At 45.7% G+C, this 288,358-nt stretch overlaps 2 protein-coding genes across 2 annotated transcripts; one reads left to right on the top strand and one right to left on the bottom strand.

The window, feature by feature from the left end:
- Positions 1-91,090: 91,090 nt before the first annotated feature.
- RALY (RALY heterogeneous nuclear ribonucleoprotein) lies at positions 91,091-230,365 on the top strand. Its single transcript, XM_049817597.1, has 10 exons — positions 91,091-91,144; positions 140,860-140,950; positions 209,092-209,356; positions 214,484-214,556; positions 221,870-221,917; positions 222,183-222,343; positions 223,022-223,135; positions 223,653-223,798; positions 228,246-228,294; positions 228,544-230,365. The coding sequence occupies exons 3-9, from the start codon at positions 209,101-209,103 to the stop codon at positions 228,288-228,290; spliced, it is 843 nt and encodes a 280-aa protein (XP_049673554.1). The 5' UTR covers positions 91,091-91,144; positions 140,860-140,950; positions 209,092-209,100; the 3' UTR covers positions 228,291-228,294; positions 228,544-230,365.
- A 12,130-nt stretch (positions 230,366-242,495) lies between these two features.
- Positions 242,496-255,382, bottom strand: EIF2S2 (eukaryotic translation initiation factor 2 subunit beta). The gene is made up of 9 exons (XM_049817590.1): positions 255,227-255,382; positions 250,289-250,469; positions 249,264-249,367; positions 247,987-248,122; positions 247,566-247,666; positions 246,982-247,130; positions 246,033-246,089; positions 244,886-244,971; positions 242,496-244,147 (listed from the first exon to the last, which is right to left on the bottom strand). Exons 1-9 carry the CDS (start codon positions 255,239-255,241, stop codon positions 243,972-243,974), a joined length of 1,005 nt encoding a protein of 334 aa, XP_049673547.1. The 5' UTR covers positions 255,242-255,382; the 3' UTR covers positions 242,496-243,971.
- Between the last annotated feature and the right edge of the window lie 32,976 nt (positions 255,383-288,358).

Below are 288,358 nucleotides of genomic sequence, written 5' to 3'. Positions count from 1 at the left end.
TCTTACCTTTTCCTCACATAAATTTACAACCCCAAGGACACCTGTTAGGACAAGTAGAGATAAGAAAGGACAGTCATATTTCCTTATCTGGAGCTCTCTGTTTTATAGCACTTCAGGTTTAGGCTACAGAAGTGGTTATATTCCCAGAGACAAAGTCCCCATGAACTTCACAAACAGCTTTCTAAACACTCAACAGCCTCCTGAGAAGATAGTAACTGTGATTCATACCTTTAAAAAAAGGACTCCTACCTGGCAGAAACACAGGCGTAGACAGAAAAGCCATGAGAGTTCATCCAGTCCAGCTCCCTCTCAAGACAGGGTTTTTTCCCATCAGGTATAAATACTCCAGGCTTGTTTTGATTTCAGATAGCATCAAAACCCAGATTGCCTGTCCAGGCTCTGGTGGAGGCCTCTGTGTGGGATACAAAGTATCAAGAGTTTGGCTGTGAGATTTAGCAAAGTGAGTACAACGGCAAGCCAAAAAGTCCTGCAGAGCTTGTCGCTGCCTAAAATTGTTAAGGTAATAGGAGCAACATCCGCGGAGCACATAAAGCCACCTGAATTTCAGCAGGGAGCTACATAAGCTGCCACCTCTTTGTCTGGATTTTGAAACAGTACCTATTTACATGACTGCTTGACACTGTGCTTAATATATTGTTAATATATTCTTTCATTATAAATGTACTTTATGTATAAATTCTTCTATAAAAACTTACAATGATTCAGTCTATCCCTAAGCTTCTCTGACTTTTGCTAAATTTGGGGTTGGGATGCAATCTAGAATTAGTACTTAAGCAAGGCTTGACAAAGGCTGGAACTTTAAAATTAGATGGCAGAAAAGCTGTGTTTGTGAAGACAATATAAGACTTAAAACATCAGAAAGACTGAGAGTGTATTCAAACCTTTTTAAAGATTATTATTCTATGCAAGTAATTTCTTTTTCCTTGCAACAATAGATACATAATTAGAATTGCCTCCTATGCTGAAAATCACAAGGTTCATTGCCCAGGCAGCATCTCCTGCTCTCACAGCAGGTATGTTAGATATATCAGGGATGGGTGTCAGGGATTTTTCTTGATCCATGAGGAAAAAGAATTGCCTTCAGGAGGCAGTGCAGATTTTGGGTGGACTCTCTGTGACCCACAGGAGAAGCTTTCCTGTCCAGGGACTATGGCAGATGCTGAAGATAGCTACACAGATGTCTCAGGTTAGATGAATTACTCACTAAAAGAAGCTGAGCAGTCTCATTTAGATGTGTAGATGATTAAAGCTTGATGAGACCAGTCCTGCTACTAAGATGACCGTGTGCACATCTCTTGGCCTCCTGATACTGTGTATGCTGTGACTCTGCAGCTCTTGGTCATGTTGGACAGGATTGCATCTTGTGTACCATTTCCTTGAACTCATCCAACAACTCTCCTGTGGGTCTTAAGCATCAAGAGATGTGGAAGAAAGACAGAGCCCAACATGGTCTGCACCTGGAGCAATTTTAATGGAAGAAGTTGTGGAATTCCCCAATAAAAGAATATTGTACTGACTCCATCAAATGACAACAGCAAAGACCTGCAAATAAAACCACTCTGCAGATGCCCAGCAAGGCTGAAAAGAGCCTTAAGCTTGTGGAAAACCTGCAGAAAGGCTTTCACTTGTCCGCACTGGACGGTATTGGAGAGATACTGTTTCTCCACCCAACACCCGCAGTATCTGGCGCTTTCTCCCACACCTGAGAGAGAAAAAGGGCTCTAACTTGGGAGTAAACTGCCCCTGGAGAGAAACTCTGAGCTGCTGTGAGCAACCAAATAACTCTATAAACACCAATCACATGCAAAGGTCATGGACAAGAACCCTTATTTGGCATTTCCCAAAACACAACGCTCTGTTGGCTGAAATCCCCTGGCAGATGCAAACTGGGACTCTTATATCCTCTGAGGACAGATCCATCAGAGAACATCACCTGATGTATTTGTGTTAAAACCCCCAGTACTTCATGTACATCTGACTGCTAATTCTACAGCAGACACTGTCTCATCAGCAGATCCTGAGCTGTTTAACCCCAAATGTTGCACAGAATAAGTCAGCTTCCACAGAATGCTGATGGTGAACAGCTTCTGAAATCCAGGATGAAATTTCATATCAAAACTAGAGCAAGACTGATACTAGCTAGACATATAAAACATAGATTCAATTCCCATTCTGCCCAAAATTATTCTTCCTTCATCCAGCTGAGGTTGCTTTATTTCTTCCAGTGCCACATGAGTTACTGCTACAAAACACTGGGTTAAGGCTGCCTGACATCTTTGGACATCCTACAAGTATATCTAAAGTATATGCTAGTTGTAAGAGAAAATGAAAGTACGTTTAGAAGAAAGGGGACTTACAGTAAAGGCAGTGACCTTAACCCAGGTTTCCCTGTGTTTTAGCCACTGGACTGATGACCATTGCAAAATTTCTCATTTCTGTAAGTCTCAATGATTGGAAAAAACATTTCCTATCTGTTCTGCTTCACATCACACCCTCAACTCACCAATTTACTCACGGATATTGCCAAGTCATCATAAGCCTGAAAATTAAGTTCTTTGTAAGGCATTGCATTGTCTTTACAGATCCTGAACAAATTCACTCTAAAACTCACCTACTTTACACTGTCCCTGGGAACCCTTCCCAGGACAAAGTTGTCTGAAAAGCAAGTAAAGGTGGATCCCAGATCTGCAAAGCTCTGCTTCCAGGACATCTAATTTTCATAATAGTGTTTGCAGGCACATATTTTTACAATATCTTGTACAATTGTTATAAAGACATTCAGACACGTGCTCTCCACATGCACAGCCTTTGCCATCCAGCTGTGCTGACTGATCCTCCATCACTGCAAAGGCTCTAAGGCAGCCTCAGTTCACGCAGCTAAACCACTTTCAACTCGCCTGTGTTTCAGGTGAAGAGGGTTGGATTGAGTTTGTAATATCGGAACAGGAGGAGGAAGAAGGAAGGCAAAAGATAAAGGGAAAATCTCTGCTATTTGATCTGCTGAAATGAAAATGTCTAAGAGCTCTTCCTTGAAGTGCACAAGGATGAAAGGAATAGGAGCACAATTTGGCGTGCTTGTTTGCTTCCATTTTAGAATAAAACTGCAAAGAATGGTGAAAAAAGAAAACTCCTTTTGCTTCATTTTATCTGAGGACAGAATGCAGACAGCAGGGTTCATATTTACTTCTCATTTAGATTCAATAAATGTGTCCTGTGAATACATTTTTAGAAACTATTTTTCTTAAGGTATACATTTTTTATTAGCTATTATTGCTCAATTTGTGCTGGTTTTTAAAGAACTCATGTGGCTTGTAGGGACAGATGAAGAGGAGTGATTCATGACTCACTGTGAAGATCTCAGTTTTTATAAAGACTCATCAGTCAATCATTTCACAGGTTTTTAAACCCAGGTGAACATGCTGGTGCAGCTGTGGTGTGTCTGGAAATGCACTGGGAGTAGACACTGGGATATACAAACAGGTTTTGCACAAGTGCAGGAGAGACAGGTTGGAGGCTGGCAGAGATGGTCACGCTGGCACAACACCACTGCAGACATCTACAGCTTGTGCAAATCCTTTAGTTGTCTTCAACACCAAAACCAATGGAGCTTTCCTTCGCCCCTGCTCCTCTATTCCCCCTCTTTTCATATCACTATAGCTTATCGGCTTACAGGACAAATTTATTCAGGTATTGGTATTTTACTAGCTCATTCACAGGGCCATTTGAAGGACAACACTATTTTTTCAACAGCAGAACATGTTTTACCATTAATATCTAAAAGGCAAAGCCAAGCTGGAAACACCAGAGAAAAAAAGCACAGAAAGTGTGTTCAGCTCCCTGGTGCACTCAGAGTCAGGACATTTCAGGCTGTACAGGATCCTTGAATTTCTCCTTCAGTGATAATAACACAGTCACACTGATGCATAAATAGATGCTCTGCAATGCATATTCTCCATACAAATACATTTTCTGTGTAGGGATATATGTGAAAAATATTCTTGAGGGAAATACATATCTCTCCATCTAAAGATAACATTCTGGATCACAGAGCCATTTTCTTGGTCATGCTAAATGACTTACAACTGAAATAAATCTTTAAATAAAAAAATTCCATTTTCTTTTCCCATTATCCACTGGAAGAAAAAAAAAAAAAAAAAGAAAAACAAGTGAATAGAACAACTAAAAGGAAACAGAAAAGAAAGCAGCTCCTGCTCTACCTAATCCTACCTAACCACCACCTGGAGGCTGGGCTTTTCTCTTCCAAGTATTTTTTGCAGACAGACTCCCAGTATACAGGGACGTCACAGAAATGGCTTTGGTGGAGCTCCCACGTGCTCCAGCAGCCCCAGGGAATCTGGGCCCCTGAGTTAAGTGTAAGGTTTCATCAAGGGGGAATGACAATCTGTGAAAGGAGTGAAGACATGCCACACATTGCAGCCATGCTCTCCTTCCCACACAGGGACGGGGCAGAGCACAGTGGGGATGCGGCAGCAGGGGAGATCCAGGCAGGAGAAAGCAGAGAATCACTGCTGTTTCTCCCAGCCTCTGAATTACAAGACTGAGAAACACAACTTTTCTTTCCATTTTTTTGTGGTTTTTTTTCTCTAAAATTATCACCTAGAGATACTTTAGCAATAACTCATGTATTAAATTGCTTCCCTTTCCTGTTCACATTACTTGTAAAGTGTTAAACAAAATGCATCCGAGGAATGTTCTTTTGTTATCCTTTAAATTGGTTTGTACAGGCGTGTAAATGTCCTCTAATCTCTTTCTGGAGGAAAGCATAAAAAAAAGGAGCATGTAATAAAATATACATTTGTAGAACACAAACTGCCCTACATGAGGAAAACTGCAAAATATTAATTAAAAAAGAAAAAGAAGTATACAGCGTGTTGCAGAATTCAGTTATCAAGAAGTGCATCTGATCAGTAGAAGACCAATTATTTTGTTTTTTTCTAAAGACTTTATGGTATTGTAATTAAGGAGCTTTTAGAGGTAGGTGCACATTTTAATTGTTAGATAAATAAATGAAAGGCAACCATACTGCACTGTGATGATTGAAAGGCTGATGAAATGGGGGAGGGGAGGTAATTATGTTATATTATTTCAGAGAAGGTGTAATATGAAAAACAAGAGCTGAATCTGACAATGTCTGATTTTTCTGTACAGCCACTGAGGCCTGTAAGGAATGAGGCTCAGCAGGAGCAGTGATGGGGAGGGGGGCAGAAGGATGGGCCAATATACAAAGTCCATTACACAGATAATACCACTGTAATTTAGCTTCCTATTTAGGGAAGCTGATGAGGCAGCTACACTCATCAGTTCTTTTCACAATCAACAAGCATAGAAGTTGTGGATGTCTGGCCAAGCAGGGGTTGTATTTTATCAGCTCAGTGGTACTTCAGTCAATTCTTGTGGGTATATGCGGAAGCTTATTCCTCTAGTCACTGCAAACACACTGAAAATTTCTCAAGAGTGACAAGAGCACTGTTCAGTAGCAATGTCATCAGCAAAACAACCTTAGTAACAGATAAATATTGTGACAATGTCACTTCATAAGACAGAAGGGGCCTAGATCTCACTCCTGCCTGGGTTCTCAGAATCCTGGAAGGGGACCGCAGACTTCTATAAATTATCATGGCTTCACTTAAGCCAAGGGAAGTAGGACACTCTCCAGCAGTTAAAGACCTGCCCTCCCATGTTTAGCACTTGGTAAGAGTAAGTAAAAACATTTCACTTATAGTTCAAGTTTGCTGCAGATCCATTTCCTGAAATACGTAGACAGCAACACAATAGAACTAGAGGGCATTTCACTCTAAACTCTGTGTCTGCGATTAGATGCATGAGCAAAGCTCCCAAAAGTGGGAATAAGAGCAGAAATCTTCTCAATTGCTCTACACCATCCAATGGCAGGAAATTGGCTGAGGGTGCTGTCACTTGGAAACAAAGAGTATTGACAGCTTCAAGCAAAACCTGCATTTCTTCTGTTTCTCTCAACTATGTTGGTTTTCATGCCAACCTTGGCAGTTCCACCTCATTATAGCTGTTGGCCAACAGCAACGAGAAAATTTGAAAATCAAATGCAGTGCATCCTAGTCCTATGGAAACAGCTTTTTCTTCACCTTGAGCTCCTTAAACAAAACTGACTGAAACAATAAACTGTGTTCTGTAAAGCAAGAAGAGGAATGATGGTCTCCTATACCCTGTCACTCACTTTTCTCCCAAAATATATGAAGAGTCAGTGGCAAGTCACAGCAAATCAAGATGATCAGCCCATCAAGGATGAGAATGGATGTAGAGCCATACCAGCTTTCCAAGTGTTACACTCCAGCTCTAGACCAAGCTACTGCTCATCTCAAGCCCAGAGAGGTAAGAGACTACAGTGTGGGCTAGAAAATGATCCTGCAAATGGCATGGCTGATTGTTCCTTTTACAGTTGAGTTCTTGTGATTAAAACAAAGCAGGAAGCTCACAAGATTTGCTCATTGCTGAGTGAAGATTGTGATTTTTATCCATGGATGCTGTCATGGTTTAACCCTAGCCAGCAACTAAGCACCACGCAGCCGCTCACTCACTCCCCCCCATCCAGTGGGATGGGGGAGAAAATCGGGGAAAAAAAGTAAAATTGCGGGTTAAGATAAGAATGGTTTAATAGAACAGAGAAGAAGAAACTAATAATGATAATGATAACACTAATAAAATGACAACAGTGATAATGAAAGGATGGGACTGTACAAATGATGCGCAGGGCAATAGCTCACCACCCGCCGACCGACACCCAGCTAGTCCCCGAGCGGCGAATCCCCGCCCCCACTCCCCCCAGTTCCTATACTGGATGTGACGTCCCATGGTATGGAATACACCGTTGGCCAGTTTGGGTCAGGTGCCCTGGCTGTGTCCTGTGCCAATTTCTTGTGCCCCTCCAGCTTTCTCGCTGGCTGGGCATGAGAAACTGAAAAATCCTTGACTTTAGTCTAAACGCTACTTAGCACCAACTGAAAACATCAGTGTTATCAAGGTTCTTCGCATACTGAACTCAAAACACAGCACTGTACCAGCTACTAGGAAGACAGTTAACTCTATCCCAGCTGAAACCAGGACAGATGCTTTTCTCCACAGATGCACAGTACAGCTCTGCTTATCCCCAGGCTCTGTCAAAGGCCAAGTCTGCCCACACCTTGCATTTGTGTTCTCTTTGTGTCTTATCCTCTAAGTATCTTCTTTTTGTGACTCTTTGTGTCCTAGCAGCCCTTTATTTGAGCTGGAGAGAGACCTGTTCAATGACATTCTCATGCAACTGCCCTGAACAAATGGTTCTCAGTTTGTTTTTCTTTATCCACCATTTTGTTTGCAGCGATGCTCATGTGCTTGAATTGCAGATGCTTTAATGAGTGCATGCCATCAGTGATGCTCTTGGGTAGCCATCCAGGACAAGGCTGCTACCTATATGGCCTCAAAGTGGCTTTCCAGAACCATTTACTCATTATGAGAGATTGTAACTCTGATGTCCACTGAACACGAAGTTTTAGACCACTGCACCAGTGACCCATGATCAAACCTTCCAGCCCAGGGTCCCTGCCCAGAGGACTTGATATACCTGGTAAATCCCATGAGAGCTTTTGATACAGGGTTATGAAATGCTTGTACCAGCTCTGGCCTTTTTACCTGAATGACTAATGCATCATTGATGCCAGATGGCTACAGCCCCAGCTACCTGGAGGGAAGGCAGAGGGAGCAAGGGCAGGATAGCTAGTGCTCTCAGACAGATAAACACACACTGTTGATGCTGGCAGAAACTCCAGAAGGGCTTCTGCTGGGTGAAATATGAGGACAACTCATCTCCAGCCTCCTCTGAGTATTTCAAACAGGGGGATGGTCAGCTCCTCACCGCGAATCACATGGACAGGGATGGTGGGTGCAGGGAACCTGACACAAACCCACATGACAGCCCATGAATGGTAATCTTAGCTAGCCTCACACAGCAAGATTAGCATGCAGCAGCATTCTTCCTAATGCGAGATGATGGTCCCAGAAGCTCCTAACTAATTTTCTAATGTTTCTCCACTCTTGTACCCTGCAGGCTACATCTTCAGATAGGATGAAAGATGCTTTACTTAGTTTAATTTTGCTCCAAGACAAGGCAAACCAAGAAAAGAAGCCATGGCAAGCTCTCCTGTTCCCAATAAATGACAAAGCTAGACTGTCTTGAAGCATGGAAGTTACATAAGCTTTTTTCTTGCCAGCGTAGAGTTTAATTTTCCATAAGGAAGTTGCTGAGAAATGTTTCTGGGAAGATGTAGGGGGTGAAGGATTTATAAAGTCATATTTTTTTCTCTTTCAGTTGCTGGATGCCTCCCCACCAACCTCTTCTTTGCTCTCCTTTGTGCCCACCTCTTCAGCTTTACTAGGAACTCCAGTGCTGAGTTAACATTTCCTGTATGCACCAGCAGAGATAAACATGAGTTTAACAAGATACAGTATGAAAACAGCTACATTTACTACTATTTACTCAGCAGTTGCTGGCCTGAAGAGGGATGGAGAGAAGTGCTGTGCATCACACTTTTTTTTTTTTTAATTGGTTAATTACTCCATTTTCATGCTAAGCATAAGGGGAAACCCCATTCATTTCATATACTAATTGTGTAATTAATCATATCACCATCACACACTAACTGTATCATTCCAAATACCATACTCAGACATTTCCTGGTCCATCTTCACCGTGCAATTGCCCCTACCTGATGCATCAGACCATAAACCTTCTCTTTCCAATACTTCACACTGCACGTGCCTTTCTCTGCATCCAGCACTCCTCAGTCTCCAGCAGTTATTTACACATCTCAGCTACTTTTACAGAGAACATATGCACCTCTCACCTCCTGAGGAGAGAGATCACCATCAGGTCAGGGAGAGCTAAATAGACATCATGACCTGCACAGCTGCACCACTTGATCATTTTAATAGGTCTCAGTCTTGCCTAAAAGCATTTCATGGCCTATATCTTGCATCCCCTGGGAAAGGGGAGCTGATGCCAAGACAGCCAGCCCCACATAACCAATGCAGGCAAGCCACTCCAGTTTTCCCTTTGCTATAGCCAGTGCAGATAAACCCCAGTGGTAGATACAATGCTGACAGAAATGAACCGTGCCCTAAACACAATTTGACTGGTGATTAAGTTTGCTCTTCCTTGACTCACTTTTCTTGTCCTTAAATGCCTTTCTCTTCTCCCACATGAAGAGCATTTCCAGGAGAACTGAGTTCCTGGGGCATCTCCTTCTAGTCAGCTTCCCAGGCAGCTTGAAATTTCAACACATACCTCTGAGGACCAAAAGGAAAGATCGCCAGGAGCGGATGTTCCTTGTTTTTTTTTTACAAATAATTTCTGGCTTTTTAGTTTGCAAAGCCCTTATCAGAGCATTTGGGGACTGAAAAAATGGAAGGCAGAGAAGACATCGAAGTCTTCATCAGATTAGTCCTGAAATCTCAGAATTGTATTATAAATAAAAAGGAATCATTTCTCCTTTCTTGAGCGTGCAGGTTTAAGAGACTGAATAAACATTTCAGCTTTTAATAAAACATCTCTTTTCTAGTCTTATGGTAGCATGTAGAATTTGGAATCATAAAAAAATTCAAAGCAGCCAACTTCAAGGTTAGATCAGGTCATTCAGTGCCTTGTCCAACTGTGTTTTGAAACCCTCCAAGAATGTATATCCCACAACCGCCATGGTCAACCTATTCTGGTGCTTCACAACTCCAGGGACTGAACAGCTTCACCCAAGACTATATAAAAGGTTCGGAAACCTGCATATAACTAAACAGAAATTGCAGAATAAATTGCTTTACAAAATCCTTATGATTAAGGGAGCTTTCATCAAAATACGGGAATAAAGAGAGATGGCAAACCGGTTCAAACTGGTTCAGTTTTCCTCTATTTATAGTCTGCCATGAATGGCTCCAAAAAGATAAATATCTGGTTACCTCACCAATTAATGTGCTTTAACAATTGGCTTTTCTACAGTGTTTCATTTTCTTTTCAGCCCACCTCATCATCACAGGTTTAAGTGGACACTTTGCCATGAATGCCTTTTGAATACTCTCAAATGTATCCTCATTTTTGAAGAAACACAGAGAATGTTATGAGGGTCCAACTTTATTCTGAGTGGTCCTCACCTGTCTACCCATCATTGCAGAGCTTCTGCAGAGGGTCCAATCCAAAGACCAAGGATATCTGCTGAAAGGCTCTACAGGACTGAAAGATCTCTGGAAAAGCTGCAGTAGATATTATTGTGCTGGCAGCCATTCCATGCTGCAGTGCCACACTCTACAGTCTTTTTTGATGCTCTTATTAATGGCTTTGTCTTTCACTTCTCAAGCTGACAGTTCATTTTCCCTCCTACAGGTTCCTGCCATTGCACACAAGAATATTTACACCCTGTGCCCATGCATTCTTCCAGACAACTGCTTCATGGGATATGTGCTCTCACTGAAAGGAGAGGTAGAGAAATGTGATTTGCATTGAGGATGAGGCTATCAGGGTGCACAGTCTCCCTGTGGTTCCCTTAATTTTCTCCCAACCTCTCTGTTGTATTGAAAATAGAGATCCCTCATTAGAAGAGTTCAAAAACCATATCTAAAAAAGCACCCCACGAGGTGCCTGGCTGCTTGTACTTAACAGACAGCTCTGATAGAGTGCAGCTGTAACCAGGTATCAGGCTGTTGGGAAAGGGCTGTGAGGGCCCTTGTTGGAGCCACCCACTTTGCTCAAGGCCTTGCCTTTGGTCCCTGCCTGGGCTAACTACAGATGCGCTTGGCCTTGTATCTTGCTGATCCTGACTTGGCTTCCCGGCTGCACCAAGGGTCTATAACTATGAACCTGTCTGGAAGTGACTGGCTGACCCTAGTGACTGCTACTGGACCTGCTCTTCTTTGTCATGTCCTGAGGGACTGCAGCAGGACGTTGTCCCTTGCCATGCTCCACTCCTGGCTTGTATTCCTCTGTGGAGAAGCCCACTCCTGCTGCTCCCTGACAATTTATAACTGACTGTATTTGTTGGAAAGCACAATGCAGAAAAGGGGGGAAACATGGGAGAGGATCTCCTTTCCTCTTGTTATAAAACAGAGGAGAGTTTCTGGTTTTGCAGAGCTTGTTGCTAACATTTTACTTCCTGTGCTTTTCCCTCAGGCTCCTCTATTCAAACCAAAAATTTCAACCATTTTATTGGAAAGGAGACAATTGCTGGGTGAATTGTGCCTGTGGATTCACACTTAAGTCTGTCTGTCACTCTGTTGTTGTCCTTCTAACTTGGAAATTGGGATGTGCTATTTCTAATGCAAGGCAATCTTGGAAAATGCCTGTTCTGCTTGCAGCAGCAACAGGTGCTGGTATACGACATACTTCTCAGTTGTCAAGACACCTCAGCCCGTATCCCAACCTCCCTGTTTCTGCAGATAGGAAGACTGAACTGATGCTTTGTGCAAATAGAACATTAATTTTGCTGACAAGGTAATAATAAGGCTACTAAATCAGTACTAGGATTTTTACGTTACATGCACTATTTAAATTAAATGTCGTCTTTACAAATTGTAAACTAGATAAATGACTAGTCAAATGTTTACACATATGACTTGCAATTGAGACTTTCTAGCCATGGAAGTGGCATTACTGAAGAAAAATGTGCTGGACAGTGATAGTCCTTAAAATACAACAGTGGGGCAATAGCATAATTCACTCTTGCTGAATAGGAACTGTCTCTTCTGAAGTGCATTAATGCTAAGATCAAAATATGATCTCCTGAGCCACAGTTTAACCTATACCAAAAGATGAAAATTAAGAAATATGCTTAGGGATCCTACTTTTTGCACCTGGAAGCAGGTGCTTACAAAGTTCAGAGCATCCAACCACAAGATGTCAGCTCCACCTCTTCTTACCACCAAGTATTTACAACAGCCAGTACCATTGGTCTAGGCAATATTCAGCCTCTGTTCACTTGCTTGAAAGTGAATGGCTTGGTCTGGCTTGCCAAAAACAGAAGGTGCACAGTATGTTCCAGAGAGAGGAGTTACGGTCGTAAGAGTTGCTCTCCAAGATCTTGAAACTGTTCTGACCTGTGGCTGGTTTCTGCTTTGCATCAGAGTGTGTCTTATGAGAAGACCCTACCCTGCAGAAGTTTCAGCAGGGAGAACAGACAGAGGCCCCGCTACACAGTGCTGAATTCTTTGGGCAGATGACATTTCAATATGCAAAGCAAGGATTCATGACTGTCAGAGGAACCATGGTGAAAACCACAGCATCCTGCAAGAAGAGCTCAGGGCAGACTAACAGAACACATACATAAGGATTTATCCCTTATCTTTTGGCAAGGTCAGACCTGATTCTTTCATTTTGTCTTTCTGTGGCCAAGTCTAAATCGTGAGCAGGGCTCCCTTCCACTGGGGGATGCCTATACATGGTTTGGAGACATCAAACCAGCTAGATTTTGGGGCTGTTCCTGCCCCATTCAAGAGAGCAGCAAGGTCACCTTGTTGCCCTCTCCATCTTGCCAGTTCTCCCATGACAGGAGCAGTTTGCTTTCCATTGGAACGGGTCCTTGTGGAGGACAGAAAAGAAAAATTTCCATTCTCCCTCACCTGCTGGACCAGCAGCTTGACTAAAAGATGGGGAGTTGTGGATGGGCTGACATTTACACCTCTTAATCTCTGTGAGGCTCTCATAAAAGATTTTGCCTTGATATTTCTTCTGGTGCACTTGGAGGGCATTAGATGAAAGCTTTACGGGGCCAACACAAAGTCCTTTTCAATAGAGTGAGTTTTCTGTCTATTTAGCAGCTAAGCCAAGTATTCCAGGAGGAGGCTCACTTGAAAGAAAGAGACATTTCTTTCAAGCCTCCCATCTTAAGCTGTACGAAAGCAGCAAATGTAGTGAGAAGAGTGACCTGCCCCAGCAAGCATGTTTGGTAACAAGGTCCTGAGTTCAAACAGTTTTGGCAGGGCACGACCGTGACTTGCAGCTGGCAGGTCCCTCTCACATCCGGCACAATAACTGTGATTTCAAGATTCTCAGGCGGATAACACCTATTCCTCAGTTTAAAACACTTAGAGCTGTCACAGAGGCTGGAGGGAATCACTGCTGGGACTAGAATTTACTTGCAAATGATTTCTTGGCTCTGCTGAAAGGAGAAAGATTTAGAGTGCATGGCTGGACATGTTCTGTGAAGCAGGTCTCCACTGGAAATGCCTAAGAGACTAGAAGACTTTGCTCCAAGTCCAGTGATGGGGTGTCAGGATTGGGACTAAGGTGGACAGAACTGTTCTCCCAAGTACTAGGAGGCAGGAGAGGGGGACCTCCCCTTTTTGCCCTTCCCCTCTCTATCCTTGCAATTGGAAGCAGCCTTGCTGGCTCATTGCTTTTGTGATAGATCCATGATGTGAATTCTCCTCTAGTTTTCTGCCTTGCTCTGCCACTTCTCTGTGTGTGACCATGCAAAAGTCATTATGCTTTCCTGTACCTTCAGGTCCCCTTTCCCATCATACACAGCATATAGACTCACTGGACAAGGACTGTCTCAAATATACAGCACCATGGGGACTTAGTCTTATGAGGTACAGCCCTTGGCTGCACACAGGCAAATCATTCCTATGGGAATCACTTGATGGCCCCTCACTTTGCCAGATTAAAAGATCCTTACAGAACTGCCTCTTTTGAGGGAGAGGAAGGTGTGAAAGTAAGTAATACTGTGAATTCATATGGATTCTGCATCTAAGACCTTGTAGTTTTGCTACCTGTTTAAACTTTGTCTCTATATTAAGCTGCACATCTTTGATTCACCAGCGTTCCTGGGAAAGTTCCAAGGCTTCTTGCTTCTAGGCTTGTGCTATGGCAGTGTTCCTGTTCCCAGCCAGAAAGATTTTGGAGTTTAGAACAAGGTGAAATTACACAACCTGTATTAAAATAACACCACAGCATCAAGCTCTATTTTTTTCAGTCTCAAAGACAACCAGTCTGTTCACTTCCAGGAGAAACTCTTGCTTAAGTTTTCTGGCTGCACAAGCCTGAGCCCCTGGTGTTAATCACCAGCCCTCTCCAGTCACAGATTTCAGCTCCTTGCTACATCTGACAGTTCATACAGTAAAACAGCACTGATTTTTCATGACCACTCAACTGCTGTGCTCAAGTTCCCTGAAAAAGTAGGTTGCACTGACTGGGACATGAGCCTACTTCTTTACATGAATGTGTTGCCTGCAGTGTCATGGCCATGAATGGCACGCAGAGCTGAGACGAGCATTGCACTGGCTTAGCCGTGGAGCACTTCAGTGACAGGCTCAGTCCAAGGGGAACATTTTCCTCCCAGTAAATCACAAGGAAGCTGAAACACTTCAGCAACAAAACAACACACTAAAAAAGAAACAAGATTTATCTTGCTGCTGTTCCACAAAAACAATGCAGCCTCTGCCCAAAACAGCCGTGAGTATCCACTGGGTTGGACAAAAGATCTCCTCACTGTTTTTTTCTTCTTTCTTCTTTTTTTTCTCTTGCATGCAGCTGTTTCACTTTAACAAAGTGCACAGCTTGTGCCTTTCAAAGCACCCAGCTCAGCCCAGCACGCTTGCTTGTGCGGCATTTCTCAGCCCTCCCTCCACTGCCAGCTGCTCCCTGTACACAGACTAACACATTCCCCAGAACTGCAGAATGAATCGGGCTGTTACTTACGTGAGCATCATGTTACAAGCATTTGCAATGGGACTACTGGCACCTCAGCTGTTGCTGGCTTAAAATAAGCAGAGTTGCTAGGTCTGATGGTTCTGCATCTTGCTGTGACAGTGGCGTATTAAAGGTCCCAACAAGGTTTTGATTCTGCTCTTAGCAAAAAGCTGCAGAAGAGCTAAACTTAGACATCATTTAATCACAGCTTTATACACCTCTTAAACCACTATGAAAGGAATACTTTCCATAGTCAACGTAGTGCATTTTATTATGCTCATCCACCAGCATAACCTTAGCTTAACTCTAGGTTAATGGAACGTATGGTATCACTGAAAGAATAAAAATTGCTGATGAGCAAAAAGAATTCTAAATCTTCATTTTTCAGAAGCCCGTGAAAGTTGTACAACCTTAGATTTGACCTCAGGAACAGAGTTGCAAGAGCAAAAGCCATCTGAACCATAAGCTTTTCTGGAGAGCCTAAAATTATGCTGAGTGCAGTGGGTGTTCTTGGGCATAGACTTGTCTTTCACCATGTAATAAAGAGTTCACAATGAAAAGTGCATTTCCTCTCTTCTACATCACAGTGGTGGGCAACAATTCCTCACCAAGCATGGAGCAGATTTCTGGTGCACAACTTAAAATAAATACATTCACTCCTTCTCCATTAAAATGTGCCAGAAAGACTTTTCTTGAGAAATGCTTTCATAGACACTTTTTAAATGAGCCATGTTCATGGGAGCCATAAGTTTCTGCAGCAGTACACTAGCAGTTTGGAGAAACCTGCTTGTTCTTGGCTAGGCCACATGGTGACCTGAAGACTTTTGTAGTTAAAGGCATGAAACTACATGGCTTCAGATCCTTTCTGTGTCTCTCTCACCACTGCAAAGCATGTACCTACTCAGGCACAACACCTGGAGTCCTGTGCCAGAATGCCCAGATCTACTGAATTTCCAGAAGGCAAATAGAGGCACACAGCACAGGAAAAGCAGTCCTTACCTTCATGCTGAGTCTTGTTTCAATACTGAGGCATAGAAATGTCCCCATGATGTCCTTTCTCACCATTCCTGTCCACAGCTTTTAACTCTCCATGCCTCTCCATACCAGTTCCTCCCTAATCCTCCACCTCAGAGATTCAAGACTCCAGAGCCCTCAGCTCCCCCCTCCTCCCCCTCCTCCAATCCCACATAATCCTCTCCTTGGTCACTAAAGAACCCAAAATCTGTCATCCAAACTACCTAAATCACCTCAGATCCATCCCAGAGCTACTCCTGTCCTCCCACTCTATCGCAGATAACACCATCATTTCCAGCATCTGGACCCAAATACATATGTGAGGAAACAAATGAAACGCCAGCCAGACAGGCTGAGACACTAGCATCAGCTCAGCTTCACAGTTGTATCCTCCTTCTAGGAGCAGAATGGTCATGGTCTCCTTTATGTTAGGCCATAAGGAGAGTTTGTATAAGGCGACTTGAATTCTAATATACTTGGCTTGCAACCAATGTCCCCAGACATGTGGCTTGCTGGGAATGAGTATCACTTGGCTCTCTCCTACTGTGACATTTACTGAGCACTGCAGGAATGCATGGCAGACCTCTGGGTTCAGCTACACTCATCAGGCTGTGCAGGAGGTGTGAGAAGACATTTTTGATAGTGGGTTCCTGCAGAAGGTGGAAAGGAAGGGAGGAAAGCAGGGAGAGACAAGAGTTTCTGCCCAGTTCCTAGGCAGTAGCACAAACACGGTCCCAGGTTTGTCTTTACCTGTTGGCAAGAACCATGGAGCAGAAAAGGAATCCAGCTCTGACATGAAGGATGCTGTGCTAAGCTCTGTTGTGCTGCCTGTGTAAGCAAAAGCCCTTTACAGACCAGGGGATGCCTGCAAGAACTCTTCTTTCTGTTTAAGTCATACTAATATATTTGTTCTTCCTGTACTAGTGCAACCCCCTACAACCAGACTAACTACGAGCCTCTTTGGGTGTTGGGGTTTTTTTGTAGTGGGTAAACATGAGCCATCCAGCCTTTCTATACAGGACACATGATCTGCTCAGTAATTAGTAAACACTGCTTGGCAAGGCAGAGGGTTGGGCTGTTGCAGCCACCTGGCCTCCTGGCAGGCAGCGATTTTACACCACCCGACTGCGCTCCCGGGGTCCCAATGAGAACACGGGACAGATACTGTACCACTGAAATCAATAGGAACCGAGCTCGCCCAACAAGTAGTTCAGATCAAGGCCTTGGGAACGTGAAGAAGGCCCTGGTAGCACTTCTATTTCCAGAAAATATACCTAGAACAGGTAAAGGGAAATGTTTGCATGAACATGACCATTCCTGTGGGTTGGTAGCATCTGTGAGCAGAAGCCAAACCGTAGCTATAAAGAACAGAAGTGCCTGACCCTTTTCTCCTGTTGTTTTTAATTTTGTCTGAATTGTTTTTCCAGACAGTGGGAATCAGCTTTACTTTTTCCCATACGTGAACAGCATAAAATTTGGAAGGATGATGCTTGCGACCCAGCTGAGTTCCTGTGTCTGTGGGGTGGTCATGTGTTATGTTCACCTTCAAATTACAGAATGCCAACCAAAATCAGGGCTCTGTCATGCTAACAGTAAGAAACAAACCCTGTCATGCAGAGTTTACAACCAGTATATGAGAGAGAGTGCATTTACCATTTTATAGACTAGAAACAGAGAAAAGAGCCTGTTTAAAGCCTATTTAAGCTCCAGGAAAGACTCTCCTTGACTTCCCCAGGTTTTGGATCATGCTTGGGGAAATTAAGCAAGTTGCCAAAATTCACACAGTGAGTTTGTAGAAAAGCCAGAAACCAAAAGCTAGATTTGCTGAGCTCCAGCATTTGTGCTCAAGCCAGCCCACTGCTGGAGGTGCTGGAATGGCAACAACAATCTGCTTGAGTGTGAAATTCTAGCTGCCAACCTGGCAATGCTTTTATTTCTCTGACCTATTCCATTGCTCAGATCCAGGATTTTCCTTGAGCAGAAAAGAATTGCAGACAACAGTCAGCATCATCACTGGACAGACACTAACATGTCCATGGTAATTCATTAGCCACAGAGAAGAAGGAAAGAAACTCATTTTCAGGAATCGAGACATACATTTGGGTCATCAGGGTGCTTAATGGTGAACCAAGGATGCAGCTTTATGCAGCTCAGGTACCCAGCTTTCTGGGCTGCGAACTCTATGATGGCTTTGCCTTCCTGAAGGCTGCATACCGAGGATGTTTGCTTTTCTGCTTGACAGCTGTGATGATACATAGTCTTAAGTGGTCAGCAGCCACTCTGCCTGCTCTGGTGACCCGCATCCTCACCCACAGAGTGAGAGAATAAGGTGATGGACATTGCCCAGAAAACATATTAATTTCATCACACCAATTAAGTCCTGAGATTTTCCTCCTCTTTCATCCACAAGTGAGTTTGGCACTGTTTTGTTTGTTAAGCTTCAAATTCTAGGTAAGGGGCTTTTCCTAAAGAAAAATAATTACTGCCATGGACAATGGATTATTTGGAATCACTTCATATATCAACAAAGTGCAGCCTTCTCTGCAGAGAAATGCAGCAACAATTTAACAGCAGTGGCCAGGAATGAAGACAACTGCACCCAGTGAAAACTGCAAAGAAAACTGTATATACATATGCACATACATACATTTGATTTTGGCTAAGGTATTACAGTCAGTTGTTAGAAAAGCATCACTAAAGGTTTTCTGATTAAATGTCCTTTAGTTTTGAATCTGATGAAAGCATCTTCTGGAGAGAAGGCGAGGTGGTGAATCTATTTGAAGCAGCAAATGTGAAAATAAAGTATTCTGAGGGGGTTTATTTAAAGATCTTCTTGCTACTGTTCTAGGCTCTAAAGATCTAATTTTATGCCTTTGTTTTCATTTGAAAGAGAACACATTATTCCAACTGCCCTATGACTAGCAAAGATGATTATGAAAAAGAAAAGAAACATGCATTTCCTTCTTCTCTTAGCCAAGGAATTTGCATGTTATAATAATGGGTGTAAATTTAACAGATATTAACAAAGCAGAAAGCCCAGACATCTGCTGAATGTGGTGGCATCTCGCCCCACACCACGTTGCCTTGTATGGAGGAGGCAAGAGATCGACAGGAGCACTTGAGAAAGGACACACAATTGTGGAGAGTATGTTGAGATATGAAACAAGCAAATGCTTCAGAATCCCAGCCCTGCTTCATCATGATGGGTCTCCTGATTTTATAAAGATCTGGGCCACATTGTAGATTTCAACCACTACTCAGAGCGCTGCCATGCCAAGCTCTAGGGATGTCAATGTTTTTTTAATTTGAATGTGGCTGCCCAGTGGAGAGTCATATTTAAGACACAGCTTTAAAATCAGTCATTTGTATGGTGTATACCATATATGTATGCTATATTACAAGTTTTACTTTAACATTTCATATTTTTGGCTCTGTGGCTAACAGGAATTTAGTGTATGTAATGAACGGCAAATATTACTAAACAGTACAATGCTTCCACACAAAACAGCATCTTAACCTCATCAGGACCTGCCTGCTGTCCACCAAGCCCCACAGAACAGCTAGCACAGGCTTGGCAGAGATTCATAGAGCAGTAATGGGAATGATTTTTTTTCTTCTCCTATAGAGAGAGAACAAAAACATGAATTTACCTTAAAAAAGAAATGAGCAGCAGGTTGAGCAGAGTCCTGAGAGAGATAGAAAATGGAGAGCAAATACTTGTCTTTTCTGTTTCCCAACACAGGAACAAGTTAAAAAAAAAACAAAACAGTGAAATGCTAAGTATCAAACTCAGGAGGAGATTGTCCTCTCCCAAATGATAGCAGCTCTGTGGGAGTCTCAAACTTAGGATGTCCAAGGCTTTGAACTTAGAAAACAAGAAGAAACTTGATATTTTAATGAAGTATGAATATTCAACACTGAGACTTTTTTTTTTAAATAATGTTAAATCTTGTTTACAACATGTAAACAGACCTCAGCTATTAAAATGGAGGGTTGAGGACTTCATGCAGTTGGTTTAGACGTTCACACATACAGGGAGGAAGCCTTAGACTTTCCTCTTTTGCATAACAAAAAGATGAAACTGAAGAAGCCTCAGGAGTTACCACAGTGGGCCAAACCCATTTCTGGCAAAACCAGGCAAGAGATAGATGAGGTGATAAGACATGAAACTGCTGAGCAGAATCAAGATTGAACCAGTGTGCAACACCACTGTTACATGGCTGTTTGGTGTCAGCACACAACCTCTTTAAAAGTTATTAGATTTCTTTCATGGGGAGTAAATCAGTCTAATAAAGTATCTCAATGAAGAAAATAGGATAGCCAGTAATGTATAAGTCAGTGTGAACTTGTCACCAATAGATGCAAGCAAAGGAAAAAAGGTTAATATTTGGAGAGAAATAATTTTCTCACCAAATATGCTGGTTTAGAATTATCAAACCTACATGGACTTCCACTGCATCAGCAGTTAGTCCTGTAAGAAAAAGAAAAGGGGGATGGATGGGTTGATATTACATTTCAAGTTTTTCTAGATTAAACATTTTGATTTTTCTAAAGTGGTTCAAAAAATGTTCTTACATTTGACAGACAGTGTCTGAAAAAAAAGTACTGCTTCTGCTCCATTTTGAAATGTATGCTGTCAGTAAGGCAAGTGAAGAATAGATCCTGTTTCTCTCCATCTGAAATACTCAGGATTTGGGCCACAGAATTAAAATGCCAGCATCTCCACAGAAATACAGTCAAAAGAGTGGTTAGGGAGGATTTTCAGAAGAGTTTAACACTTGCCTTACCCTTTCCCAATATTCCCTTGGAGAGTTGACCATCAGTATCACTGAGACCACAGCTGGACAAAGAAGTGTTCCTAGCCACCCAGACTATCTACAAAGTGATCTGTCAAAACCAGCCTACATGCACACACATTTTTATTCCATGATATTAATATGCCTCAATTGTCCTAGCACACTAAAGACCTTCAGAAATAGGTTGTTCCTGTCATATGGCTAGGTAGTTTTTATTCCAAAATTGAGCAACAGAAGCACTGTAAAAAAAAAGTGAAATTCCCAAGTCTACCTCACATTTCTCTACTGCCTTGCTTATGTCCCAAACAGGAACTCTGCAACTAGAGAATATCGTGTTCCTCTAAAAGCATCCCCAGCCAACTTTCCATACCAACTCACACTACTCAACATGACTGAGCATGGCAGAGTAACTGTGCTTAATCCTTCTGGCGCTCCCCTTTTCTCCTTGTACAACAGACAGAATTGCATGTGTTTTAATGGGGTAGAGGAAAGCCAAACCACTGTGAGTGCAGCTCTTGCTATAAGTCAGAGAAAGTACATTAGAAGGCACACACAAAAGTTGTTCTGCACGACCACTGTGTATGCACAGGTGTGAAAGCTTGTTCCTGAGGAGGGGATAACACAGATAATACATACCTTCCAAGCTCAGCCATCCTTGTGCCTTCTGAAACCCACCTTTCCAGCTAAGTCCTAATGCTTTCCACAGCACAGAGTTTGACAGGAAACATCATGACTCACTGACTCCTTCTGCAAAAGGCTGGAACTCTTTCTCTTGACTTTCAAATAGGCTACTTTCAAAGTACCAAACTTTCAAAAAGCTGATGAAGCACAACTTAAATTATTCGTATCTTCCAATTCTGCAGGTTGGATCAGGGCTTCAAAATGAACCTGCTGCTGGTCCTCTTCCATTCCTCTCCTGCCATTTTACAGCTGGATAATCAACGGAAACTAGAGCTCGATGCAGAAATGGGATTGTGATAGTGAAAGAAATCAATCTCCATGAAATCCAGGAAGGAAAGTGTATTCCCAGAGATGAGAAGAGCAAGGAGCCTTCCCAGGGAAAAGGGAAAACAGGGATCGATTTAATAAGGTGCATAAACCAGAGCACAGCAGTAAGGAGCCAGAGCAGAATCTCACAGCAAGAGGAGTAGCAGAGGTAGCTCTGGTGACTCAGAGACCACCTTCACACTTGGAGCAGGACAGCAGTATCAGACACTCTGAGGGTATGTACCTGTGAGCCCCACTACACTCTCACCATGCTCCTTCAGCAACCAGCTTTCATGCGCTGAGAACAGCCCAGGAGGGCAAGCTCTCCAGCATGACTACATGCTGAGAGGGGTTTGAGTGTGAAATACAGAATTAAATAAATGTTTCTCCCATTCACACAACACTGAACTCCAGCTTTTCTCCAGGCTTTGTCAGGAATCACTCTGTGCTCTTTCCCTTTGTTTCTCTCATCCTTTTTCTGAGATTGTTCCAGGCTGAGGACATGTGGTTTTTTCTTGCGCAGATACACCTGGCAGCTTCACATGGAGGTGTGGGGAGTTCTGCCATCCACAGTGCTTGTTTGCTTGTTCCCTCATTGAGTCCTCTCGTGTAGCTCAGCTTCACTGTGAGAGAACAGTATTGCAGACACTCTAATTCAGTTTCTGAAGTAGGGGAAACCAAAGACTTTTCAGTGTAGCATAAACACAGATTATGCAGGAGAAAATGAAATAACAATAAATGCCCCAGAGCAGACGAAGGAGGTTGAGATCTTCAGGAGTCAGAGAAGAATAGACAAATAGACTCTCAAGGAAGCTACCATGTCTTTGGACATACAGATGTCTAATTTAATACTACAACTGTAGTGGTCATCCTGGCTCAAAACAGAGACAACAGAGATGGCAAGAATTCAGAGAATAATAAAAGACCTAGAAAACGTTCATAAAGGTAAACTAAAAAGAACAGAATCATTGCTCAAAAAGAGACACAAATAATTTCACTGTAATTATTTTTATTTAAAGTAAGGAATGGGTGGATGCCAGTATATTAGGAAAATTAAGGAGTTCTGCTGATTAATATCCACAAAAGAAAGCAGTCCAGGAAGTCAAAGGATGCAAAAGGAACTCAGAGACTCTGCCTCCATATCTTGTCCCAAGTGAGTTTGAGCAAAATCAACACTCACCAAGACAGGAGAAACCTTAAGATTTGAAAGCAATCTTGACATTTACATTAATAGAGAATACTCAGGGGCATTAATTACAACAACAGTATTGTGGAAGGGATATTCAACTTTGTTCATCAGGCCTGAAACTAATTGTTAATCATTAAAGATAGGGAAGACAGAATGTGTGGGCGAGTTCTTCCATACCTGCTTCTATTAAGTTCTCATGCTTTGCTCTGAAGCAGCTACTTTTGGTTTTAAATCACAATATAAAACTAAGCAAGAAGGGTCTGATCCAGCCTGGCAATTCTTATGTTCCTTCATTGGTTATATTAATTTGTGAGTCACCTTTTAAAGTTGCGTCCTTGTCCCAGGACAGATCCTTTAGATACAACCATTAAGCAAATTATTCATGACCAGCACTCTGTGAGAAAGTCAGCCCTTCAGATTTGCTTAGCTACATTGTACTCTGTGCACTTCCATTAATAAACATTTGTTTTCAGTATTGCCACCTAGTTTGTTTGTAAGAAAAAGTAAGTCTAAAATGCAATGTGCAGATGGCTTTCTTCTCTGCTTGCTTTTTTTTTTTTTTAAAGCAGTTATCATTCTGTGGTGGCCTGCAAGTCATTTAGAAGAGGGCTGGCTTGAAAACCCAGGACAGATGTCAGGCATGGCAGAGGAGAGGGGTGACTGATCTGCTCTGCAGAGCCTCCATGAGCACTGTTTATTTGCTGCGCACACCCAAGCTAGTTCTGTACTCCATCACCATGGCAGCTTATTGACGTCCAGGCATCTTCACAGACAGCCTCATAGCATCTTCCCATGACTGCAAATGAGAGGAACAGAGATGCCAAAAGACATCCTGAGTAGGGGACAGTGCATACAGAAGTAAAGTGGGAATACATCCAAGGGTGTAGTCAGAATTATCTCAGCACCTACAGCAGACCTCAACAAACACAACTGCTGAAAGAAGACAAGTCCTGGACATGCTACGAGTTCCCTAAAATGCAAAGAAATCACAGTATTACTCTTCTATTGCATATATCACACTCAGATCAGGCATAACTTCTCCAGAGGAGATCAGTGCAAAGGCTAATCATGAACTGACACCTGTCCCGTCACATACATGAGCACATCACCCATGGAGAGCAAAAGAGGTAGAGAGCTGGTGGCGGGGGAAGGGTCCAAACACAGCATTTCCTGACCTTTCCTCTGCATATGTGCTATCAAGAGATGAAGGAGAAAGTGCTGAGCAGAGCCATGAAAAAAGAGTCAAGTAAGATCTGTCTGCAGGTCTGCTTCTTTTGAACAGAGACAGCCACAGAAGTTTGCATTCCTAAAAGCACAAGAACTATAGTCTAGAGAAACATTTTTTTCTGGTGACACAACAGAAGCTATTTTAGTTGCAGAACATGATAGGAAAAAGCCAAACAAATCCAGCTGCCCAAGTTTTCAAGTCAAGACTCCCAATTTTCTACCAGACCCCAGCTTTATCTTGTCAGTTGCCAGCAAAGCCCAGAATTATGAACACTAAAGCAACGGGAACACCTCAAAATGCTGCCCTCTTCCTCCCAGTCTGCCACATCTCTTGTGCTGCTGATACAGCATAGACAATTCAGAGCTCCCATCAGATCACTAAGACCCCTACCTAGCCTGCTGAGTTGTGAGAGAGGGTAGCACAGTTGCAAAGGTTAATGGTATATCCAAATAAAAGCTAAAGAGCAGCAGGCCCTAAGTTTGGAAGTCAACACCTGCCTCTCACTGCTCTCCAACAGAGGCAACATACCCAAATACTTTGGCCTCCAAGATCAGCAAGCTGCAGTTACTAAAACAGCTAGACAGGTTTTGCAACAGTATTATTTACCTGCTCTTAACCATAGCTATTTTTAGTAGGTCATTTATTTGAGAGCAGGCTCTGGGAACATCTGTTTCCTAGTCAACTGGGTAAATTGGGCTGTGTTTGCTGTTCACTGAATTTCTAAACAAAAAGCTTTTAGGTGAATGGAGAAACTTGAGTGAGGCAAACGGAATCATCTTTCCAGGTCTCACTGATATCACAGAGCTCTCTGTGGCCTTGCCATTTTGACCTACTACCCTCCAGCCACCTTCACATGAGTTTTGCATGGCCACTGACAACATGTTTCATCTAAAATGGTATTGCACCTATTGAGGAAAGATTAAGAAAGCAGTAGGGACTGTCTGCATGTAGCAGAAAGACAGTACATCAGTTACAGCGTCTGACCCAAAATCCGCTGCTGATTTAGCTCAGACTTGTTGTTTCCAACTACGACTCTTCAATTGGAGGAAAATGGCAGCCTTGTAAATATTCTGCACTGGATCCTGGAGGAGGATCCAACTTAGCTCTGTACATAAATCACTCCTGTTTTGACTGATTTTTGCACTGTGTAAAAAACAAAGGGCACGAAGGGCTGTGCCTGCTGTCTGGAGTCCTCCTAGCTCTGTTGCTGTTGCTAAGCTATGTACCACGTACACCATCTGCGGCTCTGCACACACTGCAAGTCACACCAGCTGGTCAGAACTGCATCTTGCTCAAGAAAGTCCAAACCTCAGCATCTGCTGTGCTGGTCCATGGAGGAGACCAACCACAGGACTCTTCGAATGCTTGCAGGGTATGGCACAGAGACAAATTCCCCATGCTGCAGCTGTACCACAGTCAGCTCTGAACAGAATCAAGCCGGGCACAGCTTGAGCACTACTATGGCCAGCACACACCTTGTCTGCTGTTCATAATATTTAAGCAACTGCAAAGTAGACCTCCACTGGTAGCACCCTTTGATGATGCACAACAGATTTGCCTCAGTTTCCCATTTGAATGCCACCAGTAATTATTCTGCCTGTTCTTTTATTTATACCTTAATGGCACTCCAGCAGTCTCTCCCCTTTGAGGATAGCACTGCGGCGGTGCCTTTTATCTCAATATCCCCATATACCACCCTGCACCATCTCTGTTAGTTCTAGTCCACAGAAAGACAATCTTCCCATGTGTCCCTTATTATGTCCTCCCTGAAACACGTCTTCTCTTCTTCTCCAAGTCCTTCCCATCCCCTCTGAAATTCTCATGAAGGACAGTCAAAGAGCTACCCCATCTCAGCAAGCCACCCCTGCATCCTGGGGCTCCTGCCTCCTTCTATGCAGCTGTACCATGACCAGAACTTGGGGGTTCCACCACTGTGCCCTGAGCAGCAGGAATCCCAGAGGGCATACACGGGCAGCCCCCTGTGTTTCAAGGGTGTTGTTTCTGCTGATCTTTCACTCCCCTAAATTCAGTTTTGCAGCTTATTAGTGTAGTTAATGAGGTACACTTGGTGCTGTTTTTCTGAATCTTTGTGGAGGAAAGAAAGAGGCAAGGAAAAGGCCCAAATCTCAACCATGGTTTTCTGATTCTGATTCAACACTGAAACCAGAGCAGTGGCATGGATGTAAAACTCAAGCCATACTGAGGATCAGCTCTGCAACTTAATCTGCTATTTCTTCCTCTCTAAAATGACTCCGCTCTAAAATTTGATACCCTGAGTTTCTTTTGGTTGGAAAACACCAGCATTGAATCCCACTGATGCCTCTTGTCTTACTATTATTTCTATATTAGTTGACATGATAATTAGGGGAGCACAAACATTTTCAGACTCAGCCGATGGCAGGACGTATGAAGGGAGAAAGCCTCCCTCAGCCTTTGCAAGACAGAGTCTGCTCTTTGGACACCGCAAGTCTTTACAAGATCCCTTGTCTTTCATGCTTAAAGTTCCAAGGTTAGTGACACATTGAAAATAAGGTCAGCTGCCATGTATGCCAAGTCCCTGCTACTCACCACCAGACATTTCCCACCCCTACCCCAACAGAAAATATTTAAGACAAGCTTTCAAATTGCCTCTTTGAATAAAACTCAGTGATCTTGCTTTCATCACTGCTTACTTTGTTTCTTGCTGCGTGGCATAGACAGCAGGCAGAAGGGTGAGCTGAGCACTCACAGACCAAGAAGCATCATCTGAACACAGCAGTCTATGTTGCCACATGGTCTAATTAAGGATATATAAAGTGCCCAGCCAAGGGAAAGGATCCCACATGGCATCTGCCTAACCTCCCAGAAATCATAAAAAAGTTAGGGGAAAAAAATGTAGAATTTGCAAGTTCAAATCTCAAACCAAAACACATTGAAGATGACTAGAAAGTCACTTGGAGGGAAGAGGAAATGAAGAGAAAAAGCTGGAATTCATACTTAATCACATTCCAAGGGATAGGACATTAAAAGAGAAGAACAAGTTCTGTAAAGAGATTAACAGAGACAATGACGCTCCTACAAAGGTTATGTTTCACATATAACCTTTGGAATATGTCATGTAGACCCAGGTATATTTTGGTCTCCAGTACTGCTGCAGTGTGGCTGCAGTAAACTGCACTGCTGGGCAACGTTTGCCAGCTGTAGTGTCAATCAACAGCTTTCCCTTTCACTGAAGTCACACCAGAAATGTAAGCCAACTATTCTTGTACCAGCACAGAAGGGAAGAAAGGATGCTAATCTGTTTGTTTCAGGAGCTGATAAAGCCACGGAGAGAGAGCATTGCTCAAGGCAAGTCCATAGGAGTCCCTGCACTGCCGAGTGGCTCAGCCCGGCAGTTTCCCACTCCTCTCCCGTGCGAGCATGTTACAGATAGTGCTAATGCAACAAACAGCATAACTCGCCCACTCAGCCAGTCAATGACAAAAATATACCAGGAACAGAAAGAACAGGATCAGCAAAAACAGGGCCCTGCAAGAGGAGCAGTGCTGGGAATAAGAGGCAGCCGCAGGGTAGCAAAGCTACTGAGATCCAAAGATAGCAGCTGCTGAACGATGAGTGCAGAGGGGCCACCTCAGTGGCTGTGCGTGGGCCGAGGAGTTTGCAGGCAATGTTTGCCTGCTTGCTACATCTCTAGCCGTAGCCAAGCAGCACTGTGCTCAGAAAATCCCTGGCTTCTCTGTCCCATCCATTCCCTTCCATGTATGGAGGGCAGTATAGAAACTTAAAAAACTCTCCTGGCTATATGGTTGTTGCTGTGGGCACTTGCACCATAGCAGCAGTGGAAGCAGAAGCAAACTACTCCAGGTTGGGAAGGGACCTCATGACCACTACACGAGCACAGTCTGATTATGACATGCAGGCACAAGCTTCTGAGCCCGCCCGTCAGGCAGCTTCTTAGACATAGACAGCCCTGAATCCACAATTGTTCCACAGCCCTTCCACAGTCTCACACAGACTGCTAATGTCTGGGAAAAATTAAACTGATGAAACTCCCAGGAGTGGAGATTAGGCAGCACAACATTTACAAATAGCCATGCTAATTACCAACTACTGGGACAGTAAATCAAGTTCACCATCTCCATATTTCAAAATTTGTACCAATCTAGGCTTGGCAGAAACCCCCTTTCTTTGCTTTTATTTCAGTTTAATGAGATGAAAGTCCAGCCAGAAGGCCTCAGGGCCTGATCCTGCAACGTTGCTCAAGAGGAGCATTAAGTGTTTTGGAGAGTTAGGGAACCAGTGTGTGGTTTGGACATTTATTTATTCAGACTGAAGCTGTCCTTGATTAGCCTTGAAAGAGGAATTAAGGTATTGGAGGTGCTGGGAGCAGATCTGAGATAACATGAGCACTTCAAGGGTTGCAAATTTAGCACATTAGTCTAGAATTCAAAGCTCTAAATATCCTCAAATCGTTCAAATTATCAGAATGTTTTGATCAAAAATCACAACAGACAGTGGAGAAAATTTGACTTCTTTTGCACTTCATTTCAAAGTGCAGGGTTTTTCAAACTGATAAAATTTGACCATTTGAAATTTTAGCTTTGTGCAGTACAGCAGAAAGCCATGCCAATTAAAAGATGAAAAAGGTATTTGTCATTTTTCTGAAGATATCAGAATGGTAGCTTTCTAAGGAGAAGATGATCTGAAACAAAAATATTATCAAAACAGTAATGTGGCAAAGCATTACAATTTCAGCAGAACTTCCTTTGGCTATAGAAAGCATCAGAGGTCCTCCTGACCAGCCCTGCTTTGGGGGGGTTTGTTCTTTTAGAGATGTTCACCTCCAGACCCAAGGTCTGCAAGGGCAAGGATCTGACCAACAGATCAACTTCCCTTTTGAACTGAATCAAATTTTTTTGACGCAAGGTAGACATTGACAAGCACAAACCTCAAATTCGCCATTCATCTGAAGAATAAAAGACTAAAAATAGGGCTTGGAGGCAAATGCTATTAATCAGTGTTTTGTGTAATTGGCAGCTTTCACAGGAATTCCCTGGGTCTTCTGCCTTCAGTGAGAAGACTCAGACTTGCTTTTGTTTAACTATTTTATCAAGAAGACAACCAAGAAAATCAGCAGAATAGGATAGCATTGTCCGCAGTGACAGATGCCTGCACAAAGCCAAGAGAAGCCTGACAACTGGTAAGATTTGGCCAGACATGATAATGGTGCAGGTACAAAGGAAAGCAATGGCTGAAAACAGAGGGGAAAATACTATCTTAAAAATTGCTAAGATTTGCAGAATCATGCAAGAAGCTGGGGGGGGGGGAAAACCCACAAAACCCTGCTTGCTCTACTAGAGTAATTTGAAAGTAGGAAAGCTGTCAGTGCAAGAAAACATCTCTTTCATTGGAGTTACCTAGCACTGGTTGAGCATTAGCAAAGGGGGAAACATTTTCTTCCCCAACTGTATACATGTCCAATGATTTATATTCTTTACAGCATTTTTATGAGCTTCTTTAGCACATCATCCAGTGTAATAACAGCATGGTAATTGTGTTGGCTGCATGTCCTGGCACTTAATTATAATCCTGTCATTGTCATTTCCCAGCTTGTCTAACAGAATAACCTTGCCATGTGGCTAACATCCAATTAAGAAAAAGAGGGGAGAAGGAAACAAAAAAAAAAATATAAAAATACGATATCAATATAAAAGACACTTGCTTGATGGCTTTGTGATAAAATCCCTAAGTTACAACTCTGCACAACAGTGTCCACGTTCATCTGGCTTCTCACACAGGTTTTGTGTATACAAGAAGGGCCTCCTGCAATTCAAAGACTCTAGTTTTCTTTAAGATGCCTCTTCTTCCTTTTCTTCTGGACCAGAACAAGTCAAGCTCCAACCTAGCAAACATTTGCTGTCCTCACATGAATGGAGATTTCCCCCTTCACTAAGTGTAGGTACATCCTGAGCCCCAACCTTAAAATAACTGTCTGAAAACAGCTGGCAGAAGATTCATAAGGGAAAGTATGGGTGGAGAATTAAGTGACATCTCAGAGAAGTTTAAAACTCAGAAGGCAGTAATAAATTAATCCTTAATCCTCTGCATTTTCTATCCAAGGTTTTTTTTGTATCTATCCACTCCTTCTCCTTGCTAACACAGCTGATGAGGCTGGCACCCTCCTCCAGTGCATCCTTACACACCAGCTCCCACCCAAAATCCAATTGAGAAAATCTGACAAATCCTGTAACATCTCATCTGCCACCTCCAGGATACTCGGTATGTTCCAAACTCCAAATCAGTTCTCAAGACAGCATCTCTGAATCAAAGCATCTGATGTGAAGAACTAAATTTACTTTGGTTATCCTGTCTGTCCTTTCTAGCATGGCTGTTTCAAGAAAGCTTGCTCAAGGATCACTCACACAAGCAAGTTATAATTAATGGTGCATAGACTGTGTACTACAACTATTCATGTGTACTCTTAGCTCACACTTGGACTCTTACAATGGCTCAGTTCATTGGTGGTAACTCATCTGTGCTTTGTATGTTAGCTACACAAACCCAGCATGTCCTTTCTAGCACAGATGGATACAATTTTTCATACAATCATAGCCAGGTATTAGAGGCTTATATGTATTCCTAAATGATCATTATCCAATCCCATAGCTGAGCATTAAAAAAACTAAGGAGACATTGCAGCTGCTTCACAGCTGTAGGAATTCTAGCCCTAGAGACCTCAATGAATGCAGGATTGCTGTGTACTCGATGTCCTGTTCCACAGTGATTATTTATGTAATTAGGACTAATAGAGAGACAGAAAAAATGCTTGACAAATAATATACCTGTAAAGTAATAAACTGCAGTGCTGTAAGACACTAGGATTCCTCACTGCTGAGCAGTTACTTACACAGAAGTTGCCCTAAGAAATTTCCGTAGCTTTTCAGAAGAAAATTACCTCTCCCCATATTTCTTTCCTATATGAGCAAGAGGGGAGCACAACGATGCTTTTCACGTGCTCCTCTTGCTCTTGTCTTCTCCCTGCACCTGCCAGCTTTCAGCAGTGCTGTACCCCAGGGTCTGTCAGGCTCTTGGACACAGGCAGAGGAGTAAGCAGCAAGATCAGTATGGCACTGCAAATCAACGTTGAAAGGTTTAATCATTTGTTGTGGCTGTGTTTATTCTTCCCAGACTGCTTTGGCTGATTAAGAACAAAATCCTGAAAAGCAAAGAAAAATAAAAACTGGAGTAAGAGTGAGAACCAAGGGATTTGGGGTAGGCTGTTTCACCCAGTGTGCCCATTGCATTGGTTGGCCATTGGAGTCTCTGCAGGTGGGAGCAGGAGCAAACAAGTGCCCTTTTTGGCTTCTTTCCAGGACTGATCACAGCTTTGTTCTGAATTTTAAAGCATTTGCTTCTCTCCCCAAGGAGCCATAAGAAGTCACGCAATCTGCAGATTAGATGGGCTGAGGGGACTGAGAGGGGAAACTCCATGCAGGGAGGTTTAAGTTAATGGAGCATGGCAGAGAGAAGAAAGGCTTGTTTTCCCCCTTTCCATCCAGAAAATCTCATGAGGATAAAATCACTGAATCAAAACTGGACTTAGAAGAGACTTGAGATGAAAGCACTAGGGTTTGAGGAAGAAAGGTAATCCGCAGCTGGCTCTGCCCAAGGCAAAGCTGACATGGTCACACCTGAGAAGAAGGGATTAACACTTTATTGTAGCTTGTGGTGTGTTAAAACAAGGTGGGGCATGGTGGGATGCTTTGGGGCACTGATCAACAGGAGACCTGCAGTAGCATCTCCTGTTTCTCTGCTGAGGAAGTTTGAGCTGGAAGCAGAGGGGCACAGGCAGGACCTCTCACCAACTGCTGCAAACAGCTCCTCTCCAAGAGGTTTCCCCAAGCACCCAGGGCTCATCTCTCTGTTCCTCTAGGGCTCAGCAGCAGCACTGCCCTTTGCATAGCCCAGTGCTTGGGCTTTCCCTTCCAGCTCCCACTGCCGCAGCTCCCCTGTCCTACAAGACACAACTGCTCGTGATTCCACATTCAGTAACTGCATCGGCAGCTACAGCACAAGCAAATGGGCAGTGCTAGAGCAATGTGTCATGTCCCAGGGAATCTGCAAAGGGTCACTGAGACTTGTTTCTTCTTGGTTCTTGTTTTTGTTTAAAAGGAAGTCTAGTGAAGTGTGCTCTTTTTTTTTTTTTGGGGGGGGGGGGCAGAATTGTGCTGCTTTAATGCAAATTTCACTAAGATGCTACAACTTGCATTTAAATTGATTTATGTGCATGCACACTGAGGTCTGCACCAGCTTAATCAAGGCAATTAAAAACCTGATGTTAGCTTAATTGGTTCTAGGTTTACTACAAGCAAAGCTTAAATGCTGAGATGCTTCTCCAGAAGGATGGCACGACAAGTTATTTGTCTGGTGTTTCAAAGGCACACGATCATGCTAATGTCCTTTGTCCTTGCTGAGCAGATCACTATAGCAATCAAGCTAGACAAGACACCTATGTGATTAACTGAGGACTCCTCCCAGGGTGATCAAGGTCTGTGACACTGAATTCAAGTTTTTCAAATAAGATCCATGTGCCCCAGTTAGAATCAGTTCACCTATAATGTAACCACAAGTGCCTATGCTTTCTAGCTGTCATATTAAAACCTCATTAGCTTCTGCAAATACAAAGCCAGGGGATGGTTAGGATCTGAGTTCATTAATATCCCCAATCCTAACGTACAGAGGCTTCAATAAAAGCTTTTGATTTAGCTCATCTTACTCGGTAACTTGATTTTCTTGTTCTTAATCAATTCTTTCTGTCCTGCAAACAACTTCCCTTTCCCCTAGTTTAACCTAAGTACCTTAATTAAATGAATGTGAACTGAACCACATACCTGCTGGCGGGTTGAGCACACCAAGCTGGGAGAAATAACATCTCTTGCTCCACTGATCTCATGCTCATTTGCAGTTCTGAATAGGAGCCAAGTCTTTCACAAACATGCCTTTACTGCTATTTCACAGAAATTGCTATATAGTAGTATACTAAGTGAAATCACTAAGCAGGCATTTCTCAACTACAACAACTTCTTAGACTTAATACATTTTTATCTGTGTAGCTAATATACAGTCTACACATGAGACCATGTCCCAGCAAGAAACACCCTTCTTTGCTAATTAGAAGCATTTTCCTGAAAAAATGATTATTTGATGCTAAGGTGGGTAGAAAGAAGCTCTTAGTCTTGGTCGGGTAAAACCAATTCTAAAGAAAACTGTTAAAGCAAATTTTCATCTGATCTCTTTAAAAATTCTTCCATGACCACTGTCTGATGACTATTTCCCTTGTATACATTTCCAATTCATATGAGAATCTTGTCTGATTTAATTCTGCTTGGAAAGACAATGGTAGCATGCTAGTGAGCACAGGGCTTTGCTTACATCCAGGCATGCTGAAAACTGAAATAGTTCTTAAGGGCCCACTTCTTGAAATACTTCCAAAAGTCCTTAAAAATCTTCAGCTCTTGCAAGATTGCCGATCCAAATAGTACAATCTCAAGTAGCTCAGAAAAAGAACTTGCTTTTTTCATATCCTATTTCATATCTTGAGCTATACCATCCACTTATTTAGAGATCTCATACACAAACACACACCCATCTTCAAAGTACTCTTTAAACCGAGCTCATTTGGCATGAGCCAACGCATTTGTTTCAGTTCCATATATCTTCTAGAAATCAGGAGCATTAATTAAAACACCAGTGACATCAACACACACACTTTGCTGGACCAATTTATGGGCACTGATACAAGAAAGAGCAAAAAGAACTAAAGCAACCAAGGAAGAGGAAGAGCTGATCACACAGGTAAACAAGCATCCCTTCTGTCCTCACATAGGTGAGGATACAACCACTAACCACCATACAGACAGTGCCAGGAAAGGACAATCTACCTGTCCATAATATAGAAGTTTTGCCATTACTTTGCATTGTCTCACAGTAAAAGCAGAAATACAGCTTATACTCAAACAATTATCAACAGTAATTATTTTTGCAATTACCATTTCAGCTCTTGCTCTCAGGTTTGTTCTCAGATGGTGAGCCAGTTCCCGCCACTTCAATATTTGGAAAGCTCTCCTTACCCTAAGCTTGTGTTGAGGTTTTATTGTGTTTCTACCCCTTTGATGTTGGCAGTATTACTAGCCCCTTCACCCTTGTGTTTTTCTTCATACTAGTTATTTAAGGGAACTTTTTCCACCTGATCCAGGCAAGTGCCTTTCATTTATCAGCTGGAGATCAAAGTTAAGTTGCTCATATCAAAGGGTTTCACAAAAACACAATTAAAAATATATCCTCCAATTACAGTTGCACACTCAGAACTGCAAACAGAGTGAGACAGAAACAGGGCAAGTATCTCCTACACCAGACTCCTGTTCGATGCCTATCCAAGGTTGGGATCCTACCCTCTGCCCAGGCTAGCACACAGAAAAAAGCAGAGGAGACTTCTGTGGAAAAAAAGTGATGGAGATCCCCTCTTCATAACATACTGCGCAAACCTTCAATCACCTTCTGTTGCCCCAGATTTGTATTCTCAGATGTGCTGTTTCAGACCCACTTTTCTGAAGAGAAAACCTTTTTATTTTGAAAGGCCTCGAGTTCCTTCAGCAACTCCAGAGCTGACAGAAACAGAGGAGGTTTGCACATCTTTGGGCACAGCCTAGGTGTGTACTTGAAAACCTTATCTGAATGCTGGCTTGCGGGGTGTGCTGTAATCACAGAAATCTGATGTGAGATTCTTAACAGGTGCTATTAAAAAGGACTACATCCGGTACGATCATGTGGTATGGTATTCTGCTTACTAGAACTACTCACAAAGCTAAGCACATGCTTTTTTTAAAAAAAAAAAAAATTAAAATTAAATTTTGTCTTTTGTTTTAATTTTAATCTTGTTTTGCCTGCTGTTACACCATCTGAGAGCAACTTTGCAAGGAAACTTCTGCACTGGCGAGCAGAGAAAATCTTATCAGAAGTTGCTTATCCTTTTATGCTACAGCATCATGAAGTTCTCCATAACATACCTCCCTTTGGTAATGATCCATATAGCTAGGAGGCAATTTCCAGGCTTGAGTCCCAGCACAGAAAGCTTAAAACTTCTGTATTAACCTTTAGCACAGCTCCTACTATGCTGTGCTTCTCAACTCACACGGTTTTCCACCGAGAGTCACAATTCTCCTGGATCAAGAAGGAAAAAGCCAACAAACCTGAGTCCTCCTTCCTCTCAGGCAAAGCCTGGGTCTCTTCCCACTTAGTTCAAAGGCAGTTTTAGCACCATCTTGAGATTTACAACTGGGATTTCACAGATGTCTTCATTCTTCATGGTTGGGAATGATCTCATGGTAGTTTTTCTTTTTTTCCCTGGAGTAAGCAATGAGGTACTTTCCACTTCATCCTTGAAAAGGGACTTTTATTTCTTTAATTTTTAAAGCTACTTTCTGATTTTGTTCTGAATGCTTCATCTAGTAGTCAAGTTAAGAGGAGCACTCAGCACAGATTTTACTAAAAACCTGCCTACTCCAAAACAAATGTTTTATGTGTCCAACTTGACATCTAATGTTTAAAAAGCTGCCTTGGCAGCATAAGCATGTGAATCAGAGGAGGAACTATAGATTGGGAGATGGGAATAGAAAGAAAATACGCCAGTGTCAATAGTACGTCCCTAAATCCATGACACTCCACCAAGAGAGACTTTGCCAAAGTACAAGGTGAAATCCTCTTCAGATGTTTTTAAGAAAGAATAGTTAAACACTGTCCACCAGTGCAGACCTTGCACTGATGAACTGTTAGAGCCTTTTGTGAGACATTTTTAGCCTGGGTTCCTAAGAAAACTGGATCTATGTAGCTATGCTGCCTATGTTGGTCCTCCCAGTACAATTTTCCAAAGATTTTTCAAAACGGTTGGCTAAATTTTAATTAAGTTTGACAAAGGAGTAGATGTTTCATAGGTATGTAATTATCTCTTCAGTCTCCTGAAAAATCACAAGCAGGATTGAGAAAAGAGACCTAAACTAGCACCCACCAGAAAAAAGCCTGAGCTCCTTGTTATCCTTTTTATTTCACCAGTTGACTGGCAAACCCTTGCTCAGAATCAGTGTGCAGCCTCTTGGTTTGCTAATAGCTCCAGCATAAGGACAGTGCTGGAGGCGTCAGGAGGTTGACTGTAGAGGACGCTGAGCGGGGGCAGAAGAGTGTGGAGACTCACAGAAAAAACAGGCTTGATAAGCTTCAGTGTTTCTACTAAGCCGTGGTATGGCCCCTCTTTAATAAACCAAAGGTTTTACAGAGTCACATTACCTCCAGGACCTGTGAAACATCAGATATCACAGGGCTCACCAAGACAAATAACAAGCACTGCCTAGGCCTAATGTATTTGCCTACCTGCACTTGTGTTCCTCCTTCTGGGTCTTTAAAAAAAAAAAAAATTAAATGCAGTGGTCTGCCTTGCATCAGCTTCAGGAGAAGAGCCATCACTTTAACAGCACTGAAATTAACTTTCATAAGTGTTCATTAAAGGGCATGAGGCATATAAGGGGTGGGGGGTGTGTGAGGAAATATCAGGTAGACTTCAACTGGCAGGATTGGTACAATCTGGCCATTCAACTCCCCATCAAAAATCAGAATACAGATATACATTAGGTACCAAGTTGTTTTATTACTTAGTCTTTAAGGACTGTCCGTTAGTGTGCTGTAACAGCTAATAGATTGCAAGCATGCTCCACCTATTTGTTAACCACTGTGTACAGGGGAAATGGAGCACTGACTAAGGGGATATTCAGCATGTGGGAGCTATGTTTATGTCATTGAATCTCCAGTGGCAATTCATGACTCTTTTGCATGCCTCAGTTTCCCTACTGGTAACTAGAAATTATTAATAAGATCTCCTGAGCTTAGTGTTTAACTTAAAGAGCACTGGAGGAAATCTGTTCCAGTTCCCCATGAAAATTAGGTCCTGACTGAAGTGAAGCAGCATACAGTCTACAGGCATAAACTACTATGAACTAGTCAGGGATAGGCTTCCCACAGTCACCAAACCAGCACACTGCAGGTATGTCGTTCCAGGAGACAGGTCTTTCCATCCCCCCACATTTACACGTACCATCAGCAAGTATTTCTGTGCTCCCCAGCTCCTGGTGGAGGGGAAGTCCCTTCAATAGGGATAGCAAAGCCAAAGTACAGACCTCTTCACTTTTCCTCCAGACTAAGAGCACTTGGACTGGCACTTCTGCTTGTTCCTGGACACTTGCACTGTGAGGCCCACATACACTTTCATGGATGGTCTGTTTTCCAGAGGGAAAAAAAAAAACAGAAGCTTTTTCTTGAAAATAAAATTTTCACTTCTTGAATGCCACTGTGGTACCTCATGGGAGGGAGGTACCATCTGTGCATTTTGCTGCACTGCTCTACCTCGGAGGACAGCCATTCCCACAGTCTCATCACAGCATATCAGGAGAGTCCCTGCCCTAGGTCAACCACTGGTGGGCACCAGCTATTTGAGAACACCGACCTGCAGGAGAAAGGGAGGACATGGCAGACCTGAACTACAGCTCCCAAGAGACACACTGCTGATGGTTTGGAGCTGGGATGGCTTTAAACCATTCCCTCGTCCTTCCACACGCTTCAGTTTTCAGCTAAATGCTGGTAGGCCATTGTTTTAGTGCACCCAGTTCTCCCTTATAAAAAAATGCTTTATGAACATTTTGCATAATCAATACAATTTGCTGTTTCTTTCAAAAAGACTTGACCAGCATCACAGTGAGAGATTGAGGTCAGTTCAGTAAGTTCACTATCTATAACAGAAAGGCATTGTCTTCAATAAATATTAGTGTACAGTGACTGCTCTGGCAACCTCTGTTGAACTATCAAGGAACTTACAGCATATATTTAATTTGCAGGTTTGTCCACTTTCCCGTAAGGCATTTTTAAATAGGTATCTAATATTTATTTCTGCATATACAGTATTTTGCTGGAAGTGGTTAAGCATTTATAGTGAGACAACAATAAAATGCATTTACTTTATTTGGTGCATTATTTAATTTGGAATGATTTAGTATATATTGTAATTTCTGTTCATAAACACTGTTGTCTGCCTAGGAGTTTCCACAAAAGGTTTGTTCATTAGTTATAACATGTTATCAGCAGGTATAAACATGGAATTCTGAAAATGCTCCTTGTGTCAGGCAAGCAGAAGGAACAAGGTCAAGATGCTGTTGCAGGGCTGCTTCTGGAAAAATTATGTTGGTTTATTAAAGTCATAATCCATGCTGTGAACTTAAATCAGCACAGCTTTTCAGATACACCAGCTCTTGAGTAAAAATAAAATGCCCCTTGCCATGAATTCAATACTGTCTGCACAAATATTTGTGCACATCAGCATTACAGCAGTTTTGGCCACTTTGGGGGCAGAGGTGGAAAATCTCACCCTGTAAATATTTTTGTTAATAATGCGTTCTCTAAGCAAGAGAACAGCATGAAGCCATGTGACTCACCAGGTCACTGCATGAAACTATGACACAAATAGTGCCTATTGCCTGTGATCAATCCATTGAGTAAACATCTGAAAAGAGACTAAAATAGAAGTAGGAAAATGAATGAACTGGAGACAGGATGCAAGTCATTGAGATACGCTTTAATCGCTGACCTTCTCATCTTATGACAGAGAAAGAGATAAGAAACTAACAGATAACAAACTAATAATGTTCTACACAAATTATGTTAAAATCCTACATGATTTAACAGAACACACTAATATAATTTTGGGGGGTGTTTCTGAAAGACTACAGATTGATCTCATGGTAGATGAAAGGATCTCTCCATATGGGTTTCCTGAGCAAGGACATGAGCTCCCACAAATTGCCCCTTTGCCAGGAGACCATTAGTAAAGAAACCTCTGTTCTGGGTACAGATTTCCACAGACTCACAAATAATGCCTTGCTCCCAGTGCTGCTGCAGAGAACCTGGATGATTAGGGCATAGGCTTTACTGGGGCACAGAACACAACAGCTGATGCTTGTAAATAGATTTCCCACCCTTTTTTTGTATCTCTTCAACATCACATCACAATTAGTCATTGTTTCTTTAAGAAAGTGCAGGTCAGGATCCCAAAATACACATTCTCATGATCACTGGACACTTGCAAGTCTAAGCCCTAGGCTTTTGCTGTCTGTTTTTATCTCCAGCCCTTTCCTTTCACTTCTTCTCCTCTGGATTCTGGCTTGCCACCAGGAATTTTGCAGTACTTTCCCTCTTCCACTACCAGCCGTGCCTCTCCTCCTCCGGCTCTGGGACAAGAAACCAAACAGCGTAGCACAGCCAGCCCCTAGTGAACGCTTCTTGTTTCTTTGAGGGGAAAGAAGTTGTGGCCAACTGGCATTATGAAAGTGCAATGAAGAATGCAGCCTCCTCTCTTGAAGGAGAAGGGATTTAGGACAGTGGGTTTCATGGATCTGGAGGAAGGAAAGAGCCAAGAAGGAAGAGGTGACCCAGGAGGGCACCACACAAGGCAAGAGCAAGACAGAAGGAAATGTCTTCTGATAGTGACAGACACAGAAACAGGAGAAGCGCATCGGAGAGGAATAACATTGGCAACAGAGACAGCTAAAGGAAGAAGCATATTGCTTATGTGAAAGGCAACTTACAGGGCTGGAAGCAAATGTTATTGGAGAAGCTAGTCCAAGACCCACATTGATTTATGCTCCGTGGAGTTTCCCTGCTATTTCCTATGACATGACAGCATCAGGGAGGAGTCTCAAGCCAAGCCATGCTTGCACAATTCACCTCAGTCACACCCGACCAGCAAACATACCATGTGCAGCTGAACTGCCACTCAGCCTAGGATCTGCTCTCAAACCTACCTGGGGACAACTTTGCCTTTTCCAGTCTCTGACTCATTGTATGGTAACTGCATTATACAAGCACATGTGAAAACACAGGAACAGCCGCTGCAGTAAGTGCTGACATGAGATAACTGCTTTGTTCATTTTTTATGAGGATATCTGCCCAGGAGTGCTTATTCTGAATAAAGGACCCTCAGGAGCAAGGCTTCAGGAGCATATGGTCAGTGTAAAGCGTTAGATGTTTTTTGCTGAAACATGTGTATAATGATCACCTTCCTCTGTCCCAGAAGCCAGCTTAGCCCAGTTACTCCTGCTCTGAAAGAAATATTCATTTTAAAATGTATGGCAAGGGAGAAGATTTTTACAGGCAACCTGCAGTTAGGTACCAGAATCCCACAACATGTCAGTAGGAGATGCGCTTATGATGCCTCTGTGTAGTCTCTGAATTTGGCTTTACGCGATTTTAAAAAACATATACTTTTTCCTAACAACCACTTGGCTTTGTTACTTTTTAGAAGGAGCTCATCAAGAGTTTAGGAAAGGGAATAGACCCAGTATTTTCTGTAATCTAAGCTTCTGAAGAACAATTTTTAAAACCACCTTTTTTCATAGATTTCAGATACATATTAAGACATTTTGCAGATGAACATTTTTCAAAGTTAACCAGGGGAAAAAAAAAACCCAACTTATCATTTGAGTAAAAAATTCCAAATATGACAAATAACAGCAACTGTGTCTTCTACCCAGATCCCCAAAGGAAACTAGAAATGGACAGAAAAAGGAAGGGTGAAAATAGCATGGACTTTTCAGGCACAGAACATCCCTGATAGGTTTCAGGCACAGCAGAGACAAAAGTGTTTAAAGGAGAATAGCTACAGAATATACAAAGACAGAAATAAGAAAAACTAAGAAGTTATGTTGTTCCCTTTTTCATCTACCCTTGCAGAAAAGCGTAGGACATTCAGAAAATGGAACATCCCCCATTTGGTCACTCTAAGGGAGGTATTACAGGATTCAGCTCCTGGAGTCATGTGATTACAAATGCTATTGCTGCCAACACTAATTTTCCAGTGCTTACAATTGCAAAGAAACCTTCAAAAAGCATTTAATTTTTTAGCAGAATGTCTGCCTCATTGCAAGTCCACAAAGAATTAGAAAAAAACTGTTCTGTGCCAACAGCTATATATAAATGATGTATGAGGTTTTATATATGTGTGGTCAGATTTGTCTGAAGCCAGCAAGCAGCCATCCTGCCCACAGAGCTTTGAGATCCTTCCAGATGATAACTACTAATAAAGCAAGGTATAGTAGCATTATCATTATTTTTGGCTTTATTTCTTTAATTTAATTTCATGCTTCACTTTTGTTTTGTTGGTGTTTTGTGTGCTGGAACATTTGTAATCATTATTCTGGTTGATAGAGAATGCATAACGTTTTAGGAGTGATAGGACATTTACATTCACTTATGACTTATTAGATGTCTTCTTATAAGTGATGAAGAATGTCAGATCTTGACATCTTATATTTTGCATACCAACTAAGTTTCATTTGTAGCTTCTTCTCAGTTATTCACTATCAGTACTCTTACCCTGGGATAGAAGCAATCACACTGACTTCGTAACAAGTACAGAAATAATAATTACAGCAGCCATTCAATAACTTACATGCTGCATGTACAATACAGGTGCTAAGACATGATTCTGCACCTTTGTTTATGTGACTATTGTCTTTAAAGTCAAGGAACATACCCCTGTGAGAAAGTACTACTCAAAGTTGTAAAAACAGGTCTTGAATGTATTATAAAGTAAAATTATAGTATTATTTAACTATCAGTTATAAGCTGGAGCCTACAGAGTAAAGAAATGGATAGCTTTCTCACTTAATAAAATATTACTGTCATTACCAACCATGGTTATTAAAAACCTGAGGCACCTGCTAGCTATCTGCAGCCTGCTGCTCACAGCACCTCCACATCCAGGGAGAGCCAGTAACACAGCACAACCTGGTAACTTGCAGTACATTCTTCAGTGAAGGATTAACCCCAATACAAATCAGTGTTCAGTGCTGCACAGGTGCTTTGTGGGGACATCAGCCATTTCCTGATTAAGGTACTGTCTCCATTCCTACAAGGGCCAGTAATCAGGGATTAGAGATCCCTACAGATATTTGCATGCCAACCTCCCATCCCAAAGTCTGGGAAGTGACATTAGAGTGTCTTTAGATGGCATTTCTTATCACCTCCAAGAAACTTAGTTCTGAAAGAAAGTGAAATTTTTGGTTTGGTGCCATGTCCTTTCAATTGTGAAAAAAGCCGCGCTGAAAAAAAATTTCTATGACCTGTATTTAGCATCTGCCTTCTCCTATGGGTTAAACTGCATAAAATTTTCATCAGAAGCATTTAAACACATAATGGCAGGAAGTAAAACTGCATGCAAATGTGACACACTGTTCCCTTTATCCCTCTCTGTCCCTGAATGGTGCATGGCGGAAGAAGCAGCATTTCAAGTCTAACTGTGTGTTACCACTGACTCTTAGTGAGACTGATAAACCAGCTCAATTCACATCCTTGCTCTAGAGTGCCTGAAGACAAGCAACACTTAGGCACAAGTCATTTTTCCATGTCAGGCAATTTTCTACAACCTGCTCAGCTGCTACATGTCTTTGATTTAAGCCACTGCTCCTCCTAAAAGAAGCATCAGAGCATCCTTTCTCAAGCTTGGGATGCTCTAAGCAGTTTCATGTTGCATTCATCATAGGTACAAACATGGCAAACAATGGTATGAAAACTGTTAGTGAAAACAACAGGCAAATAAAGAACTGGCAGAAGGACCGCACAAAGGAGGAAGAAAGAAAAGCAGCTACATGGGATAAAATTTTTATCAAGCAGGTTACATCCAGGTAATCCCTTTTCATTGCTATTTAGATACTGAAAAGGCTTTTGTCCCCAAGTTAGTATTGGCAACAGCTCTCCCCAATTTTGTACCAAAAGGTGGCAGCACTCTAACCACCTTTAATTTGATCGTCTCTGTTCCTGCTTCTATTTCCCAAGGCACTGTAGAGGAAAGGACCTACGAACCACAGCTTTCAGAGTCAAGTAAATATTTCCAAATGTTCCCCTAAACTTACACCAGACTTTATATCACATCCACAGACAGCAAATTTGGAGCCTGTAGGTTCAGAAAATACAGAAGGGTGAACTATTCAATAAAGGAGCAGAAACAGTAATGCAGGTAAGCTATTAGCACTCTTTCAAAGTGAAATGAAATGAAACAGTTTCAAACACTTTGTCATTGAATCCAAAAAAGAGGTCAATCACAAGCATCATCTAAAACAAACAAACAAACAAAACCCCCCAAAACCACAAAACCAAACCAACCAAACAAACAAAAAACCCAAAACAAACACAAAAGGAAAGAAAAAAAACTTTTAGGAAATTATTTTGAAAAATGCAATCCAATGGGAACATACACGGATCCAAAACTAGAGAGCAGCCCAAGGTGATTAAGCAGACATCTAACTAAAAATTCATCTCTAATTCAGATTTAGCTGGAAGCTCGGGAGCAATCACGTGCAATACCGAAACTTAGGATGAAAGGATCAACAGCCACAGATTAATAGTACATGCACTAAGAGCACCTCAGTTAGCATCAAGATGATCACCCCACTGACTATGTGGTAGAGGACGGGGGAATGAAACAGAAATCATAACATCTTGGTGTCAGACCATCTGAGTTACGTATTCATGCAAAAAAGGAATTCAGGTTTGTTTTCTAAACAGTTGATTTTTATACTTATATCAAGATATATATACACTTCTCCATTCAGAGAGTCATTGCTTTGCCCTATTTGTTGTTGGTTCATTTTCTACTTGAAAGCAGCAGAAGCAGCGGTCCCAGACCTAAGTACAAAATTCTGCACAATTGTTCAGTCACAGGATTAACTAATACATTCAGCTCTATTTTGTTTGCAAATTGAGTTCACAAGTTGTGCTTGAAGAGTTTAAGGTGAAAACCTGACATTGTTGAAGTCGGTAGGTGTTTTCTCCATTGCCTACCCTAACAGCCTAGTAAAATACATGTATGTTTATTTCTGAACTACATGTTGTAGGCAAGAGATCTAAGCCAAGGATTTCCCCAGAGTTCATTTAGTTTGAGTATTAGCTACTTATTGCCTGTAGGGCTTGATCAGTCACCTGATACTACATTTGCACCCACATTTGCTTTTGCACAGAAATAACTTACTACTCTGGCAGCTGAAGCAAAATATGTCAGTCACAGACAGTTTTACTTCCAAGACACTGCAACTTCCCTCATCAAAAGTGTAACAGGCAGGACCTGATTGCTGCTTGCAGCCTATGACTGGCAAGGGATTCATGTTAGCACTTTAGTAGCAAATGATGATACACTGCAAAGTATCTTACCCTATTCTACGTCCCTCTGAGATCATCACCCAGCCACTTTGAAGAAAGTCACTGCTCTCAGGTTGCTAACACACCATCAAAGGCTTCTGAGACACCACTCAGGAATAAAAGAACCTATGCAGCAGGATCATTGCATTGCAAGAAATTGGAAGGAAGAAATTAGAGGCTGATTAAGAATGATCATCAGCACTTCTGGGCAGGGACCTAACCCATGTGCTGGGCAGGCTTACATTACATGTGCTGTTATGACAGATGCTTTTCAATCGTCTCTTGAGGAACTATGATTTATATCAACTATTTTACTTACCCTGGAGAACATTAAGTTACTCACATCCTCTGGGGCTCCAATTCTGACCTATCTTGGGACATGATTCCCAAATACATTTTAGCACATGCTGAAATGGTTGGCAGTCAAAGAAAGGTATCTTGAATCCCAGTTAATCAGCCATGTAACCTCCTGTTGCCCAGCCACAAAGAAAATAGATGACAACCAAACACTTGCAGGGGCTATGCTGCCAGGAGCACAGGGGGGCAGCAAAAGCAGGTGCAGGTCAGCTCTTGCGTGCATGTGAACAGTTCATTAAAAGGAATTTCATCGTGCATAATCAGAGAGGCGAATTTAGGATGTATACACAGTGCCTAATTTTTGAGATCTTGACTTTGCCGACCTCAGCTCATGGATTCTTAGAAAAAATTAAAAGCTGAGAAGAAACAGTATCTTATAGTCTAGCAGTACTGACTTCTCACACATTGAATCAGCAGGATTTGGATGGTCAGATCCACAGCAAGTCCTTCAGTTAACCTATAATGAGGAGCGGTAGAAACCTGTTGAAGCTCTCATGGACCTCCAGTACAGAGGAAAGGAGCTGATGATTATCAGTTGTTTACAAGACAGCAGATATAAATGCCTGATTAGCTGCTCCAGCTCCATGTGCATCAGATACATCCTGCCATCCCCAGCCTCTCCCTAAAGTCCTCTTGAGCTCCTGCCCATCTCCTCCTCTGTCATTCTCAGCAGCTCCTCCAAAACCACCTCCCACCTCTGATACCTGCTTTTTTGCCCACAGCTCTTACCTATTCTCCTTTTTTCTCTACTCTTCCTCAATAATCAAACCCCAAGAGGCTGGGGTTTTTGGCAGCTTCCTCTGTTAGCTGGAACAAAAGGTGTTTCCAGCCACCCAGAAAGTCTAAGTCTAAAACAGCTCTCCTAAATATACATTTAATCTATTCCTTGTGCTTTGTATAATGCAAATATAGCCCCTTTTGAGAACGTATCGGTTCTCATGCACCTGTCACATTTAAGTTGCTTTATCCACGTGCTAAGCACAAGTTTCCACTCAGTTCATGCTGTATTTTAATGCTATATTTGGGCATTTCCCAGTCTGCACATTCTCTTCTTGTACCACCCCAGGGGTCTTGTACCAACTTCCATAGGCCTTTGATGGAGAGCAGCCAGACTGCTCATTAGCCTGTTATGAAGCTGCTCATCAGTCCCACTCCCAAGCTCCCCATTACTTCGATGGTATAGCTGCAGTAATTGGGCTGCATATTCTTCAGACCCAGATTAGAATTGCTTCAGCCAAATGCTAATGGTCCGTCCTGCAGCGTATCCCACCATGACTCCTCAATGCCAATGCAGTTGCAGTTTTGTCACCGCTTTCGAGTTCGTCCAGTTTATTTGTCAGGCAAATGGAAGAGTTTTAACAACGTGCCCAGTGACCTTAGTCCTCAGCACTGCTTCCTGCCTTGCTTGCACGGGAAGACGATGAGAACAAGGATAACACGGCCTGCTCTAGAAACACCTGGTAGCTGCTTCATGTCTAGACAGCTATGGTAGCAAGATTCAAACCTGGCCAGCAAATATTTAAAAGCTTCAAACACCTGTTATAAAAACAGTTTCATGTTAATGGGGATGGCATGGGAGGGGATCCTGACATTTACAGAAGCAGCCGCTTCTCTCCACTCGTGTTCTTTAACAGCCCTGAGGCAGCACTAGGAAGCGAGCTCTTGCCTGAGCTCAGCACACACCAAGGAAAAGCCCTGCCCTGCCTTGCCTTCTCCCGCCACAGCCGTGGGCCAGAGCCAATGCAGCAGACCCCGTGCCAGGGCTGGACGCGGACTCACATGGCCTCCTCCCTCCTAGAGCCACGCTGCCAGAGAGTTTTGCCAGCATCAGAGCCACATTTCATTCAAAAGCAGCTGGGATCCATGAAGCAGGCAAGACTCAGCAGGAGATGGAAAGGAAATAAAGGATCTGTAAATAAATCTGGCCCTACAGAGTGTGGCGGTGGTAGCAGCAGGGTCTCTGCCAGGCTGCTCCCCCGTCCTCACCCAGCGGGGCTCTGGGCTGCAGCCAGGCCTGCGGAGTCTCCTCTAGACTGGGCCACAGCCTGTCAACCTCACGGCCACGCATGACCTGCCCCGGGGTTCTCCTGCTCTGCAGGGCCCCTCTGTCACCACAGCGGCCGGTGAGGACAGCGGGGGGTACGGCAGGACCGAGGGTCAGGCTCGTCAGTGAGACAGGACAGCTGGGGACAGGCCCAAGTCCACCAGCGGGTGACAGCAGGGACAGGGCTGTCACAGGCACCCCCAGACCAGGCCTGGTGCTGGGACCGGAGCCAATATGGAGGCCTGGAGGGAACCCCAGGGAGGCTGCGCTGGGCCACGGGGCCTGAGGGCGCAGTCAGGGCTCACACTGCTGCATACGGCACAGCACAGTGCCCATACTGTCTGCCACTATCCTCTGGCAGGTAAACACTTTCCAAAGGGGAATAGGCAGTAACAAGGTGGTCATGGTGTTTCTGGCCTCATCCCGGTGTCTCCGCTATGTTAAACGGTATTTGATACTTCCTGGGAGGTCAGGGTGACTAGGCAGCAAGCTTAGAGCCACCCGTGCTGGCCCACACCCCAGGAAGCACAATGTGGGCCAGGGAAAGCAATCTCTTCTAAAACCAGTACAATCAGAGTTGTCAACCCTCACCTCCAGTCCATTCTGTGCTTAAGCTGAAAGCCCACTGTACTCTGCAAAACCTATCTGGTCACTTTTGCTATTTGCAGACTGTCCGTCAACAAGACAACAGAAGCAACTTGCTCCTGGCTGGTTTGATAAGAACAACTGTGGCTTGCAATGGGATCCAGCACTGTGAGCCTGCTACCACAAAGATAGAGTTGGACTCTAAATATTTGGGACTCTTTTGCTTTGGCCAAACTTTGTTGCAAATGAAAACCCATCTGCCACAAATTATTGAAAAGTAGGTGGAAAAGCTCCGAAGCCCAGCTCTAGGAATACGCAGAATCAGTTCAAAAGAATATTCATGAGTACTTTATTTTCTTTATACTTCAGATATCCAGGTCTAAAACTTACAAGTGAAATTCAGCCAAGTATCTTTCTGTGTGGTGAGGAGAAGCAGCAAATGCTTTTGTGCTCCATGAGCTCAAGTGTGCTGGAGGGTCACAACTGAAAAATTAAATTCTAAAACCAAAAAACCCATCAAGCTAAAATAAAAATCTTTGCAGGGGTGCCGGAGAGCTTGTTACAAGCAAAAATCAGAGCAGTGGAGTTTGCCATTTCCCCTACAACTGCACTAACAATAGGTCAGAAAAGGAGGAAATAACTTCCAGCACCTATTCCATAATATTTTCATTTCTCACTCTGAATTCCCTCTGGGCTTTCAACCTTGGACTCAGCTTGTGAGCTGCTCAGGGCTGCTTGGGCTTGTCAGCTGCACCAGTGCCGAGGCAGAGAGCTCAAACCTGCCTTCAGAGAAAACTTCCCTACAGCATTCAAAAGCATGGCAAGAAAGATGACAAAGCAGCCACTGAGTGGGACAGAACTGTACCTGTCATGGTCACAAGAAGCACACTAGAAAGATTAAAGTTCTTAGGTCTAATCCCCACTGAGCAAGTTGCATTTCTTTATTTACTAGGAAATACGCTGATTGCAATGAAATTTCTCAAAATATGGAAAGAAACTGAGTTTGTTGAGCTGGGACTCTGCTGAAGGCAGGTATGTAAGAACATACCAAATGTATCAGAGATACTTTCCATACCTATTTGATCAAAAAATCCCTATGCTTCTCAGCCCATTCTTTATTGCTGTGCAAGTGATGTTAGCAAATGGAGGGCTCAGAGGGTAGGATGCAGAGATAAGAAAATTCCTATGGAGCAAAACTGTGCCAAGGAAGCAGCACTGCCAGAGCTGGTACAGTGCAAAATCACCATGGATCCGAAAGGACTTGGTAGGTTGGATGTCATGCTGTACCTTCACAACAGTATTGATTCTGGCCATATCAACAGCACAGGCATTTTTAGGCTGCGACTAATCTAACAAGCCCTTATGGGCTGCAGCCTGTACTGTGTAGCTGCACACTGGTGTTGGAATTCCACTGTTCATTCCTTGCTTTGTTTTCCTTGGCACAGTGCTGGACCAGTCCTGAATGTGTGAGCACATATGTGTTCTGCAACTTGGAAAAGAGACTTTCCCTGCTCTGGGCTGCCTGCTTCCCAGCATACCTTGTGCCACACCAACACACCTAAGCACAGAAAGCACACTACCCTGAAAGTCTCCCTAAGCCCATGAAACCCACTTTACCACTCTTGCCCCATATGTGCCGTGAGGGGCTTAACAGAGACAAGGGTAGTACACGGCAGACTGAGGTTCACGCTCCAGGAGACTGTTTTGTACCCAGAAGCCTCACATAGATACAGCAACAGAGCAGAGCCACACTTCATCGCTCGCCTTCAGAGGGGCCTGTGTGCAGATGGAAAGAAGTGATAAATTCCTGCAGAACATGTTCCTCTGGCAGACTGCTCTTAAAAAATGGAGGCAACTCAAAGCAGGTGAAAGGAGATGAATTGATGGTCAAAGTTTGGAGACTGTCAAAGGAGCTTGATAAATATAACCTATCAGAGCATCAGGGGCATATGAATGAAGGACGTAAAAGCACATTGTCTAAAACTCAGCCATCTTGAATACAGCCAGAGCAATTTATGCAACCCCTGCACTCTGTTTTCCACCTGCTGTGTTTCCTATCTTGTCCAGTGAAGAAGGGAAAGCAGCTTTCTCATCAGATACTTCACTTATCCCCATAAGCCCCTTTTCAAGCATCATCTGCTTTCCTGCTCTGTCTAGGGAGCAAGATGGACAATTTTTTTTACTTTCTGTGTTTCTGTTTTCCCACCAATGAGCCTCACTGGGAAAGGTCCCCTGTGCCTAAAATGGTCCTCAGCAATTGCCCAGCCTGTCTCTGAGTAAACATTGTTATTAATCTCAGCTGACCCCAATAATTAACAATGTCCTATATGGGAATGCTCTCCAGCTGTCACCTCTACATAATCTGAGAAGGTCCCATTAAGAAAAGGGTCTGTGTGTGTATCTGCAGTGGACACATGATAAAAGCCTTTGTTTATAGCCCCTGGACAAAGACAAACTGCCAAAGTGGTGGTGTAGCCAGGCAGGAAGGGAAAGGTTGCTTGATTGCATTGTCCTCACTACCAGCACCTGGAGTGGAGATTGCTTATTCTTGGATATAATGTTGACTTGGAGACAGTACTGAGAACAAGAGGGCAGGTGAAGAAGATGAAGAGCCATCAGCATGGCTGGGAAATACTTGGGGAGTTTCTTGGCCTGCAGCAGGGAATAACTCACAGCCCAGAAGCAGAGGTGACAGACAAAGAAAGACCCACAAGGAACTCATTTCAATCCAGAAAGTCAGGTCTAATCTGAAAGGATGATTTGTTTTTTTCATGGTAGTTAATTTTGCTAGTCTTGTTCCAGCTTATTATTTTTGTGTTCTAATAAAATGAGCCTCAGCCACTAGGAGCCTTCAGTATTTTTTGCTATGTTCATTTCAAAAAACTGAATGGGAACACAAATGTTCCAGCCCAGGGCTCTGGAATTGCTGCTGCCTGCTGTGTTGAGTGCCCACATTCAGGCCAGTGCTTAGTAAGTAGCAGTGAATGTGGGGTCAGAGTCATGCTAGTGATTAATTTATCCTAGCACTCCAACCTGCAATTGCTTTATGTTAGCACGCTCTGCGCAAACTTTAAGGTATATGTGCTCAGGTAGTTTTCTTCTGAGGAAAGACTGCAACGTCTAGCATGTCTAAATGTACTCCTCAGTAAGGAAGAAAGGTGACTCTCTGACCCAGAGGTGCATTAACCCTAGTACTCCTGACTTTGTTGTCCCTAGACCTTACAGGTTTATCTGGCCAATGCACTTTCCTGCACAGGAGATCTTGGTTTTGCAGAAAAAGGTATTAGCACTTCAGCATGAGGTGCTCTTTCTGTGTTAGCACTGATGTAACACTCCTGCTCAGTGTGAGGACTAACAGAGTTCTTTGTCCCCAGGGCAAAGAAAGCTTCCTCCCCCCCCCCCCCCCCCCCCCTGCATGCGGGGCATGAGGGCCACCTTTGTGGAGCACAAGCAACAGGCACCTAGCCAAAATGGCCCAAAGGAGCCCTAGCAAGGGGCTGTGCTCAGTGCTGCAGAGGAAGGCAAAAAAAACCCTAGGGACACTTGCCAGTCCATCCTGGGGTGGGGCGGGGGGGGGAAGCCTTCCTCCCCCTAGCTGCAGGGCACAGGAGGCCATCTTCATGGGTGTATGGGCAGCAGGCAGTAACATAGCCAAGATGGACCAGAGGAGCCCTGACAAGGGGTCATGCTCAATGCTGCAGAGGAAGGCAAAATACCCCGGGGCCCAGTGCCAATCTGTCCTGGGGGAAAATTCCTTCCTGACCCCAGAGCTGGCAATCAGCTATTCCCTGAGCATGTGAGCAAAACCTGCCTCCTCATCCCACAGGCTGGTCATGCCTCCCAGAAGATGCCCAACCCCTACTCTCCCTCAACCTGGAGCCATCTTGGGGGCTTCTAAGAGTGGCAAAATGCCCCCAGCCTGATCAACCTTGGGAGCAAGAATCCTTCCTGTGCCTGGCAGGACACCAGTGAGTGCTCCAAAACACTGGGACCCCTTGCATCATCTGCACATCCCATTTCTTATGGCTGCTGCCCCTGGCTCCGAAGGGATTGAGGACAGTGTGCTCTGCAGTGCTCCTCAAGAAGGCATTCCCTTGTCTTGCCACTGCTATCCAGCTGAACAGACCTGATAGCCTCGGGCACCTCCAGGGACTGGTGGTTCTTCTCCTCTCCTGAGAAGCTGGCATCTGTTCCCCAAATGCTGAGGCAGGATTTCAGTTCATCAGAAGAGCTTCAAATGTGGCCCCACCTGGTGCTGGCCTTACAGCAGAGAACCTCCAGCAGCCTCATCCAGCCTCCAGACTTCCTCCATCAGCCTCCTCCAAGTAATTCCACTGGCTCTTCAAAGACTCCCTCTCAAATGTCTTCAGGCTGCCCCAGGCCAGCTCTGTCCCAATGGTGAAGCCGGGCAGGAGGATACCCCCTTTATCATGCCCCAGGGCATTGTCACTGCTGCATTGCCAGGTGGTAGCACTGTGACATGGGGGTGACAGGCCCCCTGCAGCCCCACCCACCACCCCTCTGCTCAGCATCCCTCAGAGGAAGGCCTTTGGGGTGCTGGCCCTGAGGAGGCTCAGGGGGCTGTCCCTGCCTTTGGTGGCCATGCACTGGACACAGCTGCTGGGCATCCCTGACACATCCTCTGACACTCAGCTCCCAAGGACAACCTTAATGCTGTTACTCTTCTCCTAGGCCATGGCAGAAACCAACCTTGCAGCCCAGAGAACGCCCCTATCAGCCTTCCTCTCTCTGCGCCAGAGCTAATGTCCATGAGACCACACAGCAAGGAGCACAAGGGACTTGATCTGGTGGGGCACAAACCCTTTTCTGAGGGTGTAACGGGGGTGATTTTGGCAGCTGCAGCCCGGAGGAAAGAAAGTGTAACCAGAACCATAGGCTGGGAAATAACACAGGCTTTGAAAAAAATAAGTGGGCAGAGGTTACACTGCTGTGGTGGACAGGTTGGTCATTTTCAGACCTAGAACACTTGGATCCATGCCCACAGCACAGCGAGGCAAATGACAACTCTTCCAAACTGTAAAAATTGCCCATTGCTGCTGTCACTGTCACATCCCCTTTCCCCACTGAAACCAAGCTGTGCAGTTAGCCTTGTTTATACAGGATATAAAGTGCACTTCAGCCACGGGGTAAAACTTTCAGAGCTCATTTGTGACTTTAACCTTTCTGAGAGTTATTTGCCTACCTCAATTTGTAGGAAGATGTTCCAATCTTATCTAAAACCCTGGCAAATCTCTTCTTCCTTTAGGAGTTAGTATTTTGAGTACTGACAGAGCAAGGAAGGTACTAGTCTTGTCATTTTGTACATTGATGCCAAAATTGGTATGTACATTCAGACTATGTAAAAAAGGGCATTTATACCATATACATTCATTTGGTTGTGGTGATGCCAGAGGTGTAAAAAAGGGGTTTGGTTCCCTCCACATGAACTTTGCAGAGATGTAGAGAGCATGCATGATTTCTTTGCCATTCCTTACCAATGTACCAAGTGCCATTTGCTACTATACTGTTTATGGTGAGGTTGTCTCCTTGGAAAGAAGTCCTGAATTGTTTTGTGTTTTGTCATATTTTTCCTTGCACTTCAATAGTTCTTTTCCTTCTTTGGCCTTCATCCATTGTTCAAAATGCTGCCAGGAAGTTGCTGGCCACATCCTGCATACATATTTGTCACTGAACAGATTCCCTTGTTCATGTCTAAGGTCCTACTAGACAGGACCTCTGGGTGCTCCTACAGAAGTGAGCTCCTTAATGAACAAGTGAAACATCCCTTTTGTCCTGGAGCTCGGCAATGCTACACACGTGCGCAGCAGAACGCAATCTCCTACAACTTCAATTACATTTTCAGACCTCTCTGTACACACCTGCTGCAGATTGGGTATCTCAAGTCTCCTCTGTGAATTGGACAGGTGAACTTGCTCAAAACCATTGATTTAATTAGAGATGAATATGCTGAAAATGGAACTATCAGTTTCTGCAAAGCATGACATACAGTGGCATTTAAGGCAGAGCTAAGTAGAATTGCTTCTATTGCATTGTGTGGAATACTAACAGGAATTGATTTCACCCTGTGAAAGCCTGTGTTTGTTTATTCAATGGCTGAGGGGTTTTTTTGGTGGTTGTTCCTGATTTTGAATGCTTTGCCTTATCCAATGTTTGAAGCAGATGGGAGGGAGAATCAGGACACCCTGTATAAAATCAAGCCAAGATTGCACAGGCAAGGAAGATTCAGCTCCAAAGACAGTGTTAGAAGTGGGACCCCAAAGCAAGTTCCACCTTTTATCTCTCTGTTACAGAGGCATGCACAATCAAATCCAACATGTGTTAAAAGTCAGATTTATTCTTCAGTAGAAAGTTAGTTAGAACTCCGATAACATTAGTGAACCACAGGCTCAATGATGTAAGGAGGAATTAGTACTACACAGACAACTTAAGAATCCTTAAGGTTTAAGGTGATGACTCAAAATGTGCACATCACTCACCTAAAAGCTGAGGGCTCTCTCCCTGGAAGAGTTACCTTGGGCAGTGCCCTGACCTGAGGGGGAGTGCCGGACTGCAGACCCACTGCTTCAAGGAGGACTGGTTCCAACATGTCCTCTGGTAGGACCCCGTTTATACCCCTGTCAAATCTGACCTGTGGTCATTTAATCCCTATTGGCCAAGAAGGTCACCTCAGTGTACCTGGCGCATCTCAATTGGTCTGTTCAACTTTCAACCTGCGGCCTCTAGGCTTTGGGGTTTTTTTCCTCTTCTCCTTGCCTGGAGAAGTTTTGTTTCCTGCTGCAGGGAGTGTACCGCCACACTCTGCCAGCTCAGTGCTCTCTCTGATGTGAGACCTGCTCCAGTCAGATGTATAAAGCAGGAAAACAGACTTATTGTATTGGTGCTCTTAGTTTTCCCTATATTACAAATTGTATCACCGAACAACATACTGGAAGAATACCTGCTCTAGACAAGCTGCTCATAAAACCACCTACCTGGCACTACATGTCTTGGGGACTCTGCTGGTCTCTCAAGGCTCCTTGTGTGAGGTGGCACTTTCATCCTCACCTCTCAGAGAATTTTCTTTCCAGGGTGCTGCAGGCAGGGCCTGACAAAAAAAACCCATATAAAACCTGTCTGAGATAGCTGCTTTGACTATCAATCAAGGAAGAGGATAAATGGCTGCAAATGGGGGATGCTACTGTCTTAATAACGCAAACTACATACTCAGAAAATGAGCAAACTATTAGCAGTGACTGGCCTCAGAGAACGAGGACTGAGGTAGGAACTTCTTAGCTTTCCTATCTCTGCTCAATCCTAGTCTGGGTCAGCAAGGGTTTGAGCCTGCATTGCACCTCCTGAGTATTGCTCAGGGCCCACAGGTCATACTGAAGAATATTGCAGGATGCCATGTGTCTGTGTTACGACCCTAAAAATCTAATCTAATACCCACTGGGGTTGGTGGAAAAGGTCCCAGTGACTCTCCAGAGTGTTTGCTGACTGTGGGCCCAGGTCCTCCTCTGGCTACTCAGCAGCCACGCACTGAAGTCACCGGCATATAGTGGTGCTTTTAGTTTTCCCTATATTACAAATAGGCTATCAAGATCTGCCTGACATCCCTGATGTCCAGGCTAATAACTAATTGAGCCCAAGATGCCAGAATCCCATTTTGTTGAGGAGATGGTGCATTTAGGTAACAGCTCAGGCACACAGAAGCAGTCAGAGGGGAAGTTCATACTGCTGCTGTTACCCTGTTAACCAAAAAGTGTAACTCCAGCCTCATAGGTAGGGGAGGAAGATGACTGTGTCTTGAGAGATTTTTTTTCTGCTTCATCTAATAATGATTTGCTCATCCTTTTCTTTTGTTCAGAGAACATTCATTAAATAGGGAACTGAAGCAGGTGGCAGCACTCTAGTTTGACACATGCTGCAATCCAGAAGGGACTCATATCTTTGCTCAGTAAGGTTTGTCTTTCCCACATCATATCTGTTGCACTGCGTCCCTTTGTCCTCTAATGCCGTAGGGACTCTTGGGCTCATCACTAACTGGGTTCAATGTACAGCTAAGAGTAGGTTTAGTCACAGCTTTACCTCATCATTTTGAGGAGTGCTCAAATCTCACATTAGATGGATGTCCTTACTGGTGATTATGCACCCATCTTTTTCCTGTATTTCGAGACTAGAGGAAAACACGGCTCAGTTTTTGTATCCCCTGAGGCTGGAGTCTCACTTCATTCACACTCACAAAAGCCTAGAGTCACTCCATTAGAGTAAATCCAGCCTGCCAAAATCAGAGGGGAGCCAGGCACCAAGTGGGCTGGGAGCATACCTCTGCTATCAACAGCTGGAAAGAAAGGAAATAATCCACTTCATTGATTACAATCCCTAACATGAGGCAAGGCAATATTTTGCAATAATCTTGCTCAGAGTGTTTTCCACAGACACTCTGGTGTGAGCTGCTGTGCCAATTCAGCTGCTGTCAAGTATTTCCATAGCTCAACTCTGCAAAAGAAGAGAGACATTAGTGTCAGTGCTGAAAAATTCATACTCAGATTCACTGCTTTAGCTTGCCAGGGATTTTAAGGCCAGAACGGACCATTATGGTTATCTAGCCTGATCTTCCTGATAACCCAGGCAAGCAAAGTTCACACTGGGATTTTTACATCAAAGCTGGTGACTGGTAGCAGAACTGGGTGTTTGAAAAGGACACTAGACCTCAGTTCAAGACTCCATATCCATCTCTCAGTAACCTGACTCAGTGATTTAAGTAGTGCCACTGCCCAAATGTGAACTTTATTTCTATTTGAATATATCTACCTTTTACCTACAGCCAAATTCTGGTTATTTAGGGATTTTACAGGGTAACTTCTATTAAGTTACATCATTTCCTGCAATAACAAATGAACCTACTGTTTTAGCAGTTATGGATCATACCTGCTTGTCGTAAAAGGGAATTAGAAGGCATTTTACCTGCCAAAAGATGAGTTAGAGATTGCAGGTCACCCATGCCAAGTGCAAGGACATTGATACTTAAAGCAGTGGAAAGTGTAGGAACAGTGCTTTTGTGGTTGTTGTGAAGATCATGATTGATACAGGTGTAATATAATGAAGGAAAAATGATTGATATGTTTATTATTTGAAGTTCAGTTTCAACCATTTTGACTCAGCCTTAAATGCATTAGGCTTTATTTCCACTTAAGGGACACCCTGCTCAGCTAATTGCATTTGGAGGCTGTAGGCTCTGACTCTGAATTTAGAGAAGGTCCAGCTCCGAGAAGTATGGAGTACTTCCCAGTAAGAAATTAGTCAGGCTCTACAGCATCACAGTCTGTTTTTGTAATGAATAATGTTCAGGAACATGCAGCAGCAGTTGCCTTTGAAATGGGATATTATTTCAAGAAAAAATTAAAATAGAAGAATGAAATCTCTTTTTCTACATTTGTAAGGCTTTTAATCCAAACAGTCCACCACAATGATGATGAAATGGTTTGGCAAACGAAATCTGATTTTTCACAGCAGAAAAAAAAAGGCTTGGGTTAAAAAAAAAATCCACCTAGCAAGGGTTAAATACCCTTTTAATTTCTCACTGTTGTGCTCTCTGGGCCACTAATCAACACAGAGTTACCAGCTGACCTTCCCAGATTTTTAAGACAGTCCCTTAGGAATTCATGATTAATGCATAATCTTCATGAAACAGTTCCTGCTGCAACACCAACACACTCACAAAGGTTAGTCAACTAATGAGACTTCATCACAAAACCTGTGAATGAAAGGGAGGAGGGAGATGATTTATTTAAGTGGGTAAATGGTTGCAAACAAAAGAAGGCATCTTCTGCAATTCCTCGATTTACTTACTTCTTAAGAAAAAAAGATGTTCAGTCTCCTTTAAGGATGCCATATGTATGACAGGATTTCTTTTTAAATGCTATTTTGTTTAATAAATCATGTAAATTCCAGCATGTAAACTAGAGCATTACAGACAGGCTTGTAAATAATTAACTGCTCGTTTGCATGAAGGGGGAGAAAAAAACCAATTCAGCAAATCAGGCAGGAAGCTGATTGTTTACCCTCATGAGGAATAAAAGGTTGGTTTCTAAAATTCTTGTGGGTTTGTTGGTATGAGGATTTTTTTTTTTTCTTTTTTTTCCTCTTTCCTCAGGATATTGCTTTGAGGTAGGGAATTTAGTGTGTTTTGAGCTGGCTAGTAAGTACCCCTCTCTGTTTAAGCTTTGCAAGGGTGTGATAATAGAGCTTTTCCTGTACTTAAGGTTTTTTGTTTGGGGGGGTGGGGGGGCTCTGGCACCTTTTAACTCAACTTTCTGCTCTGTGAGTGATGGGGTAGGAGACATGAGCAGCAAGGAGACAGTTCTGGTAAGTGGAAGCTAGTGGTTGTAAGAACAAAACTGAATGTATGTAGGAGTTATTAACAAATATGTGAACCCACACAGTCATCCTAAAACCTAAGAACTGAATGTTTCTTTTGGGGGCATCCTTTACTGGCTTTAGTAAAGGAAATAGTTACAATTCTCACAGTGATGGTGCCTTCAGCAATGAAAGCATTCAGGACTTCAGAGAAATCTGTGTAAAAGCTCCTCAACATATTTGTCAGTATCTCAGAAAGCACTAAGACCTTCATTAGGCTTGAATTTCAGGAACAAGGGTTTTTGGTGTTGCTAGGTAAAGTGTTAAGGCAGTTAATAGTAAAGATACTAAAGTTTTCTGTGATGCTGGATCTTGTTCTCTCCCCCTTGAATCTTCTGGTCTTTGAACCTGTTATAACAGTAGCTTCTTATCTGGACAATAAAAACAACTAAATAGGGAGTTACACAGACTGGAGGAAAAAAAATCTGCTTTGCCTTCACAGGCCTTTCTGCATAAATGCCTCTAGATACATTAAAGTGAAATATGCCAGCCAAAGGTGCTACCTTTGCAGCTAAATTGCTGTGATGTGATTTATTTGTCAGAATCACAAGGTGCTACCAAGCCACTTACTGTAATATCTCTGTGAAAATAACAAAATTATCAAGAAGCAAAACACATTAGAAAGAAGTTGCTGTTGCCTAAAAATGTCCTTGGCTGCCCCAGCCCTTTCTGGCCAAACAGTTACTGCCTCTTAGGCAGCAGGTGATGGCTCTGTAATGCATGTGCATATTATTTGTGCTGATTGGAAACTGGATGTGGGAATGAATTGTAGTATCAAGCCAGGCTGCCTGTAAAAAGGGTTGTTCTTAGGAAAAACAACATCTGCAATGTATCTTTGGTGTAACAGAGTTGTATCTATCAGCATGACAGAGCTTTGCATTTCTGCGGTGCCAAGTAACTAAGGATTTAAAGGCAGTATCTAAATATTGATTAGTCTGTGGCTAATTATGTAAACAGTCCGGTTGATCAGTGTTACTAGCTGTTGCCTTTGGAGGACAGAAATATGCTAGTGAGATGATCTGGGGATAGAGCAAATATCTGTCAGGGCTGTGATAAAGGCTTATACCTGCTGACACATGGTATGAAATCTGTCTTCTGCTCTGCACGCCTCTAGCTGGAGGGCTGAGGCACCTGGAAGTGCTCCTCTGCCTCTGAGGTACCTGTAACGTGTCCCTTTAGATAGGCAAGGTGTCACAGCAAAGGAAAGCAGCATCAGGATCCTTGCCCTGTGCATGGGCAAATTAAGGTGGGGAGATGTGGTTTGTGTAGAGTCCATGTCTCCTTAGCCCTGGTCTAATGCATTCACAACATCCTCTGCACAAGTTTCCTGGTGAATTCTCCTTCTTTGGGAGCTTTGACCTGCTGAGGCCTGGTACTCTGGTTACGTAAATACCCGTATCTGCTTCTCTATAGCATTTTGTGCAGCATTGTGCTTTCTCTATTCCCTCCTTCCACCTGCTCTTCCAAGGGGACCACAGTCCTGCTAGCGAGATCAGTCTGTTGCTATGGAAATCTTTGTCACAAATGAAGACTTCACAGCAAGGCGGTGGTATTAAAACCAGACATTTACATATGCCTCTGGCTCCGGGAGGATCTGGGTCTCCTCACTGAGTGCAGTGAAAGATGCAGCTGCTTTCCTGTTCCATGCAAGGTGGTGCTGGCCAGGCAGACACAGGGTGGTGGAGGGACCCTCTCCAGGGTGGGGAAATCTCCCCAGCCATGCTGTGTGCCTTTTGCTGGAATGTGGGTCAGCAACTAGTCTTGCAGCATTAATGCCTCCTCCTCAAAACACACTTGAGCTTTTCCTCTGAAGTGCTGTGCTACAGAGCAGCAATGTCAGCAGTCAGCAGAGTGAAGTCAGGGAGTATTGGAAATGGAGACGTAGGGAGGGCAGTTGCTGAACCCAAACATGCTGTGGGGGCATGCAGGCTCCTGAGTGTCAGTGTGGGGGATTAAAACTTCCCCCTGGGAAGGGGGTTAGGGGTAACAGGGGTAATCCAAATATGCCATCTTCGCATTACTTCCCCCTAAGCATTGCTAAGTTTAGCTGTATTGCTTCTGAGAAGAACTGCTCATCTAAATCCCAGGGCCTGGCTTTGAAAATTTCAGCACGTCCCCTGTACTGCAAAATCAAAGCTTCTTCCCTGCTGAATACACCTTTGATCAGAACTGTGAGGAATATTTGCAACCATGTGAAACTTGAATGATTTGGGGTTTCATTACACACTTGAAACTCAGACCATTTTCATCAAAGGCATTGCTAAAGTTCACCAACCCTCTAACAGAACCTTTGATGGTTTATGGCTTGCGTTTTGTGTGAAACTCGCAGGTTTGCTAGACTTTTTTTAAGTGAAACTAGCTGAAAGTGGCTTTGACTGCATTTTGAGAACTTAGAGTCATAGATAAAATAGCCAGATTAATTTTGTTGCATTTAGAGCTGCTGCATGTTGTAGTCTTGTCATAAAGGATGATTCAGCTGAAAACCAGTATTCAGGGTTTGTGGTTGTACCTGGGTGAGAAGATGGCAGAGAATACTGGTACGGCTGTCCTCTGCTCTTGTTCCCTCTGGGTCAGAGATCCCATGACAGCAGCAGGGCTTGGCATTTCCAGGTGCCAAGAAGTTTGGCATTCTCAGTGCTGAAAAGTACCTTGTCCTAGATCAGCCTGGGGGGGCAGCACCTAACCTTCCATCAGTCCACTTAGTGAGGTCCCAACTTCTGGGAACATGGGATTCCATGGAGTCCAACCTATCCTTCTCCTGGCCCTCATTCCCCAGGAGGGTCTTTATCATCTCTGATGGTTCAGTCCCCCAAAACATTCACCTACTGCCTACTGTCTTTCTTCATGACTAATTTTTGTACCTTCTCTCCCAGTCTGCTGCAGCCACCCTCCCATGGCTTGTGAGCTGTGACCTGTTACTGCTTGCTCAGGACTCTCTCTGGCAGTGAGGTTCCTTCCCAGACTTGCAGCCAGCGCTGTTCTTGACTCTGCTCATCTGAGAAACAGTCTAGTCCAGGCAGAGTGGGTTTTGCCTGTTCCTCTTTATCACTAGAGGGGAAGGGGGATCTCTCACTGAGCACAAAATGCTCCAACTACAGTGTTATCCTGCTCAGCTGCCTGAACTCTGCTCTCCTGCTACCCTTGCTAGCTAGCAGTGAGAAGTATGAGGGAAAAAGCAATGGGTTATAATGAAGGGCCGGTGTAGATGAGTAAATGTTAAATTTGCCATTTGCACAGGCATTCACTCTGTGTATTTTTTTTTTTTTTTGCAAGTCTGTGTTCTTTTCTGGAAATCACTGAAATGTTCAGAGCAGTGTTTCCTACCTGGAACCATTTGCAAACCTTCAGAAGTCAGAGCAGCCAGAGGCTCTGCTAAATGTTTCTATTTCACCTTCTTAATTTAGGGATCTAACTTGCCTCTGGAAGAGCAGGAGCTTGGTTTTGGTTAACCCTTGGTCCAAAGGCACAAGCCTGAGGAAACTGAGATGTCATTCTTTTCTTCTGGGTTGGAAGGGAGCTTGGAGAGTTACATTTGCATTACATATGTCTACCTAAGAAGCCTTTGCATGTTTAGATGCAAAGTTTTGATTCAATTGAAATATAAGCCTTGGAAAATCATGTGCGTAACTGCAATACAGCAAATGCTGGTACCTTGCTCCCTGGGGCAAGTGCTGCTGAGAGTGCCTCGAGGGATGCCAGAAGTGTTCAGCACATTCTACTTTCTGTAATATGTAACTTCTATGCCATGAAACTTGACCTTTTTCAAGATTTCCTTATCTTCCACACACGAAGTATCAGTACTTCTTTTTAATTATGGGTGTGCTTAGCTTGAATCAAAGCATCGTGCTTTGAAATGCAGCATTTGGTTTAAAATGTGACCTGAAATGGTACTTCTCTGATACTGGTAGTGCTGTGAAGACACTGTTTACTTCTTTCTCTACCTTTTTCTCCAATTGTTTGACCACCCCATCCCACATGAGGCAGTTGCTTCTTGTCTCAATTAAAGCTGCAGTGCACTACAGCACAGTTCAGAGCACTGATCTGTGGTGAAGAGCAGAGCTGTATATAAAGCCCTAGGGAAGAATGGCAGCAGACTGGATCAAGAAACAGAGGGTCCTCTGACTTTGACGGGCTCCCCACAATGCCTTTCTCCTGTGGAAAAAGGGCAACTGTGGCATGGACACCATGCAAAGCACCTCTGACACACAGCAGACTGTCTCTGAGATTGTCCCGATCCAATGTCAGGGAAGGTTTCGATATGATCCCAAGAGTGAGATTAAGACACAAACAAGGTTAAATGCAATATACCCCAAAGAGCTTTTATTATCAAAAGTAGAAAACAGTAGCAATAGGATAGAATGGAAGAAAAGGCAGAAATCAAGCAGTTGGGATAGAGTTGCAAGGATAGTCACTACCATGGATCCAGCGACGTCCCGTTGGTCCTCAGTTTTCAATTCTTCGGTGGTGGGTGCACACCATGGCTTGTCTCCACGTTTTTTTATAGGGCATATTTCGATGATGCATGCACATACATATTGTTCATGCACTGTTCACAAGCTGCAGGTGTTGTCTATCACACTACCTTCACGTGATCAACACCATAAACCAGTATCTTACCTCAAAGACTACAGTTTCTGTGAGAATGGTAGCCTCCACACTCCTGCATGCTTGTCGGCTTCAGCCTGTTTCCTCATTGTCCTTATGGATGGAGGAATGTCCTGCTTAGGCTATGCCAGAGACAAAGGGCTGATATAAACAGTTCACAGTTCCTTGAGGTGAATGGCTTGAGATGACAGTCCAGTCTCTCACACCTAACAATCTTTGAGACAAATAGCTCAAGATAACAATTCAGTCTCTCACAGAGGTGTTACCCCAGCATGTAGGCTGCTGCCGCAAAGGGAGCTATTGAGTTTCAGGGTGAGCTGAAAAACTTGCACCTGCTCATGGTGTTCATATCCTTCACAGTTTAGGTGTGCTCAGACCTGTCGTTAAACCCTTCTTCCTTAGATGTGTCTGCATGCAGTGAAGCAGACACCCAGATCACCCAGGGCTACCGATGCTGCCTCTAATGAGGGCATCAGGGACATGACCTCCCTGTTGCTGATGTTAACATACAAAGCAGACAGGAGCAAACCTGATTTGCATCAGCTGAAGTGACGTGAGACCAAAGCAAAGTCACATGTCCTCATTAGGAAGCTCAACAGATAGGGATGAAAGTCATAAGGGACAGTAAACTCTGCAGGGCTTGTTTCGTTAACAAGGTTACAGCCCACCTGTCCATCTTTGTGCATGTCCTTCTCTCCCATTACAAGAATGTTTTCCTGCTTTATACCATTTCCTTGTTTAATACATCAGAAGGAAAGCTACACTGATTTACTACACCAAATCCTCTTAGACTGACTCCTCTCAGCACTGTGCTTGTGCTGTGAGTGACCACTGCTTTGCATAATAGCCAAACATAACAAATAAATAACAAGTGAATGGCAAGAGATCGGCTATGACTTACACCAAAGCAAATTCAAGGCTGAATTTGTTGAGTCTGCATTGGAGCAGGCAGTCAGGAAATATCAGTTGTATCTTTGTCCACCCAGGGCATTGCATGCCTGGTGAATCCTGAACTCTACCTCACCAGAAGTCAGAGGAGGCAGATGGTGCTTGTGGAAGCCAGGTCAATGCTATGCAATGTGGACAAGGCCAAAAACTTTTTCTCTGGCATCCTAATGAGATAAAAACTGTGAAAAAATATATTTTTTTAAATGAGTCTTTAACTGCATCTAAATAAACTCCCCATTGCTCACTTCCAGTTAACGTTTGAGGACTCTAAGGTGAGGTTTTCAGATGCTGGCTGTTCCCAGCAGGTCTGCAAAGTTGCACGTACCCAAAGCTAGAAAACTGTGGAGGTGCAGCAGCTTGAGAGGGCACTCATTCATGCTTGCAATGCCCCGAGTGTGTTGAAGTCTTTGCATGTGATGCTTGTTGAGCATGGGCTTTGGGAGGTGCAGCCTTTGCAACCGAGGGCTGTCTGCATGAGTGTACTCCTGGCCCATAACAGCTATACTTTTCTGCCTTGGAGATGTCCCTTCAAGAATGAGGATCTGTAGCAGGTGTCTGCACACACACACAAACAGTGCACAAATATTACTGTGTGTGTATGGTTTTTATGTGTGGAAGTAGAAGTCAGACTAAGGTAAATTGTTCTGCAAATCTGAGAGCACAGGGAAATGCAGTAGAATCAGGGTCAGTTATTGTTAGTCAAGCTGATCTGAAGTGGTGAGGTGAAGAGGGACAGCTTCAGTGTTAGCTCCAGGATGCTCTGCATGCACTGGATTGTGTGGAGGAGGGCATCTTCACAAGGCAAGCTAGAGATGTAAGGGCATTATGGACTTCTTAACCTGGCAAGAAACACTAGCAAAAAGGCACAAGACATGATCTAGCAACCCCAATTAACAGTTCAGTATGGATTCAGAACACACAAAAGCCCTTGCTGTCACCTAGTTACTGTGGATGATAGCGAAGGTGATGAGACCAAAGCCAGCAAGGGACTGGCTGCCTGAACTGCATTCCTTCTAGATCACTACCTAAAGATATGATTTGGCCAAGCAAGGGCTGACCAAGTAAGAAAGGAGAGTGCACCTGAGGAGCTGTAGAGGAAGGGAGAAGGTCAGGTGTGCGGGAGGGAACTAGTGGTACCAGTGATGATCCCAAGACAGCTGGGGTGCCAGGAAGGGTGCTAAAACTGATTGGACTCAGGATCTGAAAACTGGGGCTAGGAGACAATTTGTGAGGAAAGCCAACCTAGAAAGTGCTAACTAACATTTACTGTCAAGGCTGTGTCCCAGAATAATGGATGTCTATGTCAACAGCAGCAAAAGGCAATGAAAGGACATTGCACAATATTGCATGCGTGCAGGCTGGAAAATGGAAGAGGGCAGTGAAGCATCTTTTATCCGTTGCTCAGACAGTGCCATGTAATCCCATATGTGACAGTTCAGGGTGAGGCCACTCCGACTGAAGCATATAGCTTATAGCTGCACCAGGTTTTGTGTGGGTGTGCACACATAACATGCGTCCAGATTAGCTGCGTGTGTGTATGTGGTTGCTAACTAGTGTGTGCAAACCATATGGCATGTGAGAGAAAGTCAGCACAAGCATTGTCAAGAGGACAGTCAGAGAAAGCAATCCTCCCCTCCCACTGTGAAGAATTTGTGCCCTACCTTATGCCAGAGGGAAGAAATTCAGAAGGAGCTATGAGAAAAGCAGCCAGTCCATTGGGAGATGAATGCCTGTCAGACTTCAAGATTAAATGGAAGCACGACAAATCTGGATTGTTCCTGCCAAAACCAACTTTGATTACTTTATAATTCAACATGTGTTACCAGCTCCTATTATTAGAAAGCCAAACTTCCTCCACTGTGGGAAGAGGCTGAGATAGAGCTTTCTAGCCTTGTGTAAGTTAATTACAGTACACATGTTAAAAGCAGCATCTGTCTTAGTCAATCTAGTTGATTATTGCAGCACTTTATTTTTAGTTATCATCAAGGTGAAGGATGACACTAATATAAGTGGAGAGCTTCCAGCAGATCTTGCTCCACTATGTATTCTCCAAAACCAGCTACGCCAGATCTGGTGCGTCTTCTCCTCTGGAGCTGGGCCAAGTGAAGCCCTTGATGGACTTGTAGGAAAAGAGTCTGTGTAACATGCTTTGACTACAGAGTTACAACAGATACTGAAACCTGGCTATTAAAATCAGCTATGAAAACGCTAGGGTTGTTAGATCTTTGTGGTACTCCAGTGGCCAAAATTTTTGATGGTCCATTTCTATTCTGAGCTCCCTCTGATGCAAATGCTTCTGGCCTTATGAGTGAATGCTTTGATTTGTCACGTAATAGCACCCTGTTCTTTCCCTTATGTCTAATTCTGCTGCCTAGCGTTATTTCAACTTCTGGACAAGATCTACAATGTGTGACTGTCAGGGTGACTGACAAAGCTAACAAAAGCATGCCAGATGAGTTTTCTTTGCAAATGTGGGAAGCTTATCCTTAACAACTGAGAGGTCTTGAGATCTGGCCTTGGCTAAAAGCTCAAAGTATGGCAACAACTCCTCCCTCCCACTTTAAGGCCAGTGGGCTGGTGTGGTGCTGGTGTCACACAGGAGGTATGGAGTTAGCATTCATGGTATGTTTGAGTGCTCTTGGCTGCCACAATGCTGGTGGAGCTGGGAGGCTGGCACTGACATCATTTCTCATGAGATGCAGGCCTGGGGAAACCTTGGTTTGCTTTCTATTCACAGCACAAATGAAAAGAACCTGTTTCTTTCCCAAACTAAAATGAACAGGTAAACAAGAAATGAAAAGTCTTGAGCAGACAAAAACCTTCCCATTGGGTTTTAAAACTGCAGCCGGGCAGACCAGCAGCACTTCGAGAGCCCAGATAAGGAGCAGCTTGGAAAGGCAGCAGTCTGATGGCAATGACTGTCTCCAGGGATGTTCCTCCTGGACCTGATTTGTGATCTTATGGTCAAGAAACCTAGTTAGGTGGTGATAGAGAATGGAAAGAGCGTTAACAGATCCTCAAAAAATCTAAAGCAGTAATACTCCTTGGACCTGTGTTTATTCTCATAAGAACACTTCTCAGAGGTCTTGGCTCTTGTAATACAGAGCTTGTATTTATGAGAGCCTAACTGCTAGCAAGACATCTTCTGTGTGCAGTTTCAGCAGAGGTATTGCAGGTGCCAGCTGTGGATTTCACGTGACAGGTGTGTACACAGACACCTTGTGCCACAGATCTGGTATCTGTCTTCCAGATCAAAAGGAAAACTAAACAGGCTGACTAGCTTTGTGTCTTGTATGTAGCAGCATGGTAGGCTGATGCTGTCTGATAGATCAAACTTCCCTGGGTTTTGTGCAAGGACCATTTTCAGTGTGGGTTTGCCATTCTTATGATTCCCGTCTTTTGCTTTGCTGCTTATCTTTCCATAACTGACAGAACAAAATGTAGCTAGAAAAGTGATGCCTGACTCTTTACTGTAAAGTTGGATTTTAAATGTACAACAAGGGTCATCAGAGGGTGGCCATGATTCCTGATGCTTCCTCCCCACCTCACCAGAAGGAACCCCCCCACCATCACCACTTCTCCAGAGCAGAACACAGGCCTGGACACAACCACCAAGTGCCTCTTGCTTCTCCAGATCTCCATGCAGGGACTGAAGCGAGAGCAGTGTCATCCTCCATGGTTATGGTACTTGCTGGGATGTACTGACTTTCTGTTCACCTCCTTCCAGCTGTAAACCCAATACAGACTTACGGTTCATGAGTGATGGGGCAAGCAGTTTGCTTATACTAAGAAGGGACATACCTGATGGTACCATAACTGAACATAATCTCCAGGTTACTCTGCAGAGATGAGAGATGTGAGCATATAGGCCAGGTATTAAGAGAAGCAGTTTGGGTGTTTCTGACTCAGCTGGAGCAGTAGCTCTTGAAATACTTTGAGGAGTCAAACACTGAAATACTTTGCAGAGTGATCATGAAATACTTTGAGGAGCCATCAGCTGGCTTTCTAGACAAAACGCAGACAAATTAGGCTGGTTGGGAGGGCAATTAATGTCCCTTGGGACACCAGCAACATGAGATATAGTAGCCTTGCCCCCTTTAGTCCTTTTATTTAAAGTGGGCCTAGGCCCCACACAAAGTGTGTCTCCAGGATCAGTACCACAGGAACAGCTGGAGCAAAGCAATCTTCGTGAGCAGTGGAGCCGTTGTGTCCAACTCCCACTGACTATTGAGGGAATGTGTTTATTATGAAACAATTAATGGTTGTGTGATTAGAGAGAACTATTACTCAGTGGAAGATAGCTTCAAAAGGTCACAGTTGCTGTGTGTTTACTCCCAGGAGGTCTGTGAAGCCACTCTGGTATGAGGGATGGAGAACACCATGTCCTTGCTCAACGGGGGGGAATGGCTCCCACAGCCTGCGCGAGGCTCATCTTGCTGCATCTCCTCATCCAGCTCTGCCTAACCCTCCAGCCTTGAGCTGGGGTGACCTGAGCACTAGGGGAAACTCTGTTCTTCCCATGACTCGGCTGTTCTGTGGTGAGTGGCCATGGTGACCAGGGCTCCTGTTGGTGCTGTAGCCACTCAGCACGCCAACCATCCTGGGCAGCCAGGCAAGCAGCTGCTGCTGGCGTTGTATGTGTGTGTGTGCACCCGCGCACAGCAGGGGTATTAGACTTGACTTTACTGTTCCTGTAAGCCAGGAGGAGTGACTGACATGGTGAAAATGCCTCCGCTCAGTGTGAGTCTTTGTAGTGCTGCAGCCCAGGGATAAAGTGTTCAAACATACACCCTGAGGGACCCTTCTCCCATCTGACATGAGCTGGAGTCATTTGCACAGACTCCTCACCTGCAACTGGATGCCTACCCTCCTCCTCCACTCCCCACCGCAGTGAAGCAGCGCCAGCTGAAAGCAGATGAAAGATTGCTTCTCATTTGGTAACAAATAACTTCCAAGCCCATCCAAGAGACTTTCAACTTAACTGCTCTCTTTGCTCCTTTCATGTCTTCTCTTTGTTTGGCGAACACACTAATGCAAGCTCCAAATAAGCATCTGTACTCATAAGACATGAACAAATAGGGAAAGGATAATAATATCCAACGGTTTTACAGGAGAGGTTAAAAAGGGAGCCAGACTACAGAGACTGCTGAATAGTGGTTTGCTTGACTGATGTTACAAAGGCAAAAGACAGAAAAACCCTTGGAAAATGCCTCTGAGCAGTGATTGCTTTCTCAGAAAGCCTTGCAATTAGGCATGAAAGGGGTCCTTCCAAGCTTCTAAGATGCATTAAAGATGTTATTATGAAATAATTAAGCTACATGGAATAACTTGAGATCCAGTCTGTCCCCTACCTCCCCATCTGTTGAGGTCTTTCTATAGAGGCAATGTAACAGGTCTTAGCAGCCCTCAGACCATTTGGATGGTCCTGGCTCCCTGCTGCCCTGTACCAACTGTCTGTAGTACACACTGGCCTGCCTAAACTGGACAGGAAAGGTGAAATGAGCTTTGTGTGTTAATAGCATCATCCTAAGGTACAGGCCTGCAAAGCCAGAGCCCTGATAGTGCTGACTCCTGACCTCAGGATCTATCTATGACCTCAGGATGCATCAGAGCTGCTTTCACTCACACCAGTTAGTCACACTGCACACACAATGTAGGGAGCACCCAAGTATACATGGTGGCCAGCATCTCTGTGCTTCTCCAGGGGTCTTTTGTGTAGACTGAGCATTGCTGAACACAGAAATGACAAGACTGGATTAATTCATTCTTAAACCAATTCAGTAGCTGATTGGTATCTTCTTCTATTCATCTTTTCCACATTTACTCTGCTGCTGAGAACTAGAAGCCAGTGTTTTTTCAAGCAAATGTCATATGTGATAGTGTGTTTCTCGGAAGCTAAAAAAGATTCAGTAGTTGAAAACCCACAATGGTGTCAGTGCTGAATTTGAGGTACTTATTAGAGTAAGGCTTTCCTTTTTCTTTCCCCTTACTGCATGGTCCGTGGAGAGCCGCTGTCTGTGTCTGCCCAGAGAGGCACAAGCTGGTCCAGAGCAGCTCCATCTGTGCTGTGTGCCTGTGAGGTGTGAGTGGCTGCAGGCAGCTATGCAGGAGCTGTGTCCCCATAAAAGAAGGCTGCCCTGAGAGCTGGGACTCGTAAGCTTGGACGTAGCTGCATGCACAGCAATATATGGGATTTTTTCACTCCCACTGGCCATCTGATTTGTTCCCTGCAATGAAACACTGGCTTACATGGGGGAGGATGTGGCGGGGTCAGACTTATGCCCCTTCACCAGCCAGTGCTCCCAGTCAGCGCTGGCGTGTGGCACAGGGGTGGCTTCCGGCCCTGGGACAGTGGGTGCCCTTTCGCAGGCTGCTTGATGGCCAGGCACTTCATTTCCCTCTGGATCCCATCAGGACTGAGCATGGGGCTGTGTTCTCCGTAGCTCAGATGTGAGTGCTAGGAGATGAAACTGTGCCAGGGAACTCACTGACGGATGGCGGAGAAGGCACCACACTGTGACTGGTGTAGGGAGTCTATGTAATCCTTCCCACTGTCCTCATATCTGGTCAGTTTTTGAACCCCACACAGTCAAGCCAGAACTCTGTAAATGGCCTTATTTGTTGATAAAAGGAATCGGCAATACAGTTGCATTACACAGCTATAAACTGCATTATTAAAACTACAGAAGACTCATAAAACCAGTGAACTAGCAATTAATATTATTTGACTCCCAATTCCAGAAAATAATTGGGCAGGTCACAATCCTCCTTGGTACAGAAAGCAAGGGGCAGCACTGGCCATCCCATGGAGTCCAAGCTCTGGGATTACACTTGTGACTGCTGCTATTTCTTAAATCTCCAGCCTGTTACAACCTCTCTTTCTTCTTTCCCCTCCAAGCCAAGTGTCAATATGGTCCTGGTACATTGTTATCCTTAGCTTAGTCTGTCTCAGATCATGAGAGCTCACACCTTTCCACCTATTGCTAGAGATGCCTGTACAGTGGAAGGCTTTACTGAATGCAGAGATCATCAGTATTTACAGTGAGCATTGGCTGAACTGGCACAGCTTTCATGGTCATGCTATTAGAGATGTCTTATGGCTGTAGCACCTGCTGTAACAAGCAGAGGCCCTTAGTTTCATTTCATGCCATAGCTTCCAACCCTCTCCCTTTCCTTTGCTGTGGGTCTGCTTTTTCTTGGAGACTGGGGTAGTTAATGGAGCCACTTCCATAAGATCTTTCTTCTCTTTGGAAAGCCATCATCTCCAGTGACTACAAGGTCTCTTGAACCTGTCTGTTCCTCCAGGAGTTCCTCCCAAGGATAAAGGACTCAGCCCTGCACAGAATCTTCTGCTATTGCTGCAAAAGTCATGAGATACTGGTGTGAATACCCAAGCCAAGAGCTGGACCTCAGTGAACCAGCCATCAGTGCTACACCTCTACATCGTCACTAGCCGGATCCTCCTTATGCTTGTCAGCCAGGTACCCAGGCACATCTGCTGTGTGCTTGAGGAAGAAGTACTGCATTGCTTCCTCTGCATTCAAATATTCTGCAACTCCACCAAGAACTGCACTGGGGTCATGGTCTTTCCCAAGTGCATCCCTATTAGAGTCAGCGGTGTAGAACCCGGAGTCCTTACACAAGGTTTTCACACTCACAAGTTCAGTGGGCTGAGTAAAAAAAACAGGGTTTGACACAGAGGATTTTACTTGAGGGTAAAAAAAAAAAAAAAAGTTTCTTTATGGGATTTGCTGCTAAGGAGATATGTTACGGACCAAAGGAGATGTGTAGGTTTCCTGTTCTGTTATTTCCTTTCATATCTTGAACTCAGTTGAACTGTGTGTATTGTCAAGCATTTCTTTTGTAAATGCATGGATTAATTAGCTGCAGGTCTTAATACATGTCCTGAGAAAAACACTTTCTGCTTTCTGATGCTGCCTTTAATGTAAAGTCTATTTGACAGGAGGTTTTCAGGAACGTTTGCCTGATGACTCATCTAAAGCACAGGGGGGAGCCTGCATTTCCATTTGCCTTGGTGGAAAATGATACCCTCCTGTTAGTGTGTGAGCAGTGTTTGATCAGTTTCTTTGAAAGGAAATTTCATCCTTCTAGAAGATCTTAGGTCTTTAGGGCAGAACTTAGTAATCTAAACTAGGTCCAGCCTTCTTCCAGTCAGTGGTGATGCTCTCAAGCACTGCTGATGGGAGCTGGGCATGGCACCTCATGCATTTGTAAAATGCCAGTCCCTGTAGCCTTGTGCTTGGCACACTGCGCCCTCCACTGCACTGCTCAGTGCTGCTGGACTACTGGCAGGACTCCTTGGGCGTGCGTGAGACAGCTGCCTGGTATAAACCATCCTCTGGGACAGTTCTGCACAGTCTCAGGGGACCTTCTTCTGCATCCCCTAAGAGCAAAAGTCTGTCTGCAGGAGGAAAGAAACCAGGTCTTGGTGGAGCCTTGTGGGAGAAGAGACAGTTTATCTTATCTTTAACCCTGCAGAGGTCCAAGTGGAAAGCGGCTTTGATGCAGAGAAGCAGATCAATGCTCTTCCTACATGGGACCGTGATGAAAGTGAGGACCAGGCACTCCTCGGCAGAACCTGCTGAGAGCTCGGCGTGCAACTGTGCCACTTGGGCCAGGGAGAGTGACGGAAGGGCTCTTCATCCCCATCTTGTTCAGTCCAGATCATAAAGAGCTGAAAGGCAATAGCACAGAGTTCCTTGGTTATTCTGCTTTGTGCTGGGAAATGTCACAAGGCACCTGGAGTGCTGGCAGGCTGTCTCTGGAGTGATCAGCAGAAAGGACCAACGTCCAGTCTTGGCAACTTGTTATTCCAAGGTCCCAGAGTCACCAAGGAGAGAAAGCCCATTTCAGCACAAGTAGCTCAGGAAGGCTTGGTATTAGCTTAGATGAAGAAAATTAGTTTCGCCGTCAGAAGGGCAAGAAACCTTTCTTTTTTTTCTTCTTCTTCTTTTTTTTTTTTTTTTTAATGAAAGCTGCAAGTCTGAAGCAATGAATAAAATCCATGGGGATACTCCAAACCCTCAGAATTTGTGGATTTTTTTCCATGCTTGAACATTTTGTGTGCCTCTGCCTGTGCAAAATGAATTAAAGGTTTCAATCCAGCTCCTGGTGGAAAAAATGCTCACATCACAACTGGCACTAATTGGCTCCCTTGTTAGCAGCCTTGGAGAGAAGGCAAGGAGCAAGCTGCCACATAGCCTGAATCTTCCTCAAGTGCCAGCAAGACCCATGCTCCCACCCCAGCATCTCATGCGATGGCCTGGGAAGTAGGGGAAGTAAGTCCTGACATTTTGCCTCTTCCAAGAAACGTAACATTAGACTCCACTTTCTAGGCCTGCCAACTTAGCATTAAATTCTCCTAAATTTTGATTGTGATGGAAGTGTCACCCTGACAGATTAATTGAGCTATAACATATGCAAAGTAATGTGAAAAAAAGAATGCAGTTGCATTACCCAGTGTTAATGCCGCAAATAGGCACTGCTACCTGCAGTGATGACTGTCTTGAATGCTAAAGGATCGCAAACCTGGGTGCAGCAAATGAGGCATTTTAATGGGGAAAAACCCCATCATTTTAGGCTCACCTACAGCTGAAGGAAGGGGAAACATATCTGGGAAGTGGTTCTGTGGTGAGTACAGTGGTTCGTCTATCAAAATTAATAATAACACATAAAACTATGGCTTGCATATTATCTCCCAATGAACAGAAGACAGACACTGAGTTCCATGTAATTTAATTTCAATTAGTGCATTGGAGCTTTTTAAAGAATGGACTATATATTCTTCTACAGTCACTCGCACACTATTAAACACAACGCAGAAAAATTATTTTGTAAATGAGAATTATCTTACTGGCTTTAGTATCTTTCTCCCTCTTCCTTCCCCAGGTAATTGGGTAGGTAGGTGCTGGGAAAAAACAGATGATGGGAAATGTGAGTAATGAAATCTCTGCAGCACTCTCTCCCCTTAAATGCAGAAGCCTAAAATATATGTGTGTCAGTTTAATTTAATTTGCTGTTAATTAGCTTAAATTGTAGTCTTACCTTCCTTTGCTTTCACTGCATTTCTGTCCAGGCTCTCATTAGGCAGCATGATAAAGCAGGTGCTTGTTAAAAATACTGTAAGTGCCTATTTACATTACAAAGCTATTCCTAGTGTTTGTGGTAAAGGAAACTGAAGTCTTGTCCCTGGATACAGCTGGTGGGAGAGGGGAAGCTGCACCCTGTTTTCATGAGTTTAAACTCCAGAACACTAATTCCCAATACTAATAAGACCAGAATTTAAAATATAAGGTGCAGAAGAATCCAATAAATAAGTAGGTGTGAAGCTTTCTCCAAAGTGACGTGGACAATAGTCATAAAGAAGTCTGCCTGGAGGATTCAGGTGTTCAGTTTCCACCAATTTCTAATGCATGTAAAAGACTATATCTATACTGGGATATGAAGATCTCTTTTGAATGATTATCATTCAGAAAGGAAGTTCCCAATTATTAAATTCAGGCCAACAAAGGAAACATAAATCTAGGGTTGATTTTTATTAGCACGGATAAACCTGGGAGAGTGCAAACTGCGAACAGACAGGGAAGAGAAAGAAGAGATGGGAAAGAGGAAGCAGGGATGGAAAAAGGCATGGAGAACGAATTCAGTGTAGGGAAGTGTGCTTTCAAATATTGATATGGAAAAGGTATAAATAGAAACAAACGCATACTTGTGGAGCTAATAAAGGTCTTGTTTACAAGTAAGCAGAGTGATTCATTAAGAATCGGAACAAGCACCTGCTCTGAAAATAAGGGAAATACTTAATGAAAGCACTGAGAGACTAGAGAAAGTGATTTGAGTACAAGTGTGCTCAAGAAAGGGAGAAGTTCAGCACCTCTCATCATTCACCTTCAGCATTTGTCTGCAGCGTACCCGCTCCATGGACAGAAGCTCATAAGAAAGCAGGCTTGGTGCAGACCATAGGGATGGCATGAGTAGTTCAGGAAGAGGGTATCTGGTTCTCAATACTTTATTCCAAGCACTATTAAATCCAAGCAAAAAAAAACCCCAAACCTCAGCTTGTTTCTCATTTTCAATTCAGTAGCTTCTCCAGTTCCTTCTTTTCATTTTACTTATCTTCAGCTACAGAAAAAAACAACAGGCAGGGAGCAGAGTCTAAACTCCCTGGCAAATATCCTGGTTCCACTTGTGGAGCAGATGTCTCCAGCTGTACCTGAGCTCTGCAGGTGTGGGGGATTAGGTTGTGGTGCTGCCAGATTAAATCCTTCCTTGTCTTCATCTTCATGTGGACCCAGCTCTTTGGTCATGCCAATGACCCCTCTTTAAGGGGCAGATACATTTGATAGGGCTATGAGACCTCGATGTTGGCTAAGAAGGAAAGAAGATGGTCAAATAACCTCAAAAATAAGTGTGGAGGTGAATCTGGAGGGAAGTAAGAAAGAATGGCTGGCTCTTACCTCTTACCTGCCTCCAGAAGAGAACTCTGGAGCCTGCCTACCTTCCTGTCTCTGAGGCTGTGATGGACCCTAGCTCACTTGGCCTGGACCCTGCTGAGCAGCACCTTGATGCACATGGCTGCACAAATGCAAAGAAGGCATGTTCACAGCCTAGGTCTGTCTTACCAGAGCAAGGAGGAATTGCAAGGGGTGTTTATTCAGTGTGGTAGAGCTGTTTCAATTGCCTCCAAGGTGTGCTTCACCAGAGCTAATGCCAGCCATCTATTTTTCTCCTTCCCCTACAGAGCTGCTATTAATTTTTCTCTCTTTTGCTTAGCAGTAGCTGGAAAAAACATGTAGAAATCATCCTTGTAGCACCACGCCATCCTTGCTGTGGGAGCAAGCATGCCGTCTGAGCAGGTGCTTTCTGTCTCTTGCTGTTGGGGGGTGTGATAGCTCTGCAGTGCTGCTCCTAGCTCCCCTATACCTGTCACCTGGAAAAGAGGGACTTCTCTTGAGTTTGGTACCAATGGAAGACAAGAATACTTCCCTGTTACATTGGGAAATCGCCTTTTTCCCCCCTGCCAGCAAGCTCTGCCTGGTATGGACTAAGAAAATAATTAAGCTATGACTCCTGGGAGAGCTGTGGTTGCTCCTGAGAAGGGGTTTGAAACTGCCAGTTGGCAAACCAGGCTTTTCACCAACTCACCTGTAACCTAACATTTGGGATGAGGATAATCAGGCCCCATACCTGGACAGCAGCCTCAAAGCAAGCACTTGCTTTCCATGGGGAATAATTCAGTAATCACTGGTGGCAGGCATTGCCCTGGGAGGCAATGTCTGAGTGAGAGGGCTGTCATCTGATCCCTCATTTCTTCGTGCACTGGGGGACAAGGAAGTCCCATGCCCTTAGTTGGCCTCTGCCTGCTTTCTGGCTGGCTTCAGCTGTACCAGCCCATGCTGTTTCCAAAAAGCCTTGAAGACCATTGCAGCAGATGTATCTGTATAGTCAGTTTAGTGCAGGTTTGATCCTGCTCCTGGGACCAGAGCATCAAGCCCTGAAGCTCATGCTAAACTCCTGCATCAGCTGGAGCTCTGCAGGGGCAGAGAAGGCCAAGCTTTGAACATGGGAGCTGCACTGACAAGCTGTTGGCAGGGCTTAAAGCACTCCAGACCCACCTCTCCTGGGCTTGTGCTTCCCCTCCTAGTGCAAATGCCCCCAGCCAGGCAAGCACACAGCAGTGGTGGGACTGTCAGCTTCCCAACCCATCTTCTCCTGCATTTGCTAGGACCATCCCAGGGGTGACAGCCTGTCTTCAGAGAGGGAAGCAGCCCTTCCCAGTTCCAGCACTTGGTTCTGGGTATTTACAGTCAGGGTGGAGAGGGTCTTTTGCAATAGCTGTGTCTGAAATTTAGCACAAACTGGTCCTGATGTCCGTGACAGGCAATTGCCCCGTGTCTGCTCAGCAAAAGGATCATGTTGTCACAAGCTTTGAGGAGTTGAAGATGGGCTTGGCCTTCCTATATGCTACCATCAGGGATGGGTTTGTAGGGCAGACAGAGACCGAGCTGCCCTGGTCTCCCCTAACAGCCCACTTGTGAGGATAAGGTGTAAAGAGTCCATTTGTTCAGTCTGCCAGTATGATTCGATTTCATACTCTGTGTTTAGCAGAGAAGCTGTTTCCCCTTGAGCAGTGTTACGCACTTTGCAGTTACTTCTTTAAAATGTCTTAGTTATACATTTGCTACATGTTATTTTGAATTCTCTTGAAGATCAAGGACGCTACAAAGCCAGCAAGATAAAATTAGCATCTGAGCTGTAGCCTTTGCTTGGTATAAGAAATGTAGATCAGCTTCACTTGCAGTGAATGCTGGAAGGTGAATTTCATTTATGTCTTCCTTTCAGCAGACCTAGTTCTGCCATCCTTGTTTGTTCTGAGTGCCACCACAGCCCATAAGCTGTCCCGGTAGTTTCTGTAAGGCTGCTTCCAGAGAAGAGTATCAGACAACAATGTGAGTGTTGATTTGGACCTCAAACTGATAAGAAATCAGTTTGTTCAAAATCAGTTCCTATCTACTTACAATGTGATCACTGGGTGTTTCAACAGGGAGTCAAGGGGGAACAGTCAGACTGGTTTAAGTTTGCATACAGCTCTCAGAAACCAGCGCTAAGTACAGCATCAAGCCTGGGGTTTTAAAAGGCTGTTAGAGGTAAGAGTGTGTGTGGAGAAGAGCCACTGAAATGACTTAAAGATCGGAGAAGCACCATGAGGTGGGGGGTGTAATGGCCCATTTGTTTGGGTTTTGTCAAGGCTCATAAGGCATCTGACTGTGGTGGGTAAGTGCTCTCAGAAGGAGAAAGCGGTGGGTGTCGAAGGCCACTTCAGCATAGCAGAGGTAAATTGAACAATTGGTGGAGGAAACAAAACACTGTTTTAAAAGTGAGATTAACCATCAGGAGGGCTGACCAAAATGGTGGTCCAAAGGCCTTCTCTTGATACCTTCTCTTCAAGGCAAATCCCTTAGGTGGATGTTTTTCAGGCAGGTAAGTTTCATAGAATCATAGAATCACAAATATTTTAAGTTAGAATCATAGAATCATTTAGGTTGGAAAAGACCTTCAAGATCATCAAGTCCAACCATCAACGATGCCCACTAAACCATGTCCTGAAGTACCCCGTCTACTCACTTTTTTAATACCTCCAGTGATGGAGACTCAACCACTTCCCTGGGCAGCCTATTCCAATGTCTCTCAACCCTCTCAGTATAAATTTTTTTCCTAATATATGACCTAAATCTCCCTTGTCTCAGCTTGAGGCCACTTCCTCTTGTTCTATCTCCAGCCACCAGACAGAAGAGACCAGCACTCACCTCACTACAACCCCCCTTCAGGTAGTTGTAGAGAGCGATAAGGTCTCCCCTCAGCCTCCTCTTCTCTACACTAAACAGCTCCAGCTCCCTCAGCCACTCCTCATAAGACTTATGCTCCAGGCCCCTCACCAACTTGGTTGCCCTTCTCTGAACATGCTCTAGCAACTCAATGTCTTTCTTGTAGCAAGGGGCCCACAACTGAACACAGTACTCAAGGTGCGGCCTCACCAGTGCCCAGTACAGGGGAACAATCACCTCCCTGCTCCTGCTGGCCACACTATTTCTGATACAGGCTAGGATGCCGTTGGCCTTTTTGGCCACCTGGGCACACTGCTGGCTCATATTCAGCTGGCTGTCGACCAACACCCCCAGGCCTTTTTCTGCTAGGCAGCTTTCCAGCCACTCTTCCCCAAGCCTGTAGCGCTGCATGGGGTTGCTGTGACCGAAGTGCAGGACCCAGCACTTGGTCTTGTTGAACTTCATACGATTGGCCTTGGCCCATCGATCCAGCCTGTCCAGATCCCTCTGTAGAGCCTTCCTACTCTTCAGCAGATCAACCCTCCCTCCTACCTTGGTGTCGTCAGCAAACTTACTGAGGGTGCACTCGATCCCCTTGTCCAGATCATTGATAAAGATATTAAAGAGAACTGGCCCCAAAACTAAGCCCTGAGGAACACCACTTGTGACCCACCGCCAACTGGATTTCACCCCATTCACCACAACCCTCTGGGCTCGTCCATCCAGCCAGTTTTTCACCCAGCGAAGAGTACACTTGTCCAAGCCATGAGACACCAGTTTCTCAAGGAGTGTGCCATGAGAGACAGGGTCAAAGGCCTTGCTGAAGTCAAGGAAAAACCACAGCCTTTCCCTCATCCACTAGGCAGGTCACCAGGTCATAGAAGGAGATCAGGTTGGTCAAGCAGGACCTGCCTTTTGTAAACCCATGCTGACTGGGCCTGATCCCCTTCTTATCCTGGACTTGCCATATGAGTGCTCTGAAGACAAACCGTTCCATAATCTTCCCCGGTACCAAGGTCAGGCTGACAGGCCTGTAGTTCCGTGGATCCTCCCTCCAACCCTTCTTATAAATGGGAGTCACATTCTCAAGCCTCCAGTCCTCCGGGACCTCCCCTGTTGACCAGGATCGCTGATAGATGACAGAGAGTGGCTTGGCAAGGACCTCTGCCAGTTCCCAAGTACTCTTGGATGGATCCCATCAGGTCCCATAGATTTGCGAGTGTCCAGATGGCATAGTAGGTCACTAACTCTTTCTCCTGGATTAAGGAGGGTATGTTCTGCTCTTCATCTTTACCTTCCAGCTCAAGGGGTGGAGTACTCTGAGGATAACTGGTCTCACTATTAAAGACTGAGGCAAAGAAGGCATTAAGTACCTTGGCCTTTTCCTCATCTCTGGTTGCTACATTCCCTTCTGTATCCATTAAATGATAGATATTCTCCTTGGGATTCTTTTTACTGTTAACATATTTGTAAAAACATTTTTTGTTGTCCCTTACAATAGTGGCCAGATTTAGTTCTAGCTGAGCTTTTGCCTTTCTAATTTTCTCTCTGTATGATCTAATGAGATCCCTGTACTCCTCCCAAGTTGCCCGCCCTTTCCTCCAGAGATGATAAACTCTCCTTTTTTTCTTGACTCCTAGCAAAAGCTCCCCGTTCAGCCAGGCCGGTCGTTTTCCTCGGTGGTTCAACTTGTGGCACATGGGAATAGCCTGGTCCTGAGCCATTAAGATTTCCTTCTTAAAGAATGTCCATCCCTCCTGGACTCCTTTGCCCTTCAGGACCATCTCCCAAGGGACTCTCTCAACCAGTGCCTCGAAGAGGCTAAAGTTTGCCCTCTGGAAGTCCATAGCAGTGGTTTTGCTAACCGCCTTCCTTGCTTCACCAAGAATTGAAAATTCTATCATTTCATGGTCGCTAAGCCCAAGACGGCCTCTGACCATCACACTTCCCACCAGTCCTTCCCTGTTCATAAACAGCAGATCTAGCAAGGTTCCTCCCCTGGTTGGCTCACCTACCAGCTGTGTCAGAAGTTATCTATCTTCCACACACTCCAGGAACCTCCTAGATTGTTTACTCACTGCTGTGTTTTATTTCCAGCAGATGTCTGGAAAGTTAAAGTCCCCCACAAGGACAAGGGCACATGATTCTGAGACTACTGCCAGCTGCTTGTAGAACGATTCATCCATCTCTTCACCCTGGTCGGGTGGTCTATAACAGACTCCCAGCACAATATCTGTCTTATTGGCTTTCCCTCTCATCCTCACCCGTAAACACTCCACCTTGTCATCAGAATTGTGTAGCTCTGTACAGTCAAAACATTCCCTAACATAGAAAGCCACCCCACCACCTCTTCTACCTTGCCTATCCCTTCTGAAGAGCTTGTAGCCATCCATTGCAGCACTCCAGTCATGGGAGTCATCCCACCATGTTTCCTTGATGGTGACTAAGTCATATCTATCCTGCTGCACGATGGCTTCCAGCTCCTCCTGTTTATCGCCCATGCTGTGTGCATTGGCACAGATGCATTTGAGCTGGGTTATCAAATCCACCCCTAACATTGGCATGCTGCCCCCAGGCTCATCTCTGGTGCACCTAGTTTTATCCCTTACCCCCTTCAAACCTAGTTTAAAGCCCTCCCTCTGAGCCCTGCCATCTCATGAGCGAGGATTCTTTTACCCCTTTGAGATAGCTGGAAACCATCTGTCACCAGCAAGCCCAGTGCTGTGTAAACCTCCCCATGATCAAAAACCCCCAAATTCCACTGATGGCACCAGCCTCTGAGCCACGTATTAACCAGGTGTGTTTTCTTGTTCCTTTCAGCGTATTTCCCTGCCACTGAAGGGACTGAGGAAAACACTACCTGTGCTCCCCATCCTTCCACTAATCGTCCCAGTGCCCTGAAGTCCCTTTTGATTGCCTTTGGATTTCTCTCCGCAGTCTCATCACCGCCAACCTGCACAACCAGCAATGGGTAATAATCAGAGGTCTGAACCAGACCAGGGAGTTCCCTGGTAATGTCTTTTACCCGGGCCCCAGGGAGGCAGCAGACTTCCCTGTGGGATGGATCAGGTCTGCATATTGGGCCCTCTGTCCCCCTCAGAAGGGAGTCACCTAGGACAATTACCCTCCTTTTTTTTTTTTCAGAGGATGTGAGAATGCATGGGGCTGCCCGACTGGGCCTAGGCACCTCCCTAGATAGGACTTCATCTACACCCTGATCTTCACCGGCCTGGTCCTCAAGTTCCAGAGCCCCATACCTGTTGTGTAGGGGCAACTGGGAAGGTGAGGGAGACCGGGAGGGGATTCGCCTGCATCCCCTGTATCCATTGCCCTCCATCTCTTAGGTCCCCTCCTGCCTGATGGCAGGAGGGCAGGGGAACCTCCGCTTCTTGCAGAGCCTCCATCTGCTGCCTCTGCCTCAGGGATGGTAGGGTGTGGGCCCACCAATCTATCTCCCTCTCACACTCCTTGATACTCCTCAACCTTTCCACTGCCTCCTTCAGCTCTGCCACCAGGCTGAGCAGATCATTTACCTGGTCACACCTCACACAAGAGGTGTCCCGCTGCCCTCCGTCATCAGTGATAGACTCAGGCACTCCCTGCAGCCAGAGACCTGGACAGCTGCCTGTTTACATGGGACACATAAGGATCATCCAGTCCAACTCCCTGCTCCTCGCAGGACTAAAACTAAACCACATGACTAAAACCATTGTCCAGACGGTCTCTGAACTCTGACAGACTTCCCTGGGGAGCCTGTTCCAGGGACCGACCACCCTCTCAGTGAAGAACCTTTTCCTAATGTCCAATCTGAACTTCCCCTGACACAGCTTCATTCAATTTCCTTGTTTCCTAGAGCTGGTCACCAGAGAGAGGAGATCAGCACCTCCCCCTCCGCTGCCCTCCTTGAAGTTTAACCAAGTTTAACCCTATACAAGTTCTCCATATGGCAACAACTGAGCAAAATCTCATTTCAGTTACCAGACATCAAATGAGATAATCTATGGCCTCTTCTACTTTCAAAATGTCCAAGCCTCTGGCTTTCAAACTCAGTAAGTCAGGTAACTCGGTGAGGGGCAGGTTGTCCACTGAGTTGAGGGTAGGAACAAACCAAAGGCTCCTGCTCTCTTCTCTCACCTACGCTGGGTCACTGCTTACATCTTGTGTGCACCCTCACCGCATCACAAGAGCAGGCCTGGGCCCATACTCAAGTCCAACCATGCTTCATGCCACATGGCTGCAAACTAGTGCTGGACAAACTCCGGGAGGGAAGGCCAGGCCTGTGTCCCCCAGCCCAGTACCGCTCTGGCACAAACCGACCCCTTCCTTGTATTCAACTGCTAGGCTGGAGCAGACTGGGCCAGGAAATGCTGAGCAGAAATTCAAAGTTTAGATCCTTAATTTTTTCCTTTGGCCACCATTTGAGCCTTCACCCAATCTATCGTCTTACAGATTTGCTGGTGACATAGCCTGTTACCTGTTTGAAAACAGACCTAAAATTGACAGCCTTCACAGCATTGCTTTGGCCCCATTAGGTCTCACAGATGAAGCAGTATCTTCTCAACCTGGAACAGGAGGTGCCTGGAGGTGGGCCTATGTGATGCAGACCTGAGCTGAACCCTTTAGGCTCCGCAGCCTTCCTGTGTGACAGCTCAGGAGTTAGAGCATTGACCCCAGAAGCAAAGGGTGTGTTTGAATCTGATACATCCTAATCTTTTATTCATGGTGGGTCATCCATGGTGAGAAAGAGTCAAAGGAGGAGGAGGAGGAAAGATTAGAAGAACAGCAGCAGAGCTGCCTGGAGGTGCAGATGGGATCTCAGAGGGGACAGTCTGGATTAAGAGACCCATTTTCAAAACTGGGAAATGACTGTAGATGCTTTATGTTTACAGATTCTGCATCCAGAAGATAAGGAGCCCCATATTTCCAGTGAATTAATTCCCACTGAAGTAAGGGATTCTTTTTCTTTATTTGCAGACGTTTCAGAACAGTTCTGAGTTTTTCCACAGTATTTGAGATGATTTACTGAGTAAGATCTAAGGTGGGTTGTCAGTGAGCATAAATGGGTGTCAGTCTCTTGATCTTCATTGATTTATACCCATTTATGCCAACACATGATTATTCTTTCTAGAAGGTGGCTATGAGTACCCAAGTTTTACAGCCTAAGTTGTTTTAATTGGACTCATAGGTAAAGTGTTTCATGTTTCCAAAGTGAATACTCAGTAGGATGAATTCAAAGACACTTTCACAAAGTTACTGTTACATGCTTAAAAGTAGGTGTTTCTGGGAATATTGCTGCCATTTATGCTCGTGTATTTACAACAAGCCAGCAAGACGCAATGCAAATGCAGTCCATCTGGAACCACTGGCACTAGTATCCATTCAAGAACAGCAACCAGCCAGATCTGGAAACTTAAATAAGATAATGTCACATGCAAGCACTTTCTTTGTTAGTGAAGCTAACGTTGCCCATTGAACTAAAGATAGATATGTGCCACAAACATCCTGATCTTCAGAAACTGGGTCTTAGTATCCAGATTTTTTTTGTTTGTCCCATTAGAGAAATAAGACTGCCAGTGAATTTTAGTTCTGGAGCCAACTTCTGCAAAATCTGAAGGAGATGGGAAGTTGGATTCAGGCTGATGTCTGTTTACTTTACCAGAACACTGTGCCCTTGTTCAGAAATCCCCAGACTATAGCTCTGAGAAGATGCTCTGCTTGTGAAACAGTCCTGCATTGCCTCTGGTCACAGGACAATAAAAAATTAAAATGAGGGCCCAGATGAGCAGAGCAGGATGCTGCTCACGGCCCAGCAAAGGCTGGTCACCACTGCTGTATTTGTAGAAGAGAGACCAAGATAAGCAGTCATAGCAGGAGGTCACTGTCCCAGCACGGAAGGGACTGGGACAGCTGATGGACTGCTGATATATTAAGGACTTCTGTTGGTACAGTCAAGTCTTTTTTCCCTAGGGAAAAGGATAAAGTCCTTAAGGACCATGGATGACTGGGATTCCCAGTAAGTAGCAGTAGCACCCAGCAAGTTTTCTGCCTTACTGTTTTATGCTGAGGTTAATATTCCCAGATAAAAGGCAACCAAGGGAGAGGCAGATCACATCACCTTCCACTGCGCAGGACTTTCATTTGTGAAATGCACAGAAAATTAAGGAGCCTGCAGTTTTCACAAGTAGTTTGCCTTCTCTTCCAATCACTGTGGTTAAAAAGAAAGACCACAAAAAGAGGGATTGTATTTCATCTCTCTAGCATCTGTCTAAAACACCCCTGAAATGGTTTGCTTGGTGCCCAAGTCACTCTCATTTGAGGCTTCACACTTTTCTTTCTGCTGTTATTTTACATTTCATTATCTCAGTGTTTTCAGATGAAAATAGTCCTACTCCAACAAATTACTGGAAGTGTCATTTTTCTCTGTTGCAAACAGATTGTCTCCCTGCTCTTCCTCAGCATTCAGCACACCCCGGCAGCAATATGCCTTTCATTAGGTGGACCAGGAGCGCTCTGCATCCTCTGTAATGGTTTCTTCCTCAGATGCTGGCACTGATGTGATGGCAATTTCTCTGAGTTCTGTTTCCTGTCCTAACACAAACCACATACATGTGGGTACCTCCACACTATTTTTTACTGCCTGCTTCCAAGCTGATGTGGAAGCTGTGCGGAAAAGATGAATGTTATTTGCCAGTTAGGTCTACTAATTACAGGACGTGTCTTTTGGAGGGGAAAAAGATAAAAATTGTTTTCACTTGCAGTCTTTCCAATCTGTTTTGAATTAGGAGACACTCAGGATTAGAAAGTGTTTTCTCATTAGAACAAATGTCACAGATTTAAAATCCTCTTCATTTAAATTCCTCCTAATGTTCTTTGACTTGAACAAGTGAGCTCTTAATGTCCATTTTAATTAAAGCATTTCAATGGGACTTCAGCTGGGCACCTAATGACAGCAAGTCTCTGAGAAGTGGACATGGTCCAACTAAGAAGGGGAACTCCAGGGTAGGAACTTCAGCAGAAGCTGTCCTTTTTTGGCTTTTTAGGAAAAAGTGGTAAAGAAAACACAAACTAAGATCTGTCTTGAAAAATGATTCCACACTTACAGCAGGCAGAAATACCGCATGGTTTGGGACATGCTGGCTGGGGGTGCTGGGTTCTGCAAAGGGGTTGGTCTATGTTTCCCTGAGCCATTACGAATTTTTCTCTTTTTGCTGCTGTACCCGTTTGCAAGTCATCAGCACAGGCTCTGGCCGCTAAGCAGGATTGCCGGCTGCAGGCTGTAGCACCCTGCCTCTGTGGTCAGATTCCTCCTCTCCCCCATTCACTGCCCTCCAGATTTCTCATTTCTATTCAGGTAAAAGTTTGGTCCTTCCCCCATCCACCCAGCCAGCTCCCATGATGCTGCATCAATTTACCAGTGCACATCTATGGGAACCACAAGTGAGAAGGACCTTGCTAGCTTTCTCAGGAAAGAAATCCTTTGAGATGCCAGGTGATTTGGACAATTACAGTTACAGGAAGGCAGTACATAAAGTGCTGGAAAATAAAGCGTCATTCAAGCACATACACATTCCTTTCCTAGAGCATGGAAATGGCAGAGGGAAGCACACTGATGGGGAATCAGATTATCCAGCCCCTCGATGATCTTCTTTTCCAGCTACTGCCTGAACAGCACCAGTGTCCCCACTTCTCCCTTTTCCCCAGGAGTGGCTTGGGGCACCACAGAGAGAAGAAGCTGGTCCCTGCCTCTGCTTCACCATGTGGCTGTGATCCCAGGTGGATTCAAGGGCAGATGAAAGGATCTGAAGGCCAAAAGCTGGCAGGCAGTGAGAGCAGCATCTGGCCAGTGTTTCTCCACAGTCAGCGTACATGGCAAAAGAGAAACAAACTGTAGGGTCAGATCTCACTGATGGAAATCAGACAGCTCTGGTAAAGTCAGAAACTTCACCTGGGTTCACATGAGTATAGTGTCTGGCTCACTGTCTCCCTCCTTAAGTGATGAATAAATCTGGAGACAGTTAATAATGAAAGACTATTAAGATAAGATTTAGTCTTTATTGTTCTCATGCTTCCATCATTTGTCAGGCACTCGAAGCAAACAGAGGAAATGTCGATCTGGGAAATGCTGCTGATACCCATACAGCAGCAGATTTATTGGTGCTTGTGCTCAGGCATCATCCAAGGGAGGAGGAGTGCTACCTGGGCAGGTGTTGCCACATGTCACTAGCATTTCTGCTCCTTTCCCTCAGGACAATTATTTAAAGCAGTCACCTTCACTTGATAGCTCATAAACAGTATCACTGTTGGAACTGGGCAGCATTTCTGGCCCAAAAAGCGTCTTGACAGACAATGTGTTAGTTTCAGGAGAAAATGTCAGCTTGATTGTTTAACTGCCAAAATTCAGGCAAAGATGTTCATTCTGAATTATCTTTGTGAGTAGTATTCTTTATTTGCTCCCCCCTCACTACCTTGTTAATTGTTTTTCTTTCTTTTTAGAGAAAGTCCTGTTTCTGCTCTCTCACATTCACAGCTTATGAGCTACTGTGTATCCTGGGTGAGGTGGAGCGAGTGCTTAAGAGCATATCTTTGATTTTCTCACTTTATCCTGGGTGAGGTGGAATGAGTGCTTAAGAGCATATCTTTGATTTTCTCACTTTGACAGCAGTAAGAAAACCTATGAAAATAAGCACAGGTTTTGTTTTCAGACCATCTTCAGCTGCATGTAGTATGCACTTCCTGGAACAAAAGGCACTTGGATACACACAGTATGTACACAGGAACAAAAAAATAATGCCAGTATTAATTTCACATTGCACAAGTGTTCCTGCACTCATGGCAGCAGCAGTGTGCAGGAGACTGACAGGAAATGTGCAGCCCTTCCCCAAAACAACAGTTGTATGGGAAGAGTGTGGCCATGTTAGAGGCATCTGCTTTTTGAGACTGTGTTCACTGAGTTTTTCTCCTTTAACATGAAGTCGGATGAGTCCCAGCTCCCCCCCTCCAACATCCTTTTATTGCTTTTAGACTGACTTTGAGATGGGGCGGAAAAAGAAATCTGACAGAGTTAAGTTCCAAGGTCAGTGCTGCTCACCCGTCTCTGTCATCCCACTGAGCTCATAAATTGGTGTTAACACCTCCTGGAAAAAACGATAAATATAAAAAGAGAACCTTGCTCATACTTGGAAGCATACCCATTACAGGGGCAGCCACTGTAGAGCATGAGTCCAGCAGGACTGCAGGTGCAGACAAAATCCAAAGCCCATTCAGCGCTGTTCAGTCCAGCTGTGGTCCCCAGCCCCTGGCAGCCCCTGCCCATCTCCCAGAGCAAGCAGGAGAAAGCTGCCTTTTTAGGCAACTTATTTTCTTTAAACATCATAAAGCACCTGTATATTTTTTGTTCCTCTGCTACTAGAAATCAGTTTTTGCAGAATGATCTTTTTTTTTTCCCCCCTTGTTCTTTAAACAGCTGCTTATAACAGGACCTCGTGGTATGGAAAACACAAATAGCTTAGGAGCCTCTGAGATGTGCCCCTGCCCCCTCCACTAACAATTCTCTTTAGCAGCAGTCATAAAATCTATTATTGTTGCTGCAGATTGGCCATGGTGTGACTTTGGAGAAAATTCTTTCTGTGTTGACACTGTTGCTTCATTGTTATTCTTTCTGTACCAGTGGAACAAAATGAAAAATTCATTAAAAATGGAGGAAAAAGGGAAAGAAAGAAAACCACTGGCATTTCTCTATCTCCCAGCATAAAAATCAAATGTAGAAGATTGAAATCAGGGTGCTGGGGAGAGAAGGGTGAGGGGGTTAAACGTCTGAAGGATTCATAGCCACACAGGCAGTGTCCTGGACAAATGTGCCAATAAAAAGGACCTGTCGCCTCCTTTACAGGGTACCGCTAACAAATTAGGAGTCAGAGAAGGATCTCACAGGAGGACTTGCTTCCTTCAGGACATTTTAGCAGGCAGTAACTCCTCAGGGGAGCTCCAGGAGCTGCGCCGTGGCCCCAGAGAGCTCCCCGAGAAGTGTGCTCTGCTTTGGTCCCCTCCCTCTGAGCCTGGCAGGTCCCCATACACTCTCCTTTCCAGCCAGGCTGGCACCCGCGGTCCCCACATGGCCCCAAGTTCCCAAGGATGTCACTTATAGTCTGGCCTGCCCCATTCTTCCATCTATCTGGAATAGCAGATCCTCAGCTCTGCAGATCAGAGTTCCCCCATCCACCCTTTCCTGGGATTAAGTGGACAAGGAGCACTGTCCTAGTGACGGAGGTGGACAAGAAGCATCGTCTGTAGTTCCTCACATGGGATCCCACACCACCTCGTTTACCTTGGTGCTGGCAAGGATTTTGGCATGGTCTCCCACAGCATCCTGGCATCCAAGGTAGGGCATCACAGTCCAGATGGGTGACTTTGTAAAGCAGCAAATGACTGGCTGGATGGCTGGGCTCCAAGGAGGTTAGGGGTGGGTTGTACTCTACCTGCATGCCAGTTACAACAGGCAAGACACCGCCTTACAAAGGGAAAGACCCATCAGCGGTCTTTCCTGGGACCTGTCCTAATAGCGCCACCACTGACCTAAGGAGGGGGCAAAACGCACCCTCAAGTTTGCAGATATACCAAATATGCAGTGAATGTGCTTGAGGGCAGGGCTGCCACCGAGCACAGCCTTCACGGGCTGGAGGAACAGGCCAGAAGGGGATCTTAGGAAATCCAGTGAAGTCAAGTCTGAAGTCCTGAACGCTGGATGGACTGTCCCCTTCCGCCGTACAGGTTGGAGACTGACTAGCTGGAGAACAGCTCTGCTGCAAAGGCCCCGGGCTGCCACTGGGCAGTAAGTGAACCTCGAGGAGCAGTGCATCCCAGCAGCGAGGATGGTGACAGAGGACCAAGTGGGTCAGTGAATGGAGGGCAATGCCTGCTCCCTCTCCTCAGCATGCACCAACCACATCTGGAGCAACATATGCAGTTGAGCCACCCCCAGGACAAGAAGTGTGGTGCTAAATGGGAGTAAGTCCTGCAGACTCCCAGGAGGTTGGATGAGACCTCCAGGGTCCCTTCCAACCTGAGATGTCCTGGGATTTTGTGGCTCCTCAAGCCTCTTCCCAAACCTGCTGCAGGTTTGCTCTGTAGCTGCAGCTTTTTATTCTGACAGGTCTCGATCTCTGTGAGTACCACGACATTACCTTGGACACCCCCAAAAACAATCATCTAAATCTTTTTAAAAATAAAAATGACAAACCAAACCATTTCCCAGGATCTCTGCTCAGGAATGTCACAGGGGAAGAATCATTCTTTTTGTGATCAAGAGACTTAACTTCAAAAGCATCCAAAGTGCAGGTCTCTGTGGGGCACCTTTCTGCAGGGTTATTAATAAGAAATAATTGTTTTAAGTGCAGAAAAGTACATGTACTTTCTATTCTCTTCCAAAAGCCCTGCATCATTTGTCCTTAATGAATAATGAAAGATGCTTTTGTATTGCTTCCCACCCATAGACTTTAAAGTGATCGTTAAGCAATAATAAATAGGACTTCAAAGAAAATCAGGTTTTGATGAAAACTTAATTCTGGACTAATATGGGAAGCACATGCTTTTGAAGAAGTTTACAGATGTTACTGGAGCTTTTGTGGGTAGAGGATTTTGGTCAAAAAGCTGAACGCCTCAACACTAGAAAAATGTTGCTAAACTGTTCTGAAGTGCTATTGCATTGCATTGAAATTATAATTTGGTGCCCCTTGATCATCCTTCTGGAAGGAAGCCAGGAGTCTACCTTGCCCAGCATATGCACTTTCATACTCTGCAGGACTGCTACGATTCACCCTGAGGGGGTGATTTATCGTGGGAAGCAAAACCCAAGGAAGAGATTGTTTTCTGAGGAGAGAGGGAGCGCAATGTCCCATGACAGACGAGGGTATTTGGATTTCAGTGGAAAAGCCAACAACATATTGCACTGGGAAGCTGATGTGGTTTTGCCTTTCAACGCTTCTTTGGGAAGTCCACTCCACAGGTGAAAAACTGAAGCTTGGAAGAGATATGTGAGTTGCCCAAGAAAAATTAAGCTGAAAGAACGGTTAATTCTTCACATTTGGGTTGGTAGATACCCAGAGATCTTGCTTCCAGCCCACAGTCAGTTAGGTCTCAATGTTGGCAGGAGCGTTTACCTTATTAAGGGGTCTCCTACTACTGAACAACCCAACCTTCAGCAGTATCTTGTGAGCACCTCACCACTCCCACCAGCCTCCGTGGGAGCAACCGTTACGCCGGGTAGTTTTGTATAGCTGAGCACTTAAACGCCACCACAGTTATGTTGGGATCAACAGAGAATACTTCAGAGGGGATTTGTCTCTGCCTTGATTGCCAGTTAATCATGTGTGCTATGGCGCTATCCCAGCAACGTTGGAAAACAGGAACACACTGAAGTGTTGCAGCGAGCATGACTGTGATGGGTCACTGCTGCAGGTGGGCTCTTGCTCTTCAGTAACACGCTGCGGAGAGCTGTTGTGTAAAATTGTTTGCAGTAAATATCCCAGTGGCTTCAACAAGCTTCCCAGGAGCTGGGACCACACTGCGTGTCGGTTTGCGGAACCTGTGCGCGCATCGCCAGTCGCTGCTGTGTACGTACAGCGCTGCCGGCATTGTTCCTTACACATCCCTGCATGTGTCTATCCCTCTGCTGCCGAGGCTTTTAGCGTGGACCTCCCACACAGTTGCGGAGCAATGAAATGCTGGACATTACTTTTGGTAAGAAAACACCCGATTCCTAAGAGAATTGTTTTCTTCCTTGCTGGAGTGAAGAGCAAGCAAACACAGAACAGAGGAACCAAGCTGAGAGTCGGTCTGTTAGGGACGGCACCCGGGAAAGAGGGGCAGGGCTGGAGTGTGTCAGCTCCTGGCGTGCAGTCCCCGGACTGATTCTCCACTCCGGAGCCACAGGGCGCATTTGCAGCGGCCCGGCGCGGGCAGGCAAATCCGCTCTGTGGCTACCAACTTCGGCTGCGGTTCGGGCGAACCTGGTTTAAACAAAGAGCGAGCGGGGCTCGGGGAATTCCGCGGGATCGGCTGCTCTGCAGCTCCTGGACGTGCCCAGGGTCGAGCCGCGGAGCCGGGACCCGCCGCCACCGGACCCGCAGCCCGGAGCATCCCCCCGCTCCCGCCCACACCGCCCCCCCCCCCCCCCCCCCCCACCGCGCCGCTGGACTCTTCCACCGCGCTGGCTGCGGAGCGGGAGGGGAGCCGGGGGGGGAGGGAGGGGGGCGCGGGCGAAGCGCCGCGGCGGCCCTCGGCCGAGGCCCGGCGGCGCGGCACGGCACAGCCCCGCGCGGCTGATCCGCTGGGGCAGCGACGCGGCGGCACCGGTGGCGGGCAGCGGCCGCAGGCTCTTTCCCTCCCGCCCCCCGTCCCTACGTGCTCCCCCACCTCCCCCCCCCCCCGCAGCGCGGCGCCGTGGTACGGTCGGCGGGAAGGAGCCGGAGCGGCAGGGCGACGCGCGGCACTGTGCCGGCGGCTCCCGCGGGGCGAGGGCGGGCCGGGCCGGGCTGGGCTGGGCGGGGGCCGCTGCTCCGCGCCTCGTCCCTGTCCCTCTCCCTCCTCCTCCTCCTCCTCCTCCTCCTCCTCCTCCTCCTCGCCACCCTCCGGCACGTTCCTGCTCGGTGAGTGCTTCTGCCGTTTCCTTCTTAGCTGCGCACCCCCCCCGCGCAGCCCCCGGGCCGGCGGTGCCCCCGCAGCGGGCTGCCGCCGGCCGGCTCCGCGAGGCTGCCTCTTGCGAGACGGAGCGCGCTTTCCTGGGGGTTCCGCTAGCCGCGGGTGCCTGGCGGCAAATGAGTTACTGCCTTCTCTATTAAATTTTTTTTTTCCCCCTTCAGTCTTTTCCTTTCCCCGCTGTTCCCTGTTTTTCCTGTGGTCCCCCCCCGCCCCGATCCACGTTTTCCCCTCCTCGGTGGGAAGGGGGAAGGAAGGGCGGAGATGCCGGCACCTGCGGGATAGGAAACTTCCGCGTTTGAAAGCGGCTGCCGGGTGAAATCGCGTCTCCGCCGCTGCCCTGGCGCCGGGGTTGGTCTCCTGGGCCGGAGCCCCGGTGGGGCCCCGCGTCCCGGGCGCGGTGCTCGGGACGCTCGTGAGTCCGGTCGCGGAGTGGGATCTCGCTGGAGAGGGACGTCCGCGGAGCGAGCGGAGCGATCGCGAGTTACTTTGGGTCTCTTGTAGAACAGAAATGCTCGGCCCCTCCCGGAGGGCGTCTTCTGGGGCGGGCTGGGAGCTACCGGAGACGGTACAGTAGGGTGAAGAACGAGAGCGATGGACCTCGGCGGCGGCTGGAGCCGCGCCTGGCGAGCGGGGCTTCTGCCCTTGTAGCCAGAGGGCTTCCGAACAGGCTTCTCGGCGCGTTGGTGTCGAGCCCCGCGATCTCTTGCGAGGGGTTTTGTGGCGTGTTAGCACGTTATCGGCCGCGCATATGTTCGGGTCGGTGATTTCAGTAAGTGTTTGAGGTGATGTGTGACACTCCGGTTCTTACTCCAGGCTGCTGTCAGAACGGCTTGGGCTGTCCGTGTGCCCGGCAGCAAGTTTGGGCTGTGCCTTCATAAGGGTGCTCCTGCGGCTGATTCCCGTTAGGACTAGGGAGCCCAGAAAGCTAAGAAGTAAACTGCCTGTGTGGAGAGCAGCGTGGATGTGTACCTTTATTCTCCTGACTGTGCTTCTGAGTGTAATGCTCTGATTTGGGTTTTGACGTGGGGCAGGTCTGGGCTGGAAGACGAAGCCAGGGAACAACACCACGCTTTCGTGGGGCTGCGGGCTCCTGGGGCTTTCCCGCATTCCAGCAGCCGCTCTGGTCTCTGGTAGCTCTTCTGCTCTGGCTTTAGTGGAGGCTGAAGTCACAATTGACTTCAGCTGACTTTCGAGGCCAGAAAAAAAGACCCTCTCATTTCACCTTAAGGAAGTCATTGTTGTCTTTCCTCTGCAAATAGGAAGGTGATGGGTAGCTGGTGCCAGAGTTTGCAGGGCTGGTGAGGAGTGGTGGTGGGCAGCCCATGTCCACCGCTGCCAGCAATCTCCCCCTGTGCTGGCAGGGGCACTGCAAGCATTCCAGCTGGAATTTGCTGTGGACCTCAGTGTCCAGGCTGAGCCTCTTTTCTTTGGCTTTGAGCAATGCTGGCTGTCATCTCCAATGAGCAGTCACAGGGTGGAAGGTGTAGGCTGAGTTGCAGGACCTCTGGATTATCCCTGCTGTAAGGAGGAAGCCTGCTCTCTGCTACAGGTGCTTCCACTCTTGTTTCCCTTTCCCCGTGGAGAAGGGGGAGGTGGTACTTTCGCTTGCATTTTGTCCTGTCCTTTATTCTGCAGTTTGTTCTGATTTGGACTCCGTGCATTGTTTTCTTCTAAGGTAAAGGATAGGGAAGGAGTTTGTTTTCTAAGTAAAGCCAGCAGCAGAGCTCCTGGATGAGGAGCCTGTGCTGACTTGGTGTAAAGGGAAGGACTGCTTTTTTTCTGATCTTCATGGATGAGCAGGGAGGTAAGGAGCCTGTGTCACAAGCAAAACCTCAGGTTAAGCCACGACAGTGTGGCTCTGTAGCACACTTTACGGACTGCCTACTCTCGGTGACACCTTGTCACAAGGTTTATTGCTCACATTCCTGGAAGTCTTTTTATGACTCTTGTTTTTAGTGAGCAGCATTTGGCTTGGCTGCATGTGATACCTTTCTTCAGGAGGTGTGTGTGTGTTAAAGCAGACACTCGTTTAGTTCACCATGCTGTGCCTGCGGAAGATTGCTGGTATTTTATGTCTGTCAAGCTAATGTTGGAGATGGATTACAGGGGAATGGCAAAGCAGAAGAAGGTGGGTCTCTTAAGAACCACTTTCTTTAGAAAAGGCGGATAATAGGCAGCGAGTTTTGGAAGGATGTTTTATTTAGGGATTGTAAAGAGAGGATTAAAGCTCTTGACAGAGAACAGTTTATGTGGAATAAGTGATGGGACTTGATCATTCAGAAAAATAAGACTCTAACATGTTCCCATCACCAAGAGAGCTTTCAGCTCTCCTCGTCCCAAATTATTCAATAGAAGCAACAGAACTTTTGATTTGAGTTCTTTATTGATGGCTGCATAATGAGATTTCAGACCTAGAAGTAAACTTGCATCTACTCAAAGAAAAATAGCCTGTGGATGTAAAAATCTTTGATATGCTAAAGGTACTGTAGAGTTATCCAAGATGTTAATTATAGGTATTAAAATAGCTGTGTCTGTCTTGAAGAGAATTGCAGCTTTTCCTTCCTTGCCCCCATCCATTAAGTTACTGTCTTGCCTGGCACAGGGTTGTGTTCCTGTATTTGAAGAAGCACAAAGGCATTGCTTGCAGAATTACTGAAATGAAGAGGGTTTGTGGAGGGGAGAAGAAACAAGAATCAAATTTTGGGCCCGAGGTTTCATTCCAAAACAAGTTGCTCTTTCTTTTCACAGCTTCAGCTTTGCAATGGAAAGGTTGAAAACTCCAAGCAAGAACAACATGCTAGGAAAAAAAAAAATCTGAAATAAGCTAAACAGGGTAGAATTCAGAATAAACTGTCATCAGAAGTGTTTATAAACCTACTGGAGAAAAGGGAGGGAGGAACCATTTGTATCAATAACAAGTTCTTTTTTTTATAACTGTAAAGCTTTAATTATATAGTTTTAAAAAATAATCCTAAATGTGTCCTTTTTATACCTGTGTATACCAGATTTAGCTGAGGCTAAATCTGCAGAGTTCATGCTGATTTGAGTAATCTGAATAAAGCTGAATAGTGAAGAGGCTCTTAGGAGAATCTGAAACCCAGGAGGCATTTTTCAGACCTGAGTTATGTCACTTTTTTTTAGAGGTGCCTCAGGCAATTGCATTTTAAGAAGACAAAGCTTTTGTTTTCAAGCTGGCCTAGAAAAATGCCAAGGATGAATCCAAAGTAAAGGCTTTCAGAAGTTGTCATTTGTGATTAAGTTGATTTTGCTGTTGTACACAAGAATGCTGCTGCCTTCCTCGGTGTGGTGTGAACTGTGTCTATTTTTATTTTTGCCACCAGTCCTAGTGTACCTGTTTAATTCAAGCGAGTAATATTACATGGTGGTTCTCACCTGAAAGTGTGTATTTAATTAGAAGATCAGATGTCTGCTAGCTCCATCTCCGATATAAAATTAATTGTATGTGCTTTACAAAAGGCAGAATTGAGGTGACACCAGGGCAGAGATAGATTCAGAACCGGTGTTCTGCAGAATTAACATCTGCTTGTAAGTGTCTAGTTTTGCATTTAAGATGCTGGAGCTATCAAAGCCAAGGCTTGTAACCATGAGCAAAGACTGTTTTCTTTTGCATGTTTTAGGAAATCCTCAGCTTGCAGTGAGACAAGCGTGCATGCAAATAGTGAATCTAAAGCTTTTATTGTGGCTTCTCATCTTTCTTGCAGCTTAAAACAATCAGAAATAGTATCCTGTTGTTGCCAGGCTGTGGGCAAACGAGAGGAGCTACTTCTGTGGAGCCTGAGATGGGGGATAATGTGCATGATATAACAGATGATGCTGAAGCATGGATGTGGAAACGTATATCGTCTGCAATCCATAGTTGTGTGAGCTCCCAGAGAGGTCCTTCTTCTTTAAGAAAGGTGAAATACTGGGGGTATTGTAATGACTTCCTTTTCTTAAATAAAATGAGAACAGTTTTTGTCTTAAAATCTAACCATCTTAAAGCAGCATTGACCTTATTAACAGCGCCTGAAGCTGTTGCCAGGGCAGGAGGTATCCCTGGAGTTAACCTCACCCTGAGAGACAACTGCTTTCTGTAGCTGTGCCTAGCTTTGTTCTGGATATCCAGGGAAAGGCTATAAGGGTGGTGTGAGTCATCTTTCTGGCTCTTGTATAACACTGTTTAACACAAACAATCCTGTTTGTTCTGCTTACTGAGGTCCCTTTTACCTTCCAACATGAAGAGACCTGGGAGTGGAGGTACTGAGGCATACTCTCCTGGGGGGACCTGATGTGCTGCTGTGGCTGTTTCACAGGCAGGTGGACCCTGCATCTGTCACTCTGCCATCTCATAATATTTTTTTTATTTTTGTTTTTTATTTTTTAAAGAAAGCCTTGAGAATATGCTGAAACCAAAGACTGACATAGAGCAAGACGTGCTGGGGAGAAGCTCCTGAGGCAAGACTTGGCCTTGCCTTTGCAGGGAAGGTCCCCTGATTGATTTAAAGACTTCTGAGGTTTTGCTTCTACCCTGATGCTGGAGCTGAACGGCAGGATGCCAAACTTGGTTTCAATCGCATTTCTGTACCTGCAGCAGAGTATTTCCTTTACTGAACATCCATTTGTAGACTTTGTCAGTGAAGTTGCACAACTGTCCTTTTTGTGTTCCAAACAGTCTCGTTTTAAAATAGAAAATATAATGCCAATTCTTTTTTTTTTTTCCTAAGAAAACAAGAATGAGGTAAATAGCATGGGCACCTCTGGGCTACATCTGTGTGAATTCAGTGATTCCCAGGTGAATTCTGCAGCATCATCTGAATGTGGTGTGTGATGGTACCAAACAATAGGTGCTGAAAAGTGCCATAGCTTTATCTGATACTTGTGCAAGCAGCTTGTATTTTGACAAATACAGGCATAGTGGGAATGAATGTGAACTCATCTTCTGATTGCTTCTACAAGCAGAATAAGAATGGACAGGCTAAATGTATGAGCAAGAGCAATAACTGAGACAGTGCAGCTCCATCTCCTGCTGTGTCAGGATTAAGTGGCTCCTGCTGCATCCCACCTTCCTTGGAGGGAGAACATCCTTCCACACAGGGGGTCTGCCTGCGAGTGAGGGTACTTAAACATGGAAGTAAGGGTGACAGTTTCTGCCAGAGAAGACATTGTGGAAGTGATGGCAATGGACACTTGTTCTGGAAGCTGGGAATAGATCAACACTATTATTCATTTTAACATATGAAATCCCGAGTTCAGGACTAGGCTGGCAAAGGAGACAAGGTGGACGGAGGAGGTGGTTGCAGATCTTCCCCACCTGGGCTCTTCAAGTTTTATTAGTCTAAATCTCATGCTTTCCTTCTGCCTTTAGCAAACTGTTTTTGGAAAACTGTCTTAGGAGCATTCGTGAGAAAACCGCTTCCTTTAGAAGGACATGGGGAGCACTGGTTCTGTCAACTCTCCTGCACAGGGAGAAGATACCTTGGTTTGGAGATGGGAGGTCTGTTTGAACTTAACTTGTGGATGAAGGCCACTGACTTGGAGAAATAAGGAGGATCTGGTGGTCCCATGAAGAGGTTTGGACCTTGACCACATGGGGCTGCGTGGTAACAACTGCTTCTGTGGATATCGTGTGACAGTCAACTGACAGGTGGTGCTGTCAGTGTTCATGTTACCTTTTACCTGGCCTTCACTATCTTCTCAGTTGCATCCCAGACTTGCCAGGACTTCAAGGTGACTCTTCTGGTCTGAAATACAGCCCCTGTGTAGAGGGTTGCAGGTGGTTGGTGCTCCAACATAATTGTTTGGGCTTTTTTGTTTTTTTTTCTAAATAGATTTGAGAAACTCTGTGATTGCTCTGGGACATAACATTGAGAGGTGATGGTGCTGCATGGTCTGACTGAGCATGTGTGTGCTGGAAGGACAGTGTTGTGGTGGTTTGGTCTTTCAACAGCTCCTGGTTTCTGTCCCTGGAGCTGTATCTGCTTGTAAAACAGGTATTTGCTTGTGATGGTTGCTTCTGCAGCAATGTGCAATGCTTAGAGCTCTTACCAACTCCTGAAACTGCAGAAATTCTCTTGAGCTCCTCTAGTAACTTAGGCTTAATTTTTTTATTTTTATATTTTAACTTTTGCTCCAAATCTTAGTGTGCAACTTTTATTCATGCTCACACATTTCAACAGGCCAGTAAAACTTTGCTTTGCATGCATACTGCCCACATCTGTGATGGATTTGAGGTCCCATACATTCTCCCCCAGCCTGGTATCCAAGCGCAGGGACAGATGTCGCCGCATCACTGCAGGCAGCACATCTGGGCAGACACAGGCATGGGTCATTGTAGATCATGCCACAAGGATGGGGACCTAGACTATGGAACTGGCTTTGAAATGTCTGTGTTTATAAAACTACTGAAAAATCCTTGGTACAGCTAATCTCATGCAGCCAGTGTCCTTTCTTTACCTTCTGCAGCATCTTGGCATCCACAGGGCACAGGTGTTGGTGAAGAGAAACATCCAAAGGTAAATTCCACTGGAAGGATGCTCTGTGAAGCTGATGCTGTTGAACAGCTTCACGAGCGCATGGGGAATGACTGCTGCCACTGATACACATCAAAGGTGGGCTTTGTGGTTTTTTCCTCTTAATTAGGAGTGGAGTGCTTTCCTGCAGATGTGTTCCCTAGCCATTTGACTGCAGTATATACAGCATTTTTGGGGAGGGCACGTTAATAAGCTGGAGTTTGCCAATACCTCCTGTGAGCAGAACCACACCTCGTGGCAGGAGAGAGGCAGGAAGGGCTTAGATGATTTTAATTAAAGTTGTTGTGAGGAAGAAATTAAATTTGGTCTCTTGCCCTGCTCGTATTATGAGGGGAGAGAGCTCAGCCTCTCTGAACTGAGCTATTAGCTGCCTTCTGTTTGCCTAGGAAAAAACCAAAACAATTTCTTTGTCAGCTTTTACCCTGGCTCCTGGGCCCTGATTGCTTGTTTATTTTCAGCAGCTCCCCAAATCACTTTGAAGATGGGCTTAAACATTGATCATCTCTTACAGTCCTTCATCTTTGTTCTGCCAGCAGACATTACAAAATGTATCTTAAATTACCTCTTTTCCCAAAATGAACGGGCTGTATATATGGTCCAGGAGAGAAAAGCTCTTTCAGCCTGAGTATAAATCAGCCAATGTCTCTGCTCCCATGTTTGCTCCCAGTTCTCCTGGATTTGCCTTCCAGCCCAGTCTAGAAAGGAGCAGGGATTCCAGGAAAGAAAAAAGCTGAAGTGCTACTTAATTTCAAGGCAAAAGCTACCAGTGCTAGGTTTGGTGAGTAGGATCCTGTTTAAAAAGGACTTTCTCTCCCCTTACTGCAACAGTGGGATCTTCCCTTTTCTTGCTGCTCACTGAAGAAGGGATGGGATGGCTCCACTGGTGATGCTGTGCAGCTGGTGGGATGCAGCAGTGAAGCAATGCCCAGCACTGGTAGCTACTGGCAGGGTAGTTTGGAGAAGAAACTTTGGATCTCTTCCTTCCTTTCCTGTTTGAGTACTGAGACCTGCCAGGGCTGGGAAAAAATACCCCAAAACAGCAAAACATTTATTCTGTATAAAACAGGCAGGAGACAGTGGAGGTGGCTAATTCAGTGGAGAAAAGCCCAGAAGCTACTGTTGAATAGGAAGCAAGTTTTAATAAATCATTATGTAGCATGTTTCTGATGGCTGCTTTATGTATGCAGATACTTTTTGTTTGTTTGTTAGCACTTAAATGGTAACAGCTCATACCCACCTCTTTCCTGAGTTAATCTGGAAGGGACTGCATTACTGATTTGTTATTTAGATGCATGATCACCCTTGTTCCTGTAGCATGTTCCAAAATACTGGTGAGGGGAGCTTCTGGAGGGCTCAGTGTGCAGAGGGCTTTGCCCAGCTGAAGGGTGCTAAGCAAACGGGTGCTGCAGCAGCCTGAGCAGTGGGGGAAGAGGCTGTGTGTGTACTTGTGATACAGGCTGTCCTCTGCATTCATTGCTTTTGTTATCATTTCCTTCTGCAGTTCAATTTGCAGATGTGGTATCACCATGCAATTTTGTGTGCTTCTAGCTGATGATGTGTGCCTGTTGAAATACTGATTTGTAAGAGGGGGGGAAAACCACAGTGCTTGTGACCTCAGAATTAATAGATTTTAGCCATATATGTAGCATAAACATCTATATTTTATAGTTTGTTGTGAGGTATTGGGGCATGGCATTCTGGCTCAGCAAGTCATAGACTTTTACCCATTAAGTCATGTAAGTGATTTATAGCTTGCCCCAAGTCTTCACAGCTGGGTTGCCGATCTATAGCATGTCTGTGGAGTAAATACTGTGTTTACACAAAGCCTTTCCTCTAGAAGTCCCAAAAAAGAGGATGAACTCCATGCTTCAACAGGCTGCTCAGGCTGAAAAGTTGCAATGTCTTGGGGCAAAATGCAGTTGGAGAAAGCAGACCAGTGATATCTTATTAAATATAGACACTTCTTTATTTCTTTCCTTGATTGTAACAGAAGGGGAGCATTACCAAGCATCTCTGCAACCCTCAATGATGCAACCAGTGATGTGAGTGAGACAGCTTTCTGCAATGACAGAGAGTAGCCTTTAGATCCACAGGGTTACTGTTTGAGAAAAGAAAATGCTGTTGGAAGTTCATGCCCTCTGCCCATGATAGACTGCTGTCCTGGCCTGTAAGAAACAGGCTGAAGCTGACAAGGTGCTTGTGCCTGATTGCAGAGAGTGAGGACTTCTGCTTCTAGTGGCTGGTTTTTAAGTTTCTAGCTAAGAGCAGGCAGTAAGTTTGGATTTTTTTTCTTACCGTGAAGTATGTCAACTTTTTACTTCACCTTCAGAGCCTCACAGTCATGAGCAAGGGGAATCTCTAGCAAGTAAACTGAAGACTAGCTGATAAAATAATGTGAACTGATTAGTTTGCTTTATTCTTGGTTATTCTTTGAGTTTTGTTTGTTTGAAGCTTTCTAGTAAGAATAAAGGAGAGCAGGAAGTTTTGATAAGGCTTCCCACCCTGTAGAGTCACCACCATCCTGGCTGTTGTGCCCTCCCTGGAAAAAAAAATCCATTTTTTTAACAACTATGAAAAAACTGGAGGACTTGCTAGCCAATCTTTGACATCTTTCCTTACAGTATGACAGTATCTGAAGGTCTGTGCGTATAGCTACTGAGAAGTAGTTGTGGCTCTGGAGTTTATGCTCTAAATATATAAAAGGTAGGAGGGCATGTGACTTGGCCTGACCTTGGGTGGTAGCAGAGCTGGGAATAAAGCCAGGTCTGCTTGCTCCCAGTTTGCACTCTTCGATGTTAGTTACACTGCTCTGTTTTCTCTTCTCCCCCATAACCTGCCTGCAAAAACCTGACTTGCTGCCAAAGTAGTCGTCACTGTCTTGCGTGCCTGAACCCAGCCTTCCAAGCCTGCTGCCCCTCTCTGTGATTCCCATTCCTACGGGCTTTACCCTGTCACAGCTGATTTTTCTCTCAGAGAGGACCTGACTCTGGGAAATGCATGGCATGTGATATTTAGCTTAGTGCAGGAGCATAGCAGCCATTTTTGCAAGGCTTAGTGTTGGCTTGCAAGGAGGTAACCCTCTGCTAGGCACCTTCCTTGCTAGGAACTTGGCAGACCTTGCTGGAGTGCTTTAATTTTGTTTCATATTGCTGCATCTACTTATTTTCCTGCTTTTTTTGTCTCAAGATTAAACTCGTATTCTCTTCTGACAACAGACACCTAATGCTTTTGATAGGTCATCTGGATGCTGCAGAAGCATGCAGATTATTTAAAATAAAAAAAGAATGTTTGCACTAGTGCTGGAGGTGATGTAGTTCTTGCCTGATTCAGCAGATCCAGTGCTCTGTTCCTGTACTTGTGCCATTAGACATCGTGCAAAACTGCAAAGGTCCCCGTGGGACAGATGTCAGTCCTTCAGACTCCTGCCCAAAGTTACCAGTGCTTTCAGGCTTGGTAACAAAAGCTGTGTCTTAATCTTGAAAATGATCTGTTGAAAAGTGTATTTAAAAAAAAAAAAAAGGATGGATGTGGTGGTACTGAGTTCCAGTCTGAAGCCTGGTGCAGCACTGCTGTGTACAGCCAGCTTTTGTTCCTGCACATTTCCAGGCAAGGCAGGTGGTGTTTAATTTTTTTGCATTAAAAAAAAAAATAATCTATGGAGAGCTACGTAAGGCTCCTCACATCTGTGCACTCTATCTAGGTCAGATGTGTGTTCACTTCTTTATGAAGACTGAACTTGACAGTGTTTCCTTTTTGCAACCAGAGAGGGGCAATCACAGAATTCACATGTGGCTCCATAAGGAATGTCCTTAAGGGAAGACCCCAAAGGGGATGCATGTGCAGGTGAAGTATGTTAGCTTTACCATGTGCTTCAGTGTTGTGACAATGAGCTTTATTGATGAAAGATTTATCTAAGCTGCGTATCCGGAGTTGATGGAGTGTCATATCAGATTAGTCTTACAGTTCAAAATACTAAATGCTTCTATGCCATGCTTCCAGCAGATGCCTCTTGCTTTGCTCTAAAAAGCCTGTTTCCTAATCTCTGAAGCCTGTGTTTCTATTGCTGTATTTCTTAAAATGTAAATCGCTTTCCCTCCTCCTTCCTCTGCCCCCCCCCCCCCCCCCCAGCCAATCCTGTTCTGGTATTCCTTGACCTGTTCTGACTCTGGCTGTGGTGGAGGATAAAATGAGTTGGAAACGGATAACCTGTCTTGCCCAGAAGCATGTTGGGAACCTGATGTAGCACCCTTTAAATTGGTTGAGAATCTCCCTTTGCTTGGTGGACATGGCCTCAGATCGAGATGTGTTTGGTCTTGTGGAAGGTGCTCTACTAGGGTGAAACCAGTGGGGATCAAAGATACGGTTCCTACTAACGTACCCACTTGAGCATGATCCTCTGATCTCCTTAGTTTGACTGCAGTCCATGGAGTAGGGGACCTGAACCAATCTGGCTGGTTTCTACATGTTGGGGAGGTTGTCTTCAGTGTTGAAGTTATGTGATGATGTAAAAACTTTTTCTCACAGAAGGAAGCTCCTAGCTTTGCGGAGAAAAACCTTGAAAATGTGACCCCGTGGGACCCTAAGCATCCATTAAAACCAGATAAATAGAGATTTAGGGTTTATTTTAAAGCTGGAGAGGGAACTGGCTCTGTTACCTGAATTTTTTCCCAGCTGAGGTGACCTTGTAAGGGACCATGTTTGAAACAGTGGCAGAGGAGGATCAGAGCAGGTGAAGATGGATATATGAGTGTCCTTATGCAAACCAGTGCAGTGTGGAAGATATTTCTAGTATTAAAGCTGATCTGCCTGCTTTACAAGACTATGAAGAAACGTTTGAAATGAAAGAGGGGCTGCACCTGTCACCTCCTCCTTCAGCAAATGTCTAGCATCTGCAAGCAAATGACCATCATCTACAGCTCTTTCCTCAGCAAATGAATGATCATCTATGAGCACCACGAGCCTCCTGAGAGACTCAAAACTGGATGTGAAGTTCTGTACTCTGAAGCAGCTGGATGAGTGGCCAGTACTTCAGGACCTCTCAGCAATGAGCGTATCTTAGTGACTTGAACAGTAAATTGTAGTAGGTGGTCTACCCAAAGCTGACTTGGTTGTGATTGATCTATGGATTTAGGAGCATTGGTCTTGGAAACTGTGTATAGGTTGTAGCAGGCTGCCAGTGTGGGGAAGCGGACTCTGGACTTCATGGAGTTGCTCAAAATTGCTTGGAAAAGAGAAGTACTGGAGCACTTGAAGGGAAATTGGAGTAAAACTTATGTCTGTCCTATTCTGCAAGAATTCTAGCTGGAATTCTGATTCTCGGTGTGTTAATACATGAAGTGAGTGTGAGGACATCTCAGTACAGGTGTTTCTGCTGGAGAAACTACCTTGCTAATTGCTCTGTTGCTGTGCTCAGCAGCAAACCAAGGGATGAGATGTTTCCTATGACTGTTCTTTCCCTTCTTCCTAAATGAGATGAACGGTGCATTGTTACAGAAACTCCCGGGTGCAACCAATCTCTTAAGTCCCTGCTGACCAACTGAAACTAAGAGGAAACTAATGAATTCTCTATTGTCACAACATATTTTTTTTGACCTTTAAAAGGGAAATGTGCTGGTGAGTCAGGAGACCCACTTTAAAATCTGTTAGGCTTGTTTTAGGCAGAAGGTGAGCTGAGATGCAGGGGTGACGGTGGCGGTTTAAAATAAAGGCAGAGATCAGAGCAGTGTACAAATCTGCCATGCTGTTGTCTCTGGTTTATGCATGAGCACAGAAGTGGAGTCCCCAGAGCTGTTTGGGGTGTCTCAGCTGTTCTGGTTATGAAGCAAACAGAGAAGTTGAAGTGTTTTGCAGTTTTCTCTTGACCTGATTTTAAAACCAGGGTGTGAACTCCTTATTTCTGGAGAATAAAAAAGGGAGGGAGGAAGAATGCTGTTCCCTGCCCTGCGTTTACTTAGGAAGTAAAATGACTCTTTTGGTCAAAACAAGGAATCTTGAACATTTTCATGGCAGTTAAGTCCTTTTCAGAAAGATTTGGATGAAGTTTGTGCTTCAAGGACAGTGAACCTGGCTGAGCCTTCCAGCAGCTTGACAAAGCCTTTGTTACTTTTATGTTAATAGAGAGTTAGATGGGAGAGGATGGGATAAGGCTGAGTTCAGGTACTGCTAAATAGCCTCAAAGTTTGGAGGAGAAGAGGATTTTGGTAGGCTTGTGCATTCATTAGGACCTCTAGCCATGGATAAGTGACCATTGCTTTACCTGGTTTGTGAAGAATGACTCGCTTTTCAAATGTTGGGGCTGGTTTTCTCCTAACAAAAGCCTTTGGCTTGAAGGTCTCAGTTGCCAGATGTACTAAAGTTCAGGTGTTGGAAAACACAGCCTTTGTTGTACAGACACTTTCAAGACATCTGTGTCTTACTCTGGTCGTGGTTGCCTCTTTGGCATTGCTCTGGGTCCAGATGAGCAAGTGAAGCCCGGCTCCATGCTGTTCCCAGTCTGGTGGTGGTGGTGCACGCAAGCTGTAGTTGCCCTTGGGATGGTGGGCACCATCTTGCCCAGAGGAACCCAGTAACCAGAGAGCCTCTGCCAGCCCAGAGACTGGGCATGGTTGGTCAAGGCAGCCAGTCCTGTGGTGCCAGGAAAGCAGTGTTTGCGACACACTTGGAGGGAGGTAGTTCTGCATCAGGCATACTTAAAATTACTGGATGGGTTGGCTGTTTCTCAAGCAGCACATTCGTTCTCTCCTTCCTTATAACTAGAAGGAAATCAATCCTGTACTTGAGCTGTTGGAATAATTTCCCTGACAGCCAAGTATGACATCTCAAGTAGAGCAACAAGAACCATAGAGTTCCTAGGACTGTCAGAAGTCTGCCGTGATCCCACCAGCCATGCTACGTGCCTCCAGCCCTTCTCTATAAGAGGAATTTATTAACCTTCTGTAGTTATTTTTCTGTCTAGCTGCTCCTTGTCCAAAGTAGTCAAGGCAGCACAAGGCTGTGTAGGAATTGGGGTGAAACTGCTCATACCCTTGAGGCTCTCTTTGGGGCTGGGCTCTACACCATGCCTAGCTCTAGAGCCTTTGCATGCGCAGCCTCTTCGCTGGAGTTGAATGCATCCCTGTTGCTGATACAGGAGCAAACCATCATGGTCAGAGTTCAGGAGATACTTTTGTGGTTCCAGCACTTCACTGAGGTTGTCCCCATTAGCGTGTAGTATTAAAAGGAAGTAAAAGTTCGAATGTGTTGCTGGGTTGGGGAGTCCTGTCTGCCGGCATTGTCCTACTGCCAGCCCTTCTGCTGACGCACCAAGGTGTGACCAAGGGTATGTTTTGATTTGCCTCTGTGCACAGTGGATCATTTGGATCTTCATTCATACAGGAATGCCACAAGAGCTTGCTCCAGTTTGTTAAAATAACACATTGATAAACAATAACTCTTGAAAGCGGTGTGCTCCAGAAGCTGCAGTGCTGTATTATGTATAAAACATGACCCTGCAAAAACCAGCCTGTTCCTCTGTGGGCAACTTGTCATTCTGGCCATCCTTGAAATGATGTTCAAAACAAGGTGTCTCCTGTCCATTTAGCAGAGCCTGAGACTCCTTTAGATAAGAATATGACACTGGATGTTGTCAATGAGATCTTATTTGTCCCTTGGAACAGGAATTACTTACTTACAGATGTCAGCGGTGCCTCCTATACTGTGGGATTTAGCTGGAGATTAGCATGATTTACTTGGTTTAAAGGAAGGAAAAAAAATTCAAAATGCCAGGCCAAGCAATTTGACAAAACTTTATTTTTTAGCTGTATTGCAGTGACAGTAAGGAGCTCCCCCAGCCTAGGCTGAAGCTTTCAAGTGCTGGTGGTTGTGTATATGTCACCCTGTCCTCCTTGGAAAGGGATGGAGGAGACAGAAGTAACTTTTTATGCGTTGTAAACAGGGAGAAATGCCACGGTTTTCATGATGACTGAATGATGTAAACTGGGGAGGGCTCAGAGAAGTTGAGTGAAACTTCAGCAAAAGCTGAACTATCTGTACTGTCCCATCACAATTGCATGTTTCCCTTGGGTGGAATTTCATACATTTCAAGGTAATAATCTGGCAGCTAAACCAGCTAAAAAGTCGAATCATCCCCCCCCCCCCCCCCCCCCATTTTTCCTGCTTGTGGTATTCCCTGAGTAAAATATCTTTCATTAACCTTTTGTTCTCCATAGACAGATCTTACATTCTTGATGTTTTTGCTGCCCTTTTCTATTCCAAGATAAATTCCCCCCAAATAACATTATTTCAAATTCTGTATTGTTTTTTGAGTGTTGCACTTTTCTTTCCCCTCTGCCTTTTGCTGCCTGAACTTCTCCAGGGTTCTCTTTTTCAAGACTTATTCTGCAAGATTTATTCTTGCAGCCATTTTAGCAAGCAGACTTGTGAAATTGAGTGGGGGTTTTTTGTTTCTTTCTTTGTTGTGTTTTTTTTCCCCTGTCTCTGGACCTCAGGAGCCCCAGGTGTCAAAAACCTAATAATAAACACTGCCAAATCTCAGCAGGTGGTAGGAGCTGGTGACCCTGTGCTTTGTGTTTGGAGAGACTTGTACTACAATTCCAGGTGCCTGCTGCAGAGGTGCTTGCTGGTCTCTTAAAATGCTGTGCTGCACCTTTGCATATGATCAAGGCAAGGGGGTTTAGGTTTCTTAAAAAAAATAAAAATAAAAAAATTATTCCATTTTAGGCTGTAAAGCCAATGAAATCCTTGAGGTTCCTTATGGCTCCTCTGTTCTGAGTGCATTTTAATTTCTGTATACTAGCTGTAAAGCAGGTAACAGCAATGATCTTTGGAAGGCAGCATGGGAAAATTATTATGGTAGATACTAAAAAAGTTTCCTAGCCATATTTTGGGGAGCTTTGCTGGGGTATCAGGGGAGGATGCATCCTCAGCCTCACTCTGTAGGAACAATGTGTGTCTGTGCTTCAGTATGAAGTGTCTTTTCACACTTGATGGGTGCTCCTTGTATCCCTGCTTCCCATTCAATTTGCCTACATGCTGTCTATGAGAGAATTGATGACTTTACGCTGGTGCTCTGATACGTTGTGCAGACTGAGTTGGAGTCTAATGGCTGAATTTCCTAGCTGAGCTGGTGAATAAGCCCCTCTGGTGTTGGGGGTGCAAGGTGGCTGTTACCACGCCAGTGTGGTGTTCTGATTAGGGACATTGCTGGTGTGGGTATAATAAACAACTTCAAGAGGGTGACTAAAATGCTGTAGGCCTGATGTCAAGCTTTTTCCGATGTCTTTGTGTGGTGCTTCACGTGGTGGTGCAGGAGCAGCGTATGTGAAAATGAGTGGAGCTTGTCATTAGAAACAGTTCTCGTGTCAGGATGATGCTTGAACAGAAGTCGCGCAGAGCAGGGTGGATAGCTGTAGAAGATGCTGGCTTCGATCCTGCCTCAGCCACCGCTCGCCGTACCCTCTCTGGTAGCACAGCTCGACTTGTTCTGGGGAAGGCGGATGAGGTGGCAAACAGTAGAGGTGCCTCTGCCTGATGGTTTTATGGGTGAGACAGTGTCCCCTTTCAGAAAACGTGTCAATTGAATGCAGTCTGATGTTCATCTTGGTTCACGTCTTAGCTGAAGGAATTGAATGACTTTGAGGGCTTTTTGTACAGATGTGTCTTTTTGGATGTAGTGGTACCTGGACTGTCCTGATCCACACCAGAGGTCTGCAGCATTGGGGGGGGATCCTGTCTGATGGGTGCTATCACAAACATGGCAAAGGAAGGTACTATTTGTTGAAGACACATGGGGTTGTTGCCTTTATCTCTGACAGTCCAGTTTGTCTTCAAAACTTACTAAATTCTTGATCTTCGTGGTGGCAGTCTCTTCTGCTCTGGAAGAGAGGTCTCCAGACCGAACTTGTCATTTCTCTTTCACGTGCTGGACAGATAGCTGGCTGGGCAAGCCCTGTTCGTATTCCCGGGAGAAGGCTGGCTGTCTTCATCACTTGCTGCCTGCATTGTGGGCAGGCCGTGATAATCTGCACTGCTATTTCATTTGCCCTGGGTATGTGTGGGATGTTGGACAGTCTGGGAGGCCCAGTGCTCACCCCCAAAGGGCTGTGACCTCCTGCTGCAGGCAGGATGTCTGGGCAGGCCAAAATCCAGCTGATTTCAGGCAACCTGCAGAGGCAATGTTGACGTAGGGCAGCCAGGTAGATTATACATAAAGAGGTATTTCCTTTCATTGAGAAGATTTTATTCACTGTGTAGCTTTTTCATGCCAAAACACTTATAGCTGATGAGCCAAACTTAGCTTGCTGATACCCTGATATGAATTGGGAGTAATTATCCTGATTTTGCTACAGCTGCTTTGATACACAGTAATGTACTAGAGGAATGGAGCTCTATAATAAATAGGGCCTTAGCAGAGCAAGAAGAGCAGCAAACTGTGGACCTGGACCACACCACTCAAAAGGAACCTTCTGACCTCATGAGGTAGCGTTAGTTAGTACTTTATTATTTTTGCAAAAAAAAACAGGTATCTCCTATTCTTTCTCCTCTGGAGTCTTGTCCAAAGGTTTCCATGCTCTTTGTATGCAAGTTAGACCTTGTATTTCACCGGGTGGGATAGCTACAAGCTTCTGGGGTGATCTGTGTGCCCCAAGTTTGTGGGGGAATCAGCTTTGTCACCTCACTGAATTGTGACAGGCTGATCCCAGCTCAGAAATAGCATAAGTGAGCTCAAAGAGGTGATCGGCCAAGGTGGACATCCAAGCCCTGAAGGCAGGGCTGCAGGCATGTTCTTCCACAGGGTTCATCTGGCACAGCCCTAGCAGGGTTTGCATGCATGTGCCATTGCAAGAGCTTTGTTTATTGCTGTAATGCTGCTTGGTCTCTGCTCAGATGGACTCATCCTGCATGATGTTGTACCAGCAAAGGCAATGGTATTTCCCAAGCCTTTATTTTGCAGTGTTACTTAATTCCTTGTTTTGAATGCACTCGAAGTGTGTGAGTCTCTCTGATCCAAAGCTATTGAAGCCTTTGGAAAGTCTCTCAATAGTTTACTAGTTCTTGGATGCAATTCTAGCTGTATATGGAAAATTTGAGGGCAGTCTGCCAAGCCAGTACAGATTGGCCCAAAGTCCACAAGCAGGCGTTCTCTGTTCCCTCTCCTAAGCCTGTCCCCCCAGCATCTGTGAAGAAGGCAGGACAAACCAAACTCATGGGGTTTGAAATGTGCTGTGTTCTCCAGGTGCTTCCTCTTCCCTTTGGCAAGTTGGATGTTTTATATAGTGAAGAGGGTCTACCCTTAGCACCAGCAGCTCTCTGATGAGCAGAATCTCTGGAATGTGAAATTCAAGAATTAAATCCCTCCACATTCTCAGACATTCCTGCCGTCCATCCAGGCCAGCTCTGGTCACAGCCGTGTCTCTCCTGCTCTTACTAATGTGTAATGCTGAAAATCCTGAGCTATTTTTGCAACTACAATTAATCAAGGAAGAATAGCTGTTTTGTTGTTGGGTTTTTTTTTTTCTAATATAATATTCACTTGCATCTTTAGGGAGGAGAGGGGTTATTGAAACTTCATTTCCCTGGGTGTCTTTGTCCTGTGGTTGATAATTATTTTTAAACTGGCCATAATGTTGTGAGTTGGGTTGTTGTAGAGTTTTTTGCAGTTGTCAAAATGTCAATTCTAATGAAAGTCTCCACAGACATGCTGTACCTAAATGATTTAAGCCTTTAGGCTAAGCAGGCTGCCGATAGCATTTTCAGATGAGTCAGAAAGGTTTGTGTCTTTTTTTTAATATATTTTTCTTTGGTTGGAATGTCTTCATCAAAATTGGTTGTCGAAGGTTTTTTCTTCCATTTAAAGGCTAAGCTGCTGCCTGTCAGCCCTCCACAGAGCTGTTTGGAATTCAGCATCTTACGTGGCAGTCACATCGGGGAAAAAGGAAGTGCCCATGTAATAACAATAATTGAAAATTAATAGTAGATTAAATTAATACATAATTAGAAAACACTAATGCTCCCTGCGAACAAAGGCTGATTCCTATAGGAGCCTTATGAATTGAAGAGGAAAAGTATATGACACTTTCCCTGGGCCCTGTCTATTCCAGCCTGCAGATCATTAAAGCAATTATAATTTCACAGAGGTTTGATCTGGAATTGATTTCTTTGTGATAATTCAATTTAGAGGCTTGCTTCCTCCAGGGTAGAAAATGACAGAAGATGAAGTGTATAAATCCTTAGCACTGTCCGCAGGCACGCGTGAAGACTGGCACCCAGCCAGCAAGGGTTTGCTCTGAAGAATTGTCTTCCTTTGACCGCCTGGTTGGAGTGTTAGACCTCTTAGTGCTTAATTACAAAATAATCAATATCAGCTTTGTGCTAGGCTGTGTTGTAATAGGGGCTGGGTGGGAGGTGTATAGGGGATTTCTACTGGGTTTGTGTCCCTTCATCCTTGCTAGGGAATGTATCAAAAATCTTTGGCCATCTGTTCCACAGCCTATGGTGAAACCTTGGAAGACAACTCATGAGGGTGTTTCCCAGCCTGTCAGCTGCTTTGGGCTCATCCTGATCAGCAAAAGCCAAGATAACCTTGTCTATAGCTGGTAAAAGCAGGACAGTTGGCCCTGATGATGCAGGGTTAGCTTTACCCATGTGCAAGGTGAATCTTCAGCTTCTCCAGAACTAGGGCCACTGGTTCAGCCTGGCTTCCCCTTGCTCATCAAGGTGTTTCTTTGCTGGCTCTAACAAGAGTTCTGCTGGCTACCTTCACTTGGTGGCTGGGGTGGTCATGCTCTGCTGCATGGAGCAGGGAGTCAGGGGGCTCCACTGCACACCCTGCCTCCTTCCTGGAGGCTCGGTGGACAAAGCTGTTTTAGAAGGCTCTGCAGAGGGTACTGCTGGTCTCCTGCTTCCACGTGGCTCCTTTCAAGACTGCCAAGGTGGAGACACCTGGTTTTTTCAGGCATAGGAGGAGGCAGTCCTGTCTGTGACCATGTGCCCCAGACCTGGCAGGTTGTCTCGAGCAGCTCAGTACCAGAGGAGATGTGCACGATGGTACGAGAGAAGCCATGCAGGGAATTAAATGCTGTGTTACATGGACCGTGCTGGAGCACCACGTGTGTGTGCACTGGTGGCTGTGCCACTGCAGCACTCTGCCATAGTGTGTGCCTGGCGCATGCACTGATGCACGTATAGTCTGATCAGATAAATAGCGTGTGTATTTTGTGGCTTAATCTTTTGCTTGACTCTTCAGATAATCTGCTCTTGCTGTAAAACAAAGACGTGTGTAGGATGCCTCTTTCCACATGTGTGAAGTCAGCTGCTCTGGTTTGGAGGGGGATGCAGCAGAGGAGAGGGGCTGCCTGGGTCGTCCATCCCCGCGTGCCATGGAGTAGCCACGCTGGGATGCAACAATGTGCTGTCTCGCTGCTTTGCTTGGGACAGAACAATTGACTTGCTGGTGCCCAGTCATGATGGGCTTGTGAAGGCTTATTTTGGTAGCCAGACCTGGGTGTTGTGATCAAACGAACGGAGAGATGAGGAAGAGGAAGGGAGGAAAGAAAATAAAGCCGAGGACAGCAAAATACACCAAGGCACAGTGAATCCAATGCAGCAGGGAAAATTGGAACCTCATGAAAAATAATGATAAAGTTTGCTAAGCAACTGCTATGCTACATGGCTCCCCTCCCAGTTAGGCTGCATTGGTGGCTTGTGGGAAGTAACACAGCAGCTGAAACTAGTACAGGTAGAAACAAATATACCCTTGTTAATTTGCTTTCTTCTTGGCCCAACACAACATTTAGTTTTTATTTTGTAGCTTTGTGCACAAACACCCTCCATTTCCCTGATCTCTGAGGCTGTGTGTTTGGGAATCCTGGTGGAACAGCTATATGGGCTGGGTTTTTGTTCCTGTGTATCAAATTGCATTTGTTAAAGTTGTGACTTCAGTTGCTCCATTTCAGGCCTTTTTTTTTTTTTTTTTTTTTTTTTTTTTTTTTAAAAAAGGAACGTGTTCAGAAGAAGGGAAAGAAATTAAGAGACTTTTAGCTTTAATTGCATTCATTAGGCTTGGTGGTGATAATAAGAGAATGTCAGGGAAAGATGAATTAAAAAAAACCCATTATTTCAATCAAACGTAGGGAGGAAGGGTTTGTGGTTGGGTTACGTGACGCTTCTTCACAGTAGTGAGCGCTTATTAAATGAGTGCGTTTATTTTGATCTATCTTGCCTCTATATTTAGTGAGGGGGGGGGGGAAGCCATCTCAGCCCTGCAAGAGTTGTACATTCAAGCTTTCTCCCATGACTACTGTGGGAGCACGGAGAGGCAACATCCCACTTCGGTCCCACATGGTGGGTACTGTTGATGTAGGGAGCTTGTGGGGCTGCTCTGCTCTCCAGGAGCTTACCCCAGTGCAGTTACTGGGAGGGCACAAGATGCTTCCAGTCTTGGGGTGATGTGGGAAGTCCTAAGAGGGGATCTCAAGCACCTGAGCCCTTTGATTAGGGGTTATTGCTGCTCCCAGGTGAACATGGAGAGGTGGTGTGATACCCCACGGGGGCCCATCGCACAACACCTCCTTGTTATGATCCAGCAATGGGACTTGGGGCTGGTTTTTGTGAGTCACAGAAGTGCAGTGTATCCCAGTCATTAAGAAACCAAACTGTCTGGAGCTGCAGCAAGGAATTTGGAGGCTGAATGTCCTCTGATGTAGAGATAGACCTTTTTTTCTCGTCTCCTCTGGATCCCTTTGAAGAAGTTTCCCTCCTCTACAGCCCATGGGGTGAAGCCACAGAGCAGTTGTCGTGGTTTAACCCCAGCCAGCAACTAAGCACCACGCAGCCACTCACTCACCACCCCAACACCCAGTGGTATGGGGGAGAAAATCAGGAAAAGAAGTAAAACTCGTGGGTTGAGATAAGAACGGTTTAATAGAACAAAAAAGAAGAAACTAATAATGATAACATTAATAAAATGACAACAGTAATAATAAAAGGATTGGAATGTACAAATGATGCGCAGTGCAATTGCTCACCACCTGCTGACCGACACCCAGTTAGTCCCTGCCCCCTCTCCCCCAGTTTATACGTGAGATGTGACGTCCCATGGTATGGAATACACCGTTGGCCACTTTGGGTCAGGTGCCCTGGCTGTGTCCCCTCCTGACTTCTTGTGCCCCTCCAGCTTTCTCGCTGGCTGGGCATGAAAAGCTGAAAAATCCTTGACTTAGTCTAAACACTACTTAGCAACAACTGGAAACATCAGTGTTATCAACATTCTTCTCATGCTGAACTCAAAACACAGCATGGTACCAGCTACTAGGAAGATGGTTAACTCTATCCCAGCTGAAACTAGGACAGCCCTGAGCTGCTGCTGGTGAAAGGTCTGATAAGCAGCAGCCCACCACTGTCTGCAAAAGGTTTCTGGAAATGGGAATTTGTCTGTAAGATTTTAATGCTTCAGTATCTGACATTTTGACAGGAACATCTGACATAGTGAAAGTAGTAGTCACAAAATAAAAACAAATTTGGAGAATTTGGTGTTTTCTACTTCAGTGTTGGGTTTTGCAGTACCATTCTGGAACACATTGCTGGAAGTGTCAATATAATACATAAAAATAGTGGTTATTTTGATAGTTTGAAATACTGGTTCAAAAAATCAAACCTTTTTTGCTTTCACATTTCCCATTGGGAGAAAAAAAGCATAATTGCACATTTTCTTTCAGGGAAATGGAAACAGTTTTGTTGAGGGTTCTTTTATTTTTGTAAAACCCTCAGTTGTCAGGGGTTGCTGCACACCTGGGTGGTGTGACTTGGTCTTTCTCTGATCTGCATCGTTTAGCTGCAGTTGTGACTTCTTGTTTGACAGAACTGGCATCATCACTTGCTTTGCTCTGTATCCTGCTGCTCTTTCCCAGGAAATAGCTTTGCTGTTCCTGCAGTTTCCTCCTCGCCTACTAAACTTTTTTTTACTTCTGGGATATGCTTAATCTTTTAAGAGCTTCCTCTTCTTAAAGAGAAGATGTTAATATGATACAGCTAACATCTGTACTTTACATGGCTAAACATTTTGACTGTTCTTGGTGACTCATGTTAGAGCTGGGATCTGAATGAGGGGGGTGATGTCTGCTGGTCTTGCTGTAGGTGCTGTCACCTTTTCTGAGCAGTTGCCCCTCAATAATAAAAAAATATTTCAGCTTTATTGGCATTTTTGTACACTTTTTGCAGAGCTTTCCCTGTTTCTCTTTCCTTCCACTCCTCCAGTGAAAGTGGACAGAGCGGGACCATTTCTTTCTGCTGGTGAAATGCATCCAGAAAAGGAATTTTGGTCAAATCCAGGTACATTGCTGGTTTTAACATTCTGTAGTGTCTGGGTAATGGTAGCTTTGTGGCTGCCCCTGCTAGGGTCAGGGTCTTGGCCTGCAAAGGGCATTATTAAACTCAGGGTGTGTCCTGAGCAAGTTATACTTGGAGTAGGTGGGATAGAAAGAGGTGATGAGTCCCCATACTTTCTGCCCCCCAATCAACAAGTGGTGGAGACCCAGAAGTTGTTCCTGGCCAGAGGATCTCCTGAGTCCTGGGCTGTAAACACAAGGCTGGTCTTTCCTCCTCAGCTATTTGCAGCTGTGCGTGTTGTCACCCACATAAAGGATGAAAATGGATCCCAAAGGATCATGGAGGCACACCTGGAAAAGCTACTGTGAGACAGATCATTTTTTATCCGGTGTCAGGATGAACTTGTATGATAATGAGCTCAAATATATTAGGAAAATGTTGCTTAAAGCATCTGGGTCAAATTGAGCTAATTGGATGTAACCTCACTAATTCAATACCCCAATTAATTCGCTGTGCTCTGAGAAACCTGCGGGAGGGCTGTGCTTTGCTATTCTCTGGTGTAGGGCACAGCCCAGCATTTGATTGTGGAAAAGCAGCCAGACATTTGGCAAGGACTTTGGGACTAAAATGAGTGATGGCTTTACACATATAGCTGCCTGGGGCTTTAAAGTAACTACATCAAACATGCTGTTTCATGAAAGCCAAAAGGTTGGTGGCTGTCTTTTATATGACATGTGGGGAGGCTCTTTGCTCAGAGGCTTGGATCTTGGTGCTCTGATCAGATGCTAACTCAGACTGGACCCTTCCCAATTTGGGAATGGGATGAGCACAGTACTGCCCCAAATACTGTCTTGAGCTATTCCAGATTTTTTAGCCTAGAAAGTTGCTGTGAAAAGAAGCTGTCATTGTACAGAGGAATGGTTCTGACTCTGCAGAGGGGCTCATGTTTGTGAGGACCAATGCTCACAAGTGCGAGTCCCAAGACTCATCTTGGAAATTCAGGTGATTGGGTGCAGTCCCTTGCTTTGATGAACTATGGTGTTTTTTGAATACTGCAGCTGAATCTCAGGCAAGTGACGTGCACACAGATTTTTTCCAGTGCCTCCCTCAAGCCCAGCAAGTCCCACGTGCCTCCAAACCTTTTCCTCCCATGCGTGCTTGTACGCACCCTGCTATACAGACGAGAGAGTAAGCTAGTAGGAATATGCCCTTTGCTGTTGTATTCACAAGCTTTGTTTGTTTCCTGTGCTTTTGGGGGGTGCATGTATGTGTTGGATCAAAACGAGATATTGTGCTGCTGGAAGCAAGGTTTGAATTTGATTCCTTCACCATTTGCTAAAATTAGAGTGCAGTGTGTTTAACGAGAGATCCCTGGGTGAATGCCTGACACCCGGCATCTTGGGGGAATAGATGTGATATTCCCAGCTTTACTGACATGCTTGCCTTGCTTTGACCCCTTGATAAGGCACAGTCTGGTTACAGTTAAGCGATCTGAAGTGCTGAGCTCCTTTTTAAAACTGTTTGAAGACAAGGAGAATTAAAAGATTTTAGGTTTAGGGGCTGAATCCTGCCTCTGGCTGGATGGAAGGCAGCTGAGCTTAGAGAATTTGGGATGGATTAAGGGCAGCAGCTCGAGGACCTCACAGGGATGCTCAGGTCTCTGCTTGTCACAAGGACAGAGCTGGGAGAGGAGGTAGATCTTCTGGATTTAGGAGCTGGGATCTCAGCTGCTGCCTGTACTCTAACAAGGGGAAAAGAAAGTCCTGATTGCTTCTCTTCTGCTTGCAGATCCATCCTCTTGGACCAGTCTGGATCACTTGGCAAAACCTCTTATCGCAATTCACTGTGACCTTGTAAAGTGGTCACTTTAGAGGGTTGCTTATAAAAGAAGCAGCCCCATGGGATGCTGCATGTGCCCTGCCTCTGCAGGGCAAGAAGCTGAGACGGCTGTAGCAAGTGAGCACTTGTGTTTGCTCTGCCTCCTGCTGCCTTCTCTCCACACTTTTCTCCATTACCTCTCCCTACCAGGCTTTTCTGCCCGCCCCCTCCCCCCCCCCCCCCCCCCCCCCCGACGTCTTCTGTGTTGTGAGTCTTCTCTTCTTGCTTTATGGTGGGCATTTTTATGTTTGCAGCCAGGGAGGTGGCTTTGCCAGTCACAGGGATCTCTGACTTAAAATGTGGATACGGATTCATCTGTGGTTCAGCAAGCCATTGCCCTGTTATCTGGCAATGATCAGTCTGAGCCCCACAGAAGCCTTTTTTTTGGTGTCACAGAGGACTTGCAGGCTCCTAGTGTAAGGGAATTGCTCATCTGCCCAACTTGATTTCTGGCATGGTGGAAAAACACACATTGGAGGCTGCTGAGCTAATAGACTGGAGTGACGATGATACAGATATGTCTGGCATCTCTGCAGCGTTTCTGCATCACTGATGAGACAGGCAGAAGATCATAGGAAGGTTTGAACTAGACTGGCACAAAAATCACCAGGAAGTACTCTGCTCTACTGCAGATTTTAAGGAGACGTTACAGCCACAGTTTGGGTAAAAAGAAAGCTTAATATTGGATGATCTTTAGAGTCCTGGGCAAATGTAGCAACATCTTCCCTATTGCAAAGGGGTAGTGTGGAAAGCATCTTTCCTATGAATGAGAAGAAATAACAAAAATAATTTCCAGGTCTCAGGAAGCTGGTAGGGTTGCTGTGGACCTCTCTGGGTCGCAGAGGAGACATGGTGCAGCAGCCAGAGAAAGCATGTCAAATCTTTGATCTTTTTTCTTTCCATGAGCCCTGGACTGGCCTTCAGGTGCTTGTCCATGCACAGTAGTGCCAATCATTCATTGACTTTGCTGTCTGACACTGTCTAATCTATGTAGCAGTCTAACACAGAAGAATGTCTAATGCATTTTCATTTTTTTCCATTTTTGAACTGGCACCATGGTTTATAAAGCTTCAAAGTTGTTTTGTGGTATCAGAGAGAGAGAGAAAAAATCTTGCAGGTCCACATGCAAGGATGGATACTGATGCCAAAGTGCTACCACATTTTGTATCATAGGACTTGATTATGGCCAGTAACATGGCATTTAAATCAGAAAAGAGGGGAGCAGCTCTAGTGATTTTAAAAATTTCCATTGTCCCAGTGCCTCATCTTTAAATGAAACTTATACCCACATGCACTAGGATTTTATTTTGTTTGGGTTTTGTTAGAGTAGGAAATAGCTGTATGTCCGTAATTGTTATTCCTCCTGCCCATACACCCCAGGAAGGAAGCCAGCCTTGAACTGCAGTGGTGGTTGTATGTAGAAGAGACTTTGTGCCCAGTGAACAGATGGGTTGAGAAACTTGGCTGAGCATAATGCCTCATAGAAACTTTTCTCATTGAAAGATGATGCTTTTTTTTTTTTTTTCTTCAAGAGGAGGGGCAACAGAGATGGTAGGCTACCGGGTGGGTGACAGGAATGCTGTTGTGGTGGCACCTTTTCTGTGACTCTGGGGAAGGTCAGCGCTGGACTGTTGTGGGGGATGTTGCATAACAGCTGCCTTCTCAGTCCAGATATGCCTCCGCAGGTGAAGATAAGGCAGCATATGTCATGCTGGCAGTGTTTTGGGCTCCCTTGAAATGAGAGGCATAATATGAAGGTAAGATTGTATTTAATATACCATGTTTAATGGCAGGACTTTCAGTGGAGCCCAAGTATCTTACTGACTTGCATGTTAATGAATTCCAAGGGTATTTGATCACCTGCCTTCCTTAGGTGTTTTTGAAAAGCCAAGCCTAACAGCAGGAGGGAATGCAAAAGGATAAGCCATGCCTAATGCCAGCAATAAAGATTGGTGCTGAGGCCTATACACAGATATTTATCACATAAAGATAGGTGGCTCTATCTCTCCTCTAATGTATTCTGCAGTATGTTTCATATGATCTAGCTTTAGTACCAATAAAGTTTGTTTTAAATGGGATTCTTGGAAAACAGGCAGAAAGTAAAACATAGCAAGAACCTGCCCTTTTCTGAATAGCGATGTCCTGTCCTTGCTGGGAGCGGGCATGTTAACTCATGGTTAAAACAGGCCTGTGGTCCTGCCTTCCTCTGAAAGCACAGGGGTGTTGGAGAAAAGGCTCCTCCCCTGTACACAGAAGTAGGAATCCCAAGTTGACATTCCTGCCTCAACAAGACCTTTACGTTTTCTAAATGGCATGGATCTGCTTAGCTGCATGAATCAGAAATACTTTTCCAATCTGTTTTCCTCTTAAGCCAATGGGAATGGGAAATCAATGTAGGACAAATTGGGCTAAATCTAAACCAGGGGTGATGCTCTTTGAAATCAGGGAAATGCTTATTTAAACCAGGTAGCTTGAGGACTCTGGTAAAATTGCCAGGCCCAGTGTGTGCTGGGGGTCAGGTCTGAGCGATGGGTGGTTTGGGGGCTCTACTTTGCAAGAGGATGCTGAGGACCAGCACGCTAACTGTGCTGCCAGTGCCTGCCTGTGCCCTTCCCTGGAGTATACCTGCTGCCTCCCTGGCCTGCAGGTAGGGCAGCAGAGAGGCATCAACCTTTTTTGTAGGTATCTCTAGCAGTATCTAGGTGGGATCAGCTGTGTTTTTCTAGGTACAACCACACTCTAAGCCAGACACAAGCTAGGACAGTTTGTAGGGCACTGAGCTGCTGCTAATGAGCCCTTGGACAGTGTGTTAGTGTGAGGCCAGCATGTCCCTCTGCATCCCCTGCCTCTGCCCTAGCATCAGTCTTGGCAAGTGGAAATCTGTACTGTATCTCGCCAGGCAGCTGCAACCCCACTGAGGTTTTGTAATGGAGAAGCTGCTGTGGGTGAGTGGGGAGATAGCGATGCTGGAGGAGCTGGGTTCTTCTGGTGACTTCCCTCTGCTGTGGCCCAAAGGACTGGGGCTTCTGCTTCCCCCATCTCCAGAGCGAACAAAAGCAGCATTGCTCCAAGCTAGGAAGACAAGAATTTGTCTTCTGATGTAAATCACTGCCCCGCTTACTGCTGTTTTGCCCCAGTGGTTGGTTTGTTTGCTGTCTTCGCAGTAGAGGAGTCTTTAAGACCACTTCCAAGCATAATGGGATCATTTGATGCAGGAAGCTGCACCAGCAGTTTGGGGTGGGGAAGCTCAGCCAGATGCATTATCTTCCTCATCCTCTAAATGCTCAGTTTCCGCATCAGAGCATGTGCACTGCACTGCAGGATTTATGAGGTGGGTGAGCTTCCTCTGCAAAAAGAGCACTCACCAAGTCCTAGCCAGGAAGACCTTGAAGTCTTAGGGCAAAGAATAACTGTATTTGGCAGGGGACCCTTGGCCTGACTCTGCACACCCCCATGCTATGCAGAGCAATAGTTTTACTCTGACATGCCTTGTTTCTGCTTGCTGGATTAGGCTGTGCCATGTATGAGTGCACTGGCTGATCCTTCACCTTAAGGTTCTTGCTGTGACTTCTCGCCAGCTGGCTGTTGTGAAGCAGCAGTGGCATGTGAGGTGCTGGGCCCTTGCATCTCCTCCCCTGGCATCTTGGCACAGAGCTGCTCGCAAAGCCGGCAGGCTGGGGACTTGTGGAGTGGGTTGGTGTGTGCTGAGCCCTTTCTGGAGGGTGCCACAAATCCCACTGGTGTCTGGGGGGAGGCGAAGGCACTTACCGCTTCTGTCTGAAGATTAGCACAATCCTCAGAAGCAGATATCAGCATGTTTTCTCTCTTGGGACAGGACTGCCCAGGAAAACAGATGTGACTGTAGTCCATGAAAGGCACAGATTTCTTACCATGGCTGGCAGGGGTAATCCCAGAGTGGATTTTGGCTGGCAGTAACCATTACCATAGCTAGCCATGGGTGCAGCCTGTATTTTCTCCTGTAAGGGAATTACTACAATGTTATACCTCTCCATCTTGCTCTGACTCTTCCTTTTTGCCATGTAGGCACATGCTTAGCATCCTTTTCGTTTCCTGAAGACAAAACAGTGATGGACAATCTCCTCAGGAGGGGATGGGGAGCGGGAGGAATCATGTCAGGACCCCCATGGAGTGGGTCTTCCATGTCTGCTGGATGCAGAAGCAGAACCCAGTGGGTGGTGACATGTTCTCATTAATCCGTAGCACCTCCAACTTGTGCAAGGACACAGGAAGACTGTCATTGCAGAGATGACAGTGGGGGTGCCTCTCCCATCCCACTCTGAGATAATATTTCCAGGATCCGAGCTCTCGTCCATGCATGCAGTTGCATAGCCCTGTGTGAAGTACTGCAGTGAACGGTGATAACTTGCTCTTGCTATGTGCTGAGGAGGAGTCTGCAAAGCAGGGGTGCCTGAAGTAGGGGGTTTGGGGGAAACTGGGGTGCTGGCAGAGCAAGGAGGAAGGTGCTGGGGCTGTTCTCTTAGCTGGCTTGGTGTTAGGAGCTGCTTTGGCAAAGGAAAGAGCTCAGGACCTGAGATGGATGTTACAAAGTGGTGGTAGATACTTTGTGCAGGAGAGAAGCTCATGCTGGGGTGCTGCCTAAGCAGGACCCTCTCCAAAACGTTTGTGTGCCTCAGGCTGTCCCCTCTGTGCACCCAGCTGCCTCCATCTGTCTTGGCAAGGAGAAACTGTGTGTGTATGTCAGTAAAGTGAGCCTGGAGAGCTCAGCTGAGAGCTGCTGACCAAGCAGGGGACAGCTTTAGTTGCCTCGCGGCTTTGCTGACCCTGGCCGAACCGTCCGGTCCCCTCACACATTGCCGCTTCGCAGAAGAGAGTGGCTCACCCGTGGGACTGTCCAAGTGCAGAGCTGGATTTGGAGCCATGGAGTTGCTTTTGCTGCTGCTGTGCGATGGAGGATTCACACCAGGTCACTGAATGTTAACCATCTGCACAATCTGCCACATAGTTAACGGGCTTTGTAAGCAGCTCATGCTTTGGATTTTGTGAAAGTTTTGAGTTGCTTCCCGGGCAGTGCACCATGCAGAAACTGGGGGGGAGGGCTACAGTGATTCCTACAGCAGGACTTGTATTACAGATAACACACGTGGTATGCTGAAAGAGGGGCTGATGTTTCCTTCAGAGGGCTGTCATTCCCTGTTTGCTTTCAGCAGAAGGATATTCAGGTAGCAGGGGACATTCTACTGCCCTTCAGAAAAGCCATTTTTCTCCAAACAGTTAAAATTCCCTGCATGTTTGCCTGTTGTTCCGCAGCCTAAGGACTGCTGTCATTCAGGCATCTCATGGCCAAGAGGAAAGTCCTGCCATCCCAATACAGTTCTCATAATCTCTATAATGGAGCAGTTTAGGTAGGAGGGGACCTTCGGAGGTCTCTGGTCCAGTCTGAGTTGTTGCAGGAGCTGAAGGAGATATGTCTGGACTGGGGCGAGATCTGGGAATGGTGTTGTAGGTAGGTCAGTCTTCCTAGCTTGGGTGGACTGGTGTTTCACAGCATACTAGCAGAGGGCTGCCTCATGCTTGACCCATGGGGTTTCTCCGTGTTGGGCTTCTATCTCTATCCCAATGGTCCTTTTCCAAGGATCTCTCCCAAAACCTCCCTCTGAGCTCTTCTCCCCTTTTCACCCTTTAGGGTATAGTAAACCCCCTCCAAACATCCCTACCAGTAGGCAGCACACGTCCAAAACTCTGAGGCTCTTCATCTGCCATGCTGTACATAATTTCGGAAAGCAAAGCTCAGTTTGCTCATCCTGTTTGGATGATGTTCAGCATCTCCATCATTCTGGAGCTGTTGCCAGCACTCCCTGCTTGTCCGGCAGGGCAGAGGGGGGCTGGCGCAGGCTGCCTTTGGCTAAGTGCAGGGATGAGGCTTTCGTGCAAGCTAGATCCTGTGATTGGAAAGAGACACAGACAAATCTGAGAGAGATGAAGCTGGTTTGCATTACCTTGTAAGTGTTCCCCCAGCAGCCATGGCAATTGTCGGTGACAGTATGTTTCCAGCACAGAAAAAAATAAATCAAAAATGAAGCAAATGAAAAATTCTTGAGTGTGCTGAAACAGCAAATAAAAGATTACTATACTGGGCAAGGATTTTTGACAGGGCTACAGACAGGGAGAGACCCATTCTGGTGGCCCTGTGGCATTGTCATTATATACCATGTGGGATATGATGTTGGGAGTGTGCATTTCTCCCAGAGTGTATAAAAAGCTGACCTCTTCTAATCATCACCCACTTACCACCTTTAGGTAAATCAATACTTACTCATCATTGTAAGATCGTTTCATGCAATCAGTCAAGAAGAGATCCTGAATGAGGAGGTCTTTTTCATAAAATAACTTTTTTCATCAAATTTGAAATGTTTGGGAAAAAACAGATGTGCCAGGAAAAATGGTGAACAGAAAAAATGTTCCACTCAAAAGTCTGTTTTGAAAATTTAACTTTTGTTTTAAATTTCAGCTTGCGATAATGTCTTTTTTCAATGTGTTTCTATTATTAGGACATCACAGTGAATCCAAGCAATCTGTGAAAGTGACCCTTTATTTCAGTCCTGGTCAGATAAAACCCATACTTTATATCAGAGGAAAAGCAGAAGATAAGCTGAACACCAGAGAGATGTAGAGTTTTGAAAGGTTGAGTATTTCAATATTCAATATTCAGTCCCAGGTGCAACAGATACGTAAGTTCAAGGTCTGTCTCAGCTGTGCAGATCAGATTTCTTCTGGGACTGATTACTCAGCAGTGATTTGGTTTTTTCCAAACTAATTTGTTTCCCTCCTTTCAAAACCAGTTGCTTAGTAGAGACTGTTTTGATGAGTAGTTTTGGACTACAACTGAAATATTTCTGCTTTTAAGTGAAGTGAAAATGAACTTCTGTCCTCAGTCAGTTTACTCTACACCTGTAATTTGTTTACTAGATGAATACCTTCCTCACATTATTTCTGTGTTGGGTCCCCTGTCATCTGGGGTTCAGCACAGTGATGCAGGTACTGTCCCTATTGCAGGATACATGCTCCCACTCACATCTTCAACTTGAGCCCCTGTCGCTTGTCCTTGTAGCTCTGAAGGTCAGCAGTCCCATTCTGCCCGCCCGAGGAGAATGGGGTCCTCTCCCAGCAGCTGGCTCCAGGGAGGGAGCTGGCTGTCCCCTGGTGAGCCAGGGCACCCAACAAAGGTGCAGAAACCAGTTTCTCATTGACTGTTGGGAGACTTGCTTTGTGAAACATCCTGAACAAGGTGTAGGTGGTATTATTTGGAAGAGGACAGACTTGGAACAGCTCGTCTCATTGACGGCTGCCTGAGATCTTTGGCTCAACAAGCACTAGTTTTCAGGAGGAAGACATGATACACTGCGAGCAGCTAGCCCGTGTACTCAGAAGCTGGATGTGGCTTCCTCTGCTGTGCCAGCCACTGCTCCAGACGTGAGGTTTCTCCCAAGCTTGTTCATCAAGTGGTTTTGATGAAGAGCTCTCAGAGTTGTTCAGCTTCAAAAAATGTTTGAAATTCAAGCTGTGCTGCTTATTTGTGATTGGCCTGAGAAGTTAGAGGGTTTCTGAGAGTCACTTGGGGCTGTGATTGCAATGAGCAAATGAGCACTTCTAACCTGAAAGCTTGCAGGTGGGGAGGAAAAGTTTTATTCCCACAAACAGGCCTGAGAGAAATTTGAGTAGCAGGGACCACGTACCTAAGGGAAAGCTGTGGAACAGGAAGAAAAGAAGATTTTGTTTCATAATTTGTCTCTCACCTGGTTGTGCAAATAAACATTTTGTTTAAATTAGCTCCAGATATGACTGCAAACATATATTAGGGGTCCTTCAAATGTTTTTTGAGGACTTGCTTTAAAGTGCTCCTTAATCAAATGCTCTTATCATTGTATTGTGAGTTGTTCGTATAATTGGTTCCCCTTTTTCCCCACCCGCCAGCACTGCTGCTTGAGAAGCACTCTAATGGAAAAACTCTTGAGGAGAAGGCTATGATTTTAGAGGCTTTGTCATCTTCACTGGTTAGAGCTGGGTTTTTTTTCTCTCTCTTCTAGCTTTTTTCAAATCCTGCTGTAAGTTGTCACAGCTGGAGCTGAGCCGGAGTGTAGATGCTGTTTTCTCGGAAGCTCTGGGCCATTTGGCCATCCGTGGCCCAACCAAGAGAAGGTGTGGGCCATCCCCACCGGCTGGCCACCTCATCACCAAGCAAAGCCTGACTGCATTGGCTGCACTGCCACTGCTTATGTGGGAGAAGTTACTTAAGGTGTAAATATTGCTCAGAGTAGTAAGGCAGCCATGTGTAAATCTGATAGTAAAGCTGGTTGTTCTTTTGCCAGTAGCTAACTCTATGGCTGCGGGCCATTTCTTGTCTCAGCTTCATTTCCCCAGCTGTAAAAATAGTCTACTGGGAAAACCTCAGTCTCATCTCACAGGGGAGCATTTTCCTGTTGCTTTCCCTGAATGCGTCGTGCTTTTGGTGTTTTCTTCTAGGGTGCAGAGAGCACTCAGCCTGTTACAGGTACCTGGTGTAGTGATGTGCCAACAGCTATCACAGACGAAAGAGCTCAGGGAGCTTTCCTAAGCTTCAGTGCTGTGGGGTGAGTCCAGATACTGCTCCCGGCTGTGCCACGAGGTGCTTTTCTGCCTTGGGGTGAATTAAAAAGACTTTGGGTTTCGGTGTGCCCACCTGGCTGAAGTGCTAAAAGCATCTGTCTTACAAAGTATGTGGAAATGTCTAGGACCACGACGTGCACATTAAAACGGAGAAAAATGTTGAATTTATGCTTTCCTGTGTCTTCTAGCTGATGCTTTCCCTGCTGCTCCATCCTTTGCTCCCTTAGTTTGTGCAGTGTACCAGTGGTGACCTGGTTCAGTCTGTTTGAGAGTCAGTGGGGCATTTTTAGCGGTTGGGTAAGGGTGAGAAGGCTACGTCTGCCAAAGGGTCCCTGCGTTTGCTCATCAGAGGGGTTGACAGGGGATGAGCAAAGCAGCAGGAGATACCACCTTGGACTTCCCTGCATGTTTTTGCCCAAGCACAGTGAACGTTTGCAGTGAAACACCATTGACTTGGTAGCAGGAGATTGAGGCTCTTGGTGGTCATTCAGAAGGTGACTTGTAGCATCACTGGGCTTTTCTCCTGCAGGGGCATGCCATCCATGTCTGTGTATGAGAAGATGTGGAGGCAAAATGTGTTTGAGCTATGCAGCATTGTTGTCAGTACAAGGGTAGGTGAAGTCTTTTTTGAATTTAAAAATATTTGTTCAAGAAAGAACGGATTGAGGAAAAGCTCTATTTTCAGGTATGCCTAAAGAAGAACAATCAGATAAACTTTTTATATTATAATGGGTTTACATTAACAGTTTCTTTGAGGTGTGGGGGAAACATCTTGGAATTAATAAACTAATCTCCTACAAAGCCTGTGGTACCTGAGGATCCATGAGAGAAAGAGGATATTGCTCTAAAGAAGTGGTTGTTTCTGAAAGGGCAGTGCTGAGATGAGGTATAAGAAGATGCTTCTGACAGGAGGCCATGAGGGAACTCTGTCGTGCGCACACATACACACAGACTCCAAGATATATTTTTATATATATAAATAAATATAGCTGTTTATTCTGTAACTAGACCCTAAGAAAATACCACATTTGGAAAAAATGTCCTCTTTCTTCCATCTTGGTGATAGGATTTGATGGAAGGATGAAAGTACTTACATGCAAATGACCTTAGAGAATTTTTTATTTTCTGATTACTAATGCCATAAGACAATAAAAAAACAAATACCACACACCACACACACACACACACACACACACACCCCCCATATTTTCCAGCTATTTGAAACCTCTGGCTGGCAGGGCAACTTACTTATATATCAGCAGCAATGTCAATGGCTGCTTGTTTTAAGCTTGATCCATTCCAGGACACGTGAACGTTGCTCTCCTTAGGTCAGACCTAAAGAAATAAGTGAAAGTATTTCTTCTTGTATGGCAGCGTCATGCCTGTTGCATCCCATGGTTGGGACAAGTCTGCTGACACTTAAACTCCAAAAGGTTTTTCTTCCAGTTGGATGTTCATCATGATGGTCAGGAGGAGCTAGAAATTATCTCTGAAGACTAGAGCAGCTAACCACAGCAAGCGCGGCTGGATCAGCCCCTTGCAGTGGTGCACACGACTCTGGCTTGAAGGACTGCAAGGGAGCACCCAACCTGGGGAGTCTGGGTTTTCTGTCTCATAACTGCTCATGAAGAACCCCAAACATAAGCAACTGGGTTTTTTTTCCTACAGGGAGCTTTGCCTTGGGAGAAGAGATGGGGAACCGGGACAGCCCCACTGTGCTGGTAGCTGAGGGCTTTGTTGCTTGAGTGTGTTCACAGCCAGCTTGTGGCTGTTTCTCTGTGTGGCAGTCTCTCCTTTAGCTCAAATGATTTTCTGTCTGGTCTGGTGCTTGGCCCTGTGGAAAGCAGCTGTATTGCCTCTCAGCTTTTGTTTGCTAGGATAAACAAGCCAAAAGCAGGCAACTAATTTGCTTGATACTTCCCATTGATGCTTCCCAGCTGGTACAGCAATGGAGCTGGATCCGAATTGCGTGGGTCTGCACCCCCATCTGCCTGTCTGGTCTTTTTGCAAAAGCCTTCCAATCTATTAGGCTTTTTCCAAATGACTTTCTCTGCATTTGGTATATGAATGCCCCATTTCTGTGTCCAAGTTGCAGTGGTGACTTGGGGACGTTCCCTCTTCCTGGCCCCATCCATCCCAGTGAGCCTGTCTGGGTGTTTGGGGCTGGTGCCTCCAGTGCAGCACCAGGGACTGCAGCATCAACCTCCTGGTTACCCTGGTTGGGCAGGTGAATATCTTAGCAGGGGAAGAAGATACCAGTAGGAATTGGTCGTGTTATTTTCCACTTGCTCTTGCCTGATTTCTACCTCTTAGCCATGCAAAATCTGCCAGAAATTAAGCATTATGCATACCTTGTGAAGGTCTCAAAACCAAAGATGCAATTTGTTTCAGATTATCAGTCAGCTCTGGGAGCTACAGAGAAATCTGTTGATGTCTTATATAACCCCATCCAAGCAATATTTTTTCCACTGTGTGAAATAACTCAGTGAATTTCTAATTACACAAATCTAATTAAAGGCTGAATGTAACGACTATGCCTAATCATAATGATACACCCATTTCATTAAAAAAAAAGAAATTGCTTGTGTACGACAAACCACCCAATTTAGTACAGAATTAATACCCACCTCTCCGGCTAGAGCTGTGCAAGCACCAGCTTGTGTGGGCATCCCTGGGAGGTCCACGTGGCCAGGCTGAGTCTCGTGCGGCTGCGTTAGAAATGCTGGCTCTGTTGTGAGTAGGTTCTCAAGAGGTGTTTGTGTAAGATGGGGGTGAGAAAGGACCCTCCCAACTGGCCAAAGCTTTGTGGGACTATGGGCCTGTGCACCGTGACCAAGTGCCCCCTGAACTGGGCATTTAGTGGATTTTGTGTCTGAAGCTCAGCAGTGGTAGAGCAGCAGAAGTGCCTTTGCTTCATTTTCATGTAAGCTTTACTTGATGATCTGATCTACTCTCAGAGACCAAAGTAGCTTAAAAAATTATCCCACACTGGAGATCTTTCCTTCTCTTTCCTTCTGTGAGTTTTAGTGTGCCCTACCAAAGCCTGGAAGGGATGGCACCCATCTGATGAAAGCCTGTTTTGTAAAACTTCTTGGATCTGCTTTTCTGATGAGGTGGATCTGCCATCGGCAGCGAGATAAAAGCATATAACCACTGCAGCAGGCAGATAACTGGGTGCCAGGCAGCTTGTCAGGCCTCCGCTAACTGATGCACTGGTCTATTGATTCTTCCTTTCAGCTCTAATGCAGTGCCCGATCTTACAAGAGCTCCAGCAGCATTTTTATCAGAAGGGGATGGTTTCTTACAGCAAGACATGGACCTTAATCCATGCAATCGAGTGCAAGTTGCAGAGGGAACGACTGCACTTATAGGTCTGGAGTTTTCTATTAATATTTTTGCAGTGGTTTATTGCTGAAGTCACTCTTGCAAAAGCAACTGGGGCTTTATCCTTTCCTTACCTTGGTGAATGCAGGAGGAAGTTTTGTCTTGCAGCATGGAGACCATGCCCAAATTTCTGGCAGACCTGCAAGAATTCAGTTGTCAGAGGGGAGCCAAATATGGGACAGAGGGAATAATACCAGGGCAGTGAGGTTAAATAGATAGATAATTGATTTTTTTCAGCGCTGGTCTCGAGTGTAAATCCATTGAGGTTAATGAAGTAAGGCAAACTGAATTGAAGAGCCCTGTATGGAAAGCTTAGTCTGGCATATAGCTGGTTTCAGAGGCTCCTCTTGGTGCTCCCGTGGTGTTTTTAATGGCTGCATCTTGGTGTCAGCATTTTGCTCATTTACACTGGCTGAGAAGAGCTGAGCTCTGATGGCCGGAACCATTTTAACTTGGAACCAAGAAAGCAAACCTCCTGTCTTGTTTCTTTACTTAAGTACTTGGATATGTGTGTTCGTTGGGGTATGTTTGTGATCTACCTGCAGTTATTCTGTGGACCTCTGGATCACTTGCTCTGGTGGGATTGCAAAGCCCCACAGGCTCGAGGCTGCACAGCCCTGAGTTTGCTGCATCTCAGCCCTGGATTTCTGCAGTTCCCTAGGAAGCCCTCCAAGGCATCGCAGTTAGTACTATCTTTTGGATGAGATGTCAGATATTGGTCACAGAAGCATTTGTGGTGCTTTGGCAAGCGTTAGCTCTGAAACCCAAATTAAATTCTGATACAGATCACTGTATCCTGCCAACCCTCCCCTGAGTTGAACTGGTGGGGGTTGTTTGACTTTCCAGCCTGAGCAGGGAGCAGGTGGGATGTGGATGTGTGCCAATGGCAGCCGCAAAGCTCAGGTGGGACAGGAGAAGGGAGGCCTGGCAGTCTCTGGATTAATGAGCCCATCTGGATTTGAGTGGGAGGTGATACACAGGTGGGTACAGAGTGGGTTTGCTAGAAATGGAGGATCCAGCCATAACTTTGCGGGCAGTGGAGATGTTCTCCCTGCCAGAAGGGTTGATGCCAGAGCTTGCAGGTTCTGTGTTTGTGTTGTGCCATGCCTCTCGCTCCAGGCAGGAAGGGGTCCCAGCCCTGGGAGCTGGCATGCTGGCTCCAACATGAGCTGTGACCTCTCAGGCCAGAGCTCTCTTGGACTCCCACTCTTGCCCACCTTGCATCCCATCTGAGCATCACCCCAGCAGGCCCTGCCTCCCCGTGTGCTATAACACCCACAGCATTCTACAGAGGATACTTTGCTGTGGAGGTACAAAGTGTTGGCTGTGCCTAGGTTTCTAGAAGAGGTGGCCCAAGAGAGAGGGTTGACCTGATGTCTTCTCATAGAGAAGCTTCACTGGTTTCTCTCCTGCTGGCCTCAGAGTTTGTGGGAAGCCCATGTGTTTCATTACAGAAATGGGTCCAAGGGTTCAGTCACGAGCAGAAGGTCACCTGTCCTTCGCATCACTTATATCTGACCTTTGTTAACTCCTAAGTGTCTGTCATGGGTAGTGGGTCATACCCTGTCCATCCCCTGGCTGGTGATGCATTGTTTCATACAGCTAATTCAGCAGAACCTTTTGCTGCTCATAGACAGACTTCTGAAAGCTTCTTGAGTCTGCTTAGCTCAAGCTTTGCTGTTTTAAACGGTGCTGACAGTGAGCAGGATGCCTCATCTTCCCTGCAGCCCCCCAGCCACTGCTTCCCGACACCCGCTGGGCTCTGGCATGGCACTATTTAACCTTGGTAAATGAAACTTCACAGGCATTACTGGAGAAGAGGACTCTGCCAAGCAGCTCTCCCCTGGGTGTCATCTGTACTTCTGTTCTTGGGCTTTCCTTGTGATTACCCAGACTGCTCTAAGAGCAAGACGGGAGCAAAATCAGGCTGAGAAAACATTAATCTTATCGTGGCCATTTGCAACATTTTTCTCAAGCTTGGAGATCTTTGGGAAGAAAAGAAAACTTTACAGACCACAACTTCCATCCCAGTTAAAATTGAAGTAAGGTCAGCCCCGGTACCCCTGATGTGCACTGGGATGCACTGGTATACTGGTTATACATGCAGCAGCTGTTGCAGGGACATCTGTTAGTGAGAGATGCCATCCCAAATGCAGCAAAATATTCCTTCAGGCATATTTGTGTCTTCCTGCCCTTTCGTAGTGAAGGACTTTTGGTGAAGACAAGATTCTTGTGGCAGGGAAGACGCCTGCCTTGGGCAAGGCTAATATCCAAATGGCCTGGCTGTTCCCATTGCCCAGGTCTTGGGGAACATTTCATTCCTGTGTGGCCAATTCTTGTGTCTTATCAACCGTGGCCATCTGCAGGCTGGTTGAGCTACCTGGGACGTGGCTTATTTCAGAGCAGGTTCAAGGACCATCCTTGTCCCTTAGGACTGCCACCTGCCAGCCATGCCACCTTGAAGTTGTGTCCAGCTGCTTTTGGCAGTGGACCTTTTCCCTGGAGCTCTGGCTGGCCCTTTGGGCTGATGAAGAACCAAAACCTATCTGCAGCAGATGCCCAGGTCTGGTCCAGGGCAGGACCCCTGAGGAAGGTGCGGTGGGAGTACTTTGGGCAGCACAGAGCAACCCAATCCTGTGCCAGGCGTAGGATATCTCCCATCCAACTCAAGCTGCTGATAGAGCCTCTGGGAGAGATTTTGGATCCTACAAACTCTGGACAGGTTTGAGCGTGGACTCTGATGAGGCTTGGATCTAGAGCTCCCTGTTGTGATGGCAAGGGGGAGAGCCTTTACCAGAGCAGTGATTTCCATCCCTTGCCATTTTCCTCTGTGCACATTACCCTGGTTCATGCAACAGCTAAAAATAATTGAAAGGAAGGCATGAGCCTGCAATGATGGAAGGGGAGAGGGAACCCCTGTGTCTGCATGAGAAATTGGACTCCCTACAGCTGGCAGGAGCTTGTCCGTCACGCAGGCAGCATGTGTGCGGAGGTTTCAGTCTCTCTTGCTGGATAGTCACTGGCTACGTAAATAAACAGGCTCTGTTTTTGTCTTCAGTCACCTTACCAATGCCTCTTGCTAGCCTTGACTTTTTAGCTTGTCTCTGTATTTTTAGCTGCAGGACACTCTGTCCCCAAACCCAGAGAGGACCTGAGTTTTCTCATACCTTTCTAAACGTGTGAAGCCAGCTCTCGCCCTTCTCTGTGTCCCAATTTAGAAAAGGGGAGGGCGGCAGTGAAGTTTATTCCCACTTGTACCGGTGTAGCTAAGCTGAGGACCTGAGATGTGAATATCTGTTTGCCCAGGAGTTTATTGATGGTTGTGCTGAATAAGAGTCTTCAAGAAAGGATGAGGAAGGCATCTCTGCGATGCAGCAACATAAGGGTAGAGGAGCCCTTGTGTGCAGACTGGTCCATGGTTACAAGGCAGGGACCCAAGGGTCAGGTATAAACTGAAACTGTTCAACACAGGGGCTTCTGCCCTGTGTGTGTCTCCATCAGCATAGCTGGCGGTAGTATATCTCTGGGTATCCATAGGTCCACATGGAGCGGGAACCATGGTGTGTGTGCTCATCCAGGACTGCATGTGCAGGTGCCAGTTGCACAAGAAGTCTGATACTGTTGGGCTGGGGCAGGTTCAGCATCGGATGGACCCCACTTTTCTCCTTGAGCCTGGAATTGAGGGGGCCCAGTATGATTTTTCCTTCTATCTTTTATCTTGTTCATATACAAAGAAGTGGAGGAAAAAACCCCATGCTTGATTGCATTCAGCAAAATGCAGTATTTCTTTGTAATTTACTGAGAGGAGGATGAGCTTGGGAGTTTATTCTCTTTTAAATAAAAGTACAAAATTATTTAGCACAATGCAAAATTAAATGTCACTTTGAATAAATGATCAAATGTTCTTCCATTTGGCAAGTACTGAAATGAGCACGTTTTACTGTGTGGTAGTTGCAGTCATGCTGAATCCACCTTTGCATCCTTCTGTACTCATGCAGCAGAATCCACCTTTTCAGCCAGCTGAGCCTTTGCATTTACCTGGTCCTTACCTAGTCACCTGCCCTGTCTGAGCATCTCCACCCTGGTCCTCATCACCAGCCTGGTGGGGCTGCAGGCTCAGCTTTTCTCCATCCTCTTTACTCTTTCTGCACCAAAGCCCTCACTCAAACGCTCGCTTAGGCATGGACTTCAATTTAAGCGTCTGAACGGCTCCCTTGATGTAATTAAGGCTATTTATGTGCTTGGAGTTAAGTACGTGCTGAAGCGCTTTGCTGGATGGAGGCATAAAAGCACATGAGCTTCAACCGAGCAGTAAAATAGGTTTTACAAGGCACTGGGGGCTGCCAGCCCTGCTCCTCATCCCGGTGGCTGCTGGTGTAAGATGACTGGGGAATTGTGACAGCTCCCTGCCCTCTGTTGCTGCAGACTAAGTGTCCTGAGGTCTGTTGTTTGCGCTGTGCTGACGTGTGTCCCTGTAAGATTGCATGACCACCTTGTCCCCTGGAGAGCCACTCAAGGTCACGGGCTGCTTTCTGATGGCTAGCAAGCCTGCAGCGCCTGTACTTGTAATATGCTATAGAGGTGCTGTTTTGGCCTGTCGGGGTGTCCCCCAGCGCATGGGATACAGGGGTGCTGGGAGCGAGTCCCAGCCAGGGTGCCCCTGCATCCCCATCCCTGCATCACGGGTGCCTTCATGGGAAGCAACATGCAAGGGTGGCAGAGGGCTACTTATGTGGTCAGAGATAAAAAGTGAGACTGAGCAGATGCAGGCATAGGTTTTTCTTGGTGTGAGCAGGCTCACGCAAGTCCAGCTGCTCGCCAGGTCCCAGGGAGGTTGGATCAGCACCGCCAGGTGCTTCTGTTCTGGCAAGTTTGGCGATGATGGCTTGAGCTTGCCCTTCTTGTCCTCTGCCAAGAGGGGGTGGTGTGGGCTTATGCTATTATTCCACTGCAAACCGGGCTGGGAGAAGGCATTGCATGCTACTCAAGGCTTAGCTGACTTTCAGTTAAAGCAGAAGTATGTACGTGTTTTGGGGGGCAGCCATACAGTTCCCTAACAAGAGGCTGCTGCTGGATTTGCATGGGCAATATTACCTGACCTCCCTGTGCAACCGGTGCTACCCAAGCTAATAATTTCCTATCTGAGTGTCAATCTGAACAGCTGAGTTATTTTTGCATATTTTAATGACTCTCTACTGTGTGTGAATTAATGGAAAAAATGGGCTGAAACTAAAATGAGAGTATTGAAGGGACAGAACGACAAATTGGTTTTAGAGCATGGCAGCAACAAACCCTGTCAGGGGTTCACACACTGACCTTTATCTAAACAGAACTGTATGTAACAGATAAGAATATTTAACAGTAAGTAATGTCACATCAGCGCAGAGAACAAAATGAGTACATCAAACAGGCAAGAAATCCACTGCAAATTACTCAAAAGAGAAATGTCAGCTTCTTTGTATCTGCAACCTGCCTTGTGCTGATGGTGCTGGAATTAGACAGGAGGGCACACGAGTAAAGAAGCTATTAAAAATGATTTAGGGACTGGATAATATATACATAAATGAGTGAGAGAGGCAGAATCAAGCAGAACAATGGCAGGTCTTCTGGACCAGAGTTGTGTAAAATCAAACACTAAACTGAGCTGATAATTGATTGCGGGGATAAATGTGTATAAACCGGTTATCTCAACTGCTGAAGTTTTGACAGGTGGCTTAGGATTTCCTTTTCCTTTCTCTTCTGTCTCTGGGGGGTCCTGGTGTGCTGTGGTTTCAGCTAACACCTTTTGCCCTGGTAGCTGAGCGCCTCTCTATGTTTTATAGATGGGAGGAACTGTTGCTGGCTGGGGATGTTGAGGTGTTTTTCATTCTGTTTCCAGTTTGGGGTTGTCCCAACTTCCCGGGAGTTGTTCGGAGGGCAGCTGAGCTGGGATGCTGTGGGGATGTCTGGAGGCTGGCGTAGGTCTCTGCTCCCTCCAGCCACTGCCGTAAGCAGTGTCAGTGCTGGACAAGGGGTGAAAAGCAAAGCGGTTTGAGCTCCGAGGGGTTGCCTGTGTTCATGCCGCATAGTGGGGGACAGTCTGCAGTCCCTAATTTAATTGGAAAAGAATGATGGTCTGAGGATGTCCATTCACCAGTGGTAGATTTCATCAGTCCAGATGACAACAAAAGCTGAGTGAGGAGTTAAGCCCCTCCTGATCTACTTCCTGCTGTGGAGCATCCCCTGGCCTTGCAGCTTCAGACCTGGGGTGGACCTTTGTCAGGTAGTACTAGAGTAAATGCCTACTCAAACAATGGTGCAAAACACACCAGGGCTTGGGAAATGCATGTGCCTGATGCCGTTATCAGTCCAGGCGTGTAGATGCAGTACGCCAGCTTGAAGACTTTTCGTCAAGCAATTGGGTTCAGAGCCTGGTAAAATCCTGGGGGAGGGAGGTGATGCTCGAGCAGTCCCTTGCTCCCAGTGGAAATCCTGTGGGCCCAGCCCTTCTACCTGGGAAAGTCTCAACCATTTTGTGGAGGGTGCTGGCCAGCTGCTATTCCTTAGAAAGTTTATTGCTAAAAACTGGCAGCAGGTGATGGGAGATGATTCTGAAGCTGAGCGTGGGAGTGACACCTTGCTGTGCTTTTTGTATTGAGGGCTGCAGCTGCTGAGCTCATCAAGGTGTGATCTGTCCTCCTTGACCGAAACAGGTTGTGCTGCCAGCCAAGAGACAGGTCAGTGCCCCCCCGCAAGCCAGTTCATAGTCTCCTCTTAAACTTCAGCACAAACAGTCAGTGTAATTCACTCAGCCCAGACTTTGGGAGATTATTCAGAAAATGCCCAAATCTAGTAGTAAAAAGCCCAGCCCTAGACATAGCAGGTTACAGTCATCCTTAGCTTCATTCCCCTAAAGCTAGTGGTGATGCATGGGGGAAAATATCTGGTTATATTCTAAAAGGGCCCTTGTGCCCATTGTAATAGATTATTTCCTAAACATAAATTAATTTATATCTGCATGACCAACTGTGGGAAGTGTTATTAGCCTCAGTTAGTAGAGGTGAGGTTGAGGTACAGAGCTGGGGCCCAAGGTCACGAAGGGAGTGTGGGGAAGAGCCAGGAACTGCTCCTGAATCTCTTGAATTTCTGGCTGGTACCTTAAAGGCCAGTCCTGTCTGCAATGGCTTACCCAACCCGCAGTCCTGCTGGCCACTGATTAGTTTTGTTGTCAGCGTTTTCTTGGTGGGAGGAGGCAGCAAGGTGCCTCCGGATTAGCAAGGTTGTGAAAAATAGCTTTCCAACTGGCCTGGTGACCTTTTGACAGCAGGAGAGAATTTATAGGCAGAAGATGGAGATGTCGTGTTTTAAAATTAGAAATGATGGGGAGCTGTATCTTTGCCCCTTGAAGTGGAACAGGAAAACTGACCTGTCCCTGATCCCATCCTGGGCTGGGACACAGTTTAGGGTGTCATATCTCCATTACAGAAAATACTCTGGGCTACCTGCCTTGGGCAAGGCATGTCTTGCTACCAGGCACCTGTGGTTTGGGAGCTGCATGGCTGGTGGAGCAGGACTGCAGGGGGGGAGTGCGGGAGGGGGGAGGGAGCAGAGCTGGCACACACCACAGGCAGTATCTCTGCCTAAAAGCTGCTGTGGAAAGTTCAGCTTTGCTGGTTCAGTCAGTAAAAGTGTCTGATATGCTCAGCTGCTAAACAAACCTAGCCCAAGGTTGGATAAGTTCCAATTAGAGGATCTGAATATTGATTCACTGGGGAGAAAATATGATATTAAAGCATCACTGGAAGACTAAAGCCAAACTGATGTATTCCTTAAAATGAAAGGCTGTGAATTTGCATCAGAATATAAGAGCAGGGCTTTGACAATGACAGGCAATGAATTGAAGTGCATCAGTTAAACAGAGTTCCTCCCTATTTTGTCTCCCAGGGTCAGAAGTATAGAAAAGGCACTTGTTACAAAAATAGGCACTATTTAAATCCAGGGTGTTACTGATAACATCCAGAAAGGCACAAAGGGTAGAGATCTCTGCTCTGACTCGTGTTTCAGGCATCCTTTTTTCAGAAGGAACATACTGTCATGTCAGACCAACCAAGCAGACAAAGCGTGAGCCTGAGAACTCTCACACTCCAAGCTGAGCCGCTCTGCCTTTGTTTTGAAGTCAAATGACTTGGTTTCTCCACGTTTCCTGCTGTTCTCTCCTAGCGCTTGGGTGGCATTCTCACTGCAGACTCTGGAAGAGCCCTGGAAGGCAGACGAGTGCCAAAGCCACTGTTGTGCAGAAGAGAGGCTGGGGCACAAGCAGGTCCAAGCTCCCAGACTGTGTGGAAAGCCCATGCCAGAGAATATCTCTGCATGGAGGGACACATGTGATAAGTCTGATTTTTGGGCTTCCTCAGATGGAAAAGCCTCAGTGGTGGAAGCTGTTTTAGGAAGGCTTGAGCCAACTGAGCTGTCTAAATCCCATGGAGACTCCCTAGCAGCTCAAAAGATGAACTTCAGATCTCCTTTCCCTTATAATGAGCAGCATAACCCACCTGCAGACCTCTCCTTGCTCTTCCTTGGTTCTGCTCTCCGTGGAAGGTCAACTGAAACCCTCAATATTAACTTGACAGAAGTGTTTCATTGCTTTGTTCCTCCTGTTGCTGCAGCATGGAGAAAGGGGCTGGGTGACCTGAGGGAAAGCAGAAACCCCCTCCCACCCAACTCAACTCCCAGGGCAAACTTCAGCACCCTGAGGTCACTTCCATAGCAGTGCATTCAGGTCTCACCTGCAAGCACCAAACCCAGCTGGATCTTTCATGCAAGATGGCAAGGGGAGGCAGTGTGACACCCAGAGAGGAAGAACCAGGAGCAGCAGATTTAGCACTACCATCTCTGTGTCACATGAAGGCACATGGCTGTGCTGATGTCCCTCCACTCATTCATCCCCACATCTTGCAGGGACTGTTGCTGTGCCCCAGCACATGATGCTGAAATGACCTTCTCTTCCTTTCAAACCACTTGGCTTCACAAAGATGCCATTTCTTCTCTCCCATTTCAAAAGGATTTTCTTCTAAGAAGTTTGAGGGAACAAAGGAAGAAAGAAACCAAAGAGAAAAGTTTTCAAGTTGCAGTATCCGATTCTTGCTGAGACCTGCTGCTGGTGTCAACCTTTTTTTTTAATGCACATCCAGAGCTGGTGCCATTTCACACCTGCTCCACACTTGCTTTTAAATGACACATAATTATGATAGGCAGTGTAAAGATGAAGCTTCATCCCCAATTAAATTGCATTCTCTGTCTTTTCATTTCCTGCCCCAGTTGAGGAGGAAACCCCTGGAGAGCAAGATCTTTAAGTTTAATGAAGTAGGAGGTGCTTGCAAAATTAAAGGTGATCTTGTTTATTAGAAGAAAATCAGTGATGATATATAGTGTTTCCAGAATATTGTGCTTCTGTGTGATGCCCCAGGGAGTGTTTCAGGTTACTGGAAATGCTGATGTAAGAATCTCAGGTCATCAGATGAGACAGCATCCCGTCCACAATAGCTGCTGTTCAGAAATATGTATATCCCCACTGCAGCACCAGGCTGGTCCTTCTTTACTTGTTCTGGAGTCCCTGATCAATCCCACTGCAGGTGCCAGTGCAACAGCTCGTGTTTGGCACTTGGCCCTGGGGAGAAAAAGGGGCTGCGCCAGTCCTGTGGATACATCCTTCCAGGCCCTGTGGGTGAGCGAGAAGGGCACATCTCCTGTTTTGTACAAAATGTGTTCAAAACCCCCAGAACAGACTTTCTGTTTGCAGGTCTTCTGAGCTCGGTGGTTAGCAGCTGGGACAGAATTACGGCTTTGGGGAAGTTGGATGTTTTCACTGGGGTCTTCATTCCCGCATGAGGTGGGGGTGCGAGCATAGTGCTGGGTTGACATTTGCTGTGCTCTGTGCCTGGCGGGACTGCGAGCACCATGTACCAACCCAATCGCTTCGCTGGGCCAGTTCCCTTTGCTGCTTCATCAATCTTCAGCCCGTTATGGCAAGTCCCCTGCCCTGAGGACGAGTCCTGGGTTTTTAAGGGTCTATGATATATCTTAGTCAGTATCTATGCTATTTCATCCTTTATTCCTTCCCCCAACTTCCTCTGAATGCCATCCAGACCCTGTGATTTATTAGCCTTCAGTGCGTTTTGCTTTTTGTTGGAGAATTTATATTTAATTTTTATGCCTGTTATCATTCAGGGAGAGAAGGGAAATGCTTTGGGAGCCCAGAGTGAAAATAAAACAGCACATTTTAGTGCAGTTACTTTGTTTGAAAGATGTTGTTGTATTTTGGCAGGGTACTTACCTCCTTCCTCCTTCACTTTTGCATCATGGGTTGAAGTGGTTCTGGAAAAATCACAGGATGGTGCACTGCACTGATTGACTCCAGGCTTGCAAGGGTGGAGTCTGCTGCTCCTGCTGCCTTAATTCTTTAGTACTCATGCAGTAAAGAGGAACTTGATGTAAGAGCAAGTCAATGTGGTCTTTCATGTAGCTGTACATTTGGGAAATGAGGGATTATGCAGCAGTAAAGGTGGACTTCCTTTTCTTAGCCCCCTTGATCTTGCTAGTGGTAAAGTTTTTCTATGTCACCTCCTGTATGGTTTCCACTTCAGATTATCAGGCAACTGTGTAGACCTCATCTGGGTCTAACTGAACATCCTAAGGGACACAAAGAGATGCAGTAATTCGGCCCTTGGTCTCAAAGAGGCTCAAAGTGGAGCCACAAGCAGAACGTGGAGCTTTGGATGCTCTTTGATGCTCCATGTCCCTCTGCCCCTCGTACTTGCCCTCCCCTTGCACACTTTTGGGTTGTTCTTATCAGGAGGAGAAGGCTTTAGGAGCAAGAGAAGCACTTTTGCATCGGTCGAGGCATCTGGATGAGTTTGGGAGGAGGAGGATGGGGAAGGCATTCAGAGCTTCATCCAGATCTCAGGTAAAAATCTCTGTTCCTCCATCCTTGCCGGGATTTGCTTCTGTTAATTCTCCATCTGCCCCATTCTTTACAAGCAACAGCAAAGGAGGGACCTTCAGGGTTCCAGCAGGTTTGATTGGAGTGGGCCATGAGCCATTTGTTTTTCTGCATCTGTGGTGTCTCTGAGAGTTCTGATGTTCAGGGGTCTGCTCAGACCTAGTTTGGCCTCAAGTTTCTCTTACTCTCTCCCCTCTTCCACATCTCTCCTGCATGAGGGCCCCTTCTCACGGCATTGCTGCACTCGTCATTGATTCCAGCACTTTACATATTCAATGGAATCTCTGAGAGATGCTATCAGATCTCTGGAGAGGTTCAATAAAGTTGAATGATGGATCCATTTAAATGGAGGGTAACTGAGGAAACAGCTGGAAAGTTCATCATCTTGAATGCTTTGTTGGGTTCTTGGATGATGAGAGACTGAATTGAGCCTCTAGGTACAGAGGGTCTCTCCTGGCAGGCTGGGTGGATGAACTGTAACTGTTCACCCTAACGTTTATGATTACTGGCAGGAGCCCCAACTGCCCTTCCCGTGGGATCGGGCAGCCCATGTGTCTGAGTATTTCACAGAGCAGAGTGGAAAAAGTATTGTTCTTTCAATAAAAGCCATGGTTACTCAGGAAACATCGCATGGAAGGCAGGAGGTGGGAATCATCACCAGTTTGAGGAGGGTGGAGAAAGCAGAGCAGGATTCTTGCAGTGATTTATTGCCTCTGTTGTAGATCATTGCTAGCCCAAGAAGGCTGATCTGAAAGAATGGGTTTAAATCACTGGATCTTGTTAATGGCTTAGGCACTGGAGTGGGAGTGTGGAGACCTGGACCCAGTTCCCATCAGCTCTGGACTGTGTAGGCTGTGAGTTCAGAGGGGCAGTCCTTGTCTGGAAGCCCAGGGCTGGAGAGCACAAAGCATGGAGGAGGTCTTGCTGCCTCCCATCCATTCAGCCACAGCTCCCAGCTCCTTGCCCAGAATGCTAGGACCAGGGGAGGAGTCGGTGTGCATTTGGTTGCAGAGGAGTGGGGATTTGAGGAGACTTAGATCCCACCTCTAAAGCAGTTAGCTGAGTGCTTACAGGATGAACAACCATCCTCTGCAGCCTTCCTTGCAAGGACCATCACCTGCCAGCCTGACTGTGCTGACACTGCTGCACCAGGAGCCTGTTCAGCAGGCATTTGGGTGTTGCCCAGCATAAAAATGCCATAAAAAGTCCTGCAGCTCCCTCTTCTGAATTGTCACATCCTGGTTGTGTTTTCCACCTGGCAGGTCTCTCAAGGTGACTACATGAGTGCACCGCATGCAGTCCAGCCAGGTATGTCAGCCCATGGCAGGGAAGGGAAAGCATCTTGATTTCAAGTCCTAGGAGGTATCCTGGCAGCTTATGGGACCCAGGGGAACTGACTGTCAATTCCATCAACAAAGTGTTTCAGTTCAGGTTTGCCTGACCCAAAGCAACATCTCCAGTTTCAAAACACATTTTCAAAACAGAAAAAAAAAACCCACCCAAAACCAAACCAAACTGTGAAAAAGGTTCTGCTTTACTGTGGGATATTTCAGTTTGAAGAAACTCTGTTTTCCATGAACAAGTCCCAGCCATCATGACCAAAAATTCTTACCCGCTCTATCTGCTAGTTACCTTGTTCTCTGCAAGTGTTAACACGATGTAGCAGTTCTTGTGGGACTTCTCATGCCTAAGCCAATCCGAACCACCTCCCCAGCAGCTATCCCAAGTACTCAGCTCTGCAAACACAGCTGACTCTGTCTGCTCCCATTTGAGCTCCTTGCTAAGCAGCTCAGAGTCTTAGCTCGGAAAGTCCTGGGTCTGATCCTTGCAGAAAACCAGCCAGCAGCTTTTCTTTCTAATACAGCATACCCGTCTCTGCTGAGGGTTAGAAAGTACTGGATGATCTGCTTACCACAAAAAAACCTTTGTGTCCTGATTCTTGCAGGGTGAAACTGAGACCATAGAGGGGTGCTACACCTGCGCCCAGACCAGTGACGGGAAGGACTGACAAACCCCAAGTGCCCGTACCAGTCCTGGTAAGTAACTGTGTCTTGAGGTACTTTTAGACATGAGGACTGGTGGGAGAGATCCCTGCAGTTCCCAGCTGCTGCTGTTCTGCTGTGCAAGGCAGGACTCAGCGGTGAGATTTGGGGCAGCAAGGGCACGTTGCTTGAGATACTGAATAGTATGAGTGGGCTTCATTCTGGATTCAGGCTGAAGGTTTTTTCTCTGAGCCTGCTGAAAGTGGCCTCATCCTGGCCTGGTGTAAGCGTTCAAGGAGTCAAAGGTTGATGGATGTGCTGAGAATCTGCCTTTCCCTCGTGTGCTATTAGCAATAGAAACAGGATTGCTTTAATTACACTCTGATGGACAGATTGTGATCGTTTCAGACACTGGGTTTCGGCAAATTTTCATTTCTGATTAATTGTTTATATTTCTTCTAAAAGTTTGCAGTTTGATGTGAGTGAACGTGAATACGAGTATGACTCCTGGGTAATGTAGAAATGGACTCTGCTCTTGGCTTTCCTGGTGCACACCCCAGAGCAAGAGGTTGCAAAGAGAAGCTGGGGAGAAGTTCTGCACAGGGGGAACTTTGTGCTCGGGGCAGACACGCACCTTGCAAAGCTGGTGGTGCGGTGGAGGAAGGTGCCCAGAGTTTGATCAAAGTCCTGGTACTGCCTCTGCACAGGGTCAGCGGAGCATCCTCTTGGAAACGGGCTGGGAGAAAGCATGCTCTTGGTATTTCCTTGAACACCAGCAGATCGGGGCTGCATTTCTTAGCACTTCTGTCAGGACAGAGGAGTTCCCCCATCCGTAAAAGGTGCAGCAGTGCCCTCGGGCCACGACTTGGGAAGATAATCAACTTCAAAGTGCCAACAGATATGGCACTGTCAGGACATGAGCTTTAACATCTCCCAGACCTAGCCTGGCCAAGGCAGGCTGAGCTGAAAGCACCTCTCTGAAGAAGAGATTTTGTGGAGGGATGGGAGAGGGTTTAGGAATCAGGTCCAGTGACAGTATGACCTAAGTATTGCGAAATGCTGGTGCAAGAATCACTGTGACTATTAGAAACCTGCTGTGCTTCCTGAGCAATGAAGTCAGTGAAGACCTGAGCTTGGAGATCTCTTCCTGGTTTTATAGGAGTTTTGTTTCAATAAGAATAGAGTAACGGGACTCTTAAGTGAATAAAACCTGGAGTTTGCTTCAGCAGAGGGTGAATGAAGATTTCAGGGCATAATTGTACTATGCACAATTCATGACAGGAAGATGGAGTGGTGTAATGTTTTCAACAGTGGACTTCTCCTCCGGTTCCCAGATAGATGGATAAAAGCAAGTCCTCAGTTTCCAGTTCAGCAGGGCTTACCATCCTGGTGTAACATGTTTGTTTCAATTGGCATCATGGTTGGGTTTTTCCTTGGGAACTTACATAGGAGAGAGAAAAAATAAGTGTGATCAGGTAAAACTTCTTGCCATACGGGTAGGAGTTCTGCTGTTGCTTGGTGGACCCCAGGAGATACCACGTATAGTAAATAAGGAACCCAGAATTTTACACTTCTTACCTTATTTGGAAATCTAATCCAGGAAAATCCAAATAACAGAGGGGTAAAGACTTACACGAACTTTTTCAAACCAAAATCAGGCAGTTGAAAGAGGAAAGGAATTTGGGTTTGCCTATGATTTGTCTAAAACCATTTTCCACTTCTAGCAGAAATATACCTTCTGTTTCTAGCTAATATACCTTCCCTTAGCGGTAGTGAGAATCTCTTGACACAAAGTAGGACTAAAAAATTCTGACATACAGATATGTTAAACAAATGAGCTGGCTAAAAATCTTTTTCTGCATGAATAAGAGAACTACTATGCCCTAATTCCATAGACCAGGTTATAACTCCGCAAATGAAATTATGGTATTCAGCAGCATTGAAGAAATACCTTGTTTTTTTAATATTCAAGGCATTTTTAAAAAGAACTGTCAGAAGCTTTTCAAAGTTTTGTTTTGGCTGTTGGCATATTAAACTGTGCTTGAAACTATGCAGCCTTCTTTTTGTACAGGGTATTTACTGTACATGGAGGAAAGTGTTTTTTATCCTGCATGCACAGATTGCTGCACTTGGAACTGCAGCACCTTCTTCAATCCATGAGTTCTTCACTTTCACAGGACTTCTGAACTCTTGAACACTGCTGGATGATGATTTGCTTTTTCATTTTTCACTTCTGCCTCCAATTACTGTGAGCGCACAGAATAAAGGTTGATTCCAGAGAGAGCTGTGAAACTACCGATTTCTTGGGGGATGCAGAAAAAGCTGTGAAAATATCTGTTATTCAGGCATTTGGAGAAGAGCACTGAGAGTTCCTCTGGAGAACTAGGAAGGCTGATGAAAATGCCCATTATTCTGGCAATGTGGGGAAGGTCACAGAAATACCTGTTATTGAGTCCATCCATATAGTGTTGGAAGTGTCCTGTAGTGAGAGGACACAGAGCATCCCTACGTAGCTTAACAAAAACTGGATAGATGAAATTTTCTGCCTGTCTTAGAAAAAACACAGTGTCGGAGCGGGCCATCACAGTGTCTAATCACAAATAAATCCAGACTGTAATCACTTGCTCAGGTCATTTATCAGCTCTGGCAGTTCCTGTCCAGGATTAGGATGGCACTCGGTAGCCCTTTAAGCTACGATCTGGTAGTGACCTTCTTAGCACTCTGTGGGCCAAGGAAGGAAGCAATGTAACAGGCTGCTTAATTTAGAAAAGATGATGTGGGTCGGGAGGAGGTTGCAGGTATTGGTGCCCAGCACAGGTGCTGGTAGGTGCAGGCTCTGATTGAGGGCTGCAGTGTCTGGTGCAGAGGAGGTTGCAGGACATGAATGGTGCATTCACAGGTTTCATGATCAAGTCTAAAAAAGCCTAACTGTGGGACCAAGTTACCCTCTGTGCCTAAGATATACCTTTGTCAAGGAAATGAATGGACAGTAGGATAACTCATGTATCTCACTATAAAGTTGTAATTCTTTCCAGAGGCTCTACAGGTGTCGCGAACCATCAGAAGACAACCTCAGCCTTTTAGAAGCAGCAGTACTGTACAAAGCTGTGAGAGCAGGGATAGCCCCCAGTCCACTACTGGCTCTGCTGTTTACAACACTCACTTTGCAGCTCTAACATTTCAACAAGAGAGGGCAAGTACTTTGTGCCTGGTGCAGACTAGCTTTGCCCTTTGTGGCTTGTTCTCTCTCTCTCTGTCTGTCTCCGCGCCCCCCCCCCCCCCCCAATTATTTATTCCTCTGTAGGCAATTAGATGGTGGGATTTCTGCAGTGTGGATTCTGATGTGTGCATGCACAAGCTTTTTATTTCTCTTCAGACTTTTGTAAGCATGTGCTGAGAAGATTATTGAATGCATTTATCTCATCAGCAACATCCCTTCCGCGCTGGGATTACAATGGAGGAGTAGGTGAAAATGAAGTGCTGAGTAGTTCAGAGCAGGGTGCAGTGCGCTTGGCTTTCCGAGCTCTGTTACCAGCCCCATGTGTTTCTGAGCATGGACAGACTTTGTGAAATGCAAGTATTTGCAAGAGTGCAGTAAACTTCAGTTGTCTTCGGTGGATTGTGTGTTTCTGAAAACCTCAAAGGGAGAAGAAACCCAAATAATTGAAACTACCCTCAGACAATTCCCAGTAGATAGAACAAAGTATGTGGTTTTGTTTAGCGATAAATGGGAGAAAAGTCTTCAGGCCTATCAATGCTGTCTGCCCAGAGCATGGTCCTAGCAGTGGGAGCAATTGCCAGCAACTGACATGTAGGTGCAGAAATTGGGGTATGATGCCTGTGCGTACCATCCCTTCTGCAGATGGAGCACTGGACATGGGTGCTGTCACCTGCAGCTGGCTTTGGCCATTGCTTACAATGCAGACAGTTGAGTTGAAATAGATCTGTGTAGAAGACAGAAAGAGACCCCTTCTAGGTAAGCTAAGAAGCGGAGGCAGGAACAACTGGTTCAAAAGCTGCCTGAAAAGTGAACCCAGGGTCTGTCACACCCATGCTGTCTCTTTGTAGACCCAGTGACCCCAGGCTGTCCCAGAAAATGAAAGGGGACCGTGAGTATGAGCAGGTTCAAGCATGCACACACCCAACATGGTCCAGCAATGGGAGCCTTAAGACCACCCAGAGAGGGCAAATCTGTCTTGACACTTTCTACCAAAGTTCTGGGAATCTTGATGCCTCTGAAGAGTTTTTCTTTTGCTATAGACTCAGTATGGTGAGGTCCCCTATGAAATAAGGCCATCATTCTTGTCTCAAGAGGCAGAGCTGACATGGTGTCTCCCAACCATGGTTGGGGAGAAGGGTGGTCTGGGCCATGGGGGACACGAACAGAAATTTCCCCCAAAGCTAATGCTCCCCAATCTCTATCTACAGTAAACGAACGCAAACACCCAATTAAAAATCCTTTCTAAGTAGACCTTGTGGAAGGATTGCCCACGTCTGTGCTGGAAATAATCTAATGGTATGTGCGATATTTGTAAGTGGTTGACTGAAGGATGTTCCCAGGCAGCTGGTTCATCTGGAACAGATTTCGTCTTGAGTAGGTTCATGCTCACCTGGTGAGAGCAGGCTGTGGAGCCTGCCTAGCAAATGCAAGGTAAGAGGAGCGCTCTCCTCTTGCAGAGACCCTGGTCGGTGACCACTCTCTGCAGGGAAGCAGGTGAGTTTTGGGGTAGAAAAGCCATGTTCTTGGCACTAAAGTTTGTTGTGAAAGCAGAGTATGTCAGGGGTTGTTTTGATTGAAGATGATTAGGAGTCATTTGGTGGTTGCAAGCACCAGGAGTGCAGTCTGCAGGCTCAGATTCTGGTGCTGGCCATCTCTGAAGTTCTCTGTGATGGAGCCATCCCCTCCCTTTGCCCCCACGTGCATTCTGCCTATGCATAGCTGAGCTTAGCTGGCTTTGAGTGGGAACTCAAGCAGTTCCGATAAAGGATCAGGTTTTCTAGCAAGAGCCAAGTCCTGACACGCTGAACTGCCATTCTTCATGCCGGAGCCTTCAGAGGTGAACGCCAGGCGCTGACCTTCACTGAGAAGCTGCTTCCTCATTTCTGCCCATGCCAGGCTCTCGTGGCTCTGCTGGGGGTGAGTTAGTGGAAGATGAGATGCTAATTAACTCTTTATAAACGGCCTCATTGCTCTGTCCCTGGGATTACCTCTGCTTTTAAATAGCAAATTAATTGCGTGAAGCTCTCAATTGCTCTGCCAAGGCAGCAGGAAAGCTGCGGTGTTTCCAGATGCCGAGTGCTGGATCACATGACAGGCCATTGCCAGCAGCTCTGCCCGGGCAACCCTGATGCTCTGGACCTTCCAGCTGACTGCGCAGTCTGCGAGCGGAAAGTTACGTAGCTCAGTCATTTCTTGGTATATGAGAAGAGCAGAGCACTTGGTGTTATTTAAGGACAGTAAGGCTGAGCAGAAAATCAAAAATCTCTTCACGTAGCATACGTGATCCAGTGGATTGTACTGGACCTGGTTTGAGATTTAAAACCTTGATAAACCAAAAAACCTTAAGCATATGTCTAATTTTAAACCTATAAATTCAGTCAAAACTCTTATGTTCAAAGCAAGCCATGGGTTAATAATACCTTCCTGAGTCAACAATTAATTTCTAGAGCTGAGCTGGTTTCCTGTGATCAACAAAAATGTTTGATTCTTTTAAGAGCTGAGCAAGCAATTCATAATGAATACTGTAGCTGAGAATTAAGTTTTCTGCAAATCTTGATCTTATCAAAATAACATGTCGATTTAAATTATCTGATTTGGGGATTTTTGTTTTTTTCATTTCTTGATTTGCTTTTTGAAATTACATGTTTCTCAGAGCTTCTCAAGACTTGAAGGTTAATTCAGATTAAGGTGCAGCGCATGAATGGAAAATGTAAAATCTGCTCCCAAATAACTGCTTGTGTAAGCACTAGCTGACAGATGATCACATGAGTCATTTCTTCTGCTGTGGTTGAGGATAACCCCTGTGCTCAAACTTCAGGTGAAAATGTTTGCAGAATGAAACCTTAAAAGTTTCTGATTTGCTCCAGAGGGAAGGTCAGAGCTGCCACAGGCGTTAGTGGTCTGTCACAGGCACATCCCCTGGCTGTGTATATGTGTTCATTGGATGGAAACTCAGCTGGAGTGAATTTGTGAAGAACTCAAGGGAGTGCTTACAGGCTTGGAATGGGGTGGGTTGTATTTATTGACATCTTACATCCTTCTTAGAGAAACAAGCTGATGACCAGAAGGACTGAGGATGGGTTCTTCTTACCTGTTTCTGAACCACCAGGTCCTCACCATTGTGACTTGTTTTCCCCATCACCTACAAGGTGTTTTCTGCCTCTCCTGTCAAGAACTAGTTGCTGCCTACTCCAGCAGTATTGTGCATTAGGGAGAGAAAGGCCAGGGGACAGGATTTAATGCTAGATGAAAACAGGTTTAGGTGTCTACCTCAGGGTTCAAATTCTCCACCATAATTTTCCCAGGTTCCCTGGCCAGTTGGCTGGGCTTCAGCTATCAAAGTCATCCGTTCAGCATTGAGGAGCTGGGCCTGAATTTCTCAATTCTCAGCCTCCAAAAGTGGATAGTCTTTCTGCTCCAGCTTGAACTGGTGTTATGACCATGAAAACATTACTCCATGAGGTGCTCAGACACTGGGGACAGGAGACAAGTGAGTACCGTGGTGCTGCTCATTCACTCTGTCCTCTCCTAACCAGATGCAGTTTTCTGGCTGTATCTCTGAGTACTGGAGCTGGAAAGTGAGTCAGAAAGCAGAAGTCAAGGGGATGCCTTAAAATGAAAATACAAAAATAGATCTCTCTTTGCACATCTTTTCTCGGCTTCCTTTTGCAAGGCTGTATCAGCATGTGCTTGATGGGATATGATGGCTCTGACCTTGTCAGATGCATAAAATATGACATGTGAGCATGGATTTTTTTTTTTTTAGGAGAGAAATAAGGGTTAGCAAGAAATGCAGAAAAGACAAACAGACAGATGGCCACATTCCTTCATCAATAGAAATGCAGGCCTGAGATATGCTTCCAGCTTGGCTTGAATTGGAGATTTCAGAAAATGAGCCAAAAAGTTGCTTATTTTACCATCCCCCTTCTGTAGCATTTCATTATCATATGTGCTGCTTCAATGAGGCACTGACCTTTCATAGTCAGTGGTGTGACACGAAGACGTAGCGCTAACGTAAGGGACCTTGTGCTGCCTGGAGAGGTTAGGCTGGATTCCTTTCCCTGGTGTGCTGTAACAGCCAGAGGATGCTGGATGATGCCACACGTCCTGTGGTTATGATGAGCTGTGTGGGGTGGTAGTTTGGGTTGGTTTTTTTTTTTTCCTCTGAAATCCTCTCTTTTTTGTTTTCTTCCTGAGGGTGGAGGTTCAACTAAAAAAAAAACAACCAGGGTCAGTGGATCAGTAGGGGTGACCTTGGGATGTGCTGGGTAACCCTGGAGGACTGCTCTGGGTCCCCAGCTTTCCTCTGGTAGATGAGCTCTTTAGAGGCAAGCTCTCGGTCTTGGGCTGTTCCTGCCCCCCTCACATGAGAGGGACAAACAGGGACCATGGCAGCCTTGGTCTCTTGCCCATTCTTTCCTGTATGCTAGCGGAAAGCCTATAATCAGAGCTTGTTTCATTCTTCTGCACCTTTCTCTAAAAGCTTGGTTTTGCCGTGCTGTCTGGGAACTAGGACGTGGCACCTGTGCCCTGTTTACCTCCTGTGGGTTATCTCCTCTGCGTTCACCTCATCTCATTTGCCTTGTTGTGCCCCATCTCTCCTGCAGGCTGTGATTGCACGTTGAATAAGTGCCAGGGTTGCATCAAGCACAAAACCAAAGCCAGGTTGTCTCTGGGGTTCCCCAGCAGCGGCATAACAGCTCGGAGCAATGGTGTCAGGAAGAGTTTAGCCTGAAAAAGGGTTGGTGGTGGCAGTGGGCTCTGCACAGCCCACCTCAGAGTGTGTGGCCGCAGGGTGGATGTGTGCATTATACTCTAATTTCTCCCAACACACGTAAAACGAGGAAACACCAAAGATTTTGCCTGAATCCTCTTGAATAACAGATTTCTACTTTGAAGCTTCTGCATGCAGGGCAGTCTCAGGCCTCTGAAGCTGGGCAAGTTGAGGGTGTTGTTAATGCCACATCCTCGAACAATGACTCTCTGTGGGTGGGAAGGTTAGTAATTAGAGGAATTAGTGTTTTAAAGGGTAAAATCTTCAAATGTGGTTATATTCAGAGAAATAGCTTGGCAAGGGAATGTTGTCCTGATCAGCAGATCAGCCTCCCACATGGCTTCGGGGACATGGAGCTTAGTGTAATACAGGTTCAGGAGAAACACTGATAACAAAGTCCACACACACAGGTGTAAGAGTCTGTCTTTAAAACAGCTGAACAAGTTACCACTTAACAGGTAAGCTGCACTGACTGACCGACCGTGTGCTGACACCCAGCCTGCGCTGGCTGTGCACTCTATGGTGTTAATTTAAACCACCGCGAAGTTGGTCACCAACTGCTGGGCTCTAAGTGATGCCCTGGTGAGTGGTGAGCTATTGCCTCGCAATAACCCAAGGGCTCTCAGTCACTTGCTTGTGCCTTCGTATAAAAGAAGGCGGCAGCTTTTGGTTTTGCTCTACACTGAAGTTCTCACTGAATCTCAGAGCAAAACTAGCAGGAGTGCTGCAAGAGGTGGGAAATGATTCCAGGGTCTGTGTTTGCAGACTGAGTTCGTTAATTTTAAGAAATGCACACAAGATGAGGACAGGCAGCATCACGGTGGAGATGCAGAGTGTGGTCTCGGGAGCGGCATGCTCAGCTCTGGGTCCAGCAGAGGCTCCCTGTGATCAGAGCCCTGTGGCACCCAGCTCTGCATCGCACTGAACTCAAACTGGTATTTTGTTGGACTAAGTCCTGATAACTTGTGTGTCTGCTCTGGTGTGTTAAAAAGGAGTGGAAATACACCCTTGTCCTCCTCTATTTACGTTACAGCTTCCCTGAGACCTTACCTGCTTCCTACTATGTGTAGAGCACAATGAACTATCACTTAGCTATCAATAGTACAGTTCAAACAGAAGCCAAAGAGAAGTTTGTTAGGGCAAAGAGCTGTTAGGGAGCCCATTCAGCTTTCTCTGATGCTGTTAATTATCCGTTACTTCTTGTCCTTCCCTTACAGGCATTCACTGGAGTGCCTGACTGGTGGCCTCTGAGACCTGTAAAAGTCCTTGTGCTGTCTTCTGGGTTGGGAGGCTCAGCCCCGCAGTCGTGCTCTGAATCTGCTCCTTGTCCGACTTTCGCTGCCATTGTCAGTGTTGATCTTGCTTGTACCCCTTCTGGGTATATCCAAAAAGTGTGCTTTATTCTTCTTTCTTCATTTGCTTGTCATAGCTTGGAATGCCTTTATTATTTCTTCTTTCTTCCTCTGGCATAGGTATCTTCTGCTTATAATCTTCTTAGCCGTCTCTGAGCATCGAGGCAGCCTGTTCATTTCAAACAATGCTACTTTAAAGGCAGGTGTGATCCAGACTTGTCCAATTCTTTCTTTTCCTGTGTGATTTGAAGGGCCTGAAAATATTCATGTAATCATTTCCACCACACATGCCCCCAAACACTCTTTGGCTCTTCTTCTAAAAATTGCATCGCTGCTTGTCATGAGAAATCCTCCAAAAGCAAAGCACCACCTGTACCTCAGTGCAATTAACAGCCCTCTAATGAAATACTGGTACAGGGAGCTTTGCAGTGATGGGCAGTAGCAGCTCACAGAGCTTATTGCTCATGCTGATGTGATAACTGGAGGAGGCTCCTGTGGTTTTGGGCAGCCCTGTAAGTGCACCAGTGTCCTGGGCTAAAAAGGCAGATACTTTTGAGGCCAGAGGCGGGACTGCCTGTCTGTGCTGAGCAGCTGGTCCCAGCCAGGCTGCCCGAGTCCTGACCACTGCAGAGCTGAGAGTGGGGCCAGAATTACAAACAGAAAATCTGTCAAGGCAAAAATGGTGGTGTTGGGACATCTGCACAGAGCTGATGTGCTGCTGCTTATCCTCTCTGGCACACAACAGTAAATCCTTTGAAAACTGCCATACCCCCAGCCCATGACTAATTGCTGCCTTCCTAGTGATGCACCTGAGGCCAGGAAGCAGGCAGTGGACAGCAGGGTTTGGGGCTGACCCCACACAGCTCTCAGCAGTGCAGTGCCTGGCGCAGCAGCCCTGGGGTGCCCCAATCACATGGAGATTTGATGCCTTGAGACAGGGCTCAGCACAGCCGGGCTGCTGAGCAAGATGCTGCCAGAGAGCTGCTTTGCTCCTGTCTCACAGAGGTGGACAGAAATGGGACTTCAGGAAAAGTCCAGGTTTCCCTGGTGCTTTCCCCATCCACCCCCTTCTCCATCTCTGGTTCTCCCAGTGCATGTCATGACTTTGTTCAAAGTTGAACAGCTTCAGTGTAAAAGGGTGAAGGGGGCTCACCCCAGGATGACCCTTGAGGGAAGCAGGGTGCTCCCCTGTTGCAGTCTGAGACCTTGTGTTCAAGTGTCTGATGGCAAATGGACCCAGCAGGGACTCGGATGTAAGTCTGCGTTTACCACAAATATCCTGAGGCCAGGGTCCTCTGTCTGTCACCCAAAGTCTGCCTATCCCATGAGCCTGAAGAAGGCAACAGGGTGCATCCATACCAGAGCATGGGCTAAACTGAACTGCAGCAGCCAAGATGTTGGTGAATTTTGATCAGGAGCTGGGGGATGCCTTCAGTGACAGCTGCAGGGAGTCTGTGGTTTCATTTTGGAGAGCCGGAGGGGAATCCTGGAGGCAGCCAGCTCAAGTCTGACCTGTTCATCCCTTTCTTTGTGTCTCAGCAGACATGCACTTAAGACACCCAGCTAAAATACCCCTTCTTGCAATGCCTCATCCTGCAGGCAGCACCTGTGCCCTCTCCTTTAGGGGGGCAGAGGGGTTGGTGGAAGGAGACCATTTGTGGGCAGATGGGGGGTGTCAATACCCTGCTGCGTTTTAGCTGCAAAAGCCAAGAAGTAGAGCTTAGTACACCAGTGCCTCAGCACTAGCAATGCCGCCTCCTTCTGCAAGATGCTTCCTTTCTTCTTCAATGGTTTTTTGCTTCTTGTAGTCTTGAGAATGCATCTGCATTGTTTATCTGACCCTCACACGTGGTCACAACCTTTACAGCCTCTGCCTTGGCTCCTATTACACTTTCCAAAGCCTCTTCATTGTCTGGGTCCTCTAATCTTCCCACCAGCACCCATGTTTTATGCCTTGGTTATGCCTCCCTTCCTTTTAATTAATTTTTCACACTACCTTGCTTGTCCCTGTTGCCCTCTTTTATTTAATTTATTGCTCACTAGCCATCATAACCCTTGGGCAAGCCTTTAATTTATCTCTTCCAGCATCCCATCAGCCCCCTCTGTCCTTTCCCTTTATTGATTTCTCCAGTTTGATTTCACCCTGTGCTTGCCAGCATTGTCTCCCACTCCTTTCTCCCCCTCAAAATTGCTTGGCTGAATTTCTCCCCCCATTAGTGACCTTGCTGCCTTGTAATTCCTGGCTTAACGGGGCTGAGACTGCTGTTTGTTGGGCCCCCACCTTGCTTGTGCTTGGTTTCCACCCCAATCTCCAAATATCTCAAAATTAGTTCTGGGTAATTCCCATCCAAGTTGCTGTGATAAGGAGGAAATGGTCCTTTTCCAACGAGCTTCCTCCAAATAGAAGAGGTTCAATGGCCATAACCTGATTTAGGTTCTCTGCTGAATTGCCTGCAGGGAGGCAGTTGCTCCCAGGGGCAGGGATGGACTCGTTGCATCAGACTCCACTGGGTTTCAGCTCTGACCAAGGGGAGAAGTTTGTGCTTTCAGCAGCTCTTTATTCCTGCCATTATCCTGGAGATGAGAAAGTACAGCTGTACCTGCTCTGGAGAAACTTTGGCTGCTCACAGCCCAACTCTCTTTCTGTTCTGAAGGTTTTTTTCTGGTCTACATTTAAATGGTGAGGATATTGTGGAAAGGGAGAGGGAATAAATGACTTTTCTTCTGTCTTTTGGCTGCCCCCTGCCTGCCACAGCCTAGCTCACAGGAGCTGGGTGTCCACAGGCTCAGACAAAAAGGGAACCTTCAGCTTTGCTCTATGGTTATGAAGATTCAAATGCTCTTATTTATGATCCATACATAAATGGTCCATTTACTTAAAGGCTAGTTCCTACCACAGTGGGTTTGGAAAACACATTACTGCAGATACACAGGTTGTTTTGTCATCTGTATCCATGTGATTTGCAAGCTGAGCCCAAAAGTGGGAGAGGGTCAGAGGTGGGAACCATATGTTTTAAAAAACACACAACAAGGCAAGATCTAGAGCTATTACCTGCTTTCCTGTAGAACAGGCATAGGACATTGGCATTATGTGGCTCCAAATCGTGATTATCTATTTAGTCCCCTGAGCTGTCCACTCTAAAAAATACTCTGGTTAGATCTGTGCTCATATATATGGCGTAGGTTTTCATGGGACATTATGTAACTAAGCTGGTTATGTCTGATGAAGGACCAGAGTGTATAAAGGGTGAGTTTGAAACTGTATCTAGCAAAGAACATGTTTGGATATACCACCTCCCATCTCCCAGGCTGTCAGACTGGTAAGCCCTTGAGTATATCAGCCCTGGAATATTATCACCATATGGGAAATGGGGAAATAAATGGGCATTGCATGGGCCATGTAAAGCTTAGATCTCAGGCAGTGGAGGAGACAGCTGAGCTCCAGGGCACGGCGTGTGTGGACCAGACAGGTCTGCCCAGGTTGGCAAGAGTGGTACCCTGGCAAAGGAAGGTCCCACAGGTCCCTGTGAAGGTCTGTCCCTGAGAAACTAATTGAACATTGTTGGTTTAATTGGTGGTTTGGTTATAAATACTTGTAATTCTGCAGTGAGGTATTAGCATGGTTATATTTGGCTAGGAAATACAATATGAGAACTATATAATTGAAATAGTCTGTCTGTGCCCCAGGTGGAGCTGGTTGCTCCTTTCAGCAGAGGTGGGTAGGATGGGCCCCAAAAAGTGGGAATTCAGCTCCAGCCTAAGGCAGACCTTCCTCCCTCCAGTGTGGTCTGAAGTTAAATGCCACAGCCCTTTGTGGGACTAGTTTATTCCATTGATTTTGTTCTATTAAATCTCTTTTATTCTTCTATCTTTTTTCCTTTTAAGTTCTTCCTATTTTCCATTCTCCCTTTTTCATTTTAGTTTGATATCATAGATAGGATCATCCTATAAACTATGAAGGTAGGTCATTTTCCTGATGCTTTCAGGGAAATCTGTAGGTGTCTGTGAAGTGCTGACCCTTTTTTCAAATTAAGAATCTCTTCTTGTCCATCTTTGACAATTTTTATCATTGCATGGGAAAAGTAGACCAGTTTCCTTCTACCTCTGCTGTTTTTTATCTACAGATACAGAAATATCTTTTTCTAATGTAGGAAGGGCCCCCCACCCTACCCATATAGTGATTTACAGCAGTTTGGGCTGGGAGATTTTTTTTTTCCCAACCTGTAAAAGGAAACTTTTAAAGACGATGAAGACCATTTAGGTGGTCAATACGGCCATATCCATTAGACGAGACTTGAGATTGAAACTTAGATATGCCTAAATAGCTCAGGAAATAGAAACAGACAGCTCCCTTTGTCATTGCAACTTGGGCAAGCTTAAAAACTGGAGAAGAGAGCTGTACTTTTTACTGTTACACCTAGAAAAAGGGGCTTTTGCTTTATTTTTTCTGAAGTTTATATCAAGACAGTAACTGACAGACAAGGATGCGTAACTGGATAGTTTATCTTCTGCTGTGAATTGTGGTTCTTTTGTGAAATACCCCAGGCCCCTCCACACGGTGATTAATTCAATACATCTGCCTTCCCCTGTGAGTGACATGTCTTCTCATCTCCATAGGCTCTCTGCAAATAAGGAGCTGTAAATAAACAACAATATCTGTATTTGCAGGGGGTGGAAAGCTGCACTGGAGCTTTTCCTTTGTATGTTGTAAACAAAAATGGACGATTAAGGGATACTGTAAGTCAAAGCCATGCAGAAGTCGGGAACGCACACAGATGCTGCTTTGTGGCACATGAAACCTATGGTATTGTAAAAGCATGTGATATTATTTTGTAGTTTGAGAAAAAAAGCATATAAGGGTGTGGAGACTTTATAATGAGGAACAGCCAAGCCTTTCAGTGAGCTTTTTCTTTCTCATGCCCAAAAGCAGAGTATAAATGATGGCATTTGTCGTCCTGGAAGTCCAAGGCTCAATGGACTGTCAAAAGCAATGCACCAAGTGGGGGGTGAAAACCTCTGCTGCTTGCAGCCTCTGGCTGGTCTGGGGGGCTGGAGGGAGCTGCAGTTGCCTTTACTGGCAGTGGAAAGTCCGCTGACACCCACCTGCAGGGAGATTTGGGGTAAAAGCTTGTTGTTGTAGGGCCTCAGTGCTGTGACCCGAAGGTGAAAGCCTGGGTAGTGCATCCTATATACTGTATGCAGTGATACAGAGAGGAATTAAGGATTATTCATAATGTAACAGCATTAATTGGAGCTGCTGGAAAGTTTGATGAGCAATGTAAAATTTGGGGTTTTCTCTGATTTTTTACTTTAGGATTCTGTGATGAGGGAATTTCTGCAGGCATCCTCATCCTGCAGATACAGCTCGTGGGCACCCTCAGCACAGGAAGGTGATTTCATGGCTTGCCACCCAGCCCCGGTGCGTCTTACCCAGGGCCATTGGGGCAGCATGCAGGGCTTGCAAACTCTAGTGTGGCAGATCCCATGGGCTTTAAAAGTATTTCCCAATCAATGAGTTATGAAAAGTGCCTGATTTTGTTTAAAATTAATCTGTTTCAACATTTAACCTACAGCTGTTCCACTGGAATTTTCTAAATCAGGCTCAGATAATGTTGCTGGCTACTTTGCGATGACCTGCTTGACCTTTCAGGAGTACTACCCGCTTTGCACTGCAGTCACAGATGCATATGAGATGCTTGTGGCTATGGATAAGTCAACAGTAAATGTTTTAATCAGAGAGGGAGGCTGGTCTTCTGTCAGTCTTGGTATCTGACATGTGGGTATTTATTCAGATGAGCATTAGTTCAAAAGCTGAAGGTCAGAGGCATGCCTGGCTGTTCAAAAGGTCCTGGATTAATTCGTGGCACAAGCCCAAATACTGGGGCCATCTGCCTAGTTGTAGCGGACCTCAGAAGTAAAACCATGCGATGTTGGTTTTATTTCTTTGGAGAAGTAACTGAAAGAAAGCTCAGCCCTGTTTGCCTCAAAGCAAGTGCCGGTGAAGGTGCCATGAGCGGGGTTAGGACATGAGCCTCGTGGGATGAGTACATCAGAGTTGTCCTGCTCGGAGCCAGCTGCCACATCTCTGGTGCTCAGTTAAGCATCTTTCTGTGACTTTATAGGGCTGTTTTTCTAAAAGAAATGACCCCAGAAAATGGTTCCCTGAGCTTTTCTTTACAGCAGTGGTATTTCTTCCTTATGAACATTTTTCCACAGAGCTGTCTCCTTGGTAAACTGTAATCCGTAGATCAGAAGCTCCATCGCAGAGCTGCATGTGGCATGAAAATCCTTCACCATCTCTTATCAGCATCTAATTCAATTGCCAGAGAAAACAAAGCCACAGGAGGGGCCCTGCCAGCCGCTTGCTGCTGTCCTGTTTGCCCTTTGTCCTTTCAGTCTGGCCTTTTAAACTCCTAATGGTGGCACCCAGAGAGAGATGTCACACCTATTGCAGGCAGAGACCTGGCTGGTCTCAGCTCTCTCTGCAAACTGGGAAAGCGTCTCCTTGAAACCGCCCTACTTTGGAGCACAGCAGACCAGGCACAGCACCTCAAATGCCAGATGTAATGGCCAGTGTCGTGGTGTCTGTGCTGGAAACCTTTCATGAAGGCAAGATGGGGAGTAGAGATGTAGCTCCTGCCTCTGGCCCTTCCTGTGACTGCCCCCCCCCCCCCCCCCCCCCCAAGGTGTAGAGGAGCAGGGGCTGCCCTGATGGGCTAATCCCAAAGTCCCTCCACCCTGAAAGGCTCTGCTGGGACTGACGCTGCAGCAGCCCAAGGATGGCAGTGGGGCTGAAGAAGTGTATGAAGCCCATAGTCATGACCTGACATTGCCTCGCACTACAAAAATAGGATGCTTCTTACTGCACCACAAACAGGCTTCTGATCCAGTCAGTAAGACCTTCTCATGTATGCCTGCCTTTCTCTGTTCCTCAGTCCCTATGGTCTGCCTAACCTAATTTCACTTACAGAAGTATTTCTGTAGTGTCTGCAATAGTGCATCTGTCCCTAGGGCATGTTTTGGGCTTCTCTGCCTTCATCTTTTGTAGCATCTGTGTCCACTACCATAGTGCCAGAGCTGCCGTATTGCTTCAGTGAAGCTCATTCTCAGGCAGCAGCATCGCCAAACTGGAAGAACATCCGCCTGTATTCAGCTGACTTGTATTTTCTTCTTAAGCCTTGGTATTAATATCAAATTTGCAAAATTGCAAGATACTAGGTTTTTATAGAGACGCTGCTCTTTGTGTGGTGAGACATCTGATGGAAGTCTTAATACTGCAGGTGGTATGCTGCCAATCCATCTAAAGCTGTACTGTATTAGCGCTCTGATATCAGAAATATCCCTCCTAGTATCAGAAATATCCCTCCAACGGAGAGCTTTGGAAAGCAGAGTGCATTGCCTTTATGTCTGGGCATGTGTATGCACGCTGCTTTTCTGACTTTTTGTTTGAATTTGCAAGGAATCTGTCACATCGATAATGCCTCCTATGAATTTGGATATTAGTGTGAAAAAAAAATAAAAAATCCCATCTCTAAAAACGTCAGGTTGCAAGACAGCCGCTGAGGCACAAGGAGGGGACACAGCGAGGTGGCTCTTCACAGCTGTCCCTGTTGGGTTGTGTCTGCAGAACTGGGGGACACTCAGTAACTAACAGCCCCATCTGATGAAGATGCTCTGTTCTTTTTCCTCTACCCTCTTCCACATTCCTCTTCCATACTTGTCCCTTTCTTGGTGTGAGACAAGACCATAGGCAAATGGGGCCATAGTCAGTCTGCAGTCCTGAGCCTCCCCAGAGTTTGGGGACCCTGCCTGGCTTAGGGTCCTGTATCCAGACATTCTTCCAGGGGAGGCAGACATTGGAACTGAGATTTGGGCTGGTAACTATACTACCGGTTTTTTAGTATCGAGAATCTGCTTTCTGTTGGGCCACTGCTATTTTTCAGTTCTAAAAATAACCCAGAACAGTAGGCAGGAAACAAAATGTATAATTTATAAAATGAAACTGTGGTGGTTATTGTAGACAATAACATTTTTGGAAAATTCTTTTCTTTTCTCACTAAAATTCCCCATAGTAAACAGGCTGGTCTTTCCCCACCTTGTTCCAATCAGCAAACATAGCTTAGTTCAAGGTAAATCCTGCTCATCCCTCCATGATTCATCATTCCCTCACCCTGTATCAGATCCATCACTTCTCTCGGTGTTTAAAGCCAGGAGCACGGCTGGGATGAAGGGCTGGGGAGGGAGAGATGTGTCTCTCTAAAAACTCCAGCTGTGATGATGGAACAGCATTCAGTGTGGTATAAGCAGTTAGTGCAAAGCATGCAAGTGGATAAATATGCAGTGTGTTACATGAAGTCATTTGGTGATTCTCAGTTAATACCCTAATTGCCCTTTTTTTAATTAATGACTCCAAAATTACTGAACTGAGTGGCAAATGCTGTGGAATGTAAAATTGAAGGACTCTTTATTGACATTTTGGAATTATAAATTATATTTGTTGTGAAAAAATGAGAAAATGTCTGTTTAATTGGTTGTAGGTTGCAATTTGTGTGCACTTAGGTAAGAAATACAGCTATCTAGGGGATCGTTAAAGATCACTTTCCTTTGAGTCAGCAAAGTTCAGAGCTAGGAAGGAAACGGATCTATATTCTATAAAACTTCAAACTAACAAGTAGCTCGGTCCAAGGTATTGCTCTTGGCAGAGTGAGAGATGCACTGACTCGGGCAGGCTAGTGGTGGGATGGACAGAGAGGGGAAGAGGGAGCGTTTGGGGTTTCTGACCTCAAAAAAAAACAACTGAGTATCTCCTAGCTAATGTGGCCTGACCTGGCTTTGTATCACCTTCTGAAATGTGGGGTAAGCCCCCTGGGTCAGAAGAAGTTTCTGGCTGCAAACAGTAATTTGGAATTCATCTATCCTAAAAAATATATGTCAAACACTGACCTGCTTATCCAGGATGCCTCTGGTCTGTAGATGAAAGCAGTGATTCCTCCCACCTCGCATAGATTTCCCAAGAAAAGGGACATCTAAACTGTCTTAACTTAAAGCAGCTCGTGTTTCCTGCACCCATGGAGAAAAGTGAAAGCCAGCACAAGGAATGAAGCTGCAACACCGCTGAAGGCACAGGAGGAAGATGAGGTCTCTGGAGCAGAACTGCCTTGGTCCAGTGCCCAGGTGCCATGTAATAAACAGGCATGTGTCTCAACACAGAGCAGGGATCTCTGCTCTCCAAAATAGCTTCCCCCAGGAGGGTAACCCAATGCTAGTGTATTTCTGACAAAGCCCTTGGAAAAACACCACTGAAAGCTTGCTAGTGCGGAAAGATTTGTTAACACCATTAATTAGAAGTGAAGCTTATACTCTGCGTGGCAGAAGCCTCTCGAGATAAAGATCAACATGTAGACTAAGAAGGGGCTCTGCTCTTACTCATTTGATGAATCACAATATTTGGCACAGGATTTCTTTGCAGAGAAGGAAATCAGGGCTCTCTGGTGTCGTCATTTTCCGTCAGTGAGGAGGAAGAGGGAGATGCTATGGGGATGGATGTAAGAATATGGCAGCAAAATGAGGGGATGTGGGGAAGTGAGCAGGGAGAGCCAAGGAAAAGGCGTATGTGAATAGAAACTTGGGTCTTGTGACCGCTTGCCCCCTTACAACGTGTTGCCTTCTTGTGTCTCCATAATGAGCGTCCACATGTGCCACATGGGTATGGCAGGGTTCTGCCTGCATCTCCGCGCTGTGTCTCACTGCAGTGCGGCTATTCTCTTCTTAAATGATACCTGTGGTCTGGTAAATGCAACAGGGTGTCTGCCATCTCCACGTTGTCACCAAGCCGTCTCCTGTCCTGATGAAGATCAAGGTGATGCTGAGGTAGAAGGACCTCATCTTCAGCTGGTGTCAGCTGCTGTAGGTCGTGCAGCACGAGCAAGACATCCAGCATGCCTAAACCCCTGCAGCTTTCCTGGGGTCTGTGGAGTGGTGTCCCCTGGCCTCCGAGGCTGCTGCGGTTTTGAGGGCTTGTAACTTCAAAATGAATGGTGGTGTTGGAGCAAGATAGGAAAGGTCAAAGCTACATCCCTCTACATGCCATGGCCAGTGTTGGGAGAGGCCTCCAGGCACTCTTCAAAGAGGTGGAACGTGATGGAAGGAGGAGTTGCTCATACAGTGTACACCAGGATGCTGTTCTCCTACAATCCTTTTGTTTGCTGATGGCTTTGCAAGCTTGCAGAATAGTTCGTCTGTTTGGGCTCCCCTTTTCATGATCCTTCAGGCCATCTCTGCATCTGGCTGGGTGCTGGGGCAGAGCATCACCTGTGTACCACCGCACCCAACGCAAGGGTGTGCATGAATGTTTAACCTCTGATCCTGCACCCCTACAGTCAGGGCTTTGCCATTGACTTCAGTATGTGTTGTATTGAGCCACAGCTGGAGAGTGTTAAATCTTTACCATCCCACTGCAACTGCCTCTGAAACAGTATAATTAATAGTAATACCTCCTGCCCTAGGCTGAGATTTAGTTGACGAGCAACTCTAAGTTCCTCCTGTGGGGTTTTTTTTTTTCCCCTGTTTGTTTTAACCAGATCTAATCAATGCTATAAAGGGCAAAGTGGCAGTGTTATTTATTTATCGTGGGAGCAGCACAGCCAGCAGTCTATCACTTTGCAGTTTGCTGACCAATACTACAGATAATCAGCATTTTTCACTCTCTTTGCAGGGAAGTCCTGCAGAGTGTGATATATCAATAATGTAATGATTGTAGGATTTGAAGGGAAGTCTGCCTTTCATAGATTTCATAGCTGTCCATAGCAGTAACATTGGGGTTTTCATTCTGCAGAACAAAAATTAAAAGGATGAGTTTTAATTCAAGTTTTTTAGGTTAAAAATTACTTTTTCAGTGCAAATTGTCATAGAAAGTATTTTATTACAAAGTTGTCTTGTTTGTAACAGGAAGAATGAAAGCTGTAACATTTACTGAGAAACAGTAAATTGTCTTGGGGTTTTAATCTAAGAAAAAGGACATAGTGGATATATTTTTCTACAAGCTTTGTAATTTCATTTCACATATTTCACGGAAAACCCTTTCCACTTCCTGACCAGCTGCTCTCCGGCACTGTCAAGCAAGGGGTAATTTTCTAATAGATTTGAGAGGACTCCTTTGCAAGGCCATGCTCTGTGCGGTGGTCATTTGTCCTGACCTGGGGTGGTGTGTCTCGCTCCCCGGAGACTGCTGCTTTCATTCCAACGAACGCTTGTGCATCTCATTTGGAAGGATCTCTTTTCACAGCACACGCTTATTTTTCAAGGGCAAAGTTTGCTTTCAAGCCCCATCAGAACAATGTGGGCTGCCAAAGATAAGAGTGACAAATTGGCACACGGGGAGTAAACTTGGGTCCTTGAATGCCATCACCATACCCAGCCTTTTCTCAGATGAAACACAAATGGGCACAGAACTTTTGCAGATCACAGCTTATTAAATGCCCTCCTTAAGATGCTGAAAACATTTGCCTTGTTTCCCTAACAAGACAGTTCACCCTGTCCCCTCTGTCCTTAGTGCCAGTCCGTGCTCCCGCAGCCTTTCTTCTCAACCAGGCCCTATTTCTCCATTCCTAATTAGCAGCAACTGCTTTGTCTCTCGGGTTGCTGGGCTGGAGTTCTCTCCAGGTCCAAGCACAGGCTTTCATGCCCCTGTGATGTAGGCAGGAGCCTGATGCAGGGCAGCCCATGATGCCCGAATCTGGCATCTCTGGCAGCTCCCCCTGCCCTGGGACAGGGATGAGCAGGAGTGGGCAGGAACACTCCTGGCCGTGGGGAGAGGAGACGGATCCAGTTACTGCCAGCAGTGACCTCTGGCATTTTTCAGGGGTGGGAACAACTGGCTTCAGTGGAGACCTCTCCAAATCCTGCCATCTCCTGGCTTGAAGAGCTAAAAGGAGCCTTGCCCAGGAGGTTTCATGGATCGTGACTACAGAAAGATTTTTTTTTTTTAAGCTCCTCGCTTTGAGCTGGGCTTTTCCAGAAGGGAGTTATTAGATGGTAGTTGTGTCCTCTCTGCTCAGGGCTGGATCTGGGGGAATCCCAGCAGCTTCCTTTGATTCAAGACCAGCCCTGTGGCAGCAAGGAGCGGCCTCAGGATCCCCCCAGGAAGGTACCCTAAAGTGTTCCCAGGCATATCCCCCCCCTTGTCATGCCTGTGGAAGAAGACCTGTTGGCCTTCACTGGGGCTCTGACTGTTGAGAAGCAGCCTCAGATGTGCAGCTACCTATTGATCTATCTCCCGATGACTCTGTTTGCGGTTAGTGGGGCAGTTGCGGTGTAACGCATAAATATTTGCTCTGTCGAGAAGCACTTGGTGGCCTGCAGGTAAATATTATTAGAGCAGTGAGTAGCAGTGACTCTATTAATACAGTCCCAGAGATATGGGCGCATCCTCTGCCAGCATGAATTGAGTCCTGGGCTGAGCAGAGCAGCCTGTGCCCACGCCAGCTGAGGTTCAGGCTCTGCAGTTCCCCCACAGAGCCCCACGTAGTCCCTCAGTAAGTGACGTGTGTCCTTCGGGGTCAGAGAAAATAGATCTTCCTTGCTTCTTCAGCCTGTGGAGGCATAACAACATTGGGTCTGCATTGCCCCTGGAAACGATCTGTAGAGAGAGAACCCCCAGAAGCAGATACCCCACAGATTTCAGCTGGGGCTCCACAGTGTGCAGAGCCACTCACTCACCTGTATCGTTCCGTGGTTTCCCCAGTACATCACTGGGGCAGAGGGTGGCACCCGTGTGCAGCAGCTTAGCCAGGGGTGGGATGCTGGACAGTGAGTGCAGAGAGCCGGTGGTGACTGTGCAGTGACCTCTGCGGGAAGCCTGTGCCTGCTCAGACCTCCAGCAGGGGAGGACCAGGCAGCTTGTTTGGTGGCGTTGAAAGGAGAAGCAGCGGGAAAGGGCTCGCACACATCTCACTCTGCAGCGGTCACATCAGAGGAGGAAACTTGGATTTTAGTGAGAGGGTTTGCTGTATCTCTGTAGCAGCAGATCAATAATATGATATGCAGCAGCTGCTATCAGTAAAGTGTGTCGACGTGGCTCATTAATGTTGGCTTATGAATGCAGTTGAGTGTAATTGTTCACTGTACTTAAAAACCAGAACCAGGAGAAATTGCCAGAATATATCCTCTGGGTGTGAAATGCTGGAAATAATGGAGCCGAGGGCTAGACATTCATGTTTAGAACAGTGTAAAAAAGGCAGAGCTGTGATTTAAGGAAGCAAATAAAACATTTCACCGGGTGCTGCAGGTTTTACACAGACAGTCAAGTGCTTACAGCTTCTTCTGCGAAGCGTGCGGTAGAACCCAGTGGCAGAGGAGTTGGATTGTGTCTGGGCTGGGGTTCCCAAATCTAGGGTCCCCAGCTAGCATCCCACAGCAGGCTGGCATCTCCCACGAGCGCAATGTTAACCTGCTGCCTCCGAGCGATGGGAAGTTATCCCTGGGGATGGGTTTCCCTAAGAAGAAGCCTGGAGGGACTGTAGGGTGTTGGCATCAGCCCATCACTGTCACTCCACCATTGCTTCTACCTCCCAACGTTTACTCACAATCTAACCCAGCTGTGGTCAGGATTGAGCTTGAGAACCTGTGCATGATTAAAGTATCTCTTTAAAAAAGAAATGCAGTTAAGATGTCAATGGTCAAAGACTCCCCTGCCCACCTTGTCACTTGTGCTAGTGGTTGATCATCTCCCTGTTAAAATTTGTGCACTTTATCTCATTTGAATCAGTCGGGCTTCAGCTTGCAGCTATTTATTCCTGTTTTGTCTTTACCCTTTTGATTAAAGAGCCCTTTCATATCCGATATTGTCTACAGATGAAAGTTTTTACACAGAATAATCACATCACCTTCCCATCTCCTTTTCGATAAGCTAAACAGAACAAAGTCTTTAATTTTCTCTTTGTCAAGCATTTGTCTTCAATCCTTAAATCATCTTTGTGGCTGTATGCTGCACTTTCTCCCTTTTTTTTTTAATCCATAAAATTTGGATGTTGAATTGGGTGTTTAAGTTTTCAAATCAGAAGTGCAAAAGTCCTGCTGAGCCTCAAGCCCTGAGCATGGAGACTTGCCTGTCCCATGGCCTGGATCTTACCCTCTGCCACACAGCCCCCCGGCCTCCGAGCCCCACCACGATGCTTGTTGAACAGGAAGCCCCCAAATGCCTGGGATTTAGGATCCCAAGGGCTGGCAGGAGGCTGCAGCGCAGGTCAAAGGAGGGTCCACATCTTCAAACCAGACTTGCTAGAAGCTCACCTCCAGGTTGCAGCCTCCTGCCATGGTCTTTGCACTAACAGGCACCCTTCTACCCTGCAGGCTGCAGGCACCAAACCCACCCTCTTGCTGGCCACCATCTCATGCAGCAGAAACGAAGGATATTGGAAGAGATCTGACCATGGCTTTGCTAGGTGGTCATTCAAAGCCCTGCTACTTTCTAGTCTGAGAATCTCTGTTGTCCAGCTGTAGAGCTACAGCAAGTGCCGTTGAGGTCTGTGTTGCTATCTCTCTTGCTGAGATCACTGTGTGGCCCCCCCAGCCTGTGCTGACCCATCAGTGTGGTTTTTTATTGCACAGTCACACCCATTGACCCTTTTGGATGAGGAGTGCGAGACAGTGCACAGAGCAATTCTTTGCAGTGAGCAGTCTGAGTCTGGATTAACAGCTCAGCACTGACTCTGCCCAGCTAAAGCCAACTGTAAAATCCCAGTCTGCGTTCCTCCCATTGAAGATGCAGAATGAATTTCAGTTTAAAATAGTGTCAACCCATTTATTATTGCCTTTGTAAATAAGCCCCTGGAGAAGACTGCAGGTCAACACCTAGCTCAGTTTTAGCAATATCATTTTCAGCTGAGATCTTCTTAAACTGAGTTACAGTTCTTAAACAGCATGAGTTACTCATCAGTTGATATAAGACCTTTTTTCACATAACAAAGCCAGGACAGGTACAACATCTCCTTTGTGATCTGATACCCCACCAAACTCCCAACCATGTCTCTTTAACACCTCTGGGAAAGGCCAGCTCAGGATCAGGCTAAATACAAGTGCACACAGGCTTTTGTATTGATCTGGAGTTAGTTTCTCCTAGCCTTGCTCCCTGGTGTTTTTGTGATATTACTTCTTTCCGTTGGTTGTTCTGGGGACATGTTGTGCTCCTAAGGGTGGGTTCAGATGGGCAATGCTGGTGAGGAGGTGTTTACCTAAATGCTTACTGGAACCTCAGATTGGAACCACCAGACTCCCCGTGCAGAGTGATGCACCCAGGGCTGCCATCACTGAGGACCAAAGGCACCTCCAGTTCTATTTGGGCTTTTTGCTTTATGATCCTCCCATCAGAATATGCAGGGGAGAAAAGGAGAGACCCAAAGTAATCCAAACTTTTCTGAAACTTTCTCAAAGTTGCCACAATGGCTGTCGGTCAATTCCTAGCTCCTCCAACCTGGTTCACCCAACAGGAGCCTTTTCCTGCTGGTGAAGATACCCAGGGAAAGTGGACTGCAGAAGGCAGCACTCTGATAGTGCAGTCATTATAGCAGATGGAAATCTGGGGTATCCTTGAAATCAAAGAAGCTGTGGGACTCTGCAGCCACTGAGGACCAAGCCCTTTAATAAATACTCCTGTCACCATCTCAGAGCCATTCCAGCAATGGTGCATCCTCATTTCTTTTCAGCAAACCTTACAGTGGACCTAAAGAGGGGTTATATTTGCATAGTCTTCACTTTTTTTTTTTTACTCTCTCATGATTTTTGAAAGCTTAGATATCTGAAGCGCTTAGCTGTGTGTTGAGTGTCTCATTAAATTTCAGAACCCTGCTTTCCTAGGCTCCGTTAATTAGGCATTTGATTGAAAGTCTAAGTCTGAAGGCTTGGGTATTGACTACAGCTTTGCTAACCTAAGGTGATCTGTTCAGTGTAGTTAAAGCTTGCGCAGCCAATTTCTTTTCTTAACGTCCTTCACCCTGCTATTAAACAGGCATCACAGATTGCTGGAAAACCCTTGTGTTGGCTGGAGAGAGTCTCTAAGATTTATCTTAGCTCTTGAGCTCCGTTGTCATTTGAGTTTTCTGCTGCAGTTGTTGGTTAATAAAGACTGCCTGTCCATTTAGCAGGCAGCAATTAATGACCAGCAAGAATTTTGTCTTGAGTGCTTCAGTAGCCTGTTGGGTTATTGGTTGGGGTTTGGTTGGGGTTTTTTTAAGTACTGTAGAGTATTGTATGTGTTTGCATAACAAACGAAGGAGTCCAGGGTCAGATGCCGACATGCTTCTCATATCTGCAATTTAGGCTTCAGTATTTTCGTCTGCCTGACACGGAGATATTTAGAGCCAGTCTCCCCAGGGATGCACAGGTTTCCAGGTGGGAGTCAGGTACCTTATGGCATGGTGGACCTGACCCTGTGGGTCACACACTGGTGCTCCTTTGTCCAAGCAGTTACGAGGTGTGTAGCGAGGATATTGAGCAGCCAAAAGCAAACAGCCTGGCTCGCTGGCATATGCTGCTCCTCCACCCCACATTGCTTTCTCATCAACCACAGGGAAACCAGCAAAGCCAGGAGAGCAGATGGAGGGGAGCGAAGGACAGGAGGTCTGAGAAGTCCGTGCTCTATGCTGAGCCTGCACTGCCAGGCTGTGAGGAGGAGGAGGCAGAGGAATACTCCCAAAATGAGCTTTCCTGGCTGCATGGCTTGCGATGGAGAGAAACAGATGCTGGGTTAGAAGTGGATGGTGCAGAGCTCCCAGGAGAGAGCAAGGCTGGATGATGGGAGACCTTCAAGGCAATGAATCTCAGTGAGATGTTTGCAGGTAGATCACTCGTTTGGGTTTGTGCATGCCCCCCCATTTCTGTCAATCAGCTGCGTGCCAGCAGCACACTGAGACTTCACCCAGCTTTGGTATCAGTGGCCAACTCCTTAAGCAAGTGCCATTTCAGGGGCAGCTATAGCCACTAACTCTCCAGCTTTCTGCTTTCCAGTGCTGCTCAAATCAAGCTGTAATCTCCCTGCAGATTGCCAGCTCAGACTGTACTACTCACCTTGCTGGGGACCGCTTACTGCTAAGCCTGTCTCATACTAGGTTTTGAAAGGAATGACTTTCTGGGTTTTGTTGTCCTAGGCTCTCCTTGTCTATCTCGTAATTCCTTTCTTTAAATTGTCTCCTGCAACTGGTATGTTCCAGCTTCTCCAGTATCTGCTCTAGGTTGTGCATCTCCTGTCTCTGATCCCTTCACACACAGCCTTTTCCCTTCCCACTCTTCTCCTCCCCCTGACTCATACCAGTGTGCTTCAATTAGTTGGCCCAGATGGGCCTTCCTTGGCATGCCCATTTTGTCCCAACAAAGGTGGCAATCAAGGTAGACTGTAATTTAATTGAATTTTCTTCTGAAGTTTTAAGTGGGATAATCCTAAAGCTTAGTCTTGCCTCTGAGTCACAGCTAATGGCCTTGGTCATTTGTGAAAGGGTGTTTTATTTTTAGTTTCTTGGTCTAATCAGCATCTCTTATTCTTTGCCCCTGATAAATATTTCTGACCTGTTTGTAGGTAGAGGATTGCTAAGACTACACAGCTCCCACTCCGAGCAGCCCTGTGCACATGTGTGCATAGGCAGAAAGACTCAAAAATGGATTTGGAGGTGAAAAATGTTACTACTCCATGCAAATGTAGCATTTTTGTTTTCTAAAGGTAGTAGGCATTTTCTGTTCTTCTCTACCCAAGTCCAGGTTTTAAAACACTCTAAAAGGGACGGTGATGCAAATGTGTTACAAAGTACAAGCCTGCACAGAACTGTGTCCAAAATAAATTTTAAAAAAAAAGAAGAATTGAGCAGCCCCTGATGTGGGTTTGCTATTCTCTTGCTGACCTTTCTAAAAATCTTTTCAGGGTAGGATTTGATCTCCCTGCAAAGGGGTGGGAGTAACATGCAGTCATCAACGCTTAATGAATTAGCAGTGGACATGCGAGACATAGCTGCATTAGCTCCATTTATAGATGGGAATCGAGGCCCAGGAAAGGTTAAATAGCTGCCTAGAGTTGCATGTGAGGCCAGCAGCTGAATGAGGACCTGAATGCAGATCCCCACATTCTCCTCTGACTGTCCCCGAGAACCTGCTCTGCTACCAGGCTGCTGGTCCCGACTTGCAGGGCCGCGAGGCAGGACCCCCCATGCTGCAGCATCATGGGGACTCACACCCATCTAGCACTTGGGAAGGGACGGTCTAGTGGAGGTAAAATGATGCAGAAAGTGGCTTGGGATGAATGAAAAACTGGGAGACAGATTAATTCAGAGCAGCAAAATTTGGTGAAACGTGGTAGTATTTATGTGCAGAGCTTGGTTTCCAATTTAGTGCTGACCACTCACAGCAACAGTGTGTTCAAAGCAGGCAGCAGCATCATAAACCTCCTCTCATAAACCAGCTCCTCATAAAAAACCCTATGAAAGCACTGGTGGAAACACGCAGGAGGAAGTTGCCATCTTGTGGAAGCTGAAACACTGGTAGTTTCCAGCGCAGCCAAGAGCCCGTGCTGGTGGAGAGGGCTGGATGCAGCATGTCCCTGCCCCACCGATGCAGAAGGAGCCGTCGGCACTGTGCCATAACGCGTCTGCCACCTTTGCTGGCCTTTGGGATGCCTTGGCCTCTACTGGTTGGGTTGTTTTTGAGTACTAGTCTCCGTAGCTTGATCTTTGGGAAATCGGGGAGGGGGGGGGCTGACATGGGGTTTGTTGAGGCTCTCAGCAAAGCCCATGTTTCTGGGGCTGCATCCGCTGGGTGTGTGCTGTGTCCGCAGTCGTGCTGGTGACTGGTGATTACCGGGTCACTACTGTAGCTGAAATCTTTGCTGTTCTGCAGGCTGAGGGAAAGATAAATAGTCATTTTAGTCATTACAAGCATGTAGCTCGGAAGTCAGGTCTGTCTGTTGAAGATTTCAGGGTGTTGATGCATATGGGGAGGGTTGCCAGGGAGAGAGCTGGGGGGGGTTGCTGGTAGATTGAGATAATTCCCCTTTACCATCCTGCCTGCTGGGCAAATTCAGCACCTCCAAATTGTGCAGAAACCCCATCTTTACATGTGCAACGTCTGTCCCTTGGGCTTTGCATAGCTCCAGGTGAGGTTCGCAGCAGATCTGGAGGTAGTTCTGCTCTGCTGGACTGCAGGGGTTAATCCTGGGAGGCAGCAGCTCAAAGACCATCTCTCTGCAGGCCTGTGCTCATCCTTCAGGGCATCCAAAATCAATTGGAAAGCCTCTGGTCACACAATCTTGTCCCTCCTCTGAGGAAGCACAATCTTTCAGGTTTTTTTCTTTTTGACTGAAAAGTTGAGACAAGGTTGATTCCTCTTTAGATTTCATGTCAACATGCCATGGTGGCCAGAGGGGGAGGGCCTCCATGGGCAATGCAAATCTCCTCCTTCCTTACTTAGACTATAGCTCACAGCTTTTTGGAATATAAATTGTAAACTGAGGAGGGCATTAAATAAAGGCTACATTTCTCCCTCCCTCCTTCCCCGTCAGAAGAATTTAATCAAAATCCCTCTGTATTCTGCACAGAGCCCCTGGCTTTTTATCAGGGAGCCAGTCCAGCAAGACACTTAAGCTGGAGGGGTGTCCTGTTGCATGTAATTAGGCTGCTTGTGTGCTTGGATTTAAGCAAATAATTAACTGATTTCCTGGATCAGCACCAGGGTACTGAGCACCTTGCAAACTGCCCATTTTTCATTCTGTGAAGTGCAGTATTTCACTTGGATGGTGTTAGACCTCTGTTCTGTGCACCTGGTACCTGGTTATCCTTTCTTCCCTGGTAAACACCGATTTGAAGTCCTTAATCCACAAAAAAATCTGCATATGTAGATAAGTCACATGCATTGACTCTGCTTTGCGATTAGTTACCAAAATCACCACTTCCAGCAGAGATGCTCTGCCGATGGGCCATGCGAGAGCACCGGGGCGTGTGACTTGTGATTCCCTTTCTGCAGTTGTGCTAGCTCACAGAGAAGGAGAATTCATTGAAAAGTTCATAATCGTATTCAGAGGGCGTGTTTAAATGTTTTGCTTTGCTCAACCAACTCCTTTCTCAGCTCCTGCTATTAGACTGCAGAATATGATCACAGAGATCCCAGCTTGGCTCCATCCACAGTCCCCAGCACTGCACGCTAATGGGAGGCGTAGTTCACATCCAACCCAGATCAGAAGGGCTTGAATTTCATCATTGCCATGTGGCGGATGTTCAGTGTGTTAAGCGAACAGCATCATTGCAGTAAAATTGTGAATGTGTGTTGATCTGTATTTATAAAATGGAGTTAATTAATATACTCGCTGTCTGGGTTTCATGATTTTTTCACTCTCTGGGAGATATGGAAAGTGCAGTAAATGAAGGCTGTCTTGATTTTAGTGAAAGCTTTGTGGAAACATTTTAAAAAATGCCTGTGCTTTGGGTAATAAGCCTGTTGAATGATGTATTTTCTGGGTGCAAAGCCTGGGAAAAAGACTGCTAGTGTGGGAAATTACACACAAAGTGAGCATGCATGGTGTATAGCAGAACTTTGGAAGGTGCTGCTGAGTGGGGTGGATGAGGCAGGACATCCATCAAGATTCCAAAGGACAACCAGGATTATCCTGTGGTTAACAAGGGTAAGCTTATAGCAAAGACTCAGAGTTAAGATCCCATCTCATTTACTGTTTCCACTGAAGGAACTGAGAGGGATAGTAGGGTCTGAAGATGTGTAATCACAGAATATTCTGAGACCAGAATTAAGACGCAGCCCGATCTGGCAGCAGCACCCAGCCTGCTGCACAAACGGCTGTGGAAATCGATGGCAATTTAACTGAATACTCCAGGCTGCGAACGGCGGCCGCGGAGGTGTCGGCCACTTCTGTTCTCCACTTTGGAGGTTTCAGCCATCAGCCGGAGGGCAGAGCCGTGCTGGGGGCAGGGGGGAAGATAAAGCTGCCTTAGATGGAGAATAAGAGATCTGGGAATTCACTCCACCAAGGAGAGGTTTGGACCAAGCAGCACTTGAGACCACATCTTATTTTATCGTTGAGTCTGGTGCTGTATTTTATTGTAGAAGTTGCAGAGGCTGATGTGCTAGGAAGTTTTTGAAGAATGGATGTACTATTTTTTAGTGCATCCTACTGAGCAAGGAATGGATTTAACAGAAATGATGTCACGTTATTTTGGATCTTATGTGTTATATGCCAGAGTGGCACCTGGACCTTTAGATGCTTAAATCAAAGACCAGGTCCATGGTCTAGAGACTGTGCAGTCTGATGCCCAGGTCCCTCAAAATACTTTGTGCCATCAGTTCTTAGGCTTTCCCTGCCTCTCTGTGGATGATAGTCTAAGTTGTGTTCAGGAAGAACAGCAGAAAAGGGAGGTCAGGGCTTCTGTCAGACAGCAGTATGGGTAAAGAGAAGACAAAATGAAGAGCTGGCGGGAAATAAAGCGTCAAGAAACTCTTCTGCTGTTGAGGACAGGCTAGAGTCCTTCCTGAGAAGGAACAATCTGCAATAACTCTGCTTTCCCAGGACCTTCTTGTGGGATGAGGGCATTGTTGCAGTGCCAGGGTTGTGCTCATTAGATGCTGCGCCCAGACGTGGAAGGACAAATAGGTGAGATTTCAGTTAACAGCAGTATAGCTCGCCCAGGTTGCGTGGTAAGGGACCTCTCTGCCGTGGGTTGTGTATGTTCACTGCATGCCAGTGTAGCTCCCATGCAGAAATAGAGGGGCAGGGTTTAATTCATTTGTATTTTGCATGGCTGTTGCCACTTTTGTCACCGCTGCTGCCACCTCTGTAGGACTGCAGTCACCTGTTCTCTCTTCTCTGCCATGTTCCTTCAGCTGCTCTATTAAATTAATGGATATACTCAGTGTCACCCTGCACACATGCTGTCCCGTGTACTCTTCTCCAGGCCTCCTGTTGAGGCAGGTTGAATAGATCTTTGGTTTGACCCAGGCCAGCAGTTTGGATGTTCTTGTGGTTGTTGGTGCTAGCAAGAGATGTCACGTTTTTCTAAGTGATTTTGAAGCTGGCTGATGACTTTCTGCTGGGATTTTGGGGGGATGAAGGCTGTCTCACAACAGACATCCAACAGCAGCTTCGAGTTCCCATTGAAGCCCAGTGAGATGGATGTACACATGGATCCTGTCGCTGTGGCCACCTTCTCTGATCATCCTTACTGTGAATATTTGGCTTACACAGGGACATCTGGGACTAAACATGGGCATGCTTTCTATGCTTTGGGTCCAGTGCTTTCTTCATGGAGTGCAATACCATATTGCACAGTGAAAGGCACATTTTGTGACCTGTGTCGGTAAGACCTCTTGATGTTGGTAGTCCAGCAAAGATCCAATATCTTCACTCTCTAAGGAAGAGCTCTTTTTACCCAGACTACATTAAACATCTCTGTCTATATAATGTGCCTGCAAAAATCCCTGGATAGTTTCAGAAATCAGTGGGAAGTGTTCATCGTGCAGGACATTTATCTTTTTTCTTTTGTAAGTAATAGCACCAAAATATGTATTATAAGCCAGAAAGAGAAAGCTGCTCCCCAGAGTGTGTTGCTGGGGCATTCAGCATCTTATCTGAGTAAGCGAAATCACAGCTAAGCAAACACAGGCAGGGTCAGGCAGCGTATGGAGCAGCTGGGAGCTGCAGAACAAAAGCCTCTTTGCAATCCCAATAAATTGGTCCCATAGGATTTTTACTTTGAAATTATAATTGACCCAGGGAAGAAAATTATTTCATGGACTTTGAACTCATTAAAAAACTCCATCGTTCATCTACAGTTTATTCCTGACACTTAATCAAAAGAAATTTAATGATCTTTCTAACGAATATAATTTAACATTGCCAGGAATGTATCTACTCCAAAGTACATGGCGCTGATTGTAGGAGTGGAAGGTGTTTATTAGCTCTGTTTGTTGCAGCTGCTAAGCACCTCTCAGGAATTTCAGAAGTGTCCACAATTAAGAAGAATAATTTTGGCATCTTCTTTCAATCACAGATTTTTGTGAATTTGTGGAATTCCATCTTTTGTGGAATTTCGTAGCTTTAAAACCTTCTTTTGTACAAATGAAAAGTAACATATAGCAGTAAACCCCAGACGAAGAAATGTTTAGAATAGATTTTTTAAAATCAAACTTTGAGTGCACATACCTTAAATTACACAACGTTCACAGCACAGCAGGATTTGGCTGCAGACAGCAAACCCTCTAATACAGCCCTCGTGTAGGAAAGCATCTCTATTCAAGAAAGCATTCTCTTACATAGCCAACTTAAAGGGGGGGATGGGGAATTAATTTCTCTTTAAAGAACTGCTGCAGTTTCATTGACTTCAAGGCATGAAGCCATAGTGTCCTGCCCCAGCTAGGCATCATCAGACCCAGCACGGGTATTATGGGCTCGCTGGACTTATCAGTCCTGTGCCAAAACCGGGGTGTGCTGGGTGTCAGAGGCATTGTGCCAGGGCAGGGTGGGAGCCCAGAGCCAGGGGCTGGATTTCCCCTGTGCACGGTAATTTTCCTCCTCATACTAAGCCTCGTTGATGTTCAGATGGGGCCGCAGTTTGCGGCAGCTGAGGAACAGGTTTGTTTCTCCAAGTACTTTGGGAGCTCGGAGGACCAGCAGGTCCCCGTGCTCGTTCCCATCCCCGGCCGGAGTCCTGGCTGTGTTCTGCAGCCAGCTGAGCAATGGCTGCTGCCCACGCCAGGCGTCAAGCTGATGTGCCTTCTGCCTGCGCTTTGGCATCGGTACTGTGCCTCCGTTTGGGGGTGTATTTTCTTTTGTCATTCAGCAGGTTTTGATCAATGCTTTTTCACCCTTGGTGAGAATCAAAAAGTCAGTAATGAATAACATGGCAACAGCTGGTTGAGCTACTGGTGATGGAGGCCCATTCCTTAAGCAAGGCCTACTCCCCATTTATTTTCTGGGCATTTAGCTCAAGACACTTCAGTGAGAGAGAAGATGGTTTTGTTCAAGAGGGTCCTCAAGGAGATACAATTTTGGGAAAAAAATTACACTTCCTGCTCAAACTTTTAAGACTTGCAAGACCTTGTTTTTAAGTGCCTTCTAAGTGGTGGGTTGTCTCCTTGAACAAGTGATGTCAGACTTACTCTATATACAGCCATGACATTTGCTAAGTTGTACAATAGCCTGGACTTTCGAGAGCTGTTATTGCCTCTAGTCAAACTATCTGTATGTCACAGGAGGTAATGTTTCACCCCAAATCATACTGCTGCACTAACCTTGAGATTACAAGGCATTTTGGAGAAGGTGGCTAAAATACATACCTGCTGTTTTCACTCATCCTGAAAATAGAAGGGTTTGTAAATCCTTTGGTAATACTTCTGTAGTAATTTTTTAACTGACCATTGTCACCTGGCCATGTTTTCCAGAGCGTGAATAACACCAAATAAAGTCATCCTGGTGTTTTGTTAGGGACTAATCCTGCTCCACTGAAGTTAATGGAATACTTAATTGACTTCTGTAAGTGCAGGGCAGAACCTGGAGTTTCAGGAGCAGCTGGTGCTACCGAAGCTCATGCAGAGCAGCTTTTGGTCTCAGTTCATGGACTTTTTTACTGAATTGTGCCAAGGTTTCAGCATGAGCTGAACTCTTCCTAGATATCAGTGGATCTAAATGAGTATAAAATGTGAATGTCCTAATGGTAGGAAGAGATTCAGACCTTGCACACTGCCAGGCACCAGAGAGTCTGTGCAGGAGGAAATGTCTGGCTGAGACATGGATTTTCTCACGTATAATGAACTCAGGCTGAAAGGTTTTCTGCAACTGGATTGTTCAGAACCTCCCACTCCTCCTTGTAACTTCTCTGACATCTAAAAAGGGTTGTGCTCATGTTAGAGTCTTACCCAAGAGGGTCTCTAAGACCTTCTTAGAGATCCTCTCTTCCCAGCCACTGATTTTTATGAAACTTGTAGGAATTTACATCTAAGATGCAGTAGCATGAGCAGCTTTCAGGTTTGCCAGGAGCAGGTTCAGAATACACACACTGTCCCAGATTCATCCTTCTGTCCTGGGTATCATCCTTGACATGGGGTTTTCCCCCATCCATCTTCTGAAGCCATGGCCCTGGGAACCACCAAATTCTACATACAGTAGAGATGAGAAGAAGAGGGGTGATCCAGGGAAACCCACCCAGCCCCTGGAGAGACATGGCTGCCAGGGTCTGGTCACCTTCCAGTGCGGGTGTGGGTTGACATCCACACCTCCCTGGGCACAGCCAAAGATCTCGCCCCGTGCCTCGCAGTGACTCTGCTTGCCTCAGCTGCACCGTGACTCACCAAGCAGCACATTGCGTGCCCCGTGAGAAACAGCCCCAAATCACCCCGGGGGTCCCCAGCCTGCGTCACTGGGCCCATCGAGGTGGGGGAGCATCCCACACAGCCCCAAGAGGCACAGGCAGGGGCTGCAAGCCGAGAGGGGGCCTGTAAGAGGGGACGGGGTCAGACGTGTTTGCTTCGAGCCCTGTGTTGGATTTCCTACGTGTGACTGCTCTCAATCTCCCACTGTCGCTTGCGAGAGCTGCCCTGTCATGAAAGATGCTTTCAGCTCTGCAATGCACATGCACGAGTCACCGTGATGTGTCTCGCCCCGAATGCCATGGGGACCCCAATAGGCATGTTTCACTGGGATATGCAGGAGAGATGTCTGGTTTTACTCTTAATACCTTTGAAATAAAATAAAAAGCATGCTGCCTGCTTGCCGTTAATCCTCAAACTGGGTGCCTTCAAGTGCACGTGAAGATGTGAGGCTGGAAACCAGGTCAGTAAATAGAAAATCTCACTTTTTAAGGAAAAAAATGTAAAAATCTCTTAAGGTTTCCTCCCTCTACCCCTGCCTGTAAATCCTGCCTGTGCTGGGAAGCAGCAGGGCTCCCTTCCAGTTTCTAAGCTTCTCAAAATTATGAAAATCCCTCAGTGGCAAATCCTAAAATTATTGGGGCAGGGGGAGTGTGAACTGCTGATCAGATCCGTATTGGCATATGCAGAGTCAGGAGGTACCAGGGATTTATTCCGCCTAGCAAGGGGGATGTTAGATAGATGGACGTACCTGCTCCTTGAGCATCACTGAAAGAGGAGAAGACAAGTCATTAGCCATGTGGACCATAAAATGCCAATCACCCAAAATGGGCACAGGCAGGACATGCCCTGTAGGCCGCCGCCCCACAGAGAAGCACTGCCAGTGACAAGCGACGGCTTATCAGCTTCTTGCACTGCTGTGCTGCCAACCACAGAAATCTGGGGGGCTGCTGAGCTGGTCTCCCCTGAGCCCCAGGCTCCGTCTCCCTGTACAGCCACCAAGGGGGTTGGCAGGTGCTGCGCTGCAGTTTAAACCTGGTCGTTGCACCACGAGCTACATGCTGAAATGTGGGGAAGGCAGCTGGTGAAGGGCAGAGCTGCTCCCTTGCCATCCCAATGTTAGAAAGATATTTCTTCCTGGACATGGACACGGAGATAGGACTGACCTGAGGAATGTCTTTGGGGGAGTCATTTGCTCTCCTTTAGAACAGTGATGTCTGATTTTGTTTTGATTTCTTGTCTGGATGTCTTTACCCAGACAAATTAATTCATTTTTTTGGCTTTGCAAGAGTGTGACTGATTCAGCAAAGGAGCCATGGAAGATAGCGCAGCACAGATCGACATCAGATCAGATTCAGGCTGGTGTTGACTGTCTACAGCAGCCAGTAGCGATCTGGGCTCTGCCAACCTGCTTTCACTGAGAGGGAGATTGTCCCCAGATAACCAACTAGGTCCCCTTCAAAAATCCCTTCGTTTGATCCCACTCATCCTGTAGAAACCCCAACCCACTTACATTTTCTCTAAATGGAGGAATTTCTCATATACAGTCATCCCACTGCAGAGCAGCATAATTATCTACGTGTGGCTTGTGCACAAAACCCTCAGATGTATTTTGAACATCTGACATTTTTCCAAGAATAAACAATAGGCTAGCTGTGAAATGTTCGCAAACTTTTCCTTCCCACTTCTTAACTTCCAGGGAGCAAACAGAAAATATTCAGTGCTTTCAAATGTTAATGATATTTTGTGTTGTGAAGGAAAAAAATAGCAAACAGAAAAACACCCCCCAGATGATGCTGTGGCTCTGTCCATTCTGCCGTCTCTGGTCATTTTGTTCCTTTCTTCTTGTTGAGAAGTTCATCCTTTTGTTACATGTTACTGTTTCTGCTGGTGGGTTGAGTAGCTGAACTGCTTTAAACAGAAGGTAATAGTTTTCTCCAGTCTTTGCAGGACAGAATCAGTCCATAGTGGAGATGCCCAAGGGAGGAGTGGTACGGAGTAAGGACCACAGGTCTGGGTTGGACTGGGGACCACTTGACCCTGCAAGACAGGACCTGTCCTCTCCTTGTTCATCATTTGCCATGTTGCCCTCACATTCTTTATTCTGGCTTCCGAAAGCAAAAGCACCGTAAACAATAACCAACAATAAACTAGAATGTGGTACTTCTAATTATTAAAAAAAAAAAAAAAAAAAAAAAGCGGTGCAGGACACATCCATCTGCCTCCTCCTCAGTGTTGAGCAGAAAGAAAATTGGTTTTATCATGATTAGATTCACACCTGCTCCAGTTCTCTGGTAGGAGAGTGCCTTTTCTGACCCCACTTTGTACTGGAAAATGCTGTCACTGCCAGCTTTGCTTCTTCCTGCTGGATTTGACGTCAGAACAATGGTCCCAGCAAACACGTCGTGGTGCATGCAGCACCCCAAGCCCGTGGCACTGGGACCGGCAGCCCGGGGAGCCCATGCCACGCAGCACCCACAGCCCATATGTCTGTGAGATGCGGTGCAAGCTGTAGGGTGGAACCTGAACATCTTTTGTCTTTGTAAAATCAAGACAGGTTGCTGGTGCTGGTGTGGATGACAGTGGCTGTGCATCCTTATGTGTAATGGTACAATCCGGGCTGTTGCTATGGTTTCAGCACTAATGGATCAGGTTGTAGGAGGCAGAGCAACCCCTTAGAGAAATAAATCAGTGCTGCTTTGGGAAGGAATTATTAAATATTATTTTGTTATTATTATTGCTGCATCTTTCATTTCTGTAGCTGCTGGGAGTTTGCAGGGGTGGTAATTAACAGCAGCCCCGTGTGCTGTACAGGCAGTTTGTGCCATGCTGCCTCCAGTCCTGCCTGCAGCCCCTGTAACCGCTCCTGGGGAGAGTCCACGACTGGTTGATAATGGTGTCCATGCCAAAATCCCAGCAACAATCGCAATCCTTCTCCAGCACGTAAAGTGAGTCTGTCTGCAGGTGTTACCCTGCAGGAGGACAGTGTCTTCAGCCCATTGTACAGATGGGAAAACCAAAGCACAGGGCTGCAAAAGGACTCACCAGGGTCCCCAGGGGGTCAGAGGCAGAAGCAGAAGTCAACTCTACATCTCATGAATCTCAAGTCAGTGCTTTATTCACCTCATTCAACTGAGCGTCTGTCTAGTCTTCTGTGCCAGCCACTGAACTTGGGTGTAATTCAAAGCTTTAAGCTGTTTCGGCCTTGGAAGAGTTTTGACCAAGATGCTTGCCTCTTCTCACCTTGGCAGGATCTTGGGATGATCTAGGCCAGTGTTTCTAAGTGGGAGCCTTTAATCTAGCAGTAAATGGTGCATCCCTGCTGCAGCGTGTTGCTAACCCATTAGAAAGACACCCTCTCACTGCTTATTTACCTGTCTGTGTGCTTATGAAAGAAAAATAAATGCTAAGGGATTACTCGTCTAATGAATAGACCTATGTGTACATGCATGTAGCGTAGCATCTTACAAGTCCATCTCAGTAGTTTTTAGGTGTGAGAATGAAAGTTATAATGAGTAAAATATTGATTTCCCATAAAAGGGTTTTAATCAAATGCCCTGACACCCCAAGGGGGACAGAACTCTGCTACAACACCAAATTGCACTTCATACACCATCTATTTTTCAAACACTGTATAAATGAGCCTGCCCACTGGATATATGAGAGTTCCCAGATATCATACATCACAGGGAATAGGGAGAGCTATAAGGAGAGCCAGAGCTGCCTGGCTCGGGAAGGGGATGATCTGGCAAACCCGCTGGGGAGCTACAGGGAAAGCAAGGCTTGTTATTCCCTTTGGCAGGACCTGCAGCCCATATAAAGGTCTGACAGTGAGGTGCTTGCTCAGGCCTTTAAAGTCCTCATGGCCCTGTTTCTTCTGAAGTGAGGATGTTTTTTTCCTTGTTGGGCGCCGGCCAAGCTTGCACTGGGAGCAGGGGCTCACTGCAGGGACACCACGAGTGTGTGTTCCACCACACTGGAGTGTGCTGTCACCACCAGCATTGCCCTGTGGGATTTTTTACTTTCATAATGCATTTGACAGAGACCTCAGGATGCATTTTGTAAATATCAGGTACACCTGGTGAAGGCAGAAGAGATACATGGTGCAAACCAGAGGCAAGAAGGTTGCCTTTAATTGCTGTCATTGCCTTTAGATCCAGCTGGCCTTTGGCATCAGCTCAGGAATGAATTTTTGCATGTGTTTCCCCCCTCATCCTTTGCCTGTGTGGGTCTGGCTCCTTATGTTTCTCCTGAGCTCTCTGTCCAGAAGGTGCTCAGACATCTCCTTGCACAGGGAGCATGTGTCAGGAAGATCTCTCCTGCCTGCTGAGAGTGATGCCAACTTGTCACGGGTTATTCCCATACACTTCAGGCAAAGGATGAGCCTTGAACAAGGATTGAAACAACAGAAAGCAGCAAAACCCAACTATTAAAAAGAAAAAGAGAGAGAGGAGGAGGATAAAGTGAGCAGTCCAGTGTCTCACAGCAGTAGCAGCAGACAGGCCAACCTTCTGGGCTTACAGAGCCCATGGTGCTTGGTAATAAAAAAGCTCTGCCTGCACTTGAGTACAAGGATTTTGAGACCCTGAGATGGGAGGCACAAGCTCTCCTCTTCTGCAGCGATTTGCTGCAGTGCACTGGGTTGGTCACTGGTCTTCTGGAGGGCCTGAAGGCTCACCGAAGTCAGTGGAGATAGCTCCTGTGTCTCACCATGCTTTGGATCCAGAGCGTCCCTCAGTGGCATTCAGGTGACTTCAGGGAGGTTATGTGGGCATAAGTGACTTCTGAGCTGAGTTTTGAAAGCCTTGGGGTCCTTCTCCAGATGAACAGCGATGCAAACCCTATTCTGGAGGCCCAGGAGGAGTCAAAAGCCATAACTTTGCTCTCCTGAGCACTGGGCCTGTGTATAAAAGAAGGAATGCTGTGTTGAGAGACAAAGAAAGACTGCACCAAATCATGTAATGAACCGTGCTGTGGTGCAGTGAGTGGTAAAATGAAGCATGCTTTTGCAAGACCGGTGGCCACGGCACTTCAGCTCAGCTTTCCATGCCCCGTGAAGCAGCATCTTCCCCTCTGCTGTACCTTATCCCAGGCCAGCATCAGGGCTCCCAGCTGGACAGGGTGGCTTTTACCCCACGAGAGGCATGTGGCCATAGCTTGTTGTAATGCTGGACAAGTTTCCTGTTTGAATTTTCTGTTCTCCAGACCCTTGAGACACCCAAGCACCACCACACCTTGGCACTGCCCTATTTCAACTCCCTTTCTCCCAGCACCTCCTAAGGAGAGCAGTGAAAGCCTTCCTCTTCCTTCAGCCCACCTCCTCTCACTTCAGTCTTTCTCCCCCATCTCTCCAGAGATGATGCTCCAAAATGCCACATGGGTAACTCCCGAGTGGAAACTACATAAATGAGCTCTCTTTGAACTTATTTTCTACTATTCAACAGTTTATTTCTACTTCCCAGCATGACTCCACTGCCTGCTCTTTCCCTCATCACCAGCAGAGGACCACAGCAGTTCCCTAAAACTTTAGGACATAGGGTTTCCTTGCTGTTGCCTGACAAAAGGGTTACTCCCTGCATCTTGTCTACTTAACATCTTTTTATACCAGAAACATGCTGTCTCAACTCCTGGCCCCTGGCTGCAGACCGGAGGAAGACCTGCTGCAGCAAATGGCAAAACGCTCAGCGGGTACAACTGCTGCTACATGGGAGGTGCAGTGTGTGCCTCAGGCTGTGTGGTCACACACAGCAAGCCCAATAAATTGAACCTGCTGCCCATGCACAGAGGTTTCTGAGATGTGCAGTTGCAGCACCCAAAGCTCGCCTCACCTTTGCAGTGAGCCCTAAGATCCCTTCTTTTTTTTAAAATTTGAAATGAATCCTCCAAGATGAAGCTCCACTATTAAGACTCCACTTCTTGGAAAGCATCCAGTATGCTTCTTGTCTTATAAATTCAGCATGTCTCTGCTGACTTCAGCTTACACCACTGGAAATCTGCTTGCCAGTCCAGTCCTTATATTGTACAACTTAGCAGCCATGGCTAAATTTCCTGCCAGTATAAACTGGTATGACACAATGAAAGGCATCAGTGGTCCATCAGTTTGCATCAGTAAAGCATCTGATCCACAGGTCTTGCTGCTTGGATTGCCAGTAGGTTTCTATTTCTTGTATCTTCATTAATATTTTCATATTTTTATTAAAATTGTAGTCATGAGAATTGTGTTTGGGAGGGGGACTTTTTAATAATGAAGTTCTACTAGAAGCAATGTTTGCTTTATGAATAAATGATTTGAGTTCTAGAATAAATTACCCAAAGGGAAGAGAAGCGTCATGCTGCAGCCTCAGTCTCCTGTGGGTTTGCCAGCCCTTGTGGTTCTACCATGGGCTTCAAGTCTTATTTTCTTAAAACTTCAGTTCTTATAGGGATATCAGTCATGAACATCTTCACTTTCAAAAAAGTAGTAGTGTATTTCTGGCCTATTATGGTGTAAAGCTTGAAAATTCAGCCTGAGTAGGTCTTAAAAAAAGTGGTAGGCTAATGAAAACAACTCAAAGATATGTTTTTAAGATTATCAGGAGTCCAAATTCATCATGGGATTTTGGCTTGTAGAGGCAACTGGGAGATGGCATGGGATGGCAGAGATGGTAAAACATCCACGTTGCACAAAAAGTGTGGGAGAGGCTGTTCAGCATCGTGTCACACTGCATGGCAGACCCAGATATGGGATCTAGGTTTTAAAATGAAGGGGGTTGTTCACAGTAGGCTCTTGTCCGGATCTCAGTCCATCCCAGCTAACCTCTGTGAAGACTGCAGGCTGGCAGTGTGAGAGGGCTGGGCTGGACCCCAAACCCAGACCAAGAAAGTGAGCTCCTCTGGCTGCAAGAGACCAGCACGGACCCAAGTGAGAGACCCAGAAATGGAAAAAAAAAAAAAAGAGGCGGGAGAAAAATAATCATCATATGCTGGCACGGTCACTTGCACAGCACAGAGTGGGGAATAGCGATGCCAGCCTCCTGGCTGACTCAGAGAGTGTCAAAGCCAAACTTGATTTGCTCTTCAGGAGATGGGCCAGTGCTCAGACCCAGCCTGCTGTTGCGTGCTGTGCACTGTCTTCTCCTCATCCACAGCCAGACCGCATGGACTTGGTCAAGTCACTTAAGGTGAACATGGTAAAAGAACATAGTGCTCGAGTCCAGGTTTTGTATCTTGTCACGGGCAAAGGCAAAACATCAAAGAGCCTTTGCAGTAGGAAATCTTCTCTCCCCACAAAGCATAGTCTGCTTGGTTCTTTGCTTTCTCCAGCAGAAGTCAAACAGACTTAAGACCCAGCTGGTTTCCAGAATAGCTGAAGTTAAACAGACTTGAAACATAAGGATAAATTTCAGCATCCAAATCACTGTGACCCTTCCAAATGGTCTGCTTTCGACTCAGGTGGTGCCTGGGTCTTTGTTGTGTGATATGAATGGAGATCTGAGTCTCTAGTTAAATAGTCATCTCCTGGATCTTGGATCTTCTCTGAACCTACTCCCCCAGTCAAGTTCCTAACAGGGGCTATTAACAGGTCTCCAAGTAGGGGTTTTCACCTAACTGCAAATGTAGTTCAGGCTGATAATGTATCCTCTCTTTCCACCACAAGAAGATAAAAACCTCTATGGGTCTGGAGTTTGATCGCTGCCAACACAGTGGCAGGAAGGAGTTCACTGCTGCTCAGGAGTCACCTAACTTGAGAGGACCTTAAAGGTGATGCTGTTGACCCTGACATTCACATTTCACTTGAGGAAAATAAACAGTGCACTGGAGACCCAGATGAAAGCTTTGCCTTCGGGAGCCATTTCAAGCATTTCTGGGAGCCAGTCATTCTCAGCGACTTGCATTATTAGCTTTTGTTTTCATTGCTTCCATATTTCCTCCCCACCCTCCTCTTCTGCCTCACTTCACCCTGCAGTTGGGAAGTTCTCATTTATTTACTATGCTTTGGCTTAAATCCAATTGCCTTGGCTTTGTAGCAGGGAGCCAGAAAATATTACCACCAGGGAATCAGTATTCTGGAGGTGCATTGCTTGCTTTTTGAGTACTTATTTATCCGTCCCAGAGGAGGTGAGGGTGTGCAATGTCTGTGCCTAGTTCTCCCGCCAGGAGCTTCCTCCCAGCCCAATATCACCCTCCAAATGGAGTTGGGTGCCCGTGACAGGGTTCTTCCAGGAGTTATCTGAACCGCTGTTGTTTTGATTAGAGCGGTTTGTCCTTCCCTGTCACACATAATTTCTGTTACGATGGCTCATTTTTCTTGGCTGTAAGTGGAATTGCAGAAAACAGATAAGTTGTCTTGCTCTTTCCCGCTGATGAATCATGCTGCCTTCCTTCCCATGTCCCACACTCTCTAGGTTCACTGTCGCCTCTGCTCCACAATAAATACTTCCCTACGCCCAGTACTCTGTAAATCTCACCCAAAGCCTGGAAAGTTTTAAAAGCGCTCTGTCAAGTCACACTGCCATTGCTATTAGAGACAGCAGAGATTGTGCCCAAAGCAGGAGCATTTCAGCCTTGTCTGAATCAGTGGCATTTCTCTGCTCAGGCTGGGTCTGGGTCTCAGCGTGGGGCAGGGCTGAGCACTGCCAGCAGCGAGTGGGGTCCGTGCACACACCCAGGGCACACTGAGAATCTGGGAAGCATGAGAGCTTGTCCCCAAAGGAGAAGGGGACCCTCTGCACTCAGATCATGATGGTTGTTGCCACCCAGCACTTGAGTCAAGGACACCCATATTTGTCTCACTTGTGATGTGGTAGTGGGTGCTGCCCCTCTGAAGCCAGAGCCTCCCAGCACCCAGGGTGGAGAACCATTGCCTTCACACCACCGCACTCCCCAGGAGCCACCAGCAAGTCCTCTGCGACAGCCAGAAGCCATTTGCAAAGCGAGAGGTGACAACCCTAGAAATAAATCAGGAGCGAGTCATAGAAAGCAGCAAAGTTACACCACCTCCAAAATTAGGATGATGAGAGAGAGCCAGACCAGGAGCACTGCTAGGGTGTGATTACAGTGATTATTGATTTTTCTGCAGCAGTGAACCACAGATGAGATTAGGAAATAGAGCCCCTTTCTGCAAGGCATAGTGCAAGTGAACCAAGGGACAATCTGACTCCAAAGACCTTATGACCATGGTCAAGCTTGGGAACTGGAAGCCCCAGTGGAGCATCCTTGCTGCCCACCTTCTAGGCTTTACAGCTGGGATTTTGTAATTTAACTGAAACACCTGAAACCGTTTAATTCCATTAATTAATTCCTAATCTGACTTCATTTCTTTTAACTTTGCATAGGGTTTTTGAAGTATAAGGAGGTTAACAGGTTTAATACTGCAGTTCATGCCCTCTGGCATGGACCTATTTTCATTATGGTTTATGACACTGCAGGAGAGGCTGAACTACATAAAAATGTATGTCACAATTTATACCTCTCTGCACGCCTGTTGCTACTTCAAAACAAAATATAAATTATCTGTTTGCAGTGGGTTGGTTATGTTGGTACACAGCTGTGAGCTGAGGGCACCAGTGTGGCCTTGGAAGTGCTGAGGGACATTTACCTCAGCTGCTGCTTTTAGCGTTGGTGCTGTCTGTGATCATCACTGGCCGGGTGTGTTCCTCAGTGGGATTGCAGGTAACATACCTACAATTTGCACCAGCAGGAGACTTAATGCTCTGTTAGCCGGATGGGTAGTGGAAGATCAGATCAACCAGGTTGAGGATGTAGAGGCTGCCTGATGAAAATCTGGCTGTATCTGCATTAAAACAAAAATCCTGAATCAGTTAAAAAACCACTTTTGTACATCTCAGACTGTCAGCCGTTCAGCAGTGTCATAAGGTGAGTTATAGATGGCCAAACCCTTCTCACTTGCTACTTCCCTCTTGATGTCATGTTTAGTGTTTGCTCCACACCAAAGTATCTAGACTTTGGGTGGTTTTTACTAGCAGAAGTAATGTGTGACTCCAGTTCTGCTGTGCGAGGGATAAGTTGGTTACAACTAGATACATCAAAAATCATTTAAAAAGGCTTTTTGCCTGGCCATTACACACCACCTCTCCTCCTCCTGATCCAGATCTTGGAGTAATTCAGAGGAGCTCCAGGGCTTGTTGATGGTCTCGGTGCCACCACTGCAGTGCTCTGCCCTGGGACCATCTGCCCAGTCCACCGTGCCCCGAGACACCAGCTTGGCCCAGATTCAGTTGCACCAACTTTCTATGGCTTGGGGAAGTACCTGCATTAGGGGAAGAGCCCTTCATCCAGCCAAGCCTGGTTTCCATCCACTTTGCATCTCACAAGGGTGGATCCTACTTTCTGATGTACATCAGCATCACGTAGCTGCTCCGCCTTGCTGACTTGAGAGGGACACCAATGAGTCACCTTCAGTAAAGTATCTTTAGCCCTGTGTATTTAAATCTCCCTCTTACTGTCTTTGGTTTTCATGTCAAATGAAAGGTGACTGGGTGCTCCTTGGTAATATGTTCATGCATGATGGTGGACACAGCAAACTCAAAGCATCTCTTCTGCACCAAGAGGGGCAGGGCTGTCAGGAACACCCTTGGACCCAGGGCATAAGTGATACGCAAGCAGAGCAGATGCCTGCAGAGGTTGGGGCCCTTTCAGACTGGCTTAGCGGTATGGCAAACAGGGGTCTTGCTATGAGTCCCGTTTGGTGCTGGTTTCTAGAGATGCTGCAGCTGTGCACAATCTTGGTGGCCATTTGGAGACAGCCTCTATAAACCCATAAGGATGTGGCTTTCACTGGAGGCACACACTGCCTGGCTTCCTGACGTTATAAAATTATCTGGGGTGCACAAGTCAGTGGGGACTGAGGATGGAGAAAACCATGCTTGAAAGAGCCAGCATGGAAAGACACCTATGCTGGGAATCGCTTCTCCTTCTGCAGGAGCTGCATTCAAGGCCAAGGAGAAACCTGCAGAAACAAACCTGGGAGGATGTCTTGTGGGAGCCTGTACCAAGGCAGGAATCTCCAGCTTCTGCAGGCTGGTCAGCACCACCCATCCTGCCCTTCTCTGCCGGATCTGTGCCTGGAGAGAATGGAAAGGGAAGAACATATTCTTCACTTCAAAACCCCACTTTGGAAAGCCTTCAAGAGTTTTTTCTATCCCCTGCTTTTTACAGGCTCAATTAAATTTTCTTTTAACCAGGGGTGGATACCAAACTGGCGCAAGCAACCAGTTAGCGTGGGAAATAGCACAACCCTCTCCGGGTGAAAGAAAGGAGAGAGCTCAGCAGGGTGTTGCCAGTGCTGAACTAAAACGCTGCCTGTATGTCTGTGGAAAATAAGGTATCTGCACTTTATTCCTTCTGCAAGTACTCCAGTGGGACTTTTTGCATGCTTTGGGAGTAGTGTTCAGTCTACCCCAAAATATTATTTTTAGTCAATGAACTACTCATCTGGAAACGTGCTTTCCAGGTTTACTTTAGCAGTGCTTCATTCACTGTATTCATAAAACCATATTCTCTACCCATCCTACTAACCCCGTTCACTCTCTTCACCTAATTTGTAGAGGAGCAAATGAGCGATGCCTTTGTCTCTGCACCATATAAAATATACATTAGTACTTTCACATAGAATGAGCCAGCCTTTTTACTGGTCAAATAACCTTGCTTCACAATAAATTTTCCCACTTTCCTGTGGGAGAAAATCCTCATTCCATTCATTTTTTAAACATCCCTTGTAAATTAAGACCTTGGTATTTTCTGAAGCCCTTCACTTCCCTGCCTCATCATCTGTAAGCTTCTAATCCCTTTAATCTTTCTAGTCAGGAGACATCCAGGCAGCAGGGAGCTTTGTAAAGGTGTGGAAATCTCACCAAATTCCTGTGTAATGCCCTCCTGCTCTGTGCTCTGGGTAGCTCTGCAGTGACAGGTTACCCAACTGCTGGAGGCAGATCAAGGAAGGGCAATGCCAAATATGTGAGATAATGATTTCATGAGTTGAAAGCCGGTTAAGAAGAAAGGGATCTCTTTCTAAATCTGCTGTGAGTCCCTTTCCTCTCACACCTCCTGGGAGTTTTACACATCTCCATCACAGCACACTTGAGATGGACCATCCATCTCCTTCACTGTACAGAATCAACAGGGGCCAGGGTCACTACTGCTGTGCTGCCCTTAGTAGATAGCAAATTCCATGTGACAAGCTCAAGGCACAATCTGTGCAGAGTGTCAAGGTGGCCAAATTTGAGCTTAGCTGTAATTTTTACATCTGTACCTATTTAATGCCTGTATTTGCCCATCTCCTGCTCTTTCAGCTACACTGCGTTTCCCGGAGGCTTCAACTGGTGAATTAAATAGAGTGAATAGTGGAATTTCTGGAGGTGTTTTGTTGTCCAGATGAACAACTAACTCAAAAGAGTAGACCTGAAATGTCATGAACGCATGAATTGTCTAGCACATGGCTTAGTCCTGCAGCTTCTGCAGAAGTCCACTCAGCCCTTTGAGACCCTCCTCTCAACTTACTTGCCTGCTCTTTGAGTAAAGCCTCTGTGCTGCAATGTCTCTTTTCCCTCAGGGCTTGATGTCCTTCAGCGGCATCATTAACTCTGTCTACCCACACAACAATCCACCAAAGGGAAATAAAGTTGGAGGTGAAATGGTAGTAGCAAGATGTTTCCATAATCCTCCTGGGCGGCCCAGTCCTGCTTCCTTCTAGGTTCTGCCTTTTTGTGTAGGAAAAACCTCTGCTAGGAGTTTGCTGTTCATCCACACTGGCCTCTTGCCACGCCTGCCTGCCTGTCATCAGAATGGGCCATTCTTGTGCTTCGAGACAGGTGTCCTTGAAGATGACCCAGATGCTATGGGCTCCTTGGCCCTACAGAGCAGTCTCCCATGGGATTCTGCAAAGCAAATCCCTGAACAAACTGAACTCTGTTCTCATAAGTCCAGGGCCTGTTGTTTTTCTTGCTCACTTCTCTTGAGATGTTGCTGTAACCAAGACTTCTCTTAACTTTCATGTCTTTGTCCTGTTCTTCCTTGTTCATGAATAACAGGTCCAACAGACCACCAAACAGCTCTCATTTTCTGCCAGGCGAGCCCCTGCACAACATCCCTGGTCTGGGCCCCCAGGCAAGCAGCAAACCTGTGGAGACATCAAGTCACGTTGGCCAGTCGGTGCCCCTGTCTCTAGGAGGGTGTCTCCAGGGTCTTTGCACCACAGCTTCCTTCTGATGCCAGTGCTTGATTTAGCCTCTGTGGCTCCCATACCTCTCCTTGATCTTGCTCATCCTTACCTGCTCCCAGGGCACTACACCAGATCTACAATGCAGATGTGCATGCGGAGAAGGCACTGTCTGCTCCTGCTCATGCATAGCAGTGCCATTCAGTGCCACTCATTCCTGTGTCAAAGAGAAATTTCTCTGCAGAGTGCATGTACTCCACATGCTGTTGCCCCAAAGTGTGGCTGCAATTGCATGCAATTGGATATCACTGCACACTTGGCACTTCATCTTCTCCTGCTCTGCACCCTGAGCAGAGCCAGGAGAAACCACAGCTGAATTGATCTCAATGCAGGACTGTAGAGCACAGAAAGAAATGGCATCATGCAAGGCAGATTTCAGGCAGGGGGAAAAAAAAAGAAAGGGAAAAAAAAGTCATAATGTTAATTCACATGTTCCTACTATGTTTTTGCTAGTGATCTCAATGGAGCAGTGTCACTTAATTGCATCAGGAACCAGTCTCTGTGTGGGCACACGGAAGGGTGACAGTTCATGAGTCAGGAAAGGAGCAGTTCACAGCACCCTTCTCTACTTGCATAGCTGGCCACCTGAAGTTTAAACTGACAGGTTTTTGTTTACACCGAATAAGAATTGAACCCTGAACAAAACACTGGAGTGTCTTGTTGCTGCCCAGTTTTAGTGATGCCAACAGCATCACTGGTGCTTGACTGAAATTAGGATTCATCTGGTAATAGTGACTGTCAAAAAATGAATGAAAATGTGGATTTCATTTCAAAGAGAGTTGAAAGTAGGATCTGAACATCGTTTAAATAGGGAAACTTGTAATTTAACAGCCAAAGGCACATTCTTACAGATTTTGGGGGTCTAGATAAAGAATTACAACTAACATTAGCTTTAGTAAGACAACCGGATCACCTCCTCCTTCTGACAGCATGTTGTGGTGGTGGTGAAGGGACAAGAACTCTTCTGGCAGTGAAACTGGAGGGAAACAAATGCAGCATATGCATGAGCAGGCATGTGTATGATAAGGTGCTGAATAAATTTATTAAGTGAGATTATCCCTTAATCTGACCACCTGTATAAATCAGGCCCTGGGACTGCCCTGATTTCCATATTGAACTAACGTGTAAATGGTAGTAGGTTTTTCAGGAAAATAATCTGCCTTGCTTTATAAACAATAGAAAATTTATCAAAAAAAGTAGTCTCTCGGGCTGATTACCCACAGTGTTAAGCATTTGTACTTTCTTTATAATCTGAGTTTGTCTAGCTTAATCTCCAGTTGCTGGATGCTGTCATGGCTTGGGCCAGCAGATTGATAAACTCTCTTTTCCATTTGTGCTCTCCGTAATGGCACTTAAAGTCCCTGGCCAAGTCACCAGCTAAATTCTGCTTTGTCATTCAACAAAGATTCTGTAAAAAAGTATGTTTTCCAATTCTTGAACAGTTCTTGTGACTGAGCTGTCTCCAAACTGTCTGTGTTTTCCTTGAATTTTTACCAGGAATTGTTCTGCCAGAGCCAAAAGCAAAATTATCAATGCCGCCTCAAACCATTGCTTGGTCTCATCAGCCCAGGACTTCATAAGCCATTTTGAGTCCAGTTAGTTTTCCACAGTAAGCTCAAGGACTTTCCAGAGTTTCTGCTTCCCGAAAGAGAATGCCTCACCATGTGAGTCTAGGCCCTCTGCTCTGCTCCAGTACTGTGTGTTTGACTGTGACCCACTCTGTTATCCTCTGCTCCCCAACTTTATCTCACCTGCAGACAGCAGCAGTGATGGTTTAATCCCTTCCTCTAGGTCATTAATAAAGACAGAAGATAGCATGGGTGCAAAAACCAGCTGTATGCTGATGGTTGGAGACTTCTGGGTTTAACTGGGTCTCAATCCAAACTGATGTTGTACTGTTGAGATTTGTTAGTGAAAACATGTGCCCGAATCAAACATCTTAACAAGTCTAAGTTTATCGATACTATTATTACCTCTATAAACCCAGCTTGGGATCTTATTGTAAAATTATCTTGCTGTACTTTGACAAGATGTATATTCCATATATGTGAGTTGATTGGCATTAATGATCTTACAGACATTATATATAGCAGCTATCACTGTCATCATTTGCATTTACAGGTTGCTTTTCATCAAGGTGATTTGCAGCCATTAAAAAATCTTCATGACTTTATACTGAAGCCAAAAAGCAACCCCTTTATGCTGATGTAGCCTATGGCACAGGGAGGTTAAAGGTCATAGTGAAAGAAAGAGGTTTTTTCCCAGCTTTCCAGTGTAAGATGTTCTCATGGGTGCTTCAAAGGGTGAGGTTTTCACCTGCTTACATGAAGGATGATCAGCACCCTTAATGCAGAGCCCTCCCAATTTCAGCTGTCCTCATGAATTGGCAGCCAGCTGCAGAGACAAAGCATATGTGAGCCATATAGACAAGTTAAGAAATTAAATAACTTTGGAGGAAGTGACTGCAATGATATTTACTCCTCTCTGCTCAGGAGCGAGAGGTCACCTGGCCAGGTAGTGCTGTGGAAAACTGCCTCTGCAAAGCCAGAAAGATAAACATGACTGTTTATTAATTCTTCCTTTGGAAAAAAAAAAAAAAAATGTTTTAAATAGCCTGATGTGATAAAAGTGACTTGATGCCCCATAAGCTGCAGGTATCAGAAGGCAAGCCATCTTTTTTTCCCATCACATCTGTGGTCCAACCCAAATGCTCCCATGGGGCACGGGTCTTATGGAGCTGCAGGATGTCCCCATGGATGGGACGTCCTCAGCCAGTGGTTCTCTATGGGGGGATCAGTTCACTGAGGACAGACCAAGACAGACCCCTGCGGGCCCACACATTCAGTAGGTGACCCTTGATGAAGAGTCTCCTGAACCTACACAACCTCTTCCAGAAACCCATAGAAGGTTTCTCCAAACTCCTGGAGATCACACCAGCTGATGAAGAGAGTTCTTCCCAACCCCATGGACTCAGCAGCCGGTCTTTCCCTCACTCATCCTCTTCCCTAGTTTGATTTTTTAAAAATGAGAATTTTTTTAAGTAAACACTTTTCTCTTTATTCCTGCCAAAGTGTTCAGGATACGTTTTCCGTTCTCCACTGCAAAGGCGGTGTGGGAGTTGTGTTTTGCAAAATCAAAACAGGTTTCACAGTATCACGTGGTGCCAGGAGGAAATGCTGGTTACCAGTGGGCTCCCAATACAGTCATTAAATGGTGAATGCCAAGTGCTGCCCCTTTGCCATTACATACTCCACCTGCACAGAAGAAAACAGCTATCACTTTGACCTAACAAAATTAGTCTTGCGGATGGACGGAGGTTAGGAAAACACTTTAAAATGGAATTTTCTTGATTTCTCTGCCTCTAGTGTCGGTATTCTGCAGTAGTGAGTTCCTAAGCAATAACTGCATGTTGTGGAGAGGTGTTGGCATGTTTCAGACGCCTCTATAAAATATAAATGCACAACATTATAAAACCTCCTCCTTGCCTTTCCCAGAATCAGTCTCTCACAAGACCATTTGGTGTATTACAAGGGTTTTTCTCTGTCACAGCTGTAGATGCATCAGTGTGTGTGTGTGTTTGCGTGCACAACCAGCATCCTTGCAAAGTGAAAGATGAGGGAATGGCTGAACCACAGCAAATGGTGAAGGTTTCATAAACCAGCTTGAATTCCTCACTTTCTTAACTTCATCAGCTTCAGTTCATCAAAGAGCCAGTGCTCAGCTCTGGGCTGTCGGCACAGCAATGGCATGAACTCCCTCGTTATTTATTACGAGGTGCGCAGTGGAACAGAGCAGCACAATTTGCACCCAGGTCATTTAGCATTTGCAGATGAGCACTAACCAGAGGAAGCAAGTATGGGTTGGTTGCCCAGGGTTTATCTGTTAGGGTCAATAGCAGGTTCCCTGGGGGGGTTCATCATCCATCAGACTGGAACAAGCCCTGGGTGTCTGAGTGGTAAGACCAAGTCTTCAGTGTGTGTGGAAGATGCATGGTGCACTCTGTAGCAGGAGCAATGTGGTGTCCGCATTCCTGGGGGATGAATATAATGCAGGCAAACTCGTCCAAGCAGGGAAGGGGGAGCTCAAGGTTATGAAAATGAAATCATTCTTCTTCTTTTGCTTTTCCAATGACTGCTACTGTTAAAATGAGTAATTGTGGAGCAGCTGTGTCCAGACAGATCTGTTTCTGCTCACAGTTCTTGGTGACAGTCAAAGATGCCCTGCACAGCAAGGCAAGCAAACAGCAGCTGAAAGTCATGCTGATTCAGGTGAGTCTCCAAAGATCTGTGGATCAGTGATGGTAGACACAGTCCCAGGCAGCCAGTTTTCCTGATAAAAGATCAGATTTGATAGGGTTAAACAGGTAAAATAGGGTTAACAGGATGAATGCCTGCCTGCTTCTGTGCATGGTCAGGGAGGGTGAGTGAAAGATAATCAACCTTCACACCTGAGGATGTCAGCCACATACTTCACAAGCAGTTCTTTGCACCAAGCAGGCACATTAGTCCTCTCTGATGGCATTACTGTCAGTCATTAGGTGTTGGCCACTGCCGGATGCAGAGCTCCTGACACAGCTGTCAGTCATGACATCTACACGACTGAGTCACGACTGCAGTGCCACTTCCCTGCCCTGGCGTGGTTCCTTCAGGACACCTCCAATGGGCTCTGATAGAGACAAGCTTGGGGAGAAGTTCATCCCATTGATAGATTTTGTTGCCTGGGAAAGCAAGGTTTGCCATTGTGGATGCTACCTCCACCATGCCCAACAAATTAAAGCCAAACAGGCAGTAAACTTCCATGGGCCATTACCCCTCTCACAGAGGAGGTTAAGTGTGATGAGGGCCAAATTGCCATTTAATGTGATCTAATTGATTTTATAAGCTGTTGTGTTAACAAGAAGCTCTACAGTGTTCCCCCGGCATCGCCCAGACAGTTTGATAACATCTGGTGTGTGCCTTTCCCCAGTGGTGGACGAGCACTGGAAGTTGCTGGCAGGCATCAGCTTTGCATGTAACCCACGCACTGGGGCTGGTCTCTGGGGCAATGGTTAGAGACAGGATGCTCCAGAGACCTGGAGAGCTTCTACCTTCCTGCCATGACTCAGGGGACAGTAGCTTGGTCCTGACTTCCCTGGAGTATGTGGGAGCCCTGTGTGAGCAGGGGACAGAAAGACTGCCCATCTGGTGCAGGGAAGCTGTTCAGCATCCCATGACAAGGGCAAGGTTGAGCAGCCCCTGTTGGTGAGGAGCTGCAGGGTCCCCACAGAGCCAGGGAGTGCTTAGTGCCAGCGCTGGCCCCTGCCCTGGCAGGAAAATTTGACTTTAACTGGATACCTCCATCAGGATGATCTATGGGGAGCCACCCCCCCATCCCAGAGCAGAGACAAGAGGCCATGCCAGGCTCTGCTGGCTGGGATGAGAAAGGTGGCCCTGTGTTCTGCACCCCAGACAGATCCGTTGTACCATGTACAGCACTGGCTGCTCTCCCAGCAAGCATGAGCTCTCCATGCTTCATATTCCTCCTCCCTAGGTAGGGGACGAGGTGCAGTGGGGTGAGCTGGGCTTTCTTGGGCAAATCATTGAGCCCTTCTGTGTCCTCAAGGGGTTCGTGGCTGCCCCAGCATGAAAGGCTATGTTGGAAGCGGCAGACAAGCCTGCACAGTGCTTGGCACTAACTGTGTCCTTTGCCACTGTACTCCAAGCAAGGATGAGCAAGCTGATTTTTTTATTCAGTTTTTGACTGGGCTACAGAGCTCTTCTGGCCCCGACCTACCACCCGATGCTGGTCATGTCCCAGTGGCCCCAGCCCTCAGCTCCTACAGCCATTCAGCCATGTCTCCTGCTTGGGAAGCCAGGATTTGCTCCACCTCCCCAAAGGTGGGCCCAAGGCTTAATTAACATTGATAAAGCTGCATGCAGTAGCCAGTGATGCCCTGCATGCATGCAAAGTGTTATTTACTCCTGACTCCCTCTCAGCCTGATGCTGCGGCAGTGAAACCCGCCAGCTCTGACTAATGGTCCCAGCAACTGTGTAGGATATTTGAGTTGCTTTTCGTTTACAGATTCGGTGGGTCCCTGGTAATTGGAACGTGGCAACTTCTAACACATAACAGATGATACAGCAGTGGAGGGAATTTGTCATTGCTTCACTCCCCTACAGCAAGAAGGGCTCATAAGTCACAGCTGACAAATCTTTTAATGACTTTTAAACTTCATTTACAGAAAAGAATGACCATAATCAACAAACAATGATGGGTTACTAATCTTTCTGTATTGTTAAAAAAGGGGTCTGTCTTTAGCCCCCTCTATGGGAGCTTAATGCTGTGAAGGGAAGGGTGTTGCTGTCCCGGAGAAGGGCTGGCAGAGTGTGAAGGGATAAAAACAGCATCAACAGGGAGCCCCAAGAGTCTACACAGTCCTGAACCATCACACATAATCAAGGTATGCAAGACTGGTATGATGATATTGATGGAGAATGAGCAGTAGACAACATACTTTCGTCTCCAGCTTTGACCCAAAGCCTATTGATGTCTGTGGGAAAATCACCAGACCATCAGTCACCTCTCGGCTTCAGGTGAACCGATGCTGAGGGCAGCACAGCACACAGGAGTGAGTGTATCCTCTGTAAAACCAGGCTTTCGTTTAGTCTTTGCATCCACATAGAACTGGAGAGGCAAAGACCAGGAGATGGGGAGCAGGATTTATTATTTTTCAGGAGGAAAAGAAACAGCTAGCAATATAGGTCTTGCTATAGTGGTCACCTCGAGCAGCTCAGCTGCTTTTCAGGTTTCCCTCTCCTATCACTGCAGGCTGCATCCCTCCCATCTGAGATGCTTTCCTGAAGGTGAGGGTGCCTCCCCAGTCTCTGTGGAGCTTTGGAGGTGGCGTTCGGACAACCAAACCTCAGCAAATCCCACCACAAATGAAGTAGGAGCCCACATCCCAGCGACTTAACAGAGAGATGTATCTTAATCCTTTATGTCATTCTGTATATTTAAAGTGTCTGAAATAATTTTGAGAGGTAACCAGCTGATAATTAACTCTGAGAGAGGAAAGGAGCATGTCAAAAACCTGAGCTGTTAAAGAATCGAGGGTTAGTGTGCCAAGGACCAGCAACTTTCTCTTGCTCTGTGCTCCCTAAGGCTCCCCATCCCATGTCCTGCTCCCCCCGCCACCAGCACAATCTCTGGGGAGCAAGCATCTGTCTTTGGTGATACCTGTAACATGAAGTCCTGTAGTGGATGCGGGGACAATCAACTGGTTTTCTTTGTAGGAAAACATGGACAAGCATGTTGGAGGAACAGTCTGGTCTGGGTCCCAGAGGGACCCCTTTGATCTGAGGGTGGCGACTGCACTCATGGTATACTCCTCAGCTCGTGGTTTTGCCAGGTCTCCTAGCATTTGGGGCTTTGCTAAATCCCTAGTGGCAGGAAGCACATGGTGATGTGGAAAACCCTGACTTCTGCTTGCTCATTCAGAAAAAACAGCCATAGCCCTCATGGCTTGGAAGAGACGGGGATGGCCCCAGGAACACAGCACAACAGGGGGGATGAGCAGGACCAGTGTGGCTGGGAACAGAGCAGCATTTGCCTGTTAAAGAAGCTGTGGCATCAGGATGCAGGACTTCTGCTTAGAAGACACCAGTGGAGCTAAATAACGAGAATTGTATCAGTGAACCTCCATCTACAGCAGCTCCTCTTTGGGAGCTGGGTGGCCCTGGCAGGTGATTAATTTTCTGGTGGTGGGTTGGCAGCATGAAATGAGCTCCCTCCTGGAGGCCAGATTTTCACCCTACTTCAATGTTGCCCTATGGTAAGAGGTGCACATGGCCTTCTCACAGGAACCTGCATCGTGCCCTGTATAGGGTGGGACATGGCTCAGCTTTGGAGCTTCGGAATGCTGCTGGGGCCACCCATGAGACATGGACAGAGGGGTTGTGTGTGAGGAGGTGAGCATTGGGCTGATGGACCAGGGCAGGAGGCTTTTCAGCAGCCAGACTGGGAGCCCCACTCTTCCACCACTCCATTTCCTCTCTGCTGCATGCAGGAGGTGCAAGAAGCAGCAGCAAAGATGCCAGCTAATTAACAACTAAGAAAGTTCCCAGAAAGTTCACTTGCTTTTCCTCATAAATAAATCATTTGCTGTTAAAACAACACTTGGGTTGGTGGGGGGGATTGTTCATTAAGGAACATCAAGTCAATAGGCAGCTGATGAGAACCTGTCTCCACTGCGTATGAGTGGGAGAGTGGGGGATGGAAACATGGTATTTTCCTATTAGTCTGTGAATGATAAAGAATTAAAGAAAAATTCTCAAATTAGTCATGGCCAGCCATTAATGAGCATCTCAGTAACACACTAATGAGCTGGCTTCAGATGCCTGTAAAAAAGGACCTTAATTAGATTAATACATGTAGCATTGTCCATAGCCCAGTAGGTAATCATCAGGTTTTGCACCAGTGGGATTACAGATGACATTCTATTTAATTGCTGTTTCCTTTTCATTTTCTTTCCTTTTTTTTTCTTTTAAAGATTCTTTCCTCCAAAGAATTCTGTTTCTGTTCTCAAACATAACCTAAATGTTATCCATGGAATTCTGCATCTAAAAGTGCTGCCAGACTGGGCTTATCTGATTCAATTGACCTTTAAAATTATTTTGCTGCTGTCAAAAAGAATGTTAGTCTGTTCACAAGAGATTTCCAAGACTATTAGAAGCAGAGACTCCTGAAAAGTCTACTTGTTGCATATTCTGCAATCAAAGGATGATCCTAGGGTGGGGTTTTTTAGGAGAACAATGCCTTAATTTAAAAAATATTTTCATGGAAAAGCAGAGTCCAGAAAAGTTCAATGGGGAGTCCATGTTCAAGTAGACAATCAAATAACAGCTGAGGAGCTCCTTCTCATAGGGTGAAACCCAGGTAGTTGACCCATGTAAGCTTCAGAAGATGTCCCAATTCTTGCTTCTAGCACAGTACTTATGGTGGGATTTCTTTTTTGGCCTCGTGTGCTGTCAGGACTGTCATGTTTTAAATGCAGTGTTGTTAGCATGGGAGTGGAAAGCCAAATTTAACCCACCAAGGTTGATACCTGCCTGAAAATCCTGATCAGTGTATGACAGACACCCTTGTTTTCAAACGAATCCAGCTCTGAACCGAAGGGCAGGACTGAAGGTCAGGGGCACTTTGGATGCTCCTTGTTGTCACATTGTACTGCTGGTGGGACAGCTTTTGTCCATCTTGGCCCAAGGAGAGTGTCCTGGTTTCAGCTGAGATAGAGCTAACTGTCTTCCTAGTAGCTGGTACAGTGCTATGTTTTGAGTTCAGCATGCGAAGAATGTTGATAACACTGATGTTTTCAGTTGTTGCTCAGTAGTGTTTAGACTAAAGTCAAGGATTTTTCAGCTTCTCATGCCCAGCCAGGGCACAAGAAGTTGGCACAGGACACAACCAAGGCACCTGACCCAAACTGGCCAACGGTGCATTCCATACCATGGGACGTCCCATCTAGTTTAGGAACTGGGAAGTGGGGGGGCAGTGAATCGCCACTTGGGGACTGGCGGGGTGTCGGTCGGCGGGTGGTGAGCAATTGCCCTGCGCATCATTTGTACATTCCAATCCTTTTATTACTACTGTTGTCATTTTGTTAGTGTTATCATTATAGTTTCTTCTCTTCTGTTCTATTAAACCGTTCTTATCTCAACCCAGGAGTTTTACTTTTTTTCCCGATTTCCTCCCCCATCCCACTGGATGGGGGAAGTGAGTGAGCGGCTGCGTGGTGCTTAGTTGCTGGCTGGGGTTAAACCACGACAGAGAGCCTTTGGCTTTATCAAGCAGATGGGAGAAAACAGTGCCTCTGTAGCCAATGTAGTATAGCAGCTTTGGTGTAAAGTCAGAGCATTGTGACCCCGTGGTGAGGAGCATGTATATGTACATACCTCTGGTATCTGCCTCATGGCATCCATGTCCTGCCCCACAGTGAGCCCTGTTAGGTCCAGCATGACTGCACGCATGTGTGCAATGAGCTGTGCAGTGCTTGGAGTGAGCCCCAAATTTGTGGAGACAGGCAGGGTGAGGAGCAGTGCTGCTGCAGAGGCTGCTTGGATGGATCGCAGAGTTTCCAGCTGTAGGTCATCCCTTTATCATACTTACTAGGAAGGATTTAAGGCTCTAATGAATAGATTTTTAAGCTTTCTATAGGCGTGAATAATACGTAGGACAGATGGTTACGAGCCACAGCTATAAACTATATGCTGAGCTGATAGACTTTGTAACCATTGTACCTTTAACAACTGATTAAATACTTATTAAAACAGCTATTGATTATTTATTGCTCCTTTATGAAGGACTTACCAGTTGCACTGGAATTTAAATCAGACCCAGGTTTTCAAAGGATTGGCAGGATTTCTCCAGTTCAAAATGACTTGTTGTTTTAATTAAAAATTTAAAAAGGAGGCTATTTGCATAGCAAGACAGAGAGTTGAAGGAAGATTATGAGGGTGCTAATTCTGTTCAGGCTGCTGCACACTGAACATCCACTGGTCTGGGCAGCAGCACCCTGCATCAAACAAGAGTGAATTCCAATTTTGTGGAGATATCACTCAAAACCAGGGAGGTTAAGGAAACTAGTTCTGCCTCGCACCCCACTGTCCAACACAGAGGCACCAGCATTCCCATGCTTGCAGGTCCTGGTGCTTCAGCAATAGGTGACATAAACCAATGTGTAGTGGTGACAATATGCTGCAGCTACGCTGAGCCTGGAGCAGCTCTGGGAGAGGATGCGCCGATGTAAAAATTCACAGTGCATCAGACGTGGCATAAAGTAAGATGGATCAAGGGGACAGAGTCAGCCCCTCCTGCTAGAGCCCTGCAAAATGCAGAACTTGGCATCTGCCACAAGCTAATGGTGTCAGTCTGGATTATTTGCTTACATCCTGCAGCAAATGTGCTTTAATGAACCAGACTTGGCTGATGTTTTCTCTCCCTCCTGCTCAGTAGCTTTGCTTTTTCCTCTGTACAGTCCAAGGATGGTTGCAGCCTCCATCTAAACAGGGATGAAGGAGACCAGGGGTGGGCAGCAGCTACCCCCTTCACCCACCCGTAAATTGAGACCTGAGTGCTTGGTGGAGAGCAGGCAACGAGGTCAGGTTATAAACACGGCTGTGACCCCAAGCTCCCCAGGAGTTTCCAGTGTGCTTGCAAAGGCAGTAATTGCTGGGTGCTCACCCATGACCCGGGGTGGTGCAGATGCATCGCTGCGAGTGTCGTTATGAGCAGTCCCCATCCAGAGCTGTTACAGCAGCATTGTCTCCCTGCATGTCAGTTATTAACATGATTTCGTTCTACCAAGGAAAATATGATGTGCAGGATGGAAACTGGGCTGAAACTGTGCTCGCTGCCTAAGCCCGCAGAGCCTGCATGCTCAGGAGGAGGAAACAGTGTCCTCAGGCAGAAAGCAGTCCCCCCAGCAAAAATGTCTGGGGGGCTGTGGGGATGCACAGTGGGCTGCAAGGCAACGTCGGTGCCTTCTCCATCTCTGCACCGACCACACAACTGATGGAATGGCCTGAGTATGGAGAGCCGATGGGGTGGGTGGCAGCAGGGAGTCCCAGGCTGGGGCTTGGCACTGGGGTGCATAAGAGATGGGCACCTCTATGGTGACCGGGAGCCAGGTCAGTGACTGCCACCAATGAAGCCTGAGCCTGGACAGGCCTGGGCTTACTTGTCTGCAAGGTGGAGCCCTGGGAAGTGTTTGGAAAAATTTGCATACCCTGTACAAGGAGCCCCTTGTCTGATAGGAGATGGGACAGCCCAAAATAACACTTGGGAGACCCAAGGACCCGCTGTGTCTGCAGCACAAGCATCCTCCCTTACTGGGCTGTGCTCAGTTGCACTTTACAGGGGGAAAAAGATTTGCAAAGGGAACCCACAGCTTCACAACAAGTGAGGCTCCTGTTGAGCTGATCTCCAGCTTTCTGGCCCTTCCAGCTCACTCAGCATAGTGGAGATTTCCCCAAAAGACAGCCCTGGTCCTGCAAAACTAGTCTAATAATTGTGACATCTTTGTCTATCCCCTATTTTTAATAACATTCTGGTCCCTGAACAATCACTTTTGGGAGAATTGAAGCTGTTTTCCCCAGAAAACCCAAAGACTGGTTTCCTTCCAGTTTATTCTATTTATTGAACCACACAACAGTGAACAGGGTCTTTCTGCACTCCGGGAGGAGGGCTGAGCCCCTCTGGGTTTCTGTGCAGGACTTGTTGGGGACTCAGAAGTTATTAAAAAGATTGTAGGGTTTGTGTTGGTTATTAAACTAATGCTTCGGAACTTGGCTCTGGTGTTTGGGGACTCACTAGCAAATTACTCGCAGCTCTCAGGGGAGGAATGATTGGCACCAGGGGTAGTAGGGACTTTGCTTTTAAATGGATGTGCATTTCTTTGCTATTGATGGTGCTGTGGCATTGCAATCAGTGGAGTCCCTCTGTCTTGTAGCTGGTTGTGTTTCTTTTTAAAACTGCTTTTTTTTTGGCTAAAAGAAGGACGGTTTTAGTCAGAAATCCCTCAGAGCCAAACATCTGGGTTGATTGCTGCCTGAAGTGAGATGCTCGCCGTGTGACAGCCATCCCAATTTGTTTGTGCTAGGGCATGTTAACTGCCCTGTTCCACCTTAAAAATCATCTTTCTTGCCACTTGCAAGAAAGTGGCAAGGAAGATGTACAGACGTTAAAGGTTTGGGATGAAAGGGCGGGGGGGCAACCTCCAAAAAGCAGCGAGGTGGTGCAGAATTGGGTTTTGTCCTATTCAAGAGGATACAAGATGGTTAAAGAAGTCCTGAACTAAGCTGTGTTGTCCAGGCTTCCTCCAGCGTGTGAGCAGGGGTGCACCAGCCCTGGCATCCAGCACAGTGAGTGCACCACGGGCTGTAACATCCATCACTTGCGCTGGCAAGGTTTGCTGGTGCCTTTTTCAGCACCCCAAATGCCAAATTTTCCCCAAACCTGGCAGGGAGCGGATTTGGCCTTTCACCCCACGCCAGAGGTCCCTGCAGGACATCTTCATTTGTCATCTGGCTCCCAGTGGAAAGCCACCAAGTTGGGAAAACTTGTTACTGGACAGAGACGGGGACAGGATGAAAAACCACATCTCCCCTTCTGTGAGTAAGTGTGATAAGAGGAGAACAACAGCCTGGCTGCGTGTCGTCGTCACACTGAAATAAAGAGAGCTTTCTGCAAGAGAGGGTGGTGGGGCTCGGTGGTTTTTCTTTGCCGCCTTCTTCTTTGACAGTTTGTCACTAAGACTGAGGCCCCTGGGGTTTTCAGACACCTGGCTCTCAATTAAAGAGCTAATCTATGAAGCAAGGCACTTAAAGCAGGGAGGAAAAATAGCTTATCAAGTAAACCAGCTCTGGCCTTGGGCTGTTAACTGGATTGAATATCAATATTTTTAAGGGATTCGTGAACATTAGCAGCAGCAGGGACCATGACATTGTTTCCAGCCGTGCTGTCCAAGGAAGAGAGGGGAAGCGCTAGTGGGGAGAGGACTTTGTTGTTGGGCATCCATGCACCTCCAGGTGCTGCAGCATCTGGACCAGGGGCATGTGCAGGCAGGCACAGCCTCTCCTCGAGCGTGGGAGCTTCGTGGGTCCTCAGAGTGGTCCTCACCACCTCTAAGAAAAGGCACAGGGGATTCTTGACTTTTTGGGGTACAAAGCTGTTAATCCCATGTTGTGTTTTCTTCTCAGCCTGGTGGTGGCAAACAGGTTTGCTTGTGCCATGCATAACAGGTCGGTAAATCCATGGAGAGCTGTGGTCCTGGGATCTCTGGTAGGGTCAGGTTGCAGGGATGATAGTGAAAGGATGGTTGGAGAGCCCTGGGGTGGCACAGCCTAGGTGCAGGTGGATGTGTTTCTGGGGTCACTGTAGTGTGGCTCAGTTGCTGTCCCCTGCAGAGCTTGCAGCATCGCTCCCCACGCAGAGGGAGATGGGACACATAGGAGGGAAGAGGGAGGAAAGGAAGGAAGGAAGGAAGGAAGGAAGGAAGGAAGGAAGGAAGGAAGGAAGGAAGGAAGGAAATCCTGACAATCTTATCCTTAAGTCTCCATGAGTCTCCTTATGCATTTGGGGGCGTTTGGGAGTGGGAGGTGTGGTTATGCTGTTTCTGAAAGCTTTGGTGAGGCCGGTGGCACACAACCCTCCACCCCAGACCTTTCCTGTCTGGCCCTCAGTTTCCCTTGCAGAAAACAGGGATAATCATACTAGTCTATCCTTGGTGTTCTCATCTGCCCTACAGATGAAGGGTCCCTTTACACATTCATTTATCTATGTCCAAGGATTATTACTAGTTGCATTTTGTCTTGTTCTCTCTTCCAACTCAAGCCTGTCATGTTGCAGTTGTGGGTTGGGGAATGAAAGGTAAAATAATCACTGTGAAAATGCAGTAGCGATAGTTATTAGAATATTAATCTATAATCAGTAACATGTGTCTCAGCTGTGTATATTTTTTTAATCAGACATGTCACCAAGCTACTCTGGTCTGACTCATGCCCACTGGTTTTTACGTGGTATATCAAGGGATGGTGGCTTGAGAAGACACTGAACTTCATAGCACTGTACTGGCAAGCTGTGTTCTTTCACATGGAAGGGACACTAATCCAGCATGGCTGATTGTGTGCTGGATTTAATCTGGGCACAACGCAAAGTGCTCTGCTGGAATGCATTTAGGTGGAATACGAAATACTAATATGCAATGACTAAAAATTCCTTTTCCGGTTGTTACAGTAAGGGGGCCAATAACTGATGTGAAATGAATATTGTGTGTAAGAAGAAACCCTAAATGAATGGACAGAGAAGGCAAGGGAGGCTGTTTCCTGCAGGGGATGCCAGGCTTGCATGGGGCAGCAGAAGAGCACTTTGCACAGGGTTTTTGAACATGCAGCGCTGAGTGTTTTATAAGGTGCAAAATGAGAGCCATGCAGGCCACTTGTTAAATGGAGGACATCACTGATGGTGTCCAAAATCTCAGAGCAATGCTGCGCTAGAAGCCCAGAGTCCCAGCTCCCCAGCCTTGGACGGTGCTTCCTGCCAAAGTCCTGCTCCCTGCCTGGGCAGGAACAGCAGTCAGTGGGCAGATGGCATTGGGAGAGCGTCCCATCTGCAGAGACGTCAGGTCCTTGTTGGCTTCCTCCCAAGTCTTTCCCAGCACTGTGGCCATCACCTTGCCTGACCTTGAGTTTGCCATCTGGTGGCCCCTTCCCATCACTCGTCAGCCACAGGCATGTCTCCTCTGCAGACCTGCGGTGTCCTGAGATGGCCCCAAAGCCACTGGGGCTTCCACCAGGGAGCCAAGGGAAAGGCTTTACTAAGGGAGGTGGGTGCCGAGCTCCCTACTCCATCACCAGTCCCCACAATGGGTGGTGAAAGCAACTTCTCCCATCTCCAGCTTCTACAGCCACAGGCTTTATTGGACTGGGGGGACCCACCATCCCAGGTGGGGAGGAGAGGAGAGAAGAGAAGACAGTGAAGGGGACAAGCCCATGCTGGTCCAACTGCAGGAAGCGTGGGGGAAGGTCACAGGAGCCAGACAAGGAGGCTGTGAAGTGGGGACAGGGGAGCAGGGACCTGGGAGACACACAGGTTCCCCTTCACGCCCCCACCTCCCTGGCAGCCAGGGTCATACCTTGGGAGATGCTTTAGGAGATGTCCTTCTCCAAGTGAAAGTCCATCTGCTGCCATAGTGCACACCTGAGAAATGCCTCAACTTCATCCAGCTCTTTAATTTTTAAAGCAAACCCACAGAGTGGAGGGTCCATTGACAGCAGCAGAGCTGACTCATGTTGCTCCTGCTGGGAGGGGGCAGCCCACTAGATTTGGGGGAAAAAACGCATGTTTTATGCCCCTACACATCCCCATCCTACCCAGATTCGCCAGCCAGCCTTTTCTGTTCCCACGCACAGAGGCAGCTTAACCCACATCCCTCCTACACAGGCTTAAGGAGCTCAGTGCCCTGATGTAATTGGTGTTTGCAACTGCAACAGCTGGTCAGAGATTCAGACTATTGTAAATAACACACTTCTGGGCTGGTTAGTGTTTGGGAAGGGTTTGGGCAAACAGCAGCCCGGGATTTCCTTAAGGTGGGCCTAGGGGGGTAGCAGCAGTAAAACTCTTCAGTGATGGGGTGTGAAAACAGACAGGGGTGTATTTTATTTGAGTGCTATATTTTATTTTGAGGAAGAGAGCATTCCTCGTGCCTGGCTGTGACTGGGCCAGACCTGGAAATGGTATGGCCAAATTTGACCAACCTCCTCATTTTCTGTGGCAAAGTGTGTGGCTGAGGATGTGACATGGGTAATGCCTGCCTTAACTTCAGGAAGGCTTTTGACATGGTCTCCTGCGGCATCCAAGCTGGGACACGGCAGTCTGAATGGGTGGCCTCCCAGAGCAGTGCAAGCTGGATGGTGGGGTTCCAAGGGCAGTGATAAGGTCTCGTACTCTGCCCAGAGGCCAGTTGAAAGAGGAGTTGCTCCAGGGACTGGGGATGGGGGAAAGAAAGGCCGTGGGTAGGTAGCAAAATGGGTTGGAGACTTGCATAAACTGACAGGTAAGCAAGGATGGAAAAGTAGGAGTGCATCATCTAGAGGGGGAAGGAGCTAAGTGGTGCGAAGGATGTCCATGTGACATGGCCTAGTGTGGGTGAAAGAGTTGCCAGGACAGATTTGCTCTGAAACAAAAAATATGGGCATCAGGAACTGGAAATTCCAGAAGTCACCAAGTGTAACGCCACATGTTGAAGTCACTGTCCTGCAACATCACTGAAACCCTAGGACAGGCAGAGCCACGGGTTCACAACAGGTCAGATGTGTCCTTGGGTAGCAAGACCATCCAGGGCTGCCTGGCTACAGATACCCTACACGTGTGCAGGCTCTCTGAAGGTCCCACAGAGCCTCAGCCAGTCCCTGCGGGTTTAGGATGGAGATTCCCTGGGGACTGGCCATCCTGGAGCAGCCTCCAGCCGGGCTTTGTGCAGATATTCAGGATTTCTGCAAAATGAGTCCTTGAGGCTCAAGCTGGGTACCCGAAGTGACAAAACAGCTGAAAACAGCCTTGGCTCTTCCTCTGTTTCCCCACCTCTGCACCAGGAATGGGGACAGTTTTCTTTGTGAACCTTTTCCAGACTGCACTGCAAAAATACGTTAAAATAGATAGCATTAAACAAACTGTTATTATATAGGTTGGAACTTGAGGCAAACAGAAGAGGTTGGGCACCACTTGCCAAAGAGAATTTAATTCACTTAGATGCCTTTAAAAGTCCTGTCCTTAGGTTATTTTTTCCAGTGTTTTTAGGAACACTGTGTCTGCCAGGAATTGTTTTTCAAGTATGTCCTGGTTTCAGCTGGCATAGAGTTAACTGTCTTCCCAGTAGGTGGTACAGTGCTATGTTTTGAGTTCAGAATGCGAAGAATGTTGATAACACTGATGTTTTCAGTTGTTGCTAAGTAGTGTTTAGACTAAAGTCAAGGATTTTTCAGCTTTTCATGCCCAGCCAGCAAGAAAGCTGGAGGGGCACAAGAAGTTGGCACAGGACAGAGCCAGGGCACCTGACCCAAACTGGCCAACAGGGTATTCCATACCATGGGATGTCCCATTTAGTATAGGAACTGGGAAGTGGGTGCAGGGAATCGCCACTCAGGGACTAGCTGGGTGTCTGTTGGTGGGTGGTGAGCAATTGCCCTGCGCATCATTTGTACATTCCAATCCTTTTATTACTACTGTTGTCATTTTATTAGTGTTATCGTTATCATTGTTAGTTTCTTCTTTTCTGTTCTATTAAACTGTTCTTATCTCAACCCACAAGTTTTACTTCTTTTCCCGATTTTCTCCCCCATCCCACTGGGGGCGGGGGTGGCTGCGTGGTGCTTAGTTGCTGGCTGGGGTTAAACCACAACAAAGTAATAAAACAAAAGTCTCTGGCTCTTTTAATCCATAAGGGTGAAAGGAAAAACATAATGAGCCAGACAGACAAAGTCTAACTTTTTTTTGATTGGATTTAGCAGGTAGATAATTTCCAGCCTCAGTGGTAGGTTAATAGAGTCACAGGGGTTAGAGCCGGACAAGATTTATTGTGCCATCGCATCCTCCCCCTGCTCCGTGTAGAGGATCAGCCTTGCCAGGTATCTCCAATGCTCTGTATGGTCTGGCTTTAAATGATGAAAGGAATTGAGTGTCCAGTCCTTTGTGCTCTCAGAATTAAAAAGGCAAAGGTCTGCAAATCACAGCTTGTCTGTTCAGAGCTCATTGATTGCAATCGGTGTTAAAACACTCCATGTCTCCCCGGGCCAGGCTGCAAGCACCATCTATGTGTGGGGCTGGGTGAGTCTCCTCTGTTGCCTCTTTACCTCCATGCTGGACTGAAGTTTCACATCCTGGAGGTACAGAGCCAGTGGCAGTGAGCCCTAATGCATTGATGTTTGTCTGTAGGGGTAGAAGTACCCTTAGGCAAAATGGGACTATGGACAGGAGCAGCCCCCGCTGGGTATGCCAAGGATCTGGTAGCTCAGAAGGACATCGTCACACACGGAGCCAAAATGGGGCTCACCTGGCAAAGGGTTGAGATAGGTGAAGTTATCCCTCCTAACAGGTTTAAGAGGAGATAGAAGCAACCAGAGATTTCATGCCCTGTGGTGAAGTGCTGTGCAGGAGAAGACAGGGAAGAAGGAGGACTTGAATTTTTTTAAAGTCTTGGGTGCAACCAAAAAGCATGCCAGAAAATGTTACGGCTTTTTCCCAGGCTCTGCCTGCCTAGTGAGGAGTGTAGGGAAGACTTAACTGTGTGTTTCAGGGCTTGGCAAAGCCAGAGCATCACATGCTGCCGGTGTCAGTGTCTCAGGCCTAAGCTGAGCTGCGGGCAAGCAGAGCCTGCCAGGACTTGGGGAGCAGAATGAGCAGGTCCACAGGAGCTGCACCCATGCAGCTGCTGCTGTCCCCACCTTGGACCAAGCTGCTCAGGCAAACTTGGGCTTTGAGCCCGGAGAGCCAAAACCCCAAAGCCAGGCAGTGCTTCAGCTTTGCCCAGTGCCAGGGTAGATGCTGGGGTCTACCAGGGAGGGGACACGATGGCCCTGTGGTAGCAGTGCGTCCCCTGTGCCAGGCTCAGTGACCACCTGGAGTTGTGGACACCCTGGTGGCATTGCTCCAGGTGCTGGGAGTATCTGTGGGTGCTGCTGGAAGTGGCTGGGAAAGAGCAGTGCCTCAACATGCATCATAAAATACCTTCCATAGCTCTGAGCTGACTTTTCCCAGGTGAAAAACCACACACTATGTATTCAGTACACAATAGCAATCCCAATGCATCCCCTCTGTTTCTGGAAGATGAAAATCAAACTGATGTCTTTGGACAGCTGGAGTTTTTGCTGCAGAAATGTGAGCAGGCAGCCTGATAGGCAGCCAGACCAGCTTTGATTTCACACAATTTCCATCCCTGTCCCTTGGTCCTCTTAGTCCTCAGAGGCAAAGCCTGTTCTCAGGGGCTGCCCGTGAAATACCCCAGGCAAGAAACCTGGGAGTATCACACCTTGCAGCCGTAGGAAGCAGGTTGGAGTGGCTTCCAGCTGATCTGGCTGATGGCTTAGTGATTTCCAAGCTAACAGTGACACCTCGTGTTTGCACAAAATTCAGCTCAAAGCCCAGCGTGTAAAATGCGCATGCAGGCAGCAGAGTGCAGATAGATAGGAGCACATGGACTGCTTCACCACTTAAATCTCTTCATTTGCATCCAGACAACTCAAACCCTCTTCCAGCTGCAGGTGTGGACCCGCAGGGACAAGGCTGTCCCTGTGTGTAGTGAGAGCTGGCCTTTGCTGGGAGGTGCTCAGCAGGGGAAAGCCCAGAAAGGTGGGCATGAACAAAGGTGCTGAATGCAAATTGCTTTAAAAAGAGCAGTCCTTTGAATTGTAATTAAGTACAGAGAAGTAAAAGGGGTTTTTTTATAATAGCATTAAAGCTTTTACTTGGATGTAAAATTTATTTAAATTTTGGTTTGTCCTCTAAAAGCAACCAGCTTACACCCAGAGTGTCAGCCTGATAAATAGGTTTCCAGCAAGAATTTTGCGCTGGCTGTGACAGTCGCCTCCCCAACACACGGGGGCTCTCCGGAGATGGGATCCCCCCCAAGTCCTGACTAGTTGAAGTTGAGGAACTGGTTCCCTCGCTCCAGGCTTGCTGGGAGATTTATATCCCGCACCTCTTTTTGTACGACTCTGGCAATTCCCTTGCACACCTTCCTGACTCCCCATTTCTTCATTCAGGTGTTCAAGATGTCATTGAAGGTGCAGACAAGCAACATCACGAACAAGAATGACCCCAAGTCCATCAACTCCAGAGTCTTCATTGGCAATCTCAACACAGCCGTGGTCAAGAAGTCAGATGTGGAGACCATTTTCTCCAAGTACGGCCGAGTGGTGGGCTGCTCCGTTCACAAGGGCTATGCCTTCGTACAGTACTCCAACGAGAGGCACGCGCGTGCTGCTGTCCTGGGCGAGAACGGGCGTGTGCTTGCTGGCCAGACACTGGGTAAGTAGTTTCTTCAGCCATTTTGGGTGTCCAGGTAAAACACAGGTTGCTTGCTCCATAGGGGCTGGTCCAGGGATGGCCAGTCCAAGGTCAAACTGGGACATTGATCTGCAGATCAGGGTCAGGTCCAATGATGGTGAGCAGGTGAGACACAACCCAGTGATGACCGAGCAGGTCCCTAGTGACAAGGCAGGTCTGGGGCCAGGCTGGGAAGTCAGCCAATGGGACAGGATCAGCAGGGTCCATGGCCAGACACAGGCATGACTGTGACAGGGCTGGAGACCAGCGCTCCTACAAGACAGGGGCTGAAGGCTGCCAGGTCCCGTGTGGGTAGGGGTCAGAAGTGAGGCTCATCATGGCCATTTAGGTGTATCGGTACCCTCAGGGCTGTGACATTGTGGGTCAAAAAAATCATGTTATGAGCTGTGATTGTAGAAGCTAAAACACAGTTCTGAATCATCGCTTGTCTTTGTCCTTGATCTGGTGTGGAAAAACAAGTATGGGAAAAGACATTGCCTGGTTCCCTTTCTGGACCAGGCCTTACCCTTTGCCTGTCAAGACAGGTGATAGTCTAACTCAGACTAGCTCAGACTAACCTTAGCCAGCTGATGTTAAATGAGATAACTTCCCCCATAGACACAGGGAAGGCTCTCATCTGCACTGCTGTGTGGTAAGAAATAACAAACAAAACCACCCCAGCTGCTCCCAGCTGCATCCTTATTTTGCAGATTGCTCTGAAGTGTCACATGCTGAGAAGCTCTTGTCACCAGCTCTAAGTTGAGAATTGGAACTGGAGACAGTATTTTTAATGAAAAATTGTTACTTCCAAGCCTGCTGCAGGCAGTGGTCATTGAGCATGCAGGAGAGCGATTTGCAGCTCATTCCCGCCCTGCTTCTGGCACAGCAGTCTGAAATAAAAAGTTGCATGCTAGATCTGATCTTTAAGACAGTGTGCTGTTTCCAGCCATGGTTTATTCAAATATGAGAAACTTCTTTTCTCTTGCGGTCCAGAGAGCGGAGCTGCAGACTGAGGCAAAGCGCAGTGTGCCAGGGACACTTCCAGCCCAGGCATTGCGCACACATGCAGAGTCTGTAGATATGACATAGAGGGCCTTGGGGAGCAAAGGAGCTCATTGCGATGCTCCAGACAGATACAGGAGATGCAGCTAAGACACAGGCAACACTTGCCCACTTAGCTGGAGAGATGAAAGGTTTACCATGATAGGAACTTCTTACTGTCCTCTCTGTGCTGGTCCCAGAGGTCTGGCATGCCAACAAGACAAAAGGACTGTATTATAGCTGCAAGTCCTTTACATGTACTGGAGGAGGTGCAAATTTAGCTCCCTTTCATCTGCCTTCCTTTCATAGGCCAGTCTTAGCGTAGAAGAGCTCAGCAGGCTTTCTTTTGCTGTTCATGAACCAATATAAACACAGGGATATTCCCCTTTCAGGAGAATCCAGCAGAGAAGAAGAGCTGAACAATGTGGTTAGAAAATGTCTTTGCACAAAACAAGGTAGAAAGTCCTCCCCCTAAAAAAGAGGAGGTGATGGTCACATAAGAATGTGGAGAGGAAGGACAGGATGGGTCCAGCAGGGGAAATGGCAGGCACGTTGCTGAAGAGACGGTCCCTGCTTCTGTTCATGGGCAGGGTTTTGGGGGGGTCCTTCGAGGTGATGACAGAATCTTCCTCCTCAGGTGGGCAGCAGGAAGGTAGGTTGCTTTCTGCCCTGGCAGCTCCAGCTGGTAACTTTAGCAGGATGCAGCCACGCGATCCTGCGGAAGAGCTGCAAACCACGACTGCCAGGCAAATGTCTGTGTTTGGTGTGGCAGGAGCTTATGGGGAGCACAGTGGGGCAGCATGCCTCAAGACGGTGACAAGCGTAGGGGCAAAGTACCCCCAGCCTGCTCAGGGACAGCAGCTTGTTGTCCCAGTGCAAGGCAGCCTGTCCCCAGTGCCAGCAGGTAGTCACTCACCAGGACTGCATCCCTGCCCGAATCCAGAGCCACTCCTGCACGGCAAGCATTCGCTGTAATGACACAGTTGTAGCAGCCCTGCATGGCACAGTTTGAGTGAAACTGCCTTTGCTGCCTCAGCTGTTCAGCTGGGAAAGAGAACTTGCACCATCATTTAAGAAATGGGAAAGCATCATAGTTTTGCATGTGACATTAGTGCTGTGCCTGCCTCTCATCTGAGTGGGCATGTGGTTTAAGGATCTCATATCTCCCCCAGCATCCGTCAAGGTTCTTCCGTGTCCTTCTAATAGATCATGGAAAAGCTGATCCTTGCAGAGACCCTTAAGTGAACAACTCCAGCTCTCAGTGGTACTTGTCCCCTCCAGGAGCACAGCTGGCTGCGCTGCCCTGGGACAGTTACATGTGCCGGTGGTGGCAGGAGGGTTCAGCCCTTCATCTGCTCCCAAGTGCCAGTGATGCTTTGCAGGTGACATTTTCCAGCACATACCAGAATGAATGGGCAAAGCAAGCATCTTTCTAGCTCACATCCTTTAGCTAAGGTCAGCTCTCAGGCTAAGTGGTCTAATAGCATGTCTTCCATTTTTTCTTTTTTCTTCTTCCTTTGTCGTCAGCTATGCAAACAACCAAACTCGCTTTTTAATTGATCAGCAAGATACTGAATGCATCACGAAACAGAGGTGTTTGAAACAACAGCTGTAGCCCATCCTGTGCTAGGAGATGGACTGCTCTGCCCCGCAGGTCCTAGCAGCCTCTGTGCTTTCTCCAGAGGCTCCCAGACACCCTGGTTGTTGCAGAAGGCAATTACCATTCCAGTGGGGGAGCTCTGCACTGGAAGCTGGATCCACACCATAACTTGATCCTACCATGTAGGCTAGACAAAGCGCAGCCTCCCCATTTAGTGTGGGCAAAGGTGCCTGGATATGAGCAGGAGGAATAGATACTGCCTTGGGGTGGGTAGATAGATTCAGTGATGCAGAGGAGGGAGCCAGAATGGGAATGAGATGCAAAATCTGCCCAGGCTGAGGTGCATGCTGAGCACTTGTCTCTCCTTGTTCACTATCAAGGGAATCCTGAGGGTCATTGTCCATCACCACTACAGGTTGAAAGTATAAATCTCATGGTCTCTCTGCATGCACCGATGAAGGCTCTGCAGTGCTATTTCTAGCAGCGCATACCAGCAAATTGAGCTAATTGTTGTCATTATCCACCATTGGGCTTTCATTGCATCTCCCTTGAAGGGTATTAATCAGCATGGTGCTGTCATTAGCTCTCCGTTTTGCAAGAAAAGTGACTGGCAGCTGGCAAGATGCACCCTGACAGCAAAAAGGGTTCACAAGGGAACTGGAGCTGAGCACGGATGTGCTTGGGGATGCACCAAGGAAGAATTTATTCCTCTCCTCCTTTACAGCAAACAGCATTGCCAGAAGCATTGCATTGCTCAACAGACTCAGAAAGGCAACCACATGCATAATGTTCACACTGGCAGCAGTTGTCCATGGACCTGTCCTGTGGCCATGCGCGTCCTTGCTAGCATTCAGGCTCAGCGCTCTTCTGCATTCCCCTTTAGCAGTTGAGTATGGGAGGATGGAGGGTGAAAGGCAGCAAAGAAAACATGCTCTGATCTGAATATGCCTCAAGAGGAACATTCAATGTAATGGCCAAGCAATACCCTAATACCATACTTGTTATGCAAGCTTATAAATAGGCTAAGCTCCAGCTTCAGTAGGAATGATGTCTCTTGCTAGACCCTAAAAGGCAGTCCAAGGAATTCCACAGCAAGACATTTGGGCAGTGGGAGCAGGTCCGTGCTCCTTTGGAGCTGTGTCCCACGTGTGCAGCCTCTACTCCTGCTCAGGTTGTTTCAGCAGTGCTGCAGCTTTCTTGTGCTCCTGAAGATGATTTTCTTGGTTAATAATTAAGTCAGCAGACTGTTCACTTTGGAGAAATGTGGACAAGCTGGTCTACTCACCATCAAAATAAAGAGCTTGCAAAATGATCCATAAAGTCCCTTCATGCAGCATGAAAAAAGCAACAGTTAGTAAGCTTACACCTGCTGAGTTTCATGGCATATCCTGGAAGTCCTGAAGAGGTGAGAACTTAAATATCCCAGTTTGCAGTCACATATCCATGAACCCTGAGCCCCAGATGGAGATCTTCAAGTCCACCTGCACCGCAGAGCCTGCAACTTGTGCCACCAGCTTAGCACAAGGACCTGTTCCAATGCTGTGAGGCAGCCCCATGCAAATGGTGCTTTTGTTCTACGTAAGGAAATCCTGTCTTGCTTGCCTCAGATCTGGCACGCCCAGAGGTCTGACACCTATTTAGACAGAAAGGACCTGAAGAACAGAAAGAGTTTGGGGCTGTTTGGAGAAGCCAGCAGGGAATTTGCTCACTCCTAGGCCAAGAAATGAAGAGAAGGTGAGGCTTCATGCTCCCAATAGCTCACCTTTCTGCAGTTCTGGGGCCACACTCAGCGTTGGATTGCCAGGCCCTCGGCAGCCTCCGTGAAATTGGCTGTATCACTTTATTCTGACATCAGAAGCATGTTTGGCACCAAGGCCAAGGAGAGAAATTTCCTTAGTGGATTAGAAGAGCTTATTCTCACCTCCCCTGATAAGAAGATGCTCCTCCAAGATCAGCTGGAGTGGCTGCAGGCATATACCTGCACCCCATGCAGTTTTTAGTACAGCCCAGTCCACAGTGATGCCCAGCTGGCTCATGCTTAGCATTGATTTTTGTTCTAGAAGGAGCAAGGGATAAATTGTTAGCAATTAGCAGCATGCAGCAGTTTTATATATTGTCCATGCCTTGTCATAACAGCACCATGTTTTCCTGAGAAGCCTATCCCAGATTTGGGGAGGGGGGGGGGGGGTTAGACCACGTGCAGGGTGTTGACCTCAAAAATAAATGGTTAGTAGCTTTGTAGAGGAAAAGAAAGGGGCTTACCAAGTACAAGAATATATTTGCCTTCTTGTGAGGGCTCAGCAGAACACCAAACATGCTAAAAGTAGGTGGAAATGAGGTGGGAGGTGCGGAGGAGTTTGTTTCTGCTGATGGCAGGGCTGTGCACAGCCCCTCATGCTCCATGGTTGGGTCTGGCTGCTGGTGAGCGTGGACGTGCTGTGTCACAGCTGCGTGTCCATTCCTTGCAGATATCAACATGGCCGGGGAACCTAAACCCAACAGACCTAAAGGGCTGAAGAGAGCAGCCTCCGCGTTGTACAGGTAGGTCTCCACCGTGCCACCTCCCTGCAGCGAGGTCTCCAGGCTGGTATTTGCCTTCTGGCTGGGGCTGATTTTCGTACCCCCCAAGGCTGCTGCCCCAACCTCCCTGGCCACTACCCCAGGCAGCCTTGGGCTGCTGCTGCACATTCAGATCTTCTCCTCCCATGGGCTTCCTGGCCTTTGCAATGCCCCTCAGTGCTAGGCTGCAGGGAGGAGAGCCAGCAAGAGGTGTCAGTGGCACACCCAGGCTTGGGCGATGCCCATGGCATTGGGGGACTCTGCCTGGGCATGGTCCAACCTGTGAAAAGTGTTGGACCTGGAGATCATTGGAGAAAGGCGGGCAGCACCTGCTTTAACCATATCGGAGGTCTTGAAAGAGGTGTACCAAAAGGAGCACTCCTCTCCAGCCCCAGCTCCCCCAGCTGGGGAGTAGGAATGGGGCACAGTGATGCATGCTGGGTGTTGGGGGAGAAAAGAGACCAGGGATAATTTAGGGAAAGGTGCTGGAGAGAAGGGCAAGAGAAGAATGACAGGGAAAGGGAGAGAAGAAAGGAAGAAAGTGGGAAACCCTTGGGGCAACAAATGGAGGTGGACCAAGGAGGTGCCTGGGAAAGCCCCAAGGGAGCCCGTGCTGTGGAGCAGTGACCAAGGGATCAAGGGAACAGGAGGGACAAGTGGGATGTGAGGTCTGTGGGATACATAGCACGTTACAGATGTCAGAGTGAGCCTTCAGTGCCGCTGGTGCCAGCTCTAGAGACTTTATTGTGATTTTCACGAGAAGTGAGGATTTTCATTTAAACCCCAGCATCTGGAGTCATGGGAATATGGGAGAAACTCATTAAGTTCTTGCTCCTGCGGTTGCAGAAGGGAAAACTTGAAAAGGTATTTGGAGAGTACCCTGCAGGTTCAAGAATCCAAAACCAAACAACAAGATCCCAAAACGTGTCTTATTTATAAATTCTCATTATTCTTACACCAGTCTCATGGTATGGAGACTGGGGCACTGAGGCAGGATTTAGAAGGTGTGATGTTGGGAAGAAAAAACTAAAATCAGTATCAGGCTTATAGGTGAGTGTAATAAAAAAGGAAATCATGAGAAAGCTGTACTTTTTCTACAAAAAAAGAAAAAAAAAGTGAGAGGGATGAAGAGAAATAAAAAAACCTATGATTCAGACTCAGCCACACAGTCCAACACCGGCATGCTACGAAATGGCAAACCTCAGTGGTGGCAACGCTCTTCTGGCATAGGCAAACCCACCAGAGCTTCAACAACCTTCCCGCCACCACCCGCAAGGCATCTGTTGAGACCTTCATTGAGTCTCTCAGCTGAGCTCACTCTTTGCAGCTTTCACCAGGCAAATTTTTCCTCCCACCCTGGGCCAGCTTGGACCTTCACCAGAACTTGGCCGTCTGGATTCACAGGGGACACCAGTTGAGGGGAAGTAGACTCTGTGTTACTCACGCTGATATATGTGAATAGAGATGACAAATCTTTCTATTCAGCTGTACACACACGACTTCCATGGTCCTGGTAGCCATAATGCAAATCAATTCATTCCGTACATATTGCAATAAAGAGCATTTCATTTACTATTTTTCCATGCCTTGACTGCTAATACATTTCTGTTGAAATGACCGATATTTCAGACTTCCAGGCTGCCATGTAGATGAAGAGAGAGCGAACAAGAGATGTTTTCTTCCTCCCACAAATATGGATATGCTAAAATATGGGCCAGAGAACTACGTTGCTCTGAGCTTCGGCAATATTTCATCCCAGATTGGCTGTCAGATTTAAACTTTGCCATCTGGACTAGCAGAACTTACGATATCTCACAGAAAGCAGGGAATCCAGGTTTGCAGTGAGCCATGGTTATAGCTTCTCTAACCATCATAAATTTTTCTAAATGTTAGACTTCAAAAATCACAGCACTATAATTTATAGAAGTGCTGTGTTAAACACAGAAGATTATTTTTTCAAAGCTTGGGTTTTACTTTGCCTCACTCCAAGTCTGTATGAGAGGGTCGGGGGAAGGGAAATCTCTTTTTGGACAAAGAGGAGGCAACAATCTTGACAGTCTTACCTGATCCACTAGCCATGGGGGTATCTGGGTGAGATGTAGCCTCTCATCTACCTCCAATAGGTAAAACATACACACAGGTCCATGCCATCATAAATTTTCTCAGGTGTCTCCACAAGAGGGACCTTCAGTTAATATAAACCTTGCTGTCATCTATCTCTGCTCTCCACCGCTCTCTCTGGATCTTCAGAGCCTCCCTCCCTCTGCATCTGGCATTTGCCAGAGCATCCCTTTGCACATGGGAAGTCCCCTGGGTGCTCCTGCCTGGCACCCTGGCCACTGCTGCTGAACACGGACGTGCCTAGAGATACTGCGGATGAGTTAGTGAGGGTGGCTGGAAGATGAACTTGTATTTTGACCATGTCCCCCAGGTATTCACATACTGTGTCGCAAAACTTTTTGCCTTCTGGCCACACTTTTTTTGCCTGCATAGCAAATGTCTGGACAGGATTTCCTGGGGCATTTTGGGCCGCATTTGGGTCAGTGCCAGTGATCCTGCTGGGCTGTGAGTTGGCTGCTTGTTGCTGTGGGGTGGGAAGGGAAGGTGGGTTTGCCCAAGGACAGGGGGATCTGCCAGTGCTGCACTTGACCTTTGGACGCACAAATCTCCGCCCTTCTCTGAAATGCTGGCGCTAATGTTGCTCTGTAGCCAAAAGGACAGTGAGCACAACCTAAGCAAGAACTGCAAGAGCAACCAAGTGTCTGGCAGCTCAGTGGCCCAAGGAACTGCCTCTGAAATGGTGACAGACACAAACCACTGCTGACTTACTTTCACAGTCTACAGATGCAAGTGGACAGTGTCCTTCCAGCTCAGCTGGCATTCGCATCCCCTGTTATACCCATTACTATCCCTGCAGAAAGCTGGTGTCAACCCATCTCCAAACAGATCTACTGCTCCCCCGTCTCAGAAGCGGTGCTGGGAGCAGTGACACCCCGGCAAGCCCTGGTGCCAAATCCACACAGACAGGGCTGAGAAACAACCACAGGGCAGAGGAGGAGGCGAGCCACGGTACCAAACCAGCAGACCCAGCACTGGCAGTAAGGATGTGCACACTCTCCCAGCCTACAGCGGCCCCACTGCAGCCCCAGCGCCTTGGAAATGACAGGCTCCCTTCCCACATTTTTCTCCCACCTTCTCACTACCTTGGCTATTTGCAGGAGGAAGGAATCTCACACCAGATACACAAGATCATGAAAGCTCACTGTGTGATCAACACCAGATTTTCCAAGTAGCTTTCCAGTGGGTATTATTTCTGCTGCTGCAGTAATTAAGGTTGTGCAACCATTAGTAGAAGGATGGGAGCTGAGCACGACGTGTCACTTGTGATTATCAGTGCAGGGCTGTCAGCCGGTAATTAAAAGCACAGCTGCTCAAACGTACATTTGCTATTCAGGTACACGCTCAGAAATGGCACCACAAATGTAATGTAAAGGCAGCACATACAAACAATTGCCCTTCATTTATGACTATTTGGATTTTGAACCTTTGTGAGTCATTAATAAATGTTATTTAATTACTAAAGAAAAACGAAGCAGAAGAAATGCATCAGGAGATGGAAGCATCATGTTACTCAATGCAGCCTTACCGCCTTCTGCTGCCTCTCACTGATTGTCCCTGCCTTATTTTTAAAGGGCACCATGTCACCAACTGATTGAAAAATGGCAAAAATTATTCCTGTACACAAAGGAAGGCCTGCCAGATCACTGAAAATTGATTCATCAGTCTCAGGAAGGTTTATCCTACATGCAGTGAAATTTTCAGGCACACAGTGTCCAGATAAATCACCCATGCTAAGGTACTCACTTTACTAGCTTTTTTTCTTGCATTAATGTTGGAAGACCTGCCTTTTGCTCAATGCCTGACTTCCTAGGATGCTGGTAAAAGCATCCAGCCACTGCCTCCCTGGCATCATCTGTTAAGCCATGGCCTTACTGGCATGTTACAATGGGGTCATACAGTCACAGACTTTCAAAATCCCCTATTTCAGCCTGCTGCCTTCCTTGAGGGCTGTCTCATGGTTAGCAGGTAATGAAAGCAGTACTGCCAGAGGCTGAGTTCAGAGTATTTGCTGTCCTGCACCACACTGAGTCAAAGGGTGGATTCATCTCATGTGAGTTCAGCCCTCTATGCTGTCAAGGCTTTCATGTGGTCTGATTGTCTGGACTCCCTTTATGCTTGCTGGATAAAAACCAGTTCTTCACCTGACAGTATTTTAGATGTCTGCCTTTGGATGTGATGTACCATGACCTGGAACTGCCTCTCCCCTGGCTTGGATTTATCTCTACATTCCAGTGTCTGAAGCCAAGTGAGATGAATCCCACTGTTTTGGGGAAGTCGGGACCAGCTCCCCAGGATAATTATGCCCCTAATTCCTTTTCAAATGGGTGGAAGTGTCAAATCCCCTGAGGATTCCCCTGAGGATTCAGAGCCAGGGCAGGGGTACCCCCCACACAGCCTCTTGCTTTTCACCCACAAATAGTAGTAGATGCTCTTGGACCCACTGCCCTGCAGGTCAAGCATGTCATAAGCCAGCTCCACTGCCTCTGTAAACAAGCTGCAAAAACGGACCAGTAGTGATTTCCACCAGAAAAATGCAAGGCTGCCCAGCTTTGCTCACACATTGCCTATTGCAAATAGCGTAATAACATTTACAGTGTTTGTTAGCCACTTCATATACCAAACTGCTGTTTTGACTAGTCTTGAGAAAGGCTTAGGACTTCACCTGAGGTTTTAGGCTTATCCATCCTCCTCTGGTCCACACCAGGTTGAATCTACAGGTACTTGAGGCTCAGCTTCGTCCTGGTGGTGCTGGAGCTGAGCCCAGGAGTGAGGCGGATGTGCCCAAACCCTGCAGGGCAGGGTCGGTGATGGAGATGGAGGGCACCCACCCCCTTTGAGCCTTCGTTCCTTATTCCTAGAAGCAAGGCTTTGCCCAGGACAGGGCTGACGGCAGCAGGCAGCAGCCATGCGATGGGGTAAGAGCTGCAGCTCCTCTCCATCCCCATCTGTCCATGGAGCTGGCCACGTGCTGAGCCCACAGTGTCCACAGCTCTACCAACAGGGCTCCCACCAGGGAGTGAAGGCTTGGAGGAAAAGCCGGCTCAGACCAGGAGTATGAATAGGGTGAGAAGAAAGGAGTGTGGGCATTTCAAAATTTTGCCAAATTCCCCCAAGCTTTGTTTTGTTTGTGAGAAAATGGTCTAAAGCTGCCTAATGGTCCCCAAGCCACAGCGAGATTCCCAGCAAGAGCAACAGCCCATGGAGGGAGTTTTTCCAGTGAATAAAGACACTGCTTCAGCCCACTTGGAGTCCTTGAGCAGCAGAGAGATGCCGCTGTCTCCTCTTGCCTGTGGCTACAGAGAACATTGGCTCCAGCTCTGCTGCTGGAGCTAGCCAGAAGCAGTTCACCAGAGTCTGTCAGGATTGACAAATACTAAAAAATTGCAGCAATTTCATTTAAGTTGCATCTAAGCAAAAAAAAAATAATGAAGAGGGGGAGTCTAACAGTGTAGAAGCATCCTAGTTCAATTTTCCTTTCAAATGACTTCCTATTTTGATCGTATTCTGTGTTTATTGGATTCAAATAGAATGGGAGCCAAACATCCTTGGTGATCAAAATAGATTGGCAGGCTGAGGGGGGCTATTTTCTTGGAGATTTTCTGTATTTCCAGGTTTCATCCCAGGTTAGAACAAAAATCAAGTTACCAGTCATGAAAATCTCCATGAAAATACATTCCTTGTTCCATACTGCCCATCTCCTCAGCCATACGAACAGGCTGGTTATATTCCAGCAAGAGCTGATGTGGTAGGAATTACCTTTCCCAACTGTCTTTGGCCCCAAAGGAGCCCTCGTGTCTCCAACCATCCAGCATGTGCTTTGAGTCCCCCCCGAGGCATAGGCTGAGTCTCCACATGCCGCCACAGGCTTCTGGGGAACCCAAGGATCATCCAAGGAGCATGGAAAAAAAAACGTTTAAGAAACCAGACAGTTACTGAAACTAAACATTGGGTGGGAAGCCCAGTGCCAGCATAGGCAGGACCGGTGTCCTGGATAAAGCCTGGAATTTCTGGTCCAAACCATGCTTCCCACTGGCTGTCCTGGCCAGCCACACATTCTTGTCACTTCTTGCCTAAGATGCAGGACACCAAATTTACTCTCAGCTATGTACTTGAGCACTCAGCCTTCCCTCTCCCCATGCCCCAGTTTCTCCTGGCTCAGATTCCTTCCCTCTCCCCGTCACTCTCTTTCTTCCCATTAGATTATCTTTTTTTATAAGCCTCTTCAAACGGTTTCATGATGCAGGACAGACTCTTTGCTTTCAAAGGCTGCAATAACCATTCTCTTTGTTCAAAGCAGAGAGGAGGGAACATCAACATAACTGTCATTTAACCAGCAGTAATTCAGCCAGCAGCACACAAGGGAACCAGACGCTGTGTTTAGCCGGGGGTAGCTGGTACATTCAACAGCGTTGCTCTTCCCCGCTGCTGAGAGTGTGCCAGGGCATCAGGCAGCACCAGCGTGGGTCTTGTCTCTGAAGAGCTGTGATTGCCCGCTCTAACCACTGGTTTGCATTGCCTTGTGAAAAACTAGCTGCAGCAAGAGAGAAAGCGTGTTACTGGGTCTCCAGGGAGTGAGAAATACATTTCTCCAACTTTGGGTTAAAATGCAGTTCAAGCTTAAGAAAACAGGACATAGGCAATGTCTTGCTGGGAGGAGAGAGGTTTAAACATCTTCAATATCAAAGACATTAAGTTAATAAATATCCCCTTCTTCCTGACTTCTCCCCTAACAGTTATGTATGGTATGAAAAAAAAAATCGTACAAGGGTGGCGGTAGGGAAGTGCCCTCCTTCCACCTGGCAGGACGTGCACACTCGTCCTCCCAGCTGCAAGGGCCTGCAGGGAGGTGTGCTGAGCCCGGGAGAAAGATCTGGTGGGGGCTGAACGCACCAGACAGGGTGATGTTGGCGGCAGAGTGTTAACCTGGTTATCTCAAGGTGGAGCAAGAAGATGTGCGGGTGTATTAAAAACCTACAGACTGGGGTGGGGAGAAATGTCTGCAGTGAAGCGATGGCTGAGTGGGCACCAGCCCTCCTCCTTGGCCAGCTGCACAGAGAAGTCAAAAGTACAGCTAATGGAATAAGTAAAGGACCTGGGAGGCTCAGCAGGTGATGAGGGAGTAATAATAAATTGCCAGCACTAATTAACCCGTGCTGTCCTGACTGTCTCTGCAGTGGCTACGATTTCGACTATGACTATTACAGAGACGACTTCTACGACAGGTGAGCAGGGGAGGCATCAGCCAAAGGAGTTTTCTATGGGGCAGTGTCTTCCCTGTAGCACAGCTCGTGCTGTGGGAGGCGAGGTGGGGTGCAGGGCGGTCCAGCCCAGCCCAGTGCGGTGGGGTCCGATGGCCAGGCTGTGCCCTGGCTCAGCACCAGCCCTGCTCAGGCTCTGGCTGTGACACCCGACGGCCGGCATGGCAGGGCTGGGGGTGCTGCCGGGCTGCTTCAGCCCCCCCGCCCCGTCCTTCCTCCCTGGCTCCAGGCTCTTCGAGTACCGGGGCCGAGTCTCTCCGGTGCCCAGGGTGGTTCCTGTGAAGCGGCCGCGGGTCACCATCCCCCTTGTCCGGCGCGTGAAGGCGACGCTCCCTGTCAAGCTCTTCGCCAGGTCGGCTGCCATCGCCAACAGCTCGGCCAAGTTGAAGCGTGAGTATTTGCACGGGGTGCAGCAGGATGGTGTGGAGACTGGTGTGAACGTGGACCTCCCATCCCCAGGTGTTCACCCATGGGGCCAGATGCTCTCAGGGAAAAACCTTAAAAAAAACCAAAAACATCTGGAAACAACAGCCCAAGCGAGGGCCTTTCAGAAGCCAACAGGCTGCAAACGCAGCAGGGGAAGGTGCAAGTACAACCTAAGTGTGCCAAAGCCTGGTGCCAGCCTCCACAACGTGCTTGGACAACAGGCACACAGGCTTTTTTGGGTGCCTACGACCACCAGCAGCCCCCCCAGCTTTCCTTGCCGATGCAGTAACAGGCAGCAGGGCAGGGAGGGCTGGTGGTGGAGGAGGGCACATTGCTGCTCCGTGCAAAGCCAGCCTCTCCTCGCCAGCCCACCAAGCCCCTGTTAGCTGTGCAGGATGCCCTGCACACCATTCACCGCAGCAGCTTCCAGCGTAGATAAGCTCAGATACACCATGCAGCAAGGTGTGAGCGTCACCCACCTTGACCCCAGGGATGTGAGGGGTATGTTTCTAGCATGGGGTTTCTAGTTGATTTTTTAACCTGCTCAGCAAGGTGACTTGGGCCAGGCACAGAGGTGAGGCAAGCACCTTGGGTGCTCTGCGGGGCACTAAATGCCTTTTTTTTTTCCTTCCTTCCTCCAAGTGAAATGTAGCGAGCTGCAAACAATCAAAACTGAACTGACACAGATCAAATCCAACATTGATGCTCTCCTGGGCCGACTGGAGCAGATCGCTGAAGAACAGAAGCTGTCAACAGGTCAGTTGGGTGCACACGGTTGCCTCGGGGCCAGTCCGAGAATGTGCAACAAGTGAAATGCCCTGCAGAGCTGGCCTTGAAACCATCATAGCTTAGAGCATCTTCCAGGCTCTGACAGTGAAATGTTGACCCCCAGGTTCCAGGGTAGAATGACAGGACAAAATTGCATGCCAAAATCCCCAAATTATAGAATTGGGTTTCAAAATGATGAGATTTTTTTTTCTTTTGTCATATAGTTTGTATTCTTTTAGTCTGCTTTTTTGTTCTATTATTCTATTCCTATTCTATTCTGTCTTCCTCCCACACTCACTCCAGAGGGATGCAGAACAATGACCTGCTCTGCCCTCTCCAGGGTTGTTTTCAGGCAGCTTCCTCAAAATCAGCAAAACTTCCCATTGCAGAAAAAAACCCTAGATCTATTATTTACCTACCATCTGAATTTGGATTAGTGTTATCAGGCTCTGGACATTGCCTCCCCCAGCCCCTGATCCTGGTGGCTTGGCTCTTGCTCTCACAGAGGTACGGAAGAAGGCAGATGGCAGCAAAAGCGAAATCTCACAGGAAGACACAGCATCAGAGGCAGACGTCAACACGGAGGAGCCGCTGAATGGGGACGAGGGTGAGGAAGAGGGTCTCGCACGGGATGAGTGTGAAGATGAAATGGTAAGAGAGTTTGGGTAATACATCCCTCCAGCCAAAGGAGTTTAGTAACGGACCACAGTTTTACTGGAACTTACCAAATCCCCAGAAAGATAGTTTTTCCTTCCTCAAAAGAAATTGTTGTATTTAAATCCCATGATTGTTCACAGCTTGTTCTTTCAAGCTGTTCTGCTGCTTGCAAAAGCATTGACCTAGCAAATGCATGTGGAGACACTGAAGAAGCATGGTCGTCTCTTGAAATTCGGACCACATTTATCCTTGATTTCACAACTATTAATTAATGGTTAAAACAAGTTGCTCTGCTCCCAAGTAATTCTCAGGTGGATTGAAACATGTGGCAGAGACAGGCCATGTTATATTAACTGCACTTTCCTAACAACGTGCATTTGCAATGCCCTTTCATCTGGACGGACACCAAATGGCATAAACCTAGCTATAAGGTCTGAGCAAGCCACAACTGCTGTGCATGAAGCTGTACATCCACAGCAAGGGCAGCACACAAGCATGGCTGGCCTGATGTCATGCACGCATCAGCCCTGTTGGTGTCAGTCCTGCCCTGAATAAGGACACTCCCAGTGAACCCAGTGAGAAAATGTTGTGCCTGAAAAGCATCTGGATGGGAGCCCTGTTCTCGGGTACGCTGATGGTAAGGGTAATACAGGGCACTGTATTACCACTGGCAGCACCGTCATTTATCCCAAATTAAGACTCCTCTGAGAACAGGATCAGCTCCAGACCCAGGCAAAGGGCAACAGGGTGCTGGGGTTGAAGGACAGGCCTGCTTGCTGCCTATTCTGCAGGACCACAGCCCTGGGAAACCCAGCTGGCTGGCACAACTCTCCCACGGAGGCTTGCAGCACGTCGGGGCAGCCTGTGAGCCTGTAATGAGTGTGCCCTGCCACAGCTCCGCTCCTTCCCCACCCCAGCACTGGTGGCAGCAGAAGTGAGGATGAAGCTCAGCATTGCTTTCTTCTTCCTCACCTCCTCATCGCTAGGGTGACCGCACCACATTGCACGTGCACGGCACTATTCCTATGGCCAAAAAGCTCCTCTAACTCAAAACGCTTCCCAGCTTGTTTGTACTCTTCTGCTCTGCTCCACCTTAGTTATGATGGATGAGGGATCAGAACAGAGTCTTTCGGCTGTTTCTGTTTCTGGGGCCTCACAGCTGAAGTCCATGACTTCTGCTAAATCTAAGAAGAGATGATTAAGGGGAGACATCATAACAGACGCTATAAAGAAGAAAGGCAAAAGCTGGCCTCCATCTCTAAGTCAATTAGGATAAGGAAGGCCAGGTTTGAATTATATCAAGGGAAACAGATGGTAGAAATTAGGAGGAAACTTGCCAATGCTAATGATGATAGAACAGCACACAGCCTGTCAACAAAAAACCGTGGAGTTTCTGCCATTAGGGGGATAAGCAGACAGAGTGGACAGACATCTGCTGGTAATGATTTAAGAGGAGCTGGTCTTCATTAAGAGTAGATGAACAAGATGACTATTTCAGCTCCCTTCCATCTCTATTTTCTGTTACTCTCTGGTCCTGAAGTGGCACTGAGATCAGAAATATTTTACTGCCAACGTCAGACAGGCTCACGTGCTCAGCATGGGCCAGGTTAATGTCTGCAGTTCGTCTGCAGGATGTTCTCTTAAAGACTGCCAGGCTACTCACAAAAGCCATCCTTTGTATTTTGCTCCTGACCTTACAACACCAAACAGTTTTGAAGTCTTTCCAGTTCCTGGGGAGTGACTCCTTTATCCCACATCTCTGTGGCTTACACGCATCGGCATAGCCTTCACCACCTGCTGTCCACGGACATGGTACCCACACCGGTCCCTAAAAAAATTATCTACCCTTGGCTCTGAGGGGCAGTGGTGTCGCAGGAGAAGAGTCAGAGGTCACTCAGATCTGATCAGGTAGTTAGTTTATTGAGTTCTAATCAGTAAATTTAGGTATGTAAAATAGTTAATAAGCGCAGTTGGATTGGTAGTCAGTACTCTACTACACTTACTATGGGATACAAAGATTATTGTGTAAGCTTGCTATACGTATCTTAAATGTTACATGCATGCAAAAAATGTCACTTACCAATCCATTGATACCTGGCGTCAGGTAAGGGATATCCCAGCCTTGAGGAGTAACCTTGAGAAGCGTCCCTACTCAAAGGGAGATGCCCGTCACGCAGCCCACTGCTGCGGTGGGAGAGCTCAACAGACCCTGATGGCTTCAGATATTTATAGAGTGAAGTGGTTGATTCGTAGTCAGATTCTCTGCTGTGTTCATGCAGTTCTGGCCAGTTATCAGCCCAGTCTCCAGCCAAACCATTTTTTTGAGTTTGGTGCTGGGTTCTCACCAACAGCCTCACACAATAGGATTAACTTTGTTTAGGCTTACTTGCTGAGCATCTGCCTGGACCAAAGTCCAGTTAGTTCAAACAGGAGTAGTGCATCCATCACAAGTGGGAAAGACATAGTTTATGCAAGGCAGGAACCGGACCTGCCAATGTTTGTGCAGTACCCAGCAAAGAGGCTTCCCTGCCATGACCCTCTTCCCCATGGTGACAAGTGGGGAAGATCCAATTGGACTTGGGTCTAGGTCCCACCTATACCCTCTAGACAACTGTAGGATGTCTCCTGGGGACCAGCAGGCCTAAGCATCCCTGTTCGTAGGGGACTTCACTGAACCAGAGCTCATGTGAAAATACTACGGCTAAGCAGACTGGTGCTTCACAGTGGTGTGAACCCCAGCTGGGTGAGGGGAAGCATTTTAGACCCCAAGAAAGTTAGGCACACAATTTCCATTGAAAGTCAATGGGAGCTGGGCAAATACTTCCTTTCAGCCCCACTTCCAGTGCAAAGTTGGCTGCCCTGGTTTTGCGCACAAATCTCTGCTTGGCCTTGGTAAAGTTTTCAGCATCACCTGGGGAAATCAAGTCCAAAATACACACCGCAGCCCACAGGGAGAAGGACAAGGGGGGGCCCTCACCCAACATGAGTTTGTGCCCTATTCAGAGGGTGGGCAGGAAAGGAGCTCTGCAGAGAAAGGATAAAATAGGTAATGCTTCATTCCCACAGGCTCTGCCACTAGGCTCAGGGACCTGGGAGGCAGGTCTGGAGATCAGGCCTGAGATCAGGAGGCTTCCTCTAGCCATCCAGAGGAGATTTCATAGCAGGCAGTCTGTAGCAGATGCCTGCCATGATGTCACCTATGTTTGTCTGTCCCCTGATCCTCACCCACAAGCTCTCAGCTGACTCATCACCTGTTCCAAGGCAAATCCCTGTGCATCTGAGTTATTCCTTTGCCCAGAGCACACACCATCTCACCTGGCTTTCCTGAAGAGCCTGTTTCCAGGGTACTACCTGCTCTGTAATTGCAGAGAAGGAGCCTTTGTTCTGTTGCCAGAAGTCACAAGCCTCCAGACTTCCTTCACTTGGGAGTCTCCATCCACAGCTCCTTTGAGCGTAGTCTCCAGCTGTCTCTTCTTCATGTATTGCAGTCCTGAGGCTTTTCCCCTGCAGGGTCTCTGCAAAGACCCTGTTGATCTCCCTGATGATGGTAAAAATCTGTTTATCTATCATCTCCCCCAGTGCCCTGTAAACCAGCCTGCTGCTAACAAGATTGGGACTGGGCTCCCTTGTCTTTCCTTTCAGATAACCTAGCATCCCCTGCAGACCTCTCCTGGATCCATTTCTATCTCTGAAATATTCACCACAAAATTTGGCCTATGCAGGAGATGATGGATAAAATACTACTGCTGAGCACGTAATTCTTTTAATGATACTGCATTGCAGAATGGCTCCAGAAGGGGGACTTTCACACGCCATGCTTTCAAAACCACTGTTGCATGGGGAGTGGTTCAGCACATCAGCACTATTATAGTGGCCTTTGGAGTGATGAATATTATGAGTGTTATCATTCTGGATGATGAGTTCTGCTGCAAACTGGGACCAGTTCCTGTGTTCAACAGCAGAGTAATTACATCGTACATGATTTGCGATTGCCGACTGACTGCGCCTTAACATCATTGGGCAGTTCCAGTAACACGGGAATGCCTGTTCCCTGGTGTGGGCCATTCCTAGTTCCCAGGTTAACTTCTCACAGTGCTACAACAAGGCACGAGCTCTGCAAGCACACACAGTAAACTTTATGAAAGTGCTGAGCATAGACTTAACCTGGCCATGCAGAAATTCCTTTCCAGAATAAGGAGCCAGAGGAAATTTTTGGTTTTGCCTGGGACTGTGTCTGCCAGAAACCACAGTACGCGGTGTCCACATCAGGTGTGTTTTTTAACTCCTCCACCATACTGGGCAACCTGACACTGCTAGCAGTGTGCAAGCTCTCCCACATCATGGTACCAGCTGGTCACTGCATGTGAGGCGTCGTAGTGTCCCAGGCAGGGCAGGAGGGACACGTGGTGATTTACTGTTTCTGGTTCTCTTTTCCATCCAGGAGAACAGCCATTACACAGATGTGGAGGATGCCAGACTACAGTAACCAGGTACAGCTCACACACTGCTTTTTAGACGCTGATTCTGAGCAAAAGCTTTCATTCCATGCATGTTGGGGTGGGGGTGTTTGCTGCTTCAGAAGATGATCTTTTCCACTAATCCTCTGTGTTTCCCTAGTACTGAGCCTGGCCGCTCAGCTGGGTGACTGGTCAGCCCCCTCTCCTTTTCCTAAATCACAAATCTTTGAGGTTCAAGGAAAACGATGTACCTTCCTGCCCCCACACCTTCTCTCCTTGCAGACCATTCAGAACAGCAGTGAGAAACAGTGTGAGGAAAGCACGAGGCTAAACCCTGTCCTGGCACGTTGAGCAAGACAAACTGAATTGAAGTGCTGCTGTCCTCTCTACCTGGCATTCAAAAGGAGAAACATGGCCTGACATCTTCCATCCATCTGTAAAGTAAAGACAAAGAAACCTCAACACCCCAGTGAATCCCCACTACCCCATGCAATGGATTCGGAGCTCTGCAGCCAACAGAGGCAGGAACCAAACCCTGCACAATCCATAACCATCACTGACTGGAGAACAGGAGAGCAATTGTGTCACCAAATGAGTCAGAGCTGTTATAGAGCTTTTTGTAGGAGAGGAGGCAGAACTAAGCCTAACCCCATAAAGACATTTTTTTTCTGTGCTAGGTGAGAGCCAGAGCATTTGCTAACTGGGGGAAAAAGTACTGTCTCGGTTTGGACAATTTGTGTTCTCACACTAAAGGTCATGTTGAGGAAGAGGGTGTGGGGTGACCTGTCCTCCCAGAACAGTCACCTCCTGTCGTGTCTCTTTTGCCCTATGAGTTGCCACGGGTACACGGTCACTTCCAGGCGGAAAGGAGTCGGTGCTGGTGCCTGTGCTGTGCTCTTTGCAGCTGCTTGAAGAGAGGGGAGGGAAAGGAAGCTGCCTGCAGGAAAGCAAGTGATCCCAAGCAGGAGAAACAAAGCATACGTCATCTTCAATGGTTTGGTCTCCTCATTCTCCGCTGAGCAAGTCTCTGCAGAGTGAGGGCGTGCAAGCATGTGGGGATGAGACCCTTTTCTTGAACCAGCTGCTCCCTGGAAGGGATGTAATCTACCCACTTCTCCAGCCCACGACCAGAGACATCAGCCTCTTCCCCAGGGTGCTCATGTCTCCTCTTGCCCCAGCCTCGCTGGGTCTTCACACCAACCTGGCACGCCAGGAGAGCTGTGTGACAGCTCCTGCTCCTGACTGCGAAGGCTGTGCTCCATCACCAGTCAGACAGGTCTGCACAGCGTGACAATTTGCCTGAGCGTAACGAGACTGGCAACAGTGAATACCCTGAGCACGATGCATGTGGGCGTGCAAGCACCTCCCCTGCCTACCAAATTCAAGCTGCTTTTGACCCATGCCATGTCCTGCGAGCAGAGGGCTGCAGCAGCCAGCATGCGGCTTGTCATGGGAACCCCCTTACACCACAACACCCAAGAGGTCTCTCGGCCTTTTTCTTCTTGCTCGTTCCTCCATTGTGGACTTATCCAGTTTTTCTGAGTTCAGGGGTAGATGGGACTGAAACTCACGCAGCACTTTATTCAGATCAGATGGGTCCTGCCCATTTCCTCTCCAAAACACACACACACACATACCAGTGCTTTGAATCCAGAACAGTGTCCACACCTTCTCCTTGGTCAAACCCTCCCACAAAACGTGTGCCCCCCCCCCAGGTCGTATAGAGTGCTCTGAAAGGGGACTCCTGCTTTCTGCTCCAGCGCTCAAAGCCAGACCTCATCTATGTCATCTCTCTTTGAAGGGTGAAGGGGAAAACAGGTCCTGGGGGGCAATGCTTCCCTCTCCCGAGGGCCATTCTGGAGCAAGCATGGCTCTTGAAGCACAATGTTTTATTTGCATTTCTTAGTTTCAAATAATTCATGAGGGATTAAAGGGATAACCGTGCTTTCCCCTACCTTTTTCCGGTTCCTGTACAATTTATCCATTGTGTTGTACTGAGCCGTTGTAGAGCTGTTTTCTAGGCTTTGAGAGATGAGCTGCAGTTTTTGCTATGAACTGACTGCGATGCTGATGTTTGGGAGAAAGGTGACCTTGTACATACAATCCTGTATAATAAAAGAAAGAAATATAATTTGCTTTGGCTTGCTTCTCTCTCTGTCATACATACACATACACACACACATACTTTTTTCCTCTATTTCAGACAACTAAGTCTTTCCCTTTCTAGGTTTTAGCTGTGCCCGCAGGATTTGCTTTCCCTTACACAAGGTATATATCCCACTGGGCTGAGCAAAACATCTGGATTCACAGGGACCCTGGGACTCTTCCTCTGAGGCCTGGAAACTCATTTGATGCAGGAGAGCAGGGGACAAATCCAAGCCTTTAATCTCTGGACTTTGCACTGGTCCATCTCAGACTGGAAAGAAATGAGGCTGCTGTTCCAGTTTGCATGAGCCAATGGTGCTAATAAATTCTCCTTAAGCACAATGTCTTCTGGCCATCTCCCCAATCCCTCCCTCAGCAGATCAAAGCTCACACAATGTTGCCAGCTGTGCTCGTGTTCACTGGAGTAAGCATCCAAACCCTGGCACCTTTGGCACCTGATCTGTGTCTGGAGGACCCCAGTGACCATATGGTGAGAAGCCAGCTGCTACCACGCTTTCAATGCTTTTTTAAGTTTCCAGTTCTAGAAAGTTGTCTGCTGAGCCTGGCCTGATCCATCACCCAGCACTGGAGGGCAACACATGCAGCTGCCTATTGCATGTGTTCATGGTGAGTCTGGGAATGCTTGAACATCCATCTGTCCTGCCATCAGTCACCTGTTCACTTCAAGGTGAGGAAAGCAGCGTCGTCAGACTAATGGCTGTATGTCTTTGCAGCTGGGGAGAAGGAGAAAAGACAGGGGGGCGGGAGGACAGAAAAAAAGCAAGTCAAAACATTTGCCTATCAAGATGATCAAAATCAGCCCAACCTTAGGCCTGTTGAGCTGTGTTTGTGGGCTCTGAAAGCGACCACGGCTCAGTGCCTCAGAGGAGGGCACAGCACTTCCCTGCTCCATCCCCACCCCAAGCCCCTGGCTCACTGGCCAAACACGCAGCCTGGCACTGGGCTGGGGCTGGGTAGTTGTAGCACCATGCAGCTCACGAGCTTTAGGCCATTAAAGGATGGTCCAGGTCTCCTAGCAAAAAACTGTTCGATTTTGTTAATTATTCTGGGGGGGAGAATGAGGGACTTTGGGAGCATTACTGCAGGCCCCTGTATGGTAATTACCTTCGCTGTTGGCTGTAGATAGGGCCTCAGTGAAATGAGTTACGGGTTTTTCATGCTCATTGTGTTCTATATGTGGCCATCCAGAAAATCTTTGCATGAAGAGGTGAGGACACAACGGTGGGGTGGGAAAGGGAATGCCCACCGCCCGTTTCACCCCTTAAAGCCATCAAGCAGCTGCAAAGCTTCCTGCTGGCTTCACTGGGTCCGTCAAGAGAGAAACAGAGGGAGAGGAGGTGTGTGTGTCCCCTCCCTCTGAGCACTGCTTTCCCAAGGATAGAGAGGGTGGGCAGGGGGAAAGGCAGATGCCCACTGCAGGGGCACGAGGCAGAGGGGCAGAGCTTTGGAGAAAGAGGCAGGTGAATGCACGTGGGCAAGAGCAGCCAGGGCTGTAGAGGTTTAAGGACTCCAGAGTATTTATAGCAGACAGTGTGCAGATGAAGGCATCAGTGCTACTTAAGTGTGCACCTGATCACAGTCTGCTCCTCTTCCCCAGCTGCCCCATCCCACCTTCCCAAGCATGAACACACACATGAGATACAGTGCAGGGTGCTGCATGCTCGGAGCACAGCACAGCGCTTCAACCACAGTGCATCCATCCTCAACCCCAGCCCAAACCACGCTCTGCTGTCACACAGGAGCAGACCGCAGTGAAGAGCAGAAGCCCCATTACTGTCCTTGTCCTGGTTAATAGAAAGATGTGTGGTCCTCCCCAAGATATTTTAAATACCCATGACACAAAAAGATCTGTCAGATCTCATTAGCTCCAGAATGAATATAAAGGGGTCCCACCCTATATACTCCCAAACTCCTTTTCCATGATCTAGTGTCCAAATAGAGTCGCTCCCAGTAAACGGTCCCTGCCCTGCTGGGATGTGGGAAGACAAAGGTTGGGCCAGTCCATTCTTCCCGACATTTCCCCCAGGACAACAGTTAATTCAACATCTGCACATTCTGAAGAAAAATGACCAACATAAGCTGAGCAACTCATCTGAACATATATGCAGTTTCCATCTTGTGAACTGGAAAAAAAAATATGCTTTTGTTAAAGCCTTTCCCCACCACCCACAAAGACAAGATCTCATTACCAAGTGTTCTGGATCTCACCTGGTGTCTCACGTTTGCTGCTCTGCTTGTTGCCATCCCATCTGCGTTTGGTGGCAACAGCAGTGTGGTCTTTGATGGAAACAAAACCAAAGGTCTCAATCCCCACAGCCTTGCCTGCACCACTGTGGAAAACATGAAATGTATGAGATTGCTGACACGCTTTGGGCTTAATTGTGCTGCTGTGGATGGGAATAGCAGATGTGCAGGAAGTTTTGGTGGTCTGCTTTTTCATATGCTGGCCTTGGCAGTCATTAGAGCAATACAGCAGGGTTACTCCAGTCCCAAATCCTCCTTTTATGTGCTTCTGGACATGGAAAGACAATCTGTTGGGCCAAAACGCCTGTGATCTTGCATTCAGTTTGAGTCAGGAGATGCAACAAAAGCCTCCGCTGACTTTAAAAAATCCTATTAACTTTAATGAGCATCACAGCTGAAGTCCATGCAGTGCTTTGGAAATACTTAAGTTATTGTGGCTGTAATAGGACCCATTCCTTGGGAAATTTGTATAAGCCAGTTGCTGCCTCTGTGAGAGTTGTCATATCCCTCCTGCATTGTCTTCCCATTATCTGCAGGAGATTTAATTCCATATTTTTCTTCTTCTCAAGAAAGTTGTGGAAATATTTGGAGACGTGGTCAAGAACTCCAAGGGCTCCTGGTAGAGTCCATCCATCCTCTGCCAGGAAAATACACCCAAGTCTTGGACAGGGATGGTCCAATGCCAAAAGGACTTGGCCATAACCGAAATCTTCTGCGCATGTCTGGCAGAGGGGCTCGAGCAGCCGTTCCTGCCTGCCTAAGCCCTGCACTGCCAGCACTGCTCACACACCCATCATGGTGGCATATGGATGGGCACGTGTCAGTACAGATATGCTCTATCAGTTTAGCAAGAAACCCCTCAAATTGAGCACCTTTTCATTGCCCAGATTTACTTCCTAGCAGGTGGATTGTTTTCTCTGTCAGGTTTGAGAGGGCTCCTCAAACACATTTTCCTATGGGTCCCAGCTTTCACCCCCTCCCTGGGCTCACAGCCCAAGTGATTCGCCCAAAACAGTTGCAAAGGAGACCCAGAGAAAGCATGACTGAGATAGAGAAGATGCGAGAGGGGGAAAATGGAAGGATAGGGGTGAGAGAAGCAGGCAGAAGCAGGAACCCAGGGTCCCAGCCCTGCCCACAGAGCTGCCTATAGCACATGAGCCTCCTTGCTGACACCTGTACTCCCGTTTTGCAAGCAGACGTCACTGGGGGTGAAGCACGGACCAAAGCTGCAGCCTCCCCCCGTGCTCACCAACCACTTCTTCACCCCTCCAGCCCCGCTGGTGGGCAACCGCTGCAGTTCCTCTTCAGCCACCGTGGCTGAATTCACCACATTTGGGAGCTAGACATGTCCCCGCTTGGCTGTTGGGTTGGCTGCGAGCAGCTGGACGGGGATGCTTTCAGCCTGTCAGCAGCTCTGGAGCACAGACCGTCGCACTCTGAGCACAGCATAAGCAGCTCCTCGAGGCCAAGGTGAACATTTTCTGCATTAGGACCACAACAGAGACCTGGGCGGCTTTGAGAACATTTATCTGCATGTCTCCTTTGGGTGCGACAAGGTGGCGACACTTAAATGTATCCATTTAGACCGCTTAAAGACCAGTCTGGATGTGGGGCCCAGTGACCCAAACGCAGCATCCTACCCCAGCACAATGCAGGAGCCCGGCAGCACAGGAGACTTGTCCTCGTAAGCAGGTCCAGCCCCGACCATGGGTCTGCACAGCTGCAGGAGCAGCCCCAGACTGCGGCAGCACAACATTCCCAGAGGCAAAAGCGGTGATGTCTAAGTGCCAGCAGAGCTGGCTATTAATACTGTATCATGGGGAGAGAGCATGTGCACATGCTGTTAACACAAGAAATTAGGAACTTGTTTGCATATCAGCATCTAATATAATAATTCAGTAAATGCATTAAGAGCTTTATGTGAAGGGAGTTCAGGCTGGGCAGGAAGCAGGCAGCCAGCAGGAGGCATAAAGACAAAAGTAAACATAAAGCATACCATAATGAACTATTGTTGTAGCTAAAAGCTCTTCTAAAGTAATTCACATACACCTGGCTGATTGGGTATGAACAAGGAATCAGAAATAATTTTTACGTACTCGGAGCACTTACGGCCAACACAGCCACCTGGGACGCACATTTGCATTCAAAAGCCTAAAAACTTCAAGAGATACTAGAGACATAAAAGGAGAAACAAAGATGTGTTAACAGCAATGTGGGAAAGTGGATTTAAACTAAAAGGACAGCAAAAAAGAAAAAGGAGGACATTAAGAAAAATAACAGCACAGGCACACAACCCTCCAGGGACACTACAGCCCAAAGTGTAACCCAGCAGACAGGTATCCCCAATCCCCATGAAATTTTCCAGTTCTCATGGCCCAGACACACGGGACATCCTAGGAGAAAGCAGCACAGCAGGAACTTGAAAGGTATCCAGGGGTTACATTGGACCAAAAATATAACGCATATCAGTTTTAACTTGTAGTCATTTGCTCTCAGTCTATTACAACACAGCTTAGCTTTAAATCTTACCAGACACAGCTGTTCACACCTGCACTTGTCTGGTGCTGGGGGAAAGAGAAACCGGCTTGAACCCAAAACCCGTGGACGGGCCCCTCTCCTCGCAGAGCACAAACCCCGAGGACGTGGGGAGGGGAGGCACCTCTCCAGGGGTCACACCCGCCGTGGCCGTGGGAAATTCAGGCTGGGCAGCATTTCTTCTTCCCAGGAGGCAAGCGGAGAGCACAGGGGCAGGTCAACAACAGCTGAATCTCTGGGGCCCACAAGTGGCTGGTCTTTCATCTGATGTTTCTCCTGTTCTTGTTCTCCTCTCCCCAAAACAAGCAGTTGATTGAGCAATGCACCCTTGCTCCAGCCTCACTGTTACCTGTCGCATACCTGCACATGTGACAGAGCTTTCCCAAGACGGCCATCATAAAAATTTCTCTTCCTTCCTTGCAACACCAGGAGCATTCCCCAGGTTGTGGAGCTCAGCCCTGGTCAGCACAGTGCTGCAGGCAGGAGCACTGGGTTCAGAGCGGCGCTGCCTTCACAGGGACCGAGACACTGGTAGGAAAGTGGCCCAAAACATGGCCGAGATGAACAATGCTGACACCGCCAAGCCAACATTAGAAGTCAAATGCTTCAGAACTGTAGTAGCAAGAATAAGGACAAAAGGCACATTTGGCTTCTCTAATTCACTCCAGGTCCAGCCTTCAAAAATCAAGTGCTGTTTTTGCAACTCCTCCTCACTGCTTTCAACTCATGCCTTAATGGATCTGAATTATTCCCCCCCCCCCCCCCCCCCAGCAGGAAAAGCATTTCCCCAGCAGCAGTACATATGAAACCTGCACTGAATTTGGGAGCGAGGCACTGAAACTGGCTGGAAACAACACAGAAGCAGCTGGCCAGGGTAAAAACCATAGCACTCACCTGCAGGAGGTATGTTTCATGTGTTGTGGGTTTAAGACTATTTCTGTCTCTCATACCACTTTACTATAATGAACAAAAAAATCTGGGTTTATTGCCACTGTTTCAGTTAATTATAAATATATATGTTGAAAATAGTTGGTATGATGCTGTCTTTCTACAATATCACAGTAGACACCATTTCCCACATTATAATTTTTGTTGTGTGATCATTTTCCAATCCAAGACAGACCTCTGCTCTTTTCTTACCAAATAAAAAATAATTGTTGGCAAACAAGCAGCAAGGCTCCCTGCCTTTCCAGTCACCAAGCCCGGATGTGTGGGAGAGTCCTGCATCCTCCCAAAATGCAGCCAGGAACTATCCTAATCAGACGGGATTCGCATTTAGATATCCAACTTACACCTTTGCTATCCATCACCACTGGTGTGTATGGAGAACGTCTGCCTTGGAAAATTGCTAAACACATAGCGGGGACCAACTCAAAGAGTCTGCTGAACTTGAGCCAGTAAAGAAACTGTAAGAACATGACTGCACAGAGGATATACAAAGAGCAACCCAACTTAGAGATGGAAAAACCCTACTCATACCCTGATTCTTATGTGGTGATGTAAAACATATAGACAGCACCAGTGAGAAAAGAGTACATATAGTCTAATCCCTTCTGTACTTCAGAAAACAAGTACTGGCCATAGCGATGGCTTGGCAGAGCACTCGATGGGAACGCAGAGGGACAGGCTGCTGCTGTGGGCTGTATTAGTTCCTACCTCTGTCTCATTCCCATCAGCTCTGCTCCCCACAGCACTCCCCTCTTCCCTTCCTCTGGTTTCTTGCCTCCTTTTAAGCATCATTTCAACCCACGAGGCTGTGGATATACAAGACCCACTGTGAATATCATACTCTTCTGGAAAATATTCAGTGTGTAACAGGCAAAGTGTGGTGCACTGGGCATTAAAGTCCAAACTAGAAAGGTAATTCTGGTATACACAATCGCCTTTTTAACAGCAGATCTCTCAAACAACAGTATTTCAAGATAGCAGAAATACTAACCCAGAACCAGTGCCTCTGCACACACACAAATCGATACCTTTCTGATTGCATTTCATAATTTTTTCTCTATGGCATTTCCATACTTGCCCAATCCTTGCCTTTTGTTATGTCTATGCATTAAGTTTAGTCTTATTTTTTTCATTACCTACATATTTCCTTTCTATCTTGAAGAACCCTTCAACCTTTGCAGCAAAACCGCTCTCTGCTGCACAGGGACGACAGCAGCTCCAACTCTGGTAAAATGGCAGCAGTGGGCCCGCCATGATGGCAGCGGGAGCTGCAAGATGCCAGACCCGGGGGACTGCAGCTGCAGAAGGGAGGTTAGCCCAGGCAGGAGGGGCTCAGAGCCTCAATGGTGCAAACACTCCCCGTGTTTTCTTGGAGTTTCCTTCCGCCGGGTGATCCTGAGCCATCCAGGGAGAAGAGGACAGGTCTGGCAACACAGCTGGGACATACAATCCTGATCTTCACACTGTGCTCCAGCTTGGCCCCCTCCTTACTGCTCGGAAGATCCCTTTCATATGCACACATGCCAAAGCTTCCCATCTCCAGGAGGTGCAGATGGGGCTCCAGCCCCAGCACGCTCCTCATTCTTCAAGCCCAAGTATGTTCTTGGTCCGGGGCAGGATTTAATGGCCACCTCCTTCATCCAAAACAAAGTGTAGAGGGGAACAACGTACTTCAGGACGCAGCTCAAATGAATGTGAGAACGGAGTAGGTCTGGAATTAAAAACAAACTGTCATGCGCAAAAAAAATTCAAGACCACACAGCTAGCCCCAAGCAGCCTCTCACTAACAGGGAAACCTCAATGGCAACCATGGCCTCAAACCTAAATAACCACTTCAAGGGAACACAAGAGATCTCTGCACAGCTCCTTCAGAAGAAAAAAAAAAGAAAAATATGCAAACCTCCCTGCTGGCTGGGACTCATAGGAGACCATCCCATTGTTTGAGGGTGTCAGAAAGTGTGGAAACAATGCAGCAAACAAAGACGTTTTAAGCTTCATTTCAGATGAGCTCACATTTCCCAGAACTTATTTTTTCATGTTCATGGTGGAAAAAAGGCTATGTTGGCACTGAACAAAAACATAGCACAAGGCCTGCAGCAGGCTCTAAGGACCATGAGCAGTATAGAAAGACATTTCAGTCCACAAAACTAAAAAGAACTGAATTATTTTTTTTTACTTGCCTTTTGTGCCTTGTTTTCAAAATGAATCACATCTAGCTTTTCTCCCTGTAACGAAGGCAACAGAACTCCCCTTTCTTTTCCTTTTTTAATTAAAATTAATGTTATCAGAAAAGGACTGCAAGACCACATTAAAAGTGCCAAGATCCAGCCATGTCATCTAACACTGGTGACAATTAGGGTATGAGCATGTTTTGCCATCAGTCACACAGTCCTGCTCCACCCCAAGTGCAATGTTTCCACATGGAAGAAAGACACACGTTAAACCTATGGGATAATTACCCAAAGCAAGGCTGGGGGAAGAAACAAAGGTTTTAAAACTAATTTGCTTTAATACAGAATGTAGAATTAAGGAAGCTGCTTCTGTGTTAGAAAACCCAAAGTCTCTGTGAGCCCAGAGACCCACTATGGAAGATGCAATGGGCTGAAGAGGGAAGTACCACACATTGCTGCTGGGTATTTGGCAGAAAAATGAGTAATAACATGGATGTAAAATTTTGACTGTTTTATTTCAGAAATATGCAGTTGTTTGCAATATACAAACAGAAAAAAAGATGAACAGCAAGCTTACACAGCGAGGAATGAGCCTAGCATTACAGTCAGAAGCAGAAAGGAAGTGAGAAAGAATTTTTCTTCCTGCAAGGAAAAGCCCATTCCTCATGTCTATCAAGCAGCAATGTGTTTCCAGGGCCAGCTTACACTTCTACTTCTGCATAAAGAACTATGGTTGCTTCCTTGGACTTGTGACAGAGACTAACAGCACAGGTTCAGCCATATCCTTATATACAGAATACATAAGAATGTGTAGTGTATATATGTATATGGTACCTATGTGAATATGTATGTATATCTTATCTATATTCATCTATGGTGAAACATCTACAGTGAAGACACAATCTCCCTAGGCTCTTTCTAAAAACTAAGAGACTGGCTGAATTGCCTCTGGAGGTGCTTCCCTGTCTTTGTTATTGACTGTAGAAAGAGCTGAAAAAACTGAATTTCTTAGCCAAGGGACTGGAGCCAGGTGAGGTCCTTTCAAGCCAAAGGCTTTTACAGGAGAGATAGCATATGTTAAAGATCAGCAAGAGCCCTTGAGCCTGTTTCTCTGTAGGATTCCACAGTTTCCGAGTAACATCTTCCTCAAACGCCTTTTTCCTCCTCCTGTCACAAGATCATTTAAGCAACCGATCAGGATCAGAGCAACCTTTTTTCTCCATCAGCTCTCTGCATTCGAAAACATACTAGGAAAAGGACATGTGGAGTTGTGCTCCCTTCTCTGCCATAGGATTTTACTGTTGATCCAAAATCCTTTTAGCTATTAGCCCAAATTAGAGCCCTTTTAGAAGAGTTTTCCCCAGGTTGACAGACACCTGGGTCCAGAGCAAGCTGTGACTTAGGTTAACTGCCAATTAATAGGTTAATTCCCCTATACATGCAGAGAGCAGAATGCAAGGTAGAGCTATATAGGTCCAACCTAACCCTGGCTGATCCCCACGAACATTGTGGGAATCCAAACATCTGCAGACTTTAGCTGTCGGCCCCCTTTGCGCTGCTTGAAAAGCCTGAGAGGCTTTCATCAGGACAAGCTTGTCCTGATACCTGACCCCTATCTCTAACCGGGGTGTTTCTGGCTATTTTCCTCCAGGGACACCGAATTGCCTGTTTCCCCATCATTCGAGTACTTCACGTTTCTAGGGAAGAGGGAGCTTAGTGGCTGGAAAAACACAACAGTTAACAGGACGGCTAAGAAGCAGGATAGGTGAACCCAGACTTACCACCCAGGGTTACTGCACAGTCCATCCAGACTGATGTCCTGCCTCTGGCAGGGGCCAGAAACAGGTTGCTCAGGGAATAGCTTGCACTGGAGCAGCCAGGGTGCAAACCCACATATTGCAAGGGCAGCCATTTGTCAAGCAGAAAGCTACAGAAAATTATGTTCTGCTACTTGGGCAACATGGGACTAACCTTTACTACAGCAAAAACAATTTAAAAATAGAAAAAGCAAGCAATTATTTTGGAAGCTGGTGTGGCTTTGCAGTTTGTTTTCCATACAGGCTGAAGCTGAACTGATAATTCTTGTGCAGCTGCTGTTTTCTGTTAAACATCTGCCCTCAATTCTTTCTGAAAACTTGGCCTCTCACTTGCTTGGATACTCTTCTACCAGTCTGGTAATCTGGAATAAAACTCTGGGAAAAAAACTGAGCAGAGAGGCAGAACACATAGCTGGTGATATGTTATTTAAAAGATTAACAGATAAGTTCTAATGAATCTTAGCTGTCAGCATCACTTCATCACTCAACTTCATATTCTGATTTTCAGAGCTTTCCTGCTGTTTCTATTTCTGTACCTCTTCTAGATATCATCATACACACTTTCGCCATACAGCAGAACATCCCATGCAATTCATGACAAACCTCGTCCTGCAGCAGCAGCAGCTTTGAAAGTCACCTTTTTCTTCTCCTTGCTTACAATCTTAGGTGACCAAGTTTCCCCATCGTGCGGGCCCACAACTGACACAAACCAGGGATTTTAGGGTGTGGTGTACATGTCAGTAGGACACAACGCAGCCAGTACTAACCAGAAATCCCCCACTCTCAATGGAAACTTTTTATAAGTGCTTCTCCTTCTTTACACCATTCCTGGTTATAAAAATACTACTGCTTTGATTAAATCCTTGCTCTGGCCAGAAGAGGCAAGAACAATTTTTTTCTTTCTTTCAAGAAAAAAGTTTAATCTCACTTATTTTCATAATAGTAAACAGTTATTTCAGCAAAACAGAACTACACCACCTTGAAGGAAGCTGATCCCACTGCATCTATACTGAACCAGGGAACTAGATTGTTTTCATTTTACTGGTTGTTTTGGTGACCTGAGAAGGTCACCCAACCCTTTGAGTTCCAACCCCCTGACTACACAATGGAGAGAAAAGCATTTACCTGGCAAAAATGGGTTATAAAGAGATTATTCTTCTTACAAGGGTATCAGTAAATTTCAGGCTGACTGACAGCAACACAACTTCTTCTGTAGTTCTCCTAGGACCTCCAATCACACATCTCAAAAGACTTTCTTTTGCATGTTCTGGGCTGAAAGACGTGTTGCATCTTTACTGCTGGAAAGGAGCAGACCTGCAACAGCTTATATTACTTAGATAAGGTGTAAGAGAACTCTGGGCATAGCAGGAGCTCTGCAGAGGAGCAACCCAGCTGCATCACTGTTAGCTCCCAGGCTCCTCCCCAACCCATTCAAACCCTTATTCCATTCTGCTCTGCAGTCATTCAGCACCTAAAAAAAATCTGGCTCCCACATCACTCTGAGCACCATACAGCCAATTTTCAGCTCAGAGAAAAAAGCACGGAGAAACATAGTTCTGTCTACCTCTAAATACATGCCTACATGCAGACCCAAGGCAAACAAATCTACCACCTTATCCTGTTAAGAACTCCATCCTTAAGCTACTTGCTTACATTCAGCCTAAATACAAAACTCTGCCTTCTTGCCTCTGACCACATGAATGCACTTCAACTTAAATCAGCCTTACAAGCTGCAAGAGGCATTTATGTTCACACAACACTTGTAGACTATACTCCTTTTTGAATGTACACTGGGAAAAGGTGTTTAGAAAAAAGAAACAACAAACCAACTACTATCTGCTCCTAGAAACAGAAGACAGTTCAGTTCATACATCAGTGAGGTTTTTCCAATTAGAGTCTACAGCTCAAGATGTTTCACTCAAATATTAGTCATAAAAACCAATGCCTTCAGGATTTCATGCACAGACTCAAAACACACCTATAAAGCTCTCCTGTGAGCCAGCAGAGCTCACAGATGATGGGTTTGAACAATTTTTTATTTTTTTTATTTGATCTTTCTGGTCCAAATATACTGAAGTCAAATTTTGTATATAATGCACTAAAATACAGCAGCAGCTCAAGGCCATACTGTTGGTTTGGTTTTGTTTTGGTTTTTTTTTTAAAAGTATGTTAAAGGAATTTGACCCAGGAAAAAGCATTTAAAAATAGAAAGTATCATTGTTCTTCAGCTATTTCAGTGTGTCCCAAAAGCAAGTCACTGAAACAAAGTCAGCTAGCACTTCTCCAAAAGTTTTACTTCCAACAGGACAATGCCTATTTGCTAGAGAAAAAAAAAAAAACAAGAATACAACAATAATGTTACAAGAGGCACTGATCCTGGCTTTATTCACTTAAAGATACATCCAACATTTGTTATAGCTCACTTGAAATTCAAAACACTTTTAAGAAACCAACCATAAAACCTTGGGTTTTGCCTTACAGTGCTGTCAAGTTTTCAAATAGCAAGTAAGTGACTTCCCAGCACTGTCTGTATTAACATACATACAAAGATTAAAACTTCGTAGAAACCCTTCAGTTTCTGGTATTTAATGAATTGCATTCAGAATGACCACCATTTTCTCTGGGGAGGAGGCTACTCTGCTTACCTGCAGGGATGGATGCCCAGGGTCTTGAGCTACTATACCTTATCCTGTCCCTGTGCCATTTTGGCGATTAAATGAAAACTGCCCCCATCTTACAGAGTCCCTCAAGAGGGACTTCGCTCCCTGTTTGCATCTTTGTACTTGGCAGCTGTAACAAAATTCTACAGCACTAGAAAAACTAGTTAGGACAGCACTATGCACGTCCCATGGAGATTACTGATACTGACTGCTAGCAGAAAGAAGTGCATGTTATGATTGAGAAGCATAACGTGTTAATTTGGAACTCAAACTACTTGGCAGTATCTTCTGTAAACTCAAGATTTATATAAGACAGTGTGTTGCAGCCATCATATAATGATGTTACCTATATCCTTTTTTTTTTTTTTGCTGCATTTAGTTAGATTCTTTTTAAAGTGGTGAAGAGTGCAGGACTTAAGAAATATAAACATTTCTATATTAGAAATTGCAAAATTTAGTATTATGACTCTGAAACCTTACAGTACAATTTATCAATTCTATGTTAAGATTCAGCATCAATATGGTGTCTGAACTATCTCAAAGCTATGTTCTGCCTAATTAAGCAGTATCAACATGTCCTGATGTCACTTTCTGTGCAAAATTCATTCCCATATTAATGTGGCTATAAAAGCATGAGCAGTTCTCATGTTGGTGTATCATCCCTGTGACTTTTTGTGACTGGTTTCTCTGTTTAATGATAGCCTAACTAAAAATAAGCTTGTTATGTAAAAAGCAAAATAACCTTTATCTTAAAACTTTATTCTGGGTCTTGGACATAGTTTAGTGACATGATCTGCAGAAAAACACACCAACCATTCCCAAGAGCTGTTTAAAAAGAGGAAACTAAAGGAAAAATCCAAATCGAAGACACTCACTGTTATAGTATCTTTAATTTATCTCATGTTTTACAGAAGTCTGAATGGATTAAAAAGCACCTCCTTTCCCATCACGTTCCTTACAGTTGGTAAAATATATTCAATGAGCAAATGTATGTGAACAGCTTGAGGATCTGCATCTTGCAAGGATTTCACAGACCAATCAATCAAAAGCCAAATTTCTTGTCGTTTTTACAATCTTGTTTTAATACAATGGTAAATCCATTCCGATTGTAAACCTGTCCAGTCATATCTCCCCAGAACACTTTGCAAAATCCAGTGTTGATTAGCAAACTAGTTAGCTTTGGCACGGAGCTGTGCTCTCTTGCCTGTGACAGCCTGGAAACCAGTTTTGATGCTGGCGACGGAGCAGCGAGAGTGGCAGGTCTCACACTGCAAGAAATATAATCTGGTGTCCTTCTGTAGGATTGTGTCTGGTGACCGACACGTATGACAGGTGACATACTCCTCTGCAGAAAAGAAATTAAGTTACAGTTAGAAGATAATGCACTATCAGCAGACAAGGGACCAGCCTTTAGTTTAACAGTTGTCTTGAAAGGCTATTCAAATGCATCTACTAACTTCGAAGTGGCTTACTATGAAAACCACAGACATTGAGGCAACCTAAAAATTACCCCTAGTTCCCAGGTTAATAAAGACTAGGTTTCATATGGTACATTATGCACAGACACTGGTGTTTTAAAAATAGTAACAACCACTTAAGACTTCCCACTGGCATTTTGTAACTTCCTCTGCTGAAACAGCATTCCCAGATGTCAGCAACTCTTGTACAGAGGCAGCACTAAAGCAATATTTTTTTGTTACATATTACCTGTGAGTCCTTTAAGCAGCAGCACACAGGCTGTATTTGTTAATTAACACATACAACAGACTTCAAAATTAACAATTACTGTTATTTTCCACAGTCCTCATCAAAGCCAAGAAATGAAAAGTCAGATGAAAACAAGCAATTCTCAAATGCTCTTACTGTTTTCCTTGGTACATTTTAGTGCCAGGAGAGAGTACGACCTATATGCTTATTACACCATGGCAGAACTTGCATTATTCCATTATAAAGCTGCAGCAAAGTTGTAGCCTCTTGGCACAGAACGTCCACAGCATGCATACACATGTGGGCCATACATGGGCCACAGATCATCAAAAGGGGTCTGAGAGAAATCTGTAGTGGAAAAGGGAGTTATACTTACTGATATATCTTCTCAAGACATTTTCTATCTGTTTTTGCTGGAATCTTCCTTTGATTACAAGTTGGTTGTTACCATCTATTGAGCCACTAATTTAAAAGAAAAAGTAATTCGGTATTTGATTTGCAGAAGATGTCAAGTGTTAAAACAAGTCAGGAACAGGAAGCAAGATAATGATGCATTCTTCAAGATAAAGAGTAAGCCAGAATTACTTTGGGGGAAAAAATGCAAAATTCTAAAGACACTTGAAAACCTACAGGAAGTTTTGCCCAAGCATAACTCACTGCAGTAAAAGCAAACTCCAGCAGAGATCAGCCTCATAGTTAAGCTACCCAATCAGAAGAACTTCATGGAATTGAGAATTAACACCTGCTTATCTCACAGAAGTGACCAAGACAACTCCCTAGTAAGGTGCAATATGAGCAATAAGATCCTTTTCTAGCCATTCTGGTGTAGTAAGTTGAATGTTTTTTTCACATCATAGTTTCTAAGTTTTTGTTTAAGTCACCTGGAGCTGAGGAGATGCCAAAGCCCAATCATATGGGCATTTGTCACACACACTTTGCAATTAGATTCCTTTATTCTCTGTATCTATGTATAACAACATTGTAGTCTACAACAGAGAAATTAATAGACAACCAGAAAGTACATTACCGCAGCATGAGATCTTTAAAAAAAAAAAAAGAGACATATAAAATCAACACTGTTTTTATGCTGACAGGTGGATTTAACTGCAGCATTAGGCAGAATAACCAGCTACAGGCCCACAAGACTTGCAATTAGGCAGTCGGGCATTCTCTCTTCCCTAGCTATCATCTGCCTTAAGCTGATAAGAGCCACAGAGCCATCCTCACTAATTGTGACAAACAGCTCTGCTGTCAGAGCATCTTTAAGAAAGGCCCCAAATAGGGAATCCAAACCCTTATCCAAACTGTTCCCTGGGACTTATAGTTTGCCTCTGTACCTCTTCCCTAAGATGGTGTCTCTTCAATCACTCAGCACAGCATCTAAGTGCAGGGAAGAAAAGCCTGATGTTCAAGCACATATATACAGACCTAAACCCAAGAATTTTCTTTTTGATCAGACAACGTCAACTATGTTGCCATTGCTTCCTACATGCATAAGCACATACACAGCCCAGTAGCCTTACCTTGTACCCAATTCTGCCAACAAAAATGCCAGAAGATGTTTTGGCTGACGATGTAATCTAAAAATAGAGTAAGGATATGTTTAACCTCCCCCCTTCAGAGAAATTTGATATTTATAGAGGACTGTCAGGCTAAAACAATCTTAGATTACAAAATTTGAAAGGGGGCAGTGCAAGAGGGTCTGCACCAAAGAGCATAGGCAGACAATGACTGAGGATACAAGAAAGCTTAACAGTCCACAAACCCCCTCCCCCAACCAAATTCACAATTACAGTAACTATTGAAATAAGTTCTCTATTTGAGATTTTCCATTCTTATTCTCCCATCCCCTGAAAGAAAAGTGTTACTAGCTACCATTAAAAATTCACTTTAGTATTCACTACCCAAATCCTCAGTATGATTTCATCAGGACTGATTTCTGGCACACTTATGAAACAAATCAGATATGCATTCCCAGAAGTGCCCACAAAGAATAGAACTGCCTTCACAAGAAACAATTAAGACAGAAAGCACTGGGAAAAAAAATTACTGAACGCCATACCATTTACCAAGAGAACAGTATGTGTAACCAGCTCAAATAAGAAAGCACTTTCCCTACCACCACCCCCTGCCCAAGACTTGCAAATAAGTATCACTGGTGACCCAACTACAGACTTTATAGAAGCCAGTAAACTCACAAAATCAATAGGTTTAGTTTCAGTCCTTGAGGCCCATGCAGCAAGCCTACAATTTTCATAATTTAAATATAAAATAAGAAATTACCTCAAATCATCTTCATAAATACCTTCTTACAGAGAGAGGTAGAGGAAATGAACAGTATGATTGAAATAGCTTTCAGTTTACTTCTGGTTTGCCGCAGTCTTTTGCCAGAAAACACGCATTCAACACAGCCAACAGCACAGAAAAGTACATTCATCCGCTATTCCTGGGAAATCTTAAGAGGAAACTTACAATTTGCAGATATCTGTAAAGTTGACAAAAGATGTTTTCTTGGTCCCTACTCGTACAACCTGCGGAGGCTTCATGACAAATTTTCGTTTTTCTCCAGCTACCATATCTGGATTTTTTTCCCGCATGATGTTAAATACTCTATTAAGCAACTGCAAAAACAGGGATTCACATCAATATGAATATCTTGCATTTCTCAAATAAAGTACCTCATTTCTAAAAAAACTTGAAACAGCATTCACAATGAATATTAGACCATCTTTGCCCATTAGGATTTCCCCATATGCTTTTGAACACACACTTAAAAAAAGTTCTGATAAATGCAAAATAAAAAAGCTGTTTCCCCAAGGGTTTACTTCATAATCTACAATACCTCAGTCTATTTGCAGAGGTATTTTAACTATCACTAATATTACCCTATATGAAAGTTAACTGTGATAAAAGATATGCTTTCTGTTATTTTTCTGTTCACAAGCTTCTAACTACAAGTCCTTTAATTTTAAGTTAGAAATAGGACATATGAGCATAAGGCCCTATTCTGCTGATGTACCTCAACATGGAAAAAATTTAAGTCTTTTGAACATTACCTCATCATATGTGTAGTCCCTTTCCGAGCCTGCCCACGCAGGTCCTGACTGAAGGCTAAAAGAAATTCCATCATCTTTTTTGCTATCTTCATCTTCAAAAGCTGTAAAGAAAGTTATTTGGGATTCATTAAGAACAGAAATATTCTTTAACTTCATGCTTACACCATTTCTAAAAAGGTGCATCAAAGAAGATTCCACTAAAATGTGAACACAAGTCTTCTCTTTGCCTGCCTACAAGGTACAGCAGCACTTGCAGCAAATTTATAGTGCTTTTAGAGAACATTTTTCTGATAAACAATGTAGTGGTAAAGGTAACAAAAGGAATTTTGAAACAAAAAAGGCACTTGAACAGAACTTATTCACCTACAACATGGGCTACATTTCACTTTCAACATCTCATTGAGCTAGCTTATGCTTTTACCTTCATCCTTCTCCATTATCTCATCCTCATCTGGAAACTTCACATTCTTCTTTTTCTTCTTTTTATTGCCCAGCATGATATCAAGGTCATCTTCAGGTTCTACTGCCTCTGGCACATCTCCCTCAATTTTCAAGTCCTGCAAAGAAATAATAAGACCATAGTTTACAGTATTAAACACAAATCCCCACTGTACAGAATTAGAAATAGTAGCACACTATACTAGATGAATACTAGTAATATCCACCACAACGCTGAAATGTAACAGATAAGAATGGAACTAAAGTATGTTGAAGAGAGCGCTGCACTACTGTCATTAAGTAGGGCTAGATTTTTATATGCCAAGCTCAGATACAATGATGTACATGCATCTAACAGTGAGTGCAGTCTTGTATGAAAACTTAGTTTATACTATTTCCTTTGGAATAGTTAATTTCCTACTAGGTAATCAATGCAGGCAAAAATCTTCTGGTCTAATTTCTGGCTGGTCAAGAACAAGGTCACGCTACACTTACCTAAAGGCATCAGCCATTTTAGGGCATAAGGGAACAAAGCACCCTACATGCCAGACAATTAGGTAAGGCAAAATTGTGCTACCTGCAGCCAGCCCAATTTGTTATAACAATTCTGCACGTGTAGAGCAAGCATTTTGCCTGTCTGTGGCAGATCAGAGGGACATTTTCTTCCCCAAAAGGCAGAATCTAAAGAAGAGGTTTACACATAACGTAACATTTCTCTGTCCTCTCGCTCTTTGGGCTTGCCAGTTACACTGACACGTGATACAAAAACACGACTCGGAATAAAACTTGAGAAGAGTAAAAAGATCTCGTACACCTTCTGGAACACAGAACAGTAGCCAATCATTTCTAAAGAAGACACCAGAGTAAAAACAGATTTCTTAGCAGATATATACCCTTTATTTGAAGGGCTGGCCTTTCGAGGACTATTCTGTGCATGGCTTCTGACATCCATTTACTTCTCTTACCCAAAAAGACAATTAACCTTGATGCTAGCCAACCCTTACTCAGATTGCAGAATTACTTGCTCATTGTGCAGATCAGTGCAGTTATATTTTTTTTTACTTTGGGGCAAAAAGCCCTGCAGGAGCAACATGTTCAGCAGAACTATATATGAAAGATACAGTGAAACTTAAGTTTCATTATTAACTGCACTAAGACACAATGACAGACTCAAAACAACTCCTGCACTGCCAATCCCCAGAAAGGGAAAGCAAGAAAGTTTTCAGCCATAGACAAGATGGCCTAATTATGTAAACAAACCTTTACACCTTCTTCTGCTTCATCTATATCAAATATCTTTTTTGTTTTTTTCTTCTTTTTCTTTTGATTGAAGAAGTTTAAATCATCCAGGTCATCTGTTGCATCTAAAAAACAAAGGATTGGCAAAAGAAGTATAACAACTGTAGAAACAGTTTAGACATTAAGGTTTCTGATTTACATCCAAATCTTCAAAACATTACAGCAAGACATAAGCAATGATCTGTAGCCCCTATAGACATCCTTCAGGTTTTAAAGAGGTCATTCCCCTCTACCCCTAAATACGTCAGGACTATTCTACAGTTTCTGCATCTTCTAACTGCATTTACTTATTTAAGTGCTTAACTCTTTCTGCTTTACGAGATAAATTAGCCACTTCTGTCATTATAGTGGAGATGCTTGAAAAAAATTAACAGAAAATTGTAGGAGGAATGTATCATTTCTTTGGTCTACTGCAGGAGCCAATTTTATCAACAAACTGGATTTAAGTTAACAGCATTCCCCAAATCAGGTCATCTTGAAATGACACTGGCCTCAATTTAAAAAGCAAGGTTATATACACAATCACAAGCTTATTTCCTGAAAGATTCCAAAGAACACTCTAGTTATCACATTCACAGTTGTCAGAAAACTAGAAAGCCTTTTAACCATATTTCTATTGTCACCCTATTGCTTAAATGTTCAAATGAAAAACAGCCATAATTGTGCAATTATTGCAACAACTGCATGTGGAAGACACAGAACTTCATGCTAACTGTTTTAAGGATTCTCTTTTCATTGTCTCACACAAAAGACTCTGAGTCTGGAAAGTGGAATTTACATAAGCCACTGGTAACTTGCTGGATGTCTGTGAACATGATTTCAAGCAGGAGAGAAATATGCCCTCCAAACAAGCAGCAGAGTATTACAAACCTCTAAACAAACCTGGGCCCCAGCATTACACACTGTGATGCCAAATTCTTGGGGCTTGTAGTCTCAAAATACAGAAGGACTACCTTTGAGAGTTTATCTACATGGATTCATTTTACCTTTCTTCCTGCTGTCTTCTTCATCTGCTTCAACATCTTTGTCTTCTGTTGGCTCTGGTTCAACTTCTTTTGTTTCTGATTGCTGAGTCTCTTCCGCTTGTGTATCCCCTCCTTCCTCATCCAGCATAAAGGGCTTCTTCTTTTTCTTCTTCTTCTTGCTCATAGTGGGATCGAAAATCATCTGTAAGAGTCAAGAGTTCCTTAGCAGCACAATAATCACCTACCATTTAATATTTATAACACCTTTAAGTTTCTCTCAACATTCCTTCAGTTAAGCAAGCTGTTCCTTGCCTTCAGTCTCAACTAGGGATTTTTTCTAGATCTGTAACAATGTAATACAAGTTAACTGACTCAAACCAGCAATTACATAGGCTTCTTTAAAAACACCACAGATCTTGACCCAAGGCATAACTGATGTGACCAATTTCAAGAGAAGAAACAGAGATTAGAACACTGCTTGACAGTTTAGAGCTTCTGCTACTTTTCCTTTGAGAGTCCAAGTTTCCTGCCATCTATGTATTAGTTCAGCTGAAAATATATCAAAGCTATGAATCTTTGACAGACTAGCTACCAGCTACTTCTCCATTTTATTATCGTAACAGACTCAAGTTTTAAGTAAGACTATGCGAAGCAATCACTCACCCGCTCAGCATCAGAAAAAAGTTTAAGCACACCTATACCACAGAGCCTGATTACATGTCAGTTATACTTTGTACCTCCATTTGTGAGACACATTAATTTCCAAATTTATTAAAAAGCAAGATTTACAAACAGTCTCTTGACAAGAATGCTCTGGACTAGGGAGAAACCTAGAAGGGGCCAGTGATACAGCAAGACCTGTATCAGCTCTCAACACTATGAAGTAGCAACGGTCTCATCCTTTCCCACCCTGCACAGTGGGAAACCGAACCTCAGAGACCAAGTGATTAAAAGCTGTTAATGAGTTCTTTAGCTAGCGAATAAGCTTAATTCACCTAGTCTGACTGTGAAGAAGTTAATAACTCCAAGACTCATTTTTAACCTATTCATCATCTGCAGACCTGAGATATTTAACACACAAGCTCTTCAGTTTTCCAACACAAGAATGCTTCTTACATTTTTCACTTAAGATTCAAGTTTGACATCACAGCTGTTGGTCAGTTTTGTTACATATTTTCACGTCACAGTATATATTTAATATATCAAACAAATTTTAGACACTTAATGAGACTCTTTCTGCTGTTTTTCTTATGTAGCAATTGAAGAATGTCCTCAGACAGGTAAAATTCTGCATCATTAATACCCCCACTCATGAAAATACCACCACCACTTCATCAAAGGAGCAGTTCTCCAACTTCTGGTTTTGATATACCCTGCAAGTTTGGCAGTTTCCCTCCCCACAGGAGGCGGTCTTTTCTTCGCACTTCTTATTCTCCTACGCATGATATTCTTGTGATATTCTTCCAATTTTCTGGAACTTACATGTTTCATAAAGGCTCTATTGAAAGGCAGTAAACTGCACGTATGGGTGTTTCAAGCACAGCTTCACAAGTGTCCACATATATGGGACACTGAAGCCTGAGGCTTTCAAACTGCTGAAGCCTGTCTTTGGTTGACACACACTGCGCTAGAACAATTTTTAAAAAGTTCTGTCAGAGGGCTTCCCTCCAATGCTTAGACACACGTATGAATCATGCTCTTGTAACGCACAGTAATCAAAGAATATGCACAACCGGTTACACTGTCTGCTGGCTTCCTCTTGTAAACTCCACAGTCTGCTGAAACAGAAGGAAAGCTGCCTGCATCAGCAAGAGTCCGCAGCTTCGGGAACATGAACATGAACACCATTTTCAAGATCAGGATTAATTTCAATGAAGAAGCTTTGCAATAGTCTTCAGAGTTATATAAAACTCCGTATCTTCTCACACGATTAAGCAAACATAAGATTATGCTTAGATCAGGTGTAATAATTTCTAAGAAGAAACCAGCCTACACACCCAAATCACTCTTCTCATTGCAAAGAAAAAGACATCCTTCATCCTGAACCACCACAAAGTATGTCTTGAGTCTACAAGAGACAGAACGTGCCCTCAGTAGTACCACGCTAAACCGAAGTTAACACACAAGGACAACTTCTGGACGCAGGAGATAGTTTTAAAGCTGAAAAAACAACGTAGCTGGCCTTCAACAGAGCACTGCTCTGAAGGTCTGCTCCATCCAGTTAGGTCAAGCCAGGCTTCTGCAAACCTAAGTCCTAGGCATAACATGCTAACTGCTCTCGGGTAACTAATACAAGAGTTCCACAACCTGAGAAGGAGGTCTATGCCTGAAATTCTTTGTTCATCCAGGGCTTCAACAAAAACTAAGCAGGAGTCACAGGTCACCCATGCTTTAATAAATCATGACATAAACTAACTGGCCCGATAACCAGGCTATTCTGTGTTTTGCCTTTCTGAGCTAGACATTTCAGAAATTTCTTCAATCCTTTTCTCTATTCAGTATGTTTGATTAGTCAAGGCATTGACACCATTTAAGCACTGAAAAACTCTACGAAGTTGCAGGCCCTCTACTGAAGGGACTGTAGCCCTCAGCCCAAATACACCAATCCCTTTGCTCTTCCTGTGTAGAAATGGTTATAAATTTCTACCCTGTTTCTGCTCTCAGAGCCAAATTCCCATATGGAGTTTTCTCTTCCATAGACCACACAGTTCTTTCTCACATCCAGCTCCATATATCTACTCCTTATTTCAAATGCCTACACAGTCAAAATCCCAACTTACAGAAAATAAGCAAGTAGAAGAACATAGGCAAAAAAAAAGAAAAGAATCAAGAATCAAAGCTTCATAGTCCAAATGCAACTCTTAAGACAGTAGCCAACATGACTCTAAACTGCTGCAAGAGTGGCAAATGCTGGGGATTCTAACAGAGGTCACAAATAAATCCTACTTCATTAGTCTGAATAAACACAGGCATGTCTACAAAGCACACAGTCACTCTGCACTGATAAAAGTTAGTTCAGGTATCCTTACACTACACTGAGCTGATGTCTACAATGGACTACAAAATTAAGACCAATCTACACCTAAACCCTCTGGCTGCTCAAAACACAGCATTCTCTAATACCATTTCCTGTATCTTCATAAAACTACAGGGCGAGAAGAACTTTTAGATACCCAATAGGGTTATATATGTAGTAGGATTTTTAACAAAGCAAACAGATGTTAATGGACTGCTTCCCCTTGCAAATAAGGCCTGAGTTGCCTCTGCTGTGCCACACTTTTGGGCTGCACTCAGACAGTAGATGTTTCCACCAGGGAGTTTCATTTTCTGTACAGCTCTGAAAATTTTAAGCTACAATCCAATGCAACAAAACAAAGTTTCGTAACATCTATACCAGTTTAAGGTCCGAATCTGTCTTTGTGCATCTTCGCCCTCCTCAACTTTATAGGATCATTGGCTTTAAAAAGCGTCACCAACTTAACATCAATAATAACAAACTATCTAGCTCATAACAACCAGGTATACAGAAGTTCTGGAAGGTATGTGTGCTCACTCACTCTCACACATACACTAGGCAGAAGATCTAACAGTGACAGTTCAACTGTGATATCTGCTACCATTTTTATTCTGTCAGTCTGCCACGTAAAGCAATCCAGAGATGTAACTTTACTACACTAGATATTCCTGATATCATCTCACTGTCAGAACAAACGCAAGAAAAATATTTTTACTGATGCTTAAGCTAAATGCAAACCAGGAAACTCCAGATAAACTGCTCTATGGTCCTATGACCTGAGACAGAAAGCATATGATGCAAGGATTCCTGGGTGCTAATTTCTAGAACCAGAATACAACCAAGACATTAGAACTGCACTTCCAGGGAGATAATTAGGCATAAAAATGCAGTACATTCATTCTAGATGTTAAAGTAGCTGAATAAGTCAGTCTCAGCTACCATTAAAATACTTCGTAATTACACTAGTTTTCCTTTATTACGTAGGACAAATTATGACGTGCTTATCTCCAAGGCTAGAGTGATCACTTCGCTGAGAACAAAACAAGCTACACGGGTATTTTAAACAACACCAGAAAGGAGATGCAAGACCAAAAGCAGCCATCTCCTGGATTCAGCCAGTGCAGCTTCTCACAGGCTATACAGTCACCCATCAGGGTGCTTAAAACCTCATACATGTAAAGCTTTCCTTTGCCCTGTGAGAGCAACTGCAATGAGGCTAGTAACACATGGCGTCTACAAGACCCGAAAAATTCTGAGAGGCTGATGTATCTACTTCCCTGAAAGTATGCCTAAGCAAACACCATCGGATCCAAAAATCCCAAAGTTATCATTTGTTGAAATGTAGCTGTTTAGCTCTCCGGGTTAAAAGACAGCGTCCTAAAGCTCCAGAAAGCGAGCGCGCTAAGTAAGACAACTAAACGCTACCTATCGCTAGAAGCGAACAAAACGCGACGGAGAAAGGGTGGCGGGGACAATCTGCCTTCCTCCCCGGCCCTCCCTCTGCCAGAGGCGGGCGCCGGCAGAACGCGGGGAGCTCCGGGCGAGTTTCAGGCCTTCCCACGACACGCGGAGTCAGACCACAGTCGCGGGGCAGGCGGGACCCCGCAGTGCGCACAGACCGGGAAGGCTCCCGGGGCAGGCGCCAGCGCCCGACCCGGCCCGGCCCGGCCCAGCCTCCGCCCACCGCACCGAGAGGCGGCCGCGGCCCCCCTCGCTCAGGGACGGCGGCCAGCAGGGCAACGGCCGGTGCCGCCCGGCTGGGCCGCGGGACCCATGCACCGCCGCCCGCCCGAGCACCGAGGCGCCGGCTCTGCCCCGGGGCGGAGGCCGCGCTCGCTGCCCGGCGCAGGCCTCGGGCCCGGTCTCCCACATGGCGGCGGCCCCGGCCGCGGCGCAGGCCTCGAGCCCGGCTCCCCCCGAGAGCGGCGGCCGCCGGGTCTCACCTCGTCGCCCGACATGGCTGCGGCCGGGCGCGGAGCGGCGCGGTGCGGGAGACGGGCGAAGCGGCGGGCGCTGAGGGACGCGGTCAGCCGTTACCCGCGACGGCCGCGCTCGCCTCTTGCATCAGCGCTCCCCTCCCCCGCAGCACCGCGCCGCCCTCCCCCGCGCCTGCGCAGCCGCCGCGCACATGCGCGCCCCGCCGCGGCGCCTCGCGGGAGTTGTCGTTTTCGAAGCTGCGCCTGCGCCGTTGGGAGGCGGGCGGGCGGCGGGAGCTGTGAGGCGGCGGGCGGGCGGCGCCGCTGGCGGGGAAGCGAGGTCCTCAGCCGGATTGTTCTCTGACGGGCGCAGCTGTCTCCGCCTCGGAGTCCCCGAGCTAACCCAGGCGGCTCCAGTTCGCACCGCTGTCCGGGCTCGTTCCCCTGCGGAAGGGCCTGTGGAGGAGTCGGGCAGCGGCCGCCGCGACCGCTGCTGCTGGGGCGGGGTGGGGAACGGCGGCAGGACCCCCACGAACTCAGGGCTGTGTGCGCTGAAGGTGTCCTTGGTGTTCGCAGGGCGCCTCTTGCCGGGGTTTATTGGGCCCAGGAAGAGTAGCATTTCTTTCCCAGGTTTTTTGCACACAAATGTGAAGGAATAGGAGGAATACATACCAGAAAATGACGGGGCTGAGGCACAGGGGAGGGAGAGAATTTGGTGGTTGCTCTGATCAAAGTAGGGGAGAAATGCAATACTGTTTTGTCTGTCATTAAAAAAAGCAGACCTTACTTCCTTCCCCAGAATCGTACACTACTTGGTGTAGGAAAGGACTTCCTGGAGAGCTCCCGGTCCAACCTGCTTGCTCATGCAGTGTCAGCTAGTACAGGTTGCTCAGAACCTTGTTCTGCTGGGTTTTGAATATCTCCAAGCGTCGGGACACCACAACCTCTCTGGGCAACCTGTTCCACCATCTTCACAATGAAAACGTTATTTCTATGTTTAAGTAGAATTTCCTGAATTTCAACCTGTGCCTGCTGCCCCTTGTTCTGTCACCCAGAAGAGTCTGGCTCTGTCTTGTTTACCCCCCTGTGTATACACATTGATAAGATCCCCCTGAGCATTCTCTTTTATAGGTTTAACAATCCAAGTTCTCTCAGCTTGTCCTCATATGTCAGATGCTCCAGTCCCTTAGTCCTTCTTCCTCATTCCATTTCCCCAATAGAATCATGGAATCATAGAATCATTTGCGTTGGAAGGGACCTTTAAAGGGACATCTTCAACTAGATCAGGTTGCTCAGAGCCCCGTCCAACGTAACCTTGAATGTGTCCGGGGATGGGGCATCTACCACCTCTCCGGGCAACCTGTTCCAGGGTTTCACCACCGCCATCATCGTAAAAAGTTTCTTCCTTGTATCTGGTCTGAATCTACCCTCTTTTAGCTTAAAACCGTTACACCGTGTCCTGTCACAACAGGCCCTGCTAAAACGTTTGTCCCCATCTTTCTTATAAGCCCCCTTTAAGTACTGGAAGGCCGTGACAAGGTCTCCCCAGAGCCTTCTCTTCTCGAGGCTGAACAACCCCAACTCTCTCGGCCTTTCCTCACAGCAGAGGTGTTCCATCCCTCTGATCGTTTTTGTGGCCCTCCTCTGGACCCACTCCCGCAGGTCCACGTCTGTCTTGTAGTGAGGACCCCGGAGCTGGACGCAGTACTGCAGGTGGGCTCTCACCAGAGCGGAGTAGAGGGGCAGAATCACCTCCCTTGACCTGCTGGCCATGCTTCATTTGATACAGCCTGGGCGTACGGGTGGCTTTCTGGGCTGTGAGTGCACATTGCTGGCTTTTCATCCACCAGTACTCCCAAGCCCTTCTCCGCAGGGCTGGTCTCAATCCCTTCATCCTGCAGCCTGTATTGATAGCAAGGGTTGCCCCGCCCCAGGTGCAGGACCTTGTACTTGGCCTTGTTGAACCTCATGAGGTTCACATGGGTCCACTGCTCAAGCTAGTCCAGGTCTCTCTGGATGGCATCCTGTTCCCCAGGCATGTCAACCACACCACTCAGCTTGGCGTCATCTGCAAACTTGCTGAGGGTGCACTCGATCCCCCTGTCGATGTCATTGATGAAGATATTAAGCAGGACTGGTCCCAGTACGGACCCCTGAGGGACACCGCTTGTCACCGATCTCCATCTGGACATTGAGCCGTTGACCACTACCCTCTGGATGAGACCATCCAGCCAATTCCTCGTCCGTCCAACAGTTCACCCATCAAATCCGTATCTCTCCCAATTTAGAGAGAAGGACGTTGCGGGGGACCGTGTCAAAGGCCTTACAGAAGTCCAGATAGACGACGCTTGTAGCTCTTCCCTGGTCCACTGGTGTAGTCGTTCCATCATAGAAGGCCGCTAGGTTGGCCAGGCAGGACTTGCCCTTGGTGAAGCCGTGCTGGCTGCCTTGACTCACCTCCCCGTCCAACACGTGCCTTAGCATAGCTTCTAGGAGGATCTGTTCCATGACCTTCCCAGGCCCAGAGGGAGGTGAGGCTGACCAGTCGGTAGTTCTCAGGGTCCTCCTTTCTACCTTTTTTAAAAATGGGTGTCATGCTTCCCTTTTTCCAGTCATCAGGGACTGCTGTGACTTTCCAAATATCATGGAGAGTGGCTTGACAACTACATCAGCCAGTTCCCTCAGGACTCTGGGATGCATCTTGTCAGGTGCCATGGATGTTCAGGTTCCTCAGGTGGTCACGAGCCTGATCTTCTCTTAGAGTGGGTGGGACTTTGCTCCCCCAGTCCCTGTTTTGCAGTCCATGCACTTGAGAGGTGTGGGAAGAGAGGCTGCCAGTGAAGACTGAGGCAGGAAAGTTGTTGAGTACCTCAGCCTTCTCCTTGTCCCTCGTGACCAGTTTGCCAGTCTTGCTCATCAGGGGGATACACTTTCTTTCTTTGACCTTCCTTTTCGGGCTGACATACCTGTAGAAGCCCTTCTTGTTATTCTTTGCGTCCCTTGCCAAGTTCAGTTCCAGCCACGCCTTGGCCTTCCTGGCCCCATCTATCCCTACACAACTGGGCAGCGTCCCTATACTTTCCCAGGATACCTGTCCCTGCTTCCACTGCCGGTGCATTTCCTTCTTGCCCTTCAGTTTGACCAGCAGGTTTCAACTCATCCATGTGGTTTCTTGACTTCCTTTCCTGATTTCTTACACCTGGGGATCCAGAGCTCTTGCGCTTTACGGAAAGCGTCCTTAAAGATCGGCCAGCTCTGTTCTGCTCCCTTGACCCTGAGGGCAGTTTCCCAGGGGGTCCTATAGACTAACTCCTTGAAGAGCTGGAATTTTGCTTTCCTAAAATTCAGGGTCCTGACTTTACTCTTTGCCTGACCCATATCCCTCAGGACTGCGAACTCCACCAGCGCATGATCACTGCAGCCCAGGCTGCCTCCAGTCTTGACATCACCAACCAGTTCACTTGCATCAGTGACCGACAGGTCCAGTATCACATACCCTCTGGTAAGGCTGTCCATAACCTGGCTTAAGAAGTTATCCTCAGTGCATTCCAGGGGTCTCCTGGATTGCCTACAGCTCACCGTGCTACTTTTCCTGCAGATGTCAGGGTGGTGGAAGTCCCCCAGCAGGATGAGAACCTGCGAGTGCGATGCCTCCTGTAGCAGGAGTAAGAAGGCTTCATCAATAGGCTCCCCTCAATCAGGCGGTCTGTAGTAGACACCAACCACAAGGTTCCCTGTGTTGCTTACCCATAAGCTTTCAGTCTGCTCATGGCTATTCTTCAGAGAGAGCTCTTCACACTGTACCCATTTCTTGATGTAGAGGGCAAACCCTCTGCCCCTCCTTCCTCACCTGTCCCTTCCGAACAGCCTGTAGCCATTGACAGCTGCACTCCAGTCATGGCATTCATCCTACCAAGTTTCAGTAATGGCAACTGGGTCATAGCTTTCTAGCAGCATGGTGGCTTCCTCTCCTCCTGTTTGTTGCCCATGCTGCATGCATTGGTGTCAAGGCACTTCAGCTGGCCTGTTGGCCATGTCACCTTCTCAGAGGAACATCCCTTAATTCCTGTGAGGTATTTCACTGGTGTTTCCCTCTTGGCTCCTATTACCTCAGGACCCCCTGTCTCATCTTCATAAGACTTCAAGTGTGCTGCAGCGTAGCCAGCATGTCTCAGAGCAACAGGCTGAGAGTCCTCACTAGCACCCTGTCTCTCTAACCTTGGTGTGTCATGCCACAGCTTGTCACAGGCAAGACTGATATTATCCCCCTCCCCCTTCAAGTCTAGTTGAAGCTCTGTCAATAAGCCCCACTAGCTCGTGAGCAAAGGCCCTCTTTTGCCTTTGAGAAAGGTGAATCCCATCTGATGCCAGCAAGCCTGGTGCTGTGCAGGCCATCCCATTATCGAAAAACCCAGAATTGTGGTGGTGACACCAGCCACAGAACCACGTATTAATACACTGGGCTCATCTCTTTCTTCCCGTGTTGCTGCTCACAACTGGAAGGAGAGAGGAAAAAATAACCTGTGCTCCAGATTCCCTTACGAACCGTCCCAAGGAATCTCTTTTGATTGCCCTTGGACTACACGTTGCAACTTCATCACCACCCACATGGAATAGCAGTAATGGGAAATAGTCCGAGGGCCATACCAGGCTAGGAAGTTTCCTAGTGATGTCCTTAACCTGGGCCCCAGGGAGGCAGCAGACTTCCCTAATACTAGCTAATAAAAGAATATGGCACTAATACACAACAGAATTACTTACCATGAAGTACGTGTCAAAATTCTGCCTCCCAACCAACTCTTTGAAATTAAAAGGTCATCCATTTCATGCAAGACTTAATGTTAAAGCAGACAGAGCCATCAGCCCAAAAATTGTTACAGGATGTTTCACATTTTAATATTTCCAGACCATTTGCATTCTTGGAGTCCCATAACTTCCCATTATGTGGTGTAAACTTGTACTATTCTTTTTACGCTAGTGGGAGATTATGCATACTATATCATTTAACTTTTTAATCACCTACAAGAAAAGAATGCCCATCTTGTCTATCCTTGGTCTTCCTTTCATCTACCTTCCTTGCTTGCCTCAGTTGAAAATGAGGATACCCAGCATACTCCATATACAAAGCCATCAGTTTGGAGACATAGTAGGCACCAGGACAGGGTCAGTTTTAGCTTTTCCCAGTATGACTAAAATATTTTTCTGTTAAACCTCTGAAACCCAACATCAAAAGATGACTTTCCTTTCTTGCTTCAATACCACCACATTTCCCTGGGTATGTGCAGCATTTGTATCTTTGTCACTTGCCATTATGTCACAGGGATACCATGGATTTTCAGGTACTGCAGGCAGCTGTTATTTAATGCTGTTGATAAGCTGAGCAGACACATTCAGTGTTGCGGTAACACTGAAGATGGTCTCCCACCAAATTCTTCTTCCTTCTTTTGCTGCAAGCATTTGCTTCAACATCCCAGTCATGTTAGACTACTCACACTGAACGCTTTTCATTGACATGAAGCCAGAGTGCATGGATTGTTAATGATGGTGCCTGCACTGGTCTACGCACAGCCCAATGCCCACCTCACTTCCCAGAGTTCACCTAGACCAACCTCCTGTCCTGAGACAGGATAACTATATTTTTATATCACTTCCAATTACATTTGTCTAAGCTGTTCTTAAAAACCACCATGGACAAAGATTCTCTCTGCAGCCTGTTCAAGTGCCTGACAAAAATATGTCTTCATCTTCATTGCTGTGACTTAATCCAATGCCTATTGTAGTGTCCCCTGAGGATGCAGAATTTCACTGTTCTCTGTGTGACAACTCACGGGCCTTTGGAAAATTGCTGTGCTCTTTCTTGTCTTGACCCCACAGTCTTCTTTTTCAGAAGATGCAAATCCAGCCACTCCAGCCTTTTTCACGAGATCATAATTTTTTGTTCTCATTTTCATTGCTATCTTCTGCACCTTTCTTACTTAGGTACATATTTCTTACGTGCAGTGCCCAATACTGGGCATAGTACTTTCATCAGATGCTTTGGCAGTACCAAATAAAGCAGCATAATTCTCTGCAATGTCTCATCCATAACATATTTGTTAATACATTCTAGAGTAAGACTCACCATTTTCTTTGTTAGTAGTACTTGGAGACCAAGTATTATTGGTATTTGTCAACATACTGTCAAGATACTTGGTGATCAAAAATCTCAAGACTTACTCCAGTTGGGCTGCCTAATGAGTAATACATAACATAATGTTGTGCACATACATAACACACAATATTTGGAAAATGTCAGAGGAAAAGCTAGTGGGAGCTGATAGAAGTGCTATGCTGGAGTTACGACCTGATCTTTAGATAGACACCAAAACTCCGTCTTTGAAGCTCTTGGCTGCAGACACTGCAACATCAAAGGCATGCCTGGGAGATGACCTTATATTGATTTTTTCCCCTCTTCTGCTGACAGACTATTCAGGATGCAGGACTTTCCTGTTCTGTTTTCTTCTTTGCTTTCCTTGTGAATTAAATAAGTTCCAGAAACTTAAAAGCACTGCTACATTAGTTGTTAATTAGTTGTTACCACTGACAACATTTGACCAAGAACAGCTGCAACTAGTATCTTTGATCTGATACTTGGGAAAAAAATCCTACATGAATTTTGGTAAGGAAAGCACAGTCTGGGTTAAAGAGTTTGCAGAAACACACAGATAAAAAGGTTTCTTTTTCTTTTTTTTTTTTCTTATTTTGTTGGTAAGCAACAATCATGACATTAAGAAAGCGGCATATGATGCAGCATATCAAGTAGAATTTTACCTTCACTAACTAAAATTCAGATACTTAAAGCTCAGAAATTGAGTGCACTGGAAGTATTATGCAGTTACCCAAGTTATAATCTGAAGGTGATAAGCAATCACAGTCTGGGATGAATAAACTTCAAATGCAACCCTGAATTGGGGGGATGGCACAATGAAAATCACAATCATGTGAAATATGCTTGTGGAGGCTGTGAGTATGTCTTTCCGCTGAGTATTACCCAGCCCTCCAGAAAAAGACCTTGTGAATTTGCCTTGCTGAATTCTGAGCCCTGCTCTAGAGCTCCCACTGATGCTGAAGCCATACTTTCATACAGTGCCAAAAACTTAAGACATCAGACATCTATTTTAAGTGGCTATTACACACATAAACTGAGACTATAGAATCGTGCATGGCTGTTTCGATCTTAGCTGTGTTTGTATGATTTCCTGGGGAGCAAAAGGAAGAATTTTGTTCTGGCCACTGTTAAGTGATAGCCAGACATCTCCTTCTGTAGACTGATGTTCATTCTTCCATGGTCTTGGTGTAAGTCTAGGCACAGTTTAAGGCTTACATGAGCATTGAGTTTTAAAGTAGATTTTGCTTTAAGTTTTGTGTAGGTCAGTTTTTACTAAGTCTATGCATAGCACTGAATTCTGCTTTTAATAAGTAATTTAATTTTAAAATGTCTAGTCTAAAGATTGCTGTCAAGTAAGTGGTGTTAACAGCTGGGCTTAAACTCACTGACACAGGTTTAACCACAGCCCTTCACTTAAGATATCTGTAAGACAGAACTGTAGTCCTATTTCCACCCAAAAAGAGTGAAACAGCAAGAAGAAGGATCCTCAGTGGAAATCTGGAGCAAACAGGTCTGTGCTCTTACAGAAGCCCAGAGAATGGGTGAAATAGGTTTGGAGAAGAAAGTACTCATGTGGAAGAAGGCTTCCTAGGAAAGCAGCCCAGACAAACAGGACCCATCTGAGGAGACATCAGACAGAGGAAGCCTGCAGGACTTAATCACAGCCTGGGGTTGAGGACAGAGAAAGATCTGCTTCACAGCCAAAAGCCCAACTGATAGGGACAGGGTTGACATAGTTCTGGCTGTGCAGAAAAGGAATAGCGGAAAAGGGGAGGATTTCAAACCCTTCCTGTGTGCTTGCTTTTACAACACATGTTTTTGAAAAGCCAAATTTGCATTTTAATTAGTGCATTCATACCATGGTGAAAGCTCTTCCCAAAGGGATCCAGCACTTGGTCAAAATGCCTGGTTTTGAAGCTTCTCCCAGCCCAGTCTAGTATCATTCAGGCTGGGTGCAAGTTCTCTTCTTTCTGTATTTCACCATGCTTTTATCCACCCAGTATGTGAAATCCTCAGTCACTTCAAAACCAGCCTCCAAATCCATCAAAAGCAATCTCCAAATCCATCCTTACTTCTCTTTGTCACAATACTTACGAAAACATAGCAGCACTTAGGCTGCTGGTGTGCTAGATTCACTATCATTATTTTCTTCCCCATCCCTCTGCTGTTTCTTGTCTTTTCCTTGATTTCAGTTATTAAATAATGATAATAAAATAGATTCTATACTTGCTTTCTTTTGAGGCAGAGTGTTCACCAGTGTTTTGAGAAAAAAAATAGAGAATAACTTCCAGAGCACTGTTAAATTGTTTATGAGGAAGTGGAATGCCACAATTAGCCATACTAAAATCCATTTTCCACTCCAAAAAAGATCCCACATTGTTGCCAACTGGAGTGAAGAGTAGAATCACTCTCAAACAACCTAAAACAATTAAGGCACTATTACATTGCATGTGTTGCATGCAAATGCACACAAAGTCAGAGGTTTGAACCTCTTGTCAAAATTTTAAGCAGTGGGTTTAAATTAGATAGTCACTTTTGGTCTGTTTGAGAAAAACAGAGACACAAGCAGCATCAGAAAGGATGAAAGTTATTGTCCAAAGTTGAACTTCATGGTTGTCGTGGGGTCAGCTGTCCTGGCTGTGCCCCCTCCCAGCTTCTTGTGAAAATTAACTCTATCCCAGCCGAACCCAGGACAATGGTAACTGATGGACTTAGCAGAACAATAAGCCAAAGGCTGGGGTCTTAAAGGGGAGAACTCTAGTTACAGTCAAATATCTTTAATGCAATTCTGTTTACAAGAATATACTATGTGTGCTCTCTGGAATCCAGAAGACAGTCAAGCTACAGTCCTCCTGCCAGTCCACCCTTGTGTTGCTTTTCCCTCTCAAAACTTTTTAGTCCCTATTTTCTTTTGTTTTCTGTACACAAAGCATTTCTGTCCAAATGTTTTCTCAGGTCTGGAGAAGAACTCTATGCCTTCTGATGACCAGAGATTATTTTCCAAAACTTTCCTATAAAGTATCTTTTCCTGAAAGCCACACTCCCTTGACCAGTAGATGTATATACTCCCTTTTCTGCCTGGAGCAATCACATGTTAAGGCACACCTTGCAGGCATTTATGGACATCATCCTCTAGTAAATGTCTTCTGAAGTTTCTCCCAACTATAGCCCTGAAGGGACTTGGTCCTAAAGACTATAGTCCTTAAGGGCTTATTGGAAGTGTTTTACTGCAGAAAAGGTACTGTTCCTAAATATGGTCTAATGCTGGCACTCAGGACCTCAGTGATACGTCTCTTTAACCTCCTGACAGGTTGTTTGCCGCTTCTCCATGGTGGTGTTTCCCCAGGGAGATGGCTATTGGCTGTCTCTGAAGGAAAGGGTAATAGGGATTAAGGTGATCATCACTCCCACTTGTACCATTTTCTTCCTGGACTGGGTTATTCTGTGAACCTTTCCAATATCCAATCTCAAATCACCTGTGAGTCAGGAAATACAACGGATTTGTTTTTTTCCCTCCATTTCATGGCCGGAGGGCTGGGAAATCCCCTTGCACGTTGAATGCCAAACATCCAGTAGGCATCATCCTTCTCGCTGTGTGGGACTGAGCTTTTCAGACAGTCTGCTCAGCTGTTTCTGTTGTTAGCTGAAAGATCAAACCCTACAGTGATCCCCATGCAGAGATTAACAAAATAATAGGTTGCATCAAGATTTATCATGAGACAGGCAAGGTTGCTTGGCCTAAAGTAATCAGAGCACGTATGCTGGAGTGCAAGCTACATCCCTTGTCTCACAAAAACCGCATCTCCTGCAGAGCTGCCCGAAGCACCATTCATCTGTCAGTCCATCTACACTGAAACTCCCAGCAGCAATGCTGCGCTTGGCAGAGCATCGGCGTGGAGGGGAAGGTGCTACTGGGAGGCAGGCAAACGCTGGGAGAGGAAAAGCCTGTTACTTACCTGTGTGATTGGATTTCAAGATTTGTTGTTCGCGTGTATGATACAAGATGTTTTTTCTGAACACAATGGTCTTGCTATTTCTTTACCCAATTATTTTCTGACTGGTAGTAGATAAGAGTTCTGTACGCTGCACAATGTATAAGATACCAAAAAAACCCCCTGCTTTCAGATGGCCTTGCAGGATCTGGAGAACTGTGTCATTAATGTAGACATAGAAAAGAGAGGCACTAACGAGCGTTCTTTAGGATAAGATGTATCAAAACATGTGGAAGATCACACTGCACAGAATCACCTGAGAAGGGTCAAACAGTGGACAAGTGAGGAAGACTATGGAAGACCACCAGAGGACTCCTGAAGACCACCAGAGACCTCGAATATGCCTGCGAGAGGGACATTTGCATATGATAATGAGCTCCCGGAAAACTTTTCTTGGAGATCTAATGAATATGCATATAGAACCTGTAAATAAACTATGCAATTAACCTGATCAGGTGCACACAAGAGGAGAAATCCCCTGTGTGCCTAGCGCTGCAATAAAGGATACCCGCTTAATAGTCTTCTGACTATTGAGTCCTGATTTTGGCTTTTCACGGCATCACGCACATTCCTCTCTCACCACCCCTCGCCTCTTCATCTTTTATCCTTGCGCCCCGTATGCTTGGGGATTCTGCAAGGATCTGCAAAACAGGTGCTGCGTAGGGAAGAGCGAGGGGGGAGCACGACCGGCAGATACCGCTGCGGGCCCCGGCCCTGACGGCACACCCCAGCGTGCTGGCCCAGCTCCTTGCAAGGAGTCCCTCCGACCTCGGTGACCTCCCCGTAAATCTGGGGCCGGGTGGGAAGAGGGAAGACCCGTCCCCGCCCCCGCCGCCGCCAGAGGTCGCCAGCGCGAAGGCGACCAGGCGCGGCGGGGACGGGCAGGGGGCGGCCGCGGCCCGGCGGGACCGGGGGGAGGGTCCCTGGGTGCCCCGGTCCCCCCGGTCCCCCGATCCCTGGTCCCCGGGTCCCCCCGGTGCCCCGGTCGGCAGCAGCCGCAGAACGGCTCTGGGAGAGGAGCCCCTTGCTCTGCCCTGGTGTGAGGGGCCAGCGAGTAAGAAAGAAGAAAAAAAAACCAAAAACAAAACCCAAACCAAAACCCAATGTTTATTGTCATTCCCCTGGGCAGAGTCACAAAGCCCTGAAAAAGAGCAAGGCAACAGAAATGACAGCGCTAATAAAAGGGCTTTTGGGGAGAGACGGGGTGTTGGACGGTTTTTTGGATGGTTTTTTTAACCAAAATAAAAAAGAAATGCGCAATGCAGCTAGATGATCAGCCCCAACTAGTGCACCCTGAAAGAAGACAGCACCCGACATGCTTTGATTCAAGCTGGAGCCTACCGGTCTGAGCAGCCCAGGGACTCTCGGGTGGTTTCGATGGTTTGCTTTGATGGCGACTTCTGCAGTCTGCGGGCAGCAGAACGTTGTGGGGTCAGGCAGGAGCACCGCTCCATTTCTCTTGCACCTCTTTTGGGAGAGGGGATAAGAGGAGAGTGTGGTGGCTCAAGGAAGAGCTCAGAGCCTTTTTTTTCCCCAGAACTTTGGAAGATTAGCCAGCTCTCAGTTCAAATCTGCCAGAAACAGCTAATGCAGAGGTTCACGCTTGAAACCGCTTGCTCATTACATGCAAAGGAAAGTTTAAACACACCATTGGTTATTTTAGAAGAAAAGGGTAAGGCAGGACTTAGTTATTCTCCTAACTGTCTCCAACTCTTTGCTATTTTGAACATGGTGTTTGCAGACATTTTCAACATGTGCTAAACAAATCAGGTACTTGGAATCCACTGAAAACCGTGGATGTAGAGAGCCTAACGCTCCTACGTCACAACTTAGTTTTCTAAACTTTCTGCCTGGGTAACTGCACAGAGTGTTCTTTAAAATAAACATTTTGTTCAGTGTGTGAGAAAGTCTCAGGCTGGGAATCATAGCTCTTGCAATGTAGCTTTCATAGTCAGATTTCTGCTTCCCTGATTTGGTAGCCAGAGTCTAAAGCCTATCTAGGAGCTCCCTGGAAACCTGAAGCACATGCTGTTGCTGTCCCTCCTATTGCTTTGCACAACAAAAATCACAACCAAATCAATTCAGGAATAAACTAATATGCAGGCAGAGGTTTTATTAGGTACTGTTTTCAATACAGTTTGAAAACAGGAGGAGAAAGAGGGGAAACACTTTGGGGCATTAAAAAAAACAGGAAACTGAATGGGCAGCCTGGACAAATTCTAAATACGGTTGAGAAAAAGTAGGCAAAACAAGGCTTGGTCCTGAAAGCCAAGAACATGGTTCATGTTCAATTCCTCCTGTATACGTAGGAACAGAGGACTTTGTGCCTTTATTTGTACATAAGCAAAATTTCATCAACGCTACCTCATCAGCCTTTCTTCCTCTTACAGAGGAGCAGAAACCACCTGCAAGACAGTCACATTTGCAGAGGTGTCACATTTTTCACTTAAAAATTTCCTGCACCTGAGGGTTAATTGAGGTAAAAAACATTTAAAGCACTGTTGCTATTCTTGAGTAGCATCTCACTTGGGAGAAGTTGTCAATAGGTTTGATCAAAAACACCACTATGTGTATGTAAGATTTTAATTGCATACATTTAAACAAGGAGTAAGTTGGAATTTAATTGCCAGAAAACACTCTGTTCCATGTCTATATTTCAAAAAGTTGCATGTGGATAAAAATGTCAAAGATATGTCTAGAAATGATACAAGACCTTTTCCAGTTTTGATAGAAATGCCACCTTCTGTCATAAGTTTTGATCAGGCAAATATAGGAAGAAGATGGATACACATGAGCGTATGTTTTAGATTATTTTCTCATCATAGCCCCTTAACTGGAAGTTGACACATACCTATTAGTGATAATTGACAATATGAATCAACACAGTTTTTTAAGCATTGATGGAACCAAATTGCGTCTCGGTTCCAGAATTCAAAGTCCTGGGAAAAAAAAAGCAAGCAATCAGATCCATTTCTAAACTGTCACATAGGCACAGATCTTGTGAATGCATGTATTTCACTTAAGCAGCAGCTTATCTATTACCTAAATTTATAAGTGATTGAATTAAGCCCAGTCAAAATAAATGTGATAAAGGAAAAGGCAAATGTTGAGTGGGTTTTAAAAACCCATGTCAAGCAAGCCACCATCTCACACAGACCAAAGATACTCTGATAAATGTGCAGTCTGCCATTATAACTGCATCCACAATAGATGTTTTGCAAGGACAAATGTACCAGTCAGACAAGGTAACTAATATCAACATAAGCTGTACAAAACAGAAGTGTGCAGTAGGCTGTAGTAGAAAAATCAGAGGGATTAGTAAAAGTGCTGTTCAGTCTTTTTTTAATTAGCACATTATTGTACGAGCTAGGAAAGGTTTTCAAACAGTGGAATGGTCAACTGGGTTAAGTTACACTGTGCAACACATCCACATTCCTAAATGGGATTTCTGCATAGTCATGGTTGAAAAATGGAGGGCCAGTGTTTTTCATAGTTTTCTGATTCTTGGTACACAGTTAAAAAAAATAAATGCTATTCTAGGCATGTCATGGCATTGCTTACAGAAAAGTTATAAAGTTGCTGTTGCCTCCAACATCCTAAAGTTCAGTTGCTGGCCTTAAGTTGAAGATAATTTTCATCAATCTGATTTGATTCTGTGAATTATTTAAGAATCAAAAAGTCCAAAATAATATTTGATTCCTTGATCTTATTTTCAAATGCTAATAGAACAGAAGCAAGCTGGAAACACCCTTCCTTCACAAGGTGAGAAAGACTGTTGAATCAATAAAGATCATTATATCTGGAAGGCTGACAGGCATTCATTTAAAAGCAAATGCCTTAGCTTAATGATGACAGCAAATCCACAGTGAGGATCAGAGCCATTCAGTAAATTGCAAAGGAGTTGATTTGGGTAACATGGGAACAGCTTCATTAGTCACACATTTTGATAGACTCCAGTGCTTTGGCAGTCACTGTCATGGACAATCAAAAAAAAAGACTTTTAAGACTCCCTGCGTTACTGCACATAGCATCATACCATCTCAAACAGACAGTGATATAGACCTTCTGCTTCACACAATAGCTTAATGGCTCCTGGGAGGAAATAATGCTGCCACTATGAGGCTGTTGGTGCCCATGGAAAGCAAGGGAAGCTTATATCAGTGCTTTCTGATGGGGCTGCAAGACTGTTGTGACAGTTCCTGGGTCTAAATCCTGCCTTGCATTGTTCTTTGGCCCTTAGAAACATGGAGAAAGAAGGAAACACTTGGGCTCTGAGGTGTTTGATGGCATTCAGGCTATCTTGAAAGGCCTCCAGATGCCTTGTAGAATAGAAAGCAGCACATCACTTTTTGGGTTTCGTATCCCAACCTGGCCTTGCCTCTCTGTACAATACAAAGAAAATGACCTCTGGCTGGACCTGGTGGGACCCTCAACCCCCAGTTAGATGTCCAGTCTCCCAGCAGAGCACACAAGCAGAGCAGGAGCTTTGCAACCCAGCTAACAGGAGATGACCAGAAGGCAGCAGCTCTGTCCCCCACAAATGTAGAGTCAGAGCACTTGGGCTGTGGGAAAGCGAACGGTCTCCATTTCATTTCTTCCTCCAGAGCACAGAGTTGAACTCTCATCACTCATTTCTTCAGTACACACCCTAGTAATGGGGCAAAGTGGACAGCAGGGTATTCTGTGGCTTCCTTCGAAGCTGCTCTATATATTGCATAAAACACTGAAACCATCCAAGCAGAGGTGGTTGTTCTCAGATCTCCAAGGGAAATGCTTATACAACTGGCCATCTCTCTCATTCCTTCTGGGTCAGCAAGTGCTGAGACCTCTGTGGTTGTGTATGTACCTGCTGCAGAAATACGAGTGGCATGAGAAAGTTCACTGGTGGAAACTTGGGCAGGGCTTAAGCAAGGTTTGAAGGATCTTAGGACTGCTGACATTTAATTTTGCCCCAGGCTATGAGAAGGTATTACGTGTCCAATTCCCATTAATTTCAGACACTTGAATATCGTTGGTAACTCAGGCTTTTGCTTTGTGCTTTTTCCTTATCACCTCTTCTGTCTGTGGGAGTTATGAATGTGTAGGAAGAGAGCCTGTTCTTAAGCACATACGCAGGTTGTGCTTATTGCTGCAGGACATGCTGGTGCTGTACAGCCCCTGTAGCAGATATGCCAAAGTGGTCAGTGTTCCTCAAAAATGAACTCTGACAAATAGACAATTGTTTAAAAAAAATGGAAGTAATCATTTATTGAGTTATCCAAGAATTCAGATGGATCTGGGGGGGGGGGGGAGGGAAGGTGCTGAAAATGTGAAAAGTAGCTTTGTAGAACAGCCAGATTTGGCTACACAGTGAAACAAGATAAACATGTCTCAGAGGCAGATCAGACATGGCTTTCTTTACAAACAATAATATTTTAGATTGTTAACTACATTGCCTTACGAGCCCTAATTTCAGGCCAACCTGTCTTCAAGATACTAAAAACAATATTAAAAAATGTGTTGGTTCCAGGATGCTGTTTCTGTTTCTTAGAAGCAGCATGAAAAGAAGTGCACAAAGATTGTTTACAGCCTGAGCATGCAGGTCATAGCTATGGTTAAAATCTGGTGTAAAGGAAATAACACTTGATTTGATCCAGAGATAGTCAAGTTACTAAATCTAGTGCTCTAACAGTGTGCACATCTTAAGAAACTGACAGCTATTCCATTACCTACCAGAAAGACAAAGGTCTGCAGGAGCTAAAAATCTGGGGATTTATACACAAGCTGATACTTTTGCATGAAAGCAAATAAAGATTTCCCAGAACACTCTCCATAAGGACAACCATGGCAGTGTTTTCTTTGCTAAGTGCACATCTAGCAGAAACAAATTTCAGCACCAAACACACCTGTGAAGCAGTTGAGCTTTCTCTCATGGAGTATCCAGGCTACTTAAGCACACATGCATTTGGCTTCACCTGGGAGGTAATGGATCTCCAACCCACTGTGTGGTGGGCCGCTCCTACAGCTGCACTCATGTCATCCTGGTAGCACTAATTGTAGGTACGATCCTGCTGCAGCTTGCTGGAAGACGGAATGCCAAAGGCAATGTCATGTCTCCCTCCCTCTCTCATCTTTACATGCTCTCACAGCAGTAGGTTCTGTGCGGTCTGCTCAGTGACTGGTGGTTTTACAGAAGGGAAAGACCGAAACTATTTCCCAGTTAGATGTTTGAAGGAAACCTGAATCCATATGGAGCAAGCATCAGTGCTCCCTTTCCCTCATCTATACTATGTAGTATGTATGTAAGTCCAGAACTAGCCCTATTTACTATGTAGTATGTATGTAAGTCCAGAACTAGCCCTATTTAACTGCAGAAGCTAACCTCCCATTCCAGCAAAGACCATGACAAGTACACAAGGCTCTGGCTGGTGCTTCTCTCTTCAGGCTTTGTACATGGTGGACACGTGCCTAATACAGCTGCTGAGAAAATATTCTGTATTACAGCAAAATAAGCCAAACAGAAAATTAATTACCAGTTACAAGAAAAAAACATTAAGAAAGGCAAAAATAAGACCACTCAAAAAAAAAAAAAGTAATTAGCAACATCCTTGTGGGAACTGGAACAGAGGAGATTGCCTTGTTAGTGGCTATGGAGTACTCTACAAAGGGAAAGGCTAAGGCTTTAGCCCAGGGTTTCTGACCACCCATCTAATGGCTTTTGTCTTTGAACTACAAATGCAAACCTAAATATAAATTAGTTCCCAGCTCTCTGTCTTGGTTTGAACATAAGGTCACAGGTCCAGAAAACAAACGCATTAGGTGGAAAAGGGAACCAGGCACCCCTTTTCCTGCATCTGTCGGTAGCACTGCAGTCTTCACAGTGCAGCTGTCCAGAAAATCCCAGGCTCCCATGTTGGGAATTGTCTTAATGAGAAAGGACACGGGTCTATGGAAAGGTTGTGCGAGCAGAGTGGTGTGTGAAGGAATGTTAGCGTGGGCAGCAAGACTAGGCCTCGGCCAAAACTGCTGGTCTTGCTGGTATCAGGAGAAAGGTAAGGACACTGTGACCTTGGCAGAGTTTCATAGACAACTTTGAGAAAGTTCCCATGAGAAAATTGCGGAACATCCATAGCTGCAAACCACAAGTGGGTGTGTTTTAGTAATGAATAAACATTAGCAATGTACCAATCATAATAGGACTAGTAGGCATAATTATTGTAAGCTGTATAAATATGAGCTATCCGTGCAAATAAAGTTGAATCACTTCTATCACTCATATTGAGTCGACTTATGTGCATTCCTCCACCGCTTGCACTCCCAAAGAGTAGTTCGAGGTTTCCCATGAGTGTTTCTTTCATGGTAAAAGAGCCATGAAATTCTTAACAAGTAAACATCTGCTTTGGTATTGGAAACTTCTGTTTATATTGAGCCAAATGAGAAAGAAAACAGAAATCAGGAGCCCAGGTTTCAGGAGAGAAAAACATATTTTTTCTCTGAACACCCTGATCTTGATCTATAGTCATCTGAAGACATAGACAAAGCAGCTGAAACACACCTGGAGATTTATGAAGCTTTGACTCACACCCAACTGCTTTGTTGCACACCACACTAGCACTCTCATTTTGCTGCATTTTCCACTCCACACAATAGATTTTAACTTTCAGTCAGATATTAGCATAAGAATTCAAGCATCAGGAAGACTTATCCATCCCCATCTACACGCTCAAAATGATCCAGCTTTTTAGCTACTAAAACCTGCTCTAAGAGGCTATGAGTTTTGCACTGCTAGAAGGTAGTGTGCTCAGCAGCCTTCTTACTCTATAGCACTCTTGAGAGCATGTTTCATTTTTGCCAAGTTCCCAAGTTATGGTGCAGCAGTCACAACCACAGCTGGACTGAAGCCTTGCAGAAGGAGGGTGTTTATTTGAAATGCTCTGAAAGGAATTGGGCCAGGAGGCTGGTTTGAATCCCAGTGAAAGGACAGATCTTGGCTTAGCAGAGAGGCTGTCTGTGATGAAACCCTTCTCCAGAGAAACGCCTTAGGGGACAGCCTGGCTTTCAGGAATTCCAGCAGGTGTGTCCATATTGCTGTTTTATCCCTGAGCTGTGAGCAGCACATCTTTGCCAGCAGCACTGGAGAAGGAATAAAATCCCTTTCCACATACCTCTTTTGCCTGAAAAGCTTACCAAGAGTTGGGAACCCCGTGCGCTAAAGCGTCTTGGATGATTTCCCTTCAGTTCCGTTACCTTTCAGAACATATGTTCCACAGCTTTGCCACCACTGACACTGGTTTTGTGGCTGTTGTTCTGGTCTTGATTACACATTGCTCCCAAACCACAGGCTAGAACGCCCAGGGATCCTGATGTTCAATACTTCCCTGCTGTTTGCAGATATTCCCTTTGAGCCTCCAATATGGAGTGAACACTGCCCCCCTTCAGGAGACAACTTGGATGATTTTCTAATCTTGGCAGCCGTTGCTGCTACAGTTCAAATGGATGAGGCTAACACAGATTTGTGCTGTAACTCAAGGGCACAGACACTGGGTGGAAGATAACAGACAACAGAGTAGAGCAAGCACACAGCAGGGAGCCATTTCGAAAGAGGTATCTGAGAGGGACAGAAGCCTCTGGTGTCCATTCTGTACAGGAGAAGCTGGGAATCCCTGATTTGTTGAAAGATTTCACCAAAAAATTGACTGAAGCCTCTTGCCTCTTGCAGTAAGCAGTCTGCCATCCCAAAGTTACTTTGTTGCCAGGACGGGAGAAAATTCAGTTCACTGTCTATTGTTATCTCTCCCTTTTTCCAGAAGAAACACAGTCCTCTCTTTCATGACCAAATTTATGACTTCTATTATTGCTGCAGCAGTGAATAAACCAAACCACAGTAAATGGTAAGGATTAGTAACCAATGACAAAGATTAATACAGCCCACATACAAAAGTCATGTTTAGCTCATCAGATCACTGGTAACTCCTGAGATGTATATTTCTTTTGTCTCTGACTCTTGCTTTTCCCTTGCACGTCTCTCAAACATAATCTGGAACTGTCACCACCTGCAGAGATGAACAAACACGTGGTGGATTGACCCTGGCTGGATGCCAGGTGCCCACCAAGCTGCTTGGAAGTGCCCAAACTGCATCCATGAGCAGCGACCCATAGGGTATTTCATTAGATTGATTTCCATATGTTCATGGCTTTCTCACAGCATGGTCTCTGCAAACATGTAGGAAGACGATTCCTGCCCTGAGAGATGTAGGAACAAAGCTGGAGAGTCATTCTGGCCATTTTCTCTTTGGGGATGCATTCTGTGCTTTCTGCCATGTGTTTCATTGAGATTTGATCCACAGGTATAAAACCCGGAGTGTGGCAATTGCTTTGAACCTGAAGTGATGGGTGCATCACCAGACCTCAAATTAACACAGCTTCTCAGAAGCCGAGACAGTCATTCTGCTAACGCAGCCCTCGGCAGTTCTCAGGTCTCTGAGTACAGCTAATTCAGTCTCTGTTCAGTTCTGGTACTGTGCTGTAATCTGTCAGCTCTACCTGAAGTGGCATTAAAAGTCAAAGAGTTCAGATGATTGCTGTGGTTTTGTAATACATGGTGAAGTTAAGAAAATCCAGAAATTCTTTCTGAACACACAACAGAAAGATTCTTCCTGGAGAATCTAGAACAAAGTCTATTAACATCACAAAATAAAAATCCTCTTTTACAGAGATAATTGAAGCCATCTTGTTGCAAGAAACTTGAACCTGAAATGAAAGTAGAAATAACATCCTGATCACATCATGATCTTCCCTGGAGAACTTTAACTTGCAGGCAGGAAACAAGGCAGGAAACAAATGCTTTCTACGATTTAAACCGACAGCAGGTTTTCTTAAAAATGTAGCTCCTTCCCACACACTTGCCACCAATATTAATTTTTAAACCTCAGTATGAAAGATTGCAGCTCAATGTAGTTTTACAGATCTGAGAATTCCCAGCAAGTGGTATTGATCATCTAGTAACACAATCAGTACCAATTTTTTTTTTCAAAGGAATATTTTTCACTCCTTTTGTTATCATCTTCGGCTTCACAAGATAACTTCTTGCTATATCTTTAGCACATGTATTATGAATTTTAATGAGGTTTTTATGCAACTTGGAGTCCTTACAGAAAAAAGAAAGACATAACTGTTTAAGGAAAATTGGAGATACTTTACTCTCAGCCAGTACACTTCCCATATTCTGAAACTATCTGAAAGTGTTGGCCTATTTCCAGAACAGTATTTTTGCCAGTAATAGGATCATATCAGCACAACACTCCCCTTTGTATGTTTTCTTATGAATGGGTCAATTCAAACAGGATACCTGCAATAACAAGTTATTCTGATGATCTGTAACAACTATCACACCAGTGAAGCACAAAGATCAATAACCAGCCATGTGGTCTTTGGCCACTAATGGAGCATTACCTACTTCTGCATCAAAATTTTATCTTTTTGCCTGCTTTATCATTTATGTGTTGAAATATACAGATGTTTCAGAGGGTGCTTTTGTGAATAACAAAGACATACACCTAAACTGGGAAACTAAACACATGAGTAGTTTAGGGTATGCTAGCAAGTTGCCACATCTGCTAAGCTACTGTTCACTAGACCGCATCCACTAAATTGCAATAACTGTGTTTAAAAGTTTAGCCAACAGTAAGTGCAAAGTGACGCACTTTAGCTGAACAGTCTTCAATGAGGCATGAAAAAAGACCATATTCATCATGGGTAAAGAGCATGCACACAACAGTCACTGTGACTTAGTGGTGCACATTTTGGGATAGCCTGCTTGCCAGACTTAACTGCTTAAATTAATGCTTCAGGGAAAACAAGTCAGGGGCCAGGGCAGGGAGAAAGCGGGGGTGGGGGTGGGGGTGGAGGGAGCAGGGAAAAGGATGCTTACTCTTCTTAGAGTCTTTCCAAACTCTACATCTTTTGGGCTTTTGGTGTTTGGGAGGGTTTGGGGTTTTTTTGGCGGGGGGAGGGGAGGGTTAAGACTGTCCCTCACATATTAGCATGTCACCCAGTTATTAGATACAGCAAATGCTTTCATTCCCTGCAGGATTTGATGCAGGTACCTTTCAAATACAACAAATTATAGTATTTTAAATCTAAATAGGCACCTTGTCATTTCAGGAAGTTATTCTTGGAAGAAATATAGTTTGGGAAACTCCATTCTCCTTGACAGTTTTGTCTATACATCTGACACTTGGGAACTGAACCACTTTGAGCTGGCAGATTTACAGACCCTGATACCAGTCTTTCGGGAAAGCAACTGGCAGCTAGCTCAAATTCTGCAGGTGTCACTGTCTCCTGCCTCTGTCATTCAGGCAGTTGTTTTCCCACAGGTTCTTCCCAGTACAAGAGACATTTTTTGCTCTTATGGAAATCCATAGTGCCCTTACCAGTAACAGAGGGTACTGCTACTTTGCTTTTCATGAGTCCTTTATCTCTGGGGCAAACACAGAAGCAATATTTTTCTTTTGGTTTACAGTTCTGCCTGACATGGGGTCTGCCACTCTTTAAGGTACTTAAAGTTGCTCACCATGAGTTTGCAGACAGAGATGGACAACCTGCACCACAGCCTGACTTCTCATGGGTATGAACCAGCTCGGTTTATCCATACTGATTGCTTCTTCTCATCTCAGCCTTCACAGACAGAGCATGGCCCCCTTTACTGCATTTTCTAGTGCTGGTTTATCTTGTACTTACTATCAAACAGCATTTCTCTGTTTTAAGAATTCAGCTCAAAACCAAACTGCACCTTCACAAATAAAGAAAAAAATATAAAACCAGCAAGAAGCTGCCTTTAAACATGCCAAAACTATAGCAGTACCTGCTTCAAGATTGTTTTGAGATGAAACTCATCTTGTATTCCTATGATGCTGTGGCAGCAACTAAACATTTTCAGAAGCTCTGCTATGTCTTTATATTGTACTTCACCCGATTCTTGTGAAAAGCCCAGGATGTTAAGCCCTTTTTTCCCAAGCAGTTACAGAAATACAGACCACTGCAGAGCTCTACCTTCCAGGGAATTTGTGCAGGAATAATATTCAAGCTTCAGTATATATTGCCAAATCTCTTTGTTGGAAACCATACATGTTGCCACATGTAGCCATTAATCTTTCTTCTCATTTCATATTTCCATCCTTGTGGTAGGTTGACCCTGACTGGATGCCAGGTGCCCACCAAGCTGCTCTATCACTCCTCCTCCTCAACTGGACAGGGGAAGACAAAAATACAATGAAAGGCTCATGGGTCAAGATAAGGACAGATCACTCAGCAATTACAGTCATGGGCAAAACAGACTTGACTGAGGGAAATTAATTTAATTTATTACCAATCAAATCAGAGCAGGATAATGAGAAGTAAAACCAAACCTTAGAACACCTTTCCCCCATCCCTCCCTTCTTCCCAGGCACAACTTCACTCCCGGATTCTCTCTCTACTCCCCACCCCCAGTGGTGCAGGGGGATGGGGAATGGGGGCTGGGGTCAGCTCCTCACATGTTGCCTCTGCCACTTCATCCTCCTCAGGGGCAGGACTCCTCACGCTCTTCCCCTGCTCCAGCGTGGGGCCCCTCCCACGGGAGACAGTCCTCCACAAATTTCTCCAATGTGAGTCCTTCCCATGGGCTGCAATTCTTCACTAACTGCTCCAGCGTGGGTCCTTTCCATGGGCTGCAGTCCTTCAGGCACAGACTGCTCCAGCATGGGTGCCCCATAGGGTGACAAGTCCTGCCAGCAAACCTTCTCCAGTGTGGGCTCCTCTCTCCATGGGTCCACAGGTCCTGCCAGGAGCCTTCTCCAGTGTGGGCTTCCCACAGGGTCACAGTCTCCTTCAGGCATCCCCCTGCTCCGGCGTGGGGTCCTCCATGGGCTGCAGGTGGAGATCTGCTCCACTGTGGACCTCCATGGGCTGCAGGGAGACAGCCTGCCTCACCAGGGTCTTCACCACGGGCTGCAGGGGAATCTCTGCTCCGGCGTCTGGAGCATTTCCTCCCCCTCCTTCTTCACTGACCTTGGGGTCTGCAGAGTTGGTTATCTTACATGTTCTCACTCCTCTTTCCAGCTGCTGTCATGCAGCAACTTTTTCCCCTTAAATATGTTCTCCCAGAGGCACTACCACCGTCGCTGATGGACTCAGCCCTGGCCAGCAGCAGGTCCGTCCTGGAGCCAGCTGGCATTGGCTCTGTCAGGGAGATGGGGGAAGCTTCTAGCAGCTTCTCACAGAAGCCACCCCTGTAGCCCCCCCACTACCAAAACCTTGCCACACAAACCCAATACAGTCCTTGACACCAATTTTCTCTGTTTTGATTTTTACCAAGGGGCAGTTAAGACAGCAAAATGAACAATTACAATACTTTTCCCAGAAATGCACCCGAGTGCAGAACAATACCTTTCAACACCCACTAAACAAAGAGACTGTCACACGATGTCAGCTTTGACTTTAACCTCAAAGCAAATCAAAACCAAATCTTGAGAGGGCCTGATCTCTCAATCTCTCCCTCCCCAGGAGACCCCTGGTCTGCAGGACAGAAAAGGGGGGGGGGGGGGCGGGAATGAAAAGCAGCTTTTTAAGATTTAAAGGGATGTTATGATTTAGCCACTTTATAAGTGAACTAGGAGCAGTCACAGCCTCGTAAACTAGTCACAATAGTTCACAGCTGAGTTAGTCATCATGAGCCATCTCCTCCACAGAGACTGTCATGCTGGTCTCTTGCCTGGCCACAGAGCAGCAGACCCAGAGACCATCCTGCCCCGGCAGTCTGCTGCAATGGCTGAGCACAGCTGCCGGGTTTGCGCTTCCCAAACAAAAATAGACAAAACTGGTCTGCCCATGGGAGCCTATGCAGATTTTAAGCTCAAAAGGAGAGAGCCAAAACAGACCGAGAAGCAGCACTCACCTTTTTGCCACATGGGCTTTAGCTCTTTAGCAAACATTTTTCAGGCTGGTGTGGAAGCCTCTCCCAGGTAGAATGTGTCCCCTGTGAGAAAAAGCATCTTATTTATCATAGGATCTCTGCTGTCATAAGCATTTAAGGTAGCAAAATTAAACATGACTTTCAGAACTTGGTCATTTTTATTATTCTCTTATAGCCCAATGAAGTCTGTGTCTTCATAAACAAGACCGCTATGGTTCATTAGAAAAATGTTTAGTAACTGTCATCTGTCTTTGAGAATCACATACTTTGCCCTAGCTTTAGGAGATTTCTTCTTTATCTCCCAGCAAAGTAGAAAATCTTGCAGTTGGTCTGGTACTAGGGAAAATGGGAATCTTTCTTGTGATGACAGGGAACTGCATGACACTTTGATGTTATGGGGGCTTGAAAATATTTTCCAAGCTCTGTTGGCTACTTCTCATTTTATTTTCCTTCCACATATTTCACACCAAGTCTTAGCTTAGAGCTTATTTCATTATTTTAGCATTCTTTACATTCATGTATTCATGTACAGGTACACATAGTTACAGCTACAGTGAAATATATGTCATATACTATTGGCTATGCAGGCAAGGCTTATGTCTTTGACCCAAGGAATGTGTTCTTTCTTGCCCTTTGTTTGTCTTGAGAAAATTGCGCAACCGTAACACAATGCCTCTTCAGGGCTGTGCTCTGCCAATTGCTACAGATCCTCCCATTTTGTGCATCTTTCTTCCTTCTTACCTGCCTATCACTCCACAGTAGGTGGGAATGCTTTCGCTGGGCCTTGAGACACCAAAACACCAGTCTCTTCCAATCGTAAATTGTCCCATGCCCCTGGCAGTTCTGTTTCTCCACTGAAGGGATGCCTTGCCCCATAATTTCTTTGCATAAGGCACATATCAATTTTAAGAGCTAGTTCAGCTTTACTGTTGCAATGGCTCTGGCACAGCTGTGTAATGGAAGTGAACTGTTGTCCACAGGTAAAACACAGGAACTCCTTTCCGACAGACTGAGGCATCTTGGGGTGCACCATACACTGAAACTGTCTTTCGGTTCCCATGATTTTGCACAGTAGACTCTACTAAGAAGGTATGTAGTGGAGCAAAATTTTCCTCTAATCTCTGTCTGACTTTGGATCGTGAGATTAGTTCCTAAATTTAAAACAATCTAAGGGACTGTTGGTATATACTAAACCAATATATCAAACTGTGTGTGAACGGATGCAAAGCCCACAGAAACAAAGGGAAAACCTCCCACTACCTTTAGGGGGCTTTAGATCAGATCATGAAACCAATTCTGCTGGATCACACTGCATCTGAGACTATGTCAGATGTACTCAGGATCTCACAGTCCTTCTCATCAATGACTATCTCAGGCACTTGCAGAGTGATGGCATTTCCCATGTCCTGCACCTGGACTCACAGATTTAGTTAAATCAACAGAACTGGACAAGCATTTGTGGGCTGACATGACAAGATTGCACTGAAAGCAGTACAACAAATGCCAGGAGCAACAAGCTGAGAGCTACATTCATACACCTGTAGCTGCCAAGCCACACAGCTGGTACATTATCTCAGCAGTATGCTAACCTTACCAAAGTTATTGATTCATTAAAGAATAGCTGAGTTTTGCAAAGGCCTATGATTGAGCCATTGGATTGGGATTCCTGAAATAAACTTTGCTATTGAGTCTCTCTAAGAGACTATCCAAATGAGTTAGGATTAGATTCACAGCAGCCTTGAGCAAATGCCTCACAGCTTGCTGAAAATAAAAAACCTGAGTCATGTGGCTGAGGTGCCAGTGTAACAGATTGGTGCAGCCAAATAGGCCAGAGCTTCAGAGCCTGAGCAAGGATTGTGGGAGCAGCATGCTTGGAGGGAGCAACAAAGTGATCAGGGAAACAAAAAAGTTATCTTCCAGATTTCTCCTCCAATTTGCTGCTTGGTTGAGCCATAAATGTGTTTTAATACGTAGCTTCTGCATTTCAAATACTTGTTTGCCTAGGAGGAAAGCCCAAATGTTGTGTTAACAATTGCAATACCAATATGAGCATACCAAAGAGCATCTTAGTTTGTACTTAATAGTTCTACTAAATGCCTCCCCCTGTTAGGACATGAGTCTGTGCAGCTTTGATTACAAAGGGCATCATGTGTCAAATTTATCATGGGAAAACCGCAGTGGAATGCTGTCCAGAGTTGTGCAGCCTACTTAGCCCCTGCCGTTCACCTCCATGGGAATTTGAGGTGCTTATCTTCAAGATCAACAGACAAAACATGCATAAAATGGAGGGTGGTGGGGGAGCACCAAAAGGCTTTGGAAGTCCCTTTCTTTCCAGGCCAGTTGTGTGGATCTCTTGGTAAGGCTGGGAGAAGGTGCCTGGCAATGACAGTGCTGGTCTTTGCTGTGCAGACTCAGCAATCCCAAAAGGTAGCCCAATTTAGGAGAAGTAGCACTTCTTTGCTCAACAAGGATTTTTTCTGGATGAATCTAGGTGATGCCTTCCTCAGCCATTTTTCATATTCCTGACTTTTTTGACTTATGTTCCTTCATTTTTATCTTTTTCCTTCATGGCTTGTACTTCAAACTTTCCTGCTCCTCCATTAGCTTTTGCATAATTTAAAATGATATAAATGGTGTTTATGTTAATCTGCAACACTGAAGAGAATCAAGTACCTCCCAGGTTGCAGTGATAGCCCTGGCATTGTTTTAAAGTACAGGAACCAGGGTTCCCCCCTACTTGTGGGGTAGGAGATGGAACAAGAAGACACATCCATCCTGGACAAACAGCATTTGTTTTCTTTGCTAAAAATGCAACCTTCAAAAGGAAGACTTCAGAAGAGACATCTTCAAGATGGAAAATAACACGCTTAAGGAAACACTAAATATAGTGAAAGGAAGCCAGAAACAGGGATGACTGTTTTGGAGAACACAAGGAGTTGGCAAGGCAGATAGACCTTCTGTCTTGAACCTACTTGATGTGATTTATCACATCTGCAAGCACTCATGCAAAACTCCATTCTTGGGATTATCTTGTTATTTCTTGTGAAGTTTTGTCCCACTAATTGCATGTCAATGGCTCACCAAAGCAAAGTGCTAAGAAACCACTGTCTGACACTCCAGGCTGAAAACAAGTTCACCACCTTGAGATTTTTACGCTCAGGAAACACAAGAAGTTTCTAATTGTCTATCAAGGAGGAAAGAAACAAAAGTGAATCAACAGTATATGTTGCCTCCCAATATTTATGTATGCAAATAGAATAGTATCATTGATCAAATATTACAACAAAAACATTACCCATCCTACAGTTTCGTATATCATTAGGAGGTATAAAGTTTGGGGGTCTTCTCTGTAAAAAAATCACAGAAAACTATTGAGTTTCTGGACAATTTTTTCTTTTATAATCAGAAGTGTGCTCAAATCATTCTTTTGGATTTGAAGAAACATTTCATTTCTTCGTAATGAAAGATTTCAAAAGCAAATGGTTCTTCAGACAGTGACATCTTTTCTTCTAATGGACAGACTTTATAAGGGTATGAAAAAGTCTGCATGAGGTTTCTATAACAATGAAAGAATTCTGATTTATTGACACAATGGTTCCAAATAGGAAACTTGATTTTCAAGTTGAGCCAAAGCTAAACAGCTTCAATTTTGATTCCTCCTTTAATTGCATTCTATTCTCTGCAATTTCAGCCATGCTATTTCCTTCAATGCAATCCTAACCAAAGCTTTATTTATTACGATTTCATGGAAATACAGCCACCTGTAAATAAAAATATTTCTGACTAAAAATACTTTGTGTTCAAAGAAATGTAAATGTTTAGCACAACAAATCATGAAAAAGATGAAAATAGCAAAGTTTCCAGAAGATCTTAGCATTGAAATGTCTTTCACATGTTTGTTACATAAATTCTAAAGGTACAGCTATGTCAATTAATCAGTGAATTCCAGTAAGAAATTAACTAAAACCAGGTGGAAATATGACAGACATATATGATTGTGCCTATTATTGTGAAAATCAGAGTATCTACTTAATGGAAGAGCAAGGGAAGATACAAGAAAGTGAAAGGCAACAGGCTTGAAACAGATAAAGTGTTTTATTACCTTGATGAAATAAATATGAAATTCATAGTCATTAAAGTTGTAATCAAGAGCTTAACAGGATCCAGAAAAGGGCTAGAGACTCACAAGACTAACAAGAATATTCATATTTACCAGAAAGAGGACAGAAATCCAGAATAGGACTGAGCTCTTCTGCTCCATGAACTAAGCCCTCTCAGTGTATCAGCATGAAGTTTCTCTGACCTGGTGATGAGTGCCTGAACTGGATAAGTCACTGGACCACGGCAGCATATAATTTATGTACTTAAAAATCACATGCCTGCTGACCCTTATGTATTTTTCCTTTTCTTTGGATAAGGAAATGGCATCGCCTCACTGTCTGTATCTCCTTGGTGACTGATTTTGCAATTAAAAAAGTATTAATGTATAGTCTGGAATTTTCAAAAGAGATGCTGTAGTCCGTGCCTCATTGGGTGTACTCAGGTCCAGTCAGGTTATTCGAAGGAAAATGGGTGCCATGTAAAAGTGAGTCCTGTAAATTTGTTCTAGGTATTGCAGAGAAAAGAGTGAATTTTCTGTTCCTGGTGTAGAGGTCAGAGAATTGAGAACAGACGCATGTAACAAAAATAACAGGCACCTAAATAAAAAAAGACAAGACCTGTGCACCATGCGAGGTTGCTCCAAACATAACATGGAAGTCGTTTGTTGTTAACTGCCCACTCATTCTTAAAAGGAGACATGTTTGCCCACACCACGACCTTTAAATCTTGCATTTCAAAAGAATGAAAAAAAAGTCGGGTTTATAGCTTAAGTAAGGAACTAAGCACATTATATACCTTACACATTACCTACAAAGGTTGTAGCAACCTTACCTCCATGTTTATAAAACATTTTATGATACAATATCCCTCCAAGTTGATTTTTTAAAGCAATTGGCAGGGCTTGAATAAGACTGAGCCAAGAATGCTTGCATTTTCATTCTTGCAATGTATGGAGGGAAAAACACAGGAGGGGATCAAAACATCAGTATTAGCTGACCAGCAGTAAACCTGCAATACAGTTCATTCCTATTTACTGCAATATAGCACCTTGAAACAAGTCTATTTGTGGTACAGAATGGGTCTACAGCAAAAGTTTCAGCAATCACGACAATCATATCTGAAAAATAACTAATCTTGGTAAGTCATCTAGTGCAAATGACCCCAGTCATTCAGACCCTTGTCTCCCAATCACAAGAACCCCTGGGGAATGCAAAGAGTCTACAACAAGCTGTATTGATATATTATATCTGCACAGCTATATTGCCATGTTATATCACTACAGATTTTTGAAATCCAAATCTGTACATGAAAGAAAAAGAGAAGAAAACTTGCAAGAGGGAATGGAAGCAGAAACAAAGAAAGAAATGGAAGGTGAAAAAGAGAAAGAAAGAAAAATAAAGAACAAGGAAAGACCAGACACATTTTTCTGTAATGAATGTAAAGCCTAGCAGATGAGGGAATCTAATGAATTCTTAGCCAGGAATGAGAAGAGAGAGAGAAAATTTCTGAGACCTTGGAAAAAAAGACAGGGGAAAAGAAATCCAGCTGCAAAGGTTTCTCTTCTCCCCTAATCCCCTGCTGGTTTCCTCATCTCCACACCTAATTTTCAAAACCTGCCATCTGGTCCCTTCTCTGCCTCAGCCACTTCATATGCGAGAGACATGAATGAAAATGACATTTCTGTTTCCAATTTACAATACTTCCCCCTGATTTGTGGTGCTATTGCAAATCTGAAACGGCAACATCTAAACCAGGACCAGCACACTCCTTGCTCATTAAGGTTTAATAGAAGTGTCTTGGCACTGTAGTTCAACAGTGCTGGTCCTGCTTTCCATGTGCTTCGTCCAGGACTGAGCCAGGGCAGATTCAAATCTCATAAGCAATTGTCTCCTGCCCATAAAGGACTGTAGTAGAAATAACCACCTTCCTCATCATACTTGAACATGGATCTAGGGCAAGAACAGACTTGGATACACAATACAGTGTCAGGATGGTACTGGGGCACCCATTGGTGGGCGGCAGGAGAGGAAGCACCTGTGGCTGCTCGAGGGCTCAGTAGGGCTGTAGCTATTTAGGCGTTGTGGCTCTGTTGGTTACAGTTCTGCCTGGTATGGCTTGTATGGTCTATCTTTAAGAGTTTTGCTTAGATTAGAAACAAGATACTAGCTGGGTAAAATTTTTGCCAGCTTTTGTTGAGATTTTATCTAAGAAGAATTTCTTGCCTGAGGTGCAAGACAGGAGCAAAAAACCATAATTTTAAATCTAGCAAATGTGCCTCTAATTGTATGCAGGCTGTGAGAATTCATCTAGCTAAACTGAAATTAAGCAATCTAAATTAAGATCTATACAGGGTCTAATGTAATTTAGGTACCCTGTTTTAAAATAGACCTTACTTCTTTCTCAGGTGACTCCTGAGATGGACAGGACTATTTGCTCTTTCAAGGACCTTATTATGCAGTTCTAAACATGAAGGCTTTAATTTCATATTCCCACTTCTCTTTCATCAATGTAATTCTACTTAATTTTGCAGCCAACAAACAAAACAAGGATCAGTTACCGGGGGGGCCTTCTGACAGGAGTGAATGACAACAGCTTGGGACTGCACCTGGAAACAGGTAGGACTTTACTATTCGTGAGTGTGGGACTATGGTTTTGTTGAGGTTTGGAGTCTTTTTTGGTTTGGGGGGTTGTTTTTTGGTGGGGTTTTTTAAAAAAGGAGAAACTGAGAAATAGTGGAAGGGGAAACAAACATCATAAACTTAAGGTATTGCACAACAACATACACACAGATGCCCTCCCATCCTTCTTACTCATGCTGCAAGGGTCAGGGCAATAGTCTTGATATTCATCCTTCTATGAGAGGATTGGGTTATCTAACAAAGCAAAGCACGTCTATAATAATTTATTTCTGCTGCTGCCCTTCCCCTGACTGCTGTTCTTCCCGATGAGTATAGCTGGAGAGCTGGATAATAGCACCCCAATAACTAACTTCATGCACAGCCTTCCTGCTGACACAAGACCTTTACACCCATATTTACCATGTTAGCATAAGCCCTGTCTGCACTGGCACAGCCAGTACTGCCTCTCAGCTGGAAGGCAACATCGCAGTCATTGCTGAAATGCCAGTGGGAATGTTTCTGCAAAGAATTCCAAGTTTTGGAGTTCAGAGGTTTATGCAGGACAGACCAACCTCATTCAGGTAGGCCTCACAGACCATTGCTGGTCTGAAGAGGTGAACATGTTTCTAGAAGAGCCCCTGCAAAGACAGCCTTCCCATCCAAATCTTCTCTCAGGCATTTTATTTTGTTCTGTACCAGGCAGGTCTTTTCCCAACTTACTTTGAATCCTGTTTCCAGAACTATAGCTAACATTTGTTCACTTCACTTTTTAACTTCCAATTGAGTGACCATGAAACATTACATCTACATATGATACATGGGCTTTATCAGCTTATAATATTTTTTTCCTGCATCCAGATGATGCAAGGATAATATATCTGGGTACTGTGAAATCCTTGGTGAACCCAAGTAAAGCACTACTACAAATTCCTACATTAGAAATTAAATGGGAATGATTAATAAACAAACAAAAATATTGTAGCTGGTGAGCCTTGCCATCTGCTTTCAGGACATGCCAGACAGGATCCCTACAGGCATGTGGCATAGTACAACTACTCCTTGCTCTAATATGCCTCTGTGGGTGGGCTCCCAGCTTCCCACACTGGCCAAAGGTATTTTGATTTTCTCTGTGACAGAGGATCAGGATGTTGGTTTCCTAAATCCAGTATATAATGTATTGTCCCACAAAAAGGCTAGAGGCAGAAGGTCTTGCTTTTACTCTTCTGGTAGGCTGTTAGCATTAGGCTGTGCACAAAGTGTTCTGGTTTCTCTCCTGAAGCCAATATGTACTTCAATAGGTCCAATTTCTTTGGATTTTGCTGTGCATCCCATAACAGATTCAAGCTTAATAGATCATCTTGTAGCCCCGCTTAAGGGAGGTTGGTAGCCAGGTGCCCAGCATTATGCTGATGGGCACACCAGCAGCATCCTGGGCTCTTTATTGCCCTGTTACCTTGTAAATTTACTGTAGCTGCAGGGCACTCTCTCTAGTCCAGAGGCACTGGTAAAGCAGGTGATGGGCATCCCTACCCAAAACTGGTGTGATAGAGGCCTGCGCTCACCTTCCCTTTTTTTCATCCTGGTCTCTGTCAAGGGATCAAGCAGGACACATCCAGAAGACTTGTCTCATATCTTCCTCAAACCCCTGAGGCCATTTCCCTATGTAAGCTCATGTTTACTCCTGTTGCAGAGCCATTGCTGCATTATTTATCTAATGCTCCCTAAAGGGTTACATTATTCTGTCCCTCCTTTTTATCCAGTCACCCTCCTTTTCTGTCCTTCCCCAAGGAAAGGCCATTCCTTTTTATTACAGTTACTTTTTTTTTTTTAGTTGTATTCCTTATTTCACAGCCTATTTCTGCCTGCCCCAGAGCTTCCAACACATGCTGTGGTGTTCCCACATCTACATGCCCTAAGGCTAGACACATGTACTCATCCCTGGGCCATCTACTAAAGTTGTTTTAAATGCCACCTGGTTATAATTTGGAGCCTGTCCAGCTCTTATTTAAAAGATCACACACAGAAGCTTTCAACCCTAAATATACTTCTGTGTTTTCACTGGAGTTGTGCTTGTGTAGATTATATATTTTTTTTCTGTCATCTTCTATTTTTGCTCTTGATTTTGAAGCTCACATAGCACACTGACCATTTGCTACCATAAGAGCTGCATTTAATTCAGTTTTTACAATTTCTGGGTCAGAAGCAGTAGCATTGCCTTGGCAGGGCTCTCTGGGTCACTCACTTTTAAGCTGCCTTCTTCACCTCACAGAAGATACAACACATATGTTTTTCTTAAAGTACTTAACTGCTGAGCCAAAGCTTTTAATTGTTTTGGGATCAGCTCAGCAGTAACTTTTCTCTGAAAAGCTG

The sequence above is a fragment of the Accipiter gentilis genome, chromosome 14 (genome assembly GCF_929443795.1).
Source record: "Accipiter gentilis chromosome 14, bAccGen1.1, whole genome shotgun sequence".
Taxonomy (NCBI): domain Eukaryota; kingdom Metazoa; phylum Chordata; class Aves; order Accipitriformes; family Accipitridae; genus Astur; species Astur gentilis.
This window is presented reverse-complemented; position numbering and strand designations above follow the sequence as displayed.

Excerpts from the sequence above, each read along its gene's own strand:
- RALY (XM_049817597.1), top strand. The coding sequence starts at position 209,101 with ATGTCATTGAAGGTGCAGACAAGCAACATCACGAACAAGAATGACCCC. Across the intron at positions 214,557-221,869 it reads GCAGCCTCCGCGTTGTACAG|TGGCTACGATTTCGACTATG; the intron begins GTAGGTCTCCAC and ends CTGTCTCTGCAG. Across the intron at positions 222,344-223,021 it reads CAGCTCGGCCAAGTTGAAGC|TGAAATGTAGCGAGCTGCAA; the intron begins GTGAGTATTTGC and ends CCTTCCTCCAAG.
- EIF2S2 (XM_049817590.1), bottom strand. Across the intron at positions 249,368-250,288 it reads AGAAGACAGCAGGAAGAAAG|ATGCAACAGATGACCTGGAT; the intron begins GTAAAATGAATC and ends TTTGTTTTTTAG. Across the intron at positions 248,123-249,263 it reads AAGCAGAAGAAGGTGTAAAG|GACTTGAAAATTGAGGGAGA; the intron begins GTTTGTTTACAT and ends ATTTCTTTGCAG.